The sequence below is a fragment of the Micropterus salmoides genome, unplaced genomic scaffold (assembly GCF_014851395.1).
Source record: "Micropterus salmoides isolate LMB-PRFRI ecotype aquatic unplaced genomic scaffold, ASM1485139v1 Ms_hic_scaffold_10, whole genome shotgun sequence".
NCBI classification, from domain to species: Eukaryota; Metazoa; Chordata; class Actinopteri; order Centrarchiformes; family Centrarchidae; genus Micropterus; species Micropterus salmoides.
Genome location: NW_024040041.1, coordinates 25,653,519 through 25,862,805, shown reverse-complemented (window position 1 = coordinate 25,862,805; position 209,287 = coordinate 25,653,519). Strand labels below are relative to the sequence as shown.

Sequence of the window (209,287 nt, the reverse complement as noted above, 5' to 3'; positions counted from 1 at the left end):
TGGAAAACTCAGTAGAAAAAAGAGAGCGAGGACACATATTCAATACTTATTTTCTCTTATTTTCAGTTTATTTGAATCACTGAATGATTTCTGAACATTTCTGATTGCTCAGGTTGATTGAAGAAGTTACTGTATTATCAAGGACAATTCAGTTCTTTAAATCAGTGGCTAATTGGAACAAACATTGAGCTGGTAAAGCACTGATGTAATTTAAAGCCTCACAGACTCCAGTTCATTTGTCACAGACTGAACTGCCAAAGTGACAAACAAAATGACACGGCTGACATGAGCTGAAGTGACATCTCTTCAGTCTCCTGTGTTGTTCCTGCCAGTGACACAGCATCAGCCTGTGTGACTCTAATTCTCCTGATGGGACTGCAGAGACCCCCTGCTCTTCCCCAATGAAAATCAAACACAGATTTCATAATGACAACAAGACAATACCCAACATTTCAAGAGTGGGAAGCCTTTTATTTCCTGATGAGTTTTTTTTCTGCTATGGAGGCCAAACAAAAGATTCTAAGACTTTATTCAATATGCATTTCTGATTTATTTTTGTAGGAAAATAGGTCTTTTCACATGCAACTGAAAAATTTCCATCAACAAATATGAAAAAAAAATCTTTTGCCAGGGGATACCAGAATGGCACTCAAACAAATTTTACAAAAGCATAGAAAAACACACAATTACATGTATGAATCAGAGTTTTACTGGTAATACCACTATTTTTAGTGTCACTTCCCACACTGGGGATTATAAGATGCTTGTAGGGAAACAAAACAGCCTCACAACAGTCATTCTTCTAAACACAGACATTGTTTTACATAGACAAACAGATGCTGAGGGTGGACATTGTGGTATCCCTGATGAATAGACCCACAAAAGAGTTCATGTGATCCAACCAATTTTAATTGTCTGTCTGTGTTAATCTACAGTACAGACACAAATCACAAAGGAATAATTGTCTATGTGGGTATTATTTCAACACATACGTTGTGATTACACCAATCCTGCTGTAGCTGTGTACAACAGGGTCACAGCTGCAGTTAAATAGAATAACTTTCTCTTTCGCTCATAATTCCTTCAGCTGCTGGATATGAGTGATAATCAAATGGCTTTCAGTTCCAAAGCATGTCTCCATCCTAAAGTATGTGGGTGCTCACATGTTTATTGTCGATGTCAAGTGAAAACTCAAATTTAGGGGATTTTATGTCACCACCTTTAATTTATTGTGCTACCATGAAAAAAAAAATCCTGCACACAGTCAGTACCATGTTTATTGAGCAATATGTTTTAGCTGAAATTATATTGGCAAAGTATGATCAGCTGTCAATGTATGTAAACAAAGAACAGTTATTGTGTGTTTAACTGGCCAACAACCTTATTTATCATTATCTCGTAACTGCATTGTCACAAACTCAAAACACACATTGGGTCATCAATTTTAGACTATTAGTACCAAATCACACAGGGCACATTTACTTACGGTGTGTCCTGTGTTTGTATAGTTGTTCTTTAAAAAGCCCTAGTTACATTCTGGATACACACGGTTCACAATAAGCAGGACCTTAAACACAATAAAAAGGTAATTGTAATAGTAATTTATGTCCAGAGAGAAAATTTCTTTCTAGATTATTATTATTTTCTACCTCAGGATCTCAATAGACAAAAGAAACAAGGGTAAACAATTACACAACCATGTCACTAGATAATTATTTTCTTCTTTTTGGATAGCTGCCTGAATTCCTTACTTTCTCCTATAAACAGACAAGTCTGAGCCACACAACAGAGAATAGTTTTGGAAATGTAAGGCCAGGCTGCCAGTCATGCAGACTCTGAGCAGATGGGGTCCTTCAGTTCCCCCCATCATGGCACCTGCTCAAATCATTCTTTTCTTTAGGGCTGAGGCGCTCCTTCATTTGACAGGTAGTCGCCCTATAGTGGGCCAGCTAAAAAGCTGAAGTAAAAGCTCGCTCTGGGGCCCTATAGTGGCTTTATACTTCAGTTTGTTTACTGCTCCAAAAAAGCAGTAAATACTTGGTAAATAACTTTGCTCTCTGCGGAAAAATTTAATGAGAGCTGATTGGCCTCCAGGGGAAGATAATGACACTGACTGGAAACTCAGTAAATCACCTGTGGCTTATACAGATCAGGCAGTGTCAGTGAAGCCAATGTCAATCTCTGCTCTGGGGAGCAACTGACTGAAGTACTTTTGGTAATTTAGCGCTGCTGGCTGTCTGGTTGAACAGACTTGTGGAACCCAGTGGTGAACAAACCAATCTCCAGACTCTTTCTATTTTATAGTTGTTTTGTACTAATTTGTTTATCGTGAAGGAAGTCACGTAACAATGTATAATGTAGTTCAATCTTCAATCTTTGCTGGGAAAGACTCAGATCTTTCAGTTTATTAAATCAAGAACATTATTTGGTAGATTGTCAAATCTGGACCCCCTCCCAATTTACCTTCATGAAATGAGCAAGTGACCGGAACTGCTGCTAGTTGGAAAGCTACTCTGGACAAAGCTTAGAATGGTTTGAATAATTTGGCACTTTACGTCCTTTTCTCAGGGGTTCCATCAGCCACTTTGTCTCTGCACACAGCTGTTCATCAGACAATGTTGGAAAAGGAGTAACACTGTTTATTAAAAACACAGCCCAAAGGGTTGATACATACATTAAATACTGATACTGTAACATACAGGAAAAAGTCTGGCTTTTTTTCTTTACATCATTAAGTCACTGTAGCCGACATATTAGAAAAATATACTATGTAATATTTCACATTTTTACAATTGGAAGGCAATTTATAACACAATAACCATACATGTCCATAACTAATTCATTTTTAAAAGAAGTTGCGTTGTTTTTCTTTATTTTACAAAAACGGCATTGAAAAAAAGAGTGTTTTCATATAAAACACTAACTTGAACATAAAAAACAAGTGGCTTTTACAAAAAGGTTAGTGTTATGTAGGCATTTTTCCACAACTGGAGTAGCATGGCCACAGTATTCCAAAGCTACAAACAACCAGGCTTCAAAGCAGCCCAGCATCAAATCTTGGCACTGACACTTGCATCACACAGACAGTGTTTGGTCTCACTATATTATAGTAATGGCTTGAAACCTTTTCCATTACAACGTGGTGAAATTGCAGCCTTGTATATCTAACACTGAATGTGTAGTGTTGGGAAGACATAACTGACGCAAGGCTTGTCAATAGAAAAGGAACACTACACCTGGTTAAGGTGTTGCTGGATGCAGGTAGCATTGGCAACTGGTATCTACTCCCAAATAATGGAAGTCCTGTAGACAATACCACCAGGGGGCAGTAAACTACAAGGCATATGGATCACCAGTGGAGTGCTGAGCAGCCTTGTTCAATAGCCATGAGGAGCCAGAGATAGAAACTGAGAAGCTGAAGGTAGAAAAACTGGATTGCTTATGCTCCTTCTTAAAATGAAAATCTTTTTCTAAGGAAATTTCAGATTTAAACTGAATAAAAAATGACACTGTACTCCACGGTTTCTGAGCAGCAGCTAGTGTAGTACAGTTATAAAAAAAACTAAACTAAACAAACCACAGGAAACATATACAAACACTGTCAAATGCAAAGTCACAGCAACGTAACACTGATCGACACTGGAGAGAAAGCAGACAGAACATGACAGGACACGGTCTTCAGGAAGGTGATGTTCTTACTATAATAGTAGAGCCACTGCTTTAGGTGCTGCCGCTGAATTACGTTTCTTATTATTGTATTTATGTTGTTGTGATGTTCCTTGATAATGTCATTACAGCACAAAGTCATTTCTTTAGCCTTACCAGGTAAAAGTGATGGCATGGTATCCCTGTGCCTTTGTATTATGATGATACTTTATTTTGATGTCATTGTATTTTGATGTCCCAAGAATTAGGATGCCAATCTATTATTGGAGATGGTGTCTTTCTCAGAGAAGCAGCCAGAAAATGAGCTAAGCCAAATCTGTGATCAATCTGATTTGCAATAGAACTCATTATCATTCAGTAATTTTCCAAAGTATAAATCCCAAAGAAAGGATGAACGGGGAGACAACAGAGGTCAATAATCTGCTTCAGAAGTTGAGGAGAACAAGACATGTAAACGACAGACTGTAGCATACACAGTTTGTATTGGTGTGATGTTTCAAGTTAGACAGTGATAGCCCAGACAACACAAATTGTCAGCTGCAACATCACCTGTTTTTACACACCCTATAACACAAATGCACATCTTCTTCAGCTTGCAGGATTCTTTAAGGCACAGTGGTGTTTAAATATCCAAGGAAATTTGCAACTACTCGTCAACCAATCTCTAATATATACATGGTTTCAAAACATGTCACTGTATCTGGGGTTAAATCCATACGGAGGGCTTGCCCTCTCCTGATTTGCTGCTGCTGCTGTTGCTGCTGCTGCCTCCTCCACTGCTGCCTCCTTTCCCGTGCTTGAATCTGTGCTTGCGCTCTTTCTGAGGCTGCGGCTGTGGCTGAGGTTGGGCCTGGATGATGTTACTTTGAGGCTTGTCATCCTGGTTGTCCCCAAGCTGCTCCTCTGCCCGATGCTGCTGACTATAGGCCTGGATGGCCGCTTCTAGTTGCTCATGAGCTTGCTGGATCATGTCTTTGTTCAAAGCCACGCGGGCCTCCCCTCCAGTGGGAAAGTTATCCTCATTGCTACCAAATTGCTGCTGCTCCTCTTGGGCAATGTTGGCCCGGTTCTGCTTGCATGCCATCTTAGCATTGCTAAGGTCTGTGTAGGGCATCTGCTCTGGCTTTACCACAATGTTGTAGCCAGGTGGAGCTGATGGGGTGTTCCACGAGAAGGGGTAACCTACGTAATCGGCAGCCCCATCTCCACCCACCCCTCCCTCAGAACCTGCCTCAGGCCCCGTCCCCCCTACTGAAGTCTCCACACCAACATTGGATCCCAGCAAACCCAACTGGTACTCATCCTCCTGAGGTGGGCAGCGCCTACGGCGAAGAATGTCACAAATGGAACCAATCCCTAAATGGAGCATCTCCCAAACATTGAGCGTGAGGCAAAGGACAGTAACACCATACATGATACGCAGGAAGATGGTCTTCTCTGTAGGCCGCGACACAAAACAGTCAACGCTGTGGGGACAAGGCTTCCCCGAGCATACGAACACAGGCGTCACACGAAACCCATACAGCAAATACTGGCCTGCAAGGAAACCTGCTTCTAGCACTGTACGAGTCACCAGCTGCAAAACATAGACCCGCATCAGCCCCTCATCTTGGATACGCTTGCGCCCATCATGCCGGACTTTGGGCCTTGGTGTGGGTTGCAGTGGGTCCCGCGGCCTTTTTGGGGGCTCAATCTCTGGCACCTCATAGATCATGGGATCATCCTCCTGGTCCTCCTCGGCCTCCTCAATGCCTCGGTGTTGCCGTGCTCCAAAGCAGATTTTCCTGGGCTTCCTGTGCGTGTAGCCCCCTCCACCCGTTCTGACTGCAGCAGAACCACCTCCTCCTTTGGCTTCATCTAATCGTGCAATCTTGTTGACAGCATAGCCCATGTACATGAGAGAAGGCATCGCCACCAAAATAATCTGGAAGACCCAGAAGCGGACATGAGATAGAGGGGCGAAGGCATCGTAGCAGACATTCTCGCAGCCTGGCTGGCCCGAGTTGCACACAAACTTGCTCTGTTCGTCGTAGTAGATGGACTCTCCCCCAACGGCAGTGAGAACGATGCGGAAGACGATGAGCACGGTGAGCCACAGCTTCCCCACGAAGGTGGAGTGGTTGTGGATCTCCTCCAGCAGCCGCGTGAGGAAGCTCCAGCTCATGGTGTCGCTGGACAGTGGGGCAGACAGTGTCCCTCTCTCACCTGCTCACAGACTCTGGAGGAAGTAAAGGAGGAGGAAAGGGGAAGACCAGATGGAGAAAAAGGAAGACTGTGAGTTCACAATAGATGCAAGTTTCAAAACATGGTTAAAGCAAATAGCATGATCTGTGGAGATATTTCTGGTGTGACTTTTATCCCTGTGGATATAGTATTAGTTCTGCAAATTCAGACATAACAATTGCCTTAATTCAAATGAGAGTTCCTCTCTGTGCTCAGGCCATCGATACATCCTTAATTTGATCTGTTGCTTCTTGCAGCACAAATACACACACTGAATTTGAAGCTCAGTACCACAGTGAGGTTGCTGTCAAGTTCGGGCTTTTTAGGGAATTAGAAGACCAAACAGGGTGGAAAGAGGATATTGGTATTAAAAAACACCATCTAGAAGCACTGAGAAGGAGGCGAAATAATCCAAATAGGGAATTTGCTATCATCAAATACACACACAATTTATTTAACAGCCTATCTCTTTTTGAAGAAATAAATCCTCTTAGTGAGCCTTCTTCTGTGTGAGATGCAGTTTTCAGGATTGTATTAACTTGACTGGTTTGTTCTGGTTGAGAGGTAAATGGCATTGTGCTGTGATTATGTGCATGTGTGTGTGTGTGTGTGTGTGTGTGCATTTGAGCACAATTTAGGAAGAGGGACACATTGCCTATGTAGGTTAGGTCTGGGCTCCAGGCAGTCTACCCAAACCAGCAGAATCAGCAGGTGGCCAGGCACAAACCGTTGGAGCGGGGAGTCAGACAGCAGACCCACATTAGCTTAGGCAGTGGAGCTGAACCCAAACACTGCTGTCCCTCAGGGCGGCTTTGGGGGATGAGTATGACACCTCCACAGAACTTTCCCCCTTATGAAGCCGCAATAGTGCATGGCTTATTGTCAGCTAGACTGAGAGGAAAATCCAACCATGAATACTAGCTTAGTTTGGGGTTTAAAAGGCTTCCAGGGACGATATCCTTACCAAGCAGGTTGAGAGCTTAGTTGGAGCGAGCTGGAGATGCAGCGAGAGGGAAAATTTAGCTGGGGGAGACAAGCAGGAGCTTCCAGCCCACATTTTTGTGTGTCTAGTGGGAGTGGAGAGGGCGGGATTGTTTCAAAGAAGGCTTGCGATGAAACATGTGTCATATTGATCACTCTGACCATATAAGGACATGCCTGGGACACAGGAGGTAGATGTCAGGAATCCTTTGTGTGTACATACACACTCTGGTACAGTATATCATTCCAGTATATTAGACCAAGTAGTGAAGTCCATGTGAGTGTGCTAACTGTGAGCGTCGATGACCGACATGTATGAGTAAGCAGCAAATGGACGCAAAGGAGCGTGAGGTTGCCACAAGCACACAGAGTCATAGCAGTGTCCTTCCGCAGTCGAGCTCTGTCTGACTTTTCCCGTATTACATCATCGCATTTCTTTACATAACTCTTACTGTGCTGCACAGTTGTCCTTTAGGTAATAATAACCAGATTCACTCACAGACAAAAAGCCAGCTGTAAAGGTAAAACTTAAGGCTACTGTGGTAAATGTATTATTAGTATAGTATGTTCTGGTTTTTTTTCTACTTTTCCTATCTACTGTATTTGTCCGTGTTGTACTTTAATTGCAACTGTGGGTGTAATTTTGTACTTTATTGAATACTTTTGATGTTCAATGTGTTATTCACACAGTATTTTTTGTAATGTGGTCCTTGTATAGTGGCACAGTTTTTGTCTTCTACGGTCTATCAAATGTTGCTGTCCACCTGTTAAAGTTTTTTGGATGTGTTAGTGCTCACTACTCTGGTCTACTTCTCCCTACTCTTGATGTTCAGTCTATTCGTAAGTGGTGTGGTGCAATCTTTTACTGCACAGCAGGAATTTGTACCCGCTGGTGGGTCAGAAGTGTTTTTAATTTCAAAACATGGCTTAAAACCTCGTTAAACCTGACAAATAGTTTTCAAAAGAGTCATATTTGTTGTGATGTATTTAATGCACTTTTGTAGCTGATGACAGCTGAAAACAGTACTTCCACAGACAGAGGAACATCAATGTGTCCTTTGATGAAGCTTTGTATTTACTTGGAAGAGTTCCTAGGATAGTTTGTGCACTACGAACTGTCACACTCCCTCCTGACCAGGAGAGTCGCTCCAGTTCAGGCACACGGCTGCCTGGGCTTAATACTCCTGCGCTACCTCGGCTACCTCAGCCACATATAACCTGGCATTTTGCTTTCTCATCCAATTTATGTCTGTGGGAGCTAGTGGGGCAGTTAGGGGTAAGAAGCTGACTCTGTGCATTAAGTTACTGAGGTGAGTCAGCCTCCCAAAGAGCACTGCACAGGCACAGCAGGCAGGCTTTCTGTCTGTTGCTCTGATATAAACGATGAACAGCAAATTGGTGGAAATAATGTCACATGTGAAAAAATCAAAAAGCGCACGAGACTTTGGTTCTAAAGTCAGAAAAGAAAACAAATGTGAGTAAAACTCCCACAGTAATTTTATATAATAGGAGATTAATGAGCTTTGAAAGGGAATAACTTTCAGGATCAATGGCTATATAGCCACCAGCCCAGAAGGTCATGATTGTGTAATCTTGGGTCATCAAACGATCAGTCTCTCTGATACATCTGAGCCCATGACATAGTTCATAGCCCTACCAGAACAGTATCAGATCAAAGATCAAAGGTCAGCAAGATCAGTTCCTGAGGGGTAAACCCTCCGCACCACGACCTTGCGTGCCAATTCAAACAGACAGTTACAATTACAGTTAGCGTCACTGGAGGGATCCCCTCAGTCACTGGCTTTCATCCCCTGGGATCCACAGAGACTTACAGATGGGCAGACACACACACACACACACACACACACACACACACATGTGCAACAGCCTTAAAAAGCATGCAGAGTAGAACCACAATGTCCCTGTACATAAACACACGACGACACATGACTGAGTAAAACTACATTGGGGTTAGCTGAGGTGTTCCTTATTCACAGTAGTGAGTCATCATTGTTGACACAGCGCTCTAGCTGAAGGGCCCTGCGCTTGGGAGGTACACCAGGGGAATGAGCCCACCACAGAACAAACCCCGACCTGTGCAGGGGACCACTGCAAGTGGACAAGTGGTGTGATTTTGTATGGAGATGTGCTGTAACTGCATGCATAATTGAGGGGAGTTCGATGCAGCAACAGGTGAAAATACAAAAACAGGTGCCAGGTCATGGTTTTCATATTTCAGCAACACCATCGATGACCTCCCTTTGAGTCAACAGATAATAAATTTGGGTTCTTTTAGGACCAAGTCATGTATTTAAATGTAACATATAAGTTAGCCAGTTACTTGGAGAAAGCCTTTGAGATGGGGATATCAGGATACACTTTAGGGTTGAAGCACTTCTTTTCTTTCTTAGGGTAAGAGAATCTGCAAATGCACATGATGAATTTGGTACTTCATTTTGAAGACCTGTTTCCTTGATGTTTCTCGCTTGCCTACACAAGATTTTGAAGGTTTTATTTGTCGAATGCTGAGCAGTTTGCTGCACTGTTAATAAAGGAAGTTAAAAAATAAAAAAATATTTTTTTTTCTTCTATTTTTTGTATCCTCTCTCACTGCCTCTGTTCGTCTACAGATTACACATTTCTGCTTGGCTTTGATATATGGAGAACTGTATAAACACACTATATAAACACACACACATACACACACACACACACATACACACACATACGCACACACATGCGCACACACATTAACCCATACCCTAACCCTTACCTTACCCTAATTCTAACCTGGACCCTAAAACCAAGTCTTAACCCTCAAAAAGCAGTCTCTACCCTTCAGTGTGCATTCAGGTTAAAGTCCCTACCGGGATAAAAATATTAACAACACACACAAAGCCACGATCATATTAAGAAAAACAGGCCAAGGGCAGTTTGGATAAGGAACATAATGTATGGTGGAAAAAAGCCCTAATAAGTGAATGTAAGGGAATGGATTTATCAGCTTCTGGATGAATTTTATTAAAGTAAAGCATACTAACATGTACATTTATAGACAAAAGAAGCATATTAAACATCTACATAAAAGTATTATTGTACACATTACATTTTGTACATTATATATTGTCTCATGTGGCTGCTGTATGTAAAGCAGATGCAGATAGTATTACGACATTGGATCATTTCCTAGTTATTTTCAGTGTTATTGTGTCTCTGCCTCTCTGCTAACCTCACGCAGTGTTCATTCTTAGACAAACATCCGTACAGATGAGGCAGCCGCTATCCGTCAGCTCACAGAACAGATGAACTTTTCCCCCCTGCAGTGTATGAGGGGCTTGGGATAAACATTTCCTCAGTCTGCTTCAGCATGTTATTATCAATTGGATTTTGCTTAGTGTTTTTAAAGTTACTGTAAATGATCTGAAGGCAGATCCAGTAAAAAAAAAAGATCAGCGCTTTCTTCAGCCAAGATCGATTTAGCCCCGATGCTGCTGATCTGCTGACTTTAAAACAATGTGATTATGATTGCATCTTTGCTTCTGTACAGTGCTGCTCAATAGGGTTTGTCTACAACTTTTGATAACTCGTATGATTTAGCCTTTCCCTGCAGGCTCTCATTTGAAAAAGATCCTTTCCATCATCACAATGGCCCAAAGCATGTTAGGGGATTACACGACCAGAGAACATTACATTAAGCCCTTCAGTATTATAAATATCAGGCAACAATTGTTATCTCTCATCTTAAGCAATGGCATGAAGGACACGCAAGGGACTAGCTTGAGTAATCTAAAAATACGACCATTAGACACAACACTAGAAAGCAACAATAATATTAACCTGTTAACCTGTTAACCTGTTAACTCAAACCTTCTCTATTCACAGAGAAATGGATTTAGATCATTTGTTGCTGAAACTCAACATTCAGCCGTTGTTGCTGTACAGTATAATTTTGTGGGTAACATTGAGCCAAAGTCAGAATGGGGAGGTGGTGAGAAAAAGAGAGAAAGGTTAATTACACTTTCTCCCTGTGTGAGAAAGCCATATTTTACATTACATTTTAAGGGGAAAAAAACCCCTGTACAACAGAAGTCCTCAATGAAAAATGAATTGGTTAATATCCAAACCAAAGCCAGTGTCAAACCAGAGGCGGCAGAGTTTGAAATGGTCCTTACCACTGACACTAAAGTGCCGCAGTGTGTGTAAAGATTTAATGTGCTGGCTTTGTAAAACTTAATCACAGAGACCTTTATTCTGAAAAAGGACAATGTAGCTAATAAATGGGATGAGATGAAAGTTTTGGCACAATGAGGGATATTGTCTAAGTGACATATGTAGTCAATAGTTTGACAGCCTCTTTCAAACCATAGCCATCAAAAATGTGTTAATTAATGAATACATTTTGACACCAGGGTAACCCCAAGCCAATGAGAGATACAGAGATGATTTTGTCATCTATGATATTATCTCATTAAAGTTAATTGACGCAAGTTGCCACAAACAAAAATGGGTTCTTTTAACACAAAAATTAAAGCGTCAGAGAGCTATGAACTGACTGGGACCTCTGAGCGTGTTCTGTTGGGGCCGATGTTCCTCTGACTGTCCTTATTTAAGGGTCATTGCCACAGTGCCCTCTCCCTCTGTTCTGCCAACGATATCCTCAGGCTTTACTGATGCTCTTCCGAGCCTCCACCTTGTCCTACACACTGCACAGATCAAATTAATCTGCTCACACAGTTGCTGGCCAGACATCTGTCCATGATAACCCCCTGGATCGTCAGATGTGGGTTAAATCGTGGCTGTTTTGATGCTAAGAGACCCCATTTAAAACCACCAAATTTATGTCAGAAAAAGGTTTTCACAATTTGAGATAACTATAACAGCGTTGTGTGATAGACCGACCACCGTCAAATGCTCAGCTTAAAAAACACAGGGGGTTTCTTATATTGTGGTTCCTCTTCTCCTACTCACTGGATAAGCTCATTTGTTAGGCACTCAGAGATATTCAAATCACCCAAAAAAATCCAGCATCGCTAAAAATGGATTTCTTATCAACACTTTCTGGTTGTCTGTTTTTTTTTCTGAGCAGCAACTTTGTTCAAAAGAGTCCTCTAAGTGATTAAAAACATGCATGCCAAGAGTGACTGCTTTAAGTTCACCCGCACAGAAGGTTATCAGAATTGTTAATCACATCCATTTCATTGACTAATCTTTGCCAGATTGTATGGTGCATGAATATACACACACATGCGCCCATGAAACACAAATAAACTATAAATTCCAAAGGATTGAGTAGACGGTACACCCCAATTTGGGCCTCTGACTCATACATCATACATGTGTAGCAGAGGACATAAAGTAATCAGGAAACCATAACTAGTGAGGGATAAAAAAAGAAACTGTTGAACATTTTGTGCGTGGTCGAACATGAACCTCGGACTGTGAGAGAATCTTGAGATGAGGAAGTCTTTGCTGAGATTGGATGAATGAGCTATTCTTCTTCGTGCAGAGCAGAAGGGAGGTGGGTTCTGAAGGAGCATTTCTCTCTCTGTATTCGTGGGAAACTAAAATTTCCCTCATTAACAGTGTCCAAAGGGAAGAAACGCAACGGTAAACCGGTTCCATATGTTACAGGATGAATCTCTGAGGCAGGAGCAGCCACTCTGTGTTCATCTGTGCCTTTTATTCAGCTTCGTGCCAGGAGAGAATGCATGTAATCATGCAATCTTTTTAGTGTACTAGTGTATTATTATGTTCTGCAAACTACAGAGCATGAACAAGTCCAGGAAGACATTGCACTGTTGCCAGACCTTGTAAATATCTGTCCTTTAGTTCCTTGTGTTTGGCTTCTTGATCACACACACACGACATCATTAATTACATATTAAAGATTCTTTCCTTTGTCATCACTTAATGACTTTCAAATGACAAAAATAAAACAAAAACACACACACATACAGACTCCAAACAAGCAGAGTAAAGTGATGAAGCAGCATACTCACTCTACTCCTTCTCTCCCAGACGCCAGGTACTGTGTCCTTTGTCTCTCAACCTCAAGCACCTCATCTCTGTTTCTGTCTCGTCGTCTCACTCCTTTACATACCCCTTAACCTCGGCTGACATCAAACAGCTCTGACCTAAAATCAACAGCGGCATCCCGACAACAAAAAACTCAAAACAAAACACACATCTCTGTGGCCGCTCTCTTGTGAAGAGCCTCACTGTGTGTGCTTAACCAAGTGTGAGCTCTTTCTGAAAGGGAGAGAAATGAGGAAGGCAGAGCATCTTGTCTCTCTCCCTGTGGTACTCACAATGGTCCTCACTTACCCCCTTATCCCCTCCAAACTGGGTCATGGTAGGGGGTGGGGATGGGTGTGTGTTTTTTTGTATGTGCGGTGATGATGAGAATGAGGTGATGGAGTTTTAATACCCCCTTGGAGGGCAGAAGCGAGAGGAAGTCTGGGACAGACAGACAGTGATGGGCTGGGAGGGGAAGTGCATGGTTTTGGAGGTAAAAGATATTCAACTCACTGACTTTGTGAGACCTCTGGCCACTGGAGAGGAGCATGACAGGAAGAGGCTTTCAGGAAAGGGTAAGGGTAGCAATTACAAATCTGGCCTTTATGCTTTCATAACACTGTTAAAGTGCATCTCAGATCATACATTTTAAGGTGCTATATGTAGCCTTTTGAGACCAGGAGACCCGAAATAAATAACTTCAAGCTTGTTTTTAATTATTAGGGGAAATTATGTATCTGTTTTAGTATATACAGCATGTCAGACAAAATGCCAAAGACCCAATGTTTGCAATAGCTTAGAAACAGTAATGCTATACATAGTTTACTCAGAGAGCACTATGTATTTTAGACAAGCTAGAGGCATTGCTCTATGGATGTTTGTCTCGGTATGCCGTTGGTGCCTCTATGTGGTCCAGTCTGAAATATCTATCTAACTATTGGATTAAGTGTTGTAAAATTTTGTTCAGACATTCATGTTTTCCAGACAATGCATCCTGATAGCTTTGTTGATCCTCTGGCTCTTTCGCTGGCAACACCATTAGGTTGAGATTTGTGGTTTTGAGTAAAATTATTCGATAGATCGCAATCAGATTTGGTAAAAACATTCATGTTCCCTTCAGGATTAATTGTAATCATTTCATCTTTTTCATGAACTCTTTCATGTAAAGGATTTAGTGGCATCTGGTGGTGAAATTGCAGATTGCAATCAACAGAATACCACTTGCCTCACCCTCCTGTTCCAAGTGTGTAGGAGAAACTTACAGTGGCCGCAAAACTTGCGTTGCGAAAATTGCAATTGCAAAAGGCCCGATCTAGAGCCTGTGATTGGTTTATCCGTTCAGGCGGTTCAACATGGCGGACTCCTGGGGTATGTGGCCCACTGAATATTCGCAGTTGTGTTTTTCCTGTTGGATCCACCAGCAAGTTCCTGCTAGGCCAAAAGACGTTATATTTTGATAACATCGTGATTTTTAAATTGCTATTCTGGGCTCAAGAAAAGTATAAAAAATTTTAAATCTTCATGGATTGAAAATTCACAATTGATAGACTCATTGCAATTTGAGGTGTTCTGTCAATAGTTTTACAGATGTCTCTTTTACAAAGTTGTCAAATAAATCTGACATCGGGCCAAATTATTTTCAAGTCATTAGATGGCGGGCCAAAACACTGTCAATTGATAATTTATATTCCACCATAGGGTTTGTTTGTTAATAGCTCACTTGGTAGTGCACAGGATGCGCAGGCAGGGGGTTGTGTGTTCAATCCTTATTTGCCACTTGTATTTTTTTCTTCCTTTTTCAACAAATTTATTGTGAAGAGATCGTATTACATATTACAATTAAGCATGTGCAGGAGTGTGTACATCCCGGCGTTTGGTCCACATCAACCTATGGACACTTATTTTCGTGTCCCCAGTATCTCCAGGCAGAGGAAATTCGTGCTTTTCTCATTCAGGGGAATCCGCAAGCGCACGTTTTCTGATGGCTTTTTCAGAGGTGTGTCAAGCAAGCTGGAGACTCTTTTGCATTTCCTTTAAGTAAAAGCTCTCAGTTAAACACAACATAAAGTACTGCCGCAAAAATGTTCTCTATTTTATGGGTACCATCACTTAAGAGGAAGTCATTATGTGAGTAACTTTTCCTGTCATGAGATCTGTTTTAGCACCAGCCGCTAGAATTATTATTTTTTTGCCTCTATCAAAGTAATCTGGACACGGATCAGATATTTTTGCAGCAATACCACAAGTGGCCACTGGGAAAAATTTTATATTTCCGAGGAAAAATTTTATATTTCCGAGTCCGACTAAATTTATGGGATCCTCATCACGATCAGGTTAAATTACCTAAGTGAAAAACTTGGACAATATATTGATATTGGATTAATTAAAAATAAATTTTCAGTATTTTTCCTTAAAAATCCAGTATTGATAGGGCTATACTTACATTATTGTTCTGACTACAGGCAATGAGTCCCATATGTCAAAGTATAACAAATAATTGATGCCCAACATGCTGCATGTTATGAATGCCAGTGGATTTGGGTCTCTAAGAGAAGGGCAATGAGCTGCCAACTACAAGATCCAATAACACTAGTTTATCAAGAGAGCTGTTTGAAAAGTCACAAGAGGACAATTGAACTCAGATAACAGTTGGGAAATATCCAAATAATCAGATGACCCTGGCCAATCTGGTGCTAAACGTTTTATGTCAACCATCTTCTGTATTCAGCTGGAAGTCATACGGAAACTTTCCATAATCCTTTCCATCACTTTCATCCTCTGCATGCCCTTCTCACTCCATCACTCTGCTCCCTCCCTAATGCCCTTTCATAGAGTCATAATCATGCAACGCTACAAACAATAAAAGATGTTCATTTGATATTGTCCAAATCCACTCACTAGTGGTGGTTGCTCAAATTAGGACTGCACGCTATCTCAGCCTCTTTTCTTATCTATCTCTTCTGAGTAGACCAATCACTATCACCAAATTTCACAGATCATGCGCTGAGAAACCAGAGGGTCTAAATCCTCTTTAAATTCATATCATGTCGCTCAAAGTCCACGGCTTGTGTTAAATGTGTTTTTCTTTAAAGTACGGCAATTTTGCCATTTTTTTCATAAATGTGAAGTAGTGGAAAATAATTTTTTAGACGTGTCATCTTGGTAATAACCCTGAACAATTTGATGTCCTCATTTCCTTTTGATGTGAGTAGTTTTATGGAGCACTTTCTTCAGTCATACAAATATTTATGGACAACTGCACTAGATGTGATGATGATTTTGATGCTGCTGTCAAAGATGATAATTATCCAAAACATTAAAAAAATCATTAACCTGTGGGAAACCAAAGTTATGTTGGTTGGCCTTCTGAGCACACACACATAGCACTGATAGAAATACTAAAGAGCAATTATGGCAGGTATTCACATATTAGTTGTTGACTGCAGAATAGTCCCCAGTACCCCCTGAGCTTAATTTGTTTAACTAGATTAATACACTCTAAATTCCTGTGTAAGTCACTTTTTTATCTCTGTGTGTGTTTGTTTATGCCACAGTCGAGGTCGTCTTTGCAGACTCAGCCAGCACAGGGGTAGAGATGATTTATTACTTTGATTTTCTGCTGACATAAAGAGGAACAACTTATTGTTAATGTCACTTCTTGTTACATGCAAGGGGGTATAACTCAGTGGTAGAGCATTTGCGTGCAGATCAAGAGGTCCCCAGTTCAATTCTGGGTGCCCCCTTTGCCTTGGCAGCCTTATCAATCGAACTGTTTTTTGTGCTAGAACTCATTAAAGCATCATATTGCTCAGAGATAACAGCAGCAGATGTCAGACCAGCTCTCTTATGCTGATGGACAGCCGGTGTATCCCAAATCCACACTACAGAGTACGTCGAAGCAGGTTTTCTAAAATGTTTAGTGATGTTCACACTGGAAAAGTGGGAAAAAAGCGTGCCTTTGATGGATACTATTCTCCCACAATGCAATGTACAAGGAAATGGAGGAGCAGCTCACAGCTGGGAAGAAATCTAATTAATTGTGGTCGCTGGTGAAACAGCTCCAGAAAGATTTTGGAAGACCCAAAAAAAAAGTATCTTGTAAGATATGTAAGACATGTAAGACATGTTGCTTTTGTGTTTGAGAAGTTTACAGTGGGTACGGAAAGTTTTCAGACCCCTTTAAATTTTTCACTCTTTGTTTCATTGCAGCCATTGTACAAAAAAATCAAAAAAGTTCATTTTATTTCTCAGTAATGTACACTCAGCACCCCATCTTGACAGAAAAAAACAGAAATGTAGAAATTTTTGCAAATTTATTAAAAAGAAAAACTGAAATATCACATGGTCATAAGTATTCAGACCCTTTGCTCAGTATTTAGTAGAAGCACCCTTTTGATCTAATACAGCCATGAGTCGTTTTGGGAAAGATGCAACAAGTTTTTCACATCTGGATTTGGGTATCCTCTGCCATTCCTCCTTGCAGATCCTCTCCAGTTCTGTCAGGTTGGATGGTAAACGTTGGTGGACAGCCATTTTCAGGTCTCTCCAGAGATGCTCAATTGGGTTTAAGTCAGGGCTCTGGCTGGGCCATTCAAGAACAGCCACGGAGTTGTTGTGAAGCCACTCCTTTGTTATTTTAGCGGTGTGCTTAGGGTCATTGTCTTGTTGGAAGGTAAACCTTCGGCCCAGTCTGAGGTCCAGAGCACTCTGGAAAAGGTTTTCGTCCAGGATATCCCTGTACTTGGCCGCATTCATCTTTCCCTCGATTGCAACCAGTCGTCCTGTCCCTGCAGCTGAAAAACACCCCCACAGCATGATGCTGCCACCACCATGCTTCACTGTTGAGACTGTATTGGACAGGTGATGAGCAGTGCCTGGTTTTCTCCACACATACCGCTTAGAATTAAGGCCAAAAAGTTCTATCTTGGTCTCATCAGACCAGAGGATCTTATTTATCACCATCTTGGAGTCCTTCAGGTGTTTTTTAGCAAACTCCATGCGGGCTTTCATGTGTCTTGCACTGAGGAGAGGCTTCCGTCGGGCCACTCTGCCATAAAGCCCCGACTGGTGGATTGCTGCAGTGATGGTTGACTTACTACAACTTTCTCCCATCTCCCGACTGCATCTCTGGAGCTCAGCCACAGTGACCTTTGGGTTCTTCTTTACCTCTCTCACCAAGGCTCTTCTCCCCCGATAGCTCAGTTTGGCCGGACGGCCAGCTCTAGGAAGGGTTCTGGTCGTCCATTTGAGGATTATGGAGGCCACTGTGCTCTTAGGAACCTTAAGTGGCCAGATCTGTGCCTTGCCACAATTCTGTCTCTGAGCTCTTCAGGCAGTTCCTTTGACCTCACAATTCTCATTTGCTCTGACATGCACTGTGAGCTGTAAGGTCTTATATAGACAGGTGTGTGGCTTTCCTAATCAAGTCCAATCAGTATAATCAAACACAGCTGGACTCAAATGAAGGTGTAGATGCATCTCAAGGATGATCAGAAGAAATAGACAGCACCTGAGTTAAATATGAGTGTCACGGCAAAGGGTCTGAATACTTATGACCATGTGATATTTCAGTTTTTCTTTTTTAATAAATTTGCAAAAATTTCTACATTTCTGTTTTTTTCTGTCAAGATGGGGTGCTGAGTGTACATTACTGAGAAATAAAATGAACTTTTTTTGATTTTTGGAAAATGGCTGCAATGAAAGAAAGAGTGAAAAATTTAAAGGGGTCTGAAAACTTTCCGTACCCACTGTAAGTGACTTTTTTTGTATACTATCTGCTAAAATATTATACCATGACAATTAGTATGTAGTATATACTGTGTAGATTAGCACGCATTGTGGATTTGGGACACATCTACTGAGTAAGGAACAATCTTGATCTATTGATGACTGAGTAATACAGGAGAACAAGTGCTAAGCAACATGCTGATCTTTAGTACAACCGCAGTTCAGCAGTGTCAGTATCACATGGTACAGCGTGAACTTGAGTATCTTATGAATAATTAACCATAGTGTCACTGCTAACCTTTATGATTAGCTGTTAAGACAATTTCTGTGTATAGCTAATAGTGCTGTAGCTCCTCCTGTTGTCATAGTGGTCCCCAGTAAGGAGACGGCTGTGGCTGATAAGTATAGCGGGTCGTCCTCTAATTGGAAAATCTGTGGTTCAATTCCCAGCTCCCAGCTCACATGTTGAAATGTCCATAGGCAAGATGCGGATCCCCAAATTGCTCCTGAAGGCTGTGCAATCATTGTATGAATGTATTGATATAAAGCGAATATTGACATGTATTATAAAGCGATTTGAGTGGTTGGGGACTAGGGAGCTATATAAATGCTTTCCTTTTACCACTTACTGTATATGCATGATGCCTTTTGTCTTCATTTCAGCGTTAGAAAGATGCTGTAAAAAGCTGTGGTTTGGTGTACACAAGAGATGATTTACTGACTTTCTCTCAGAGACAATATATTTGTCAGAGACCAGAGTTAATGATGTGGCGCTGTAATTTAAACTCTGTATCTTTCATCAAATGCAGCAAATACTGATTGGATCTCAATGAAATATTCCCAACCACAAGTGATGACAACGTATCAAAGACAAAATATGATGTTGGTTAGTTTGCAAAGCCTAGAAGCCACTGAAAGGTTTCCATTAAAAAAGTGGATTGATACTTAAACTTGGATACAGTCCAAATGCTGTATTATCCGACTTTGGCTCTTTTGAATTCATGTCAATGGATCATAATATGAGTGCAGAAAACTGTGGTCTATTATCTCCCCTGGGGACAATGTTGCACAAAAAAAAATCACCTACTGTGTGTGTGACTTTACTGACCCCTTAGGGCATATGGGCCTAAATCCATGCTGTGTATTATGTTTACAATGAAACTAAATGAAACATTATTATAATTATTGCATAAAGATTTGTATTAGATAGACATACAGGATAAATATATATATACGTCGATTTTTAATGATACATGGTTTAATGCCATTAGGATCATATCATATTGTGTTGCAAAGGTATAGCCAGCCTTTCATTTCTCATAACACTCCACAGCATGAGAGCAAACCATGCTGTGGAGCAGCTTATTAACACTGTAAATATTCTGCTGAAAATGTTGATATTCAGAGCACATATAGGCAGCCTTCAAAACATATGTATATATCAGCATGTCATTAAAACGAATGCTCATAGATGGATTGGGGAGATTGGGGTTGCTTAACTCCCATAATCCTTCAGCCTGTCTACAAACCAAACTAATTTGACTCATTTGACAGTGTATCGTCCACGTAAACATCAAAGCACTTTTAAGAAGAGTATTTTTTGACAGATTCTTCAGACATCTTCCAGTCATTTTATTTTTGCAATCTTGTTTCACTCAAGCCATCACCGCAATTTCTCTATTTCTGAGTTGTAGACTGATGGGTTGCTATTAATGTGCATTAAGCCTGAGGCAGCAGTGTCATCATGAAATGGGGATTTCATGGAAAAGTTTAACTTCCTGGGAAATAGTGCATCGGTAAAGATGACAACACAGTATATATTCGAGTGTGCCTCATCAACACGTGAAGTGAGAAATTTAGGTCAAAGTTTATCATCAGAAAGTTGAATTTGAACCATAACTTCCTGCTGGTAAACTTTCTGAGGCCTAACTTAACTCCGACTAACAAAATTACCACACTTCCTCCCCTGCCATCATGTTAACGTAACCCACTCAGTGTTGTTTCCCACCTCAACATCCCATTTCAACTAGAGATGTTCAGTACTATAAAGCCAGTTCAAAGTGAACCAGCATTGTCACTGGCCAAATTAGTAAGTTTTTAGCAGTGGAGCTCCACTAACTGTCGACTGAGTACACCATTGTAAGATGAACTACACAACATAAATCATCACACCACAAGAGCAAAAACAGACTTTACTGTAAGTCAAATCTCCTACCAGTTCTAATGTTTAGTCAGACAGTAACTGAGCCTCTTGACGCTGCAGTCTGCATATTTCATGGTTTGGAGTATGTTGTAAATATTAAAGTGGCAACCCACATGGAATTATAGTGTTAAATAGACAAAGAGTTAGGTGGAGCTGCCTGATCTGTTTGTTAAACTATGTAGCTATAGATTTAAGTCTCAGGGATAGTTCAGAATAAACTGTGAGAAGATGACAAATGAGTTTACAATTTTTGTAACCCCCAGAACCAGTGCTAAGCATTATACATGCTCACAAACAACTCTTTGAAATATTGTAATTCTGTGATGGAAGTATTGAGATTCTTTACTTAAGTAAAAGTAGCAATACCACACAGTGGAAATACTCAACAAAACAGTCCTGCAATCAAATTTCTACTTGAGTAAAATTATTATTGTGTCCAAACAGTACTTAAGTAAATGTTCTTCCCACCACTGTCTAAATTCAAAGATAATTTAAAGTCACCAAGAACTGTTTCAATATATTAGGTTTATGTTGTTTATGCCTCTGCTATTTACACAGTGACAGCATGGATGTTGTTGTTTCAGTGCATCAAAAACCAAAGTGTGAGTCGACACAGCAGACAGAGAAAGCACTGCGAGTCAATATGTTCATTCACTAACCAATACAACATAACTTACATTTGTTTAAAGTTGAAGTTTTGAGGTTGAGAGCTTATAATAATCCTTTATCTGAAGGCAGTCTATTGTTGACTTTGTAGTCATGTCATTTCATGCTATGTGTTAGATGTCAGGGGTACAGCTCTGTGGTAGAACATTAGACTACAGATCAACAGCTAACACTTAACTGCAATCCTGAGCACAAACAATTGTTGTCATTATATCATTTTGATAATGCTTATTTCTAAATACACCATGTTAATTATCCATAGCACAGTAAACATGGCCTACTTTACATCTGAAGGGCAAATGCTCAGTGATCAGAAAATATTAGCATTAAGAAGAAGTGCATCAGTTAACTGATATTAAACATCTTGGAATAAAAATATTCTGGTAAATTAAAAAGGTTGTAATCTTCCTGCAAGGTTCCTTTATCTGTAGTGTCACTACAGCTGCTTTAATTATAATCTTTGGTTATAATAAGCATGAAGGAAATGAGTAACCCTGAAGTGAATAGGTTAGTTGTATATAGGTTAGTTGTCAGAGATCACAAGTGCCATACTGACATGAGCCAGAATAAAAGCATCAACACAAGAAAAATCTGTAATGCAACATTAATTCTATATTCTTTTATAGATCATTAAAGGCATGCCTTAAACTGTTTTGTCAATACAAAACCACTTCAATTAATCAATATTGGTGCAACTGCATTGTTAAACAGTATGTTTCCAATCATTTTATTAATTACCCTAGAACCGCAGCCACTTATTAGTGTTTCAGCCAGAGAGAAGGAATTTATTAGAACAATTACCTGCAGTGTATTGTGTGGTGTCTGGCTGGAATGGAAACCTGTAGACTTTCAGAACTCACTAGTGCAGAGTTTGACACCTGTAGGTGAGATGTTACATAATGTTCTGTGTTATATGCCATTGGTTCTCAATATCAGTATAAGGGAAATATTCCTGCTTGTTTCATTTGAGCCATTTCAGCCTCCACAGGGATGACAGAAAAACGTCATCAGCACTCAAAAAATAAAGGAACATAGAAAATGTACCTGGACATTTAATGCTTCCACAGGGGACACCCAGATTTGAACTAGGGACATTTTGATCTGCAGTCAAATGCTCTACCACTGAGCTATACCCTGACTCATAGAACGCACTGAGTAGGGGTTTTGTTTTGTTTGGTCCATGCCATGGCCCTATCTACCCAGAGAGGACAGTACATGAATGGACACGTGGACATCTTGGCATAAATATAGGGTAATGGATGGATGGTTTGATTGATACAGGATCTAAAGATAGCATACCATAAACAATGCACACTTTAAATAGCAGTGCACAGTAATAGACAAACAAACCAAGCATATTATGCAGTTTATGGAAATCGTCCTGCTGAGAATACATTAATGCACACCAGAGGAAAACAACTACTTTGTCTTATCTGTTTACTCTTGCCTTAAGTCCAATAAAGTCATTTTTGTATTTTGTTCAAACTCACATCTATACTAAAAACTCTGATGTGTATATTATCTAAAATGCAGTACATTTTTACAATTTTATCCTTGTGCTCCCTTCTTGGCAAATATTATTTTTGAGAAAAAAGTAAATCCAGGTACAGTACAGTTTGTAAGATGTGACTTCGCTGTAAGTTTAACGCACCTCCATCTCATCTGCACCAGTGTTTAAACAATTTAGTTCACCCTTAACTGCAAGTAAAGTCCTTAGGAATATTATCCTGTTGAGTTTTCTCTGTAATTAGTATGGAACTAATTAATTAACACTGGGCGAATGGAGACAACAGCATCTACATCTGCAGGTACATGTTCATTATCAAAAACGAACATGACTGCTACGACATTCAGAGGCTCATATGTGAACCCACAAAGTCAAAATACGTGTGACTGAGACAGAAGAATCCTCCCTGACTCAGTAACTATGTATATTTTTTGAAAGGTCAGTTCAGCATTAAACAAAGCTTAAATTGACATATTACATATATTCACATAGAAGTGCCACCATACATGAGGAGGTGTAGCTCAGTGGTAGTGTGTTTCACTGCAGCTCAACAGGTCCCCAGTTCAACTCTAGGTCCCCCCTTTGTTTATATTGTATGCGTGGTCTCTGCATGTGTGACCTAGCTTTCCTGCATGTAATAAACGATGTAGGAGATTACATCTATGTGAAATGGGCTTGCAAGCTTGGAGTAGAAACTTGTAAGAGTTATAATGCATATGCTGTGTCCTCATCATGTTACTGCATGTTCATTTGATCACTGCTTCTTAATTATGTCCTTTAAGAGGTTCAATTTGTTGCCCAAAGACTCACAAAATAAGATTATAAGAGCCCTGCATTCTACCACTGTACGTTAAACTTACTTTATCTCATATTGTTACTGTCACATTGCGTTCATAGCTCAGTATTGGAACAAGAGGCTGGAGATAAAGAAGTACCTTTTTAAACACTGTCTACCACCTCTGTTGATTATACACATTATATTTAACCATAGCTGTGAGTCCACATGTGGAATGCCACCCGCGTTTGAATTTATCTACTCTAAATTGTATTGCTTTAATCTGGAGACAGTCTATTTGTTGGTGAACACACTGAGTATGTTTTGTTTATAGTAACATAACTTTATATATCATGTAGAGACGCACTGAGAAAACAGGTGTGTGATGTGCGGCTCTCACACAGTACAAATTTATGTCTGCAGACCATATAAAAGACATTTTTAAACTTTGAATTATTGAAAGATGCATATGTTGTTATGTAGAGTTATTAAAATTCATCTTTGTGTGAGGGGGTACAGCTCAGTGGCAGAGCATTTCACTGCAGATCAAGAGGTCTCCAGTTCAACTCTAGGTGCCCCCTTATTAGTGAGGGTGATAAAATGCTTACATTTGCACAGACAGAATTGATAATACTTTGTAATACATCTCATTAACCTTTTTTTTAACCCTATATAATTCACTGCCGTACAAACAGATGACTACATATGCTCTTTGAGTTGGCAAAGCTGTGGACTTTCTCCATTGCATGTACAACACCGGGACTGAGCCACACTTCACTTCATACTTATCATAAAAAGGCTTGAACTCATCAGCCTTTAGATTCTCATCTCTAATTAGCAGGGAGGAGACGAGTTAACCTGAGGTGAACGGATTCTCGGGCACCTTGGTGAGCATGTGTACATTATCATCCACAATCATGCATGCCAAGACACACATGCACACACGTGGACTCACACGGCTATCGCCCCCTCAGGCTCACCTGGACACACAGAGACTTATTAGAGAAGGGAGGAGGAAGAGTAGGAAGGAGTAAGGAGCTGAGGGAGGTCTGAAAGAGGGTCTGTGTGTGAATGAAGGCAGAATTTATGTGTTTAATGTAACGACTTATAACGACAAGTAATAGTATACAGTCTATGATGAATTAGAGATCAAATCTGTCCCAGTAACCAAGTTAAAGGCCATTGGTAAAACAAGTGCTCCTAAGGGAATGCTGCTTTGTGGTTGTGTCTGTGTCTCTGAGTGCGAGTGTGTGTGTGTGTGTGTGTGTGTGTGTGTGTGTGTGTGTGTGCGTGTTAGGGTCAGGCTCAGAGTGACTCAGAATTAGATGTTGTTGTGACTTCAGGCAGGGATGGAGTGTATTTGACGTGTGTGTGTGTGTGTGTGTCTACATGTGTAGGTGCATGTGCAGAGCACCTTTGCCTTTGGTGACGGGTTTAGAGGGCAGAGGGAATGTGTGTGTGTGTGTTTATGTGTGTGAAACCTCTGAATGTTATGCACTCGCAAACTACTGTACACTGTGTGTTATTCTTATATTCATATTATTCACCAGGGAAGTGGCCAGACTTTCATTACGGTGTGTGTTCACTTGTCTGACAGATCTGTTCCTGAGGCGACTGCTGCTGCTAAATATCACACACCTGGATACACAGCTTGTACCTCCCCTTCTTATTCCGTGTCTTCTAAGACCCTATTACCATGCTAATAATATCCAACAAATCACACTTTCACCTTGATGAGTCTTCGTCAGGGGTGCCCATATAGCACATACGAGATTAGGGATGACTTAACTTTCTGCGGCGTATCTTTAATACCGCAGAGCTGAAAAGCCGGGCAGAGGGAAGACGGATGTAGGAGAGGAAGGTTTCTTAAATAACATCCCAAATATATATAAATACCACAGCTGGTTCTAAAATGATCATCTACTGTATCTGTTTTTTACTGTGAAATGGGGAATGGGAATTGAAGAGTACAAGTTGGATTTAGTATGCTTTTCCCTATGTGTGTGTTTGTATATGTACAAACATGGGAAATTGCATCATATCTGTGTGCATTTTTTGGCTTATATGAAACAAAACATGATGATTGATAAGCAAAAAAACAGTTAGTAGTGATTAGTTACATGGCATGGTTAACTTATCTGATTCTCTCATTGTCAAAGCTTGGACAAACTAATATGTAATGATACTCATCACTTTGAGCTCCACACTGTTGTGTCATTTAGTATTTGACAGAGCTTCATATTTTATAATATGACAATCCATTTTGTGCGGAAAATCTTAATCTTAAAGTTGACATAAGCAACAGCAGTCAAATCAATGTGGCGGAGTAAAATGTACAATAGCTGTAGTTGTAGACTCTGACCCAAAGTAGAGTCTGAGAAAAAAATGAAATCAATGCATATATCAAACCATTAAAAAAAAAAGCCACCTGATAACAACCATCTACATAAGTAAAACCCAGTGTGATGATCCTTTATTAACGCTGTGTGAGAGATAAAATGTTAATCTGTTAATAAAAATTCTGGAAGTGAAAATGGGTGCACATTTATTTCGAAATGCTAATGTGGTGTTTGAATGATTTTAGCAATTTGCAAAAAAGAAAAATGCAAATTTCAGCAATCTTCACATGGCTGCATGTTTTTGCTGATCTTTCATGTTTGGTTAATGCATCAGTTAGAAAATCTGACATTAAAATAAATGAAGTTGAACTGCCCATATAGACCCACTGCATTTACTGTCCTCGCCAGTGTCCGTAAAAGACTTTGGTAACCCACTTATGCAGCTGGATTTGCATTGAGTGAATTGAAGCGAAAGATTTAAATGGCATCAGTCTTGCTATTAAAGCAAAGCAAAACATCAGACAAAAAGGGAGGAGAAGCTTTCTCTCTCTCTCTGTATATGTGTGTGTGTGTGTGTGTGTGTGTGTGTGTGTGTGTGGAGGAGCATGGGGAGTGCTGTCCCTTGCCTCTGCTCAGTGTGTGCAGCAGCTGCAGCTTTCAGCCTCGGTCTACACTGTAGGGGGCCATTCTGCTGTCTGAAAGACTGATAGATACAAAGAGTAGAATGGTGATGAGAGTTGACTCAGAGGATAGCGCTGATGGTGCGTTTCAAACACACTCATTCTCCCTCTGCATGTTTCAATGCAACATGTGTATGAAGTGAAAACAAAAAACAAGCTTGCGGTTCAAGGATTCAAAGCGGGCTCTAAAATAAGGGTCGCAGCGTTAGGAGCTGTTTTTGGACAAGAAGATCCGGAGGGTAACACGGTCATCAAAGCGTGTGTCAATTTCACAACTCGCCTGAGGGCGGGAAAATCTTGACTGAATCTGGAGAGAGTACCCTGCTCTACCCCCTCCCAACTTCCTTGATATGAGGTCTTTTCCTTTGTTATCTTCTGATTGTGACACAAAGAAAAACACAACAAAAACCCACCATGTATACAGATACTGATGCACACATGTTACAGAGCAAAACCCTGCAAGCGAAGTGATCAATTCTCACACTATGTAGTCAGGCAAGCATGAACACATGAACACACAAAGGCAGCTCAACACATGACGCCCACAATCTAATGAGACAAAATCGGAGAGAGAGTGCATGAATGGAATGCCCTGTTTCTGCACATGGCACCGAGCGCTGAGCAGAGACAAAGCTCTCGTGCAATATCCCCATTCATACAGAGGGCAGAAAATGGAGCTTGCTCATTAACCAGCTCACAGTATAGCGGTATTATAATATCTGAAAGGGGGGGGGGGGACTCAGCACGCTAGTATCCCCTTGCTCCTCACCATCCCCCACCTTCCTCCCTGTGGGCCTTCGTATACCCGCCCCCACAAATCCCAACACACCCTCACCCTTCCACTAACCTCCCTCCTTCTGCTCTCACTACTGCTCTCCATCCCCATCCCCCTCTCCAAAACCTCCTCCACCTCCTCCTCATCATCCATCAGGGCAGACACTTGCTCTTTACACATCACATACACTGCATGCCACTGGATGAGAATAATTGTTCCCTCCATGCATGTAGAGTTGGAGGTCACGTATATACAGTATGGTCCCTGTGGGCCACTATACGACCCAACCATAACTCCTGCTGGAAATATATATTTATTAACTATATTGTGATACTAAATATACTGTAAGACTGTAATTTACATTTAGTTTCATTATCAATTAATCTGCCAATTATTTTCTCGACTTAAACTTTAATAATATAATAAAAAATTATTATTATTATTAATTTCTTAAAGGCCAAAGTGATGTCTTTAAATTGCTTGTTGTGTCTGAAATCCAAAGTTAGTGTACAATCACACAAGACAAAGAAAAGTTGGAAATGAATCTAGAAACAATGAAAAAAATCCCATAAATGATTTACTGATTATTAAAATAAGAGCCAACTAATCAATGAATCGATTAGTTGTTTCAGCTTTAATACAAGGTACAGAAATTAAGGTGTCACTCTCTTATTGAAGCAGGTTATTAAATAATTCATTAATGCTTTATAAACTTGTAATAATCCATTAATAAGAGCAATGTTTGGGTTGCCATGTTGTAAAAGCTCTTTGTAAGCTCTGTTCAAGCTCTTTAATGTATCAGAAAGACCCCTCCAATAAAAAAGCTCAGCCAGGCTCAGAGAAGTGAAAGAACTTTTACTGACAATTATAACTCCATGGCTCATTTCACATTGAGAGCCTTATGACCTTATTAACGACTATATTAATCTTCGCTTGCTATGTGGTGTGTGAGTGATTTATCCTTTTCAGATTGTTTAATGTTTTACACTTTTGGGAAAAAAGCCAGAATACATTACTTCTGCTTTCCAAATCAATTTACTTGTGACCTCTCAGATTTAACTCAAGACTCCAGACCCCTAAGTTGGGAACAACTACTCTATGTCCGGTTCAACCAAGTTTTTTTTCTCTTCCTGCTTTGTTTTAATACATTTTTTGTAATGTAAAATTTCTAGCAAAACAAAGATTACAAGAATATCTACAAAATGTATCGTATGTATTGCATGGCAGCTCCAGAAGGTGAATGATCCCCTTAAAGCAACAAACAAACTGCTGTTACAAAAACAGAAAATGTTGTACAGAGATTTTGCATTCTCCCCTATGGGGGGTTCTGAAACCCCCTGTTGTGTTCTCATCACTGTAATAAGCCATCAAGTCTGCAGTTGAAAATGTTGCTAAGTCAACAGTAAAGGGCTTCTCACTTTTTATTAAGGCATCATTTAGCTAAAAAGACAAAGCAAGCCATGGTGAAGGCAGATATCCAGCCGAGAGGATTTGTTAAAATGTGGTAACCACCATAAACCATTTATTTTGTTACAGATAAACACAAATAAATATAGGTAAATATTAATAAATGATTAACTTACCTACAGCACTGTCAAATCCCATCCATATTGTGAGTATGTTCATCAGATATGAAGATGTCAGTGTGGAAGGGGATATACAGTAGTTCAGTGGTAGAGCATTTGACTACAGATTAAGAGGTCCCCAGTTCAACTGTGGGTGCCCCCTGATTCACTAGTGACATCAATATTTCTTGTACAGTGAGTGTGGAGAAGAGAAGTGCATTTAACAGCGGCTCAAATACAGCCCAGACTGTATACATGTAACTCAAGTACCACTTTTACCATGTGCATTGTTCTGTTTTGAGTACCCATGGCAGCCATTGAGAAGCAAACAGAGAGAAGATAACAGTTGGCAAAGTGAGAGACGTTTGAGAGTGTGAATGAAGGTGTATATGTCTTACCTTTCACCTGTGTAACTGCACAATAATTATTGAGTCCAAAATTTCAACCTGACACCTTTTTCTTTACACAAAGACTTTTCCACGTTGTACTTGTATTCAGGGGCGATCCAACACCTTAGGCATAAAAAGAACGAATTGTAGAGGATGAGACACTTAAAGAAGAACAGCAGCAGCCCTCCACATCCTTGTTGTTGGTCTTTATAAATAGTTTCTATTCTTATGTCAGCCGTAAGTGGGATCCACTAGTTTTTATTAATCCCATTGTTTGTGTATGTGTGGCTGTATCCCAGTGCAAACATAACATCTTTCTCTTATCTTGTCCATGTTATCACAGGATTTTGATGTGAAACAAACTGCTAACAAGCAGTAAAAGGCAGCAAGGGTCAATTACTACACACACACACACACACACATTCACAAAAATTCACAATTTCTTTACTTATTGATGAGATTGATTTTTGTGCTCAGGACTACTTCGCTGCCAGCTGATACTGCTGTACAGTAGCTGATTAGAGTGGGGATTTATGACTGACCATGAATAATGGCTCTCTGAGCTCAGCTAGATTGACCTGAGAGGAGAGACGCTGGGGATGCATGGCAAAAAAACAAATGGATCAAGAAAGGTAGAGGGAACGAGATGAAGGGGGACATAAGAGCATTAGGCTGCTCCTGTACAGAAGCCTGGCTTTACTATGAAACTCCCTGTCCCAAAGCAGACCTGAGACCTGCCAAGTGTGCTCACCCCCCACCCTCTGCTTTGTCAGGGCTGAATTTGTTGACGCCCACCATACATATAACAAACAGATGTATTAATAGAATGTAAATCACAAACAGGTCCCTGAGGATGTAATACAATGCAACAACACTAATGAGTGACAGATTAATAGCTGTCTTATTGAAGTCGTCCCTTTCTTAACACCTGACATTTTACTTTAAACAAGTTAATAGCTTAACTTCCCCCCCTGTAGCTAGTGTGAAATTGGCACTTAGAGCATCATGAGTGGTGAACATCTATTTACGGTGTGACAATGAGTCAATCAGTTAGGAACACGCATGACTTCCTGCAGAAATTAATTAGCATTGTGTAATGAAATGTGGCTCTCGCCCTGCGGCAGCGGGCTGTTTAAATCAGACATCTTAGAGCAGCAGCCATTGACTTCGGGATCCAAGCTCCGTGTTGCTGCGTCCGATGGCAGCAGCTCCACACACACATGCTGCCAAGAAGGAGCGCACACAGAGGCCAAATGCCACTGCCAGCTGCAGTTGAATTTGTTTACTCCAGATAAGTAGAGACATCCTTGCCATCACAGTGACTGAATGCTGAGAAGATGATTTTGGCTGAGCTTGTGTGGAAGAAGAGGGGGGATGTCTGTGCGCGCAGGGCTCATGTTGGCATGAATGCATGTGATTTAACACACATACATACACCCTTACAATGCACAAAGTAACACCATATTCTAATTAAGTTTCATTTGCATTTGACATGAACCCTCAATAATGTGCAATTGAGTCTGCTGACATGAATAATTGACTTAATGCTAATATTCTTGTCCACTTTTGGTGCCTGGTTTGCAGATTGAGCAGTGTGTTTCCAGCTGCACCCTCCTTCTTTGACTCTCTCTCTCTTTGATGTAGATTACAATTTTTTGGACAAGGATCATTTATTTCTAATACGTACAGTTTTGCATTAAAACATGGGAAAGAAATGATCCTAGTCCAAATGTATGCCTCTCACAAGAAGTACAACATTTTAAGACCAAAATTGCTATTCATAAGGTACAAACAAAGCCATAAAATACATATTTATTTAAATAAATATGGAAAATAATAAATAATAGAAAATAATAATAACAGCAGCATTTCACAGTGCTGCAAGACTTGTATGGTAGATATTTTGTGTTGAAAACGATCTATATAATCATATAATTCTGAGTTTAAGTTTGAGCAGTTGTTTAAAACGTGAAATAAGTAAAAAGAAATTCTCATTTTCTCATATATGAGTTTAAACTGTAACATGATATTAGTCAAAATCAGGTTATGTTAATAGAAATATGCTAAAGAATGTCAAGAATGTAAATGTATTGAACTCAAACCTGGGAAGATTTCACTTTTGTAATACTGAGTTCTTGCTTCCCTGAAATCATGTACATCTCAGAGAGGAAAACTCAACATATCTGTACAACATTGTCTTTATATAACAGCAGTTTGTTACCTCGAGGGGATAATTAACCCTCTACTGGGAGCTGGTAGAGGTTAAGCATCTTGCTCAAGGATGCTTTAGCAGATCCTTCCAATTGTGGGACATCAAATAAATTAAAAAAACAGAACAAATCTACTGGCAGACACTGACCCTGAGCCTGTTTCTTTTGACAAGTCCACATCATTCATATTTATATCAAGCCATGGCTGGGCCATAAATGACAGGGGGCAAGGATCTCCCACGCTATTATACTTTAATATCTGGGTAGTAAGTCAATGTCAAGTGCATAGCCGTCATCAGCCATCATTCATTTTCATCTGACTACACCATGGACACTTTTACTGCACTGCCACTGTACTCGCCTTAAGGAGCAAAGCAGGCTGATTGAGGAGCCCAGCTGTAGGAAGGGCCAAGGTTTATCAAATGACAATACTATGAGACAGAGTTGATACAGAGTTCAGTCTGAACTTATTAAAATGCTTCACAGAAAGCCACAAATAAGCAACATACATGTAACCATAAATGACAGTGAAGAGTCAATGAGTGTCAAGAGGTAAATGGATAACAGTGCACGGCAGTACCCCGTATTTTAGCCATGCTACCAGCACAGGTTTAGGGATGGCAATGTTGATGTGTCAGTCGGTCAGTCCACCACTTTGGACCAGACTAAAGTATCTCTCCACCTATTGGGTAGATTATTATTCCATGTGGTTAAGACATTCATGGTTCCCAGAGGAGGAATCATAATATCTTTTCCTCTAGCACCACCATAACGTTTTGTATGATCCTTATCCTCCAGTTACAAGAATAGATGTTTTAGTTCTGGCCTAATCACAAAAAAAAAACTAAAACAGTTACAGAGATGCAAGTTATCTCCACTTCCATAAGACAGAAGCCTTGTTAGGATAACTTCCTGTACCATCCAACATGTACCCATGGGGGAAGTTTATGAGCCTTTTTAGCAGGTAATTTTGGTTGCTATTTTTCATTTTCAAAATGATTCAACTCAAGATGACATTTTTCCTGATTGCTAATATTTTAATTATCTCTCTGGGAAGAGAGTCAAAGTTTAAATTATTTGGTATGTGTGTTTTCCATAAAAAGATGTGTGAAAATTCTTAAAGTTCTGTATGAATATCAATAAGCTAGTTGTGTCACTGACTGTTACTATTCACATAACTGCACCACTTCAAGAGCAGACAATTTCATAGGCAGTACAAATACTTAATTTCAACTACTCTGAAGAATATGTTGCATTTTGCTCTCCTTATTTGCTGCTCTCAGTCCATGTTATTCATTAAGAAACATGCCCAGGATCCTTCTTTGTTATTGGTGGTTGAGGTGTCTTCTCTGTGAATTGCCTTTTATTGAGAGTCATGGATTGGTATTCTGCTTAGTGTTTAGAGATCAAAATATGCCTCAGACCGCAGAAAAAGATGTAATGGAGGCTCAAAGAGACAGAGGAGGCAAGTCAATGCAAAGCTGCCAACATTAAGAATTGATTCACAGTTGCAGCAGATGGTGAGTGAATGTAAACGGAAATGAGCAATCAAATTTCCTACAAAACATTTAAAGGATGCAGAAAAGAGGAGGGAAAAAAAGATTGAAAAAACCTAAGCCCAGAAAGAAACATACTGAATGACTGGAGAACAAAAAGAGCCCTTTTGCAGCAATATGTTCACGCCTACGGTTACACTTGTTCCAATGCAACTTTAATCATCCAATCATGCTTGCCATGTCTGACAAGTCTGGTTGTGCAACAATTGGATTTTGCTCACACTGATATTGGATATAAAACCCAGAAATGACAGAAGCCAGGCTTTCATTCATCAACACAGTCTGGATGACGACCAGCCACAGCGAGAGAAAAAGCAACACAAAGAGAAGAAAAGGGACAGAGATAAAATAATGGAGGAACAGATTTAAATTGGCACAGGATAAACACAAGAGTTATTTTGAGGCCAAGTTTAGACATATAACAATGTGATGTTTATAAAATGTTATGATCCGTTTTTAAAAATCGCATTGGAATACAACCACAGCACAAATCAAAAGAAAAGAGCTCTGATTAAGAATTGCCCAATGAAATAAACAACACATTCTCTGAGTGTGGACTCCATAAATCAGTTGTTGCTAGGGGCAAATCCTTCTGGCTGCCTCACAGCACACAGGCACTCAGTGTATACAACAACGTGATGAAATCTCCTACATCACATAAAAGACCACACAGTGCTGTGCTTGGATTTGCGCATGTCAAGAAAGGGACAAAGTAAAGTATCTTCTTGTTTATGGCTATGTATGGCTTCTGTTACAATAAGATCAAATAAACACGAGTAGTAGAAAAAAATCCAAGTCCAAGTTGTTTTATATTCGACTCTCAATACATAGAAAGTTTTACCTGTTGCTATTCAGCAAGTATTCTTTATTATTTATATTGTGCTTTAAGAAGAAGAAGAAAAAGACCTGTCTTATGCTGTAACTTAATCATCCCTTTTGGGAAATACATTTTTTAAGTTATTAACTTTTCATGAAATCCAGCCAACCAATTATGGTCTGCATTTTTTATGCAATAGCCATTTAGCATCTTTACATTCAGTGATTGTTCACCAGTACTGCTCTCGATTCAGATGCCTACCTAAGCATAAAGTATTCACAGGAACTGAGAGCAATTTTATTTCATTGACAACAGCAGTATTTACAGTGTTTCAGAGTTGTATTAAGCTGCTGCTATTGCTAATACTAATGCAAACGGAACGTCCTACTGCCGCTGCTTCACATTAAAAGTGTTGTGAAACACAAGGTGGCTTTAACTGTGAAGTAGCCACAAGAAACTCCTAACCCTGTTTGTCACCAGGGTTAGGAGTGACTGTGATCGGTTATTAAAAACTGCATCTGAAAAATTAGATAATATTTGTTATTTTTTTAAAACAAATTCTAGCGAGTAATAGAACAAGAAGGAGCAGCCAGAGTGAGCTGTTAGTTTACAGAGTGCACACCTCCAACGGAAATCTGATCGTGGCTGTATTTCTGACCGACTTCTTTATAAAAACAATGTGTTTGCTGTAGTATTAAACCACAGTTTTTGTCGTGGTAACAATGCCTGTCACTAAATCTGAAATCTTAAGGACTTTAAACTTTAAAGACAAAATTAATAAAAAATATGTACAGAGAGGAAGAAATCATCAGGGTTAGTGCATCAGACAAGTTCGCTGACCTCAGGGGGAAATGTGTATGTGAGCTCTGCGGGTTGGACAGAGAGGTGGGCTGAAGCTATGGGGTCATGACTGCTCCTGTGCTCCCGTGCCAAACCAGAAACAGGAGCAGTGATGATCCACAGACAGTTGTGCTGTACGAGCTAAGGACGCTACTGCTGCACTCCCCTACGGCTTGTGCATACAATTACTAAGTCATTATCATTCTTAGAACAAACATGTTCTTTATGTAATCTTTATAAAAACGGTCTGTCTCAGGGCTTCTTTAGGAGAGAGACTCAGTTCCCTAAACTCCTAATTACATTCGAGAATGTCCCGTGCAGCAGAGGCCCAAACCAATAATAAACAGAAGAAGAAAAAAGTAAAAACAGAAACAGTAAGCGCTATTTAAAGTAAGGCCTTAAGCATTTCTGTCAAGTGAATCTTTTTTTCTGCTTTTTTTTTGTTTTAGACATAAAGTCCCAAAGTGTTAGCCCGTAAGGCTATCATCAAGGCTACACTAGTAGCACGAGAGCATCTGTGCACGCCTTTAGGCTTTTTCCTGCCCATCACACCATGGTGGGCTATGGCTCAGATAATCCTTAGGCCTTGTGGCCATGGAAACCATTCATGTATGAATGTTACTTTGTTTAAACATGACTCCAGGAGTACAGACAGAGAGGACAGGGCAGGACTGTCCTGGGAGACACGTCACGTGTTGGTGATGTAACAGGAAAGAAACCAGCAATAGGAGTCGCTGCTTTGGCGTTTTGTTACCCAAACAATATGGAGACAAGAGAAAGCTGACAGGTTGTAGTTGGGGGACTTTCCTCAATTCACTAGTGGTAGTAATAATCAGCAACTTCTTATTACGATGTAATTAAATTACGAAAATCAGTCACAATCAAATCACCCTGTCTATAAAAGTAAACTGAGCTAGAGATCAAATCAAGAAGAAAAGTCAGCAGTAGATTTACAATAAATGTTGCAAATATTTCAATTTTAATGGAAAAAAATCAAATCAATGTCAGGCTTTCATTATCTCCATAATTAGGAAGATTCTGATCAGTAAAAGATATGGGAATGAAACTAACAAATATATCCCTTATTGAATAATCTGCTGATTATTTCCTCAATTGATCGATTTCATCCACATTCAGTGCGATTCTCTTTGTCTGTTTCTACCGTTTTCTCATACTATTCATATGCCTTCTCAAAAATAACAGCTTCAGCTTCAAGATAACCTTTCATATATTGTTATTATTAGTATTATTATTATGTATTTATTTTCTTTTATTATCTGTTAATTTTGTCTATTAAATGCCAAACCATTTGTATTTAGTTTCATCCAACCATTAATCCAAAACCCAAAGATATTCTCATTACACAAAACATCACATCCTCAAATTTGTGAAGCTGGAATTGGTGAACGTGTGGCATGTTTGCTTGAAAAATCACTGAGACAATAAACAGATTTTTTATAGCTGCTGATGAATTTTGTTACAAAAGATCAACGAATTGATTAATCGTTTCAGCTTTTATTTATTTTTTTAAATTTATCAACCAAGGACTAAAGTCACCAACTATCCTTTGGAAAGTACAAGTTTGTTTTGAATAAAACCTGCATTCTTAAAGCTAAAATGATGAGTTATTCAAGAACAGATAGACCTTCTGGCATTAATGAACCATCTGAGTCTGTAAAACACTATTAGACCTGTCAGAAATACTATATGTCAGAGTTATTTCCCAGGCTAAAGTAAAGTTCCAGTTAAATCTAGTCTAAGGTATGAGGTTTCCATAGGAGACTGTATAAACACTGAGCATGACCCTAGAGCATCTTAGTGTCTTGAGGAACATGTTGTATATGGAACAGTGGCTAAAAATAATCCTGTGCTAGCCTGTGTCACCGCTTGTATTTGCTCAATTGAGTGAAATTATTCTCTAAGATATTTAAAGAGCCACTACTCTGCTGGTTCACATGAGACATAAACAGTTTCAAAGCACATCAAAAAGAGACTAAGCTGCTGGGGTTTACATGTAAATGGGACTCAATATTTGTATAAGCAAAGTTGAGAATTACATTTTGAAAAATGCTCTAATACATAGAACAAATTAATTAATTAATAATCATGATGAACATCCTAAAATAAAAACAACTTCAATTCCATTTTGTACTGGGAAGAAAATGCTCACACATTTAGCTCTGTGACCCAGTAATGGAGGTTTTGACTTTTTGTAGTATGGCAAGCAGTGGCAAGGAGAGAGGGAAGAGGGTGAAGGGTCTGCAACAGCTGACACAGCACTGATGAAATTGGAGTAATATGAGCATTTGGTTATTGCTATGGTGAATCATTACTACGTGGGCAACAAAAATACTCTTTCCAGAATTACTTTTCTGACTCCCAGTGACCACAACTGCAAAGGGTTTTCTCTGCTCTGTGGTCCAGCGTTCCACACATTTCTGCGTGTTTTTGTGCATCAGTACATATGTGTGTGTGTGTGTGTGTGTGTGTGTGTGTGTGTGTGTGTTCCTGCCTCGGTGTGTGGAGGAGTGTGCCAGGCGAGGCGGTGACAGGGTGCCGGCCGCGGTCTCTGAACCTGGCTGCTCTGCTTAACTCCGCCAGTGACAGAGAGCGAGGGGGACATCGCTCGACCATGGCTGCCCCAGCTGGGCCAATCAGGCGTGAGTGCTCGTGGACGGATCAGCGCATGCCTTCCGCCGTGTGCAGCGCTGTGGCACAGATCCCCTTATGGATTCTAATATGTTCTCCACAGTGTCAGTGGCGCTCTGCTGATCTCTCTCGTGTGTGTTTGTTCAGATAATGAAGGTGACTCTGTGTGTTTAACAAAATCTCTGCACACTCCTTCACTGCACCTATGTTGATAATGTTTCAGAGTCACATGGCTGAACACTGTGGGTTTGTGAAAACTTTCACTGCTATGAGTTTCTGAAAGTTGAAACCAGTAACTTTATTTGGGACCTGATGCTGATTTTTATTGTATTACTGTAAAAATATCCAAAATAACACAAATTAAAAGTGCTTCTCCCAGGATGTTGTTCTTACCAGGCTGGAAAAGTCACCATTTAAACCTGTAAATCTGTTCCATGAAAATCTGACTATAAAGCTTTGATGGGGTTGGTGGCAAGCTGACCCGCTGCATGTGTTATGTGAAGCTTGTAAAATAAGAGATTAAATTTCCAACAAGCTTTTTGGAGAACTTACCTGAATCAACAACACCTGAAATAAAATAAAACATTATCTGAGCCTTTATAGTTTAGTGGGGTGTAACTAAGTACATTCACAAACTACAGTACTTAAGTACAATTTAGAGAATCTTCTAATTAACTTGAGTATTTACATTTTCTGCCACCTTATACAAAAATTTAATTTTTACTCCCTACATGTTTTTGACAGCTGTAGTTACTACTTATACTTTCTACATATAATATTTTACATTACAACGTTTACAAAATAGTTTAAATTAGGTCCTTTTTGACCAGCTACAAAATTTAAATGCTGCTTATATGTTAATGCAGCTGTAATAATAATCGAATAATAATATATTACTCAGAGGGGCTTTTCTCCTGCATAATGAGTATTTTAACTTTTGATACCTTAATCCTGCAGTGCACAACGTTAGTCTCCCCACTGACAGTGAGAGCAATTACACAACACTGTCAATGTGTGCTTAAGAAGTATGGGCTCTGCCCTACAGCTCTGCCATACTGAGTTACTGCTGTCGCTACGGTCGCTGCCCCTTCAGCTTTGGCAAATCAATCATTGCTGGTTAGCATAAAACACCCTTACCTGTGTGCCAGCGCAAGACCGTCGCCACAGACACACGCAATTCAAGACTTGAATATAACGGACGTTCATTTATAAGTAAAAATTTCATACTCTAGTTTTAAGAATATTATGCTGAAAATGGAAGGAACGTCCATCATACAAGAGATTACATTTGTTCGTGTTAACTTTAAGTTTTGTTGTTGTACTCCTACAGGACATAATGAAGTATTTTGTTTAACTTAAGACCCATGAGAGTTACTTCTGACACATTGGTGTGCACAATAAGTGATGTGTTTTTTGTTTATATTGAACAGAACTGTTCAGTTTGTTATTGTTAAAAGTGCAATAGACTGCAGCTGCATATTTGAATTTAAAAATTTACTTTTTTCCAGGGTGCTGCTATTGTGCCAAGTTACAGCATAAGACCATAATTCATAATCCAAATGTAAAAGTGTAGCCACATCACCACTATTCAACTCTATTAACAATTTTAAGCATTAATTATAAATAAAATACTCCAATATATAAATATTCCAATGCTACTAAACGTTTGTTAACAGTAAAACAGACCTATATTTTCAATAAAGCCAAAACGATTAGTGGAATAATATGATACGATAGAAAATTCATGAACAGCTATCTTGATTTTTTTTTAAATGTAAGGATGTGCAAAGGTTCAATATTGATTAGTGGAGAAATGCGCTTAATTCCATCTATAAGGTAAATGTATTTGTGAAATTCATATACTACTGTCGGAATTCACTTAACCTACTCTGTCAACACAAAATGAATTGTGGACGGCGACCACATAAAAGTGAAACAATATTAGTCACATGAACACACAGTCAGCTGTGTAGAAGCCCACAGTATTACCTCACCACTACTGAAACCCAGGAATGTGACTAAAACGAAGAGAAAGGTTGTGTCATTGGAGACTGACAGTGAATGAAAGGCATCTCTGTACCTTCAGTCCTGTCACGATTGTGACTCCGCCCCTCCGGTGACCCGCGGGAAGTGGCATAAGACCTGTCACCCCGAATCACAGCCTGAGCCATGACAGCCAGGCTCATATGTAAATGTGTCAGCATGCACAGATTCATGAGTCTGACATCAGTTTGAAAATTCATGTTCAACACTGACTGGAGCATAAACATCTCTGTACATGTAGGGCTCAGTACATCTGTGTGTGTTGTGTTTCCAGGCACACAATGCGTATGTCTGAGTTGATCCTGGTATGTTATAGTGACATTCCCGGTGGGAAGGAGCCTGCACGACTCTTTTCATTTGCTAGACTGCCCATATCTCTTCATGAGTACAGCCTGGGTGGAAGTGACATCTGATTTCATCCACACTCAGTGGGGTTCTCTCTGTCTGTCTCTATCTTTTCTCTTACTGTTCATGTCCCTGCAGCTTACACCTTCTCCAAGTGGGGGTTTACTGCTTTTCTCTGTGTCATATCATTTACAAAGTGCTTATACTTTTCAGTTTGTTTGACAGACAAGAAAGAAACTGTACAGACATCCATTTGTGCTCTGGGAATTCATGAACAAAACTGTCATTTATTTTGGTTAATGCAGAGAAATTCCACCTAATGCTCCAAATGCGGAGAAAATCACCAAATAATCAAAATAATAATTAGTTGGAGCCCTAATCCTTCCACATCATATAGAAGAAAAGTTAAATTTTAAAGTATTACATTTTATCAAAGTTAACTTGATTGCTTAGTATGAATTGGGGCTGCAACAAATTTTTGTCATTATGAGATACTTTGCAGGTGGCATGGTGGTGCAGTGGTTAGCACTGTTGGCTCACAACAAGAAGGTTGTGGGTTCAAACCCTGGTTGTCCCGGCCATTCTGTGAGGAGTTACATGTTCTCCCTGTGTCTGCATGGGTTTTCTCCAGGTGTTCTGGCTTCTTCCCACCATCCAAAGACATGCGGACAAGGTTGATTGGTGACCCTAAATTGTCCTTAGGCATGAGTAGTTTTTTGTCTATGTATGGTCTGACAATCTGCCTTTTGCCCGATGTCAGCTGGGATTGGCTCCAGCCCCCTGCGACCCTGTACGCAGGATAAGAGGTCGATGGATAGATGAATTAATATATGTATCTATTACTTGTTTAGTCTCTAAAATAGACAAAACCTTTTTCTTCATGAAATTAGCTTTAATTGCTTGTATTGTTTGACCAACAGTCCATAACTTGACAAAATTAAATTTTTTACTGCTATAAAGCAGAAAATCCTTACATTTTAAGTTCAAATTAAAATGACTAAAGAGGTGGTATAATGCTTTCTGGCTTTTCCCCCTCTCCTTTATTGAGTTATATATCTTTTTTGTGCATGTAACAGGTTTGCAAAGTGAAAAAGCCCAAAGTCCAGCCCAAAGGGAGTTCCCATCTCCCACAGAAAACACTGCTCTGAACTGCCTGAAAACAGCTCGTTTGTTGTCCAGCCTTCTCCCTTTGATCCCTGTGACGACACAGCAAAATGTGCGTCATAATGCTCGCTTAGCGGCTAGTCCGACACGCCTTAAAAAACACTGGTGGAAAAACACAGAGCTGCAGCACAGCTCTCCTCTCCCTTCCAAACACTAGCTACCCTCCAGGCAGTCAATGGACAAGTTGTTACCATGATGTAGAGACAGAGCTCAGCTAAAGGTTTATGGATGAAAAATCACCACTCTGAAACTCTTGCTCCAGTCCATGTTGCTAAGCTGGTAACGGGAACATATACAGCTGAACCGAAGCTGTGTCACTGACCCGCCCTTCTCTGCATCTGATTGGCTAGTAGTCCTTAACTAGGAACTGCACATGTGCAACTCCCAACAAAGACCTTGTAGAGGCAAGATGTATCACTCCATAGCTAAAACAAAGCGTTCAACACAGGGTGAAAAGAGAAGCTGCAGCAATGTGCAGTATGACAGAAAATATGGTGTTTTTTGAAAATGAAACCATGTAAACCTGTTCTGGTACAACCCCTAAATAAGATTTTGAACCTGAAAATGAGCATAATATGATCTCTTTAATTGATGGTGATTAATGAACTAATTGATTCACCATGGTAAATAACAATGTGTACTCTACTCTATAAAATTGAAGTATACAGCTCTACTGCACTGTGGTTACTTTTGCAACGTGGATCCATGTGTTGCAGCATTATGCACATGCTGCAGCATTACTACCGCAATGAATCATGATGGTCAGGATTCCCTTTGTCACTACAAAATCAGACATTTCTGTGCCATTTTTTGTAATTAAAGCAGCAGAGATCTGCTGTGGCCCCACAGCAACACGTGCACCGACACAACCGGAATTCTGCCTGTTTTCAAAGGGTCAGGGCCGACCGCGGGGCTCGTTTTCCTTAGTCATCCTGAGTCACAGGGAGCAAGACAACCCTCCCCCGCTCATTGTAACATTTGGAGTCTCCCCTAAAATATCAGGTGTTTTGGACACAAAGCATGCTCACTTAAGACTACAATCATGTGGCACATAGCAGATTCACTGATATCACAACAGACTATATTAGGTTAATACATGAAGGTCAAAATCTTTATCATTTATGGCTCACATTGTGAAGCTCATAATTTCGAAATTTAATGACAATTTCATTACAGTCCAGTTTTAATGTTCACAATTATCTAAAGACAAGCGGGCATATCTCAGTACCCTCACCAATTATTTTCATACCAATGTTACGGAACAAATTTCACTTCATTCATTCAATCTACTTGATGAAACTATTCTCCCAGAAAATAACCATTAGCTCATTCCAGAAATAGTTTCACCATATCATCCAGATCCCTAAATTACAGCCATACTGTACTTTCAAATGTCCCATCACTAGAGACGAACTAAAGTTCGTACTTTAAATAAGGAGAAAATTTACACTTAGTGAGTAAAAGTCGGCGCATTTTATGACCTCTAACAAGTCTAATCACCTGTAATTACAAAGAGAGTGAAGCACCTTCACTCTGCTTATACCTTAATGTCGTTCACGAACTGGCAACCAGAAAATGCAGAGCAGAGTACACAGTGTCAAGCAGAGTGAATCCAGACTTGTTGGCAGGCATAAAGACACAATTTTCCTTCTGTGTGCTGCACTCTGAGGATTAAGGCTGGCAGTAAGCTCACATCTGCACAAGATATAGACATAATACCTTGATATTTCATGTTGCACAAAGCCAGTTAGGAAAGGCTGCCATCATCTGCCAGGATCTCCCATCATCTCCACATGTCTCCCCAACTCATCCACAACGCTGCAGTCACCAATCACTCATATACTTTTCTGAGATGCCTGGCGCATAACATGTTGACTGTTTGTGCTGCGTAACACCTGCCCCTCATGTATACAAGTGGGTGTGTTTTTGATGTAGTGGCTAAAAGCATAAAATTTACCTCTTACTGTACTGGCTCCACATCACACATTCTGAAGGCAAGAATTGGGAAAAACAGGAAGTGAATTACTCCAATTATTCAAAATAGCTGCCTATAAAGCATATAATTGACTTAAACACATCCTGCAGACATTTCACTTGACAATTATGATAATTGTAAATGCCTCATTTAATTGCAAGTGATTAACATAAAAAACAATTCAATAAAGGTATAAAGGTAGATAATTTGATACACACAATATTCTGGTGATATTTAGAGATTAAAAGAATTTCTACGGTGTAAATGAGGCAATTTAGGATTCAAAACTATTATCTATGACTGCGGTTGGTGAATATTGTATGTTACTGTATTATGTACATCTGGCTGAGGGTGTCTTTTATGTTGATTTTAATCTTGACTGGTTAGGAATAAACACTGCAGTTTAACGTGAGATTAAATTTGTGTGCAATTCTGTGGCAATAAGAACCCCTAGCAATTTTTATTTCCATGTACAGTATATGTAGGCTACGTAGTTAAATGTAAGCTGAAACCATGATGCTCAATGCATTCTGCTTTTGACAAGTCTCGGAAAGGAGGCAAGATTATCTACTGCACTTTTAATTTAATATACCATTATTGATTATAACCCCCAGGAGTGTTATTGTAGCTTTTAACTGTAAATTGAAACAGGAACAGAATAATAAATTCTACAATATATGGTAATATTGATTTTCCTTGCCATAAGTAAGTAGGAATTTAATAGTATGGTATTTAAGCTAAAGTATCAGCAGACTGATTAAAGTAATTATTAAATAAATTGTTTTAATTGACACTTACATGTTGAAGTATTGCTTTGCAGTAGTGGAAAGTGAGTGCATTTGCTCACGTACTGTACTTAAACGCTCATTTTAGTATTTCTATTTCATGCTACAGAGGTAATATTTACCAAACTGATTTATTTACTGATACATTTATTTGAGTATACAATAGTGTAACAAACACATGGGCCATTTTTCTTTTGATACTTTAAGTACATGTTGCTAATAATACTTTTTGTATTTTTACCCAAGTAATATTTTCAATGTTGCAAATTATGAAATATTGTAATGGACTATTTTATCTTGTATTTCTGCAACTTTTACTTAAGTAAAGGATCAAAATACTTCCTCCGCCTCTGGTGCTTTTTCCATTTTTTAGGCATCTCTTTAGCAAGTAAAATTGTTTTGTATGTGCTCTAAATGTCATACTTTAGATAACACACTTTGCTGCATAGATTTGTCAGTGTTGCAATTCTCTACTTATTAAAGGGCCATTTTTGGGAATCTTTTCTTGGAAGGACTCTTTTTGGATCTCTGAGGAAAAAAGGGCAGCAAAATGTTCTGTTTTTTTCCTAACTACTGGATATGTTATCAATCAACTTACCAGCAAGAGGCTATGTGACTTTTCTAGGACGTCTTCTGATCATTTAGTAAACTTCCACTGAAAATGTATCACTTATCAGCCAAGTCATGAGTTTTTTGGTAGCAGTGTCTCCAACAGTGCAATAATACAGAAAGCGCTGTATATTAAGAGGACAGGAGCACATTGGCCATGATACTAACTGAAGTGATGGGGGCATTTCCTTGCTGCCACACAGAATCTGCTCCTCATCTCTCATCTCAGTGTTGGAGTGCACAGGGGTCGACTTCCCCTCCTCCCATATTGGTACAAGTTCAAGCTCCTCCAATCCACATGGAGTAAAATAATGGTCTTGGGATGCAGGGATAACAAGGTGGGAGGGGTATCAGGCACCAGAGATGGACTGCCTCCCAGAAATAATTTCACATACAGAAAACCTACAGTATGCAAGGTTGTGAAATGCCAAAACCACACTTAATTGGATGGAAATAAAGAAGAAGGAATGGGGGTAAATAGAGGTAGATATGCTTCTATTGGCAGCTTACCAAACAATAAATTCTGAATAAATGTATCATCCATATGTTATGTAGAAAGCAACCATCATTCACTAGCACTAAGATCTTTCAGTTGGCTATATCCCATTCCATCACAATGACTTTACATATAGCGAGAATTTTCGAAGCATAGGGGAGAAACTCATTATTACAGTGGCTCCTATTTAAGCCCTTGCTGCTGTAGCGTTGACAAATGCTCCACACAGAAACCAATGTGGCATATTTCAAAGGCATCCAGCACAATGAAACGGTTTTCTAATCCTGGGGAATAATGCCAGGTGCTGGCTGCTCCCCAGGTTAAGTGGTGGGAGTGTTTTTTTTGATATATTGACACAGAAATGATGCGATAATCACTGAATCAGGGAATATGTGTATGGAGGGGCCGTCAAAGCAATAGTTGGCACATTCAAGATATGCAAAAGGCTTTTAGAGCTATAGAGCACTATGGGTAAAGGCACTAGCGCTATCATGAATAAAGAAAATCCTATGTGTTTTTATATACAGATTTTATATGAACAGCTGCAAAACATAAGCACATAGGCCTATAGCTTATTTTAAGCTTAATTGTGCAAGTATTCCTACCTGGATGGTGGTATTGTTCTTTTGGCAACTATTTAGTTAAAGAAAATTATTTTTAGCAAAGAACCTGTTTTATTATAATGAGCACTACTGCTGCAATTAGCGCTATTTTAAATAATTCAGCTTTATAGTTTTTGATAATGTGAGCCAGCATGCTACAGCATTGTTCAACAGAAATCACTGCAAAAGCCCTAAAACTAAAAACGCATATTAGGCAACGCTTTTCAACCCCTGTGAAATATCCATTATTAATTAATCTCAAGAGTTTACCAGTCAAGTAATTATGAAGTCTGCATGTGCTTCCAGTCATTTGAACAGCTCCTGCAGGACTGAACTAAATCCCGAGGAGAACCCCTGCACCGCCCATCTATGTTCCTGCTGAAATGATCTGAGAACAAAAGATTATGAGACACTGTGGCTCAGTCTCTCTCAACTTGATTGGCATGTCTTTTTAAGGCTGAAATTGTATATTATTTGAAACTGACGGCCAGGCCAATGAACGCCAAATTAACAGCTTATGTCAATTAGACGCGCCGGTTGCAGTTGCCTCCCAAAAGCACATTTGTACAAAGAAGTTGCTCTCTTGTTGCTCACAGATTGGCCCTGACCAACGTGTTACACATGCAAAAAATATAGAAAACCCGGTGAAAATTAAAACAGAAATTAGGACCACAAAGATGCAACCATCATTTGTGCGTTAAGGTGCCAAATGGTGCGTCCATGAGCCGCTGTATTCTCTCTTCTCACCAGGGCTTCCATTAGAAACTAGCCACATAAGAACAAAGACAGAAATACATTTCATTACAATATTGGGAATTAATAGACAAATTCTTACCGCTATGCGAGTCTGTGAATATGCTTTAAGATGTAAGATGATCCTTGTTTTTGGAGGGGAAGGTCGTTTTGGACTTGGTGAGGTCCAAACTTGAATTCCGACGTTGATAATCTGCTCCACTTTTCGGGTGGAACCAGCAGGGTGTTTCACTGATGTCTTTTTATTTTATCTCATAACATCACTACGAGATGTGTAAGCATTCTTTGTCCCCTTCCCGCCACACAATACTGTCTTCGATCGAGGAGGGTCGATTAAACTATGTGGTCTGCTGCGTAAAACCGGTGCCAAAATTCCTGCGGGCCCATTCCGTTACAGCGATGCTAGACAATAGTCTGGTCATTTTGGCACGGACTGAACCTACCACGCTACCAAGAACAGTAGCATTAGCTGATTAAAACCAACTCGTGAGAGCTAATTTGTTCATATCTCTGTGACTGGCTCGAGAATTTGCTATAAATACGTCAGTCGCTCACATGTTGCCAGTTATCTCCGGTATTGTCTTTCGGGTCTCTCATCTTTTCTTTCTTCGTAGTAGGAGTGGACACAGTGGAGTTGCCGAGCTGTTGATCACTGAAGGTCCACCGACATCCAGCGCAGTCTTTGTCTCGTATTTATCAGGACCGGGCTTTCCGCCGTTTTCCACATGCAGTCTGACACTGGCTGAACGAGGGTCTCGGTGAGTGACAGCTGGATGCTGTGACTGAATGCTCGGCGACACGTTTGCAGGAGAGCAGTAAAGCAGGATGTTGCGCGTACCCGCCTTTGACAGTGCGCGTACCCGACAGGTCACACATCTTCGGTCCACAAACATCTGCCTGAAAGGAAGGGCAACTAAGCCAATTTTATACAAAGCCTCCACGTTTTTTAGCTTATAGTGTGCAGCCTCTCAGAAATTATCAGAGTAGCCTATTGAAGCCTGTTTTTCTGTTTACAGTTTATAATGGCATAATTATTCTTAATGGAATATTTAACAGCTAGCCTTTTCAATACCATAATCCTAGAATTTAACAGACTAATATTTGTATAGTGTTAATTAAGAATGTATAGGATTACTATGGTTTGTGTGTTTGGTATGTGGTGATTTAACTGCTTCATATTGTTTATTTTTATCCTCAATTAAAAATTGTTGAGCTGGTTTTACATTTTGATTTTAAAAAGTTTTTTATAGTAAGCAAGTTTGGGCAAAGCTACGCAATTTAAAGAACTTTACACAAAGCATAAAAGAAAACAATAAGAGAATAGAAAAATACTGGTAAAAAAACACAATAAGTTTCAGTACAGTCAAAGAGGAGAGAAATGGTAAGTTATAACAGAACAGTCTCTTCTCTGAACATAACTGGCTTTGGTCTGGTTTAACTGGGTCTAGTTTGGTTTGTGGTGGCCCCCCAAAGATGCAGCAGTGGGACTTCAGTTGGCCTTGTGGAGCCCACAAAGCTTGGATAATGTGCAGATGTGATGAGTTTAGTCCACTGGATGGAAAATGACGTGACACAGTTTGACAACCCATGACAAAAATGAGAGATTGCACCACCGGGCCACAAACCATGTTCCAAGGAAATGACTGAACCACACAAGATCCTTCAACGGATGACGTCTGTGATTCCATACAGTCAAAAGGGCTTCCTGCAGAGAAATTTGTGGAAATGATGGTGATCATTCCAAGGTGCTTTACTGTTCGTTACCAGCTCACTGTGTGAGGGCCTGCGTCTGGTCTCAATCTGCTTTTGTGGAAGCCCTCGAGCAAGGGAACACACATGGCTCATTTGGCAAATTGAAACAGCTATTTGCTTTAAGTTTACAGCTTGATTGTTGTAAACTAGAGTTGCTCATAACCCCCCATTCTGCAGCCCTCTCAGGCACCCGTGCACGTGCAGCCTCAATCAGCCTGTGAGCTAAACTCAGAGATAGATTGACTTCTGAATCCTCTAATCTCTGTGATTAGAGAATGATTCAGTATTGTGGGTCCTTCAGGTGCCCTAGGGTGCAGGAGTCACACAGTCATGTGGTTGTCTTTTGTTTTTTTCTGCTCACAGCTCAGACCTTGCCAGACCTCAAATTGCCACTGACCTGCCGGGCAGTGATGGCGCCCTCCTGTGTTTCTGTAGGATAGGCTACATTTGACTATTCAAGAGGGAGATGTCAGAACATATATTATGCTCTTTGCTAAAATGAGAAAGTGAGGACATGTTCAAGGCTTAGTTTAGTTTAGAAACTTTTGAATGGGGGAGGGCAGACTGGGAGGACAGTTTTTGAAGACCTAGAGCTTGGTAATAATAAACTGTACATTATTTATGGGTACATTATTGATTCAGTGTTATACACAAATGGAAACTTTAAATATTCTAATATGAAATAATAGCAATAAACAGCTGCTATTTGTAACCCAAAACATACTACCAATACGCACAAATTATGCAATAAGCCATTCCTTCTACAAAGGACAAAGACACTGAAGCAGCAGTTGTTTTGTAGAGGGTTTGAATGTCTTTTTGGTTGAAAATGTTAACAGTCCGTTGATACAGAGGCTTTGTTCTGGTAGGCCTGTTCAGAAATCCATCCATGTTAAGCCAACTACCTATCACCCTCTTAATCTGGTAGAGGGAGTACCAAAGATTCACCCCTGGATATATTTGGTCTCTACCTCAAGTCACTCACAACCTGCAGACACTTTTTGGAGTCATGACATTGTTTGGAGCGTGCTCAAACTTCATCATCTTTATTCAGCCTGTGGATAGATTTGTATAACCTGCCACTACTTCGCTATAAGCAGACTGTCGATATGAAATTGCCTGAATAGACTCTACATGTCTGTAGCTTACGTTTGGGCTGGATGCTCTGGAGGGAAAGGTCTGCTCGTGACATTAGCAGGAAGAGACAAGTGTGATTGAGTCACAGACACATGACAGAGCCAGAGAGGTGTGTAGGTGCAGAGAGACAGGACAAGATGAAGGAGAGGTAAGAGCAGAGGACAGACTCATTGCAGTGAAATGTGACTGATGAGGTGGTGGAGATCAGATGGAGGTGGAGAGAAAAAAACAGAAAGGGCCTTGACTTGCAAGAGGAGGGTGCCCCTAGCCAGCCCTATATCGAGGCAGAGTCTTGCTCCTGTCTATATTTAGCACAGGGGCCACAGATTGTAAAGAGTGCTTCGGGGCCTTGTGGTCAGACCGGCAAAGACTGCTGCCATCCGTCTCAGCGCTCCGGGCCAGGCACGATCCCGGCTCACGCCAGCGCAAGGGAGGAGTGACGGGACCGTGCCGTCTCAGTGCACGTTTACTTAACACATGTGCAGGGTTGATCACATTTTGTCAGAGCAGATGCCTTCAAATCAGAGGTGAGAGGATACAAACACAGAAAGCATCTGTGTGTCGATACCTTAATGAGTAGAGTGTCATCACTGCACTTAGCAATGCGATGGTGCATTCATGTTTACGGCAATTCCTCAATGTCTTAATTTCTCCTTCCCCAAAGCATTTTGGAAAAGGGCACAGTATCCCCCCCATCACCATACATCCACGTCAAAAATTTTGTCTCGCTGGGGAGGATTGACATTCAGTCCAAATGTCAAAGAAGCTCAAGCAATTTTTGACTCTTTCTGTCCCCACTTTTACCTTCCCCATCTCCACCACCTCAAGGACAGTTCGGGGGAGTGTCAGTGGTGACTGATGAAGGACTGAGCCATTCAGACACCACAGTCTTCTGAAGGTGTGACCAGGCTCACACATCACGCCATCATGAAGTGTACTTAAACGCTGCTCTTTAGAATGATCATCTACTCAATATATATCTCTTAAAGATAAAATACAGTACTTCTCACCTTTAAGCTTGAGAGGTTGGCAGTTTAATCTTCTCACAGAGCACAGGATGAAGTATCACTTAAACACTCAGGAGACATTATGCAATTCTGAAAGCTTAAAAAATAAGGTTTCCTAAATGATGAGCTGCAAGCAGTTTGTTCATGCCTTCATTTTCACACCTCTGTTAACATTCAGACCAACAAACATTCTTTAAAAACGGTCTATAATGTTGCACTAGTAAATGTTGCATTTCGCAACTGTATACATGAGCTACTATTCAATTCAATCAATTTGCATTTGTTAAATTTTGTGATTTCCTGCAAAAAATAAAACAATATATACAGCTACTTATATACATCATACATGTATGCACCCACAATATTCTGCAGTGGAGAATAAAAAAATCTTATTAGTATTTCACTTTTTTTTCTTCCTGGAATGTTTTCAGTAAATTTGGTCAAATTTGCATCCACAATAGAGACATTTGAACCCTTTTCCTAGTGTTGTTGTACTCGAACTCGACCATATTTGTACTGTGTCTTGTCTCGGTCTCGGACATTGAGGACTCAGGATTTTATTTAAAGACCTGTCAAGACCATAACTTTTTATCAATACATTGCTTTTGCATTGTGTGATTTATTTGTTAACATCCTAACTTTGATTGGATGTAAAACTTACTGCTTCCAATGCAACCAATAACCCCATTTAAAAATGTGTTGGTCCCGTTAACCCTCCCCGCGATGCTAAGCATGGAAAAAGAGATGAAGATGCTTATGTTTGATTTCAGCTTAGTGTTCGTATGTGTTTTTTTTATTTTTACAGGAATGTGGATCTTTCAGATCAATTTAAGAAGTACCTGTGATCTTGTTCCACATTTTATTGTGTCATGTAATGTAGGGAACTGGTCTTGACTCGTTCTTGTCCTCCCTCGGTCTTGGTCTCAGCCCCTAAAAGTCTTGGTCTTGTCTCGGTCTCGATAAACTCTGGTCTTGGTCTTGACTTGGTCTCGACTACAACACTACCTTTTCCTTTAGCTATACATTTAGACATGTTTCCATGCTTGCCAACTAGTTTTCAAACATCTCATCACAGCTTTTGTTACAACAGACTCAGGTTGTTGGGAGGCACTTCTCATCTTTGGTAGGTAGTTTATTATTGTTGGTATTTATTTTCCTCCAAAACACCAAATAAGTAGATATGTCTGAGATAAGCTTGTCAATTTTGTCACGTATAGCAACCGCAGAAGAACCCCCTGGAGTACAGTTGTAAATGTCTCCCTCTCATTGGCATTCAAGATGTCCAAAAGACTTCTAGACTGACTCAAAACATGAAGAGTGAGCAGTTAAAATTTTCAGCTATCTCAGATGTCAATTCAAAGTCTTGCTTCAGTGACATCTGTCATCTTTAACACGCTGCATCATTCCTTCTTTTTCCTTTTATTTGGTCATGTGAGCCTAACCTTTGGTTTCCCTCCATCTGCCTCCAACCATCCCACAGCCTGTCCATCAGTCACTGCCCACACAGCATCCCAGACACACCAATCACTCAAACCATCAGCAAATCTCCAACTTAGCATGACTAGTCTTCACTTGCAGACAGAACATTTAGTCAGCTTCACTCAAACTTCCCAACTGACAATTATATCATAGCTACACAAGCCCTCAGCAGTAGCATCATTGTGAGATGTGGTTTATTTTGTGGTCCAGGAAAGTACAGAACACTGAAACATCTTTCTTTGAATTACAGACTTTATTTAGACGCACACCCGATCAATAACATGTAATTTCTTTTTTTTTTTAAAAAGGCATCCAAGTTATCTTATTCTACAAAAACAATGCTAATTTGTACATAAAAAGTAAAAATACAAGAATAAAGATGAGACAATGCAAACTTCTGCAATGTTTGACAAATACAGCTACTTTCCAAAAGGAAAGGGCAACAACTCTCCTGTGACAGCCAGGACTGTGTATTATCATGGTTACTCTCAATTATGTAATCCAGATGAGCTCTTGTTTCACATCTTTAAACAAATGTTGGTTGGAGGATTTCTAGTCAAAGAGCAATGGAATTGTTGGAGATCCAGAATAACCATTGTGTAGCCTGAATTTATGAAAACTTTATGGATATGGTCTTATTGTGGTCAGATTATACCCCAAATATTCTTTTTAAAAAAAGTAGGATTTGCTGCTGAGTGACTAGTGGAGGTTTTGGTGTTGGTGCACTTAAGGTTTGCAGTCTCACATGGGGTAGTTAAGCACCACGTCCTGTTTGGCCAGCTCCAACAACATAGGATCGTCGAAGAACTTGCTGATGCTCACATCCTCGCTCAGACCCTGCAGAACAACAAACACAGGATATCAGGAAATTTACCAGCAACTGACACAAACCAAGTGATAAACAGGTAGACAAAAAGACTCACCTTGCGCCTTCGGGTCTTGATCATGAACTCTCTGGCAAGGTGGGGTGCAGGTTGAGGCTCAAGAGGCCGGATCACAATACTCTTGTCCAGAGGGTCACCAGGGACGATCTGAAAGTAAAAATGAAATCTAGATAACCCAGAGAGAAGGAGTGAACGGCATCTATCACTGGTATACAAATCTCCCCATTTGTATACAGCCAAGCACAATCTGAGCAGCAGTCAGACAACATGAAACACATCAAAGTTTGAGCTTTAATAAACTGAGTGGACACATCTACTAGTGGCTCCGACCTTTCGCTAAATATCTGATTCAGTTGCAAGTCTGTCTGATTGTTACTGAGTCAGCAGTACGTCCATCAACATGATGAAAAAAGCAACGTGCAAGTACTGTCACTCCTTCAGTTTGTGACCATCACAGCATCAATGCAATGTTAGCAGGTTGAGAAGTAGTAAGTGTTCATAGGCTTTTAAAATGATACAGCAAATCCATTATCTTAAGCTCATAGCATGACTCATGAGGTCAAGTCAATTTGATTTACATAGCCCAATATCATAAATTGCAAATGCGCCTCAAGGGGCTTTACAATCTGTACAGCATACGACACCCTCTGTTGTCAGACCCTCGACTCAAATAAAGTAGCCCCCCTGCATAAAAAAAATAAAAATAATAACTTTAAACGTGGGGGGAGGGATGAAACTGTTCTCATTCTCGAATGTATGATACATTCACCCTGAGTGCAAAGACAGAAAGATGAGAAGGCTTGTTAGGAGTGCTGAATCTGAAAGACACTGGGGCCGAGTGGAGTAAATAAGATGTTCCTAGCCTTTAAACAAGAGGATTTAAACAAGAGGAAAACATTATCAATGGAGTTCAATCAACAGATGGATGAGAGCTGCTAACAAACAGAAACTCAACACTGTGCAGTTAGCTTGCCAATACTGGAACATAATCAAACTAATGAGGGGCACAATATAGCCCTTTGAGTTTAACAGGGCAAACAACACACTGCAAGGACTCCTATGTAATTCTTATTTTCTAGGCCAGTAGAATCAATATGTGATAACAGGAATAATTTCTGTCAATGTCCAGAATAGAGGAGAACAACCAGGGTGTTGATTGTTTCAGGTACAAACTATGTAGCTGACCTTTAGAAAGTAATTTGTGGAGTGAAGGTTTGGTATTGGACCCCAGGGGTATCTTATGGGAACAGGGCAAATGTTCTCTTTCAGGACTGGGCGATACAGAAATAAATCATCACATTGGACCACATGATGACAGGAAGTCAAAATAGAACGGTCTATTTCAGGGGATTTACTAACTGCTTTGCTTATTATTTTGTGCTTTTCTAGTTGTTTTTTTTTTATTCCTTTTGTTACTGGTTAATTGTTTAGATATTTAAACCGATACTAATTGTCCTGTTCTGTTTTAGTTTTCAGATTGTTGAAGTGTTTGTTTTTTTATCCTGGTCTGAGTATAGTTTAGCTCTTCTATGGGCCCAGAACTGTGTTGCATATTTTGTTTCATTTTTGGGTAAATAAAACCCACTTTTTGAAAATCCACCTGGGACTCCTCATGCCTGCCAGCTTTATCGCTCACAGTCAACAATGGTTTTCATTTATTCTGTATGTTCCCAAAGGACTGCTCTATAGCTATAATACATCTTTTTTTCCAAGTGTTTGGACAAGCATATTAATAAATGATTCATGTCATATTCATTTTCACCTCACGGGGATAAAACACAAGTTAGGAAGATAAAACATTAAATATTTGCACTGAGGAAAACCTTTTTTCTTCCAGACGAATGTCTGTGCTGTAAAATATTAATCCTCCCTAAGTAGAGATAATTTTCACTGACACAGCTCCGCAGAGTGCACACACAAACACACGTCAGACATGGCAGCCAGAGACAGCCACATTATACTTAAAACTTGATGACTCAACACTCCACTCTACTCCACATCAAAAGCGATTCAGCTAAAGTGGCAGACATGTGCGCAAGGTTGGTCACTCTGCTGCACGTACAAGTGGCCACAGTGTTGTGCACGCGAGAGTTAGGGCATGTGAGTAAGTAAACGTGCGACAGTATTTGTGCATGCGAGTATGTGTACAGGTGACAGACGTTATCGAAGTTTCACACACAAAAATCTGCCATTTATACACAACTGTTTTTTGAATTTTTAAATCTGGCCCCAAATGTGCAATTTTGAGAGCGCTATTTATAACTGACCAATTTGGATTCGTTTGTTCAGGCATTTCAAATTCCTGTTCTATTTATTGACAAACATGTTACCATTTGAGCCTTTTTTCTTAACTGCTTTCTTTGCATTTTTCTAGCTGCTTTATGTTCATTTCACATCCATTGCCAAATAAAGAACTATGCATCTGTCTAGTATCAAAAGGTCCTTCGAATGAGCCTTTAAAGGACAGGAAGTCATTTTTTTTCCAAGTCTGTCTCACAACATGCCAATATGTAAAATTGAGAGCTGATTTAATTATTTTCCTCTCCCAGCTGGCCACAAAGACATCCCTTTTTAATGTGTCTCCAATGGAAGAGAAGCGTGACAAAATACACACTCCTCTTTTTGTCTTTTAAGTTCAGTTAGTTTGAAGACAATGAGGCTTCAGCAGCCAGCTAGTCAGACAAGTGGAACTATTTTTTGAAGTTCAGTGTTTTAAGCACAAAATGTCCCCATTTTGTTTCCCCAGATAGTGTTTCCTTGCTGAACTGTATTGGAGGGATAGTAAAACAAAAATGGAAAACACACTAAAAAGACCCACTTGTTTTGTCCAATTTAGAATGTTTAACCATTACTATTTACTTTCAAACAGCCAGAGGCTGTTCACCTTGGAGACCTACTGTGGATATGGGTGCGGCCTGGCGCCAGATTTGCACCTTCTCCAACGGATTTTCAACACTTTACTTTAAGAAGGCATCTCTTCTCTTGAATTGTACGTAAGGGTGAGTGAGAGCTGTTTAAAGACAATAGGTACTTTTATCTACCCATTTTTAATTTCTGCAGAAAAACAGAATTTCTGCAGAAAAACAGAAAATTCAAAACAGGTTTACACTTGGATGAGGTGGAAGTTAGCGTACTGATAAAACCAAAATGCAACAAAGTGCAATGGAAACAGACGTAGTGAATGAATCATGACATGCAGGAACCATGTGACTTAAACCAAAGTCCTTATAGGCAAGTCATGCCACTCGGCCGCCATCTTGGTAACACCTCCGGGCAGCTGTTTCAGACTAACAAGACCAGCCTCCTATCTGAATGAATGGGGAGAGAGCCAGAACTGCACTTTTACTGGTCACCGAGAACGACATGAATAGAATCAGAAGTAAAATCTAAAAACAATAGCTGAAAAAGCTTGACAACTGTGCTCCAAAATAAGGTTTAAAAAGGGTTTTTCCCAACTGGTATTTCTACTACGCATGCGTTACCACTTCCACGCATGCACAGTCGAACTAAAACAGACCCTTACGTCAGTGGAACCACAGGATTGGCTGAAATAGGTTTCCCTGCTTTGGCTGTTAAAAGCAGACGTTTGGCTTTGTAGCGGGATAACCGCCATCTTTGCCGTTCTGGGCTTTCCCCATAGAGTGGTATTGAGGATGTGATTGAGTGGCGTGTCTCCTCTATAAAACGTGTCTGCTTAAACACCCACTCAAGCTTCAGCTTCACTAGAAAGACTAAAAAGGTGGAAGAAAAAAAAAACAACAATTCTGTGTGGAGCACTGTGGAGACTGAAACCTTCCTCAAATTAATACATGGAATAAACAAATACTGCCTTTCCATCATGTTTTCTAAAAGGTTGGCCACTGTTTGAGGTTTTATTGCTTCTCTTTTAAGTATGCCATCTTGTTGCACCCTCTTCTTCTGCAAGGATTTTATGGCATCTGACTGAAGAATTAGTGCCACCAACTGCTTATCTTGAGGCAGCCAACTTCGAATATTCACATTGACAGTAGTACACGGAAACACGCATTGCGCTACATAGGCAGCGGGGTAATGTTAGAAGGAAAGCTGGTTTGTGTACCTGCCAGTGATGGAACACAGACAGCGCAAAGGCCTGACCCTGTGTATGTGTACGAAGATCAGTCTCAAAGCCGAAGGAGTCGATGGCCGGGATGAAAGCCTTAATGGTGTAAAGAGGAGACCCAGGAATAGGTGCATCTTGGGTGACATGACCCCTGTTGGATGACAAACACAAGACCAAATCCTTAAAATCTTGAATTTCTGTATTTTAAAAACAACTACTGCAATTGTGTCAAGTCTGAAGAAATATTGCCAGTGGATTTAATGTCTGCATGGGTTGTCGCTAGATATCAGAATGTTTACCAACCTTCTTCGAGCCAGCACTGTGTAGACAGCAGATACACAATCAGCTGGAGCCTGAACCTCCACAAAGTAATAGGGCTCCATCAGCCTCGGAGTGGCCTGTGTCACAAGGGAGACCACACATTACAGTGAGGACAAAAGCTCACATACAGCTGACCCATGGATTTATGATAAGAAGCAGTGAAAGAGCCAAAGGAGAGCCAAATTTGTGAAAGAGGAAAGTTATCGCTCCACAATTAAAAAGAACGCACGTCAGCAAAATCCCGAGCCGTAATCATGGTAATGGAGCATTAAGGAAAGTGAGGATGAAAAGGAAGTCAGGAGGACCTACTGGCAGCCGAGGAGAAGAATAGGCTTAGAAGGGGGATTATCTCACCATGAGAAAAGCGGAGTACACCACTCTCCTCGCTGTAGGGATGACCTGGCCTCCTCCTCTGTGGAGAGGCTCCTGGGCAATGACTGCGTCAAGGATCTTAAACTTGACATTCCTGATGGCTGAGGGCAGCAGAAACACTGAGTTATGGTAACACAACACTGATGAGGAAAAATTTATTTTCCCCATGCACAAAGCTCAGAGAGAAAAAGGTGTGTCCCTAAAACCTACATATTTCAGTGGTGAAAGAAAGAGAAGAGAACTTACGCTCATCACACAGAGGCCCCTCCCTGGTGCCCCACTGGAAGCCCTGAACGATGCTGTCTTTGACTGAGCCGAGCAGCGCCTTGTCCACCTACAGAGGGGAAAAAAGATTAAAATTCTCCGATAGGATGTGCTACAAAGCAAAATATCATAAGCTTCAGTAGCTTTGTGTAATTTTTATCCCGATTAACAGATGTAAATAGAGCTATAGTGTACATAATAAATTGTAAATAAAGGACACTGATAATTAGGAACGGCTTTTGTCTTTTTAGGCATCTCATACTAAATTGTCTTATAACTGTGTGCACATGGTTTGACAGCATTACAATGACCTAATTTGGTATTTATATATGTATTAGAAATAATATAAATATTGTCATCTGGGTTATAGACTCAAAGAAGTGTGTGGCCCAAGAGCAGAGATGATTACTTAACTGATTAGTACACTGACAGAAATGCCATAATAAACTGTACTTGTTTAAGTTATTTATTAAGCAAAACTGGTAAACACTTGCTGGATCCGGCTTTGGACGCTGGGATGTTATAATGGACTTTTTCTGATGTTTTGTAAATGTTTACACAATTTAAAAATAAGTGTTAGTCACAGCTCTATGTTCTAAACATTTTAGTGTAAACACTGAACAGCAGTTCCTCTGTATTTTTCCCATAACCAAATGAACCAATATTTAAATGGGAAACTTGAGCATAAACCTTCCTCCAGACAAACAAACAGCCCTACTTAGCTGTGATACACCCGTCTGACTGGTTCAAAACTCACCTCAGAGGGCAGTGTGTCGTCTACAAGGATATTTGGTCCCGTGGTGTCTGGTCCGAAGGCCCAGATAGACCTGGCAGCCAGCAGATCCCAGTCGTACTTTGTCTGGAAAAATTCTCCCAGCTTCTTCCTGCCATACAGAAATCAAAACAGCCACTAGTTGAAAGGAGGTCTGCACATTGTGTCAGCTGGAACATTAAGGAGATTGGTTGATCAGGGGGCAGAGGGGTTAATGGAGGAGGAGGAGGAGAGCGAAGGTTTGGTTTAATGGTGTGTGAAGTATGTCACTTCTCTGGCGCTGCTACTACATACTGGCACCGCTGGGTCCAGATGGCCTGACAGATGAGCCGAGCACTGACAGGATGCCACTCTCAAGCAGAACACACGCACGCATGCTCGTCATGTCACAGGGACGGCAAAATGAATGCATGCTTTTAGTGCATGATTCAATTACTGTGAGTGAACTGATCAATACACCGAGCGGGGTGGGGAGTTGCTTTAATGTGCACACACTTGTCACAATGTACAGAAGGTTGTCCTGCTTGCTTAAATATTCAAATCCAGAAATACCCTACTGTACATCTATTTTATATACATATATCAGTAATGAACATTGCTTCTATATTTAGCATTTCTTACACAGTTTCTATTACCCCTTTTAAACTGACAAGGTGAAGCAGAAACCCACAATTACAGAGTCTGGACAGGTTAACATTGGTCATCCAACTTGACTTTGAAACTTATTGTCATGTTGTTCTGCAGTTCTGGCAGTTTTCAAAGTTCATAAAGAAAATGAGACCTAAATAAAATAGTAATATAATAAAAAGACACAGTCTGATGTAAAAGCACTGTTAAAGCATTGCAGCACATGGTTGTCACTACAGACATCAGAGTGCACACACCTCTTGGTCTTAACCACAATAACTTGAAGAAACACCAATGGATTTAAGAGGAATATTACGGACAAATCCAATAACTGCACTTTTTAAAAGGCTATTTCAGCCCCGGGCAATCCTATATTTCTCTACCTTCGTCATTCACAGTATTTAATTAAAGAACCAATCTCACATGCCTGCTCATTTATCCCTGCTAACCGAGGGAATAATGAACGATCGGCTCTCAACTATGGACAAATTAATAAGGCTACAACCATATCAGACTGAAATGGGGAAAATTTACAGATCCGTCTAACATGAAGGCACACTGCTTCATTTCAATTAATTAAGAGATCACTTAAGGTTCTATACATGCAAGCGTGACGGTAATATCTTCATCATCATACCTGTTCCACGTGATCTGCACCACTTCGTTCTCTATGTCCTCAGCCAGCCCCTTTTCCAAGGGCTCAGCAATCATGGTGATCTTATTCCTGTCAATCACATCACACAGCTGTCAATCACTCAACTCTTGGTTAGGGAGACACTCAGCCAGAAGGAAGGACTGACTCTGACAGTGACTCCAAACAGTGCACAAATTGAACTCCCCAACAAGAAACACAACAATTCAGGTCAGAAATTACAAACGGATTACAGAGCAGTGAGTTTTGACTTATGTTAACAATCTAGCAAAGTAAGCATTCTTGTGTGGCTATTAGGTGTGGGAGAAAAAATAGATTCTTAGATGCATCACAATGCAGACGTGAAAGATTCTGACTCGATTAACAAATCTCAAAAAATCGAATCCTTATGTTAATTGATAACGTAATGTTGACGGAAGGCAAAAGGTGGAATTCGCGGGAGTGCAGCGCGGACCGTCTGTGGCGTGCACATAACAGAATTCAGCACACCGATGCTCCGGAATGATTAACCACCCTACTTAAAGCGCCATACAATCATTAAGTGCAAGTAATGATTTTAACTTGCACGCTGTGCGAGCATGGTGACACTCAACGCTTGGCAGCTCCCTGTGTATCTTAAGAGTGAGGCCAAGCGAATGAGAGAGCGCGAGCAGAAGAACATGACTGAAAGTTAGCGATGAAAAATATTAGCAGTAAGTTTTTGTCAGGTAGTAAATGTGCAGTGTAGGTCACAGCATGTTAATAAAAGTCTGTAGTTTCAGTTACTGCTGAAAAAGGGAAGGCGGTTAGCGCTAGCTAACATCTCCCCTGTACAGCACATTTTTGGCTCTTTATAACGTTAGTTAAATTATTAATGATTTAATATTAATTAGCTCAACTGTATGTCAGTAGTACTTAAGCTTAGATTACACTGGTGTATAGCTCTGTCCTGTATGCATACTGTACATCCTGATAATTACTTTTCAGTTTTCAAAGGAGTCTGACAAGTGGTGGTTAAAGAAATGGAGCTGAGGTCAATGAAGTAAATTAGGGATGCAAACTAGTCCTTTTAAGCTAATTAGGAGATGTTTCTTTTGGATTTTAATGTGCAAATTAAATGCTTAGTAATTATCCAGAGATCCTGTATAGAATAAAATTATGCATCAAGATGCATTGATAATCGTTTTATAATCGCATCGCAGCCCTCTGAATCATCATCGAATAGAAAGGGGTGAGGTTTCCAGAGATTCCCACCCCTAGTGGACTTGGTCTAAAAATATTCCGTTTGATACTCACTTTTTGTTAGGCGTTTCAGCAAAGCACTTGAGCGATGATGTCTCTACAACGGTTTCACAGAAAGTCACCACAGGGTCAGCAACCTGCAGATAAAGAGGAGCATAATTACACCAAGAAACCAATGGCTCCACATCCTGGGTAGTATCTTCAAGTTATGGTTATTTTTTGGTAGTTACATCCAAGAAATCCATCAAAATATTACAGGTTTTTAAATGTTTTGAAAATATGCAATACCTACAGCATATTGTATCACAAAAAAATTCAAATTTATTGTTATCTATCTTTTGAAATTGTAGAGCTGTGCAATGATTACATTTTTTTTTATATAATCACAATGTAATTTCTGTTTAAGTGTTTTTTTAGTCAAAACTAACAAAATTATTTATTGAAGTTTTCTTTTACAGCACGAAGTGAAGCCAAAAGATGAGTCATAAGAAGCAGCAGTGAGGAAAATTACTTTAATGTCGATCTCAGAGTACATCTTGCGCAGGTCATGCATGACACAGTCCAGGTAGAGCTCTCCTGTCCCTAAGATAACATGCTCTCCAGACTCCTCCACCTGAAAGACAAAGACACACATATGGTCAATATTAAGCAATTTAGAAGCTAAATAATTATCGTTGAGATTGCAGGTTTTACTTTCCATATTTGTCCTTCAGAATGCGTATTTTAATTTCTTCCAGAAAAACATTTTAGGAGGCTACTGAGCTCAGTTTTTATTCAGCTTATATTGCACGCATTGTAATTTAAAAGTATTGCAAGCCTAACACCTTTTCTAATCTCGCTGCAATGTACTACTGGACCTCCTACTGTACACGTGTGGTGACAGACCTTTGTGGTGAGAGATGGATAGCTCTTGTTGACCTTCCTCAGTCCGTCCAACATTTTCGGTAGCTCTGATGGGTTGACGGGCTCCACTGCAATCTTTATAACTGATGCTGTGTTGAACTTCAGCGGTCTGAAAATCTGAGCCTGTCAGAGAAAGTAAAACATTTAAAGTAGGCCGTTTCTCATAAGGTCTTTTTAGAGATTTCACTGGTATTTCTCTGTTATGTCTGACCTCTTCGTTCCCTCTGGGCTCTGTGATTGTGGCTGTCTTGACGATTGGCTGGTCGCAACCTTCGATGAGAACCCAGTTGCCAGCAGGCACTCTGTTCACTTCAATTTGGTATCTAAAAATGTGGATGGAATATTAAGATATTATACAAATAATTACTGATTTTTGACTTTATAAAATGAGGAAACCAAACACCTGCAGCATACCTGGCAACTGAAATCCAGAGACGGCCCACAGTGCAGACCTGGGAGTCCTCCTCATCTTCAAGGGTGTAGTTCTCTCCTAAAACCTTGACGGGCTGGCCTGCCTGAATGGTCCCACTCAGCACCCTGCCAAACGCATGGAACTGAACACCATCCTCTGTGCTGTACATCTTAGTGGTGTGGCACATCAAAGGACCCTGAGGGCGAGAGACATGAGGTGAGCAGGAAAGAGGGATAAGAGAGAGAGAAAGTAGGGCAGGAAAGTCTTACCACTGGAATATAATGTTTCTTCCTAAAGAAATCTAAGATGGTTTAGGCCAAAGGCAGAAAACCTTTTACATGGAACACGGAAAACTGTCATCAATGTCCGGCATTGTCTTAAATTGGCTAATTTAACAGCTTGTCCATTTCAAACCAATTAAAAACAGCCTGTTGATTTAATTTTTAAAAAGAGCAGCTGGAACGACACTATTGACTTCCAGCAGAAACAGATTGCAGCTATTTGCAGTTAAATGGCATATTGGCTCCTCACCAGCCAATAAACAAGAGACTCCTGCTCTGCCTTCATTATACTCACATCAGGGTCACACTCTGCCATGGCCTCCCCCAGGTCTGAGTCCAAACCGCCTGTGTATGTGTGCTCTATCTTGTTCCTAGCACCCTCTTGTGGTGAGGGGATGTGATGTACACACATGTCCACAAAGCCTGCAAGGAAGAGATTTACACTGATGTAAAATATTAACCAAAGCATGACCATTTATCTTCAGATTAAAATTACAATCATGACCAGATACACTGTGTAAATCAGTAAAACAGATGCAGCACCTCTGAGATTCTCTGCAGTATTGTTTTATAACTGAATTTATACGGTAAAACCAAAATGCTTCATATACAATACCAAAACCATACCTAAAATGCTAAAACAGTAACACAGACAAAATCAAAAGGACAGAAAAACAAATTAAGCCGTACCAGTGAACTCTCCAAAGAAGCGGTTACAGACCAGCCTCAACAAAGGTCTGATGTTCAGCTTCAGTTCCTCTTTAGTCAGGTGGATCCCCAGCTCATCCAGAACTCTGGGGAGAGATGTGTCCACATCTCCAACCACCTAGACACAAAGAGGATTTGGGTGAGGATTAAACACAGAGAGGCGCCTGACTCAGCCACAGCCTGATCGGGCTGGTGAGGAAGGTATTGAGCAAGCTCTGCTGCCTTGTTACACATTCAAAGAAAATACGTTAGACATGTCCAACCTGTGAGAGGATCTTGTAGAGAGGCTCCAGGACAAATTCCACAAAGCTGCGCTGAGAGTTACTGCTGGGGGCTTTCTTTGTGAACTTGCGGCTAAACAGAAGAAAAGAAAATGAAAGATACCGTGAGAATTAAGGGTGCTCTGCTCAATCGACCACTGATTGTTATCTGCAGATAATTGCTTTAAGTAGTTTGATCGGTGGTCTCTATAAAAGGAGGATCAGATGATGGAATAATTGCGAGACAATTTTTCAACACGCAGCTAAAATGGTTTCACAACAGTCAGCGGTCTGAGCAGTTTTCAAAGCTAGTTAGCACTAAAGTCCTTTTTAGACATGAAGCGATTGACACGCCTAGTAATTAATTTTCAATGAGAGGCGAGCGGGTAGGAAGGGAGGCTCGGGCAGTCTGACAGGCAGAGTGACAAGCTGGTGCGATCCCGTGAAAATATCGCAGTTGTGCTCATCTTATGCACACGCCTGCCTGCTGCCAGAGTTGAGTTGTCTTGAACTTTTTCCTACGTTACGCGCAGCGCATCAGGCAGGATCCTTGCTGTGTGCGAGTTTCCTGAGGCAGAGGGAGAGCGGAGCCGTTTAGCAGCTCAGGCACCGCTCACACAACTGTTGGCCCCTCTCTCTTTCTCTACCCTGCTCTCCCTACACCCTAAAAGCCCGCAGAAACTGCCTGAGATTTCCGCAACAAAAATCAAAGCAAACAAAAAGTAAATTTAGAAAGACTGTTTGTGCTGTTTTTGTAATTTATTCCACAGGAAAGCTATAGGCTATTTGTTAAGCTCTAAGCTGTTCTCAATAACCAAGCATAGGCTGCTATGGTTTAAGTTGTGTCTCTAAAAGAGTAGAGGGAGTGGAATATGTTGCACACATTTCCTGCCAATAAAATAAACAATTGTCAAGTCATAATAAATTATCACTTAATATTAATACTTAAAATGCATTGTTTCTAAGAACAGTTAAAATATAAAATATAATTAAATATAATGTTACATGATATATAGAAGGCTTCAAATAGACCCAGTGATTGGTGATCAGTATCAAGAGGATGGGGAGGATAGCTTAGCATTAGATATTAGCATTCTGATGAAATCCAAATGATTTACTTACGTTTTGGGGTTGAAATAAATGTCACCCCAAAGCCTCTTGGCAAACTCATTATAGTTGATGTCACCTGCAAAAACACAGCGACAAGTTAGTTAATATATTACTAACTACATTAGGCATGAGATTGGAAAACGATGTGTCAGTCAATTGTTTAAGAAAGCATGTGCTGATGAGTCATCGTACCATAGGTGTCGGAGTAGATCTTTGCAAAAGACCCCAGGGTGAAACAGATACTGTACTGAGAGCTGGCAAAGCACACGTTTCCAAGGAGAGGAGACACTACCAAGTTCTCATCTGTGGAGTACGTGCTGAGAAGGAAGGGAATTGACCAACCGTGAACAGTGGCAGATGTTGTCACTAAAGGCTAAAGTCAGTGTGGATACCTAAAGGAGAATGTTCTCCCATTTTAAACATTTTTAATACTGTAAACAATTCTTTGGCTCAACAAAGTCAAGTATTCCATTCATTCGACATTACTTTTCTCGGTGTAACATCAAAGTTTTTATCCCACCCATGTGTAGTACTACATCACATGAAAACATTCCTGCTCTCTAGACACTGTGGATTTGGGTTTCAAGTATTACCTTAGCAAACTATTGACCTCATCCACGATGTGGCGAAGTTTATAATAAGCATCTGTGGGAGGCAGTTTGAGCTCCACAATGAGCCGGTCCACTTTGTTGATGCAGATGGTTATGGCCATACGCTCCTGGACTGCATGTTTGATCAGACGCTCTGTGTTCAGCATCACCTGGACAGAGATACACAAAGGTCTGGGTTATATGGAAGGTTAGAGAACACTGACAAATGTGCAGAGAGAGTGTCTAAGGGAGAAGATCAAAAAGCAAAAGATAAGGGACTCACTCCTTCTGCTGCATCTATGAAGAGGACAACACCGTCTGAGATCCGGATGCTAGACGTGACTTCATCAGAGAAGTTCACGTGGCCTTCAAGGGAGACAAGGTTTTATATCACTTTCTGCTTTGATACATCAAAACCAAAATATACATTCAGGAAAACAAAGCATGCAGCCGACACACAATACCTGGTGTATCCATGATGTTGAAAAGGTAGGATTTGCCTCTGGAGTCTGGCAGGACCATTGTGACAGGTGTACTCTTGATACCAACTCCCCTCTATAGAAAAAGCACAAGATATGAATCACCTATGCAGCAAGGGAATCTATTTTCTTAAAATTATCATTTGAGGCCATGCAACTTCATCTCTTTAAAAGACAAAGTCAAGTTGTCAAATTAAACTGTATTCTGCCGTGGATCAAATTTACACAATTCACAGCCATTGTAATGTGTGGTAACAAAATGTATTTTAGGACGCAATGAAGCGTAACCATTACGCCAAAGTTCCACCAAACAACTCACCTCCTGTTCTGTAAAGAGGATGTCCGTGTATCGGAGCTGAAAAAGTCAAAAGTCATGTTAGTTTCTGCTGTGAAATGCAGAATTTGAGTGGGATAAAGATGTGTTTATTATTACAGTCAAAACTCACATCCACATCATCTCTCTTCCTGATTTCTGGGTGTGTCTGTTCAATCAGGCAGTCCACAAAACAGGTCTGAACAGAATAAACACATTCATTAGAACCACACAAGTCACAGATTAGTCTAAAGTGCAGCCATGTTACTAGCACTAGGGTTGGGCGATGTCTGCAAAAATTTCCATTGGACGATCGGGATGGACGATGGGGGGCAGCAGTCGTCTTATGTCCATGTGTTCTCACACAAACTTGACTCGGTAAAGAAATTGGTAGGCTATTAACTTACATTACAAGTTGCGGTCACGGTCAATATTTTACACACGGAGCAGGTAAAGCAACCGTGAACACACAGAGTGCAGATGTTGGTTTCTGTTGTTGGACAGGCTACATCATTAATAAGCTGACGTGCGGCTCACCTGCTGCCTTGATAACAGATTGCGGGTGGAAATATGTGGAAAAAAGTTCTGTCTTTTAGGCAATTTAGACTACTGCTGATGGAGAAAGCGGAGCAGACGGGGGAGAGAGACAGAGACAGGCGGGGCACGCTGGGGTGTTTGCCTGAGGTGTAGGTGTGTGTGTGAGTGTGTCAGAGTGTGGGGAGAAGAGAATTCCGAGGCAGGTGCAAAACATACTGAAAAACAATAATAAGAATGTTTGTGGTCATTAAAGGCTGCTTTCACAGGGTGGTATAATGTGAAAATTTGACCTTTTTTTGCTGGGGGGCGGGGGTTTTACAATCACGATGCCCGCTCAACGTCGTGATGTCTGTCAGCCATCGCCCAACACTAACTAGCACATGATCCAAAACATTCCTATCCTGCTAAACGTTTCATCTTTGGAACACATATCCTTTTTGGCTAAATGCCACAGAAGAGCCTTGACAAGAATCATGCAGCTACACGGGAACTGAGCCAGAAGCAGCCATAAGGCAGGTGCTAACCTTGCCATGGTGAAGGTGACCACACAGGGTTACATTACGGATTAGCTCAGGACCGTCCATCAAATCTGCAAGGAACCTGTCAAGAGAGGGGAAGGTTTTCACAGCTTGAAAGACACGCAGCAAACACATGTAAATGGAAGGTCTGAACTGGGAGTTACACAAGATTGAGTAAAGTAGAATCTGGACTGACATTCGCATCTTCAGACTTTTTAGGCAAAAAATAGGACATTGTGTACATATTCATGCAGATGTCTTACTCCATATCATAAACAGTTGCAGGCAACTCCTGCTCCATCAGAGTGAACTGCTTGTTCTTCACAGGCTTGATGATGGGCTCTGGAGTGGAGAGGAAACACTAGTGTTTGTATGTTTACCTAAACAGCATATGCCATATTAGATCATGATAAGTACGTGAAAGAATGAGGATTAAGGAACCAAATACTGTGTTCTTTGATGTAAATCTCCACATACGCGCTACACTGTTCTTTGTATCTAACCTGTGAGAGGTTGTGTGTCTTCCTCTTGGACAATAGTTTCCACTTCGGGCCCATAAACCTCCTCTGCTGTAGGATAGTACTTCTTGTCCTCATGCAGGACCACCTCCATACCCGGGACATCGTCATCAGCATCAGCAGGCTCATCATCATCGTCATCATCACCCTGCATAAGTAGAGAGTTATTACCGTGACATGTGTGCACATATACTGCATAAACAAACTAAAGTACTACCTGGTTTTAACGGTTTGCACTGATTTTAAGAGTACCTCATCAACATCTCTGTCCTCTGCATCAAGATCATCTTCATCATCGTCAGAGTCCAGCTCTGGGCCGATGTAGTTCCCAAACTCGTCATATAGATCAGCCTCCATCTTGTAGGGAACTGAACAAGGGGTCATGCGTTTATGAAGATAGTGTTAGTGGGTTTACACATAAGTCCAGTGCCAAAAGACAATGGTACAAACGTTTAGCTGAGACATAAGTAGAGAACTAACGTTAATTAACCTTATGTGTTGCTGTGTGAGTCAGTGTAACTTACTGGTACAATAACTTCAGGCGAATCTCCTTAGAAATTACAATTTGCCTTGCAATGGAAACTGGGATAACTAGCATTTGCTAAGTTAACCTATTCGTTAGTCCATTAAGTTACCACTAGAGCTAATGCTAACTTTCTCCATAGAATAGTTTAGTTAGCTGTTTATGAAGCGTGCAGATGCTTTTCGCCGACTAAGCTAAGACTTAATTGAAGTGAGAAGCTTGGCGTTAGAAAGGCAAAAAACTAGCATGCTAGCCAGCTAACAAGTAAAGAAATGAATGACTTCTCCAGCGACGTTTCAGTTACGTTGTTCTTTCACTATCGATGGGTGCAGCACTAAACTATAACTTTTAGGATGCAACCCTCACTTACCTGTATTATGTTATAATGCAGTCAGCAAATATTATTCACAAAACAACGTTGGGTTTATGTTCAGAAGATTAATAATTTCCCAAATAGCGCCATGCGCACGATATACTACTTCCGGCTTTCTTCTTCTATTGACCAGAGGGCGGTGAGCATTCAACGTTATACTCACTGTCGCCCCCACGAGTATATAGAGCTAGAAGCGGACAGGAAGCGGGCCACTCTAGACCAGCACCTTTCTTCTCTCTTTTCAAGTTTTATTGATGCAAAGCTCATTACAACAACAAAAATGCAAAGGATACAAGTAATCAAATACATCTTATATCCAGAAGCTCAAATTAAATCCAGTTATTCTAGAATAGTGGAGCTTTTTTGCGCTTTTCCAGCAGTAAGTGTGGAATTTTCCAGGTATGATGAGGAGCTGCAGTATCGTTCAAATTGTCCGGACCATGACGAACAAAACATCTGTTATTAAAATGTTCCAAATCTTTCCAAAATTCACAACAGTAAAATAGATAAAATATAGTTTCTCTTTCCAAATTGCAAAAATCTCAATTACAATTTATGTTAGGTTTAACTTCCTTGGCGAGGTAAATTCGATGCAATATCTTAAAGGATAATTATTATTAAGAATTGTAGGCTACAGGTTTTTCCTTCACTCGACTAGTATCGACCTTAATATTTTATAATAGGGGGTTGCAAGTTATATTTCTACCTTACTTCAACACCAAAATCTGCAGGTACATCTGCTTCAAAACAAACATCCCCATAATCACAGCACAAGTCAACGCGTTAGTATAATTTAAGGTTTAATTTGAATGTCTTTACCAGAAGTGCTAGTATGCTATCATGTCTGCCTTCACCCTTGGTATTCGTGTAGTGCCCTCACCGGAAGATCAAGCCTGTATTGCACTGCACATAGGCCTATAAAATATTTTAATCTTGACGTTATCCTTCAATAGGTATGAAACAAATGCAGCGACTCTGTCACGTGAGGCAGACACAACAACATACCTTCCGGTGAAAACTTTAATAATAACCATCAACCATCACGCTTAAAATAGACAGATGTGTAGTTACGCACTGTGACCACTCGAGGGCAGTGAAACTTCACTCATGATAATACACTCATGACATCTATCAACTCCAGTTGGTCATAAAATGAGTTAAAATAATGGTCTCTGTGTGTGTTTAGGGAACTGCTTCTTACCTTTATATATAGCCTACAGTCTTTGCTTATAACTAAATAGAAATTAAAAATTGTCTACCCATTTTAAGCCTGTACAAGAGATTTGAAGATGGTATGCTAAGAACCCAAATTTGCCCATCGAGCATAGTGTTTGAAAGAATGACAAATTTTTCCTTGGAATAGATACATGAAAGTTATCAGGGAGATGGTTATCTCATGTGGATGTTGATGAGGATTCATGATAAATTCAGACACAGACAGAGCTTCAGTTGATGGCTTTATTCCTGCTGGTGTTAATATTTTCTTCAGTAGGCCTGGCCTACACAGTCAAGACACAACAGATAGACTGAACAAGTTAATCAAACCAACACCCTTAAACAACATAGTCATCCATTTCTAAATTAGACAAGTGTTCTCTGAGAAGCGTGTTGATAAAAATCAAATGAAAATAGAAATTGTCATCAGATAGCAGGGTTACTATGATTTAATCTATTGAGACTATAATTTAATATTTAAAAAGTGAAGTTTGTAAGAAAACATAACTATAAGTGTGACTGAAGAGCAACCAGTCACTTGGTTGTCCATAACATTTTTAAATAGCCTATTATTATTGAGGTACTCACACAGATTTCTTCACTGACACAGTTTAACACTTAAAAGCAAAGCATGTCCCATTGAAAGCCATTTATTAGGTAGGCCTATGCAAATGCCCTCAAATTTAAAGTTAGGCCTATGTCCTTACTTCAATTTGTTTTTCAAACAAAGCATTGGATTTGTCATGCATTTCCTCTCTTTGGATTTCATTCTCAAGTCTCTATAATCAGAAACCTGCTTAATGTCAAACTGGGCCTTTGTTTTGAGACTGACATCTCTTTAACTAAAACGTGAGAAACTGGACTGAGGAGGCACGTGCAGGCTGGACGCCAGATAGACACCATTTAATTTATTTTCACTGACAGTACAAATGGTTTTATTGCCCTGGACATTAGTTTATGACTATTTTACCTGAGAATATGACTAAAAGTGTCAACTGGCCCATTAAGTGTCTCCTTTCTCCCCTGACTTTCTGTGACCCTCTACTCTGCCACCAGCTTCCTCAGCCGCTGCACCACATCTTCCCCGCTGACCCACGGCACCGTGACCGCCTTGAATTCCCCGGGCATGGCTTCATGGGTCTCCGTGATCAGCCGGTGCATGGGGAAGTCCCTCCGCGGGAATGCCACGTCCCGGGGTCCGAGGGAGAGCGCCGGGCAGAAATCGTTGGCTCCGTCCCCCACGTAGAAGACCCTCTGGTACGGACGGCCCCTCTCTTGCGTCCTGCGGGCCACGTAGTCCCTGACGACCACCTGCTTGCACATGTTGTCAGGGCACCGCGGGCAGTCGTGGGAGTGGAATGGCCGCAACACAAGCCGGCCATCCCTGTTAAAGGTGGCCGGGTTGGTGAAGATCCGGTGGAAGAGTGGGCGGGCCCCGGCGCGCCGGAGCCAGGACTCGATGAAGAAGGTGTTGGCGTCGGAGAGCAGCACTATCTCAAAGTCCGTCTGGGGACGAGTACGCAGGTACTGGAAGAGGGTGACCATGCCGGGGGTGGCCGGTATCTTCTCCATGATGTTGCGGATGTCGCTCTCGGTGACGCCCTGCTCTGCCAGGTAGGACAGCACGCGCTGCATGTACTCGTTGTACCGACCGGGCTGGTAGGTGTCCTTCAGCCAAGCCGGGAGGTGTTGACCCGGGGCGGCCTGCACCACCATGTCGTCGCTGGTTTCATCCACGATGGTCTCATCAAAGTCAAAGAAGATGAGGAAGCGCTTGTCAGAGGAGATGTGAGCTGAATTGGAGGCCATGATCTCTGAGCGTCTGGACCTGGGGGGTTCCCCCTCGCCTGGAGGATTGGGTGGGACATAACAGCAGTTGAAGATTGAATCCCCCATGACTGACTATGCCACACACCTCTTACTGTTGCCAAGTGGCATTAAATCTCCACTCCTGCTCTCCCACTCTCCAGTATCCCACGCAAGGCAGGCCACAGTAAGGTGGAGGCTACCGAGGATGGATTTCTGGGAAACATTAATGCATAAATAGACGAAGAATGGGGGTAAACAAAATGAAATAGGCCTCTAGATTTATGATAAGAAATACACATAGCCCAATCATCGCATAAATTAAAAATGTACAAAAAAAAGAATTATAAAGAGAGAAAAGCAGCCAGCAGCACTTTAAATCGGCAGCAGCCATGGCTATGAAAAAATGTAAAGGACTTGGTACAGAGTTAAGCAGTGCAGAAGTGTGTGTGTGTGTGTGTGTGTGTGTGAGAGAGTGTGTGTGTGAGAGAGAGAAAATGGAGGATGGTGTCCTCCATCCTCCATTCTGCTTCAGAAGTGAAGATTAGGAGGGAATATGATTATATTCGGGTGTGAATGTAAAGATCAGCCCACCATGCAGATCCTGCAAGCAAGCAAGCACGCAAATATATGTGTTAAACTGAGTGTAGGCTATTGCCCACATTAACAAAGCACCGTCTCCCAAAATGTGCATAAGTTGCTGTTTGCATACCTTTGGTTGAAGGCGATGTCAGCAAAGTCGGCCAGGCACCTTCAAGCTGGTTCTTTCTGTGTGTGGGGAAAAACACAGTGAATGCTGAGCTGCAGCAGACAGCGGTGCAGCGTGCAGGTGCCGACCCAGCAGCTTCCGACCAATAGGGAAAGCCTATTTTAAAAAATGATCATGCCAAAATTATTTAGGACCGCTGTAATAACTTTATATTTACTTAATTAATCCAAAAGAGTGTGTAACAAGGAGATTACAGTCTCAGACTAGCCTACTCCTTACAGGACTAATGGGACATTCATAAATATGTATATTTAAAAAAACGCGTCTAAAAACTAATTTAAAAGTTCCTCTTTTTCCAAGAATCGAGCGATAGTTTGAGTTATTTAAGATTAGGACTATAGCACAACTCGGAGAGCTGCTAAATTACCAACACTGATTGCAAACCTTTCTCATAACGACATCAACAGCAGCAGAGCAGCGCATGCGACAGATCAAAAACTTGAACTCTTGTAAATTGGATTGAGAACCTGTGAAACGCATTACTTGGGCAGCAGCGCTGGTTCCGATCTCCGGTGTCGGTCAGGTCCGCTCCGGTCTCGCAGAGTAGAGGCAGAGTTCCGGCGGCTGGCCGGTGCGACGCGCACTTATATGTGACCGTCAAAACCACCGGAGCAGCTGAGGACGTGACCGCGCCTACAAGTCCGCCCATAGCAGCCACGCTGAGCGCGTTCACGATACCTTCAAGAGAAGAGGGGGAGCTACGACGGCGTACTAAGGCCATTGCAGCCTAGATAAAAGATAAAAATAGCCTATGCCTTTACGTGGCGGGGAAATATTCCGAGACAAAAGTCGCAAATTCACCAAAAGAAAACTCTGATATACTCAGCCCAGCTATTTAACCTCCGTGGGGTCGTGATTAAGGTGATGGCATATGATCGTTAGAGTCACCAGCGGCCAAGTCTGAAAGACCTCAGCTGGCATTGTCACATGGCAGCATTTTAGGTGGGGGATAAGTGGCTATCAGCCCTCTAGTCTAAAGCCTGGTGTGGGCCTAAATTACTTCTTTCTCTCCTCTTTCAAAACATCTGTCCCCCCATCCAGAATATGAACTTTGCTGTCCTTGAAAGAGTGTCCCTTATCCTTCAAATGAAAGTGAACTGCTGAGTTTCCACCTGAGGAGTTGGCCCTTCTGTGTTGTGCCATGTGTTTGTCTAGATTCCCCAATACTGGCCTACAGGTTAGCAAGTTTTTTTTTTACCGTCATCAATAGGCTAATAAAAGACAAGAGCCAGAAGAGAAGAAGTGAGCTCTCTGACAGTTAGGCACACCTGAGGGAGTGCAACAAAGCCACTTGAAAGCATGTCACATAGTCATAGTCAAGTCATTTATACATGTCTATCATGCTTCTGGTCTTTGAACAGAAGGAAGTAGTTAGGCTATACTGCTGGTTGGTGAAAGTTAACTGCTCAAAAAAATAAAGGGAATACTTAAACAACACAATATAACTCCAAGTCAATCAGACTCCTGTGAAATCAAACTGTCTCTGATTGACAATCAATTTCACATGCTGTTGTGCAAATGGAATAGACAACAGGTGGGAATTATAGGCAATTAGCAAGACACCCCCAATAAAGGAGTGGTTCTGCAGGTGGTGACCACAGACCACTTCTCAGTTCCTATGCTTCCTGGCTGATGTTTTGGTCACGTTTGAATGCTGGCGGCGCTTTCACTCTAGTGGTAGCATGAGACGGAGTCTACAACCCACACAAGTGGCTCAGGTAGTGCAGCTCATCCAGGATGGCACATCAATGCGAGCTGTGGCAAGAAGGTTTGCTGTGTCTGTCAGCATAGTGTCCAGAGCACGGAGGCGCTACCAGGAGACAGGCCAGAACATCAGGAGACGTGGAGGAGGCCGTAGGAGGGCAACAACCCAGCAGCAGGACCGCTACCTCCGCCTTTGTGCAAGGAGGAGCAGGAGGAGCACTGCCAGAGCCCTGCAAAATGACCTCCAGCAGGCCACAAATGTGCATGTGTTTGCTCAAACGGTCAGAAACAGACTCCATGAGGGTGGTATGAGGGCCCGACGTCCACAGGTGGGGGTTGTGCTTATAGTCCAACACCGTGCAGGACGTTTGGCATTTGCCAGAGAACACAAAGATTGGCAAATTCGCCACTGGCGCCCTGTGCTCTTCACAGATGAAAGCAGGTTCACACTGAGCACATGTGACAGACGTGACAGAGTCTGGAGACACCGTGGACAACGTTCTGCTGCCTGCAACATCCTCCAGCATGACCGGTTAGGCGGTGGGTCAGTAATGGTGTGGGGTGGCATTTCTTTGGGGGGCCGCACAGCCCTCCATGTGCTCGCCAGAGGTAGCCTGACTGCCATTAGGTACCGAGATGAGATCCTCAGACCCCTTGTGAGACCATATGCTGGTGCGGTCGGCCCTGGGTTCCTCCTAATGCAACACAATGCTAGACCTCATGTGGCTGGAGTGTGTCAGCAGTTCCTGCAAGAGGAAGACATTGATGCTATGGACTGGCCCGCCCGTTCCCCAGACCTGAATCCAATTGAGCACATCTGGGACATCATGTCTCGCTCCATCCACCAACGCCACGTTGCACCACAGACTGTCCAGGAGTTGATGGATGCTTTAGTCCATGTTTGGGAGGAGATCCCTCAGGAGACCATCCGCCACCTCATCAGGAGCATGCCCAGGCGTTGTAGGGAGGTCATACAGGCACGTGGAGGCCACACACACTACTGAGCCCCATTTTGACTTGTTTTAAGGACATTACATCAAAGTTGGATCGGCCTGTATTGTGGTTTTCCACTTTGATTTTGAGTGTGACTCCAAATCCAGACCTCCATGGGTTGATAAACCCATAAAACCCATAATTCCATTGATAATTTGTGTGATTTTTGTTGTCAGCACATTCAACTATGTAAAGAAAGGAGTATTTAATGAGATTATTTCATTCATTCAGATCTAGGATGTGTTATTTTAGTGTTCCGGTTTTTTTTGAGCAGTGTAGTTTAGATGTGATGGCTATTATAACATCTGCATAACCTACTTAATAGGGCAGAGAGCCTAACACTAGCACATCTGAAGAATAGTATTTTCTGAGTTATTCTTGGAAATTTAGGACTTCACCTTAAATTTGAGAGTCCCCCCCCCCCTCACAAATTCGTGAAATGTAGGTTGTTTTCTTGTAAATTTGTAATTTGTTCCTGACCATAAATGTAAGACTTTAATTTTGGAAATTCTGAGTTTCTTCTAGGAATATTACCCCCTACCCTGGCTCCATAATTAGGGGTCCAAGCCCGAGGGGGCTGGGGTCCAAGCATTCAAAGTAGTGCAGATCCCCCCCTTTTTTCCATCCGTAAGTAAAAGTAATACTGCAACCTAAACCTTAAACATCATGCATAAATTAAATGCATGATGATTTGCCCTGTAACTCCCAGAGGCTACATCACACTTTCAGATAGGCTAATATCCACGCATTCCCTCAATTGAGCTGTAGCTGGTAATATAGGCCACGCCCATTCCCCCTATAATTTTTTTTTCACAAATCTGAGAAATGTGCGAAACCTGCTTTTTTGAACTCCTAGGTGGTGAGTCCGATCTGCACTAAACTTTTCATGTAGAATCTCTGGACCCTCATGATCAAAAGATTAAAATAATTGTGATAATCCAAAATATGCATAAATTATAAAAAGGAACAACTTACTGTAGGTTACTGTCAAAGCAGGAAGTGATGCCTTATCTCTGCATAGGTCAGTTGGATTAACGGGGAACTTGGGCTAGTATGTTCCCGTGCCCCACCGAGGCTCTATGCAAAATGTGGCGCCAATCAGCCACTAGGTGGTGCTTATGTTGCAAAATCATGTGCTGGTGCAAATGTGCTAAGATTATTTTTCCAAATCACTGTTTTTGAAGTAATGTGTTTTTTAATCTCTGTGCCGCTCTCCACCTGTGATTTGTGTCACACCCGTGAGACTGCATGTCCGACTTGCATGCAGGTCTAGTTATTTTAATTTCTTTAACCTACAATGGCCCTAATACATCGTCGTGGGGAGCACTGTGGGAGGAAAGCAAGGAAGGAAGAACGAACGACAGACAGTAAATAGTCTGTTTCCAGAACATATCCGCAGGACAGTGTAGGTGTTTGTGTTAGTCAAGTAAATGTGTTTGTTTTTGCCTTCCTAATACAGTTAATGATCTCAATGCAGATTAGGCTACACACTCGTATACAGTAAAGTAAATACGGTAGCCCACTCATACACTTTCCAGTGGAGCATTTACAATGGCTAGGCAGAGGCAGAATAAATACTTCTGGTTGTAACAGTCCAGAAAAGCCCAAAGTAAAATCTGCTAATTTTGTCCGGAGCCTGGTGTCTGGGAAAACACAGTGCATGGCAGCAAACTTTAGGCAGTCACAGGAAAATATTTGAATAATCCCAACTAATACGATAGTGTTCAGGTGGCTTGATGCCAATACATTTCCTGCTACTCCAAACAGAGTTAAAGAAAGTGTAAACATGTATTTCACATACAGTTTTAGGTGCCTATGACACACTACATGAATGGATAAAGAGACCTTTTAATAGGATGATAAGGCTTCACCTCTGACCTCTGTTGTTAAGGAGACACAGGAAATGGAGATAAAGCTGTATCACATCTGAGAGGCTGATTTGAATAAAATGAATTAAGTATTTTAAAAGTAATACATCATTTAGAATCTTAAACAATGTGGTGTTTACATTTATTAACTACAGTGAAACATTAGCATTGCTGCGAGGGAGTTCATGTTGGCTGCTTGTTTCTCCACAAGACAGTTGTGTAGATAAAACCTTGCAAATACACAGTGATTAATGAACCCGCACGGCAACCTTCAGAGTAGCAACTCGCACGCCTGAAAACACGGCATGAAGCCCTCCTCTCCTTATCTGCCTGCTGACAGATGCAGCCTCCTCCCTCCTCTACACCACAAGGCGTAATGACTAACAGCTGGGGTGGTGGACTATTTTCAAACCCAAATGGGAATGGAGATGTACAGACGGTGTGTTATTATCTCCTCTGCTCGTGAAGTGAGCCTCGGTACCTGACCACCCACTCTCCATCAGTGAGTCACTCACACTTTTCTCTACCCATCAGCCCGCTCAGCTACTTTATAGGATTATGTGACTCATTGGCGCGACACTTAAAACCACCCATGGTGATAGAGGGCACACATTTTAGGAGGTATTCCAGCAACAGTAGATGTCTTAATGTGCTCTTAGAGGAGGGACGCTCTGTTAATGGAAGCTGGTTGAGTTGGAGAATAGGTATCTAGGAAAGGAGACACACATGCCATTTTCCCCCCACTATTGAGCCTGATATTTAATTTTCTCCATATGCAACTGTTCATCTAAAGTTATAATATGGGTTTAAAGACTGAAGCTGTACGTTACCTAACTGGAGAATCCCTGCCTGAGGTCACTGATGGTAAAGTCAAGTGAATACAACGAAACCTATTGAACAGCGCTCTCAGGTCATCTGCTAAAACAAACAAACTATGTAACACGACTGCTAAAGTGAATGTTTTTTGCACACGGGTGTGCGGGCGGGTGTTAGGGTTAGTCACATGGAAAGAATAGGAAGTGGTCACAAAGAAGAGGACTGCAGCTGTTGAACCTTCATGATCATGTGTAGCCAGCAGATATTGTTTGGTTTCAGGCGTTACGCCAAGAACCCAGTGACCCTAAAATAGTAAAATAATGGCACTCAAGCAAATCAAGTCTGTGCAGTTGCAACAGTCAGCTGGAATTTAAGCTTTTCAGCAAAGCTTAGTGTGAAAGCAGAACACCGACCCTTTGACCTGCTATCAGGAACATGTAGTGAACAATCCTCTTAATTTGTTACTTTTCATGTTTAATTACATGTCCTTGTTTAGGTAACTGTTCACAGTAAACCCACCACTTGGACAGAGAAAAAAAAAAAAAAGAGGCACACAGATGTGTGATAATCATGGCTACTTGTTTTTACTTCTCAAAGTTAGCAGTCAGTTAAATGTACATTATCAAAAAAGGCCCAACTTTTTCCACTTCTCCCCAATCTCCAGATAATATACAAAAAAAAGACAAACAAGGACATTATAAAGCTGCACAATTTGTACCAGATACCATAATAAAATACGCAATGCTACATTAAGTGGTTAAAAATACAAAGGGGAAAAAGTATATTGATTTTTTAAAACATCTTTGAAGAACATACAATGTTATTTTTTCTTAACAAGCCAAGATTTTTAGTAGAAAGTGCATTCTATATAACAAAGAAAGGAGGAGGAGAATCATTCGGCAAACTGAAAGACAAAATGAAACGAAATGACAGAGGAAAAGCTCCATGAACAAAGATAACAGAAGAAGGTATTTCAGACAGCGTGGAGGAGCCAGTGTAAAGTCACCAAAGCAGGAGGAACATCACTTTCACTTTGAGGGGAGGTCCATATTGGAGTAAAAGTGTATTTCTTTGAAAAAAAAAAATATATAAGCAAATTAACTTTATGCACATACTAAAAGAAATGTCCTTTGTTTGCTATGGTCCCTTCCACACTACCCGCCTCCACCCAGGATTCTCCTCCTTTCCTTGCCTAAAAACATCCACTCAAAGTAATCACCTCCACCCTTTCCCATGCAGCCAAAACTGCACTCTCTTCCACAATGCATTGTCAGTCCCTCCCTTCCCTGCGCCTCACCCACGCAGCAGTAAAGTGCAGAGAATACACACAAATGAAAAGGCTTTAAAAAAAAAACAAAACATTAAAATAAAATCTCATAGGAAAAAGGACAAAGATCTGTACTGCAAAATGCTGAAGCACAGCAGTGAACCCGAGGGGGCAGGATGATAGGCAAATAATGCAGCTTTGTTAAGACCCACAGAAATGGCAGGATAATTGCAGGTCTCAAATCAAAAAAAGGGGCATCCTTAACTTCTGAGCTTAACCACTTCAGACTTAATTCCATTAGAGCGCCAGAAATAGGATCATGTTAAAATTTACTGCTATTGTTCATCTCAGGTATCCCCAAATACACATATATTGGGGCACACTGTGTAAAAGCAGCTTTTGGTACAAGAGCACTGGGGACAACCAGACAGACAGACTGGTAGACTTATGCATGCACACATACACGCTCTCTCTCTCTCTCTCTCTCTCACACTCACACAAAACTAAACATTGCTCCTAAACACACATCTGATAGTCGCCAGACTAGGTGATGGGCTAACATCCACTTTCATGCCAAATACTTGCCACCCATTTATGCTTCTTTTAAACAAATAACATTCACACCATCGGCTATTACATTAATAAATGTAATTTCCTGTGCTGACTTGATCACATGTATGCTTATCTATACAAGAATTCCAAGTATTATGAGTTGTATAACCACTGCCTTTTATCCTGACATTTCCTATCATGTGCTAACAGTATATCTACACTGCAGAACCATTCGTTAGCTTAAAACTGAGCAAATTATGAGAACATAAAATAAAATAAAAAAACAACAACAACAACAACAACAACATATGAATGACTCAACAGCCATCATTCTGCGTAGGCAACATTCAACAGATTTAGACACACGTTTGCCAGTGTGGATCAAAGTATGCCAGTACGATGAAAGTCAAAAAACAAAACCTTTACATTACAACACCCCACACCAAACCGTGGAATATAGGCTGAGAGGAATATGCATAATTGCCTGTTAAGAACTGTGATGAAAAAGGTCCCAGGTGTGTATACTGTGTGTGTCAAATGACCTTTAACATGGTAACCCGTATAATTTCGACAGCAGCGAAGGGAGGTGGGGTAAATCCTGATGGGGCCATGTGACTGGCCCCTCACAGTGGCAGTATTTGACAGTCATCTGTTATCTAAAAACATCTGTTGACCAACAGTATTGAAAGCTGAGGTTGCACTGATCAAAGTAAGTAAATCAGTGACCATATGGTCTTTGTCTTTTTGTGTGTGTGCTTGAGTAAGTGTCAGGGTGTGTGTGCCTACGTCCTGCATAACTTGAGTTTCTTCGTCACAAAATATCAAGTCAAACCTAAGATCCATTGTAGAAAAACCAGGCTGGCAAGACATGTTCTGTATGACACAATTCACTGTAATTTTGTAATATTACACTTCTGAAAATCAAATGTGAAATCAAAATTAAGAAATATTTTATGTAATGGAATGGAAAGCACCATATAACCATGATATCTAGACTATGTCTAGATTCAACTAACCATTTACAAAACCTTTTTTTTTCCCAAATGTCCTTTTACAAAATTCCTCCCCGCCTTCTTACTGTAACCTCAGACTACTGCTGTTGCCTCGCTGACAGAAAGTCTCAGCCATGGCCTCTGGACAGAGAACAGCTCAGACAGAACCAGATACAACATTCTCAAAAACATTTCTGTGGGGGCAGAGGCTCTGCAGAACAACTAGGTTGAGTATTGCTATGGGGAGAACCTGCACAGAAAGCAAAAGTCGTGACCAATGTGCAACCACAAGTCAACATGACATAAAGAGGACAGTTCAATGACACTGATCTTTGATGATCTATGCCTAGGTAATACATACGGTGACTTCCACCAGCAGCTTTTGATGAAAAGGAGATACTTTACACCCATTAATGTACAGATAGAGAACTTCTAGAGGTTGTAAATTCAGTTGACCAGGGTGTTTAAGTAGGTGTCTTACTTAAATAATGTACACACTGAAGGTGTATCAGCCTGAATAACATACACAGGTGTGTTATTCAGGCTGATACAAGCTCGTGAGAAAGACAAGACGAGCTTGATTTAATTAAATCTGTTTGAGGGGAGCACCCTTGCATCAGGGGCCTAGCAACTGAGAGACTGAGGCAGGACATGAGAAGGAGGAGGAACAAGGCGCGGTTTGGTGTGAGCCTGCAGAGCTGTAACACAGTTCAGTGGTGCTGTGGGGCTCCGGGGCCCTTGTCAGGGGGAGCCATGTGGTGCAGGTAGCTGCTGTCTTCATGCCCACAGTGGTTTAAGGGCTCACTCTTGAAAAGGGCCGGGGGTGGGGGAAGGTGGGAGACCGGGGGCACGGCCAGGTGGTGGTGGGGGTGAGGTGGGGCATGTTGGGGTGTGTTTGAGAGATGCTGCTGAGTTGTCTGGGAGTGGGGATGATGGTGAGAGGCGGTTGAGTGGAGCTGTACGTGGGAGAATGTGTGTCCCACAGGGCCTCGTTGAGGCATGGGCCCTCCTGCCGGGCTGAGGCCCAGGGGTGCTGAGGTGGTGGCCGGGGAGGCAGCTGAGGGACCGGGACCAGCGGTGGAAGAGGAAGAGAAGGTGTTGGTGAAGATGCGGACAGGCACAGGTGGACTGCTGGTCTGCAGAACCACAGGACTGGTGACCCGGAAACACTTCTCTTTGTGTGCTTTGAGCATGTTGGAGAAGCGAAAGCGCTGGCCGCACACCTCGCAGGGATAGGGCTTCTCCCCGGTGTGGGTGCGCCGGTGACGCTTCATGTTGGGCCGGCTGGTGAAGCTCTTCCCACAAATCTCACAAATGAAAGGCTTCTCTCCTGCACAGATTCAGGAAATAAAAGACTGATGTGTGATAAAGACAAGACAGTGTAGCTACAATCTTTTTGTTAATTGATACAGAGAAAATAACATGATGCATCATTTGTTGTCAAATGTGATGGTTACAAAATTAAAGCTCTCCAAACAACAAAGTTAACTTTTCCCCTTTTCCAATTTCTCTTTAAAGAGAGCAACGGTTCCCTTTTAAAAATGCTAATAAGTTGCCATCTTGAATTGAGGGTCTTCACCGTCAACCCACCCACTCTGCAGGAAGCTATTACAATTCACACTTTGAGGAGAGATGTGAAAGTGAACAGCAGCAGCTCAGTTGGAATACAGCTCTCATTAACCTCCCTCCATGGAGCCACTGAATGTGCTACCACCTACACAGCCATCTATTAACAGGCTGCTGAAGGGCTCTCTAAATGCTGTATTCTGGCATGTTATATGTGAAGCTCCTCCAAAACAACTGAATATAAATAGGTGACAGCTAACAAGAAATCATGAAAAATCTGTAGTGCAGTGAACCAACCTTTGGTATTTTGTGTTTAACATGAGAACTACCTATTACAGGGCATGACTGGGTGTGTCTCCTCTTGCAGGAGGTTAAATTTGTTGCTAGTGGCAGGGCGAGGAGAGGGTAGCGTAATTACAGCTGGAGAAAAACAGTGAAGGATGTACAGGCTGCAATGCTCAGTTTGGTCTTAGAAATAGAAAGGCAGCAGGGACAGAAAATCAGAGGGGTATAATACAGCATGTGTCTAGGTAGTCATTATAAGCCACAGTATGTGCAAGGCTATTCTTTGATGTAGAACGTCCCTCTCATTACAAAACTGGGCGAAGTCTCCTGCTCTTACCACTATAATGTTCATCTTGGAAACATCCCATGTCTTTCCTTTTATAGAGTGTATGGTGACTGGCTGGCTGACTGAGCCCAGAAACATTGTTGTGTGGCAAAAGTTTCCATCTTGAAATATTTCAAATATCTGTATTTAGATTTGTAACATGCAGAATGAAAAACTGAACATCAGATAACAACTTATAAAATGTAAGGCCTTTATCGATAAAATAGTCTGAGGATCTAAACTAATAAAAAAAAAAGTCCTTTAGGCGTTTTCTGCATTTCTGTTCATGTGTAACTGAATAACTGTGAATATCAAGCAGAATTATAAAAGATTTAAAGATGCCAACGCCAATCCTGCAACAGCTGAGTCATCTTGTTGTTTGTTGTAATGTACTGTACAAGACTGTGTGATATTTAAATACTGTAGATGCTGGAAAGGAGGTGTGCAGAGATGAAAGGGAAGACTGCCAGAAAGGCGTGACGTCTGTCTCCAATGTAGTAAGGCTCTGCTGAGTGCTTCTAGTTTATTCTCTGTTTTTAGCCAGTATATAACTGAAATACTTCAATCAGTTCTCTTACATATGTTTTATGCTCCCACTTACTGTTATCTTTTTTAAACTGTAAAGTTGAGCTGCATAACTTTAAAATGTGAACAACATTACAAAAAAATCAATTTCCAAGTCTTTGTATTTATGCGAGGGTTTGCTTGTTTTCTGAATGAGTTCTGCATATCAGTTGTATCAGTGTTGAGGCTGGTGTTTGACCAGTTGGTGACGACTTTTACTGGAGACTCCACCCTGTTAGTTCCTGGGCCGTTGGAGACTACACTCTCTTGAACAGGAATGTCTTAGTGAGCAGGAACAATAGTCCATGAACTAAATTAAACCTAGGGTCTTCCATGCACTACATAGGTTAAGTTCATAGTTTCGTACAACGCTTCCCAGCTTCTGCAGTTGAAAGGGGCTTTATAACTAGAAGCAGGTGGTCAGAAAGGACCCCATGAACAACAGATCCTAAGAACATTGTTTCAGATGGTCAGCTTACAAGATGATGGATACACTTAGAAAGCCAAACTTGTAATGTCTCACCTGTGTGTGTTTTCATGTGCTCATCAAAATACTGTTTCATGTTGAAGTCTTTGCCACACCACTGGCACATGAACTGCTTGTGTCCGATGTGAATGCTCATATGGGAGCGCAGCTGGTACTTGTATTGGAACCGCTCGTCACAGTTCTACAGCAGAGACAATAGGGGTTTTCAGATAACATGCACACACCAGATCAGCACACGGGCATGCACACAAAAACATGCAAGCCAACAATAACCTGATTATTTGGGTGCATGTAGCCACACTGTATGTTTGCATTATGAGGCTTCCTTGGTTATCTTTCTAAAGTGAGATATTTATATTTTCAATGGCACCATATGGCACTAGAGTTAGGCCCCATCTACACTACTCCGCTTTTGTTTAACGAATACGATCTCTGTCCACACCAGTGTTTTAGCTGCATATCAGAGTTGATCTCCGTCTATATTAAAATGACTGAAAACCCACATCTAGTGGCCGTTCACATACACTGGGCATGCGCATGCCGGTTATCAACATGAAGCAGATGTTCTACTCCGTTTTTACAGAAGATTTGGCGACAGAATAAATAAATAAAGTATTACAGACGAAGAAACACACCAGATTTTATTTTGCAAGGACCAACAATGAGCTTGGACTGTTACTGAATATAACACAGGAGTTATATAAGCGGCAGCGTTTTCAAACTTCTCCGTTTTCGCCGTTTTAGTCTGGATGCGAAGTGCAAACGTAACATAAGGGCTCTGTTTTGAAATGACATCGCAGTAGTGTGGACGGGGCCTTAAACCACTGGTCTATACATACGCTTATAAGCATGTAATCACACATTACAGTGTAGGATGACTTCAAACATTTAATTAGGGCAGCTCCACCCATACACACATTTACCCCATGTGCCATGCATTCAAATTGTCAGAAATTAAAAGGCCTCGGGTGGGAGGAAAGCACGCCATCTGTCAACTTCGACTGAATTAATGAGTCAGGACAGGGATAGGATAATGAACTGTAACTAACCCTGTTGAGCAGAAATAAACTTGGAAATCTTGACACACAGCGTGACAAAATGCAAGAGATGTCAGTTAAAGCCCAAAAACACTGAACCTTTAGTTTTACATTTATTTTATGTTCCAGTTTGCTAATATTTGAAATGGTTTGACTGGAGCTTCTCTGTTTTAGCTCAGATGACATAACTGTCCAATGAATGTTCAAAATGCAGGAGGACAGTCCCCATCCGAAAGACATCAACTGAATATAGACTACTATTTTGGGTTGTTCACAAACCACAAGGCACAGAGGCTCCTCTGCTCAAACTAATGAGGGAAAACTACCTTAAGGCTCCTTTTGAGGCACACAAGGGCAAACTCATCAAAACAGTTACCTTCAGTCATTCCACTGAAACACTGCCACTCTTCCTAAATTCAGCTCAAATGTTGACTTTTGGGAGGTGTGTGTGTGTGTGTTCCTAATATCTAGAGCTGCGCGATTCGGAGAAAAAGTCATATTGCGATTATTGTGGACAATATTGCGATTCAATTAATGGAAAAAAAATGGTACTATGAGTCTACTTGCTTAATTATCAAGGAATGCGTGAAATACTGACATTTTGAAATGTGTATTTCTCAACTTGAACAAAGTTAAACAATAAACAATATTTAAGAACAACAAGTAAAACAGAACAAGGGGAGCAAGTTGCTCTACAGAGGAGGCGGCCAGAAGCAGCAAATATTGGCACAGTGGCACCGGCTCAACATACATACGTCTAATGCAGAGTCTCTAGTGGAGGAACTGTACACGAGTTCATTAAATAAAGAGACTGTGACTGAAAAAGTGACTGACAAGTACGTTGGCTCTGTGAAAAGTTGGACATGTTGAACAACAAAAGGCACCGACACAGCGAACGTTAAATGGCCAGCGAACAAAACCCAAACCTTCCTTATCTTTTCTCTACTTTTTTCTGTCTTACTGCTTCAGCTGCTGCCGGTGTTGCTACGTCTCCGTCACAGAGCACCGGCCTTTTTCTCGGTGCTCCAGTAACGAATCCGACTATAATTTGAACGCAGATTGCAGAGTGTCTTACACACTTTTACTGTTTTATTAAATCGCACACTTTTTGCAATTATGTAATCGCACATGACGACATCACGATTACATTAATTGTACAGCCCTATTAATATCGTTATCTGCCCCAAAAATACAGTCGGACTCAAATGTTTATGACAAACAATATTTAAGGCATTTTATCAATGCAGTATGTCAACATTGTACAGGTTCTCACATATGTGTTTATGGGTGTTTTTTAAGCAGGAGAATAAATTAAGCAATGACTGCCGGGAGGAAAACTCAAACTTCAACTGTGGAATTCACGTTTTTTTTGTTGTTAGGTGGAATTTCAACAGCTGAAGCATGTGAAAATTGACAGAAGAAAATGACAAAGAACAAGATAAACAAGCTTCCTTCAGCTCTAAAATTCCTTAGTGTACTAAATACACGTGCACCTGCACTAAACAAGACGGTGTCTGATCACACTGAAGGACGATTTGCATACAGCACAACAAACCTCCCAAAAACTGTTAAGTTATCTGTTCCAGCTTAGAGGTTTTTAAGTCCATGTCCAAGGTGAGGCAATCCTGTTCTCTAACTGTATGGCCTAACACAAATGTGTATTTTGTCTCTGTAGAAAAGGCTTTAGTTTCAACACATACAATCAATGACAGCAAAAAGCCAAAATTTGATCCAGAGTGGTCACTCCGGATACAGGTGAAACACATTATGATACTGCTGTGAATCTGTCTCAAACAGTTATGGACCCAATTACAATTGTTTGTACGGGGCCACATTGTGAGTATCTTACCTCACACCGGAAGGGCTTCTCTCCAGAATGCTGGAGTGAGTGAACTTTTAAAGACATGCTCCGTTTGAACGACTTTCCACATGTCTCACAGGTAAATGGCATGTCCTTGGTGTGAGCTGGTTTTGGGGGGGGGGGGGGGGGGGGGAGAGCGCAAAACAGTACTGAGACAACTACATAAATCTGATCAGGTAATATCAAGGTTTCAAGTAGAATAGCTGTTATTTTTAGCAATATCAAGAAACACTGTATTAACTCTATTAAGCTGAGCTCTGTCCATGTACAAATAAAGAAAATGTATGATGATCCTACAAAAAGATGCCACATAAAACAGTAAGTGTAAAGTCAAAATACACAGGGAATCATATCTATAATCTGAAACACAAATATAAAAAGGACAATTCTGTGGCTTAATGGTATTGAACTGACAGCCATGTGGTGGCTCACACCTCCAGTATGGGATATTACGGGGATGCAGGAATTAGAAACGGTAAAAATAATAAATTAAAAAAGGCCACCACTTACCAACCATGTGCTTACGGACGTGAGCCATAGTGTAGAACTTCTTCTCACAGATTTCACATGAGAACTTCTTTTCTGCATAGCCGTGCACAATCTTAATGTGCTCATGCAGTGACCACAGCTTCTTAAAAGACTTGTTGCAGGAGACACACTAAAGGAGAACAAAAAAATAAATCTAAAAACTATTAACATAAAGCATATTGTTGCTGATAAATATAAGCAGCAAAATCTGATGGCCATGAGATGGTTCTCATTTAAATTGTTTCACTGAACTCCAGCTCCCTCTGCTGGGAGAAAAATAATAATTAGTCTAATTCTCGACTCTGTATATGGGGTTGGTTTGCTACATTTACATGTCGCACGCCTCTGGAGCAACTAGGGGTTAAGTGTCTTGCTCGGGAACACAATGGTGGATGTCTCACAGTGGGAACCCAGGTCTCCCACACCAGAGGCAAGCATCTTATCTATGCGCCATCACCACCCTCAATGCTAGAAAATAAATACAGTTGTCCTGGCATTTCTTTTGGTGACTGCGGGGCCTACTGCAGAGTAACATCCATGCAGCATCATGCTGCCACCATCATATAAATAACCAAATTCAAAGCACTTAATATGATGGCCTGAAAGCTTAATTTTCATCTCACATCGAAGAGACTTTGTTTTAATATCTCCCACATTCCTTGTGGCAAACCCCAGCCAAGCTATCATATGAGCTCCCCCCCCCCCCAACTGTGTCTTTCTCCTTTCCACTACCATAAACCTTGTGACGCAACAGGGAGACAGTTGTGTGAACACTGGTGGTCCTTCAGAGCTGCCATAGACCTGTTGGAAGCCTCACTAGTACATTTATCTCACAAACGTTCCATTTTTTAAGTCAAGCTGTCTTACGCCTAAAGTTCACTGACTAAGGCGCGTTACGGCTGCGCCGCGGTTGCTGGAGCTAATCGTGGCCATTCTAGTCAATGCTTGTGACCACCAGACGTGGCCATAGTGTGTCCCAGTAGGTAGCCGGCCTATTTTTGACAGAAGCCGCGTCAAGCAGCACAGACCAGATCGAACCAGGAAGGAAGTCAGACACAGAACGGCATTGAGAATTTGGTAAATTTTCAAAATAAAAACACCCTGTGAAGACTCCTGATTGTAAAACAGGATTAAAAAGAAACAATTTAACTACATAGCCTATTTAATCATAGAAGAAGCACAAAAAGCAAACACCAAATCAACAAAATCTAAACCTCAGCAAAATGCTCCGATTCTGAAATGCTCCTTGTGTAGGGATGGGGATCGTTCATTTTTATTGATACCCTTATTGAGACTGCTTAACGATCTGATTATTTATCGATACCACTATCAATACTTTAATATTATTTGGTGATGGTTATTTGGTAAGACCAGACCCAACGGGCATGAGGAAAATATTCAATGTGCGATAACGTTACAGACTGAGATGACATATCACTTGTGATAAATAAACATATATAGAAGTGTACATATTAACTGTCTGGTTGTTTTTAATTTAATATTTTAAATACAGCTAAATGTTGTTTCTAGAGCAGCAACATTAACGTTTACAACAGCAAAGTAACTCAATAACTTTATCTGACATCACAAGTAGTGAGTGACGTTTAGAAAGAATAACACCAGTCTGTATCAGTCCCTCCTCTCTCGCTGGCTGCAGGTAACCTTACCAGGTTTTTAAGACTACAGACCAGTCTGTGCTCCAGACAGACAGCTTTCTATTTAGCTTGTTTTTAACATTTGGCTGATGCAAAGCTAGCGTTAGCTTGTATAAAACATACAGGATGAGATACTGAGGACAGAGATGATTAAATTAACCATTTCTACATGTTTAACGTTACCTTACAGACAGGTGTATTGATAAAGTATTGTCTTTCTCGCGAAGGTTTTATTGCACGTACCTACAGTAATGAACGTAGCTGTCACCAACTAACGTTACACACCAAAGTTAGGGTTAAGTTAGTTTGGAGCTAACTTAACCCTCACCGTATTCCACCGCTGTGTGTGTGTGTGTGTGTGTGTGTGTGTGTGTATATGTGTGTGTGTGTATGTATGTGTGTGTAGGAGCCGACAGAGAGCAGGCAGTGACTACAGCCTGATGATTTTCTTATCCATTGTGTTTCAAATTAAATCAGATTTGACGCTCGAGACACAACATTACATCATAGGACCCGCAAGTCTCGATAGCAGAATCAATAAGCTCGAACTTTATTGATTTTCGGGGTTTGACTTTGACGCCGGGCTATGGACGATTAAACGGATCAAAACCGTGGCGTAGACGTAACGTACCGTAGTCGGTGGACTTTTGGATTCAATTTAAAAAAAAAAAAACATTTTAAAATAACCTTACCGTACTCTGAGTGATATTTATGCTTGTATTCCACTGCCGATTTGTTCTTTTTGGATTTGTTTTTATAAGACCCTTACGGTATAGTTTTGACAAGGAAATTTCCTAACCAGTTGCTAGACCTTTCAGATACAGGTGTATTGAACCTAATAATTTTCTTACTTTCATTTAATGCAGCGATCTCTTTTCAACTTATTATGTAGATTCTAAAAAACACTTGGTTACACCAGGGATGTTTTGGTGCGTCAGAGTAAAAGAGGCGGTGAATACTTGTGCAAAATGGTTATTTGATTTAATGAAAATCCACATCACATCCGCGACTATTAATAAAACATGACCATGACCAACAAGTCCATCAGTGTGTCAATAATGATGCATTTTATTTGCTTAGTAAGTGACTATAATAAGACTTCACTTAAGATTAAATGCACACATAAGTAAGCCTGATGTATATGTAGAATTGATTCCTTAACAGATAAAGAGTGAATATTGCAACAAAAACTGATCTATTGTTGCTGTGGTATAGTCAGTGGAATTTAGCAGTCAAGCGTGTTACTGGGAGTGGAAGACTTCAGTGTGTCAATAATACACATCTTACAGAAGAAAGCATTTCATTTGAGTGTTGCCTCCTGGACAGAACACGTGCATCAACAGGTTCCGCACTAACAAATTCTATTTTTCTGCTCCATTAAGCGAAACTAATTATTACAGAACTTGTGTCTTCACAGCATGACATGGTTTCAGCTGGTTTAGGGAAAGGTGAAAACAGAGTAAGATGCAAATTAAGTTCAGCAAAACAGGGGGCTAAGTTAAGCTATTCAAAACAGCCATATGACCCTTGGAGATTAATGCTGAATCATAGTTTTAGAGAACTTAAACCAAACTGAACCTACTTATAATACCACCAATGACAGCAGGTGACAATATTTGTCATGTTTACCAAAATTTTTTCTCATGTTAGTAGTTTGAAAAGGTCTGTGTGAGAATATTCCAGTCTGCTTCTACTTTTCAGTTTTAAAATGATTATGGTTTCAGTTTTCCATCTTAAATTTTACCAATCATTTTCAAGTAAAAAACACATTGATAACATTATTAGGCAGTATTTTGGCTACAGACATGGTAACTTAGTGAGATCAAAAATTGTTTTGCACAGCAACAAAACTAAAGTGTTCCTCACACTTAAATCACACTCTAGTTATTGCTAATTTTATGAATGCAGTATAACAGTAAATAGAACAACTATACGTTTCACTTGACTGTACTTATTAGGCAAAACATGCTAAACTTGAGCATCAGGTTAATGCAATCAAATCACCCAAAATAAATCTAAAAGTAAATTGCTCTGGGCAGCTGCTAAATTAAAATAGGTGAATAAAGATGTTATTAAATAATATGGTGAACTGAAAATGCACTCCTGAATTTGCAAGAATAAGTACAGATATGACATGAGACTGGAGAGGTTTGCTTTACCTGGATGTTCTTCTCACAGTCCGTCTGCTGGTGCAAGGCCAGCTCACTCTCCAGGACAAACTTTTTGCCACATTTGTCGCAAATCTGCATTCGCCTGTGAGTGACATTCATGTGTTTCTCCAGGTACCAGCGCGTGTTAAACACTCGGGGGCACTTTTCACATGCCAGCATCTCCTTCTCTTCCGCCTCCGCTTTCCCTCCTGTCATCGTGGTACCGGCAGACGATGGGGCTGATCTGGCCGACCTGCGCTTGCTCTTCGGAGGCTCCATGCGCTTCCGCCGGCCCCTGGTGGTCATTCCAGGAGTGGAAGAGCTCAGAGCTGTTCTGAGGCTTTTCCTCCGTGGCTGGCTGGGAGCTGCTGTGCTGCTAGCACCCCGACGGGCCCTCTTTGACCTCGTTCTTCGACTCTCATTGTCATCTTCCTCGTCGTCTTCCTCCTCTTCATCAATGGGGCTGTCCTCCTCCTCCTCCTCCTCCTCTTCTTCTTCTTCTTCTTCCTCCTCCTCCTCCTCATCATCCTCCTCACTTCCAGCTCTCTCAGAGTCTTCTGCTGTGGTTCCAGTTTTGTTGTCCCCCTTGGATACATGAAGTGTCTGGTTATTCAGGTTAACCTCGACAATGATCTGCTCACGCTTGAAGCCTTCGTCCTCCCCATCCTCATCCTCTTCTTCCTCATCGTCATCGTCCTCAGTGTCGTCAGAGGTCCCGTCGATGCCAGCTTGGGACCCCTGTGTCCCCATCTCCTGCCCTGCTCCTCCCTCTCTGAAATACTGCTTATGTTGCTGTGGAGTCACATGTTGAGAAGGCAACTGACCAATGTTCTGATCTCCCATGGATGTCTTTGCTGCCATTTTATTGTCTACTAACACAGAATAAGGCTTACCACCAACCTCCCTCTTGTAAAGCTTTCCTGTCAGGTCCAGATCTGGGTTAGGCGAGTGAAAATAGGACTGGGACACCGGCGCCCTGCGTCCTTCCTCCTGTGACATCCCGCCAAGGCTAGGAATGGAAACCTCTTCCTTGAGGCTCTTGCAGGGTTTCATGAAGAGGGAGAGGGGATGGAGAGATGACGTAGGTGGTTGGCAATGGAAAAAAGTAACTGCTATGGTGCCTAAGTAGACAACTCAAATCTCAAGCAGGCCTACAAGGAGGGGCAGGGGACGCCACACCAATCCCCCACCCTCCTCCTACTAAAGAGACAGGAAGGAGGGGATGAGGTGACAGATAGTCAACCTGATTCAAAAAGAGCATCCATGCTGTCCAAGGTAGGAAATGCAGTTGGAAAGACATACAATCTGTTCCAAGTTTTGTTCCATGTGCTTAAACATCAGACTGAAAAATCAAAGGCTCAGTGTCTTTGTTGTCAAACATTTGAAGCTAAATTCCTCTCTGGTTATTATGTGAGGTGTAGGCAGCTGCCAGATTCAGTTTCGCTGAACACTGCTGCTCTGCGGGGTGCCAGTGTCTTCAAACTGCAGAGCAGGTAAAGACGAGCTGAATGCCAGAGATGGAACTTCTGTAAGGACTTGTGTGTATTGCTTGAAGAGCCATTTACAGTGCATTACCTATGAGATAAGACAGAAAAGAAACAGGGAGAAATATGAGATTAAGGTTCCCTTCTGCTGTCCTGTGTCACTAGAGTCTGTGAACTGAAACAACAGACAGTTTTCAACACTGAGCACCACATTTGCACAAATGTTTCAGTGAGTGAGTCAAAACCACAGCCTTCACAGATGAATGTGAGCATATTGAATTTCAAAAGCTGAGTATTCTAAATATTTCCAGGCCACAACTGAAACACCTTAACATAAAAAAACAATATAATGCAGAGATGGTTTGCTTTCTAGAGTGATACACCGTAATACATCTTGTTAAAGCAAGGGCATAATTGCAACAACTGAAATCCAACAAAACACGATTATTCTCCACTGAGACGCATGTATTGCAATGGACTATACAGATCATTGTACATCACTTATAATCTGAATCTTGAAACTATGAATAATTGCTCCATACAACAAACTTCACTCAATCACAGTTATGTTTCATATCTTTTAGTCTTCAACGTTTAGTACAATTAGCAAAAATGATCTGAGCACTTTGCTAAACCCTAACCCACACCAACTTGAAGGCGACAAAGCAAGACTATCTGTTTTTATGGGGTTTTTTAAGCAACACACACCAACTTGCACACACACCTCCCATTGACTGTTACAGAGCGTAGTATAACCACAGCTCAGGAGCTTATATTGCAAATACAACCACAGGAAACTATATTTCAAGTTTTCAATGAAGCCAAAGAAACGCACACTTTGAAACCAACAGTATGCAAGACTCCTGCAAGATTCTTGCAGAATCCATGGTGTATGGCGTTTGTATATTCTTTCGTACACATATGCTAAGGCGTTCCTGGTTGACAGTTGGTTGACCTCGAACAACCTTACACCCTACTTGCCTTAATGAGTGTGCACCAGGGCGGTATGTTCACTAGAAAACCTCCCAAAGCAAAAAAACAAGACAGACATTTCCTTTCTTGGAGACGGCATACATTCTCTGCTCTGTCTTAACAAATGTCTTGTGCTTTATTTCTTTTAGCACAATGCTCCACCGTCTTCAAATAAAACATAAATAGGCCGAGAAACATCCCCCCAGCAGACCCATGATGGATGTTTTGCTGTAGACTTTAATTTACAGTCATGATTAACATGAAGGGTTTGTGGGAGTGCCAGAAAAAGGAGAGTGTGTGCAAAGGAGGACATCATAAGTGACATGATGCGTTCAGAACTACATAATTAAAGCAAACATGATTCTAATTATTTTGACAATTGCAATCACAATTATTAGTCATCTTTTCCCAGAGCAGTTTGTCACCTAAAAAGTGTTCATTTTCATGTGTGGTGACTTACTTTTACTATAGTCATCTAACTACTTTTTTACTTAGGGTTCAATACCAACCTTGATACAAAGCTGCACTTGCTTGAAGTCATCAGTAATAAAACCATAATAATAGCTAAAAAAAAAAAAAAAGCTTTCTTCAAGATTTACAACTATTTTACTCTAACATTTTTCAACTTTGATCTAATCCATTTTTTAAGGATGCTCTGTGTATCTCAGTAGTCAATCAGAAATGAAAGTCTAATAATAATCTCTCTCGTTAAACTCTAAACTGATTTTCCTGTCTGTCCTGTCACTTCTCGATAGATTGTAATAAAAATCATGCAACAATGAAGGCTGGTGTAAATGGAACTAAACTATGTTTGCAAGGTTTATATTACAGCCAAACGCACAGTCTTGAAAGCACAAGTGAAAGCCATTTATGTAGATTTTGACTATCCACACATACAGACACACCTGTCTTCCTGTGCATGCTGACTCTGATCCTTTCTGAGAATTGGACAGCAGCTCTGAGAGCATTAAGACCACAAGGGGAGGGCGAGCTCTGCACTGACAGAGCAACTCAACTCACATGGCTGTCTTAGACACAAAGCCTAATAGATTATCCTGGGTCTGGATGACAGAGGAATATAAATTGCATGAGAAACCACTGCCTGAAACGGTGTTATCATCAATCAGCGGGTTCTGTTCTCTCTTAAGCACATGCATGTTTAAAATAACTGTTTATGGTTTGAAAGAATATACAACAATGAACTTTAAGAATGTATTTAATTTAACGCATCAAAAATTCTAAATACACTGCTGAAAACTGTCAAAAAACCCCTCCCAAAGGCCAATAACCAAACACACACGGTGGTTATGTAACCCATATTGAGTAAAATCCTTCCACTCGCTTATCATTAACAATGATGAGTCATTTGAGAGTTTCACTCACATCGAAATAATGCAGTCCTTTGATGTGGGAATGAAGTAGAGCGTAGACTTCTCAATATCACTAGTAATTAGTCTTCACACTCACCTTGTGAGATTGGGAGATCAAACCTATTAAAAAGATGATAATTTCTGACTCCCTTTTTTAGTTTGGACAGCTTTTAAAGATGATCTTTGCACCCTGATGCTAAAAAAAAAAAAAAAGAATAAAAAGAAGAGTGCAAAAATGAATGTCTTTCTGACAGCCCATTTCAGTAATCCAAAGCATTACTAATACTTGCCCAGAATTCAAAGTTTATTCAACAATAACCAATTTATAGCCTCCCTCAAATCATGCTTCAGAGACATGATGAGAAACCAAAACTAGCTTCATATAGTGTAAGCCACAATGCCAGTCATATACCGGATAGATGCTACTGTGGCTTAAAATTTGAATGACACAGGATGGGAGCTTTACTGCAGTGACACTGTACAACACAAAACCAACAGCACCAAATAGTGCAAGTGTTCGCAAGTGTTTGGCTTTTGACAGTAAAGCAGATGAGACATCTGAGGGAGTCAAAATATGTCACGTTTACCTCTTATTATGCAGCAGCGCTCCTCAAATCCATGCTCCCTTCCAAGTCTAGACTTTAATGAGCTTTCCCTTTCGCAGCTTGTAGAGGACTGTGTAAGGGTTCACATTCCTCACTCTGTCCAAACTCATAAGACCTTAACCAGCTCACTGTGTGGTGCACTGCGGGGGTGCTCGATGTCTCTGTAGGTATTTGGCCCTAAAGCCCATAATCAGGTCACAGAGCAGTACCTAGTGTGTTTGGTCTGTTATAAATCATCTGAGGAATCATAGAGAAGTGGCAGAGTGCTCAGCCCCAAGCTCTCCCATACCAAGTTTCTGTATTCTCATCACTGGACAGAGACACTGTCAAGCCTGACAGCAGCCTACTGACGTTCACTACTGGGTTATCTCTATTCCAAGTAAGGAAAGATAACATTGAAACAATCAACATGGCTCTTTGTTTATTTTGGCAAACGATTTATAGCAATTGACGTTGCAAAGTGCGAAACCATCATCATACATCAGTGCAGCAGCTACTTTCTGGTTTTAGAGAGCTACAACATCTTGCTGCGAGCATTTTTTTTTTTCAGCTACAAGACTGGCAGTTAAGGTTGTAGTGTGTGTGGAGCAAAGAAAGTTGAGACTAAAAGGTAACACTGTGCACCGAACAGCAGTAACACTGTGCAGGCCTGGCCAACTTAGGCTACTTAGCTAGCTAGCAGGGCTCCATAGGTATTAACCTGCACACACATGACAAGCTAACTTGGCTACATTAGCTCAAGGAGCTGCCATTAGATATTTTAGTGCAGTTAAGGTGACTCGACCTCATGAACAATCGTATTACCTTGCACAAGCTACACCATCTAAAGTCTAGTATCTGCTGACATGCATTAGATAACAACCGATAGAAGACTTTCACTTTGTTTTAACCCCAAAACCTCCCAGATTTGGGCTAGTTAGCTTATAGCTAGCATCAACGTCAAATATTTAGCATAAACCTTACACTTTATTTCGATACTGCACTTTAAAGGGGAACGTGTGACAGTTATGAAACCCACATGAAGCTAGATGAAACGGCGATGTCATGCTTTGTTATAAATGTATCTTTCGTGTCGTGCAAGAGGAAAAGCCCCGCTTTCCTAACAAAACCCCGACTGCTGTAACGTTACTGACAAACCCACTCAACTCGACACTGTCACAAAGTCAGAGCTAGCTGAGCTCACGGACAATCCTGACGGTTCGCTCCGGGGCCACCGGCTACCTGCGTGAGCTTTCCCCAGCAGCTGCCATGCTTGTCATAAATGTAAGTGCATACAATTAAGTTATATAGCAACATTTTGTTGTCGTTTTGCTGGCTTACCTCCGTCGAGAGCGACCTCCCTCTTGCGTTCGTGCAATCAGAGTTGCACAGATTCAGGGTTGCACGCGCAGTTCTTCCCTCGCTCGCTGTCCCTCTACATTCGCTGATGTGCATTTAGAAAGGGCAATGCCAATTATCTTTCTGTGCAAAATGTGTGAGTTTATATGTTGATGTGCTGCGGAGATACCTGCGCACCGGTGTCTTCAACCCCGCTACGTGGCCCGGACAAGCTCTCGCGCGTACCACCGCCGTCCCGCGCTCATCCCAGGCATTCAGGCCGCTGTCTGGGCAGGCGCGCGGCTGCGTGTCTGGGTCTGGATTCTTTTCGTCTCCCTCCAAACCAGACAGGGCACAGCGCGCGCACACGCGCTGAGCTGAAATACTTGATTTATGAAATAATAATGATAAGACCTCGAGGACCGTTTTATCCTCTCAAAGGAAAAATCCTAGAAGAGTAATGAATCTATGCTATTTTTACCATCAACTCTTACTCTTTAATTATTTAATTTTAACAGTAAGATATTTGGCCTGGTCACGGAAAGCTCCCAATTAAGTTTTGTGTTTCTCATTTATTTTCGATGCAAACTCCCAGGAAATTGGCTAAATTCGATATTTCAGTTATCTTAAATGGTAAATAACATCAGTGACACTGTATAGGACAAGGGGTTTAAATTTGATGTTGAATATAAAACCTCTAAATGCAGTAAAATTAATCATGAATTAATGACTTCTAAAAATAATTGATTTCATCTTCAACTATATATCAGAATGTATTGTTTAAAACCCATTAGATGAATAGAAGTTTCAATTTCTTTACAAATAGCCCCTTTTATAAAAATATCACTCGATACCTTAAACTTAGCCTGTGTCATCAAAAGCACACAAATCAGGTCAAAACTGATATTCATTTTGAAACATCATAATAGTGCAATTGTTAAGATTGCCAAGATTACTGTTCATTCCAATTCTGTCAATGTAAATATTGTACATATCCATACTCCTTTTATATTTATATATTTCTCTACCTACCAACATCTATTATTTCTATTCCTTTATGCCTTGATGTGCAATGTGTGCCAATGTGACACAAGAATTTCCCCTCAGGATCAATAAACTATTTCTGATTCTGAAAGCAACAATGAACAGTGCAACTGAAGGTTCATCTTCTACATTTTTTTTTTTAAAAGCAGACATAATTGTGATACACCCTCCTGTGGTGACTATTATCATTACAGTCAAGAGAAAATGCTGTAAGTTCCCATCTGAGGCCTTGAACAAGTTTGACCACTAAGAGGTAGAAAGACAATTTTATTAAGTTGGACCATTTCTGAAACAAGGGGCTCACACTTTCTCCACACAAACTAAAGACACAGCGACCACTGTACTATCTGACAGGCACATTCCAACTGACTGGTGGTGGCACTAATATTCATGATGACGTTATTTGCTATAAAGCAAATATATTTCATACATTTAATCCATTCAAGTCAGAACACGCAAAGACATTAAGTCAAATGAATAAATCTTTGAGTCAGTTATGTCTGTGAATCAAAAGAAGAGCCTTTCATTACAGATTTGAATTTAGTTATTCACACAATTTGATATAACTTTCCAGCACAATAACAGATAATGGCATTTATCAATCGCTTATCTTATACAGGAATCACAAACTGTTTTCTCCTGATGTCACTCCCTTGCTTTACACACATGCAGTGCTCTGAATCTCAAACAATGCAGCAAAGACGAATCTTAAGAGAATTTACTTCGTCAATTCTTTTCAAAACAAAGTACTAATTTTTATATATATATATATATATATATATATATATATATATATATATATATATATATATATATATATATATATATATATATATATATATAAAAAAAATGTGTGTGTATGCGCTACCCTTCACTTCCTCACATGGACTTAATGTATCCTTCACAGATCTCTCACTTTGTCTCCCACCATGCTGTCAAAAGCAGAGCCCAGTCCAGAGTTGGCTAGAGAAAGAGTGGGAGGAATGTGTGAAGCTGGGAGTCCTTTATTGAATCCTCCAACCACCCCTTCCATGGCCCTTGTAATGGGCTAGTGACAGTAAGTGGGGTAGACATGAGGTGAGATGTTATCACTGGGGCAACTGGAGCAATGTGCCCTGTCCTGAGGGCAGGTAAGTGACGTTGCGGGAGCGGGAGAGCTGAAAAGCGATATCCTCGGCTGCCTCAAGCTTACGTAGCTCTACCAGACCATCACCAGCCTCCATCAGGGAGTTGGCAATGAGCAAGGCAGCCTGGGAATCTCCCTCGGCTGAAATGATCGCCGCCTGCTTCTGTTGCTCTGCCTTAAAGGATGAAAAGATTTTGTGAGTTACCTTAATTTACAATTATTGCAATTCAACCTTCCATCTTTTCTCCCTATAGAGAGCCTAAGCCATCCCCCTCTGGTGGACAAACATAGGACCTTATTTTGGAAAAAAATATATACGCACTCAGTGGAGAGAGACAACTCATTTGTTGAGTCACGAAAGTCTCAGTTTCTCATAAAACTATCATTACCTTTTCTCCCAATGACCAATGAAGCTAATGTCAAAGAACTTACATGTGTAGATGATGTAATGAAAAGGGCCAGAGAATCTCAGGTGAGATACATTTGTGCATGGAACATGGAAAAGTTATCTAGCTAGTTGCAAGCAAGCAATCGACATTAGCTAGAATCACAGCATTAACATGTTGGTGACGTATATTGTGCGATACCAGAGATGCAGCTCATTAAGTGGTTTCACACTAAAGTAAATGTTACTCTACTGTTGACGACACACTGCAACTTTCTTGATGGACCAAACTATTTTGACAAATATGCGTGTATTTCAGAGTAGGGCTCAATGATTAATTGCATTTGCGATATTATCGTGATATGATAAAGCAAGTTTTCTAATCACAAAGGCTGCGCTTACGCTTTGGTCACATGACACACGAGAGTAAACCAGTCTGCAGAGGAAGCATCAACTTTGTACGTTACGCATAGCTTGACTTGTTGTTGTACAATGGCCTTAAGCTTGAGAGAAGCTGACACTACAGAAACTTTAGTATCACACAGGGAATGAAAGTAGCACCCGCCACCTGTGGGTAACTTGGTGGTTGAAATCGTTAGGTCATCCGGCGCTTAAGCTAACAGGAAAAACTTGGGTTGGGTTAGGGACGGACTTAGGCACTCTATAGACACAGCATACAATGTTTCTGAAGTAGTATTGGGATGACCTGTGTGTTAAAAATGATACCTTTTCTACAATGAAACGGGCCCTCTCAGCCTCCTGCTGGGCCACCTGCTTCATCTCAACAGCCTCTGTGAATTCTTTGCCAAAGGTCAAGTGTGTCTGCAAGAAGACAAACAGTTGTTAAGTTACAACCCAACTGCAAAAATAACATGGACATTGTTGCAATATGTGCCGGCAGCTTCATACCAGTGAAACATCATCCAAGATGAGACCGAAGGTGGAGGCTCTTTCTGTTAGGTCCTCACTGACCTGCCGAGACACAAGCTCTCTCTGGGTGATGAGCTCACCAGCATCAAATCGAGCCTGTGAAATAGAAACACACACAGTGGCTTATGAGTCCGTTTATCAGCTGACTCATAACAAAAACATTCATCTGCTTATTTGCAACCACTCTTTTTGACTGAGACTCACCACTACAGCCTTCAAGACCTCTGTGGTGATTGATGGCAGCACCCTCTCATCATAGTCCTCACCAATACTAGTGAAGATGCGTGGCAGCTGGTTGGTTACCGGCCGGAAGAGGATACGCAATGTGATGTTTACATTCTGCAGATCTGTGTAAATGATGAAAATAGAACGCTTACTGATTATACAAATAATAATTGTATTCATAGATTAAAACCTCATGTGTACAGTACAATTTAGTAGATTCATAGATACTGTTAGCACATTTTGTAAACAAAATAACATATATAGCATTGTTACATTAGGATGTTAGCCATGCCAGCTTATTTTTCTTCTTATAAAAGAAATTAGCATTTCCACAAGGCTAATTGCATCCTCACAGAGCTCATACAGCCAACTGAGTTTTAAAAGGGACAGAATGTAGGTAATTGATGTACCTTTGCTGCCTGTGATGACAGGCACGTTGCGTGGACGGGAGCGGCAATCAAAGATGATAGGTTTCTGAACCCAGGGAATGAGGAAGTGGGTCCCTTCACCCACAACAATATCTTGCACTCCTCTGAACCTGTCAAATATCACAGCCCGGTGCCCTGCATCAACTGTAGCAAGGAGGATTGTTAGTCTTTCTGCCAAAAGGTTTGTGTATACAGCATACAGGTTTGTATAGTTCTACAGCAGTCAAATGTTATGTTGAGATTTTTTTTTTCCTAACCGTTGACACATTAATAAAGAGCTACAAGAGGTTACATGGCTGCTATCGGGTTCATTACAGACATAATTTAAAAAACACATTCATCACTTTGACAACACAAATTCACCAGTATGAAACACGATACTAATTAAAAAAACAAACAAAAAGAGAAACGCTGTAAATCGTACACTAAACTGAATTACAACACAAGAGCTAGATGAATAAACTATGCTTAACATGCTAGTAGAGCTGCAAGGATTAATCGAATACTTGATTAGTTGTCAACTATTAAATTAATCGCCAAGAATAATCGGTTTGAAAATCTTTAGCTTCTTAAATATAAATATTTTCTGGTTTCGTAAACTGATTATCTTGGGTTATGGAGAAAACAAGACATTGGAAGACTTCATCTTGGGCTTTGGGAAACACTGAACGTCATTTTATTTTTTTATTTTTTTTTACAATTAATAGTAACCCTATTTTGGAGATGCTGCTGTAATAATCACTCAGTGACTGAGTTGAATGAGTGCATTGTTCATATCACGGTAAAAATTAGGTGAATTGATTGAAAATGACCACCGCGATTACAACGTTAAGTGTTGTTAGGTATGCAGATGACCAGCAGCACCCACCATTGTAAAGCGCAGAGTTCACAACACCTCCACCAACGGCGAGGGCCAACCCCAACTTCCCAATAGACTCAAACAGCTTGGCCATCACAGCAATCTATTAGCAGTGAAAATAAGACAAGAGGTTGACACAATTACACATCACCAACATTAACGCTACACAATGTAAACAATTTGAGTGTTTGTGACAGCACTTTGAAAGTCCTTCTAATCCAGTAATAGTTGGCCTTGGGCTGAGAGATGCCAAGGCTTTGGGTGTTAGCTAAATTAGCTCAGCAGCTAGCATTAGCTTTTCGGCTAGCTATGAACTGAGATGAGTGGCAAGCTAAGCCGCTAACCCGAGCACTGTAACTTAGAGTTTATGACATGTAAAATACTACATACACATAATTTGGGACATATTAAAACAGCAATAAAACTTAAATCGGTCAAGTCCAAATGGCTCGCCAGGTGACTGTAACTGTTACGCATGTTATCTCTCGTTGATGGACGTGCAGACTAGCTGCTCGTAACTGTTACTCAACACTTGTGATATAATGTAATCTATATGTAAGATATAAAAACCATGTCCTGTTCGCTTTGTAATTATTGCTATACACACGTTAGGCTGTACCAATATGTATCTCAAGTGTAACGCATGTTACTACTCACCTCAGTGTCGCTCAGATGTCTATGACCTCCACCGGACACGACGTGCGTACAACACATGAAATATCTCCTTCAAGGCGCCTGCGCGCTGCACGTAGCAACGTAGCCTCTGATTGGACAAAAGACAGAACTCTTCTATTACAGCTTGTTTCTATGTGGATGGTATTCAATGTAATAGTGCATTACTGCCACCTACTGGTTTCAGAGCCTGAAAGGACTTTACATAGTTGAAGGATTATTTAATAGCTTCATTGACTGATTGAAAAGATAAATAAACTTTTCTGGCGGCAGTTCATAACTTCCACACTGTAAATCATTACAGCCCCATTTAGGTATGTCCACTTCTTTTTAACTCAAAGAACTCTGACAAGTTTTGATTTTGAACTCTACTGGATGAGTTTTCAAAAGTTAAACTTGCATTAAGTTATTGTGTTGACCATTTGAGACTTTTGTCAGATATATGTGTGTTGATCGAACTTGGGTATGTAAGTTATCAGTGGAATAAAAAGGCAGGTGTGCAGGGATGGGATGTCAAAGTTGAGGGATGGACATAATCAACTAATACCACAGTATGAAGTTGAAACAAACATTCTGTAAAAAGTTCAATCAACTAAAAAACAACAACATTGGGTCAGCTAGAACACTGTAGTTATATCAACATTATGAAATTTAATTTGTGTGTTGAAACAAAGGCAATCTTCAAATTGATTCCAGTTATCTTGGATTTTCAAGGCAGCAGGTGAACATGCGTTTCCAACTAACTTGAAATGTCTTACAGTGTACTTTGTATCTTTGTGTACTGTGTGCTATGACAACTGCAATATCAGATACTGTGATTAATGTAGTCTTACTATGTGAATTAGAAAATGATTTGATCTTTGTAATTAAATTGGTCTGTCTGTCAGACTGACCTCAGTCATATTACACACATTCTTTGTAAGGTCAAGATGGGTCAAATCAACTATTCTAAATTATTTCATTTGGTATTGTTATTGTATTGCACTAGTTCCTTACTTACTAACATAAGATACTCCATTACAAGTGTAAAATTCTACTCAGGTAAAAGTACAGAAGTAGCCTACTTAAAGTATCATAGTAAGACTACTTGTTCCACAGAAAAATGGCCCCCATTATGGCTTACCTTTACATTACCTTTATTCATTTAGCTGACGCTTTTATCCAAAGCGACTTACAATTGCTAAGTGTGTTGGAGGTTGCACGCCTCTGGAGCAACTAGGGGTTAAATGTCTTGCTCAGGGACACATTGACAGGTGTGTCACAGTGGGGAATTGAACCCAGGTCTCTCACACCAAAGGCATTCATTATTATATATGGCATTATCAGATTGTTCCTGATGCAACAATGTGTAAGTAGCATGTTTGTTTGTAGCTGGATGAGGTGGAGTTAGGTTAAACAAACTACTTTAAGTTCACTTAGTTTTATCCAATGGTTCATAATTTAGGGTGTGGCCCCCTCCAAAGGATCAAAACTTATTTCTTAGGGGTTGAGGGAGGATAAATGGTGTAGGAGAGAAGAAAACAAAAAACTAGGCAATACAATTTTGTAGGCATATTACTTTTCTCTAACCTTTTCTATTTGTGAAAAACTTTTACTTACCCCTTTGGGCCTCCAGCAGTTTTAAATCTGAAACATGACAAGGGGCCCCAAGAAAACACTGGATTTTCACAAGCAAAAAAACATTAAATAAAATAAATTTAACAAGGCATTGTATTTTATTTTAGGTAAAATCTTATTTTGAAAAATAAACAATTGTCAGAAACAATAAATATAGTGGGGTAAAATACAATATTTCCCTCAGAAATTTAGTGGAGTAGAAGTAGGCTAAAATATAGGAAACTCAGCAAACATAGGCTACTTTGTTCAACCCCAGATCTGCAATCCAGCTTTGTGACTTGTACACTGTTGGAAAGAGGACTGATCTGTTCCAAGAGGTTGTTTTGCAGGGAAATCGGCTGGGACACCTGTAGGCTGTGTGTGAAGGCTACTTGTTATACGAAATGGCACAGCACTTGGTCGCCCCCTCGCGCCTTCATGACAAATGACACAATAGGTTGTAGTTTCACTTTTCTCCGATGGCTTGAAAAGTGTGACGGTCTGTGAAAGATAGCGAGAAACCGCCGAGAAACCTATGTAAGGTCAGTAATCATTAAGGATCTTAAAGATATCCAAAATATTTTGTGACAGATCGTAACAGCGTCGGGCATAAACAGAAGATCCGTCGATAGTGTGCTACGCAGATTGTCAGTTTAGATCTGTCTGATTTTTTTTCACTTCCTTGACACCCAGCTCTGCAATGTGGCTTTCCTTCTTGCCTCTGCATACATGTTTTTGACATCCTGTTGCGATAAAAACTCAACATTTTGCGCACATCTTGCTGGATGGCTGCAAATTACACCAGAAGAGTTTCAACATAATTGATAGTAGTCTTACTTTACAATTACATATTGTGTGTTCTAAAAGCAACATCTAAAGAAATGCTGTTTTGGGAGGCAATTTATTCTTTGTCAGTTAGTTCCCTACGCGATAGCAGAAAAATGTAGATGGGACAATCGGTACCTTAACATTTACTGTACATCTAGGCTATATTGTAGATTTAAAAGAAACGGAAGCAACACGTTTTCTTCAGCAATGCAGAGAAAATATGTAATTAGGTAAGGATTTAAGATAAGCAAATATCAGTCGCCATAGCTATGATACAAGGCCATAGCCTGTGTAAGGTATGTAAGTGTAAAAAAACAGCTTTAGGGGAATTGGAGAAGACACCTTAATAAATTTGAGCTTGACAATTATTTACTCAGAATTTTAACAAAAAAGGTATCTCTGTTAATGGATGTTGATGTAGTGTCCTAGTAACCCCCAATAGATGGTGTTATATTATCAAACATGTCTCCCTTTCTATTTGCAGGCTGGGGTTTGAATGGTTGTATTAACACATCCATGAAGAGCTGTTGTGTTTTGGCTTTTTGTCACCATGCTGTTGCTGTACATGCTCACCGTTTGTTTAGAGTCATGACATTTGTGTGTGACTGTCTTGCGCTTACTCTTAGGAGTATTGCTTTACAGCAGTGATTGTGTTTCTCCCAGCAGATGGCAGAGCCAGGAAGGACTGTGAGGGTGAGTGGTCTGCCCACAGACATTGAGAATGACAGACTGAAAGACAAGCTTTTTATCCACTTCCTGAGAGCCAAGAATGGAGGAGGGGAAATATCCTCTGTCAAGTTTGTCAAGGCAACGCCCGTCTCTGCCCTCATCACCTTCGAGGACAGTGAAGGTCCGTAGAGGGTCGGGTTCTGTGTATGTCTGTGCATATAAATTATATGGGAGAGAGATTTTTCTGAATAATTTATTGATTCTATTATGGAGACATGTTGGTGTGAAAATATTATTAACTATATTATTATATTAACAATCAGGTCTCACGATGCACCAGCAAACGCTTAATTAAGTTTCACCCTAAAGGCTCCAAAATGTTGTTGCAGTAATTTGCAAAGTATTAGTAAAGTATTGCACTACGTCAACTCTGCCACCATTGATTTACACTGTGCTGGAATGTTGGCTTGCAAGTCAGTGGAGTAGGCAATGGTAAAAGCACTTAGTCAGGATGCTGCACAGACTGAGATTGATTTCCCTCTGGCGACCCTTCTCACACAGTGGCACAGAGTGTTATTCACCACAGCGGGCACATTCTGGAAGTGGATGAGAAGAAATATAAAGTCATTGTAACTGAGTACCGTGAACGCCTGGACCCAAATGAGGTATATTTAACTAGAATGTTGGCAAATACGTCAACATATCCTGAATATACAGTAAAATCCATGAGTGTTTGTTGTCTCTTTTCTTCCATCATTATAGGTCATCTTAAGTTTATCAGCAACTGTCGACTATAACCAGCTTCCCGGGGGAATAAAGACATTGACAAGCCTTCAGAAGGGCCACCCTGATATCCAGATAAACTACGATGGTACTGAGACATTGTGCACATTGCATGGTGCCTATTCCAAAGTCCAAGCTGCCTTGGCACAACTACTTGGCCACACTGGAATCCCACAATCAGCAGAAAACAAAGACTCAGATCAACCTGCCACCACTGGCTACAGGTCTGTTCAGATAGCACAGAAGCCTCATATCCAGGAGTCAAAAGAACAAAAAGGAAAGGGTCACGGTGGCAGGCCTTCTGATGAGTACAACTCAGGCTCACATAGAGACCTGACACCTGGTGGTAATGGCCGGGAACATACTGGCCAGACAGAGGGTGCAGCTCTACAGCTTCCTGGGCATCCTACCATGCCAGAGGAGGACTTCTCATTAATTGTGGATGCTGACATGTTCCAGTATCTGCAGAAACACTGCAAAAATGAATACCAGGATATCCTTAGAAAGTATGGTGTTGATGTGGTGGATGTGACAAATCAGGGGTTGACTACTCTGTTTTTGCAGGTTGCAACAGAAGTTGGGGAGGCTGGTCGAGATAAGGAGTGCCTGAGGTTGGCAAGAAAGGCAATAAGTAGGCTTTACCAAGAGAATGAGACCAAGATTCGTCGAGCCCAGCTCCCTAAGCGTATCCTGTCCCCCAGGGGGGGACTGCAAAAGGCGTTGGAGGACTTGCGTCTCAGACAGCCCAAGCTTCTTATGAATGAAGATGATCAAAATATTTACATTATTGGGAGCAGTAGTGACATATCTGAAGCCAAGCAGTTTCTTCTCCTGGACCACAGCAAAGTGAGGGGTAAAAAAGAGGAAGTAGCCAGTCTCAGATTTCCTTCATATGATTCAGGTTCATCAACTCATGCTGATGAGCAGAGAGTCCCCCTCACCATTTCCTCCACTGTAGATTCTCTCGATGATGGAATAGGTCATCTGCTGAGGTCAGACGAGGATGAGAGTAAAGCTGATGGAGCCAGAAGGTATAAGCTAGCTGCTCGGTTTAAGGATTCAGGGCTGGCTGCATTATGCAGTCGACCAACTGAAATCACCTTACGAGGACTTTCATCTCCCCGTAGACAAACACGCCTTGGGCCAATGTTAGGGCATGATGTACTGTCAGAAACAGCAGACACTGCTAGTGAAAGAGTCTCCAGAGCATTAACCCAAAACACTGGAGAGGACATCTTGTTTAAGAGTGGAGATGCTTTGCCTTCAGCCACTTCTATGCAGAATAAAACCTTGAACTCACATTTAACTGACACTCGGCCGAAGAGTTTAACATCCCCCCTTAGCACAACTCAGTCCAGTTTGTCAGGAAATCCACTTCCACCTGCTGGGTCTGGATCCACCTTGAAGCGAGCCAGTAGTTTCTCAGGAACCCCGCAGCAGAAGCCCCAAGTTGTGGGTCAAAAGAGTCAAGATGACTCCAGCAAGTCCACAGTCAGAGCCAGGGGCAGGTCCTCTAGCTTCAGTACCCATACAGGGAGAGACAAGCGGGAAGTCTTTAGTGCAGAGATTAGAGTTTCCATTGTGATGTGGCAGCACATTAAAGAAGCCTACAGCACCCGGTTGGATGACCTGACTTCTGATGTCCAGTTGAAAGAAAACCGCTCAGAGAGTAGTGGTGAGCTGACTGTCACCTTAAGAGGGGCAAGCTCTTCCAAAGTGAGTTTAAGTCAGCAAGGTTTACAGAAGCTGGTTGATTCAGTTAATGTAGACTTTTCTGTGCAGGAGTTGTGTTTGTCAGAGCTGGGTATCACTGACAGAGCGGATGAAACCCTACAGGCTTGTTGCGCTGAGGTGCGCAGCCGGTTCAAGAAGGTTACCATCCAAATTTTAAATAGGAGTTTATATCTTCTTGGTCCAATGCAGTTGTGTTCTCAGGTACGTGCTTCACTGCAGGAGGTATTTTCTGGAGAGTTAGCCCAAATGCCTGAACAACAGGACTTCTCTTACCCCTCTACCTCCAACTGGAATCCATCCACATCCACAAGGAATGAGGACCAAACTACTAGTCTGCACTGTTACAGTAATCCTCAGGTGATGCTAGAGAGCCAAACAAGCAAAGCTGACGGAACTGGTGGTAGTCAGGAAAGGAGAACAAACCATAGAAGTGACTTGTATGAGCTTGTAAATGGATCTATTAGCCAACCCTTAGCGAGGAAAAATCCTGTCATTAAGGAGAAAGTGACAGTGGAGATGGATGGACGGAAGACTGAGACATATGTCAGCCACTCTAAAATTGGAAATAATAGAAGTGCAAGACATGTCAATGGTGTCGGGTCAACCTGTACCGATAAAGACATGGAGCTTCAGAAAGAGAGAACCGCACATTCTACCCGAAAGGACAGTATACAGCAAAGACAAACAGAGATCCAGGACACCCCAGAGGAATCCAGCTCAGGTGTGGGAGGCATCTGTGTGTGCGGGAAGAGTGAGAAGGGAATGATGAGAACTAAGTGTGGGGCTACCGTGTGCTCAAAGTGCCTGGACACCATACATGTGCACTGCAAAGTCTGTCATGAGACAGAGCCGACACCACGGGGCATCCAGGGCAAAATGAACCACGCTAAACTAAACATCAGCGTACCAGGTCACAACAAAGACCATGCTGTCAAGATCACTTACTGCATTCCTGATGGTATCCAAGGGGTGAGGGGCTTATTTTAAACATTTTCACTGATAATGTTTGTGTCTCATAGAGACCTTCCCAGAATGTACTGTGTGCCTATTAATCTTTAATCTTAGAAGAGATGACTAATGATATGGGCAAAACAGTGGCTGCTCAATTGATGTATTTTTACTGGTTACTGTACACCAGTTTCAGTGAAACATCAATTTGTTTTTCTAATGTTTTTTTGCTGATATCACTTCACAGAAAATGGTGATTCTGTGTAAGGCATTTATTACAGAGCAGTTATGTACAGGTACCCTTTTTTGTATTGTAGTTGACTCCTACACAATGTCAACAAGCATTTAGCTTAACTTAAGACCCTCCAGAAAAGCCTATATAGAGTACTAGAAAATGCACTGTGATATTGTAGTGTTAAGTAGGAAGTTACTGTTCTGTCAAGTGTCTCGATCCACCGTGTTATGGAACCACACTGTCAAATGTGATCAAAAGTAAAGTAGACTGCTGTCGCAGATTCTGAACTACTGTGCAGTTGTCCGCTAATGTGCTATGGTATCACATAGAGCTTTAATAACAAATTTGTTTACACCTGTAGTCTTTGTGTTCTGTCTTACCAGGAGGGCCACCCTTCTCCAGGAAAACCATTTCAAGGAGGGGTGTTTGAAGCCTTCCTTCCTGACTGCGAGAAGACGAGGAAGCTGCTGCCGAGGCTGGAGAAAGCCTTCAGGCAGGGACTCACCTTCACAGTGAGCAAAGAGACAGGGGCCAGGGTCATCTGGGACTGTATCCCACATAAAACCAGCATATCTGGAGGCAAATCAGGGTGGGTGAGGCCAGTGGGACTGTCTAACAGAGCTGTAGAATTAAAAGTCACACCGGTCCATGTATGTGAAATAAACAGTCTTCTTTTTGTCCCTCTCAGGAGCGGTTACCCAGATTCCAGTTACTTGACTCGCTTGTCTGAGATCTTGACGTCCCATGGGATTAAGGAGCCATCAGCCAAGTCTGAAGAATAAGCGCAATCTGAAGAGGGGTTCTTATGTAGTTTTATGTAAATATAAACATTTTATATTTTTTGTCGTTAGAGCCAGTTGCACTGTAATTGTATGGTGATTAGTACCAGGTTACATTATGTTTGAGCGAGTTCATGATTGATGTCTCAAAATGGAAATAGACATTTAAATATTTTTCAGATAATGGAGTTATAGCAGCCATTGCAGCTAATTCTGATTTTTTTAATTCAATAACTTGCCTCACCGTTGCTTTCAAAGGGGCAATGTGACCAACCATCGTTATCTTAATTATTTCACAAAGCATTCCTGAACATTTTCTTATTGTTTCAGTGTTAATTTGTAAAGAAATGCATACCATTCTGTGTAGTGTTCATAGCACTGTATAGTTATACATTTTATACCGTCCTGTGTAGTTTTAAGAATCTAGTTTAAAAACAAGCAGATATTTGTAGAATACTCATTAGGGAGTAAAATGATGACTTTGTAAAAATGTGTTTGTCTGTCTTCACTTCTTATTTAGAATGAAAGGCACAGAAATAATAAAGCACATCTCCTGACATTTTGTTATGCTTTTTTTATTAGTCCTGGAAAACATGTAAGGCATATGGTAACATTACACACTGAAGCGTTACAAGCTCTAGAGGCCATGTGGACAACATGGCACCACGCAGTAAACCCAGAGTCAAGCACAGAAGCAGCATCAATTCAAAGGGTTTAAAAAACAAAGTCGAGACTAGAAGAGTGTTTGCAACCAGGAAAAAAAAACAATACACAGAAGTACAGAGTAGAGGAGAACTAGCTTAGAAATCAACCTGTTGGGTATGCCTTGTAGAAAATGACCAGTGGTGACTGAACTCTAACAGGAGGTACGTAGTATGATGGATGTGAAGAGAGTTTCTGAAGCATTCCCAGAGAAAGGTTAAGGTGTATCATGAATGTACCAGCTGGCCATGACAGTGTCCATGCTGAATGTGAGGACAGGGAGTCAGGTGGCACAGGGGGCAGTGGATTGGCTTCAGTTGGCAACTTGACACTACTGGAAGGGCATTCTCCTCCCTCACACCACACCACTACATGACTACTAAACTATTGTGGAAAGAGACGGTGAGCTGTACATAAACACATGCCTTATTTTCTGGTTGACTAAACATGCATCCTAGTACTGTACATGACAAGCCCAGCCAGGTTGTACTTTCGTAGCATCTCTGCAATGTTGCTGTGATGTTGCTGCATTGCAATACCTTAAAAATTACTGCTAAAAAAACAATAGCTGCAGGCAGATGTGGTTGTTTGGGTTCTCAGTGTGGATGAGTGAACACAGTGGCTCTCAATATGGAAATAACCCACTGACAGAGCCCCTAGTTTTTGATTCAGAATACTAAAGCTTACAACAAACATGGATGGTGTGAAGGATAATTTGTGTGACAGTTTGTGCAGTGTACTCATTGAAACAGAATGAAGTGGTTTCTTACATGAAGAAAAAAACTGCAGTTTGGAATGACCTGAGAAACTATATAAAACAGAAAGGAAATTCACCTCAAATTGTGGATGCTTTTGAGGGACTTCAGCCATATAAGACAAGATAGATGGAATAGCTATTGGAACTACTACACTCATTGTCTTAGTGCATGTTTCAAACCCAAAACTATGAGTGTTTATTAGTAATATCAAATCTAAAACGGCAAATGTTCAGAAAATTTTCTTTTATTTTTACGTTGAAACACTGTTTTTCTCCTGTGCATCTCTGAGTTGCTAAGTACTCTTGCATAAGTGTCTGGAATGACTGGGAAACTATTTCAAGATGACATACACTGCAGCTTCACCATGGTGGAAGTGCTCTCAGGCAGCAGGCCACCCGCCCAACTGATTGAGTTCATCTCAAAGGCATCTTAGCTCAAAAGAACCAAGGGGAAAATGTTTCTAATGTGTTTTCCACATGCCGAAGAATGCATGCAATTTCAAATTCCAGATGTCAAAGTAATGTTTTATTTGCTATGAATGTGTATGGAAAGAGAAAGGGGTGATATGGAGAGGAGTTTTGGCTGGCTGCTGCTGCACTGCGACTCTTGCACCGGCCAAGATGCTCTGCGGATGCAGCACAGGAAAAGAAGAACGTCTCTAATAATCCTTGAGTGAACTGAGATCAGCTGTAAAGCGGAAATGTTGTGTCTGGGGTAGGCCAGGGCTGAGCTATGATCAGCCAATACGCTAGGGTTTTGTGCAGCTGTGTTACAGTATTGGCATCCCTGCACAGCTGTGTGAAAACATCTGCTCTCTCACTTGCTACAAGCCATTCTGAAACAAACTGAAAGGAATAGAAATCCATAGAGAAGAATACCACGGAGGTTTGGATCTGGAGGGATTTTGCAGATTTCTGTGAATCTTAATGTCTTTTGGTCGAGTTTTGAACCTTCAATGCACCATGTTCAGTTCCTTTTCACTGTGATACTAATATTATGATTGTAAACACTTAGGAGGAATCAACTTGTTGTGGTAGACATGATATGAGAGCTGGTAAAACACAGTGAAAAGGATAGAAATACGGAGGGTGGTGCCTCAGATTGAGGTAAGCTGTGCAAGGAGAGAGGCGCAGTGCAGGCCTACGCTTGAGCAAGACTGCAACCAATCAAAAACTACAAACTGTGTTAAACCTTTTGTAAACTGCAGCAAAAATTCTGTCAGCACCCATGAGCATTTGGGATAGAAATCTGTCACACTATGACGCCTCTTTTGCATTTTCAGCATTGATGGAAATGCATCCAAAAACGGAATTTTTCTTTATATTTTTTATGCACTGTTAATATTCAAAGCATTGACAGAGGAATATACATACAATTTGGCACACATGGTTTGGACCAACAGAAAAACTTTATCACATTTAAAAGGATTGCAGGTTGGCAGGTCCCCACATAAAGAGTATGAGCTTTGAACTTTAAACCCTTGGATAACAAAACAAACAAACAAACGGAAATATAAAGGTAAATTAAAATAACATATTAAGTAAAACATCCTTTTTTTAAATTTTACTGAAGCGTTTGTTTCTCACATGGCACTCAGAACAGAAGCACCTTCCACAGGTTCACAAAGGGAGCCCAGCAGATTAGAACAGAACACTAACCAGAGGCTGACAGGACACAGTCACTCCCCACACCAGCATGGCGGTCGCACTCCAGCCCAGTTCACTCTGCCCTGCTCCACATTTTACTTCCCACAGTCAAGGATGGATGAATGCTTTGATTTTAGCTGCCACCCAGGAGAAGTTGGCCCAGGCAGGGACTGGCAAGCTGAAAATGAGGGGGACCTTTAGATGAGTGTGTGTGTGTTTCTATGTGTGTGTGCCACCTGTGCTTTCAGTGAGCTTCAGCAGATACACTGGGAGTGGATGATGGGAAACAGGCTGTAAACCTGGAGCAGAATCAAAGCCTGCGTGGGACTGGAGTGCGACTGTCATGCTCGTAAGTGCATTAAGATCAGCGAGCAGAGTGCAAAATACTAATACCAACTGTCCTCATAACACAGGCCTCTTATCAGACAGGAGGGAGAGATAGAGTAAGAAGGGGGGTTTGGAGCTACATAATATGTAGCAGAGTAGTGTGAGGGGGAAATGTGGCAGGGGTGTAGGGTGGGTGCTTTTAAAACGACCTGAGGACACGCACATCTTCACACACAATGGCACACCACACACAGCACATGAGGGAGGCCACTCATGCTAACACAACAACTGTTTGTCTTTTATTTTTTTTCAAACATTTTGTTTTTGTTTTTTACAAAGTCACTAGTCACCATCTGAGTCTCAACACTGATGCCGGGCTCACAGACAGGCAGGCAGGTAGGCGGGCAGGTAGATAAATGTCATGTTAAATGTAAGGTTTAAAGTTGATATCCTCCTACATGAAAGATTTAGAGTCCACCCAGTGGGATTTGAGATGGGATAAAAAGGATTATTTCTTAATGGCATTTCACCAGTGAGGCAAAATTCATACTGGCCATTAGGGGGAGTGGTGCGCTTTTTTAGCCAACATACTGCTAATTGCACACATTGTCATTACTTGATTAGAATTTCAGACTGGTTTGAACACACCATTTGGTAGTGCAATACTAAAAACATTGAGAAGTGCTCCAACTCCTCATTTTATCATCTGAAATCCTTACTACATTTTACACCTGGTGAAATACTGGTCATCAGTAACCGACTCTTTGGCAAATATGGAGTTAGGGAGGCAGAAACGAGAGACACAGCGAGAGGGATTCAGAGAAACAGACCACAGTGCCATCTCTGACGAGCCTGACGCCTGTTGCTATGCCGACCATAGAGAGGGAAATGGAAAGAGGAGGGAGTGAGTGAGAGAGAGAGAGAGAGAGAGAGAGAGAGAGAGAGAGAGAGAGAGGAAGAGAGGGGAGGTATGTATGGACGCCAGCTTGAACTGAATTCTCCTTTCTCAGGTCAGGGTGATCGACAGGCCAGCGGTCGCTGTGAAAGGAGCAGAATGCCATGGAATGCCTCGAGGAGGATCAGAGAGGAAGAAAAGCCTGATCCAGAGGAAAAAGGACTGGTATTCACCTTCTTAACTTGCTCATTTCAGATGCTTCACTGTCTCAGCATGACAGTGCCTCTTTCATCACATTCAGAGTGTGTATGTTTGTGTGTGCATGTGTGCGTATTTGTGGCTTGTTTGAACAGAAACAAATTCTCTCTTAATTGGCACTGCGCACTTCTTGCCAACAGTTGGTCAGCTAGAAAAATCTGTAACTAAGGAGAGGGAAGCTGAGCAATGATTTCTGCCTCCCTATTCAACACCGCACAGAAAGGCTCATTATGAGGGAAATTCATATTCAGGCAAGTGCAAAACTGCAGTCACTATATTAACTTTACTTGGTGGGAATGCAAGCATTATGGAGCAGTTTCACTCGCCACTGATGAAGACTGATATAAGCTATATCCAAGCTAAGGACATATTAAATGATAACCAATGTTAGGCCTTGTACAATTAGCACAGTCGAGAAGTCAAACATCATGATCACAACCATGATGCAAATATCTCCTGGGGAGGTAGGGTGCATTAGCCAATCACAGGCATCTATGACTCATCCACAGTGACATAACTAAGCGTTGGACACTAAGAGAGCAACGTGTGGGTGGGTGTGGTTCTCTGTTTATCTGCTTGTCTTTGTGCCTGTCTGTGGGTCCGGCCCGTGGATGTGGTTGGGGTGGTGGTGGTGTGGGAGGTGGGAGGGGACTCAGCACAGTGAGGGGGAAGAGGAGGTGGCAGGTGGAAGTCAGAGCAGAACAATTTAGCACAGTGGGAGTTGAGGTGCAGGGGGGCATTGGGGTCGAGGGAGGGGCCGGAGTGCGAGCGGGGGTTGCGGTTGTCAAGGAAACAGTAATTTGCCCCAGGCCTGGACCATACCCACAATCCTCCACGGCTCTCTTGTTTCTGTCATTCCCAATAGGAAAAATCTTTCCCGTGTTGTGACTTTTGTTTTCTCAATCTCATAACGCAGAGGGATAAGTCGGGAGCTTACGAGGTGTTACAAGTGATTGGAATTTTTCTTTTAGAGTTAAAGGCAAGAAAATGGGATGAGATGGGAGGGGAGGTGGGTGGAGCCAGGCCTGAGTAATGACTGCCATTGAGGACTAAAGAGGGCGAGGCTGGGGGGAGGTGGAAGAGATGAAAGATCAACAGCGGTGTGATAATTTTGTAATGTACCCTTCTAACACCTTCCAATCTTGCCTACCCTCCAACCCCACCATCCCTCCCCATCCATCTCCATCCTTCCCCCCACCCCACCCTACCCCTCCATCCCACACCACAACCCCTGCTCCAAGGATACAAACTCCCTGGTGCTCTGCTCGACTATCCATCCCTCCCTCTCACTTTTCTTCCTTCTTGACCTCTTCCTTCTTCTCCTCCTCCTTCTTCTCCTCCTTCTTGGGCTCCTCTTTCTTCTTGTCATCCTTCTTCTCCTCCTTCTTGCCATCGTCCTTCTTCTTGTCATCCTTCTTCTTGTCATCCTTCTTCTTGTCCTCTTTCTTGTCCTCCTTCTTGGGCTCCTCCTTCTTCTCCTCCTCAGGCATTGGCTCTGTGGTGAGGATCACTTTGCCAATGTTGTTCCTCTCCTGCATCTTTCTCATGGCATCGCCCACCTGAAGGTGAGATGGAAGGACAAAAACCGTTACATATGGCAAGATGAAAGAGTGAGGGGTGAAAAGAGGGTAGAAACGAATTTAAATACACCTGCCATTGAGAAAAATACATTAAGTGTATGCAGTAGTAGTAGCTAGTTTCTCCTTCACCGACACACATCCCCAGCAATACGAGCCTCCTCACATCCTGTGCCTTTAATCTTTGTCTCTGTTTTGATACCACAGCCTAGAAACAAATTTTATAGGACTGCGCTTCTCCAATATCACTTTAATATGCAGTATATGAGAAACTACATTTGTTAGATGAGACTTTAATAACCTTTGAGGGGAAAATAAATTGTTGTAATAGCAAAATGCAAAGAAAAAAAGGATAACAAAATAAATGACGGAAATAACATCCTGTAAACAGATACTCTTGATATTAGAATTTAAGTATAAAGATAATGAAATGTTTAGTAGGTGAAAGATACACACATGAAGCAGAACATTATTCTTTTCGTGCATCATTTTGTCTAATATCCCAATGCTATGGAACAACACATTTACTTTAATTAGAAAATTATATAATTTCTACATTAAAACTTATGGACAGAAATGAGGGGGGATGAGGCAGATTCCCTGGAGAGTGAATGATGAATAGTGTAATGTCGAATCTGAGACCTTGGTTCCGTCCTTGTCTTGGTCGGGTGTAAATTCTAGTAAGTGCTTGACTTTAAATCTAATCAAAACTATTATGTCATAATTTTTGTAAAATTAAGTTGTGATGCTTTCTTTTCATTGTATTCATTTTCGTTGTAATCACTTCTTTTCCACTGATGGTAGAGGCCTCTGCAGGTAATTCAATCAATAAACCATGGCTATCTGACAGTGTTATGTCTCATTATTAAAAGATAGGTTCACATTTTTTTAAGTATGCCCCAAAGCAACACTCACAAACCCACATTACAATAAAATAGTTTTTGGTCATTGCACGTTGTACCTCCTCATCATACTGCCCATAAAGAGATCCTTTCCTGATGCGATTCCAGTGTGTTGGGACATAAAATCCATCGTCCTGTTCTGTGCAAAAATGCAGTATAAAGTTTAGCCTAAGATAACATGAGGCTTCAGCTGTCTTCCAAAATAACAGACTTTTAGTACATAGTTCCCTCTTTGTGTTATTATCCCTCCATTGCAGGACAGTGAGGAAACAATGTCCAGGGAAATAAAGAGGGGATTTTGCACTAAAAGTTTCAAATATTTGTGTAAATCAAACTAAAGCGTCATTAGTCTCAGCTAAACTTTAGAAGCACAGGAGGCACAATTACAGCGACCAAAAACTTTTTCAATGTACAAATGGGCATTTGAGTGTTGTTTTAAGATTTAAAAAATGTGAATGTCTCCCTTGGGTTAAAGCAACAATATGTAGTAATTTTATCTTAAAATAACAGCTTAAAAATAATTTTGATTGTCCACTGATTTGTAATAAGGTGTCGTCTGTTATTGCCACTCCGGGGCAGGGGGGGAAGTGGTTATTGGCATTATGTAACATTTAAGTTCACAAACAACAAACAACGTTTCGCGACAACGGCGTAATGATTAACGGCACAAACACGACTCTTCTACAAGAAGAAGCTAGCTTGGTATTCTCAGTGTGGATATCATGGCAGAGGCTGCTAAGAGACCGACGAAGACGCTGTCGGCTAAGAGACCGACGAAGACGCTGTCGGAGGAAGCGAAAAAGAGCAAAAGAGAGAGTGACCTAGCAAGAGACCGGACAGGAGTCAATATTGGAGTGGCTTTTATTTGTTGGCGTGAGCTAAAAGAGCTGAAACGACGCAAGACAGATGCTGAGCTGGCCTCTTGCTGTTGGACTAGAAAGTAATAACTTATTAGCTTGATTGTGTTTGCTTATGTTTGCCTGTGTTAGCAAAGCTGCCAACTCGAGCAAAATCAGCCAGAGGTTTTACAGAGGTTTGAAACCTCTGTAAAACCTCTGGCTGAAAAGCTATAAATCTCGAGTTGATGTTAACAAATTGACTAGATACCACACTTGGACATCGGTGACGCTACTGTAAGTGTTCTTGTGTCGGTTGCTGTCTAGCCTATTTGGGTATATTGCCACCCAACTTTCCAGCCACATTATGCTGCTGCTGGTGGAGAGCGGTGCCGGTCAAGCGGGAACCAGGTGAGAGGGTAACAATGACTAGGCTCGGCAGCCTCCATGGACATAACAATAGCTTATGGCAGAGGCAAAGAGACTGAATAGGACGTTGACGGAGGAAGCTAAGAAGAGAAAAAGAGAGAGACCATGCAAATGGCCTCCAGACATTGGCGAGAGCTTTGTGAAATAACAGGCTGCAAGACAGACGCCGAGCTGGCCTTCTTTCTATTGGACTAGTAAGTAATACTGCTATGTCTTGTGTTGTCACACCTGCTTGATGTTTGGCTATGTTAGCAAAATTGCTACTTGCTACTTTTTTTGAAGTAATGTAATTATAACAAATGCATACACAAATGCATGTGTACAGCTGTTACACTCAGTAAGGGTGATAAATCACACAAATCTTACGTAATGTTGCATAAAAGTGGTAAATTTAGAAGTAGTTAATCTATTGCTGATCATGGAAGATCTTTGTACATAGTCTTTTCTTTAGTCTGTTGAACTACAACACGTTTTGGTTGTAACATAGCTCAATTTAATGGAGCTAATAAATCATCTTACTTTTTGGGACATACAGCCAAACCCCCATCCACTGATGGATCGACCAACTTGACCCCACAGACTATCAGTTATAACGACGATATTGGAGAATCCCAGCCACACAACCCCACCCGCTTCTTGACCACCGAGCTCTGTCCACTGTCTTGTTCCTGCCTCCATCGCTTCCCCCGCCCGCCCTCCCTCTTCCGATCCCTCTCTTCGTGCAAGGCAGGCAGACCACCTAACGACAAATGCCACAGCAACAGGGCCATCTCCTAGCAACGTAAAGCCTGGCTGAAACGTGGCCCTGACGACTCAGACACATGGATAAGAGGGAGAGTGTGGGAGTTCAGGGGGTGGTGGTGGTGGTGGTGTGGGGGCAACTGGTGTCCTTCAGATGAGGAACACTCCTCGCTGAAACTGAAAGGAAGGGAGGGGTGAGTCCGGGAATTATAAGAATCATCTTCAATGTGAATGAAAGTCACAGTGAGAGCGACCGAGGCTCTTTTGATGACTCCACCCACTTCCACCCTTCACTCTCTGAGATCTGTCAACCTCTCTGGCTCCCGGGCATCTCGGACTGGAGTGTGCTATTTGCGGCTACAGACATGGCCATTATCCTCTGGGTATCAGTGCAGATGTAGATATTAATCCAGATAAAAACCATGGGAGGGAGGGGTAATGCTTATTTTCAAACATTGTCCAAGTATGTTCATTGATTATCGGACCAAATAAGTGACAATGGACGGCTGTGATGGATAGGGTCAGGGCGTGGCATTTGTAGTCAGCTCGTAATAATTGATCATTTATCAGATGAGCTATCGCCCAACAGCTTTGTGTCTTTGATGCTGCTACGACCATCAGTGTTTGCAGACATACACTTTACACGCCCGATCGCTTCCAGACAGACTGAGATATACATTCTTCTCTCCTCTTTTTTTCCACGCTCCTTTCATGTCTCTTTCTCATACATCAGTGCCCCTCCCTGAGACCGACGCACTCACTGACTAAAGGATGTCACCATAGCAACAGGAGAGAAAAAGCAAAAAAAGACACTGTGAGGAGGGAGAAGGAGAGAATACAGCGAGATGGAGAGAGACAGAGAGGGAGTCAATAACCTAAAGACAGAGAGAAAGAGAAAGAGTCTGATATAAAGAGCAGACAGATGGAGAGGCAGAGAAAGGGCGTCAGATGGCGGAGAAAGACAGCGGGTGTTTCTCTCTGGCCGCAGTCACACAGGCCAAAATACTGACCAGCTTCGACTTTGACAACAGAAGATGTCAGCCTCTGACTCCCTCTTTCTCTCAGTGTTTTTCACACTCTCTATTCATATCTGTTAGCAGTGTTAATTTTGTCAGCAACAATCTGACTCTGTCTGGCTGAGTGAGTTATGACCGAGACACAGGGCTTCTTGTGGACAAACTTTGCCTGTTGAATATTGAGCCTTGTTGAATCTGAGCCACACCCAGCTCCTGCAGATGCCACTGCAAAACTCGCACACACAAATCCACCTGACATTCGCATGAATTCTGGGTGACTGGGTTGTAAGCACATGGTGTAAAAATAGATGTAATTCAGGTGTAAATGCACACAGGTCACAATGAATCATTTGAACATTTGGACTGAGGGACACAAGGATGATTTTAGTCACATTAACAACTGGGCATAAATGGATCTGAAATCCATATACAAAGGCAGATTAATGGAAATACAGCATTGAGTATGGATTCAGTCTAGGAAACATGGAAGAAAACAGCGAATGTTTAAATAGACACATACAGGTAAAAGAAATATCTCAGTATTTTTTTTAGATAAAGATACATATGACACTCTTTGTTTTTAATAGGAAGTCTCACTCAAGGACAATTCTCACTGTGAAATCCGTGAGAGGTGAGAAGAAATGCCAGTGGAAACGAAGGAGAGGAGTTTGTTGTGTACACAGAGGAACTGCTAGCAAGACTTTTTTTCCCAACGTTACTCCAACATAACAGATTCCTCTCAACAACAAACTCTGACTCACGTTTCCACCGTCGTCTTCCTATAACAACTCGCCTCTCGCAGGATTTCAGAGATCATTCATATGGATGCTTTCCATGATATTGTTAGACACCTACTAACAGTCAGAGCCTGTCAGTGGCTAGCACTATTGTGGACGTAATTTTAACGGGCGCAATTCCCCGAAGGAATACGTTCATCCATTGCAGCCCGTTCGCGGCTGCCAGCTAAAGCCATCAACTACATGGATTCCAAAACCTTTTGTACCTACTAGTAATTTTGACACTAAATTATGTGAAAATAGGGCCCAGATTTAAAAATACTGAAATTATCGTCACATTGATTGTTCAAATCCTGTAAATAGCTACACTAGTGCAGTCCCGCTCACTGATTTGCAACACTGACATCAATAATACAACCAGAGACATTAAACAGATCACTATCTTGGTAAAACTATAAAGCAAAATATCATCTCACTGTATAAATCATCATATCTCCCAAAACTACTTATGAATAATATTATGAGATAATGTGATAAACACTGAATAACACAAATAAAGAATGTAATCAATCCACTGACAATCAACATACAAGAAACATGTTAATTCCAGTGTACAGTGTACAGACACAAACCTGCTCGAGGTGCCAAGTGGAGTCGATGCGGGGCTTGATCTTGCCCTCCTTATAGAGACTCAGAATGGAGTTCATAGCCTGGCTGATGAGCTCCATCTCCCCATCCAGGTAGCCCAGGTGAAAGCCGCACACTGACTTGTTGCCCTGGATCAGGCTGAGTGTGTGGATGGAGAACTGATGGTACCAGTTCTTAGCCACAGCGAGCAGGTTCTTCTTCTGGCCCGCCAGCATGTTAGCAGAACCTGACAGAGAAGGAGGGAGAGAAAGTCTAAAAAAGAGAGAGTGTGTGTGTATGTTTTGTTTAGAGGACCGGTCCATTCTCTTTCAAATGATCTGCCCCCCACTCCTACTCCCTTTTCCTCTTTTGCTCTGACCGTACTCATCAACCTTATCAACTTCTCTCTTTTAGCTGTGAAACAATCACTCAATTATTTAACTGACAGATATTTTCATACATTTTTAAAGTCATTAATCAGGAAAAAAAATTCACTGGTTGGAAAACACAAGAAATGGGCTTAGGCTTTGTTGATGTCTCATCATTTCAAATAAAAGTTTTTTTCAATTATTGACAAAAAAAATTCTGATTAATTATTTATCATCGTGTCAAATCAACATTAAGTCCTGTCAGGTGCTTCTATTTGTTAATCAGGGTTTTTAATCTTCGCTCCACCTCTCTTTTGCTCTACCCCTCACACCCTCACCTACGCCTTCGACCATGAAAACCTCTTAAGCACTTCAGCTCTCACTTTCATCACATCCCCTTCCTAACCCGTCCTTCTGTGAGGCATAGCTCACACAGCCTCCTATGGTCTCACTGTCTCTCTCTCTCTCGGGGGAAACAGGGGACACAAAGCAAGCTCTGAGAGAAGAGAGGGACCCGGCCTGCTACATTCAGACACATTCCAGGTTTCGTGTGGATAGAACGCCCATTGTTCCGCCATGCATACTTCTGATAAGCTGGAAGAGGAGCAGCCAGCACGGAGGGACCGGGAGGGTGGGGTAAGGCTGGGGGGGGGTTCTCTAGGGTTGATAGAGGGTGAATGGGCGAGGGTGGGGGGCACCATGCTGGGTACAGGGTTTTTGTGTGGCATGCAAAGGCAAGGCCCTGTTCTCCATGGATGCCGACCCCGCCCACTGTTGCATGCATGCTGGTTCCAGATTGGCATTGTAACAGAGCAAGCGTAAAGGCCTCCCACGGATGATACACAGCACAGTGAGGACATGGATCTCTACAGAGAGGTCACACTGCCCACCAGGAAGCAGCTCTATTCTGTTGCAAGTGTGGAAACCCTGTTTCATGTACTGTATTAATTTGCTTAAAGCTATGGAAGGTAACATTGGAGAAAGAGACAGCTTGATTTTGGAAGTAACCAACTGAAAAAATCCCACCCCCTCCCCGCAGGCCTCCCTCAGAAGCCACCCCACCAAAATACATTTTCATGCGCAATGAGTGCATGGGCAGAGTGCGCGCAGGTAGGAAGGTAGACAGGCAGGGAGACCTGCCAGGCTGGGCTTATTACAGACCTGCAACAGCCACAAATACCGGATAAAATAAAATTCAGAGCATTTGATTTATTGATTGCTGTCAGGATGTAAATATTTCAACAAATATCAAAAATGATTTTGAAACACATTACATCCCCTTTAACAAGGATAATCCAGGATCTCTGGGAGGTTTTTGATTTCTTTTTTGATATTTTGTATGAAGAAGATTAATATTTAGGAAAAAAAATCCAATTTAGTGAACTTACGCAGAATAATAATATTGCTAATGAGTTTCAGTAAGAGTAAAAACACGTTTAGGAATACGCTGTTCATGGGTATTCCTGTCAGCAGGTGCAGGTAGCTAGCCATGCAGTTAACAGTATATGTAACCTTTGGGCTTCCTACCATGCTGTGCAGCTCTGCCAACAAGCTTAATAACAAAATAGTTTGGTTTTAGACATTACAAAAGAAGTTCTGGTAAATTTAAAAATGAAAAAAATGGAGAAGCTTGAGGGAGAGGAGATTGAGGCTTCATCTTTATTTGACTTAACGCTCATAAAAGTGGTTCTGAATCTGATTATTATAAAAGTGATAAAAGGTGGGTGTTCATCCAGATTTACCATTTTAACCAAATCTGTTTGCATTAACTCTTTCCTATTACTTCCTCACGAGCTCCTGGAGGATCACTGAGGATTCAAATAAAGCTCCTCCAAACTTGACTCTATATTTTTTACTACTTACCATAGGTGATAAGTTTGCCCATAGGCTTCAGCAGGTTGTAGGCCTTATGGGTGTCTGATCCTCCAAGAGAGTCCAATATTATGTCCAGCCCTGGAGCACAAAAGAGAAGAAAGGGACAGTTATCACTGGTGTGTATTCAGTGAGAGCAGCCTGCCAAGTCTCCTCAGCAGCCCCCTCCGCATGGCAGAGTTCACTAGGAGTAGAGAATGTAGCCAAGTTGTGCCATGTTTACACGAAGAGGAACCCATACATATGCCAATAGAGGAGAGGAGGAGAGTGGGGTGAGATCCTTCTTGTTTTATGTTTTCTCATTCTTGTCACTGATAAGACAAGAGGAATAAAATGTCCCTGTGTTGTTGTCCATTTCATTCCTAGGTGGAGAGGATATCAAATTAATGTCTAAACACATGGTAAAGCATGGCAACCCAACTATGAAGGTTTCTCTGTGGCTTATTAATGTGGCCATGTAGGCTCAGCCTTAATGATGTTCTTTGTGCCAGAGGGAACTCCTCAAATTGGGCTACCCCTCCTTGCTCTGTTAAACCCTGATTCTATTGACCGTGGGAGGCTCACAGCAGGACCATGCCTTGACCACAGCACAGATGAATTGACAGAGATCCAAAGACAGAGGGAGAGGTAGTGAGCAGGGCTTCACATTGATCCAGCCTTCTAATTAGATACATTCTGTCCAAAGTGTCAGTTCTCGCTGTCTTCCTATCTGCCTCTGTAATGTCTATCTGTCTCACTCCATGCTACAAAGAACAGAGACTGGCTGGAGAGGGGACTATGAAATGAGCTTCCAGCATAATAACAGTCTCCATCCTGCTGCTAGGAACACAGCAGCATGCAAAAGAAAAAAAACAGGAACTGGACGTCATTTGCTGAAAAGTAGCATTTTGTGTGCCCCTCTTAGCGAGGCCACGTCTACATAAAACTCTTTGGATGCATTATTGATAGGGATGAAAATCCCTCACTGCTTAGTGAAAAATGACTCCCTACATGCTATCAGTCTAGTGTACATGGCAGCCAGCTCTGCTGAGAATTGTGTCATGAGCAAAAAAAACCCAAAGTGTATGAAACTGTATCATCTCACTCTCTGCTGTTTGTTCAACACTGAGCCACTAATTCTGCAGTCAGACAGTATTGCTTTGTACCAGTGGGAATATATCGATCTGGACTATTTGCTTTATGAAACAACCTCAGTGAAACATGCAGAAACCTTGATTAAAGATAATTCAGTGGATCACTTGTTTAACGTTATTCCCAATCCCTGCACACACCAACTCTAAATTTAAAGCACTTAACCCAGTGCAGATGGCCAAGTTTCTCACCTTTCGGACTGATCTTGCGAACTTCCTCCACATAGTCCTTGGTGCGATAGTCGATGGGATGTGTGACTCCGCCCTCGCTGATAGTCTCGTGCTTGCTGGCTGATGCCGTGCCGAACACAGTCACATCCTTCACTGTCTTGCACAGTTGAGTGGCAGCAATGCCCACACCACCTGAAGGAAGATGGCAGAGTTAATAAATATTTGTAATTTCGTGAAAAAAAATATATTTCAGGAAATTACCTGTGATGGATTCTGCTACAAAGACTACTGACAAAGATTCAAGCTTAACTCTGTATGGTTGTTCAAGGAAACACAAAGACCTACATGAAACTCAGCTGAACAGAACAGTTGCTGAAGGCACCCAAGAATTCACAATCCACACGTATTTTCTATGGAAGGTAAATGTGATTTGCATTATTGTCCCAAACAAGCCAGTCAATAACAGTGTGGATGTGTTTTGCTCAAGGGTATGTAAAGAGCGCATTAAACACAATCACATTACCCTGTCTGGCCTGGGGAAAATAGACACTCACACACAGTGATGCTTCTTATTTTTTGGTTCCCTTATTTAAGACAATCTGTCTTAAGTTCCACAGGACAAAAATGTAGCTGAGGTATCTGTTTGTTAGGAAAGGAGAGCTGGATGACATTCTATTGCAAATTACATAAACACAGCTCCAGCTGAAAAATAAAATGTGCTACTTTGTCCAAGATAACTTTAAAAGACAAAGTGCTGTGAGACTGTGTGTTTTGGTAGATGTTTCTGATATCTATTTGTGTTCACTGTATTTGAAAGTGTGTACATAATTGTGGCAAATGCCTCAGCCAATGTTTGCTAAGGCAGCCAGAGCAAGAAGAAATAGGTTACTGATAAGCAGTGGCTTGTTTGCAATGGAGGCTGACTTGAGGACTTGAACTGAAAGGCATCCATAAAGGTCATCTATGCCTGACCAAGTAAAGAGCACGTCTTATCTGATAACAGAGAATAAAGCAACATAAAGCAACACATGCATTTACATCAATTTTTAATGATGGATTGGTTTGGATTAAATGAATCATGAAATTGTGATTTGCTTGCTTACATAGGCAACCAAACCCAAACATTTAATATGCACACCCTGTAAGATAATCAGAAAGCCAGGAAGCAGGCACATGCACGAGAAGAGTTGTTGATTAGAGTTGTGCAAAAGTAACCAAAGAGGATGCTTTTTTTAATCTAGTACATTTCTGATTAGATCATGTAAAATAAATAAATAAATAATAAAAAAACACACAATTTGGTTTTAAATGGAGCATTTAGCTAAAGATGTAGGAGAATGTTCCCAAACCATAAAGGTACACTTATTTTATCTGGTAAATTATTCTATAGTCTGTTCTGCATACTCAATGTAACAGGACCAGTAAGTAATTTAATTAGTTAATTTATTTTATTATGTTTGATCATGTATATCTTCTAAATATCGGAATGTCAGAATTATGGTTTATATATTTTGTATGGGTAGAACATGCACATGCATTAGATGACACTAATGCACGTCTGGTTCCTTCATCTCAGTATAAAAATGATTCTGATCCAGTGAACCAGTCGAATAGCACAATTTCCTCAATGACATCCTGGAAGTTAGTCTCTGAGGCAGCACTATCACATAAAAACAGCACTGACACTGGCCAAAAAATGAGATGTGGGGACAAGATTAATGCCAAAACAAATGATCCTTTTTATTAATTTCTGACCAGGAATCGGTCAGCATGACAGTGAAAAAAAATTCATTTAGGGAGCCTTTGTTACAGAAAAGGCAAGAAAAATAATTTGATTACAACCCCCCCCCCCCCCCCCCCCCCCATAATTTCAGCGTAAAGACAAAAAAAATAACATTTCTGATCTGTGGTTCTCATCTGAGGGCCATGTGAGATGAATCGACTGCTCTGCACTACTATGATCACGCCTGCTGACACTGAAGGGAGAATGGATGAGAAAACAAAATCAAGGCTGTTGCTGTTGGATGTGTGTGTTGTTGCGGCTGCGTTATAACAGCACCATCTCTCCTTGTCCTCAGTGAGAAACCAAGTTTGTGTTGCCAAGGAAACCTTGGCCAAATTACCGGCAATGACTGAGCAAAGGGAGCCATTTTGTTTCATTGACTGCTCTTCCTTTGGGCATATAAGGGATTCGCACATAAGACAGTTTGATGGCAATCACAAGTTTGTCATCAGTTTATATTTGACAACTGAGTGATGCCTTCCTCTAAGTAGCCACCAAACCTTGGAAAGCCAGCCGCATGTAAGTATGTGTCAAGGTTTTTCAGGAGCCATTTATAGACAAATTAAAGGGCAGTGGAGTTATGCTATACAGTGACATATGATAAGAAATGTACCTATCATGTGCTTATAGTTTTACACATACAAGCATCTGTTTGCCTTGGACTCATGGGTTTTTACACAAGTACATGAGCTATTGTATGTGAGGCAGAAGGGAAGATAAAAAAAGTGAAACAATGTTGAAAAAGTATTGTCTGGTTGGGGGTTAAGAGCTGTTACTAAATATCTCTTTCATATAGTAGCAGCCTTCACATACAGGTGTGAAAAAGTGTCCAACAGGATGATGCATCCATTAATCCCACGTACTTACAGCCAGGCACTCACATATTAATATTTAACTAACACTGCTGTCATAAACACAGTGGTTCCCCTTCTGTTTCTGCTTTATGTAGTCAGTGAACAATGGGGAAAACGGTTCATGCTAAAATTATTCTTCTCATATTGCTTTTTTTTTTAACTTCAAGTAACAAATAGTTACTTTCCAATCAGACCTTAAAACAGTAGAAAACCATCTCTTTATATAATCAGATATTTTTCTTTCTCTTTATTTGTGTGTGTATAAATTTATTCCTGGTTAAAGAAATCTGCTGCCCAGGGAGGAAGAAGGTACCTGTTTCTGAATCCCCTGAGAACAAACTCCTGATCAGCCGTCACAAGACTGCTGAGCCGTGCCAAGAACCCCTTACTGCTCCCCACCTTACTTCACACACACGCGCACACACGCACATACACACAAACACACACACACACACACATCCATACATATATACAAAGATCACAGAGGAGTGAGGAATGGGGCTGCGGCCTTGAACAGTCCTGAATGGCTGCTGGTAAGAGCTAATCTTCACAAATATGCACAGAGATTAAAAATATTAACCTTTCATTAACCCAGTGCTTCAGTTCCCATTGTGTTCTTGGTTTCCTGATTCATAGTTTCTCTCTATATTTCTACTTCTACTAGACTAGAATCATCTCTCTTGGTAGGGGCTGAGTGTGATTTAAGAACATCCACAAACACTTACCAATTGCTTGGGGAAGAGAAAGCAGCTTAAGCAAATTCTTGCAGCTAATTTCATTTGTTCTCCTCAAGATTCAATAGAATTGTTTACACTTGGAAATTAGGAAAGTCAAAAAGCGTCCACCTATCTATGTTGTTTCTCTCTCTGGAGAAACAGGATACACAGTAGGGTTTTGTCTTCCCCTGAATCCTTACGTACTCGCATTTGGCACAAATTGCACTTGGCTTCCAAAACATGACTGTTAGGAGTGAAGAGGAATTTTCCCCAAAACACAGTGGAATCCAGATTGACACTGAGGCCACTGTTATTGCTCCACACCCAGAGTTCAACAGCAGCAGTGGGTTGGGACATCAGAAATGTTTTTCAGATTTATCAAAAAAATAATAAGACGAATACCATGTCTCCCTCGTCCTGATTAATACATCTGTCAATCTACTCTCAAGCTGCATGCTCACTGCCAGCTCATATTTCTTATCTAAATGAAAATGATCTCACATCACTGCATTTGTCAATTGTGTGAGCCAGGCAATAATCTCAGGTGTTAGTCGGGGGACGGGTGGTGGCCATATGGCTACTGTCAACACCAGAGAGATGACTGGTCCCTTGCCTCTGAGCTCTGTGTTGTTTTCTTGTGTGATTTCTTCTGCATTTATTTCCACATTTCCTGAAGGACTCTCATCTTTCTTAACCTATCATTAGCTCGTGGTGGTAGTGGCTGACAAAGAATGAAATACAGACGCGGACCCAAGCATCTCTTTTTACCCAAACTCGCTGTGGCTGTGTTACAGCATCAACAAGCTGAACCAAATAAATGAACTTTTTATTGCTACTCTCCGCAGCTCTATAACATAGTTCAGTTTTGTAATGATGATAGGAGCTGTGGTTGGCTGTTTGAGAACGTGTACTCTTATTTTACTGGTATTACTCTATATTATGTAATCTCTGTGTTTTTCTGGGATGACTGTAAGTGTGTGTATGTGCACACACACTGTGGGCTTAAAGAGAAGTTTAATTTTTTCTCTCTGATGGTGATTTTCTCTCTGTGCAACACAGAGGAAGCTCATTTTTAGTTACTGTGTGAGTGAATAAAAATATATATATAAATATCCTTTGCTCCTGTGTGAAGGTGGTCCCTGTAATTTCCTGAGTAAGGATTCTCACACTTTTATCTAACACACACACACACACAGCATGCAGAAATACACATAATAATGAATCTATGTTGGACACAAACATAAACCACTTTCTTTCATCATTTTGCAAAATGAAACACAAGCTGGTGCACTCTCATCCTGTTATGCTGCAAATTCAAACACACAAACACACACACACACACACACACACACACACACACATACACAAACACACACAGGTGTCCTGACACAGGTTTCACATACACCTGCGACTGTATGTAGTGGTTAGGGTGGTGGTGGGTGGATGGGGTCATTTGTCAACGGTTGCAGCAATGAGAGCGCGAGCGAGCGTTGTGATTGGTGGGTTAGGTTGGAGGTTGCCCTGGTTTCCCTCTCCTATCAGTGCAGCTGATCTGCCGCCGGCGATGCCAGGCCTGGGGAACACAGAGACGGTTCAACCACGCAGCCCAGACTCCTGCTTAGTGGTCAGACTGAATTAGCATTCTCTAAACTAGGGTAAGACCTCCCGAGCAGACAGACCAGGAGGAGAGGAGAAAAAAACATTTTCAAGGCACATTAGACTTTTATCATGGCTCCCAGGAACAATGGGTCTATGAAATTGAGAGATGTAACTACACTAGAGCTAATGCTGAAATAGTTAGGGACTTTGTTAGCTGGTAAATAATGAATGAGAGCAATAATCTGGGGGGATTTCTTTCCTTATAGCTTCTTGCAATCATCCAACCTCTCAAAACATTTATGCTTCTCATTTTTCAATCCCATCTGCAAACAGCTGTACACTGAGGCCTCATAAGCCTGAGGCCCTGCCTGCAGGTCTGACAGCAGTCATGAAGATCTACACCAGGATGGGGATTCTCATTCAGCAAACCCAAGAGATCCAGCCACCTGTTCCACTTGCTTTAAGCCTTTACAGTGCACTTATAACAACAATACACTCTTCTGAGATGACTGTACAGAGACGTTTAAAGCCAGAAACTCACCTTCCTTGTCAACCACAGCTAACAGTTACAAAGTAGTTTTGTTCCAGAAGTTAAAGTACTGTTCCTGCTTTGCATAGACAATGTTACATGACAACTAGAACACTTCCAAAGCTTAAACATGTAGGATATTCTGCTTGTGGAAAGCATAAGAAATGTATACGATAAAAAGTTTTTATCCAGGAGAGTACCTTGTTTCGATGTTTGAACGCTGAACAATGAGGGTATCATTAAAAGAAAATGTTCCAACAGGAATTTACAATGGTAAAAATTACTTCCAGAACCAGCAGCTCAATGCAATAGAATACCATTAACAAGGATTTAACTCAGCTGTGACTGCTGTCCCCCATCCCTCTCGAGGTTGTACTGCACATGCATGCAGCTGGAAGCTTCTCATATCAAGTGCTTCCATATTATCCTCAGTGCAACCTGGTGTAACCCGATCCTATACACAGATACTCCAGCGAGAAGCAGCTGCAAAGTATGGAAGCCACCATAATTGGCTGGTTGGAAAAATAAAAAGTTTAATAACGGCCATCTTAAACAAGGCTGAGAGGATGTGTGGAATCTAACACACAAACCTCAAACACACGGCTGTTGAACTTTATGAGAAGAGGTGATCGATAACATATGCTATTTAGTAGACTGAAGCACCTTACAATGCTATTAGTGAGTACGTTTTTCTACAGTTTGGGAAGCTCCAGTTGGAATTAAACCACAAACTTTGGCAGCATTGGCGCCAAAATGTTACAAAGTCTTGACACGCAGGGGGAAGTGGCTAAGGCCATGGAGCAAAACCATCAGATATATTGATGACACAGGCTCTTGCAGCACCACCTAATTCATATTATGCATTCCACATCTGCAACACAATGCATGACAGTTGACGTTGGCCTGCAGTCACTCATAAATAAAAGAGAGGTAGACGTCATCATTGGAAGCAGCGGAGCCCCATATGTATGCAGGAATGTGTAGTGTGGGTGTGGTGACTGGTGGCTGGCCAGGGTTCATAAACATTATGACCAGTTCAGGGAGAGGTCAGAGGAAAGGCTGTTGGCTGGGCACAGTGGAAGACCCACGAGATACATCCAAAAGTTGCTGAACTTCCCCCCGCCCAAGCCCTCTGGGGGAAACAAAAGGGGAAACGTGCACACGTTCCCCGATGACGAGGAGTTAAGCATGGATATGGGGAGGTCACGCAGAGGGAGCGGAGGTTACGGAGGGCCGGAGGGCCGGAGGGGAGGAGGAGAACGTAGGATGCAGATGTGCAGTGCGGTGGAGAAGGGCGGCACGATGGGAGGAAATACAACAAGCTATTGTTTGGCGAGAGAGGACAGGAGAGAACCCACGAGAGAGGCAGCTGAGACACACACACACACACAAACACAAACACACACACACACACACACACATAAAGACATGACTGACTGATAGAGTCTAAGCACCAGTCAGGCGTTATGCTCAGGTCACCTGATCGTGATGGGTAAAGGTCACCAAACTTTTAAGGAAATTATGCTCTTTAATGAGAGCTCTTGCGTTGACGTGGCATTGCCTGCAAACACATAAGAATGGAGAAGCAAAAGGCAAGAGGATGGATACCCATCATTCCTCTGTAAAGGCCTACTTCACAGTTCAACAGGTTATTTGCTATAGAGATGTCATTGTTCGGGTTTTGCATCAGCAAGTTACTGTTTTTTTTTCTACAATGAAAACTGTTTTACATTTAACCCAAAACTCTATGACACTTAGTGTCTATTTTAGAGGAGAAGACTGATAGCACTCATTTCGCTTAACTTAAAGACTGGAATCAGTAGGAAACTGCTAGCCTGACTGTTCAAAGGCACCTCTAAAGCCCGGTATTTAACACTTTCATTTTATTTGTTTAATCTGTACAAAACAATGTCATGTCATCATTTTACCGGGGGTTATGTGCCAAGCTATTTCTTGACCAGTACCTTCCTGGATTCTCTGCTGGTTGCCTGTCAACTGGTCCTGGTCAGATTTTGTTACCTTTGTACAGAGCCAGGCTAAATGTTTCACCCTGTTTCCAGTTGAAGATGATAATAAGAATAATATATTATATATCATTAAGAAAAATAATGATCTGTTAAACTGCAAGTTTCAGGGGGTTTTGAGACAAAATGATCAAAAAGTAATTGAAAGGAGGACAATTGTTTCCCACATGTGGTTAAATCAGTGGATTATATCCTTATGGGAATAAACAGGTCAATCATGAGACGGTTCAACTGAGGATGAACCCCTCCAGCATTTACTAGAAAGATGAAAAGATTTATGACAGCAGAAGAAGAAAATTGCTCCTCAAACACAGAGTCTATGGCAGCTGTGATAAGAAGCTGCTGTTTAAATACGAGCCTTCAATATAAGCAACACTGGTTTAAATCATAATTAACAAACCATATACCCTGTAACTGAGCGTGTAAAACAAATCACTGTCTGTCTTCTGTACCACTGCTTCTCCTCGGATATGCAAATAGGCCCAGTTAAACCCACGTAAAGGCTCACTATATTATCTTCGCACACCATTAGCTGATCTAGCAATAATGTGGTGGCATGTCTGGCACACAAAACCAGTTTAGTTCGATATATGACTTTATATGCAGTCATTAGTTGCAAAGTCTTGTGAGACAGAGGGGTCGCAGGTAAACATCGCCTCATATTAAGCCAAAAAAATGGAGAGCTGCAGGGCTAATACTGTCATCATCATTATTATCAATGAATTTGTTAATATTTTTTCAGGTTGTTTGGTCTGTAAAATGTCATAAAATACTGAAATAAATGTCCTTTACATTTTCCAAGAGCCCAAGGTGATATCTTGCTGTGTTTGACCAACAGTGAAAAACCAAAGATATTTAAATTACAATGATATAAAACAGAGAAAGCAGATAATCTTGACATTTTAAAAGCTAAAACTAGTGAATGTCTGGCATTTTTGCTTGATAAATGACTTAATTGATTTTAAAAATTGCAATTGTAATTGTATACATTTCTGCCGACTGACTAAAGATTAAATAGATTAATCTGTATTTTAGCAATACATTGCATGTTACAATACTGATAAAATAACTAGTTCCACTATTGGAATACATTTAGTATGGAATATATACCACCCTGTCTGACTTGAGGACCGACACACAGACAACACAATCTCTCTCTCGCTCTCTTTCTCTCAACTCAATTCAATTCAAATCAGCTTCATTGGCATGAATGTCTAACAACAGTATTGCCAAAGCTACATATAGATTACATAAGAACAATTCATTTCATACATTTCATTAAATAAGTAAATAAAACAGTAAAAGCTGTGTTTGTGTGTGTTAATAAAAATAATAATAAAAAGTATATAAAATATAAAAATTAATATTAAAAATAAAAGTAAATAAAACAGTAAGTGTGTATGTGTGTTAGAAAATGAAAATATATTAAAAATTTAAATTAAATAAATAAATGAAACAGTAACGCGTGTGTGTTATTATAATGTTATTAATCTCTCTCTCTCTCTCTCTCTCCCTCTTTTTCGCTCTTGCTCTGGACCTGTCACATACTTTTATTTTTGATCTATCAAGAACATTTTTTCAGGAGCCGCCCCACCTACACTCACCATGTGAGCCATGCAGCCCCACATTGAAAGGAGGGAAGTGCACATCTCTCACATTGGTAAAACACCCTTTTCACAAAATGTACTACTATCATGTACACTGCTATAAACAATCAAGCTTTAAAAGTCTCAATAGAGCAGTGTTGTAGATCATACAGTATAATAATGCTTTCCACATGCAAAGAATGACGGAGTGCAGTGAAGCTGACTGTTAAGCAAATGTTTTTGTCATAGCCTCAGTAATGTGCTTTTACAATCCTGATGTGCGGACAGCTGGAGAGCCAAGACTGGCAGCCTGCCTCGAGAAACCAGAGACGCCGCCTAGACCAAACCAGTGGGGAAAAGTGTCTTACACCACACATCCACAGCATTCCTCCTATAGCAAACATACTCTGCACAGAAAACCTCTGGCAAGATGTGTGTTCACAGGGATGAGTGACTGGATAATATGATGAATGCAAACATTTGGGATTCCTCTGTGGACCAGCAATCCCACAACTATGAGTCTGTTAGCTGTCATTCAGCTCTGGGGAAACTATACAGTTTAATGACAATCTGACACGTTCATTTTTAGGTTTATTGTATTAACGCCAAGGGATGCAACCACCTGGGATGTCATTTTTTTGTCTCCCAGAGAGAAAACAGGCTCAGGATTCATTATGTGCTTATTGCTCTTTGTGATATACACCCACACAGTGTCCCGAATTCAGAGGGATGCCTTTCTGACTCCCTCTGCACAGAAAGAGTGGGAACAAGAGGAAACGTGAGAGCACAGTACACTGGCAGATAGTGAGAGAGAAACGGGGAGATGACAATATATTTTGGCTTATGCACTCCCATTCTCTCCAGCTGGCTGGATCGTGTATACACAGCAAAATCAAATGCTCTCAGGCTTGGTGCATCACACCCCAAAACAGGTGCTTTTACTCCCTCAATCCCCATCTTTCTCCCACCCACTCACTCTGAACTCTGACCACACAGTCCAGGTGGCTGGTGCTCCAGTATTAGTGCAGTCCTGTAGAGAGTGCAAAACACTGAGCCATATCTCATACCAATAAACAGCCATAATTCATATAGAAAGGAAATGCATGAACATGACGTGTGGCTGCTAACTACAGAGTGCAATACTGGGTTGATACATACTGAGATGAAACTGATTAAATGTGGTTTTCAGTTGCAGGATGACAACATAAATTTATATTGGAACTTTAAGTCACTGACAGTTATTCAGACATACTACAGCAAACAGGGTAAAATGATGTTTGTTTTTGTATGTGAGTGAATTATTAACCAATTTAAAACGAATTCAACCATTACTGAAACAAACGACCTTTCATGGAGAGTGATGCAACCACTCCCTACCTAAGATTGACATAAAATAGAAGGGTTCATTTGCGTCTTATGTGCATGTATGCTGTGTATCCTTCTCTCTATTTGTATTTGTCTCAGTACCTGCAGCAGCATGAACGAGGACGCTCTGGTTGGGTCGCAGGTTGCCGAAGTCAAACAGCATCATATAGGCAGTGATGTAATTCACAGGGAGGGCTGCTGCCTCCTCAAAGCTCATGCCCTCTGGGATGAGGAAGGTGTGGCTTGCTGGCACCACAGCCACCTCCTGCCACAGCCCAAAGCGGTTCAGCACCATCACCTTATCACCAACCTGGAAAAGAAGGCACAGGAAGACATACGCTGAGAAGAAGGTAAAACATAGGGCTCTCTGTCTGTACCTATTTACAGCTGTAACCTAACCTAATGCAGTGATTCTCAACCAGGAGTACTTACAACTTTTACATTTGCTTGTGGGAACGCAGAAAGATAGTGGAGTAGGTCAAGAAATTAGATTTTTTTTTTTTAGTTATCTTAAAATAATAGATAAATGGTTAACTAGTTAGCAAAAAGTAATGCATGATTGGTTTAAAAAGTTAGTGTAAAGTAATAGATAAAAGGTTGAAACAGGGTAAAGTAATGGTATAAATAGATAGTAAAAAGTAATGCATAAATTGTTTAAGAATTTAGCATAAAATAATAGATATATAGTTAAAATTGTTAGCTTAAAACAACCGATAAATGGTTTGAATAGTGTTAAGTAATAGATAAATAGTTTAATCATTAAGATTCTGCCACTCCAAGTGGGAGTAATACAAATGCAAACTTGAACATCCACAATTATATTCACTTTTATAGCATTAATAGTTCAATTATAGATACTTTAAATGAAAACATCTGTAACATCGATGGGTGTTGTCAATGAAAGGGTAACTGAGTTCATCTGACAAGGCTGTGGGGTTACGTCTGACAAAACTGGTTGGGAACCACTGTGCACCGGAAAAGTTGTGACTGTTTTGAAATTATTATTAAAATTTACATGGACCATTTAAAACAAAGAAGCTTACTAAGCCATATAAAGCTAAATCTTTGCTTTCTACAATTATTTGTTTAAGGAAGAAGGAATCATATCTTGGCGTCAATACTATTATCTCCAAGGCATTACAGCAATTTGGGCAAAATTGGAGTATAACTTTTATTAAATTGAAGCTAAGTTCTGGAATATTTTAATTGATTAATTAAGTTCTTGAGTTTGAATAGGTTCCACTGATAGTTCAGTACTCCAGGAGGTTTCCCTGCTAGAGTCTGAAGGAGTCTGTAGCATCCTGCCATCTGCAGCCTCACGGTTTCTTTGGCGCAGTACGAATGATGCGAGCCGTGCAGCAGGAATAGCATGATTGTGGTTTATTGTTTTGCTTACAACAATGACAGACATGCAAACATGCAGCCGCCTCGTCCACCAAACCTCAAAGAGTTTGCTCTTAAAGCGTGGAAGCAAACAACGAAAGCGATAAACCACAGTATGTGTAGTAACTCTATTGACTTTATGGAGGAAAATAGTGAAGCAGTAGAGGAATGTGGGTTAAAAAAAAGGGATGAGGTTCTTTTTTTCTTTTTGTTTAACAGGTTAGATGCTTCGGGATGGGTGCCAAAATATGACAGCTGTTTTCCGATTTCTAATGCAGTGGCTTGCAGTGGTGAGCTCTTTGCATTCGGGCATGTAAAAGTGTGGTTTGTTTTCTTGCAAGCTTTTGACAGCCCTGTTTGTCAGTGAGGAAAAGAAGAAAAGTATTGGAAGTTGATGAAAAACACAAAGGAAGTTCTGCTCTGAATTAACAAGCACTGCTAATGTGCTTAAAGTGTGGCTTCAAGAGATCTTGTAAGATATTTATTCAGATTCTTAGATTAAGTTTGAGTATATTGGAAATGTCAGAATAGTTCTTTGTACGCTCCCAAACTATCCTTCTCAAAGCAGGATTCTCCGATTCACAACAGTCTCTTTCCAGAAAGACGTGCCTGGATATAAACTTACTCCCGGCGCCCTCGCTAACCAATCAGGAGAGCCCACTCAAGGGACACAGGAAACAGAGACGACTGCAGCATTATAACTCTCTTCCTGTTTTCTTCCTCCCCCTTATCCACCTCTCTCAACACAGCTCTCCCTCCCAACCTGTTTCCATTCTCCTCACTTTTTCTCTTCCCTTCTTTCTCTTTCACTTCCTGACTCCTTTTCCTCTTACAACTTTAGAACATCTTCCTTCCCCTTCTCCAGTCCCTTGTCTCATCCTGTCTGTGTCTCGGTCTTGCCGCCTTCTTTGATGCTTTCTCTTTCTCTCCCCTTTTCTGCATCCTTCACTGTCTCATTCTGTCTTCACCATCCTCCTTTTTTCTTGCGAGGAGTGTCCCGTATCCCCCCTTCCTCATCAGCGCGACAGGACAATGGGGCCCATCTTCTCCCCTGGCCTCTCTCCACTCATCAGAGTCCCTGCCAGATTCTTCCCCATGGCTGAGCATAAGACAAGCTCTCTCCTCCTGGGAACAAACTCTCTCCACCCGGGCCTCTCTAATGGTCTGGAGGGAGCCATGCGCCTCACTGTCTATCCACTCCAATTAGAGATCTCCCTCTCTCTTTCTCTTTTCATACCCGCATCTTTCTGTCTGAGCTTGAGTCATTTAGATTATTTTCAAACTATACTTTCGCCATGGGCTACATCTCTTTCCTTCCCTTTGTTATTCATGCTGACTTGTTCTCTCCCATCACCACCTCTCAGTTATTTTATTTGCCTTTTTGAGTCTTCAAACTCATCAGCCTAGCTGGTTTAATTAGGGGTACAGCGTGGCACAAATCGATAGACGGGGGAATGCAGGCTTTTACAGGAAACACACACAAATATGACTCACACATCGCCTTCAAATGCATCTGCAGCTATTCTTCTGCGCCTACATAAAGCATGTGAGTTACTGTCACAGAATCTGGGCAGGAACATTCAAGGCCAAGAGAATGAGCCTTGTGACAGTTGTGTTTCAACATCTTCACACTGTGACACACACAGACACACACAGACTTCTTGCGTTTCCTTTCTCAGCCTTCATGCCACTGCATCAAATGTACTCACAGCTGGGGTCAGGAGTGCGGGGGCGCTGAACAAAGACACTTCCAGTTAACTGTATATGAATGGACTTAATCAGATGGTGATTCAATTTTGGGGTATGCAGGCCTCTAAGTCAGCTGCTTGGTGGCTTTGAGCTTTGTTGATCTCAGCAAAAAATTATCAGAGAAAAAAAAAAGAATTAACAAAATTTTTGATACGTTGTTCCTGAGTCAGGTTCAGGCAAAAGATGAAGTCTTAAGACCCACACGGCCTGCGTTGCTCCTGTAAATGTAATGAAAAGGAAACATAATATCTCCCTGGTGTCAGTGTAGGTTTCATTGTGCTTTAACACGGTTTGTATGATGTTACGATAAAGACCACGCCCTGCTCACATTCAGCAATATCTGTGACAGGAGGGCCTGCATGCTGATTTTTGCACTTGACTGCACCTCTGATTATGCAAAGCAGCATATAATGCTAACAAAACATCACTATTCCTCACACAATTTACACTGGACAAGCTTGAAGAGAAAAAAAAATACAAAACAAAAACGTCAGATTTTCTTTTTTAAGCCAGCAGTTTATAGCAAACTGTCAACTGGCCACGAGCAGTATGAGGGAAAGTTCCCACTGTTGTGATCATGGTGAAAAGGACATGTAGAGCAGGATGGGTAGGAAGGTATAGATGCCCAGAAAGTAAAGAGGATGGTAACATAAAGGGAAGGCAGCATGATAGGGATTCACTGACAGTATCGTCTTATACAAAAGAAAGAGGGATCGATAGAGGCAGGGAAGGAGGGATGGAGGAAATACCAGAATGACAATGTGGGCCAGAAGGAGGTAATTGAGAACATATGTCAGATCCTACCAAAACTCACTGAGGAGAGCATGAAAAATGAAGAAAAAAAGCAGGCCAGGAGAAAAAAAGTGCTGATGTTTGGTGTCAGGGGAGCTTGTGATTTGTGATATTTCCCCTCTTCCCTCTCTTACTCACTGTTACACTTTTCTCCACACTCCCTCTTAGGTCATTTCGGGTGAGGGCACTGTAGTATTGCTTCGTTCGACTCTACTGTCCCCTCAGGGGATGCTTGTTTTGTGGCAGTTATTGAAATACAATATGAGGCATGCAGTGGATAATACATACATAGAAAAACACATGATCCAGCAAGCAGCAAAACATTAAACAAGCCAAACACAGGAAGGCTGGAGGGCAACAATGGTGCAAGTGCTGCCTTTGTCATCTTTGCAAATTTTTAAACTCATCATGAGGTAGACAAGGATTTTAATAACATCATACCCAGGGATGGTTGTTGAAATGTTTCTATACTGGTGCCGGTACCAGAACAATATTTTTTTCAACACCTTTAACAACTATAAGCATGTTATTTCTCATCTAACAAAAAAAGCCAAAGTTCTCAAATGCCTCATATATTTGTGTGTGAAAGCTTACATTAGAGAACATAATGTAAAGCACTATACTGAAATGTCGGAAAGATTAAACAAAAATCAATCACACTTTACTTAGCCACTGATGTTTATGTTGCATTATCTAATTAAATGGCATGAATGGGTTTGTAGCTTTGTGTATGGGGAGCAGACTATCAGACACACCCATTATTGCATGTCTTTGTGTGTGTGTGTGTGTGTGTGTGTGTGTGTGAGAGAGAGAGAGAGGGGGGAACAGAGATAGAAAGGCAGAAGGATAGATGGAGCTGCAGTGAGTGATGAGCCTCCCAAAAAAATCTGTGCCATCAGGGTCAGCGCATTCCCTCTGAGTTAGCTGCCAAAAGATCTCAGAGATCTCCATCCATTAGGAAGATTGGCTCTTAATTCTATAACCTAAGGGCTGCACTGGGATGTGGGGTTAGTTAGTGTGAGGCCTTGATGACAAGCGGTGTGTTTGTGCATGTTGTGTGAAGAACGTGACCTTTAAATCCAATCTACATTACTGACAGTGTGGAAATAAGCTATAAAGTATATAAGAAACGCAAGAAACACAAGTGTCTTAACCTTCTATGATGTCTGGCAGCTACCTGCTGACCGATCACCGATTATATTCCTATTGCTCACCATCCATATGGACTTGCATTTGAAAGACATATGTGCCACTCCCAGCCAGATGCACTGAATCTGTACTGGCATCACACATGTGATCAGCGTTAGTTTATCCACAGTTATTTACTGGCTGACGTGAGAACATGTGGTGCTCTTACAACAAACAACGTGGGCCTGATCGCCAGCTGATGTGTAACATTTTGACGTTGTGCTTTAATTGCCTACAAAGGCGTTAAAGTGGTGATGCCATGCAGCTAGGAGACAGATAAATAGGCCTGTGACTCATCATGCAATGTAAGACAGCGACAAATGATTCTCTATCAATCACAACTTCATGCCTTGTGGTTGAACATTAAAGAAAAGTCAATGCTGAATTAATTAGCCTATGATTGTTTCATTGGCTTGGCTTCATTGTCTGAGAGCGCGCGGGTCTGAACTTTAATCCTGATATATTGATGACTGTAAATCACTTCTGAACACAACAGAGGCGATAGGTCCTCTGTTGACGAAGAAGGCGAGTGGTCATATTTCTCACATCACGCTGTCTGATGCGTCGCGCCTCGCCCTTTCCGTACGTTGAGTCTGTGCGCCACCGTCGCTCCCGGTAACAAAAGGCGTCGGTGACTCTGGTCTCCGCCGCCGGTGTCAAGTCAGCCATATTAATAACTGTGGACTGCATATGGACAACGTCTCCACAATAAAGTTCCTTATTAATTAACGTTTTGCAAGTTGCGGAGGAACTGATGGACAAAATTGAACTAAGGTAGCTCGGTTTTTCATCCAAAATGTTATTTTTTTACTGTATAAAGACCTAAGTAGGACGAGTGCAGACCTACATGTGTGCTGCATGACCAAATGTTACCTACAAATCCAATATGCGGCAGCCTATTATAATTCAACATGTTTTACATAGCCTACTAATCGTAGCATATTGATCGCTGGTTTTCATATCTTGCATAGTATTTTTTTCATTGTCTTTTGCCTCCATAAAAAGGAAAAGAAAACTCTCGGGTGACTGTTCAAAGCTTTAATTTTGAAGGCAGAGCAATCTAATTTCCGGTCTCATTCTGATTTACTTGACGCAGCTCTCCGCGCCTTGGCACACACCAAAACGCAGTAGGCTACAGCGTAGGTGCTGCAAGGGTAGAAAGCATCCCACGATTTAGCATGTGTTTATTTAGACTTTGGACACACACGTGTTGCGAATGGACAGCGAATCCATCTCGCAGCGGCTGTTTTGTAGGCTACTTAAAGTTGCTCAAGTGCGCAGAGACAGCGCAATTTGAAAACCGGGGAGACAAGAGGGTCGACGCCTGCTGTTGGCTTCATTGTGCTCAGCTCGTGTAATTTACACACTTCGGGCTTCTTCCACAGAGATGAAATACAACATGGACACACTAACAGACTGTGGGCTATTGCTTTCTACTTTGAGACTAGTGCTTTCTCTTTAGGCTACTACGCACAAGTGAATGAATGGATGGATGAACACCCATGGCAGCTCACATAAACTAAAGGCCAATATTTATTATAAACGTATTATAATCACCTGACCAAATATCATTCAATTAATTAAGTCATAAAACTGTTTAATAGGCCTACAGTGTAGCAGCACTATACCACCACTCCCTGAGCAGCGAACGAAGCCTGACACGCCCATATCCAGATGTAGACTGTTCAGCAAAACCAAAAACGAATCAATAAAACACACACACACACACACACACACAGTAAAACACTAAAATTAGACTTCAAGAAAAATTATCAGTGGCATGTGCTTACTTTTCTGTCCGTCACTTCTTCCCCTACAGCCTCCACCACCCCGGAGCACTCCATTCCTGGGGTTACCGGCGGGGACGGCAGCCGGTCGTACAGCCCCTGTCGAGCCATCAAGTCTGCGAAGTTGAGCCCGCAAGCCTTTACCCGGACCAGGACCTCGCCAGCCTTGAGCGCAGGCTTGCCCTTCTTCACCTGCAGCTTGACTTTATCATAGCCCCCGTAGCCGGTGAGCACCAGGGCGCGGTAGGTGAACGTCTCCTCTTCGGGGACCTTCTCGGGGGTCGCCGCGGCCTCGGCGGCGCCGGCGGGTGGAGACTCCGTCTTGGGCGGCTCGGTTTTGGGCTCCTCGGCGGGTTTGGTCTCCTGCTTCTGGTCCACGTCGTTTTGCTGCTGGGCAGGTGCGTCCTCTCCAGACATTGTGCAGGGAGCTGTGAGACAGTGAGGAGTCTAGAAAATTACTTAGAGGCTTTTTTCACTTCTGTGCCTTTTCTTGCCGTGGACGGGCTTGCTGTTTTGCCTGCCTTGCAAATAAAACAAAATGAGAGAGTCAGAGCTTCTTTTTTCAACAGTCTTGCATGGAGACACAAACCCCGACAGAGTGGGTTGCTCAGTGGCTAGTGGCTGTCAACGCCGCGCTCTGACAGAGAGTGTGAGTGGGACGAGAGAGAGGCAGGCTGGAAAACCCGGAGAGCTGAAGAAACCCGTGGATTGGCTTGTGTGATTGGATGCGTTTGGCTTTTGGGGTAGGGCTATAAAAGAAGCCTATATTGCATCAAGCAGAGTGGTGTGATTTGCAAAAATGTCCATTACTGGCAAGTGAAGTTGAAGCCAACCCTAGCAAAACCTTCTTCCAAATCTGTTGATTACTGCAAATCTCCACAAACTTATTAGCCTAAAGTTGTAATATCATAAGAGCAAATAGTGGTACTCCAAATAAGGAAACACATATATTATACACAGGACGTTACAGGTAAATATAGGTTTAATCTGAAGAAGAAAAATTGACACTGTAGCCTACATTGATTTTTCATTTTTACGATGTCTGTGACATATCTTTAGAATCCAATGCACTTCTGCCCCTCAGATAAGATGAAACAAAGGATGCAATTATTGAATTAATATTTATTTCAGCAAGTATTTGCTTATTTCTGTCTGTTTACTGCTGCTTGTTGAACAGTGAGATTTGTGGTGGTGGAACAGCAGCAGCCAGAGGAAACGTCTGTTTATGCTGCCTATTCTACAGTAGGATTTGCAGGAACTTTGGGCTTGCGTGTGGCTCATTGTTATAACTTCCCTGCACAGGCAGCTCAGAAAAATATGAGTTTGTATTGAGGTCACGCCAGTTTTTGATTAAACGATATAACCTGCTTTGTATTATTCAACTTCAGAACAAGGAGCCAGGGCCATAGGGAAGGATGACCTTACCCATCAAAATCTAGTAGGCTCATGTGATAGAAACAATAGTTAAACTTTTGTGATGATAGATTTAACTGCCAGTGTTTCTTATATTTGTCACAAAAAGAAAGTCTATTCACATTTTCCATTTCTGTCTGTGCCTTTGGAGCTGAGAGATCAGCTCAGTGTCCATTCACAGAGAAGTGACCACGAGAGAAGCGGTGAGACACCTTGTGGTCATAAAGTGCCACTCAGCACCCCTAAGGCCGAAGTCAGCAATGTCCCTGTCAATATCCCACAGGGGCTTAATGATGTAGTATGCAGCCATCATTGATCTGCCACTTTGACACAGGCAAAATGTTACAAGGCAGAATGTCTGCTCTTCCTCACCAACCGCACTGAGCCACTCTGAATATACATCAGTATGCTGTGGGTGCTTGCAGAGTGGCTCTTCTCCTCATTAGCTCTGGCAGGGCTGGTATGGTAATATATCAGCAAGGCACAGTCAGGAAAATAACTTGTACTGCAGGTTAGAGTCTGACAAAAGGATTAGAAGAGAAGCAGAATGCTAAAACTTTATTTATTTATTTCACCATGAGGCCAAGAAGAACATTTCAGAACATGTTCCAACAGCTAAGAAAGGTTTGAAAATGTATCCATCACAGGAAATGGTTGAGGTTAAAAGAACACAGGACACAGGAACAGAGATGTACTACCTTGGACACCTGGTGTAGTTTGGAGACCTCATCTATTGTCTAAGTAGGTTACTGAATGCATAATGTTGCTCAGTGGTTTAATTTGGCCTGGATAAAGTACTGTGTCACCATTCTACCAGGCAAATAGACTAAGTCTTCAGAGAGTCTGGACGGTCTCTGAGGATGTGTGTGTCTCGACTACAAACATACAGATATTTTCACTTTCATTGAAAATGGGAAAATACTGGGATTCATAACAAATCTAGAAAATGGTGTTATGACAAATCATGCAAATCCCACACATCTGTATGAATGTATGAATTATTACTGCAGATTTAAGAAATACCTTCATGTTCAGTGGCTACGATGACCTACCTCCTTATTACTGAAAGTATTATGATGCCTGAATGTATTATCAAGAGGCAGGAAAATAGAAAAGTTGGGTAATTACGGACACATGTCTGTATGTGTCTTAAAGTTGTGGAAGAAGTATTCAGAATTATTCAGATGCTTTATATAAAATGAACAATACCAAAGTGTAAAAACGCTCTTACATGGAAAAGCACTATAATATTCAAAAATTACACAAGTAAAGAAAATGTATTTTAAATCTTTTAAAAGTCAAAGTAATAATTATGAAGAGCCATCCCTCCATCCATCCATCCATACATTCATCCACCCATCTTCAACCTCTTATCTGGGGTCAGGTCGCGGGTGTCAGTTTAATGTTTTTATACACATTGATTTGAAGATACTGACCAAAGTGTAAGCAACATTATAATGTTGTGTCTGGTCAAGGGAGAGAGCAAATTGTAACTAGTAATTATATCAGTTATACTATATAAGCAGTAGTAATGCATCATATATCATAATGCGATTGTTTATTTAGTATGGAAAATCTTAAAGCCCTGCACACACAATCCTCAAGTCCACAAGTGTTTTCACCTAATTATACATCTGCCCATGACAGTGTGGGTGTGTACATACTTTTCTTGACTGACATCTATCTCACCCTGTTATCATTCTTATTAGGACAGAGTTTAGTGATTTCAAATTATTCCCAGCATAGCTCCTCCAAACATACAGTTGTAATTAGCCTGGTCTCAGGGCTGCAGTGTACAGAAGGTGCCAAATATGCATTACATATACATTAAGTATACAGTTATTTGCAGACCTTAAATTAAAATGCTGAGTTTGGAAGAACTTCTGTTCATTTCACTGTACAGTGTATAAGCTCAATCAATTCTTCCTGGCAAGTTTACAGAAACAGAAATCTCAGAAGTCATCGCATATTTGCTCCTTACCAATTCAACCTCTGTTCACTTATATGCTTTTTTTTCATTTTCCCTACTTTTGAGTGATCTGGCATGTCTTCTCTATTCATGCATGGGTGTAATCATGGTTGAGTAGCATATCAACAAATCATCTCAGACACAACCATTCAGCACCAGCAATGGGAATGCAGATCTCTACACCCACCTGCTGGCCGATGCAGCGTACTGTGTCGAATAGTCAGCATGAGAATGATTGTAATCCACCCACCATTACTGTAAGTATTAACACATTTATTTATTACATAAATGCTTTTGTAAATATCTGGAGTGTGATTGGCCTATGCAGTACACTGTCTGTCCAACACTTTCTCCTTGTATACGTGGCATCATATTCAGCTACTGAAATAGTCTAAAGTCCTTCACAAGAAAACCAGCTGACCCAGGGAATGAGATACAAGCAGATTCTTGTGGGCATTAAGTGAAATTAATTTAAAGTGAAGTGGGAAATGTATTTAAGAACAATATGATGAGCTTGAGTAGTTTTCTATAGAGACCTAGAGATTTCTGCTACTCATGTAAAGATGGTCAAATATTTTTGTCTTTGTCCCACACAGTCTGGGGGGTCCTGAGCTATACAAAAGCCTGCTCTAATCTTTTTATATACAGTCTATGGCTCTAATGAATACATACTGCCACCTGCTGTTCTATTGACACAAACAGTGACTAACTCTAAAGGGCCAGTTCTTCTCCAAATCACACCAAAAAAATCACCTCTGAAACTTGTACCACCCTTCTAATATGATGAAGCTGTATGGACTTTTGCTTCTGTTGTTGAAAGCATTGAACAATTTAATTTGGAAAACTCTTCAGCAACAACTTGTCCAGAAACAAGGATAATCCCCAGAACATGCTGTCAACCAATTTTAAACCATTTTTAAGTTTGAAAGACCTGCTGCTCCTATTGACAAGGAATAGGAATTAGAAACATGCTTTTCAATCTCAATGGTGGAAATTAAATATATGTAATAAGCTTATAATGATCCCACAATCCCTCAGATTTTTCTTGTGACCCTTCGGAGGGGTTGGGACTACACTGGACCACAATGTGACCTACACTGACCAAAATTATGGTCGCAACGCTTTTGTTTTTGCCCCCATTCATCATGAGCTGAACTCAAAGATCTAAGACTTTCTCTGTGTACACAAAGGCCTGTTTCTCTCAAATATTGTTGTGTCAAAATCTGTATTAGTGAGCACTTCTCCTTTGCCGAGATAATCCATCCATCTCAAAGGTGTGCCTTAGTCTGGCCACAATAAAAAGCCACTCGAAAATGTGCAGTTTCACTGTATTTTGGAGTCCGGGGGGGTCTGGAAACCAGTCAGTATCTGGTTTGACCACCATTTGCCTCATGCAATGCAACACATCTCCTTCGCATAGAGTTGATCTGGTTGTTGATTGTGGCCTGTGGAATGTTGGTCCACTCCTCTTCAGTGGCTGTGCGAAGTTGCAGTCAGGTCGAGACCCTGATGAGGACGACGAGCATTAAGTTTCCCTGAGACGTTTCCTGACAGTTTGTGCAGAAATTCTTTGGTTATGCAAACCGATTGTTGCAGCAGCTGTCTGGGTGGCTGGTCTCAGACGACCTTGATGGAGGGCCTGGGCTGATGTGGTGAGGCCGGTTGGATGTACAGCCAAATTCTTCTCTGGAGACGGCTTATGGTAGAGAAATGGACCTTCAGTTCACGACCAACAGCTCTGGTGGACATTCCTGCAGTCAGCATGCCAATTGCACGCTCCCTCAAAACTTGCGACATGTGTGGCATTGTGCTGTGTAATGGAACTGCACATTTTCAAGTGGCCTTTTATTGTGGCCAACCTAAGGCACACCTGTGCAACACCCATGCCGTCTGATCAGCCTCTTGATATGCCACACCTGTGAGGTGAATGGATAATCTCGGCAAAGGAGAAATAGGCCTTTTGTGTTCACAGAGAAAGTCTTAGATCTTTGAGTTCAGCTCATGATGAATGGGGGCAAAAACAAAAGCGTTGCATTATATATTTTTGTTCAGTGTATATAAAGTAGGGAAAATTTTCACCACCACAACCAGCTACAACAGTAAAATGCTGCTAATTTATGCAACAGTATTAACAATCTAATAATATCATAGCCTACGTAATAATGTATCAGTTACAGGGGCCACTTTACTACAGAATCAGTACTTTAATTATTGATACGTATTTTACATTTTTCTGACAATATACGTTTGCACTATCTGATAATAATACTTTGTGTTTTTTACTTGTAAATGAGTATTTTTACATTGTTGTAGGCCTATTTGAAGTTTCACTTAAGTAGCGTAAAGGTTATTCTTCCACCACAATAGGCTACAACAAACCATAGCCACAAAAATAATATGAAGAGAACAAGTCCTTTAACAGTTTTGCAGGTCTCTTGATACTCTCTTGAAATTATAGCCAATTGAAAGTCATGTAATACCAACCTTGTCCAGAAGGTGGCAGTATCGGTCCTCTGGGGAAAAAAGATGTTTTAACAGCCCAAACTTTTCCTTTGCACGTGGTTCCGCGTCATTTAATTATCTCATTCACAAAACCAATAATAAGGAATATCAACTAGCCTAAACATAAGTTGACGAGTCCCATAAAACAGCCCAGTGACCTCTAGCTACTTAATTTGATAGACTATTTTATTTATGTATGCTGCATTTATTGCATCTCCATTAAGAGGTCATACTGGCACTAAATCTAGAGGCATAATGGGCAGTGTTTACGCTGCTTCTCCAACAGTAGGGAAAACTAGATATTTAGTCACTGATCATCAGAGGACAAATAAGCACCGATATTAACAAGTAATGAAAAAAAAAAACACACTTACACTTATTCTGTTCTCTAATCAGGAGGCTAAAAGCCATATATGGATGTAAAGATTTCTCGCATATTAAGAGTTCTGTTTTGCTAATTAAGGAGAAACTGAATTCTTTCAATCATATTCTTAAATGTCAGCTCTTCTGACGAGCAATTTATCTCAGCATCCAGACTGCAGTGAATAAATTATAACCGTACAACCTCGCTAAAAAAAGGTGACTTGCAGTGCTGCAGTAACTGGTTTCAGTATGGAACTGCTCCCACCAGAGTGCATCGCCGAGTTGTCTGTTTTTGTAATCATGCAAAAATTACAAAAGACACATGCATAACATGTGCATACAGATACACCCAGTTACTGCTGGCCAACAAGTTACACACACAAAAAAAACCCTACATACATTTATACAATAATCGTGCAACCACTGACAAGCTTCTTATAGGAACATAACAGCCTAAAATAATATGATTTGATGTGGTAATAGTAGCCTATACTTAACTTATATTATAGTGATAGTGTTATGGTCCTGTTGTTAACATAGGAGGGGGAATATAAAGTGTGACAAGAAGATATAAGAAGTCACGTTCTCATATTCGAAGCTCCAATAATAATTTTATGGCAAAATTGCACGCATGACGACTTTATTCTGCACGGATGTAATTCTGATACTCTCAGACACAACGTTTCTAAGGCAATATAATATAGACAGAACGGGAGGCAGACTTGTGTATATAAACTCATTGATAAACTTGGATATTGTCACTACTTTAGTAATACCATTGAGATATTAAATAGGATACAATCGGAGGAAAAAGCAAAATAAGGTCACTAAAAACGGTTCCCACATACTCTATATTTTCTTCAGAGCAGTGAGTCGGGCGTGAATATTAGGAAGGCGTGGCCAGCAATCAAAGTAGCAGTTTCCAGAGGGCTGCGCGCCGACCAGTCAGACAGTCTGTCAGCGGGACCTGAGAGCTGCGCGTAGGACAGGAGGAGCTGGATAAAGCGCACCGGCTCCGCGCATGTATTTGCACATTTTTCTTTCCCTTCTTCGATTCCGCCTCTTCTCTTAGGCTGTCGGATGCTGGATGCAATCCATCCCCGCGTCAAGAATACACCTCTGACGGACGAACCATGGACAGCCTAGGCAGCCGCTGTAAGATTGTGGTTGTCGGGGACACGCAATGTGGGAAAACGGCACTCCTGCACGTTTTTGCCAAGGACTGCTATCCAGAGGTAGGTCTATCAAAAGTCTGACCTTACTCTTTTTAATTTGAAGAAAAAACAGATCAGGAGTTTGTGTATGAGTGAGGAGCACTGACATCAAAATATGAAAACTGAACAGTTCAACTTCAGCACTTGTTCCGCAGGTTCCATTCACCTGCTTAAAGACAGAAACGTTCAAACAAAAGAGAGAGAAAGCACTGGCGTAGAGGGAACTGTAACGAATTCCTATAAAATCACTGTAATAGTTCTGTAATGTCTATACTGACTTTTTATTGTGTCTGCAGTACTGCCCATAAAACTTTAAGGCATTGTCTTCATCAGCTATAATATCACTGTATTTCTAAAATATCCCCAAAGGGCTTTGCTGTGAAACGTGTCTATCATTATTTTATTTGTCTTTTCAAATACATTAGTCTTCACTTCTGAAGCCTGTGGATGTGTAAACACAGTCTTATCTTGTGCCTCTTAGCTGTATAGGCCTAACTGAAATAAATTCCTTATTTTCAGAACTACGTGCCTACAGTGTTTGAAAACTACACAGCCAGTTTTGAGATAGACAAGCACCGGATTGAGCTGAATATGTGGGACACGTCAGGTAAGACAATTTCATATCTCTGTCTGCACCCTCTTAAAGACTGAATTTAAATCAATCCACTCCCAGCCCTGCCATGGTGCCTGTCCCTGGCTGCGACCATGGGAAGACTGCCTCCAACTCCCCTCACCAGCTTTTCCAGCAGTCATTTCTTTGACAAATTGCTTTGACCTTGTCAACTTCAGATGGATGTCGTTAGTTTTTTTTTTAGCTTGGCACATCTGCTATTTTTGATTGTTGTCTTTGCTAGAAATTTCAGTGCCAGCCATGTCTCTTGGTGCCTCGTGTTTGCATTCCTTCCTGTGCTGTCATCTGTGTGCGGCTGGCTCTTCTCATGCTCTGGCCGGGGTCAGGCGACTGGAGGGGGAGAAAGGGGTGAGGGTGTAGATAACTGAGACAGGATGGGCCTGAAGGGACCAGTAACTGCCCTAACTGTTTAAATGTTTTCATCAGAGTTTGACCGATGTGGTTTGTTGACTTACCGGCTAATATAGTGCCAGATATCTGACATGTCTGCTGGTTTGATTGAGTTTCCTCTTATGCCATATTGTTAGACGTACAGAAAATCAACTCTGATGTTTTATTTCCTTTGCAAATCTAATTTGTTTGACTTTTGTTAAAGAATAAATAATATAAAGAGTTTACACAGCTGGCCAACACGTCTTCCTTCTGTAACCTTGAAAGAAATTCATTCATCAACGTTTGAACTGAAAGTTTTAGTGACTTGCAATTTTGCAAATGTTGTTTCAGGAGTTTTTCACCCTGACAAAAATTGTTGAGGCATTAAAAAGGTCAAATTTAAACATGCTGGTATGCTCAGAATAACAACTACAGGTGATGTCAGTATAAAACATTGTTGTTCCACTGAAAGGAATCCATGTCAACAGTGTTGTGTCATCGGAAGGGGACTTTATCTGAAAACAAATCATCCTTTCTTTGTCTAGTCAATGACTTAATATGTGATTCAGTGTATGAATATGCTTCTTGCTGGGGAAGTAGTTTTGACCACCAGGCAACCACGATCTACTTTCATCCCAGTTTTGTCAGTATGCATGGATTAACTAGTCTGAGATACCCTAAGATGGTTGTGCTCTCAGAGTAGCTCATGACGGGCTGAGCAGTCAGAGGGCTGAATTTAGGATCCTCCCAGGGGGGAATTCCATCTTTTTCCATAAACATTCCCAAAATTAAAAGAATCGTCTGGGAGAGATGTTACATGCTCAGTCAAAGAAAGAATATTGTTTTTCCCTGGACTTGATGTCGACCCGGAGAGTAAATCTGCTTGAGCCTTTCAGTATGGGGGTTGGGGGGCCTCTGGGGCCTGGGGCCACAACCTAGAAGACTCCTTTATCTCTAGACTGGAAGAGCCTAATGATTTAGTGGGAATGTTGTGCTTCTGTCCATCTTCAAAACCCTAAAAGACCATTGGCAGAGTTAGTCTTTAATCTTCATCCAGAAGCCGCCCACCCCACAACAAACATGACGTCACCCAGCCCACAGGGCAAATGTCTGTGTGTGTTCGCTATTGCATGTGTGCCTGTGTGCTTCTATGAGTGTGTATGTGCATTTAGAGGTGTGGCATTATTCACCAATTCACTGCAAACACAGATGTTCATATTTTCTCTCAAGTAAAATAATTGGCTCACACTTAGAGGAAAAAGGCTTTCATCTGAAGAAAATAACATGTCTCCTATCATTCTTCTTTAAGAAACAGATTTTTTTTTTATTGCCTTACCCCCTCTCTTCCTTCAACTCACCCTTTCCAGAGCTTTTATTTTATTTCATTTTTTGTGAAATTCTCTAATGTACACTAGCAGCAGTAGTCGCACCACTTCAATGCCCAGGCTCTTAGGCATGGTCACAACATCATTCATAACAGACAAATTTAATTTCTGTCAGTGGAATAGCTGCAAACAGTGGATGTACACCTGGAGGTAAAGTAAATGTATGACGCGCATTCGAGTTAAACTTTGGTAAACTTTCACCTGTGAATTCACCAAGTGGGCCACTTGCAAACTGTCTTGACAGTGCTGACCTTTGAGGGAACCGAGAAGCGGAGTCCAAAATGGAGAAATCTATCAGCGTAGTTGTGTGCCAAATGAGGAATGCCAAGAGAGATTTCTTCCCCGTACCTATTTTGTCTTTAACAAAACTAGGCACAGCCATAAGTACATTACCGAGCTTCCAATACCTGCTATTTTGGGAAAACAATTGAATTCTGCAGTGCCACTTCCTGGTGGCTACAGTCTACAGTACACTGGACAGTTTTATTTTGAGCTGACATTTGCATCAGTCAATCCTCCACTTGCTCTCCCGAAGACACAACCCATTCTGCACCAGATATACAGCTGTTTTTTTATTTTTTTGCTTTCAGCCTCATACACATAAAGTATTGTTTCCCTTTTAATTGCTGGTGAAAGCTGCCTGCTGTGGTCTGGCTCAGTTCACAAAGCATTATTGATCGCTATCTGAGGCGAGGCTATTTAAACAGCTTGCGTCTCGCCTGGTTCACATTTCTCCGGCATGGTTAGATGTTCGTTGCCATTAAAAATGTTCCCAGCATTTGTTGTTGCAGCATGAAAGTCGACTATTGATTAGTTTGGTCTCATTAATTCCGGTTCTTCCACAAGGTCTAGTCCTTGCAGCATGGGTGAGAACAGGGGTGAGGTGTTTATCTAATTGAGGTCATTACTGAGTATAAATTTGCATGTCTGTGCATGTGTGTGTGTGTTTGTGCTGCAGCTCTGAATGAATGGGTATTTTAAGAAGCATTAAACGAAAACAGGGAGGTCTTATGGCTTCTGGGAACCAGAGGACAACTTTCAGCTGTGCTTTGTATTCTGCTATGCATTCAGCTCCGGACCATCTGGAGAATGAAATCAATTAGAAAGTGATTGAATGGAATTCAAATGAGAATAACGACTGTATCTGTGTGTGTGTGTGTGTATGTATTTATGTTACACGAGTGAGCAGCCACATAGTGATAAATGGTGTAGTCTGTTTCAGAACTGCATGGATCTGTGACTTAATTGGCTTTTAAAGCAATTCAAGCTGTTAAGTAGTCAAAATGTCAATGTGGCTTGGTGATAACTTGTCTGAGGACCATTAGTGATTACTGTTGACGTTCATGGGGCCCATTGGTAGTCAGCCAGTCTGGGTTTTTTTTACTGAGCCTGAGGCATTAATGCACTCTTCCTCTCTTCCCGATATGGTAAGGGTGCCTGGGAAAGATTCCCTCTAGCCTTGGCCTCAGACTAATACCCCACTAAGAGGTGTTCGTGCTGTTTCTTAAAAGTCCAAGTCATGACAGGCTGGGTTTCTCCAAACGTCCTACAGCAGTACACTCACGTCTCTTTCTCTTTCTGTTTCTCTTTTCTGCTGCCTCTCTAATGCCTGACCTGATTCTCACATGAAGACTGGAACTCTCACATTCTGTTCAGTCATGCTGGAGAGTGCTTTCATGTGGCAATCCCCAAGAATCTTGTTTTTCTTTCGTCTTTTGCTGACATCTTTGCTACTAATCGCTCACGCTGTGGCGTTTTTTCCACTGTACCTCCCAGATATCTCGTGTCATTCAAACCACATGTCCCTCACTCTCATTCTGAAATTTGAGTTTCTTTGCATGAGCAGCGATGTTGGCAACTGCTACCTGTTCTAAGCACCATGTTCGTTCTCTATTTATTTCCAAACAAAGTGCTGTTGCTGCTGCTGGGAACGTGAAACACATCACTTGCTGTGCAGTGGAGGAATTTTCCTGTAATAGACCTGCCTGACACTGGGTGTTCACAACAACAAATATAAAAGCTTCACAAAATGGCTACAATATGATGCACTATTCAATTCAATTGTATTTATATAACACCAAATCACAGCATATTGTGCTGCACAGTCTGTGAAGCATAAAAACATTTATTCATCTGAAAATGTCATAGATTATTAGTCTAAGAGATTGTCACACTTGAGTTTCAGATCCCCTTTTCTCTGAGTCTTTCTCTGTTAGTCATGTTTTTTAAATGACTCATTTCTCATGATAAAGCTGTCTTGTGTTTTAATAGTCAGAGGTGTGATTGTTTTTGATGTGAGAGATGATAACAAGACAACAGTGTTGTCTTGTTATCACTCTTGTGTAACACCACTCGCAGCGCCCTCTCAGAGTCACAGTCTGGCTGTTTCCCTCCTCTCACACTGACTTTCAAACATTCCTGGTGTCTTTATGCTCTTTAAACTCCACATTCTCAGCGCACTGGACCAGTAGGGCATCCAGAGGCCTGTAAAAACATGCTGAGTTCAGTGGGCTTCCAGTTCCTCAACACTTTCCACTTGATTAATCTTTAATAGAAAATGAGTGAACTACAAGCACAACGCAGAGCTTAAAATCAACAGAACCCACTCTTCCCTCAAATCTATTGCTCACAGGAGCCAGAGGATACTCAGAAAGTGCTGTCAGACCTGAGTAGCAAGCATGCTGATCACAGGAGATACCATTATCTGCTCTTGGCTGCTACAGTTGGTCTGTAATGCCTCCGTTAATCACTACTGTAACATTTGACTCAGCATTAAATGATTAGAAACCAAGATTCTCATTTCCCTTATCTTTTTTCTCTGAACAACTTGAGAATGAGATGCTGTTCAGGTGGTTGGAACCTGCTGGAAAGGCAGCTTACAGCCACAGACAGTAAATAAACCTTTTGTTTATTTTTGTCAGCATCTTGAGGGGAGGATGACGACATCTTTTCAACTCCTATTCACAAGCCTGAATGTATGCACCGAGCCTAAGCCCTGAAAGTTCTTCCTACTCTTTGCCTCACCAGCCCAGGGCAATAACTGCCTAAACGAAACCTGTTTTGATGATGCATAACAGGCTGGAAGGCACTCCCCTGCACTGGGGAAGAACGCCTGTGTGACAGTTTCGGGTAATGAGTAAACAGAAGATGCAAGGTTGGTGAAATACTGTGAATTAAAACTGTGTGTGCCCTTGTAATTAAACAAACACAAACATTGAAGATGTCTGGAAAGTCTTTCCTTACCCACCAGTTCACCCTTAAATGTTTTATAGTAGAATTTTCAATTTAATGATTAATATAAAATGTAAGAAAATGCCAATCATAATAAAAAATTATGGATAAAAACAATATGTAAATAGTATATAAGACATAACTTTAAAAGTAATAATAATAATAGTAAAAATAGTACATGCATAAAAGATTGCATGTAAGGAGAAACTATTTTCTGCCATTATACAAGGGTTGGAAATAAACTTGGGCCCTTGTGCCAGGTCTCCAGTTTGAGTTGACCGTTACTTGAATGCCTGTGAAGGTATTTTTGGACAGAGAGGGTACAGTTTGGTCCTCTGGGGCCTAATGAGTTTGACAGCAGAAAGACAGCGAATATATTCTGGCTTCTCCATGATTCTCATCCCCCTGGCTTTTGGGAGTTTGGGATGAGCCGGCAGCCTCTCTGGCAGGCTGCACCTGATAATCCCAGGGATTACAGTTAATGGTTAGAGCCCACAAAGATGTTTTACATATTAGAAATCAAATGGCAATCGCAGCATGTGGCGAAATATGTCTTTCTGTGTCACTGTACTGTTTATTTTTCACTTCACATTTTATAGACGATGATTTTAGTGACTTCTGAGTTGATCACTCCCATGATCAGGAATAATAAACCTAAGATGTTTAAAACATTTCAAATCCAAATAATAAAAAAGAAAATTTACTGATTTGCTTTACAAAGTATAGAGTCCACTGAGAGACTGTTGAGAGCCTTAAATATTCAGGTTTTCCATTAATCAGTAACTAAAATTTATTTTACAGCTCACAAAACACAATTGCTCCATATTCACAAGTGAATAATGTCACTAAAATGTCACCTACAGAATTACAGATGCATCCATACCTGATATTGTAAATAACTGTAATTATATTGCCATTACAATAACAAATCCCCTCTTTGTTCAAGTCATTCCCTTCTTTCTCTTTTCCTCTTTCCAAATGCTCAAAACTTCTTGAATAATGATGGTTTCATGCACAGTGCTGCGCTTCACTGCACCCTGACTCTTTGTGTCACATTATGGACACTCTGGACAACAGCCGCGGCAGTCCTGGCAGCTGGGCTGTGTGTCTTGGTTCTTGAGCAGGCAAACAGCTGTCCTCCATCCCTGGAGCTCAGCACTCCGTGAATCATATTCTTAGCCTAGTAGCTATGCGCCCAAAGGGTCAATAAGCTAAAGAGGAAATGGCTGCCCTTATGTTATAGTAGCTGTAAGAGGAGATGAAGGAAAAAAGGAAACTAGAACAGAAGAATTGTTAAAGTGCAGGAGAACATAACGTAACTTCTCTGGAGGTGGATTGTCAGTTATATTTTTCTCTGTGCTGTTTTTTCACCCCGCCCCCTCTTTCCTTCCCTCGTTGATGTTCTCCATCGCTGATAGCCCATTAGTCAAGGCGGCTGCAGCTGAAGCGCTGCTCTGAGGTCACCAGCAGTCAGGGGCCGTGTTAAGCAGGGGTTGGGTAGAAGTGCTGCATGAAAGCCAACCCGCCGCACTGACGGGAACACACGGGCAGTAATTACCTCACAGAATATCTCTTCTCCTCAGTAACACAATCAAACACACAAAGTGCAGCCTGCCACCTGCACCACACAGGCATGTACCCGCGATTCTGCCCATTTTTACATGCATACAAAACATCCTGAGAATTCCACATCCAACCGCCCATAAACAATAAAACATGCACTGCCTGGAGGCCCCAGATGATACAGCTTCCCAGTCCTTCTGATCTCTTATCTTTGTCAGATGAGCCTGAAAATGTGACCATGGATACAGCTGTGAGCTGAGAGCCACCACATATTCCTTCTCCTCATCTCAGCCCCCATGCACTGTCAGCTTAATGCTGAGCACCAGGCAAAAGTGTATAATCTGCTTAAATAGCATGTCCACTGCTGATCGGCACTGCACACTGCTGATAGGCTATATATGGCTTTTACTTAGTTAATGTGCCAATGGAATAATGCAAGCGATAAGTTATTAGGGAATGGACATTAACTGGACAGAATTAAAAGGAGTCTTTTAGTACTTTGTGAAGAAAAAGAGCACATAGGACTTGATGAGCTCACACTGACTCATTGCAAGCCTTGTCTTAAGGCTTGCCATAAGACAAGGCTACTAACAGAGGGGAATGGGGCTATTGTTATGGCATAGAACAAAAGGAAAAATCAAATGAAGTTATAAAACTTTTTTCCAGTGTGTACCTGATAAACTATACATGTGATTCATGTTTGAAAAGATAATATAAAATAGATACACATCACATAAATAGCAACGTCATGCAACAGTATTGCGCACATTCTGAGGTTAGCTCGCTTATACATTACATTCACATCAGTCATGAGATATATAAAATTTGTGTGTGGGCATGTGTGTGATTGAGTGGGTTAGTGTATGGGAATTCCAATAGCTTCTATCCTGTGGCCTCTCCTATTGTTTCTCAGCTGACCAGAGGCTTAATGGGAGCTGATGAAGGGCGCTGGAGTGCGAGCCGGGGCACAATGAGTCTGGAAAGCACAGCACCTGCTTCGACCAATAGGCAAAGAGACTGGGGGAGTGAGGGGCTGAAGTGAGTAGAAGCATGGGAGGCGTGGGGGTGCTGCCCTTAGAGCATGTTATAAGAGCAGCAAGTATTCACTAGATTGAAAACTGGGAAAGGGGACAGAAGGAGAAGTGTACATCTGTGCTTTCCCCAGCCCCCACAGAGGCTTTGTGTGTTGTGAGTAAGGTTTGTTGGTGGCACCCTTGGGACCTGACCCATTGTGGTCCTTGGGGATGCAGATACACAAAACGGCAACTGTGTCACAGCTTTAAACCACTGCAGCACTCTTGTTACACGCTAAACACTCAAAAGATTACACAAAGATTTAATGTTTTTGTCTATTGTATTAAGATATAGAGGAAGCATGCTTTAATTGTGCAACATCTATCTTCGTTGTCCTGAAGTAACATGATCACAATAGTTATTGATCCTAAATGAAGTTCCTTCAATTTCAAATGGACTTGAACAGATGGTCTTTTCTTACCTTTTTTGGTTGTTTATTCGTTTAATTATATGTTTATAATAGATGCAGTGATCCTTCATTATACTTGACAGATATTTATGCAGATGTGCAATGTAACAAAATACATTTAGCTTTAGATACTTGTTATTTGCAGATTTATATTTTGTATTAATAATCTGAATGAGCTAATAAATTGATATATTGTTAGATTAAGCTACCTGACGGTGTAAAGTAGTTGTAGCAACATTTGTGATGCTTACATATTAATGCTTCAGTAATCATACACATAGTGTGTGTGTGTGTGTGTGTGTGTATATATATATATATATATATATATATATATATATATATATACACAGTGAGGAAAGTAAGTATTTGAACACCCTGCTATTTTGCAAGTTCTCCCACTTAGAAATCATGGAGGGGTCTGAAATTGTCATCGTAGGTGCATGTCCACTGTGAGAGACATAATCTAAAAAAAAAAGATTTTTTAACTATTTATTTGTATGATACAGCTGCAAATAAGTATTTGAACACCTGAGAAAATCAATGTTAATATTTGGTACAGTAGCCTTTGTTTGCAATTACAGAGGTCAAACGTTTCCTGTAGTTTTTCACCAGGTTTGCACACACTGCAGGAGGGATTTTGGCCCACTCCTCCACACAGACCTTCTCTAGATCAGTCAGGTTTGTGGGCTGTCGCTGAGAAACACGGAGTTTGAGCTCCCTCCAAAGATTCTCTATTGGGTTTAGGTCTGGAGACTGGCTAGGCCACGCCAGAACCTTGATATGCTTCTTACAGAGCCACTCCTTGGTTATCCTGGCTGTGTGCTTCGGGTCATTGTCATGTTGGAAGACCCAGCCTCGACCCATCTTCAATGCTCTAACTGAGGGAAGGAGGTTGTTCCCCAAAATCTCGCAATACATGGCCCCGGTCATCCTCTCCTTAATACAGTGCAGTCGCCCTGTCCCATGTGCAGAAAAACACCCCCAAAGCATGATGCTACCACCCCCATGCTTCACGGTAGGGATGGTGTTCTTGGGATGGTACTCATCATTCTTCTTCCTCCAAACACAGTTAGTGGAATTATGACCAAAAAGTTCTATTTTGGTCTCATCTGACCACATGACTTTCTCCCATGACTCCTCTGGATCATCCAAATGGTCATTGGCAAACTGAAGACAGGCCTTGACATGTGCTGGTTTAAGCAGGGGAACCTTCCGTGCCATGCGTGATTTCAAACCATGACGTCTTAGTGTATTACCAACAGTAACCTTGGAAACGGTGGTCCAAGCTCTTTTCAGGTCATTGACCAGCTCCTCCCGTGTAGTTCTGGGCTGATTTCTCACCTTTCTTAGGATCATTGAGACCCCACGAGGTGAGATCTTGCATGGAGCCCCAGTCTGAGGGAGATTGACAGTCATGTTTAGCTTCTTCCATTTTCTAATGATTGCTCCAACAGTGGACCTTTTTTCACCAAGCTGCTTGGCAATTTCCCCGTAGCCCTTTCCAGCCTTGTGGAGGTGTACAATTTTGTCTCTAGTGTCTTTGGACAGCTCTTTGGTCTTGGCCATGTTAGTAGTTGGATTCTTACTGATTGTATGGGGTGGACAGGTGTCTTTATGCAGCTAACAACCTCAAACAGGTGCATCTAATTTAGGATAATAAATGGAGTGGAGGTGGACATTTTGAAGGCAGACTAACAGGTCTTTGAGAGTCAGAATTCTAGCTGATAGACAGGTGTTCAAATACTTATTTGCAGCTGTATCATACAAATAAAAAAAAAAAAATCATACATCGTGATTTCTGGATTTTCTTTTTAGATTATGTCTCTCACAGTGGACATGCACCTACGATGACAATTTCAAACCCCTCCATGATTTCTAAGTGGGAGAACTTGCAAAATAGCAGGGTGTTCAAATACTTATTTTCCTCACTGTATATATTACAGGCATTTGTTCCTTTCCAACAACAGCAGCAGCAGTGAATGCCTCTGTCATCCAGGCAGACAGGAAACCCTCCCAGGGAACTGTGACTGTGTGTTTGCTCCCAGTCCATTCCCTCTACTGAGCCAGCTTTGATCAGCCCACTTCAAACAGCCACACTGACTGGTTCTGCTGCTCCCAAAAGCCGGCGCTCAGTCCCTCTGGCCCCACCTCCACAAGAGCAAAACCTTCTCAGCATCCATCTGCATTCCATTGGAGTGTAAGGGGATACAAGGAGAGAGGTGGTCCTTCACCTCAAATCCTCCACCACCCACCTACACCTCACTCACACACACTCGACAGATCCCATCATTTATGGATGACTTTATTTATAAACAAGATCCAATACTCTCTCACTGATGCTGCTTTTGTGGAAGTGAAATTGCTCTTGAAGTAGTGCCATGTCTCCCTGGCGGCCTCCCTGGGGGGTTGTAGAGTGGGCTGAGGGATAGATAGCACCGTGATAGGGATGAATTTAGAAGGTTATGTACTGGCTGGAGAAAGTGGAGTCGATGGAGCAGAGGATGTCCTTTTCCACTCACAAGTTTTTCTTTCAGATCCCTGAGTAGCTGCAGTCTGAATATTCTCACTTCTTTCATATCATATCAGACAACTGTGGACTGAGAAGCTGCAGCCACTCTCATTACAAGTTTTAATATAAATCCTCGAGCGGGAGTACAAGTTTCGAAAGGAGAGAGTATGAGATTGAAGGATGTGTAGGAGTGGAAATAAAAGATGTAATCTCTGCTGTTTTACTTGTGAAAAAGAACAGAAAGAGATGACTTTGAATACTGTGTGTGTGTGTGTGTGGAGGTGGTATTCTTTGAGAAGGGCTGGGAGCTTTTCAGAATGGAATTCATCGTGGCGTGGCGATCACCAATACTTGATCAAAGAATTAGAGTGGGTGTCTAATGTTGGCATTAAATGTTGGCGTGTTTTCAAAGAATGTTGAAAATGGTGCTGTATGACCAATACTCGACGTAGCTTAAGGTTTTTTCTATTATTAGCATCTTTGTCGAGGCACTGTTAATAAGCTACGGGCTCAGAGAACTATTACAGTTTTAGCCAAATATTTACCATCAGTTTTAAACTTTGGTTGATTAGAGGCAATTGGGAGCCACTTTGGCGCCACCCAGTGCTTGCGTTAAGTCTGACATGGTGGCAGATAGTGCAGACAGTGCAGACCTAGGTTGAATCCAGTGTGTGCATAAACTGCCAGGCATGCGTGCTTGTTTGTATGTGATTGTCCAACATATTGCTTTGCCGGATGACGTTGCATTGCTTTGTAGCAAAAGTTGAGTCAGCTTCAACTTTTTTTGTGGGTGCCCCTCTGCATCTGCACAGTGGCCTCATTCTGGACATGGCCCTATGCTATCAGAATAATTTGGAAGATACTTACGATAACTTTAAGTTTAGGTATATGGATATGTAGGTATATTTAAAAATTACTATGAACATGACATCGTTGACCAGTCACATAATGAAGTATTTTGCCTGTGTAAGCATGTCAGTGTTGGACTCAAATTTATTTGGAATACTGTCAGTACTGGTGACCCTCCTTTCATCTGGGCTTCCTTCTAAATCAGTGGCTTCGCCATCCCCAGTGTGGGACAGAGTCCTAAAGGCCAATCTGATCAGCTTTTAAGGAGTGAAACTGGATATTCCAACTAGCCTCTGTTCTTTAAAAATCAGCCCTTCCCCCTCTGAAATTGTGTACTTTTACACGTTCAAGTTGAGCATCCAGACAAAAACAAATAAAGCAAAAAGACCTGCAGTCTGCGTTGGGGATATCGGGACCAGCTGAGGTCCAACACTGATCTGGTTTGAGTGGTGGAAGAGGTTGTGCAAAGAACAAATAATCTTCATGTGAGCATCTGGTGTTCTTCCGTGTTTTGGTGTGTCTTGTCCAAACAGTCAACAACGAGACTTCACGGTTCTGGTGTGAGATTCGTAGAGCTTGAGGAAACACAGAAACAGATAAAAACAAGTTCTGACTGTGGTCCCTGTACACAGCCAGCAGTTGTTCACAGCTATTTGACTTCCTCCACAAACAAACTCTCGGTGGTGTTTGCATTATAACATCTAAACACATGAACATCTCCAAGGAATTAGGAGGGGTGCACCAATGTAGACTGCCACACCAGATCTGAAGTTGTGTCTAAGTTTGAGAGGAAAAACCAAAGTAGAGACATGATTGGTGTTTTTATTAAAGCAAGAGAGGAAATATATAGATGGACAGAAGAAGTTAGCAACAAATGCTGCATAGATCTTTAAAAGCACAGCATAGACCAGAGCCTTAGACAGATACAGAGATCAAACAACAGGAGATGAAATGCATCACTGTTTCTCTGGAGGAATGAGAGTGTGTGTGTGTGTGTGTGTGAGATTATAAAAGAGTGGCTGGGGGTGAGGAGAAACCAGATACACAACAACATCTCCATACCCTTGGGGCGATCAGTAGACAGACAGTGATGGTGCTCTGTCCCCTGCCTGTGCTGTCACCGCTGTGGCCAGGCCTGCTTCTCAACCTGCAGCTGGACCACAGACGCAGGCATTAACTCCCTGGCAGCAGAGCTCAGCGCAGATCAGTGGAAGGTGCTCGATGCCTTTCAAAGGCTGCACTTCCTCCAGAGGGAACGCACAGGGGCTTTGATCAATATCCCCTGTGTGAAGGCTGCAGACACGGAAGGTTAATGGCCATTTAACCCAGTGTCACCCCGAATGTCCCGACTGTGTGCTAATGCCTTTGAAAACTTGACACAGCCATCTCTATTACAGATCAACAGTTTTATCTGGGTGTGTGCATGTACATGTGTGTGGTATACACACTTATATGGCCTATAGGTCAAACTGTATGAGCAACCAAAGCTATAAGTCCCATTCCAGAGTGCGGGCCAGCTGAGGTTGCTTCATTACATGCTTCTTAACGATTTTTCACTCATAGATTTCCTGCCTCAAGCTCCTTATAAAAGGCTGTGGCAGATAGTGTTGAGTATATCAAAGCAGGAAAAGCTCTGTTTATCTTCCCAACATTACATGTGAGGCTGCAATCTAAATTCCAATAATACCTCCTAGGTTCAATATTTCAACAATACCGTATAGAGCCTGTATCATTATTACACTTTTTTTTTTCAGTTACACCACAATAGAAGTAAATACCTACATCCTGTCAATGCCTTTTATGTACCAAGAAAAATACTGACCATTAAGACCATTATTTTTGCCTCAGAAGAAATAATGAATTCATTAAAATCGTTTACATAGACAGGTTCACATTTTGAAGAATAAGAATAATGAAGTCAGTCAAATCTAACAACTTAATGAAGTCAAGTTGTCCATCTTTGTAATATCAAGTGATGAATACGGCACTGTCCCCTGTCCCTGATATTCTTCACTGTCTTTTTAGAAACATTAAATATATCCCTGTTGTGAAAGATTTAAAAATATATGGTTGAGATCGCATTGTTTGCCCCTGTTTGCAATTATGCATTATTAAACTAGAAGGTCTTGTTGTTAAAATGAGGTCAGGCTACCAGAGGAAAACACTGTGCCCTGCAAATAACTCCCCACCTCCCTTGTAAAATTACAATGTGTTGTTTTTACAATGTTTTTGTATGGATTAAATGATCATGATAATTGGTGAGCTTTAGAGGTGCCGGTGGATTTTGTTACCTTCAGACAGAGCCTGACTAGCAGTTTACCTCTGTGTCCAATCTTTGTGATGAGCTAAGCCAACAGGCTGCTGCCTCTATACCTCTTGGCAAGAAAACCAGAAGGCGTATGTGTCGAACTATTCTTTTAAACTGCATTACAATGCAATGATATTTTGACCAAAGTTAATGCAGAACTAAATTTTCACTGCGAGGGATTATGCAATTCAAGCAACTGTTAACTGATTTTCATATCATATGGATAAAGCTTACTAAAGCTCTAAAATCGTAGAGCTTGCATTTGAAAATGGTCATCAAATGTTTGGATACAAACATGTAAACATGTGGTATGGTCCCTTTCAACATGTGGTCCTTGATTACCAGCTGATGTTATGTGTCCTGAGTCTCCACTTATACATGAAACACTATTTGTATGCCGCTCTTTTAGGTAGATTTTTCCACCTGGAATGTGAGTTTCTGCCAAGGTCAGAATGTGGTAGACAGAACTGGAGTATGGATGTGAGACAGTAAAAGAAAAGTATTTCTTTCAGGCTTATAGTCACATAATAAAACACACGTTCTCTTGCACAGCAAAGTGATGCAATGGGTCAGAGTAACTCCACATCCTCTCAAAGGGTGTCTTGGACGCAGTCTCTTTTTGATTAAGATCCCTGATGGATGAGAAGCTGTAACAGTTCACAACACAGACCAGACCTTCAGCAATGAAAAGTTTGCTCAACCTCTGAAAGCCTGAAGCGCTAACCCTCTTCTTTTAGTCACCTCTAATCGTCAATGCACCAGAGTCATTAGCCTCCACGATCCCCTCACTCTCCTGCTCTCTTCCTCCTTACTTCCTTTCAGGGCCTCACAATGAATCCATTTGCATCCCTCCAGGTTGCTACAATACTTGGCCACCCCAACTTGAAATGTTTTGCCTTTGCTTTGAAGGTGGGTTTCAAGGGGAAAACAGCTGCAGGAGAATAAAAAAGATGCAGTGTATATGGTGCTGAATGTGTTGTTTCTAAAGTTCTGGCTAACTCAATCACACTAACTGTTTTTGTTTATTTGGAGACATTTGAGAGGGTGTTTGTTTCTTTGTTTGTGTGCATGGGTGTTTTTCTGAGTGTCTATATGGCCTAATGAGGCTGTTAGTTGCTGTTGACTCCCTGCCATATGTGCATGAACACATCAGAGAGCCTCGAGGCAAAGGCTATTCTTCTCCCCTCACTCATAATGGTTTGCTTTTTTTTTAGCAAACCATTATGAGCATGCAACAAACAGAGAGAAAGAGAAACTTCGTGCTGTGATGGTACAGATTAATACACTGAAGACTAGGAGGCTTTGTTAGGTGCTCATGCACAATGAATTTCACAGGTTTCCCAAAGATTCTTGTCTGTCAAACCGTGCGCCATTTCTGGTTTATTGTTACATTTATTTCTAATAAAATGGAAATTCTCATAGAAGCAGGTTTGAATGAGCAGATAGAAAGCTGTCATGTTTCGGACAGATTGTCCCTGTGGTGGAGTTGATGTGTCAGGGGACAGGTGGCATAAATGAAGTCATACCACAAAGCCTCAAGCCTTATTACTGTACATTAGCGCTCCACTAAGTTCCTGTCTGCCTTAACATCCTCAGGGAGATTTCTGGCCTTTGATGAAGCTCGACTGATGGCTGGTGAGGAACGCTTTCCTCCCACCTCTGTCACCTCTGCTCGCCGTTCCAGCGTGGCTTAGTGCTAATTAGCCCAGTGGAAATAAAGACAGAAATCCACTTTCCACTGTGAGACATCGCCAGTGCTAAATCAGACCTCATGCTAATGCTTGAGGAGGTTTTGTGAGGGGTATTTTATGCCTGTCCTTGGCACGGCGTGGCAGGGTCCTGTTCCTTGCTAGGCGTGATGGTTTTTAGTGGTTCTTGCCAGGCTATGCTCCCCTCCCCTCACCCTCTTGCTCCATCCATCTCATCCTGCCTCTGTCTGAAATTCAATTGACCTTTTGTTCCACCTCACAGGGAATGTGCACAGGCCAGCTCCACCAATAGCCAACCCAGAGCTCTCATACCTCTTTATTTGATTTGTCCTGCCGAGTCCAGTGCTTTCATTACCTACCTTAACACCCACTGCCCACACCGCACCTCCACTTCTCTACAGCTACATCCTATTTTATCTTTGGTCATGTCTCTTTGCTGGTAGGGGGGCGAGTGCATTTGAGGCTGTGAAGGTGATATATTTTACAATCAGGAGAAAACTCTTCTTCCCTCTCTTTCTCCTACTTCTCATGTTTGTGATTGTTAATGGTGATTGGCTGTTATTTGCGCCAGCTCGGCTTGTTTTAAACACGGCCCTTTTTCTCCTCTCCCTCAGGGGACTTCTTTTCTGACTTTGCAAAAGTGCTGAGGTAGCTTCCTTGTCACTCAGGGCAGAAGAGCTCTGAATTGCTGCGCTTTGACAAGGCCAGACGTGACCGTGACCTGTCAATCATTTGGATCTTTGGGATTAACAAATTGATCCCAATGGCCTCGTTCCAGCCTCTAATTACATCTTAAGTCAAACAAGTAGCATTGTCTTAACTTTCCTTCATCGAACATCTCTTCCCCTTCCTCTGGATTCTGCTTTAATTTCCCGGCCTTTTCTCATCATCACATGCTCCCCCCGCCCTCGCCTTAGCGTCAAAGTCATTAAATCTTTTCTGTCCCCTCTCCACCACCACATGCTCCGTCTCTTTTCTTCTTCAGCTCTAACCTCAGTACAGGTCTGCTGCACTGTGATACATACTAAAGACCAACTTCAGCAGCTACAGCACCTCATGTGTGACCACTACCAATCAGAGCTCGCTGTCGTACAATGTGTGCTTTGCTGACTGTTGGACTTGGCATCTGTGTGATTGGGCTTTTTCAGGTGTGTGTGTGTGTGTGTGTGTGTGTGTGTGTGTGTGTGTGTGTGTGTGTGTTATTCCTGCTCTCTCAGCAATACAGAACAGTAGCAATCTTGTGCTAATAAGACTAGGAGAGGACTATGAATTCAATAATGTCCTGAAAGGTGTAGGCTAAAATGAATTATTTATTTATTCTGTATCACACTGAAAATATGATTACAGTGTATATTTTTAAAGGAGGAGAAAAAAGATTGTCAAAAGTATTTATATCAAAGATTTAGCAAAATTGCTACTTTGGGCTTTTGCAGAGTTTAAAGGCACCCCCTTTAACATTTTGTTGAGCGAGTCACTATATTGTTTTCACATTGGTTCACATGCATCAAGCCCCCAGGAACAGTGCCAGGCTGTCAAGCAATTATGCAATGGTTGTTACAGTTGAAATTCAAGTAATGCTCAATCACAATCTGCGTTACCACAGTTTGAACCATTTGGGCCAATAAAAGCTGAAATGTTTCAAAGAGCTGTGTCAGTATATTATTTTCTTGTTCTTCATATGTGCGGCGAGTCAGCCAGTGGAGGTCTCTAATGCTATATAGGACCAAAAATGCAGACAAGACTGAAGAACTTTTATTCATTAAAATGAACAGTGCATCATTTTCAAACACAGTATCCAGTTATTTGAATAAATCCCTGATATACATGCCATATGGAATGGTGTGGTAGGCTACATATTTGAGCTGATGCAGAGGGTCATAATGCATCTCGACGGTGGCATCAATGCCACAATAAAAGTAGAAGACTGCAAGCTGACATAAACCATGTTTCAAAACATAATATAAAAGTCATATAAGATTGTTTGGGCATTCAGAACATTTTAATATATTGAATATATTGTGATGGCAAAGTGCATTTTGGTGAGAAACAGAATGTAAACAAAACTTTAATATGCAGCCTGTTGCATTGTTCTCAGTGGGGAGGGAGCAGGTCACCATAGGACAGCCAGCTGAATGACGAGAGCTACGGGCCGCGTGCAGCTATTGTCATAGTCCCATTCCATCATTAACAAAGAGAACATAGTGATGCTAAAACAGGCTGTAGCACCATTGTGCAGGCTCCATTTACCCCACCAGACAAAGGCACGCAGCGCTTTAACAGGCCGACTGCCTATTGTGTTGGGTCTGGTATGAAGCACTGAAACAGCAAGTATAATGATAATCTATAATAATCATTATCAGTTTGTGTGACCTTAAGGGATTAAATTTAATATTGGAGATGTTTTATATACCAACGTGTGCAACATCCCTCTACATATGTGATACATATGTCTATGTATGTGAATCACAGATTTATGCACATTTCTAGCAGTTTCACAGTTGTAAGTGAAAAATGGGTTTTTTTGTATCCAACCTGCAGTTTTTCATGACACTAAAGTGATGCTGCCAGGGTGTTGTTGCTATCGAAATGTTCAGGTCTGTACCAGCTCCTAGCGGAAGCAGGAGGGAGGGCGCCCACAGCCACATTTCCCAGAAAGCCAAGATATTTTTACAAGCCTCCTAATGAGAGCTGTAAGAGAGCAGGACCCGTGCAACTGAATGGCTTGTGAAAGTACAGAGGCAACACTCTTCAAATTTGATCAAGGTACAGAAATGAAAAGCGAGAGTGGGCCGAGGTGTGTGAGTGCATGTGAATCAGTCAGAAATAAAGGAAGATTTTAAAACAAGGACCATTTGCAAGACAGACAGGAAGAGAGATGAATCAAGAGAATTAAGAGGTTCAACCTTTAGTCTGGCCTTTGAGCTGGCATTCACTGTTGTTTTAAGATGATTCTGGATTGTGTGCACCAGTTCTCCAGTCCTCAACCACTATAATTCACTTCTGAGAGAGAGAGTATGTGTGTGTGTGTGTGTGTGTGTGTGCACTTCTGAGTAACCCCTCAACATTAGTCATGAAGCACTGTGATAAAGGGAGGTCACAGCTGTGTGGAGGCCCAAGAGACAAAGATACTCAAATATGTGCACACAACTCTCATTTGCATCTGCAGAGTGTATTAAATCTGCAGCATGTCCATGTCACAGCCTCTGCTTTAATGGGCTATCCATGTGCAGCATGTTTCTTATTGTCAGAATACACAATATGGGATGAAGAATCTCATGGGGTTAAATTGGTTAAAAACACACAGAAGACACCACGATCTTATCCATGTGTTGTTGTGTGTCCACAGGTTCCTCTTATTATGACAATGTTAGGCCGCTGGCGTATCCTGATTCTGATGCGGTTCTCATCTGCTTCGACATCAGCCGCCCAGAGACTTTGGACAGTGTCATAAAAAAGGTCAGTGTTTTATTTCATCTCCTCCTCTCAACAGTTTGGATCAGCATCTGCTGTGACACTGGAAAACTAACCTGAAAAAAAAATCTGTTTTTCCCGATCAGCATTTTGTATCCACTCAGATTTCTGTGCCAGCAGCTTTCATTTTCATGGCTGAAATATAGAGCAAATCAGCACAGAGGTTAGAGGCTCCCATTTCTTTATCATCAAAATGTCCATGGATAGTTGACCCTCGTCCCTCTGAGGAATGGAAGGTCAGAATAAAGAATATGAGGAGAGTCTTTGCAGCCGGGTAGGTTCGAGAAGAATATCAGATACACACATTAGCCACACTAGCTGTATCAAAAAAGAGCTACAGAGCCTGTTCAAGTGTACTAGAATTTTCTTTCTGTAGGCATTTAAATTTTAAATCTGAGTTTTATGCAGAGTACTTGTCCAGATGGTGGCAGTTAACATTTGTAAGATGGCCTGTGGTTCAGATGTTGTAATATTGCAGTTGAGATTGGGGTGGAGGCTTAAGTGTGGTACTGGCCGGGCGGGGTTGTGGTCATGGACGTGTTTTTACAGCCGGTGGCAATACGTATTGTATAGACATCCAACTTAATGGGTTTGTTTGCGTACATGTGTGTCATGCAAAACAGGCCTGTGCCTGTGGTCTCTCATCTTGAAGCCACGTGTGTGTGTGTTTGCCTTTGAACTGCGCTCCTTGTGGGCCAAAAGCAGTTCCCACGGCTGGCCTGTTGACGTGTTTAGTGGTCTGAAGGGAGCTACTAAAATGCCTCTGCAGACTTTGTAGATCTAACCCGAGACACCTTTTTTTTACCCCACAAATATCTCACAAGCCTCAGTGCACTCTGTCAACGGGGGGAAGCAGAGCTGCGGTCAAGCTTTTGGTTTTCCCATGAATCCCTTGGCAGGGGGTTGCCATGACCCTCTGAACCCTAGCTGTCGCCGCAGTAATCTCTGAAACACAGGGGCACATGGAAAACCTGTTGCACAATCACCATCCCAAATTAGACTCTTGACCTCTAGAAACGAGCGGGTCACCAAGGTTTCTGGATGACAGCTGGGGGAGGCTAGAGGGTTAAACAATCAAAGCTTTTGATTAGATGTTACAGGCCGAATAGAGATGGGCTTGAAAGGTCAAAGGTTGTTTCTGACGTAAAAGATGAATGGACATCCTGACACTGTGCACACGGCATGTAGAATAGTTCAGGGCTGTCGGCTGCTGTCTTGCATTTGTGTCGTAGGGAAGACTGACTGTGTTGGTTCAGCTGAGTTTCAGAAGTGACATTTAATCTCAGGGCAATTTTAGAAGGAAGGCTGCTCAACCTTTTCTGTACAGAACCTGAAATAGATTTGTTGATGGGGCTGTGTGAGGAAAGTATAACACACATCAGGTACTGCAGAAACCTGAACCATGCTGGCATGAATAAAGCTGTCATATTTTCAAATGAAACTTTCATTTTACAGTGAAAAAAATAAAGATTTGCCTTTATTTATGCTTTTACTTAGAGCTGAAATGATTAGCCGATTAATTTATTAGTTTTTGAGCAGTTTTTGAGCAAAAGTGCCAAACATTCTCTTGTTCCAGCTTCTCAGTTGTGAGGATTTGTTGTTTTTCTTTGTCTTATGTGAAAGTAAATTGAATATCTTTGGGAGTGTTGGCAATGTGAAAATGTCAACATGTGCTTTAAGAAATCATTCAAGTCCTTTTCTGACAATGTACTGACCAAAAAATGCACTGATTAATCGAGAGAATAATTGTCAGATTAATTGAAATTGACCATTAACCATTTCTATTAATTAGTCTTTTGATTATTTTCGATTAATTGATTCACTGTTGAATGTATTGAAAATGCTTATCACAACTTCCCAGAGCTCATTGAGATGTCTTCATACGTTTGTTTTTTTCCAAAATATGGAGGAATTGACATAATATACTCATTTAATCTCAGGAATGTTGATATCAGTAGATTCAAAGTACTTACCGTAAAACTTTATTTTAAAAGCCTAGTCTCAATTAGACACCTGACTCTTATACTGGCCTGGTGTGGCTACACATTTTAACAAAAAACCCCGAAAGGTCTGGTCTGGTTTTTATTGGATGTATAAAACCTCTTAAAGCCCAATGGGTACCCGCGTAAGCTGCTTCTAAGGTGCTTGGATCTCATCGAGAGAGTGACCTCGGGTATCGTATCCAGTGCCAGAGAAGCCAAAGGTCGTCACTGTATCTCCGTAGCTCACCAGTCAGTACAGTAGAGCTGCAACAATTAATGAATGTTGTCAACTATTAAATTGATTGCCAACTGCTTTGATAATAACATTGGTTTGAGTATTTTTTTAAGAACAAAATCATTATCTACATTATCTGATTCTAGCTTCTCACATGTGAATATTTTCTTTACTCTACTATGATAGTAAACTAAATATATTTGGGTTGTGGACAAAACAAGACATTTGAGAACGTCATCTTGAGCTTTAGGAAACACTGACCGACCTTTTTCACAATTTTCTGACATTTTATAACAACTAAGAAACAACAGATTAATTGATTAGTTAGTTGCAGTACTAACAGTACAGGCAGCTCTACTCTCGTATTTGGCATAATCAGTGAGGTATTTCTGTGTTTTTTTCTCAACAGTGGCAAGGTGAGACGCAGGAATTTTGTCCCAATGCCAAAGTGGTGCTGGTGGGCTGTAAGCTGGACATGAGGACAGATGTCAGCACCCTGAGGGAACTCTCTAAGCAGCGCCTCATCCCTGTCACCCACGAGCAGGTGAGAAAAAGCAGATGATGGATATGTGAGAAGAAAGAAGTGGGATTAATAATGAAAGAGGGACTTGGAAGGTGCCCTGGGAAGAAAGACAGACTTGAAAACAACAAAGGATGCAAAAAAGAAATTAGAAAGCAATCCAGCGATTATATGCGATTTTTCTATCTTGGATCAGCAGTGGCGTTGCCTCTCTGGTGAAGTCCCACAGGAATGGAGTGTGAAAGGAGGCCCATGCAACACAATCACCACCACTGCAGAATAAGAGCTGTGTGAAACCCCTCTGGGACATGTTGCTGGGGTTGGCATTTTGACCGAAATTTGCTGACAAGCAATGTAAGGTTGCTTGTGGCGAGGGCTGCGGAAGAGGCACGGGCCGTTAGTAGAGTTTATGTCTAGGGACACATTTTCCTTGAAGTGAAATATTCATGCAGATTTAGGGATTTTCAAAATGCAGGATTAATAGAAAAAGAGACATTGATAAATGAGTGAGCTCTTTTATCGCATGCCGCCATGACCTCTAAGCCAAGGGGATAGGGAGAAGAGGGAGGCGATGATAAACTGTTCTGTAAATCTGTGAATTTTAATCAGCTTTCGGCGTGTTCATTTTGTGCTCTCCCGTGTTGGACATGCAAAAAGTAGAGGGGCTTTTTCACCGCCACACAAAAGCCTTCAGAACAAAGGAGCCTTTTTTTCTCTACTGCTGTCTGAGAGCTCGCCAGAGGCTAAAAGCATGCGGCCTCCAAAAAAATCAGCAACTGAAAAAAAAAGCACTTCATCTAAATAAGATACATAAACAAAAGATGGAGTGGCAAACCACAGAGCTAATGTAAAATAGCTGGGAACCATTTGTGGCCAGGCCTACATTAAGCTATTGTTCCTTCTCAGTCACTATTTTCTTCTGAGGCAACTACTGTTTGTCCCTCTAACATGCCCAGAAAATGTGTCACACAGTGGCTAAAGCTGTGCACAATAAACATGTTGGTGCTCTAATCCAATAGCCTGTGTTGTTATCTTGTTGTTGATCTTAAACTGAATTCCAACACAGCTGAAGAGTTGCCAGCGAGAGTGACCACTGGGTGAACTCCAGACATTTCTGAACTAATCTGCCTGAGATCTGATCGAGCTTTTCCACTTGTCATGACAGTCTCTGCCTCGGTCCCCTCCCACTGTCACCGTCACCAACACCGCCACCCCTGAATCTAAATCTGACGTTCCACCTACTGAGGACTTCATTGCATCTTATATGTGGCTCAGTGCACAGACGCGATAAACATAAAACTACTTCAACTGGGAATGAAAAGCTCTCTGTGTTGGAGAGCATGCAGTTTTAGGGTCATGGGAAATGCAGTCCTGTCTCATCTGTTACAACCTTTGCATGTGTTGATCCTGCACGAATGTGGGTTTAAAGTCAAGAGGCAAGAGACGAGGCTGTACTGTAGCAAAGAGAAAGGCCAAGAGACTTTAAAATTAAATTTGTCTCCGATTTGATCTCAAGCAAACAATTTATGGCCTTAATTAACTGGATATATTGTAACATTACTCAGGGGTAAGCTCTAGTGCCAGAAGAGTCCTGTTAGAGTTTAGCCTCTCTAAATAGCTGCATAGAACATGTCAACATTGGCCCAGTGGGCTCAGTGCTGCTCTGTTCCCACTCTCTTACCACAGACGGAGGAGTCAGAGCATCTAGATTATTCATGCCACAGACAGAGAAGCTTCATTTGTCTCGAGACATGTTTAGACCATTGACATTTAGTACGGTTTAGATTGAAATCTTTGTCTCAGTTCTGCTGCCTCTTTCGGGAACATTTAGTCTGTTATACAATGATGGATGTAGTGCATATTGAAAAATTTCATTTTCTTTGTGAAGCACTCACAGCACACAGTACCTTGATGTGGAATAAACCCATGTCTAACACAACCTCTAAAAGCCTCAGGAAAGAAGAGCCACGGTCAGGATTTCTGTTAGAAAAGAAGCAGAATACAAAACCATTGGTGGAAAGGTACAACAGAAATAGTTATACATGATTATGTTTTTTTGTGGCACTGCATATAAGATTATTAGTCTCCCCCTTCTGTCTCTGCGCCCTATTTTTCCTGTAAAGCAGTTTGTTACTTCTGTATTGAAACATGCTATGCAAATTAAGTATGCTTGCTTGCTAATTGTCACCTATGTTTCCTGTCTCTGTGTTCCAGGGAAGCACGATAGCTCGACAGATAGGGGCGGTGGCCTACGTAGAGTGCACCTCCAAGGTTTCAGAGAACAGCGTTCGGGACGTGTTCCATGTTACCACAGTGGCGTCGGTCCGGCAGCCAAACAAGCCTCAGCTAAAACGCAGCAGTTCCCGCAGAGGCCTGAAGCGAGTGTCACAGCTCCCGTTGCCTCCCCTGCCGGGTCGGACTGAGCAAATGGACCAGGCCCCGGCCATGAGGAAGGACCGGGCCAAGAGCTGTGTGCTCATGTAGAGACCTGTTGTTATAAATATATATATATATATATATATATATATATGTATATACATAAATACAGAAATATATAAACAGAGGAAGTCTATTTATTGTTTTTTAGTTGTGTATTCATTTTTTGCACTGCAGAGGATTGAGGGGAAAAACACACACTGCGCTGTGGAAAGAAATGCTTTAGATTTATTTATTTTTTTTTGCATTTGTGCATATTTTCTAAGCTTGTGTTGTTTTGAAATGATGGCAAATTGGACTAACCCTCTGGATATGAGGAAGCTGTGATGGTGGATGTGCAGTCTAGTCCTGGGTATTAAAGTGGAATTAATTTCCTGAAACCGCGCTAATAAGAGGATGGCACCCCGGCGAAGCGGCAATGAGGAGAGTGAAATGCGTGTGAGTAGGACCATGTTGAAGCAGGACATCTGGGGATGAAGCTTGTTTTCAAAGACCTGTTGTGAACAAAAGGACTAATTGTCTGGCTGCACTGTCTGAAGTTGCTTCCTGTTGCCATATATGAGAGGAAAACCTGTATGTACAGTAATGCTGAAAAGGGATTCTAGTGATTAGATGAATGATGGCTCACACTAAACCTCAGGAGCTGGAAATGAGATTTTGTAACACTGAAATATTGTGAAGGTGTGTAAGCGTTACTACCACAAGTGCAGTTTTTTAAGTCACAACACATCTGATTTTGTTTTTCTCATTTAACACTATGTTTTGTCATCAACACCAAATGTGTCAGTTTGATTCTCTGAAGTCAATGCTGTTGTCGCCGTTTTAAAGATGTTTCTTTGTGGAAAATAAAGTGGTAACACGTTAGGGTTATTTTGTTGTACTTTCACTAAAGTCTAAAATTAAACAACAGCTGACTAAATAGGGAAAGGACGATTTCTGGCTGAAGTTTCATTCATTAAATATCCTTAGAGAATTAGATCGTGTCATTGTTATAGGCTGCCACCAACTGTCTCATTATGCTGAGAGGGAGCAAATTGATCATTTACAATTATCAGTGATTCCTCTACAACTTCTCATCCACCAGCCTTTTAAACCCCTGTTTTTATGTTACCTCCATCCTCTCACATTGCCCTGGAAAGTCAAATAGCAATGCAGCCTGAGGAATGAGTCAGTGAGTCAATCTTTCAAGGTGATGTGCACACTGTGCTGAACTCTCAGCTGGCAAAACCAAAATTGAACTGCAACACAGCAGCACCGAAGCACTTATGTATTTTTAAATGACTTCATACTGTTACAGGACCTTCAAGTCTATTAGTACGACTGATGACATGACAAGTGAGCTCTTTCATCCGCAGAGAACACTTTGTGGTCCAGTTGATCCTGGAACTCCAGACCTTTCAAAGTTGTTTTTTTCCCCCTGAGCTGGTTCTGTAAAACAGTCCATTGGTCAGTCTCAATGTAGACAGATTCTCTTAGGCAGCAGGACTTTCTGTCTAGGGTGTTTTTGCAGTTGGCAAGCTGCTGTATCCTGACAGCATTTAGGAGGGGGTGAAAGTGGAGAGGCCCATCTACTGAAAGTCAAAACACTCTGGCAGCAACTGAAAGCTTTACCTTTATAACTGTCACTGTTGTCTGGCAACTTAACTGTTGTTACGTCCCTGCTAGACATTAAACCATTGGCAAGATGAGCTCAGATGATGGATTAAATGTCAAGAGAAACTGGCATAGATGAAGAGAGAAACAAGCTAAGACAAGAAACACAAGTCAGTCTATGGCAAGATAGGAAAAAACCTTTTAGAGACACACAAATGTGTCTGATGTTGCTCAAATCTTTGCAAAATACAGGAGAGGTTTACTTAACTTTACATTTAGGTGACACTTTTATCCAAAGTGACATACAATTGCTGTACATGTCAGAGGTCACACACCTCTGGAGCAACTACGTGTTAAGTGTCTTGCTCAGGGACACATTGGTGTCTCACAGTGGATTCGAATCTAAGTCTTTCACACCAAAGGCATGCGTCTTATCCACTGCGCCGTCTCCACCCCTCTTTCCCTTTGGTTAAACTACTCACAGCTCATGCAACCTGTGATGAGGGGTCACAGGTAGAAAATGTTTGGCTATAAAGGGTCACAAGGCAAAAAGTGAAACAGATCAAAGATGGAGACATAGTATAAGCTGCATGAACAGACTGAGACGTTTTAATTTTTTTGACACTCTAATTTAACTGCTGTGAAGCCAAGTTACTACACTTCCCTGCAAAGGAGCATGCAACAAAATTTCAGAGACAGCTTTTGTGTCCACAGGAGAAAAGATTTTCAAGTGTTTTCCTTGAAGCAGAAGAAAAGGGTGTGGAGCATCTTTTGGATGGACAGAGGAGCTGTAGGAAGGTGTTGCCGAGGGCAGGAATGAGCAGTGGAAATGAAGCCAGCACCCACAGCAGGGGCATAAGACCTACAGTGCCTTTACAGTTTGGACTGACACTTACAGAGGATTAGTCTTGTGGTGCCAGTGTGTGCGTATGTGTGTGTTTGTACGTTTAGCAGAGTGAGCATTGGGCAGCATCATCTCCATTGCACTGCAATCAGACTTTCCCCATCAGCCTGAATAGACCATCAAATAAAGCAGTCATCCACATGCTGATAGACGTGTCCAGCTCGCCAAGATGAAGACAAATCAGCTGCTGCCTTGTTTGAAAATTAGACTGGCATCAGAGTTTTTATCTTGACAATCTACTCCCACTCACAGGCAGGTTTATTACCGCAGGATGTCTAGCCTCGATTTCAGCAATCTGATCAGCCATTTGCCCTTTACCGCTGAGACGCCAGGAGGATTAGAAGTACCTTTGTGGGTTCATGCTCTGATTCCGCATTCTTGAGTTTCCCTTCCATTCTTTGCTATTCCAAGTGGCTCTGACAAGCACAGAGAGCTCAGTCATCTTATCCCTGAATGACCAGAGCTGACGTCATTTGCACAGGAAGTCCACAATCTCCGACATTTGTGGCTAATTACTACAATTTGCAGATGGGGTTGTGTCCTCAGAAATGGCATAGAGAGGGAGAGAGAGAGCAATTGATAGAGACACACTGAGGAGTAGTGATGGACAGTGAGAGAGACAGTAGTTGGCCTGCCTGCTGACAAAAGGCTACAGAGCAGAGCCACAAATTGCATACAGTCATGAGAGGATTTGTAATGAGAAGCAATATGTGACCAAACTGAACTCTCTCTCTCTCTCTCTCTCTCTCTCTCTCTCTCTCACACACACACACACACACACACACACACACAATGCCAGCAGAGATTGTTGGCATTCCACATAGGTGTTTGGGGAACTGACCATCGTCATATGCCTTCGACAGCATATTCATTCTGACAACCTTTCCCCTATTACCGCTTAAGATTTTCACTTTTATTGTTTCCTGTTTCCCAGCAGATGAAGATGAACTCAAAGTGTAGACCAACTTTGGCCCCTCCCTGAAGTGGTTTAGCAGTGAAAACACAGACTGTTGAGATTAATTATCCTACGGTTTAGTGCTTTCTGCACTAAAGTGCAGCTAATTAAAATGTGAGTGTGTGCTTTCATATAATTTGCCAATGTTTGTGTGTTTGTCTTTATCTGTATTGTCTGTGTGTCTGCAATTACATCAGGGCCCAGCATCTTCTTACAGGATGTATTTTTTGTGTCTTTTAACATCAAAAGCAGAACAGGGAGAGATTGACGGGTGGAGTTATTAGTATTTCAGAAGGAAGTGTTTTTTCCATCATGTGTTTTCAGGTGGATGCACACATACACCATTTCCCTGAGGGATTAGAGGTTGTGTATGAGTGCTTTTGTGAGGAGGCCTGATAAGATAAGAGAGATGGAGTGGTTTGGCAATGATATTCAGTATCCAGAGTTTTTGAATTGGAGTCCATAAACTGATCTGACATCTTTCCATGGCAAATAAACCAGTTTTATTGTAATTGTAAATGACAAATTTGTAGGAAATGTCATGACATTTTGGGCAGACTTTCAAAGTGCCCAAAAGATAAATCCTAACAACAATGTCAATTACCAGAACTTTCCCCTATCCCCACCATGAAGTTGGCATTTGTGGTTTTGAGTGAAATGTCTCAACATGTCCCCCTCAGAATAAAGTGTAATCATTGTGTTGATCCCCTGACTTTTGCCAGCACGGCGTGAGTCAGCTTGTAGCAGCTACAGAGTCTATTACACTGAGAAAACTGGCTGAATCTGATTGATATTTTTTCAGCCATGATAAAGTTGGCAAGCCAACCAGCTGTCAGCAGCTAACTGTGGAATAACTACGGCAGCAAGTCGCAGTTTAAATACTTTGTCACCTTGCAAGCAGCTGTTCTATATGTTTGGACAATCCAGCAGACTGCTTTTGAGTTTTCTTGCTCACGTCACCCGAATTTGAGGACTAGAGTTCATCATTCTGCTATACTGCCTGCTGAATAACCTCATCCTGGAAAATGAATCAGCTGATATGACAAATGCTGTGTTAATGTGGCTCCTTATAGTCTGACAATTAAGTAACAAAAAATAAACTTAATTTATACAGCACTTTACAAATCAAAGTTAGAAAGTGCTTTATAGTCAACAAGTATTAAAATATTGGTACTGATTCTGCAAGTCTCAGATCTTCAAATCTTCTGCTACAAATTCTAATGTCTCATATTTTAATTGTGTTGCTTGAGGGATCAATAAATCCCAACATAGGGCTTGCACAATATAAGGAAAATGTGCGATAACATTGTTCAATATTGTGATGATGACATGACTTGCGATAAATAAGCAAATATTAAAGTGTGCATATTAGCTGCTGTTTTGTCTTTAAATTCAGAACGGGATTAGAATTGAACATTTAAAGAATATAACTAAATGTTGTGTGTAGTGCAGCAACATTTAAGTTTACAACAGCAAAGTCACTATATAAACTCAATAACATCTCACCGGAGACCAAATCTAAAATGTCAAACGTCAAAATACTGAGTGAAGTTTAGAAAGAATGAAAACCGTATCACTCCTTCCTCCTGTCCTCCTCCTCAACCCTGCTGCTGCTTTTATTCATTCAGGGGGGAAATTGTTGCGATAATAGCTAAGGTGACCCGTTCAATGTTCTAAGTCAGCTACATACTGTGCAGTATTTGTAAACAGCTACAACCTGGAGTTCATTGTCAGTGTCTTCAACAATGAGTTTGGCTCTACAATGAATGAACGTTCCACAGTGATCATCAACAGATGGGTTGTCATTTATCTGTACACCCTTGAAGACACCTTTGGATGTAAAGGCAACTACTTTTGCATTACCTCATGAACCCTGACATCCCAGGTACAAAGGGCAACAAGCGATTTTCATGCAAAATACTGTTTATGGATATGATGTTCAAATTTAGTAAATAACTTCAGCCTATTCATGTGACACACCTGCAAAAAGTTAAAAGCTCAAGCTAACCATTTTTTCAAACACACATCTAAACATTTCCAGCTGCTCTTTGCCCTCTGCTCCAACGATTCTTACACCAGGTTACATATGCCGTAAACACAAAAGTGCAAGCCCCAGAACCCATAGAGATTGCATTGCAGTGCCTGCAATTCTAAAAACATTGCTTTAACACAGAAAATTTTTCTGCTTTGGTAGTGTTTGATCACCCTGGGGAACAAACTGCCCCTGCTGCCTGCAGGTAATGTTGCTGGTTAGAGAGATGAGGGGCTGGTGTGCATGTACAAAACGTGGCAAACTAAGCTAAACAGTCTACAAACTAACAGGTTTCATTTTAGCTTGTTTGTAACAATTTGCTATTAGCAGAGCTGATAAAGCTTTTTACTTGTGAAGGTTTCATTGCACTTACTTACAGTAAATAGCATAGCTGTCGCCAATGCGAATATCACCTGGTTCACTTCACTGTCTCCACCGTGGCTTCTGATCTGATGTGTGTGTGAACTTGACTGGGGCAGTTGGGAATTTAGTGTCTTAATAAAGGACACATCACTGTCAACCACTGAGGGAAGGGAGGATATTATCTATTCACTGCTGCCAATCGGGTAAGATAACTTCACCCATCCCCGTTACAGTTTGACCTGTTGGACCTGTTTAAAACGAGTGTTCAAGAAAATTCCCATTAAGGGAAATATGAAGGGAAACTAAGGTAAATGTCATTTGGTTAAAAAAAGATAAAGTTAATTTCTATTGGAAACCTGACATGATCCTTTGAGATAATTAAAAATAAATAAATAAATTTTTTTGCACAACAATTGCCGTATGTTTGTAGCCAGCTCACATAGTGCTTGTCATCAGAGAATAAAAGTTAATATAGGGTTAATTACTGTAAAATATATATATGTAAGCGGCAGTAGTGATGCTGGCAGTGAGTTGTATAGTATTAGCAGAACAGCAAAGCAAAAAAGAGTATGAAAGTTTAGACTCACTACCTAATTGCAACAAGAGTGAGCTGGATATTTACTGCAGGAAGTCACTGTATTGACTATTAACTGGTTTGCGGGGTTCACTACATATTTTTGTCTATATGGGTTGTGAAAGGAAGAATTTTAAAAAAATTACCAAAATGTTCTCTTTTAATTCATTGCATTGTGGAGCTATTGTGTGCTTCATAGACAGGGTTGCCTTCCTTTTGAGTCCCACTTGACTGTTTGAAATCATAAGCTTAAACTGAATTTAATAACTTGTGTGATCAATGACAGTGTCGTCATATCCCTTTATCTCTATATTATTATTATATATTTATTGTGAAGAAATTCAGTAGTATCAATTCAGTAGTATTGAGAAGAAATTGTTGCCCTCTATGGCAGCAAGAGGTAATTGATATTATATTCCAGGTACAACAAAGATGGCAGAGTATCTAGAGTTGAGCTTATGACGTCTCAACTTAAATTTTAACTTTATTGACCTCAAGGGAAAATTGGTCTTGCGGCCAGGAAACATGGCACACACATAGACTTGAACCTACAATAGGCTACATAATAAAATACACAATAAGAATAACAATAAGAATCTCTCGCTCTCCACCAGGTGTGTCTGGGGGCATGTGGGTGGGGAACAGATGTCCATCTTGTATGCATGAGTAGTAAAACGAAGGGCAGAAAGTTTTTTTTTGTATAGTATAGTATACAGTGTAGTACAGTACAAGTTTTCTTATATAAATGTCAAGGTTTTAATAAAGTGTTTTTGTTAGTATAGTCTCAGTTTCTTTATGCATATAATAGTGTGATGGTACATCAACCGAGCGTTCAGGGTTCTGGATAAACAGGATGATAAGTCCAAACTTCTGAATTTATACATTTTTTGTTTATTTATAGCATTTTGTTGTAACACACCACTCAAAATAAAAACAAGAGAAATGTAAAACATATGCTAAAACTCATGAAAGGTCATATTAAATCATTTAAATGCAAATGTATATATATTAAATAATGTATGACAGATAAGCTGACTCATAAGCATTGGTGTTGTGTTTAAACAGTTGTCTAGCTAAATAGAAATTTCACTGACCAAGCAGATAACATCCTTAGTAATTTGATATTTACTATAGTGATAAAATTATACACTAAACATGGTGTGATGTCATGTCTCGGATCTTTTATGCTGTTACTGGGTGCTGTCAGCCAGAAGAGCGAGCCACTACCAGTGTTAAAGTTATAGTTATAGTTACACTACTCTTACATTACATAGGGTAACTTGTGATCGGTAACCTATTGGACTTAGAAAGTAATCTTCCCTACACTGGCTGCTACCCAGACTGAACAGAGCGCAGCACCAACCTCAGTAAATGTGCCAGTTTCAACACTCAACTGTGCAGATGAAATAAAATGACCGTATTTTTACCCAAAGCAGTTGGGTTCAAGAAACTGTAATTGACATTAATGGGACCTTTAAACAAAAAATCAGGTTGCTTTGTATAATGCAATCACTCAGCTTGATACTAAAAATGTGCAATTATAATCTTACTGCACCTTTGGATGTGGAATTAAGCAACCCAGACTGTCCAAACATAATGGCAGCGAGGAGACAGGCTCATCATCTGTTGTCTCTCTGTGGAGAAAGTGTCTCAGCCTCTCACCCAGCTCAGTCGAGGTGATTATAGAGTAATAAAACCCATGTCCACTTGTGTATCTCAGAACAGGTTTGTCAGGCTGGCTAATCTGATGCTGAAGTCGCCTCCCGCACACATGAGCTAGCAGGCTTTCTGATACAATATGAGAATGATTTTGACAAATTAAACACACATTAGAGAGTCAGTCAGTCGGATGTTGGATTTTTATTCCCATAAGTGTGCAGGCATTTCAGACTGTTAGACTATCGTGAACAGCATAGAACAACAATGACTGTAAATTATGGCCATTACGAGAACAAAAATCAGACCAGGAATATAGCACAAATTATTCAAAGTGTGTTCTCTGACAACGTGACAGGATGAATGGTAATATGATCGTGGCAGAATGTGAATCTGACCCTGATCCCCAAATGAGTTTCCACAGAGACACTGACGTCATGGCAACTGTGGCGGCGATGCTCCAGAATGTTAATGAGCTCGCTGATGTCCAAGACATGTTGTCAGTTACCTGGCCGAGGTGAGTCACTCAGACGTAGGGCCTGCTCAGAGCACAAACACAGCAGCAAAACAAAAAGTACAGCATGTTGGGAGGAAATAGGTGTGAGGAGGATGGAGAAAAACAGGAAAGCGCGAGAGAAAATGTGGACATGGGTGGTTTATTGATACTGAAAAAGCCACTGAGTCGTTCCTAATCAGACCTGCGTAGCCCTGAGCACATACTCCAACATGAAGCAGTGGGTGGAGTGTGTTTAGATGGCTGCCCACATCCTCTCCCCTCATCCTGCTTTGTCTGGCCCTGTATTATGAAAGGTCACTAATGCTGTCCTGACCTGTTACTCAGGAGACTGTGCTGCCATGATTGTACCCACCGAAACTCCTCAGACTTGGAAAACTTCTTTCTTTAAGCTGAGATGCATCAAGGCTCTGAGACCGGCTTCAGTTGTTTGCTGTTGTATTTGTATGTGTGAGTGTGTGTGTGTGTGTGTGTGTGTGTGTGTGTGTACCTGTGGCACCATGCACACAGTGCCCACACACTTGTTTCTGTATATTATATTGAACTTTGCATTGGTTCGGCGAGCACAGCTGTGTATTATTCTGTGTGCATGTATAGTTTATAGGAGGGGGGGGTAAATTGGCTGCAGTTCAGCCCCCAGCTAAGCTATTGCTGCCAGTTTTGGATGGTCTATCACCAAGTTGGCAGCAACTGCTTTCAGACTCAGAGGCCAGAGCAAGAAGCAGAATGGCAACTTTGTTTTGTGGACTGCTGCTGCAGAGTTGGTTGTTATATGTTGCCTCTGCAGTTTAATGGCAGCAGTATAAAGCTGTCTGGCTCTGACTTGCAATTGGTTATTCAGAATGTGTTGCAGTGGAGGGATTGACACCTCAAGACCATGACCACAAATCTATGCATGTCATTTATGCATGTCATCATCCACTTACATGCATAAAGAAAACAGAATTAGTTTGAGTTCTGCTCCACTTTGTAATTAACAACAATTGCATCCATCAGTCTGTGGCTTCTGATAACATACGGAATATAGACCTCATTCATTCAAAAGAAACATATTGTTGAGAAACAATCAAAAAACAATTAATATGTTTCCTTCCAGCGTTGTACTGTTCATAGGTTTGCTGCTGATATTTCTAAATGGGGGGGAGGGTATTTTTGTGTGCAGGTGTGAGTGTGTTTAAAACTGATTATTTACAGTGTGATCTGGTTTGTTTGTTTTGCATAGTATGTGTGCGTCTATGCCTTTGCATGTGTGTGTCCATGTTTATTTATGCTCTGTGACAATACATACATTTCTTGCGGGGTAAAGAGTAGGAGATGAACAAACAGCAAGCGTAAGAGGGCTGGCCTGGAGGCTTCTGTGTATGTGTGTTTTTTTGAGAGAGTGTGAGAGGTAATAACAAAAGCTTACTATATGTCCTCTTTTGGTCCACCTTCAGAGTTTGCTTTGTGTTTTTGGGTGGACATAACTCCTGTTGATGGCTGGGTTGTGTCAGCAACATGTGCAGCCTCCCTCCTGCACGACACAGAAATCATTCTCCCTCCACCCTTATACGATAGTTAGAGTGTATTCAACTCTTCAGCTCCATTCTTAGCTTAGTTCTTTGATATTTTCTCTCCTCTCTTGAACCACAGAGGGAAGATTCTCCTTTCTCTATTCACATTCCTGTAACATGCAAGCTGCAGCTGGTGGCCTTTCTAATGAAATTTTTAGACCAGTCAGAAACTAACCAAGCTGGTTATGAGGAGTCATCCAACACCAGAATGTCATTTTGGCTTATAAATGAGTCCTACATCCCCGGGGCAGGCCCGGAGCCAGGATCAAGGTCTGGCACACTGGAGGAAAGTTAGCTCGGCAGAGTCAGAAGAACACACTGAATGCTCAGAGCTGGCCGCTGCAGCCACGCAAGCGTAAAACGCATCTCACACTGGGGAGATTTCCTGCGGCAAAAACATGCGCACGTCTAGGTTTGTTGACTTGGCTAAAGCTTGCAGCCACGAGGATGTGTGATTGTATTATAAATGCAGGTTTACAGCTGACAACCAGTTGGCTGAAAGAAATAGTCATGATTTTTTAACTTAGTGGTTTATTTCCCATGCTACACTGTTTTCTGTTTTCTACAAGTCATTCCTCCATGCATGGCTTTCTTGTACAGGCTGGGGCTTTTTGTTAAATAATATTCAACACAGTGCCTGAAAATCTACTGTACGCAGCTAAATGATTTTCACCTGATATTCTCTTGGGGGAAAATGAAAGTGTACGCATTTTCAATATGAGCAGCATTTTTCTACATAAACTCATTTTTATCAAATATTTGCCAAGTGTCAGATTCACAGGCAGGTAGTTTTTTTGAAAAAATACACTGCATTTTGATGGATGATGCTTATCTTTTGACATTTGAAGTGGTTTTACATCTGCATATGCTGTATAAGATGTATGGTCTAAAAAAAAAATTAGAAATAAGAAAAATTACAGAGATTACAGAGAAACAAAGAATAGTGCTCAAGCAGGTTATCATTATGAACCTAAATCTAAGTGAAAATTCACTCTGTACCTCCCAGAAGCGGAACAACATAGAAACAACTTGTCTTTATATAGTTTTCAGTATAAGTATAGATGTGTCCATGATTGACTTCACTAAAACATTACAGTAATGGCATTAGTGTTTCCAGCTCTCCTCAATGCCTCAGTGTCTGAGCCAGATAGCAAACGGCAGTGAAGAAAGAGCTCTCTTACCTCGGCACAAGACATGCCTGCCAAGGAAAATGGCACTATTTAAAAATGGATTGCCTGTTTAAACAGCATGTAAAATTAAGCAGATTATAAATGTATACATCTAGCACTTGCATTCAGAAAGGCAGTCTCTCTCTCTTTCTCCATCAGCTTCCCATCCTGTCAACCTCTCTTTTTTTCATATTCTATTCTACTATTATTCAGTCTTTATCTCTCTCACACTGATTACTTCTTTTGCTAAGACAATGACACAGGCTCACTCTAAATGGCCAGTTATGAGAAGCGATGTGTTCACCGTGCCATCGTCAAGGAAATTAGCTTGTGTTTGTGATTTAATTTTAGATTTTCAGACTTAATTGTGTGTGTGTGTTGCAGGATGTGGGCTTGTAGATGTTTGTATGTGTGATGTTGTGTGGCCCAGCACGTGCACATATGGTCTATGTGGAAAAAAACATATTATATAGTCCATGGAAGGGTAAATCAAGGGCAGTCGCCTCTCCTCTCCAAGAGGCTTCTTCAATTCTGAAGCTGCAGTCCAGAACTGAAGAAGCCTCTTGGAGAACAGGCAAAATGTCTTCCAGTATCTTCAACCAAGTCCAGTCCTTGATTTAACATTCCTTATATAACTATGACTTGGATGACTTAGATTCTTCACAAGATTAGATTGACTGTAGTATAGCATGAGCGTGGGCATCAATAATGATGGCACTGTAAGATAAAGGTACATATATAAGTAAGCTTAGGTCTTGTCTCCTGGAAACAAGAAATTAGAGCTTTTGTGTTTCTGGAATAAACATGTTACATGAGACGTCATTGTCAATATCTGTCCAGCCAACAAATTAATCTGCCTCTGTATATGTGGTTATACATGAGGCAAATGTTGTATTTTCTAATTGTTTGCTTTCGAAGCATCAAATTGATTTAACACATACTGTATCTTTCATCTCTCTCTCTCTCTCTTAACTAAACTAAGATTTATAAACTGTCTGAACCCCACCACCACTCCACCTTTAATTGGGGTACATTGATCAGAAACTGAAAAACAACATTTTCTTTTTTTATTAAACCCATATTTAACCGGGAAGGCAAGACAGCAGCATAAAAAAGGTTCCAGAGAGCAACAATAACCACAAGAAACATAAGAGATACATTTATGTGTCAATAATTAAACTATATATACCAATGTAAATTGACAAGTACCTATTGATTGATTGATTTAAGTCTTTTTAAAGGCCATTTCAAGTGAGGGGAATCAAGGTGCAAATGTATGATGGGAGTTTACCCAGATTAGCTTTAGAAATGAGTACCAATGATCAGTTTACAAAAGGTCAGAGATGGCCAACTATCCCTGGAGTAAAGTGTACAATGATGAGTGGGGGCTTTACAGTTACAAATCTCAGTGTACTGTTATATACAGTATCAGTATCTAACATGTGCAGATGTACAGATCACCATAATCAAGTACCAGTAAAAAAAAATAGCAGAGAAACAGGACTTGTTTTGAAATAAAACCCAAGCTTCACTCTCAGCTTTTTTAAGCCACATACCTAGTATGATATACTAGGTATATCTTTGAATAGAGGCAAACGCGGCAAAAATATGTGTATCCATGGCACTGTGTAGCTACAATTGCCGTGAACTTGTTCTTGGGTGCTTCAGTGTTTTCATCTTAGAACTATGATGCTTTCACAGTGTGTTTTCAGTTCATGGAAGTTAATTGTAACATTTTGGTCGCCTAAAGATTTCTTGTTCAGTGGTCAGCTATTCATTTTTTCAGGTAAGTACATTTTGTTTGCCTGTTTTTCATTAGTCAAAAGCTCTAGCACGTCAATTAATATCACAGTTAAAGGTACAGTGTGTACGTTTTAGTGGCATCTAGTGGTGAGGGTTGTGAATTGCAACCAGTGGCCCACGGTGCATTCACATGCTCCTCGGATGGTCCCATTTCCTGAGTTGTGAAGTTGTTCTTCCAACTTCAGTGTACTCTTAAGTCGGAATGTGAAATCAATGTGTACTCTACTACAAAGTTGTGTTGGAATAGCAATATGAGAGCGTATAAACAACACGCAGACATCTAGTGCACTCTACATGGACAGCAAATGAACTGTTGTAACCATATTGCAAATGACATGTTTGCAAAATATGTATATACAATAAGTGATTTTGCACAAATCAAAGTTTGGTATACTTCTTTATGTTTCATGTAAACTTTGTTTCTCTTTTTGCAATAAAGGGTTAGGGTTAAGAAAGGTAAAAAAGATTCTGATATTCCAACACCGCATGAATGCACCGTCACTCATCGCTCACCCCTCCCTTTCCAAGCGCGCAGGAGAAGCTATCAGCTCTTATATGTGTGGGTCTCCATTTGTCCAGAAACATGGCGGTGCAACATGGCGACTTCCATGTAAGGGACCTGTGGTGTATGTAGATAGAAATGGCTCATTCTACGGTAATAAAAACATAAGGTAAGGTCTTCATACATCACTGAAAACATAGTTATGGATATTATATTGCATTTCTGTCAACAGATCCTCACACCAGCGAGCAGCTTCTTCTATGCTGCAGCCGTCTTTGGTTCAATTCTCACAGGGTTTATCACATTCTTGAGCTGACCTCTTTTCGCTGAATAATAATGAGCAAATTCGGGTAGAAGAAATATTTCCATCACATTATTTGTGCTTTCCCGAAAAAATTCAGATTCGGGTACATCCCTACTCTGAATAGAAGAGATTATAAGGGCTCAGATAATGAAAAGTTGAGATTCAACACAGGGGTAGACCCAATCATTTTGGAACCCTAGGCCAGATACTGGCCTGTTCATTTGGGGATAAGCAATGTGCATGCAAGAGCTGGTGTTCCCTAATTGAAGGGCTCTTTATTACTTTATACTTTTTTCCCCTGGATTCTACCACTAGGAGTTCCAACGGTCAGAATTACACATAGAGGCAATACTGTTGGTTTGCGTTGAATTGGTGTTGAAATATAACATTAAATGTATTATCTAAGTTTTCAGATTTTGGAACATAAGCCTCTGGTCCTATCTAGAATGGTAGAACCATTCTTAAGAGTGGTTGAATGACTTACACTTATTTTCTGGAGACTTACCCTAACTACTAACCCTAGCCTAACCTTACACTGACCTTAAACGAAGTCTTGACTCTAAAATGTAATGATTTACATTGTGGGGACCTGTTTTGTCCCCAGGAAGGTAAGTGTCCACAATGTGACCATGCAAACAGATTTATGTCTCTACATCATGAGTAAAACATGTCCACATGTCCACACACACACACTTTGAGTCTCTCTGTGTTATTCACAGCATCTACACTAATAATTTACAGAGGTGAATGATGGACACGGGGCTGAACACGGGGGTGTCCTTGTGCCATCTGCTCAAGGGCTCAACAGTGCACACACACACACATGCACCCTTACAGGCATGCACACATAAACACGTACACTGCTCCAGAATGAGGATTGGGTCACGAGTTTCACAAGGGAGGTCACAGCACAGTAAAGGATTCAGTGGATCACTTAGTGACACTCAGGATTGTCTTGAGTGACATTACGAGACCGAAGTAATTCTTTTACCATCCAACCTGATGCAAACTCATTTATTTAGGTTTTCCCAAAACATTCTTCTGACATCCTTCTAAGAAAAGGAAACACACACACACATATAACAAAAAGCACACAGACACCACACACCTTCAGAATCACTATTCAGAGAGAGAGAGAAAGATGACAAAGTAGCAACGATACAAGTGAGCCTAGAGCTCAACATCAATATCTCCTATTGATTTCCCTTTTGTCCTGACACAGAAAAATGAACAATTTCACAACAATGGACTGTCCCGATCAGTCTTCTGTTCACTCCCCTGCTATTATCTCTCTTCATTTTCCTCTACAAGCTTTTACTGCTGAGGCTGGAAATAATGACATAATAACTGTAGTTTTTCTTTGGAGGCTGCAGATCAGGGTCAGTGGCAGTCAGGGGTGGGGTTGTTTGGGGGGTAATTTCATCTTCCTGGGTCACAGCTCCTCCGGTGTCAGGGTTCATTGAGGGTCAAGAAGAAAAGTCCAAGGAGGAAACAGGGCATGGAGGTAATCATTCTGCCTGATTGATCTAGTCGGTTCTCTCTGGTAGAAATGATAGACACAACATCATAACCCTTGGATATATATTAATGAGTAATCTCTCTGTGACCTCAAGCCCGTGCACTTGGCTGTTCCTCAAAAAAACATTTAGTATCTTGCAGGAGCTGTGTGGTTTAACAGGCTTTCTAAAGGTCCAGAGAAACACGAATATTAATAATATATATAAATATACATTTGCACTTTAGCTGTGCATTCCTCTGGATTTTTCTTGACAAATGAGGCCAGTTCTTGTGGTTTGACAACACTAGCTTTGCAGTGATATTCTCATCCTTTATTTACTTCAAAAACCTGAGTGTATAATATATATGGGCAGCAGCAGCAGTCATACTCTGTGCCCAGATGGCTCTGCTGGACTACAAGTATACACTCGAAAGACACAAGATGAGGAGGCGGACACTCTTGGCTCAGGGTTTGACGAGTGTTTAGTCGGTACTGGTGGGTGTTTGATTGGTATTCTAATAGCAAAGAGGCTGAACACTGACCGGCGGCCCCTGGAGAGATGAGAGATGTGAGAATAAAATCAAATTAGCTGCAAAACAAAGAAGCATCCGCTGAAAAGCAGCCACATCTATGGCGACTGGCAAGTAGACAAGCCACTCCCACTGGCTCTCCTGAGAGGAAGAGCTGGGCCTCCACTCCCCATGTGGCCACAGCACAGACAAGCCAGAACCAAGGACTTCAAAGCAGCCACACAAACACCACACACAGGGTCTGTCTGAGACATCTCCGGTCATGTGACTCAAGGCCAGGTGCACTCAGACTGGGTCCTTGGCAAAGCAACGTGGTTGCTGCCCCTGTCAGTTTTGATCAGAAGCCAATCAGAGGCTCTCCCTCCTTTGAGGTGGCCATTTTGGGGGCTCAGGCCACCTCCCAGTTTGGCTAAGCACCTGCTGCTCTCCAATATGTCCAACCGGTTCCGACAGCGTCACAACAGGCCTCTCATTCACACTCCTTTAGGCCCCCCTCCCTCTCTATCTCCCCCTGCCAGGTGGGACCAAACACATGCCCGCTGTCTCATAAACACGAAGACGTGCCAGCGTTGCCGGGTTAGCTACAAGGAGTCCTGAGAGACATCCAGCTATCACACAGACCGGTGGTAGAGCCAAACGGTTCGGGGAGGAACCAGAGAGGCAATAAACAGAACAAATCGCACAAAACTTTACAACACAGCAGTACAGAAGCGGCTGACAGACAAGCAGCACACACTCAAAATTAATCAGAAAATAGAAGGAACAAGGCAACAAAAGCAAATAAAAAGATAGAAAAGTGGCAGTCGTCTAAAAAGCAGAGGCCTAATAAAAGATTTTCAGCATGAATAAACACAATATAGCAAATCTCCACACTGTATTTATAGGGGAGAGGAAGGAAAGGGAGGCCAAATAAGAAACTGCCTTTCCCCTCAGTTTGTTCATTTCCTGCAAAGAGGCAATGATGACCAATATGGCTGACCATCAAACCACAACGCCTTCCTGCAAATAACCATGTAATGTAGGCAGGAGAAGCATTAGGAGCTGCAGCAGAGCTCCTGGCCAGCTGATGGAGCCAGACCAGCTCCCCAATGATGACAGACACACAGGGGAAATCAAGCCAATCACTCACTCGCCCCTCACACATTCACATGCTTCTCTCCTCCCTTTACCTCTAAATACCCACCACACCACTGCTCTTTTCTTTTCTCTCAGCCCATATCGCTCTCTCAGCCTCCTCCGCTGTTGATCTATTAACCCGTCCCTCTCAGCAGAGGAACCGGGGCAATCTCAGCCTGGCAAAACCAATTCAACAGACAGTGTAATGCTCTCCACTTCAGCTAAGCTCCAATTGGAGCTCTTGAACTGGAAATTACATTTTCACAGCTTGCTAACACTGAATTAATGCCAATTATAATGGGTATTTGAGATGAAGATGCAGTGAAAACAGCAGCTATATTTTAAGCCAAAGGAGCATATTTGTCTGAGCCAAATGTTAATATCACTTGGTTTCAGTTTTTGACAGCTGCAATTTGTATTCAAAGCAACAGACAACACTTGCAGCATTTCCCCCCTCCTCTCTCACCTTTTTTTTCTCTCTTATACTGGTGAAGTGCTGTTAGATAGAGTTAGAAGAATAGCCTATAAAAATGGAGATCAGGACCACAGCAATATTAACTGTGTTTTTTCGTTGTCGTTTTTTTTTTGTTTACAAATGAGAGAGTTTAAACAGCAAGGAGAGGAATGAGGAGACAGAGGAACAGTAAGACAAAGTGTTCTTGTGTCTAGAAGAGAGCTAGAAGAGAGAGAGAGAGAGAGAGAGAGAGAGAGAGAATAAATGGAGGGAAAATGATGGCACATGGGAGGGAAGTTAATGGTGATAAAGTACTCTGCTGGAAGAAAGTACCCTCAAATCTATATAGCTGTAGCTGCTCAACTGCTACCAACAGATGGGAATCTAAACAGTTATTTTGCCAGAGTTGACTTTTTGAAAATGCACCATGGTGAGTGTTTGGAGACTACTGAGTCACACACACAAAGCAGTTTTAGGACAATATACCACCATACCAAACATAATGCTTTGAACCCAGCTTACCACCTGAGCACTCTCAGGTTTGAATATATTAAACGGTATAAACATCCAACTATGGAGTATTTATGTGTTAGTCAATAAAAGCACATTCGTTCCATGCTGCAGTTGAAAGGAAAAGTGTGCAATTCTAAACAAAGCCCTGAAACTTTATCAAAATGAAGTTTCATTTTCTATTTGTGCCCACGATGTATGACAAAATCAAATGATAAAACAAAACAAAAAAACAATTTAAATTGTTTCTTATTTAAACTGTTAAATTTGCAGTTATCTCCATATATATATATATATTCAATGTCACAATCACTATGACAACATATATATATATATATATATATTGGACTATTCATTTTCAAATTGGCAGACACTGTGTAACCTAAAATTGCAAACTTGAATTTTGAATTTGAATTATGTCCTTATTATTGGTAATTTGCAGCAGAAATGTAATGTAAGTGCATTTTTCATGGTCATTTATGTAATGGCAGGATTCTCTCAGGCCAAGTCAGACATCAATGACTTCCAGTTGACAACAATGACTACAATGATGACACCATTCCACTCACTTGGTTTCTAGCCAGGCTTGTCTACCTTATTTTGATATGCAAATTTTAAGTCCATTTCAAATTCTGTTTTAAATTTTAATATTGACAGCCTTGCGATTGAGTTTGCAGCAATTAATATACTATACCTGAAGGGTTTAAATTAAATACTATAAAATTGTTTTTTTGAAATCTGATAGCATTTCATTCCCAGGTTTACAAAAACAATCTTTTTTTTTGTTAAATCAAAATTGCAAACCTGTAAATTTTGATTTAACAAGCTGTGTTGATGTTTTGGAAATGTATTTGTATGCTTGAAATCATTATTTTCAGTCTACCTACAGTACAAATGTTGTTTGCTGTCTGCTTGGCTCTGCTGCTTCTGTCTATTTCAAAAGCCATTCATGTTCAAGGCACTTCTCTTGTGGTGTGATGTGTAGCTGAAATTAGAGCTGAAATATCACACATTGTACAGTCAGAGTATCACAAGTGTAGCGTAATTCCCAATGATGATCACACCTGTCACCATCACCATCTGGAGCTTCAATGTTCTGCTCTCAGATTCAGCGCTCGCTTTTATTCCTCCCTCCTGCTTGAATCTCTCTGTGTCCAGAGCCCTTACCTAGACTGGTTGTGTGTGCTTTTGATAAATCATTTATCAGCCGAGTCAAGCAGGTCATGCATCATAGCCCTCTCTGATGATGGAGACGCTGCATATTTCGCCTGCAAAATATCCAGCCAGTGATTGCTGATCGAATGGCAATGGAACCGATATGGAGTTACTATGCAGCGCTAAGGTTAATGATATGTTTGTAAAAATTCAATCGGCAAACATTGCCTGACAGAGTAACATTAATTGTCATGTTCCAAAGTAGCAGACTTATAAAAAAAATGTTGTTTTTTAATTTAAACACATTACCAGAGCATTAGAGAATGCTGGAGAAAATCAAACCTTGCTGTGTGATGGCTCATCTCTGGAGGCCGTGCTGTGGATGTACACAGCTCATTAAAATGAGCTGCGATAATGGGAACAAGCTTGATTATCTAGTTAATGACATGTTGTCTCATCAAGAAACCAGAGAGCTACAGCACAGGGATTAACTAGTGTACAACACTGCATAGTTTGCAAAATATTTCCAATTCACAGTCAGATCATAAGTGTTGCAATACAGGCAGATGCCCACTGCTAATATACTGTATGTTCTGTAAACAAAAACCAGGGTCATTGTCATTTCACCTAAATTACTCAAGCATGCAAACATGCTATTTACCACTAAACACAAAGTACAAATGAGGCTGATGGGAATGTAATATATTTGGTCATAAACAAGTACTGGACACATTTTAAAAAAGTCAAGGGAACACCAAAGTTTTAACAATTCATCCTGCAGCAAATTTCATGGAAATCCATTAAATAGTTGATATTTCGCTCAAAACTAAAAATGTTAAACTAAAGGTAGTGTTATGGTCGGGAATCACCAGTCACCAGTAGCATTCAGCCTCTTGGGACAATGAATGTCTGAACAAAATTTCATGGTAATCTATCCAATTGTTGCTGAGATATTGTGGCGAGCCTTTCCAGAAACAATGTCCTAGTTAATACTGGTTAATAGTAGTACAACAGAAGTCCTTATAAAACTGTTTACTGTGTTGAAATTGGAAATTGATTATTTTGTCATTTGGATGAGCATTAAAAAAAACAAACAAAAACAGAATTATAGGGCTGCATCTCACGCAATCTTTGGCAAATAATAAAATTTTTCTCTGGCCTGCACATTGTGTAGTAACAGGTTTCTACAGCAGGTTCCTGTTGGGAGGAAGCATAATGTACGTCTATTGACTGAGAGGCTGCAGTGGGCCAATGGCAGTCTGCCCAGGAGCAGAGCGATGTTTTTGTGTGTGTGTGTGTGTGTTTGTGTGTGTGCCCATTTGCTCTTTCCCTCACACAGAACCTCTATTGTGATGTTTCTGGCACTCTGCAGTAACATTTGACTGGTGGCCTCTGCCAGTTCCCCCGCCTGGCTCCCTCTCGGGACTTAAGAAGAAAGACAGGTGAAAAATCGCATCCAGAATATTTTTTCCTATAAAGAGTATGAATCAGAGTGGTATTCTGGGGAGGGCAAAATGTCAACAAAAAAAAGAAGAAGTGAGGATTCACTTTTGCACAGCTTACAAACCTTCTGCATTTAAGACATTAACAATTGATAATTTCTGATATGATTTTAGATGGCACCTTATCTGAAAGTCTCCAAATGTCTCCTTTTAAATGTGAGATTATCCTGCATGCCTTTGAAGTGTAGCATCAGTAGCAGAAGAATAATGTCTCATCATCATCATCATCACGTCTCCAGTGCAATAGAGCTGTTGACATTTGGGATGTTTCAGCCATCAAACTATTTTGTTTGGAGAGCACCGAGCTGTGGGATCAAGTGTCAGCCCAGGTGACTGCCTCCCCTTTCCTCACAGTAGCTCACCCCTCTCCTGCTCTTCACAGGAACCTGTCAGTCATCCTCCTTCACGCTGAGTGACAGCTCTGTCAGCTAGTGGGGAGAGAGGGGAGACTGAGCGAGTCCAGTCACATCTGTTGTTGTACAGGCAGCCTGCGTTCAGCCCCAGGGATCTCATTATAACCTGGCCTGTTGAGAGAATCGTTCATGAAGCACTCAGCCACACAATGATACATCCACGCAAAGAAGGCTGCATGCTTTTAAATAAAAAAACGCAGGCTACGTTTCTCATGTTCACTCAATACAAGTATGTAAGTTTAAGCAACCTGACCAACCACACATACAGAGACAAATGAGCCAAGAAGATGACGATGCAAAGAAAAACTGCCGCCTCAGTGCAGCACACGGCATGCAAAACAATAAGTGACACCTCTCAGTATTCACTGCTTATATTCAGCTGCACAGCTGTTGATCTAGGATTAAACTTTGCCTGCAAATAGACGCTAAAGGTGAGCAAATGCAGCATTCAAAGTCAAAAAGGCAGCAGTCATGAGGCAGTTATGTGCTGGTTTGGACTGCCCACAGGCTCAGCGTCACTTCTTGATCAGACAAAGTAGGCTGATTTGCGTCACATTACTGATTCTCACTAGCATGACAGGCACAGTCTTCCATGCAAATTGCCAGTCTGTTTTTGTGTATGTGTGGTTTGTGTGTGAGAGAGGAAGGAGAATGAGTGAGTGAGGAGCAAGGGGGTGAGGGATAGCATGAATATAAACAGAGTGCATGCTGGGATATGTATGTTGATGCAAGCCATTGTGTCATCCTGGCTCTCTGTGAAGGCAGGTTGCCCATTTACTCCCCACTGTTAATTACATCCTTGTACACATACAGAGATATACACAAACATGCACACACATGCAAATGCACTGTCCTATCAGCAGCTGTGTCCTTCATTCATATTACTGCTATAGTGCTATTCTATTAAACAAAATAACAAATTTGTTTTCTCTTCCAAATACAAATAAGGTTGGCTAACTTGTATGATTTTTTGTGATGGTGACATGTTCCCAGATCTTGGCAAATCATTTGGTGACTGCATCCTTACAATCACTGATAGGATTAATGACCGAAGTGATGACTCTAATTAAGCCTTGCAGGTAAGTGGAAGGGATATGTCAACCTTGTTAGAGAACTTTTAAGTGATTTATTTTATCAAGGGACAAACTACAACTGCCTTTTCTTGATGTACTTGAAAATAATCTTTGTTGTCCATCTGTAGCCAGCAAAGTCCCTGCGCATACAATCTCAGTTTTCTTTGAATTCTTAATCCTTATCCACCACTCTCCCTCTCAATGTCCATTAAATAACTGAGCATGTGCCTCGCTTTTAGTGAACACCACCGATCCATGCTCCCATGTGTCTGTTCTATTCGGACACCGCTCACATGCTGGCAAAGTATGTCAGTGGTTTTTAGCGTATTAGATTTTCCGTCTAGGCAGTGGGTCAAGATCAGGAGTGGACATCAAAATTCATAAAGGAGCGCTTTAAATCCGAAGGCATGTCAGTAGCCGAGAGAGGAGATGAGATGATAAACACGCGAGCATCGGGTCGACATGCACAGACAACAAGCCCCAGGCCAAAGCAGGGCCGCTGTCTTCTTAGTCAACTCCCTTGGGCTCGCCGTGGGCATTTCTGTCCACACAGACTAGTCAAACTGCCTTGAAGAAGCTTAGAATGGGACAATACATTTCACAACATTGAAGCTTTTCTGGGTGCTCAGGATAATACTGACAATCCAAGGCTTGGTTTGGATGGTGTCATAGTTATGTATGACTCCACTGGTCGTGCTGCAACTTCCCTCATAAAGGCAGAGAGCAGTTTCTGATGGCTGTTGAGCTCAAACTACAGCAGATTAACCTGCTAGTCCAAGTGGAGAGGAAAAGAAACTTCGAACAGACTAAAATCCTACTTTAAAAGAATTTTAATCCGGAAACTATCTTAATAGTGTACAGGCTGAAACTGTCCTTGATCTGATGCATGGCTGCGAGGCAAGCTCCACCACAGTTTCCTATTTATAATTTAATCTCTCGCCAAAGGCTACACACCAGTTTAGACAATCCTTTTTAACCAACGTCTTATCCAGCCTCTTGTCCACCCTGCAACAGTCATTTAAATGATCACTCCTTAGTCCTCTCAGGAGACATTTTCTTATTTACTTTGGCTGATTGTTAGCCTTTAGGGACAATATTACTCCCATTTATATAGATGGAGAATGCCAAGCTTTGGTGAGGACAAATAAATGGATTAAGATAAAACTTTATTGATGCATGTCAGAAAACAGGGCTTTTGGAGCAGTTGAGCATAGAAAATACTGTAGGGGATCAGGTAAACAGCCAAATCTGTTCAAAACAGTTCAAACTTTGTACAGTATGTAAAAATGTGACTACGCCCATTGATAAATGTTTAAAAAAAAAAAGTGGAGTAAAGCTTTAAGAAGATGCAAAAAAGTAGGAATGGAAAATACAGACAAAAACAACATTAAAGCAATGATATAGTCTGGACATCTGATATATGAGGGGTATGATAATATGAAAGTTTTAGAATATAACTTTTCACAACGTTCTGCCCACAGAGAGTTTGTATGTATGTACAGAAATGATTGGTATGTATGTAAATGTGTGCTGTGAAAGAACTTTGTGTTGTATTATATATATTTAAATTAAAGATGTAGATAAAAAGTACATGTTTTTCATATTTGGATAGGGTGTTGCTGGCTGTTCACTCCAGATGGAGAGACAGATTTACATAAAATGTGACTGAGTGTGCATTGATGTGTGGAATCTTTATCTGAGTTTCAATCAACTGTGCAAGAAGAAGAAAATGGAGCAACATTTATAAAGTAAAAGATACATTATATATAGTAATATAGTATATATGTGAACTGATCAGTCAAGTATACAGTGCAGGGACAGATGCATCGGCGCATGGATAATACTTATTCTTTAAGTTCTGTACGGAGACAGTGAATATTATATGTGAAAGTGGTGCTGTGACTGTGAAATGGCTGATCAGTTCAATTCATATTCACCTTCATGGTCTAACAGGGGGCAGAGAGGGCTCATAAAAGTGCCCTATCCACCACACTAAACAAACTATTTGATTGAAAATTTCAAGTCTTAAAATAAAGCCTTCACCTTTCTCTTTCACAAAATTCTTTTGAAAGTTTTAATGGCTCATGCATCGATCACTCCTGCATTTTGCCACAAACGGAATAGTGGAGAAGGATAAAATAGGTTGAGAAATAAGCCTGGTACTTTGACGTCGTATCAGGCTGGACCGTGGAGAAATTACCTTTATTAAGTCTACAACAACCCTATTGATTTTCTGTTGTGTGTCTGCCATAATAATGAAGACAGTGGATGTCAATGCAGCCAGCTATCACTGTATGGTCTGACTGATTTGACCCACTAAGTGAAACAAATGATTGTTAATGTGGAATTACAGATCAAAATGTCCTCAATCTAAAGTGGACATTTCAACAAATACACAGCATCTGTTGAAAGTTAAAGGACCAATGTTTTTTTTAACATGTAAATCTGAGTTACATTTACATATGCATATAATTAATGAACTTTTATTAAAGCTAGGGTTGTTGTTGCAGAACTGGTAAGAGACATTGATTTTGAAAGTATCCAACTGAAATAATCCCACCCCCTCATTCAGGCCTTCCCTTTGAAGCCATGGGAATTTAGGCTTATTGCAGTCCAGCACAGCCACAGATTCAGTGCATTTGATTTATTGTTTGCTGTCAGGATGTACAGAGAATTTCAGCAAACATTTTTTTTTAAAAATGCTTCTGAAATGCATTACCTACCCTAGCTTTAATGATGAAAAATCTAAATTTTGTATGTTTTTCAGCTGATCCCAACTGGAAATATATTTTACTTGTGTAGTTGTTTACAGAATTGTGTGGTCTAAACAGACTAACAGCATTAGAAAACATAGATTTAGTAGTCTAATGTTAATCTAATTATCAAAAGCAGAATGTGACAGAATGTGAACCAGATGTGCTTTGAAAATTGTGTTTTTTGTTTGTTTTCACAGATTTGCCTTTTGTATTAAGAGGTGATTGTGCAGTTTTAAAACTTCTGTGTGTCTCTTTGTCATCGTTCAGTAAGGATAACAATTTACTCACCAAGGTAATCCTTCCTTATACTACGCTTATACTACCTTTTTTTGGGGCGGCTGTGGCTCAGGAGGTAGAGTGTTGCCTGTCGAAGTGTCGTTGGGCAAGATACTGAACCCCGAATTGCCCCTGGCGGCTATTCCGCCAGTGTATGAGTGAGTGTGAATGTTAGTTTCCGTTTGAGCACTTAGGCTCAGTGTATGAATGTGTGTGACTGGTGAATGCAGATGTAGTGTAAAAGCGCTTTGAGTGGTCGAAAAGACTAGAAAGGCACTATACAAGTACGGAGCATTTACATTTACATTTACATTTACATTTACTTCACTGCATTTGTTTCTCAGCCCCAGTTACTAGTTAATTTACAAAGTAAGATTTTTAAACACAAACCATTTGAAGAGTTTAAAAAATATGATGTTTTGTTAGGAATTAAACTACCCAACAGTTTGTATAAGTTAAGCTAAAACGATTAGTTGATTTACAAAAATTTAATTGGCAACTATTTTGATGATCATTCTGTTTGTCATGTCAGCAACCTCTGACAAGCATAACCACACCAAGAGTACTTTTTACTTTTTGATACTTAAGTATATTTAAAAGCTTTAGTACTTTGATTGAAGTAGAAATTTAAATTGAAAACTTAAATTGAAGACTAACATTCAGCAAAGGTATCTGTACTTTTACTCAAGTACAGGATTTGTGTAGGCTACTTCATCCACCACTGCTTTTTGTCTTGGTTTTCTTTTCCAAAGAAGTTTGTTGAAATTGTGAGTTTGTTTAAAGAGGTGGTATTATGCTCCTCTCAGACTAGCTTGGTTTGAGGGCGTGCCTGACCCCGCTAGCCGCTTGGCAAGCTTTATGACGAGTTTTCATTGTGACGTCACAAGTAAAGTAAGTGAAGGACTGGACTACAAACGAGCTGTTTTCAAGCGGTTCAGAGCATGCACAAAAAAGTAAAGGAGAGGGAAAAAGCCTAAAAGCATAATACCACCTCTTTAAAACATGTTTGCTCATCTGACAGCTCATGTTTTTGCCCCTTGCCAAGTTCCCAGATTCCAGCATTAATTGGTGAGTCCAATGTCATAACTAATAGGAATGAGGGCCAAAAGAATGAAAATAGAACACAAGTTCAATAATAAACCATAACTTCCCTTTAAGTGATGTAATGAAGAAGTGGCATCCTGATGACTTAGTGGTGAAGACTAAACCATGTAACTGCAACATTTACTTTCTTTCCCTTCCCTTCCACCTTATTCCTCACCCTATGAAGCCTTGCGTGAATTAATGGCGGTTAATCCTTTAACATAACCAGCATCTGCAAGAGCTATTTTACAGGTGTCTTCTCTTTTCTTAGATATTATAGGGGATAGCAGACACAGAGCCAAGTCAGAGCCTCAGAATCTCACATAACCACACCACTTAGCTAACGCTAAGCTTACTGACTTTGTTATTGCTATCTGAGGTCATGTGTTCAGGTTGTCCTCTAATCCTTTGGTAGTATGAGACAGGTATAAGATTACATTATCCTGTCCAAGCAAGGTATCATAGGGCTAGGAATAACATGTCTGTAACTTGACTGTTGGACTATCCAATTGACATAAAAAGATTCTAAAAATGTGTTATACTGAGAAAAATAGCTATAAAATTGACTTCAACAACCCCCCCCCCACACACACACACACACACACTTGAGGAAATGTAGGACAACCACAGATACATGCCCACACAATCCCAAATTGTGGACTGATTTGATACACATTCATATCGAGGGCCATTTCTATGTAAATTTGCAGCTCTTCTGTATCCCTTGACATTGTCATTCACTCCTCCAGCAACACTAGCCACAGGACAAATTTGAAAGCAGCCGAGGAGACTTTGATCCTGCTGAATACAAATGATGACACGGCTCAACAAAGAGGCCTTTCACACGGACTCCTCTGCCACGCCAGGCCGTTGCCTTGAAGGCACGTGGTGGTCAGATTAGCTATACTCGACCCTGCTAAACCACTAAGAGATGCTTAACCATGCAAAGATACGCAGAGCATACGAAGACACAGCAGCACTGTTTTAGATACTGATGACAAGATCAGTTGATAAATCGATGGCTTGACTGACAAATGTAATCGACAAAACATTTGATAACTGAAAAAACATTTAACTTCTTTATCAAGCAAAAATGCCTACTTGTTTCAGCTTCTGCACTGTGAGAATTTGCTGCTTCCCTCTATTTGAAATCATTGTAAATTGAATAATTTTTGCTTTAGGGCTGTTGATCAGATGGAACAAGTAATTTGAAGACATAACCTTGTCAGGGAAATTGTGATGGCCGTTTCTTAAAAAATATTTTCTGACATGATTCATTATTGTCATATTAATCAGTAACTGACAAATATATAGAGGAATTTATAGGAATGAAGTGAACGGAAATAATCATCAGTCACAACAATGTGCCACATTTTACAGACCAGTCTATTCTCCAGACAGCTTGTTTTTAACATTTGGCTAATTACCAAGCTAACGTTAGCTGTGTATAAAACATACAGGATGAGAGACTGAGGACAGAGATGATTAAATGAGCCCTTTCTACATGTTTACACTACACACAGGTGTATTGATAAAGTATTGTCTTTCTTCCCCCTAGTTGCAGCCCTACTTGCTAACTGTACAACTGCTATTTTATAATAGATGGAAGAGAACTTACACTTAAAAGAAAGACAGAAATAGTGACCTGTTCTTAGAAAGGGGAAAGTTCTCACACATCATGTTTAAACTTGATAAACAGTGCATGCTCTCTTCTTTTGTTGAACATAAGGACTGAGATGAAGTCAACCAGACATATACAGGCCTGTTGGACACATCATGTGAAGGTTCAGAGAGGGGTAATATATATTCAGAGAGATGTTGGCTCTGTGTGACTTATTGCTCCTCTAAAGCCTTTTTATGTAGTGAGAAATCTTCGTGTCTTCTACCTTGATGTGCAGAGTGCCGGCTCTCTGGGAGATGATGGACAGTCGGCCTATGAACTACAGGCAGTCCTCTCTGTTCTGTCTCAGCTTCTGGGTTTTGTTATTCGCCTCTTTGGTTCTCTGGTCTCTGGAAGCAACATTGCCTTTCATCGTAACCTCCCTCCCTGGTTCCAGCTGAGTATGCAGGACGTTTTGGGGGTTGTTCTTTGTGTGTGTTCTGGGGTTGAGCATCCAGAAAGTCTGATTTGTTTGCTTAGATGTATTATGTATATAGATCCACTTAGTATTTTTGCTCTACTTTCATTTCACCCAAACAGTGGCAAAAAAAATCTAGGTAGCTATTAGCTAGCTAGTTTGTTGTGTGGCTAAACCTATTTGGACGGTACAAAACAGCTGGACTAGGATGTTAACTTTATTTGCTAAACCTGCAATAACTAATTGTTGTGCCACCTTTTTGTCCACCCCCTCCTGGGAGAAATATCTGGCTCTTTTGCAGCTGAATGCTTCACTTTCCTCATCATCTCTAACTCTTTTGTAAATATTAAAATATCGATTAGTGCAGCTAATATAGTAGTAATTATTAGTATGGCCAATAATCTCTCTGATGACTAGCTTGCTTTTCATTGTTCCACATATTTCGATTACAATCACTTTGGCTTTGAAAAAGTGTGATTGCCATGAATAAACAATTTTAACATTAATAATTTAGTAATAAAAAAATACAAGGTAAATTATTACAGGTGGATCTAGATGGGTCCTACATCCTATTCTATTCTTCAATGTAATATCCTGGACTCACACTAGGCCTGGTTGCCTTGTACCGTGCCCGAGCACGATTGTCCCGCCTGTGCCAGTGGAATTTGTGTCGGGGGACTGCGATCACACTAGATGAGTACCATGCCGGAGTCCAGCCTAACCGTGCCCGGGCATGGCATGGAATGATCACACTGGTCAAACGAACCCCGCTTTGGGGGTTAAACGTGCGCTGGCACGGTACAACCTTAGACACTGAATGGAAAAGCAGTCCACTTCATGAAAGAACATCTGTTGTCAGGTCATATCTTTCCAACTCTGTACCTCTGTAAATATATCTTTAATCACTACCCACACCACCAGTAGGCCCCATTTCTCCACCGCCTCCCACTCACTTTCCTCCTCTCCTCTTCATGGCCTGGCCCACCCCTCGCTCTCAGACAGAGAAACTCATTATAGCTGAGGATTAGATCGATCAGAATGAGGGGGGAGATGCCCAGTGGAGAGGCAGCATGCCTGGGCCAAGCAATTTATGCCAACAATGGAGCTCATCTCTGCATATCCTGACTACTTCACAGAGGAAAACACTCAGCAGCAAACCACTGGGTGAAACACACACACACACACACTTATCCACAGAAAAACACAAAGATAGATGCATTTATTTTAACTCAGTTAATTTAAAGTAATAAAGGATGGCTACTGAGATGTAACATGTTCATGTTCATGCAAAGGCGGGTCAATAATGAGATTAAGCCTAGTAACCTTCTAGTTAGAAAACAGTGTCTCTTGTTTTATGAAGCTATTTGTTAAAGATATGTCCACACACACACACACACACACACACGAACATACTTGCAGTCTGCATAGTCACATTGTGAGAAACCTGCTGCACAAAGAGAAAACACTCTCAGGAATGGAACATTTTATTTTCAAGGCTGAGATTTTCTCCTCCAAGTGGGTTTGCCACTATAGCAAATGCAGAGACTCCTGCCATTTCCCTGGAAACCAGCGAGAGTAAACACAAGTGGGATTGGGTTGTTGCTCTGCGATGTGTCTTCACAGTAGCCTCATCTCACTCCTTCTGCACTCTCGGCCTATCTTTATTTCCCAGAGGAGTAATATTGGCTTCAGTACCTTGTTCCCCTGACTCAGGAATCCTCAGCTCTTTGAGGTGTGTATGTGCATGAGAAAGTGTGTGCACACATGCATGTTCATGTGTGAATGCCTAATGTTGTGGGGGTTAATAACGGATTAAGCTTCAAAGCAGTGAGTATCGGAGCAGCTGAGCTTTCCATAAATTAACTTCACCTTTTGTCTCTATTTCTTCCTTATTTGTGCCTCTTATTATTATTTTGGGGTGCAAATTCATGCAAATGAGGAAGTGTCTAATCCTACCCCTGGTTAGGGGTGATAATGGTACCTTTTGTTGTTTACAGTAAGGAATTATCATCAGGCAGATAGAGGAATGGAGACCTTGTGCAGTGATCCTGTCACTGCTAATTCACTTTACGATGTGCTCTTGTTAAACCTCCAAATAGTTGTTGTGTTTCAGAAGCAGAAAAAGAGAATAAAAAAGAGAGTGAGACACTTTTCTTGCCTAAATCTCATCTCCCTCATTGATTTGTCATCTGTCAATTGAAGGGTTTATTTTACAAATTAGCAAACTTTGCAGACAATAATTAGACTCATTAGGGATGCTGATTACATACCTGAAAAATGGCCAACAAACAAGACAACCAAGTGCAGATTCTGGCTTCCCCAAAGGCAGAGACTGGGAACAGTGTGCCCGTAATCCTTTTCACCACATGGATGCTGTCCTTGGCCTGAGAAAGAGCAGCATCCCGCAGGCAAAGACATGTTCTCTTCTGCGCAGGGGAGATAACTGCACCACACCCAGGCTCTAGTCCTCCAAGCATCCCCCACCACCCCCAACCTGCCTCTGCACACCCTCCATCCTCCTGGCCCTCCAACTTTTCTCTCTTACGACCATGTCCATCACAGCACACACACACACAAACTGAAACCTGCAAACTCGCTGGAATGACGAGGAGGGAGAAGAAAGACGGGAGTTAAAATGAGTTTGGACAGCAAAGTGAGAGCAAAGCCTTTTTTTCCTCCTCCTGCTCTGGTGTTGCTGCTCTGAGAGTGTCTCTGCTGATCCAGACACTTTGAAGTGTGCAGCCTTTGATTTGGACAAAGATTAGGGACTTGATCCCGAAGCAGGCACAGGGGTTGTTTTCGTGGCCATAAAAGAATAATTTTGACAAAAAAAAATCAATGGTTGATTCCAGATGGGGCCTTCTCAGCGGGGAGCGAAGTGCATCATCTCTGGGTATGTCAGTGTGTCTGCAAAGTGTTTATCAGGCGACCCACTGGCCAAGGAGATTATTATATTGACTCCACGCTCACAGTTCAGAGGGGATTGGCAATGACAAGCATCTAGAAGTGACAACAGGTGGATGGCGAGCAGTCATACCGCATGATGACACACCAGAAGCAATCTCAGTCAAGAGCTCTTACTACTGCAGATAACAGAGACGGGGTTATCATTGTCGATATACAGTGAAACAGGTGCAACGCAAGTATGCTGTAACCAATTAAAAGCATAACTATAACTATTAGAAATGTTCCCCTTTTTGAATAGTCTCTGTTCAGATAGATTAGATGTTCAGTTCACCAAAATCACACATACAAAAAAAGTTTTCTCACTTGCCCCTATCTAGCCATGCTGCTAGTTGAGGTTTTATTTGATGATGTTTCGACATATCTGTCAGTGACATTTGTTCAGTGAAAAGTAGTTCCAGTGAAAACTGTTCACAGCAAGAAACAAGGACTAGAGTGAAACAATTTTTCCAAATGTCATTTTTTAATGCTTCAGGCACTAGAAACCAAGTTCCATTCATCTCCATAATTATCCGTTGGGTGGACTTGGCAACAATGAAATAAATGCATCAACCTTCAGACTTTACTACAGTGTTTGCTCCTCACTGTATTAGTCTATTGTGAGCAATGTAGCAAATCACTGAGCAGGACTGACTTATAGCAATTTTAGCTTTAAAATAATATTTATAAGAATATTTCATAAATGTGATGGACTACCTTGACATTGCAGATAGTTAATTCACTGAATGAGCCAAACAGAAATTACCATCTGGTTATTTTACATTGTGACTTTGTCTCATCTGAATCTCCATGAAATGTATTACATCATGATACATTGTATATTGAGACAGAGAAATAAAGACATACATTGTAAAAGAAGGTCTTCCCATTGGGATGGCAGCACCAATTACAAAGGTAAATATCTCGAAACCTCTGCACATGCAGGTAAAACCGAAAATATCTGCGTGGCTGATTATAATGTATATCTAGGAATGTTTGAGTATTTCGTGATCTGGTTGAACTGACCCATTTAAAATAGCCATCATAAGTGCCAAAAAAAACAACAGAGAATTGACTGATTGACACTCAAGCACTTGACATGACAACAACACAAGCAGCCAGCAAGACAAATCATACAGAGTGACAAGTACCTGAGAACACCCGCTGGTACAGATTACACATATGTCCAAATACATTACTGTACTTAAGTGCATTTTTTACACCCACAAGCTTAATCAGTACATATTGTTTTGTAAATAGGAACTAAATTAAAGTGGTTGTCAGCATGGGCTATTTTCTGAAAAGCTGCATAGTCAGATTCATATATACTATTTTGGACAAGAAGATTTAAAAGAAATTGATTATATAAGCCAACAGTAGTGTTTTATTAGGCAGCTTCTTTTCAAAAGAGCCCATTCCACTGCTGGTTTTCAGAGGGAAGAGCATGAGCATGATCCTATTCCTTTCAAAAATCTCTCTCTCTTTTCCTGAATACTATTTTCCTCTCTCTCTCTCTCTCTCTCTCTCTCTCTCTCTTTCTCTCTCTCTCACTCTCTGTGTCTCTCTCCTCCATTGCCAGTCCAACAGCTGCTTCTTCTTTGGCCAGCCTCCAAATGGATGACTGAGGAGAGTGAATGGGTTTTTAATTTCACTTGTTAACGCCACTTTCTCTCTGCTTCCCCTCCCTCAACCTGCAGTACCAACACCCAGATAGAAAGAAAACTTGGAGTGGGAGGAGGGGGAATAAACAGCAGATTGTGAAAAAACACAAGAGCGGGAAGTGAACATCAAACCTTCAAATTAAGAGGACATTGATTAGGCATGAGCAATTTGAAGAGCTTCATTCTCATTTCTATCCTGTTTTGTTGGTTAATTAATCATGAAGGGTTTTACTCAAGTATCTCAGAGGAGGCGAGGAGGAAGAAGCAGTGATATTGTTCTGTTACTCCCAGAGCAGAGATCTCTGCCACCGCTGCCTGTCTTCAAACTCCAAAACCCCACACAGGTGCATTCAGGATGCCTCAGGCAAAATGGTTGCAGCTTTAGCTATGGTTGCTGTGCATTTGCAGAGAGAAGCTCATAGGTCACCATCTCATCATGATTCAACCATTTTCACCTCAATTTTACATTACTCACATGACCTCTTAGTTAGCCATTACTGCATCATCGAATGGGGAACTAAGAGAAAAGGCCAAAAAGCAGGGCAATTGCTGCTATAAAGAATGCTAATAAACTGAAGTCATTAAAATTAAAAGTAGGCGGTAGAACAGCTGCAAAGAAACATATCAAGGGGATAGTTCAGGTCTTGTCATGATAAAAGATGATGGAGATGGGTAAAATTGTATCACACATGGTAGCAAACTATATATATAACTTAAAATTTCCTTCAGCTGTTGCCAGGGAAACATTTCAATTAAATGTGTTTCTCAGTCATTGTGGTACTTGAGTGCACCTGAAATAGTCAGGTATCTAGCAAGCTTCTCAATAAATTTTGAGGACAAAACAATACTAAAACATTAGTACAATGTATCCATGTATTAGAGTAAAGTATTTAGAGTACTACTTGCTATAGTCTGCAAATGAGGCGATTCGTAAAGATGTTTAACACAGCCTGAGCCGAGTCTGAAATTCAACAGACAGAAAAATGAATTGTTTAAAGAATAAGCAAAGGTTCCTTTCGGATAGTTCCCATATACCAGAGACACATTCAAAACAACAAGCGAAGGGGCTGTGAAACTTACAAACAGTTGCTGGAGTATAACCCCTGGATGCTTTAAACTGAGTGCCTGCGGCGTGCAGTTGGATGAGTTGTGACATCCATCCTAAGTGAGACGGATTACAGAGAGCCAGTTTGATTTGAATAACAAGCAATTTACTGGATGTGAAGCTGCAGGGGTGAAGGCCTCTGGCAGGAAGAGCCACAAGCTCCTGTTACACCAGGTGTTGGGTTTTAATCCTCCCCTTGTCTCTGTGTTGGTCTACCTGTTCAAACGTAATCCACCTGGGGGATGGGGATATGGCTTCTAGCTGCTACTCTTACTCTAACTAGATGGATATTATTTAAATGATAACAACACACAGGGGTAGCTGTAAGTTGGTTTGTGTACTTCTGCAGATTCAGGGAAGGGAGACTCAAATGGTCAAGTGAATGAAATGACAGCATGAACAGGAGGACGTGTTCCATACAGCGGGCAAGGCGTGCCCTCTAGAGGAAAAACATCAACATTGCAGTCCACATTTTACACATCAATTCATTTAATTTCCCAGCTCATTGACTTGTAAAACTCACTAGCTCTTACCTCTAAGTTACAAACAAATTGAGAATATAGCCTACTGTTTCTCTCTGTTTGTGAGAGCAAACAGGTAACAATTTCACATAAGAATCTGTCGCACGAGGAATAATAATCGATAAATAATAGTGCAAGCAAAAGATTTGAGAACATAGACTTTATTCATTTCATATAAAAATGACACAAAAACTTTCAAAAAAATGTTGAACAGGTGCTTGGGGTAATCTTCACAGGGACAAGAGCCGGCCTGCATCATAGACATGATCTCACTGGGGAACGCACTGAGGGTTGTTGCACCTTCACACCTTCACCTCAACC

General features: G+C 41.1%; 8 protein-coding genes across 16 annotated transcripts; 2 read left to right on the top strand and 6 right to left on the bottom strand.

The window, feature by feature from the left end:
- Positions 1 to 495: 495 nt before the first annotated feature.
- gjc1 (gap junction protein gamma 1) lies at positions 496 to 47,153 on the bottom strand. Of its 2 annotated transcripts, none has more exons than XM_038704909.1 (2): positions 46,438 to 47,153; positions 496 to 5,884 (listed from the first exon to the last, which is right to left on the bottom strand). In XM_038704909.1, the coding sequence occupies exon 2, from the start codon at positions 5,828 to 5,830 to the stop codon at positions 4,373 to 4,375; it is 1,458 nt and encodes a 485-aa protein (XP_038560837.1). In that variant the 5' UTR covers positions 5,831 to 5,884; positions 46,438 to 47,153; the 3' UTR covers positions 496 to 4,372. The 2 variants fall into 2 exon arrangements, with proteins under 2 accessions (XP_038560837.1, XP_038560834.1); XM_038704906.1 differs by lacking the exon at positions 46,438 to 47,153 and adding an exon at positions 12,870 to 13,153.
- Positions 47,154 to 51,962: 4,809 nt separating this feature from the next.
- On the bottom strand, positions 51,963 to 68,588 carry eftud2 (elongation factor Tu GTP binding domain containing 2). Its single transcript, XM_038704880.1, has 28 exons — positions 68,447 to 68,588; positions 67,806 to 67,921; positions 67,539 to 67,701; positions 67,299 to 67,377; positions 67,042 to 67,117; positions 66,114 to 66,179; positions 65,987 to 66,022; positions 65,653 to 65,743; positions 65,472 to 65,554; positions 65,192 to 65,358; positions 64,791 to 64,915; positions 64,611 to 64,674; positions 63,492 to 63,582; positions 63,211 to 63,346; positions 62,816 to 62,943; positions 62,242 to 62,435; positions 62,039 to 62,150; positions 61,810 to 61,950; positions 61,436 to 61,537; positions 60,979 to 61,061; positions 59,689 to 59,775; positions 58,410 to 58,536; positions 57,635 to 57,722; positions 57,371 to 57,489; positions 56,999 to 57,093; positions 56,693 to 56,846; positions 52,654 to 52,761; positions 51,963 to 52,567 (listed from the first exon to the last, which is right to left on the bottom strand). Exons 2-28 carry the CDS (start codon positions 67,908 to 67,910, stop codon positions 52,472 to 52,474), a joined length of 2,916 nt encoding a protein of 971 aa, XP_038560808.1. The 5' UTR covers positions 67,911 to 67,921; positions 68,447 to 68,588; the 3' UTR covers positions 51,963 to 52,471.
- Positions 68,589 to 69,893: 1,305 nt separating this feature from the next.
- Positions 69,894 to 72,975, bottom strand: phospho1 (phosphoethanolamine/phosphocholine phosphatase 1). Of its 4 annotated transcripts, none has more exons than XM_038704891.1 (3): positions 72,707 to 72,975; positions 72,183 to 72,238; positions 69,894 to 71,511 (listed from the first exon to the last, which is right to left on the bottom strand). In XM_038704891.1, exons 1-3 carry the CDS (start codon positions 72,958 to 72,960, stop codon positions 70,706 to 70,708), a joined length of 1,116 nt encoding a protein of 371 aa, XP_038560819.1. In that variant the 5' UTR covers positions 72,961 to 72,975; the 3' UTR covers positions 69,894 to 70,705. The 4 variants fall into 4 exon arrangements, with proteins under 4 accessions (XP_038560819.1, XP_038560818.1, XP_038560821.1 ...); XM_038704890.1 differs by having other exon boundaries at positions 72,183 to 72,335; positions 72,723 to 72,975; XM_038704893.1 differs by having other exon boundaries at positions 69,894 to 71,686; positions 72,723 to 72,859.
- A 5,205-nt stretch (positions 72,976 to 78,180) lies between these two features.
- On the bottom strand, positions 78,181 to 96,979 carry znf652 (zinc finger protein 652). Of its 3 annotated transcripts, XM_038704881.1 has the most exons (7): positions 96,828 to 96,979; positions 96,641 to 96,743; positions 90,899 to 92,464; positions 87,067 to 87,214; positions 86,545 to 86,660; positions 83,695 to 83,839; positions 78,181 to 81,761 (listed from the first exon to the last, which is right to left on the bottom strand). In XM_038704881.1, exons 3-7 carry the CDS (start codon positions 91,940 to 91,942, stop codon positions 81,142 to 81,144), a joined length of 2,073 nt encoding a protein of 690 aa, XP_038560809.1. In that variant the 5' UTR covers positions 91,943 to 92,464; positions 96,641 to 96,743; positions 96,828 to 96,979; the 3' UTR covers positions 78,181 to 81,141. The 3 variants fall into 3 exon arrangements, with proteins under 3 accessions (XP_038560809.1, XP_038560811.1, XP_038560817.1); XM_038704883.1 differs by lacking the exon at positions 96,641 to 96,743 and having other exon boundaries at positions 96,828 to 96,957; XM_038704889.1 differs by lacking the exons at positions 96,641 to 96,743; positions 96,828 to 96,979 and adding an exon at positions 95,303 to 96,616.
- Positions 96,980 to 98,669: 1,690 nt separating this feature from the next.
- On the bottom strand, positions 98,670 to 102,378 carry phb (prohibitin). The gene is made up of 7 exons (XM_038704899.1): positions 102,292 to 102,378; positions 101,644 to 101,737; positions 100,758 to 100,919; positions 100,327 to 100,469; positions 100,102 to 100,218; positions 99,919 to 100,014; positions 98,670 to 98,982 (listed from the first exon to the last, which is right to left on the bottom strand). Exons 1-7 carry the CDS (start codon positions 102,346 to 102,348, stop codon positions 98,770 to 98,772), a joined length of 882 nt encoding a protein of 293 aa, XP_038560827.1. The 5' UTR covers positions 102,349 to 102,378; the 3' UTR covers positions 98,670 to 98,769.
- Positions 102,379 to 104,341: 1,963 nt separating this feature from the next.
- si:busm1-163l24.3 lies at positions 104,342 to 110,437 on the top strand. 3 transcript variants are annotated; one of them, XM_038704860.1, is made up of 6 exons: positions 104,342 to 104,444; positions 105,397 to 105,580; positions 105,961 to 106,064; positions 106,162 to 108,885; positions 109,483 to 109,688; positions 109,788 to 110,437. In XM_038704860.1, exons 2-6 carry the CDS (start codon positions 105,397 to 105,399, stop codon positions 109,879 to 109,881), a joined length of 3,312 nt encoding a protein of 1,103 aa, XP_038560788.1. In that variant the 5' UTR covers positions 104,342 to 104,444; the 3' UTR covers positions 109,882 to 110,437. The 3 variants fall into 3 exon arrangements, with proteins under 3 accessions (XP_038560788.1, XP_038560795.1, XP_038560800.1); XM_038704867.1 differs by having other exon boundaries at positions 104,352 to 104,444; positions 105,394 to 105,580; XM_038704872.1 differs by having other exon boundaries at positions 104,365 to 104,439.
- On the bottom strand, positions 110,433 to 142,887 carry vat1 (vesicle amine transport 1). Its single transcript, XM_038704879.1, has 6 exons — positions 142,229 to 142,887; positions 135,429 to 135,636; positions 124,892 to 125,062; positions 123,561 to 123,650; positions 121,335 to 121,576; positions 110,433 to 116,023 (listed from the first exon to the last, which is right to left on the bottom strand). Exons 1-6 carry the CDS (start codon positions 142,640 to 142,642, stop codon positions 115,751 to 115,753), a joined length of 1,398 nt encoding a protein of 465 aa, XP_038560807.1. The 5' UTR covers positions 142,643 to 142,887; the 3' UTR covers positions 110,433 to 115,750.
- Positions 142,888 to 149,410: 6,523 nt separating this feature from the next.
- Positions 149,411 to 175,303, top strand: rnd2 (Rho family GTPase 2). The gene is made up of 5 exons (XM_038704851.1): positions 149,411 to 149,707; positions 150,206 to 150,293; positions 169,073 to 169,182; positions 171,824 to 171,958; positions 174,149 to 175,303. Exons 1-5 carry the CDS (start codon positions 149,606 to 149,608, stop codon positions 174,416 to 174,418), a joined length of 705 nt encoding a protein of 234 aa, XP_038560779.1. The 5' UTR covers positions 149,411 to 149,605; the 3' UTR covers positions 174,419 to 175,303.
- The last annotated feature ends 33,984 nt before the right edge of the window (positions 175,304 to 209,287 follow it).

Coding starts and splice junctions, on each gene's coding strand:
- gjc1 (XM_038704909.1), bottom strand. CDS start 5,830: ATGAGCTGGAGCTTCCTCACGCGGCTGCTGGAGGAGATCCACAACCAC.
- eftud2 (XM_038704880.1), bottom strand. CDS start 67,910: ATGGAGGCTGATCTATATGACGAGTTTGGGAACTACATCGGCCCAGAG. Junction 65,359..65,471: donor TCATAGATGCAGCAGAAGGA/GTGAGTCCCTTA, acceptor ATCTCTGTCCAG/GTGATGCTGAACACAGAGCG. Junction 57,723..58,409: donor ACGACACACTGCCCTCTGAG/GTGAGTTTTGAA, acceptor TCCCCTCTGTAG/GTGGACAAGGCGCTGCTCGG.
- phospho1 (XM_038704890.1), bottom strand. CDS start 72,960: ATGGCCTTAGTACGCCGTCGTAGCTCCCCCTCTTCTCTTGAAGGTATC. Junction 72,336..72,722: donor GAACCAGCGCTGCTGCCCAA/GTAATGCGTTTC, acceptor TTTTTAAAATAG/GCTTTCCCTATTGGTCGGAA. Junction 71,512..72,182: donor GACATCGCCTTCAACCAAAG/GTATGCAAACAG, acceptor CCAATCCTCCAG/GCGAGGGGGAACCCCCCAGG.
- znf652 (XM_038704881.1), bottom strand. CDS start 91,942: ATGAAACCCTGCAAGAGCCTCAAGGAAGAGGTTTCCATTCCTAGCCTT. Junction 86,661..87,066: donor CGTCCGTAAGCACATGGTTG/GTAAGTGGTGGC, acceptor CCCCAAAACCAG/CTCACACCAAGGACATGCCA. Junction 83,840..86,544: donor AGAAGCCCTTCCGGTGTGAG/GTAAGATACTCA, acceptor TCTCTGCTGTAG/AACTGTGACGAGCGGTTCCA.
- phb (XM_038704899.1), bottom strand. CDS start 102,348: ATGTGTTGTACGCACGTCGTGTCCGGTGGAGGTCATAGACATCTGAGC. Junction 100,920..101,643: donor GAACTCTGCGCTTTACAATG/GTGGGTGCTGCT, acceptor TCCTTGCTACAG/TTGATGCAGGGCACCGGGCT. Junction 100,219..100,326: donor AGGTCTTGAAGGCTGTAGTG/GTGAGTCTCAGT, acceptor TCTATTTCACAG/GCTCGATTTGATGCTGGTGA.
- si:busm1-163l24.3 (XM_038704860.1), top strand. CDS start 105,397: ATGGCAGAGCCAGGAAGGACTGTGAGGGTGAGTGGTCTGCCCACAGAC. Junction 106,065..106,161: donor AACGCCTGGACCCAAATGAG/GTATATTTAACT, acceptor CCATCATTATAG/GTCATCTTAAGTTTATCAGC. Junction 109,689..109,787: donor ATATCTGGAGGCAAATCAGG/GTGGGTGAGGCC, acceptor TGTCCCTCTCAG/GAGCGGTTACCCAGATTCCA.
- vat1 (XM_038704879.1), bottom strand. CDS start 142,642: ATGTCTGGAGAGGACGCACCTGCCCAGCAGCAAAACGACGTGGACCAG. Junction 125,063..135,428: donor CCTCGTTCATGCTGCTGCAG/GTACTGAGACAA, acceptor ATCTTCCTTCAG/GTGGTGTGGGCATTGCTGCC. Junction 123,651..124,891: donor TCGCAAGATCAGTCCGAAAG/GTGAGAAACTTG, acceptor TTTGTGCTCCAG/GGCTGGACATAATATTGGAC.
- rnd2 (XM_038704851.1), top strand. CDS start 149,606: ATGGACAGCCTAGGCAGCCGCTGTAAGATTGTGGTTGTCGGGGACACG. Junction 149,708..150,205: donor CCAAGGACTGCTATCCAGAG/GTAGGTCTATCA, acceptor CCTTATTTTCAG/AACTACGTGCCTACAGTGTT. Junction 150,294..169,072: donor GAATATGTGGGACACGTCAG/GTAAGACAATTT, acceptor GTGTGTCCACAG/GTTCCTCTTATTATGACAAT.